The 288358-nt window shown below is 42.9% G+C and overlaps 2 protein-coding genes across 3 annotated transcripts; one reads left to right on the forward strand and one right to left on the reverse strand.

Annotated features, from left to right (window-relative positions):
• Positions 1 to 31486: 31486 nt before the first annotated feature.
• On the forward strand, positions 31487 to 58799 carry LOC124711155. Its single transcript, XM_047241061.1, has 2 exons — positions 31487 to 31599; positions 56124 to 58799. The coding sequence occupies exons 1-2, from the start codon at positions 31508 to 31510 to the stop codon at positions 56635 to 56637; spliced, it is 606 nt and encodes a 201-aa protein (XP_047097017.1). The 5' UTR covers positions 31487 to 31507; the 3' UTR covers positions 56638 to 58799.
• LOC124711154 lies at positions 58786 to 204250 on the reverse strand. Of its 2 annotated transcripts, none has more exons than XM_047241060.1 (6): positions 204134 to 204250; positions 120104 to 120271; positions 102128 to 102292; positions 93384 to 93524; positions 79860 to 80145; positions 58786 to 62151 (listed from the first exon to the last, which is right to left on the reverse strand). In XM_047241060.1, exons 1-6 carry the CDS (start codon positions 204158 to 204160, stop codon positions 61346 to 61348), a joined length of 1593 nt encoding a protein of 530 aa, XP_047097016.1. In that variant the 5' UTR covers positions 204161 to 204250; the 3' UTR covers positions 58786 to 61345. The 2 variants fall into 2 exon arrangements, with proteins under 2 accessions (XP_047097016.1, XP_047097015.1); XM_047241059.1 differs by having other exon boundaries at positions 58786 to 63654.
• Between the last annotated feature and the right edge of the window lie 84108 nt (positions 204251 to 288358).

Consider the following 288358-nt stretch of genomic DNA (forward strand, 5'->3'; position numbering starts at 1 on the left):
CCGCATCTGTGGCGAGCTCAACTCACCGAACCAGTCTGCTAGGCGGCCGTCCGGTCGTCGACCTCGGCGAGGTTCAAGCGCCGCACTGCTGCGACGCCTCCCGTTCGTTCCACTTTCCTAGAGGCTAAGCGTCCCTATGTATGGTGCAGTGAAGAATTCCCCAAAGACTTACATTGGCTGATGACAGTACAGGGTGCGGCGCGGGAACGTCCTTATTTAAAAACATCATAAATCAATTTAATTCTTTTTTCCTTACAAAGAGTAACATCTAAAGTTGTCAAAATATGCACGGGTGTAGTGCCGGTCTAGAGTGTCCAACGGGCACAATATTTCGGCGATCAGTATCAAATACGCCGGGAGAGACTCAATCACATCTAAAGTTGTGTTCCATTAAGTTTTGAAAATAATATCTTGAAGGTGGCCTTCGTTCTGCTCATTGCATTTGGACAGTCGAAATCGGAAGTTTTCGTCCACTTTTTCCAACATATCTCTGTCGACGTTGGCAACAGCAACACGAATATTGTTCCGTAGCTCAGCCAGGTTCTGCAGACGATTGGTATACACCAAGGATTTGAGACAGCCCCATAAAGGAAAAGTCACACGGCGCTAAATCTGGCGAGCGTGCTGGCCACTGGAGATCGCCCCTCAAAGAGAAGAGACGATTGGGGAAGTGTTGACGCAACATGGTCATCGATGTTCGTGCCGTGTGAGCTGTGACGCCATCTTGTTGGAACCAGACATCACCAGCATCCATTTCTTCACGTTCTGGAAGAAAAAACTTTTCAGCCATCTCAGCATAACGCTCACAAGTGTCTGTCACTGCCTTATCGTTGTCTTAGAAAAACCATGGGCCAATAATGCCAACTTTAGGTAGTGCACAACAAACAGGGGTTGCTCTTGAAGTTCTGGGGGGTTCGTGCCACTCCAATACCGCATATTTTGTTTGTTCACGCAGCTAGACAAACGAAAATGTGCTACTTCGCTGAAGAACACTAAGGCAGCTCATCGATCAAGACTTAGCACGCTTTTTTTATCGTGAAACAAAATCACGTCGATGAAGTGTGTGCGCCACTGACAGTATATACAGATGAAATTTGAACTCGTCATGGAGCATTCGTGTCACTTTGCCTTCAGAAATTGCAAGGGCAGTTGCATGTTTGCTTCCAGAATGCTTGGGGGAATTCAAAATCGAGATCCTTACCCTCTCGATGTTTTCAGGCGTTCTCGTGGTTCTTGATAGTCCTGGTTTCTTTTTCTGCACGCTTCAAATATCCATAAAGGTGTCTACACACATAAGAATTTATTTCCCATTCGCATCAGGAACACGACCTGCAGGCGCGATGTTGAACTGTTTCCTGAATGCACGCTGAGCTCTGATGACCGAACGTCCATTCGAAAAGTAGGCCGCAACGGCGAACGCACGCTCCTCTCTTGCGCACCCTATGATCGCTACTGAATTAACCTTAAAAAAAGGTTAAGTCTCGCACTTTTGATTGTACTGAAACCCACGCAACAATGAGTAACAGCCGGTGTGTGCCACGCGTTTCAAATAAGGAAAGGCGGCCGGTGTGCCCCAGCGGTTCTAGGCGCTTCAGTCCGCAACCACGCTGCTGCTACGGTCGCAGGTTCGTATCCTGCCTCGGGCATGGATGTGTGTCATTTCCTTATGTTAATTAGGTTTAAGTAGTTCTGAGTCTAGGGGACTGATGACCTTAGAAGTTAAGTCCCATCGTTCTTAGTGCCATTTGAACCTTTTCTTTTTTTCAAGTAAGGAAGTTGCCGCGTCGCACCCTGTAGTATCAAACACTTCCATTCCAGTGAAGTGTCAGGGAAAATTTTTGACATTGACACTCGTGGTACATCAAAATCTTGACTCCGCGCGCCACCTTATATTGTGTGCAGCAGAGGGTACCCTTTGTCGCTTCGACCCTGTTCTGTTCCAGTAGCAGATGCTGCTCGGGAAAACGATTGTTGGAACACTTGAACATAAGCTTGAATTCCTGTAATTTTAAGTTCGTGGTCTTTTCGCGACATATACGTAGGAGGAAGCAATATATTAGTTGACTGGTCTAGTAACGGAAACTGTCGGAACTTTAGCAGCACATCAGAGCGTCATGCACAACGCTTCTTGTGTAGCTTCTGCCACTGGGTTTGTACGAGCATCTCCGTGACACATTCGCGCATACTAAATGAACCCGTGACGAAACGCGAAGCTACTCTTTACATCTCTGTATTTCCTCCTTCACCCATCTCCGATCAAGCTTCCAGAGCGATGGAGCAATACTAAAGCAACGATCCAGTGGGGGTTTGTAAGCTACCATCAGTGCGATTTGTAAGCTACCATCAGTGCGAGTAGATTAGCACTGGTCGTAGCTCTTCCCTGCTGTGACTTTTCCTGGCAAACTGGAGAGGGGTCCAGAAAAATCTAGCACTCTTTGATAGTTACTATCTTTGGAACAAAATGGCATATCTTTGCAAATTTTCAAGGGTAGTCCAGTCCATTCTTTTCTCAACAGATCATCGCGCGCGTTTTGCACCAGATTACGGTGCAGAAATGAATGAAGGAAGAATGTCGTTTGAGCAACGCAAGGCAGTACAGAAGTGGTACTGGAAGTACGGCAACGTGATAGAGTACAGCGGCAGTGGCGTAATGTGTACAGAACTGAGCCACCAACACGTTGTAATGGTACTTGAATTACGTAACCATTACGGCACCTCACCTCAACCTCTCGATACCAGCAATATTCTACTGTGTTTCTGTAAAATAGTTAACATATTTCTGTGACAACATTCAGATTTGATTTCATTAATGTAGAGGTACTTCGATACATCGATATGTATATGTTGCAATGATATTATTCTTATGTGTATTCTTTTTTTTTGTCACTATGATCTTTGACGTTCTTGTAACTGTGATTTTTGGGGGCGTAAGCGGTTATTAGAGAGTCAAGCTTTGGCCGTCATGTTAAAAAGACGCAAATTGTAGTCAGTTTATCAAATGTGAACTTTAACAGTGAGGAAGATATTTTCAAGTATGTTTTATATTGTGAAGTGATGTTTTGAACGAGTTACGTGATATTGCAACAAAAGCAGTAAAAAAGTAGTGTAACTTAAATTCGGAGTGTTGATTACTTTTTTACGTCACCATTGTCCTAACTTACAGAAGTTTCATCTTCAAGAATGGTTTATGAAACACTTGTATAAAACTTTTGAATATCGCAGAATAACACCTAGGCCTCTTTGCATCCGAGCTTGGAATCATCACTACCTAGATTTTCGACGATTGAGCCATGAGTTCACAACGAGACGAGCGTGAGAAACACGAAAAAATGAGTGCCTAGTTTATCCATTATTTCATGAAATGACTTTATTAACTGTGCTCTTATGACACCTGCCACATAATATTTTTTGTTGCCCGAAAATGCAATATTTAGCAGCCTGAGCAACGCTACATTCACAATTAATTTTTTACCTTTGTTGTGGTAGGATTGATAGAAAGTACAACCCTTTATCGTATGCGGGATAAATTTGAAGCCGACGTTACTGTTCAGGATGTGCATAAGGAAAGGTCTGGCCGACCAAAAACATCAACAAGCACAGCTTCCAGACCTGCTCTGTTGCAACGTTTCACTATATCACCTCAAAAATCTGTGAAGCGGGGTACACGTCAATGCGTACGACGAATTCTGATGGCTGTAAAGTGGAAAGTGTACTTTCCAAGATCGCTGCACTCTATGAACGAAGATGATCCGAATCGATGGATGGAGTACTGCGAGTGGTTTGAAGGCATGTTCCGCGAGGATGAACGATTTGCGTGGATAGTTATCTGGTCTGATGAGGCGCAATTCAAATTGAACAAACTGCCACAATTCAGTGTACTGGTTTCCTGAAAACGCTCACCTTCACTTGCACAAGTATGTTAATCTACCGTGTGTCAGTGTGTGTTTCTGCCATCAGGCGGTTTGATTGGCCCATTCTTATTTGAAGATGCTGTAACTGGTGAGGTGTATCTTCATATGCTGCAAGCATATACTGTACCTGCCATCCGAGAGGTGTCCGGACATGAAAGATTTTATCTACAGCTAGCTGGCTCATCGCCTCACTACCACAGAGCTGACAGAGCCTGCTTGGAAGAAAATCTATCTGGACGACGGATAGGTCTAAAAGAAGCTGTTAAGTACCCACCACTGTCTCCAGACCTTACACCTTATGACTTCTACCTACGGGGGACCTTGAAAAATGAAGTTTATCATAGAAGCCAGCTACACTGAACGAGCTACGAGAAACCATCAAGGCGTCCTGTGCGGCTATCACGCCGGCAGCACTGACAGCCGTAGTTCGGTGAACAGTTAAGCGGTATCGGCGTTGTTTGGCTGCTAATTTGGGTCACTTTGAACACACAAAATAACCTTCCCCCTGTGCGCCATTCGTAACGGTATGCAGTTTTTTTTCCATTCATACTATCAAAAAGTGTCTATATTTTTCTGGGTCCCTCTGTATATTTTTGACGGCCATTCGGGATCATGGTGCAAAATCTCAGTTACAGGTTGCCTATCTTACGACTTGAAGGGACAACAAAATTTTGGTTTTCAAAATATCCTAAAATTATTGACCAAATTTAAAGAGGCACAATCTTATGCCGAAGGGTAAACATAGTAAGCCAAATATTGCAGTTAGCAATAGCAGCATAACTCAATGCGCGCTAATTAAGCAGACTATTACTAATCGAGTATTTGAGACTTTCAGCACTTAGCAACTTCATAAAATTTTATGCCAGATTTCAAATCTTTACGAAATTTTAAGCGCTGGCACGCCTCATAAAATTGTGAAAGGATAACATTTTATTGGTTCCTACATTTTTCTCGTTCACGCAGTAAAACTTCGGCATCAAACATGACGATTTATCTGTTACTTGTATACTACTAAACTCTATTCGCAATCCAGTTTTCAGACTGTATTCGCATATATCACAAAACGTATATACAAAATTATACCATTGTACGACTCATATTTTGTGAGATGTGTCGTCATAAACATTGCGGTGCATCAAAAAGTAGCTTTTTCTTAAAATGGAACACAATCGAACTTCTATCTTCCACTATAGTTTTTACCGTCTACTGCTCCCTCTAGTATCATCGAAGTGATTTGCTGACGTTTTAGCAGATGTCCTATCTTCTGGTCTCTTCTCTTTGTCAGTGATCCCCCATATATTCCGATTCTGTGGAGAGCATTCTCAATACGCACCTTCTCAGTTCACCTAATTTTCAGCATTGCTCTGCAGCTCCATATTTCAAATGGTTTGATTCTCTTCTGTTCCCAGTGTTTTCCCACAGTCTGTGTCACACCACCTTTCAATCCTGTGCTCCAAAAGTATATTCTCAGAAATTTTTCCTCAAATGAAGACCTATGTTTATACTAGTAGACTTCTTTTGCCCAGAAATGCCTATTTTGCCTCAGTGTACTTTTTCTGTAATTCTCGCTCCCTCCGTCTTGAGTTAATTTGCTGCGTACGTAGCAGAATTCCTTAACATCATCTGCTTTGTGATCACCAATCCTGATTTCATTTCTGCTACTTCTTATTACGTTCGTCTTTCTTCGATTTACTGTCAGTCCACATTCTGTGCTCATCAGATTGTTAATTTCATTCAACAGATCTTGTAATTCTCCTTCACTTTCATTCAGAATAGCAATGTCATTAGCAGATTTTATCATTCTTATCCTGTTCAAACAAACTTTGGGGCTTCCAGCTGGTTGTCGTTAAATTCAGTCGTTAAATTAGTTGTGCGATGAATTAAACGATGACAGGTTGCGAGCCCGAAATTTGTTTGAACATTCAGATCGCCAGGAAAATTTTAAAACTCACATTGCTACCCCGCCGCCCTGAATTTTTATCCCACTGTGGAACCTTTCTCTTATTTCCACCATTGCTTCTTCGATGTACAGACTGAACAGAAGGAGCAAAAGTCCACGTCCCTGTCTTGCACCCATTTTAATCCGAGCACTTCGTTCTTGGTCTTACCCTCTTATGCTCCCGCTTGGTTCTTGCACATATTGTATATTACCCGTCTTTCCCTATAGCTTACCCCAATTTTCTCAGAATTTGGAACATCTTTCACCATTTTACATTTTCGGACGATTTTCGCAGGTCGACAAATCCTACAAAAGTTCTTTGATTTTTCTTCAGTCTTGGTTCCATTATCACCCGTAGCGTCAGAACTGCCTCTCTGGTGCCTTGACCTTTCCTAAGGCCAAACTGATCACCATCTAACAGATCTTTAATTTTCTTTTCCATTCTTCTACATATTATTTTTGTAGCAACTTGGATGGATGAGCCGTTTGCGCCATAATTCTCGGACTTGCCGGCTCTTGCTATCTTCGGAACTGTGTGGCAGATATTTTTCCGAATGTCTAATGGTATACAACCAGTTTCATACGCTCTACACACCATCGTGAATAGTCGTTCTGTTGCCATTTCCCCAAATGATTTTACAAATTCCATTGGAATATTATCCATCCTTTCTGTCTTGTTTGATCTTAAATCGTACAAAGCCCTTTTACATTCTGATTCTAATACCGGATCCCCTATCTCTTCCCCTACGACTGCTGTTTCTTCTTCTATCACGTCATGAGACAAGTCCTTCCCCTCATAGAGGGCAATCCTCTTTCTTTCATGTGTATAGCAGTGGAGTTCCCGTTGCACTCTTAGTGTTACCGGCTCTGCTTTTAATTTCACCGAAGGTTGTTTTGGCTTTTCCATATGCTGTGTCATTCCTTCCAACAATCATTTCTTTTACGCTTCATATTTCTCGTGCAGCAGTTTCGCTTTAGCTTCTCTGCACTTCCCATTTCTTTCATTCTTAAGTGAATTGTGTTTCTTTACTGCTGAATTTTCCTTAACATTTTTGTACTTCCTTTTATCGTCTACCAGCTGAAGTATTTCTTGTGATATCTATGGTTCTTCGCAGTTACATTTCTTTTACCTGTGTTGTTTCCATGTCTTTCTTTTCAGCTTCTGTGAGTGCCCCTTTTATGGATGTCAACTGAACTGCTTGCTGAGCTATTGATTATCACAGTACATATAGTATCAGAGAACTTCAAGCCTTCTCTTTATTCCTTATTACTTCCGTATCAGTGATTCGCCCTTACTAGTATCTTAAACTTCAGCCTACTCTCCATCACAAATTGCGATCTGGGTCTGTATCAGGTCCTCGACACACATACAGTCCGCTATCTGATTTCGGAATCTCTGCCTGACCATAATGTTATCTAAACGGTATCTTCCCACACCTCCCGGCGTTTCCCGAGTTCAATATCTTGTGATACTTGAATATAGTGTTCCCTATTACTAACTGATGTTAACTATGGAACCCGATTAATCCTTCCCGTCCTTCGTTGTTGTTACCAAACCCATACTCCTATAACCCTTTCTTCTTCTCCCTCCCCTACGAGCGCATTTCAATCCCCCATGACCATTAGATTTTCATCTCCTTTTATGTGCAATGAGAGCACTTAGTGAATTCCGACTAACATTAAACACAATTTCAAACTTTTTAGAAACTATTTCTCACTTACATGCTTCAAATCAAATATTTAACGTACTAACTCATTTGTAAAGTAATCAAACGTTTGAAGGAGTTTTATTCGTGCATTTTTTGATTAAATAATCGTGTGTTTATTGGTTAATGCAGAACATGACCGCAACTCAACACGATGGATTAATAAATGAATGAATGAACATACGTATGGTCGCTGTTTGGGGCATCACTGCCGAAGTTAAATACATAAAAAATATGCTGTGACTTAATCAGCGAATGCTCCATGTACACCAGTACAGCGTGCGGCGGCGCGGTTCCTTCCGTCCCTTTACGACGAACCTGCACATACCTGTGAACATTGTCTCGGCAGATCATCAGTAGGTAAGCCGAGCGAAACCTACTGTACTTCGACGTGAACCAGGCTGCAATTAAAGTCACTAATCTACATTTCGGGAGAAAGTTTTCACACGAAATGAAAGGTTGGAAATTTTGTCCTTAATTAATATGTTCAGAAACTTAGGTGAACAAGTATCACTGCCAAGCCCGTGCTAGTCTTTACACACTCACTCACAATCCCTTTCACTCACGTTAGCAAGTTTATGGTGTTGCATTGCCCGAAAACGTAATAGCTACAAAAATACGGATTGTTTTTGATTGATAATGCTCGCCAAATAACAAGTCTGTCGGTACCTAATGTAGTAACAGTTTTTAGCCACCGACCTGCTCAATACGCCACGCGGAAATTGTCTTTTCTCGTCACAAAATTCACTTAAAAATTCCGAGATTTCTACACACACATAGGAATAATTATGCCGTCACTTTACAACACTTTTGATGTATGAAATAGAGATGGGCAAAACTGTTCTTTTCAGAGATTGGATCAGAACTGTTCACTCCCTGAAATGAATTAGCTCTTTTTCATGACTCACCACTCATTTACAATAGAAAATAAATGGAAGGCACATTGTCCTTTAAACTTGGTTTATTCCAGTACTACACCTGTATTTTGATCTTATTTGATCCTATTTTTAAGTAACACAGATAATGAGTAAGAATTTTGTATTGTTTATTGAAATTTCCACGATATGACAAAGTTTTTGATTATTGATTTATTTTGCACTATCGTGGTTTTTTGGGAGATCGGAAAATGTTGTAACTTGAGATTTACATTAACGATATATTTGGCTATAATGTATTAAAATTTCATTAACCTCATACAAATTCATCGCAAGCCATATATTTTTAAAGTGAACGTTTGCTTCTGAAGACGCCTAAAATCGCAAAATCCGTACGAGAATAAGAAAAAAAAATATAAATTTGACTGTAAAACGAAAGTGCTGCATATAGCCTTACGCAGAATAAAACAAGGAAAATATTGGTGTATCACATTTTGCGATACGTTTATCGGTTCGCTCGTAATTAAAGCGTAAATTCGAGTGTCCATAATAAAAATCCTATAGTAAGAGGAGTCATCAGGAACCTAATCTAATCAGTTTAAACAAATAAAAATAAAATAAAAACAATTGATGTATACATAACATAATAATGTAATATACATAGCGGTATTACTACGAAGAACAATATCCAGTAGGGACGAACTCCGATGCAGAGGCGCTGAGTCGAGCGGGTCGAGCCGCGAGCTGTATTAAGGCCGGTTCCCACTAGGGCTGCCGCGCGTCAAAACGGCGCGTCAGCGGCGTGGTTGCCATGGAAATGGCGTCAGCGGCAAGGCGCGGCGGGCTCTGCGTCGCGGTTTGACCATGTCGAACCGCTTCCGCTGCCGCGTGCCGCGCTCCAGGTGCGCGCCGCCAATCACAGAACGCGCTGAGCGTGACGTCAGGTACGGACTCCCGGGCCACACGAACTTTCGCCGAACCGCTGGCGCGGACGCGGCGGCACCTATGAAATACTTATCATCCGATTCCCAGGAAACTATTCGGTAGAAAAATTTGATTCTTGGGCATGTTACAGCCTGATATCTTCTCTCGATAAAGGACCCAATTTCTTTTCGTTATTCGTCGTGGTTACTTGCTGTATCGCATTTACGTAAACCTTTACACGAAATTTTAATGAGTGTGCAGAGGTAAAAACGCATTGCGTGGACTTTGCGTACAGTTCATTTTAGGTAATACATTATTGCGTATGAAATTTAGTCAACATATCCAAATTGTTTTTAAAGCTGAGAGCAGATCGATAGCTATCACCGTTCTCGAGATATTGTCTGATATGTCGGCGGACGGGCTATGCCGTGACCGCGCGCGGGTTGCTCGGCGACGCGACCGGTACTCCGTCCTGCTCGTTGTAAACCATGTGGTTGTATCAACCGCAAATTTCGTAAACGGTTCAAGAAATCGAAATGTTTTTTTTTGCAAACGATAACTTGTGAAAAGTCATGTATTTCGTCGCATGATAAATATCCTAAATCTGTTTATCTACCAAGATATGAAAGTAACTACAGTTTTTCAGAAGGGATAGATGAATTTTTTTAAATGGCATTAATAGCATGTCGAATGAGAAGTTAAACCGAAACTAATTTGCTGGTATGTCATAAGATGTAATTTACTAAATATGTAGAGCTATTGATTATTTCCTTTCTTTTTTCTTTATCCAGTGTACTTTACTGATTCAAGACGCGTTTCGCCTTTTACTTTAAGGCATCTTCGGTGGAATCTAGAATGACTCAGTTTTGTTTTGATCTGTGATACTTGGAGATTATAAAACAGTTCACATCTTTTTTTTACGTGAATGACTGATTACTTACAGTGAATTGAGTTTTTGGCGGACATATACGTTTCCCCTCACCTGCTCACATGCTGGAGGTTGAACTAAAACTTAGATTATGGAACATAAGCACATTTTCATGTTCGCTCTTTTTTCTTCTGTCACTAGCAGTAGACGTTTTACCGAAAACTCTGATTTAAAGTCGTAACTACAGTGTGTTCAGCTCATGTCCCTTCCTGTCTGGTTTGTTTATGTACATGTTGCCAACCTGCAGAATTATATGCTGAAAACTAATGTTTGTTTATTTTTGTTCTCCTTATATCTGTATGTGTGTGTGGCTAGCCAGTGATAGTTATAGAAAGTTGAAAGTGAATCCAGTAGTTGTCAGACAGTGGTTGAAAGATTTGTTGTTCAGCTGATTACAGTTTTGGTTTAAATGTTTTAAGGAGTGCATGGAAGAGTAAATTCACTGCTTACATTAATAGATAAAATAGTAGAATAGTATTTCAACAGATGATTATTATCAGAATACTATCACCCAACCCCTTTGTCCTCACTCTTTGACGCCCCACAATACGCCCTGTCAACTAACCCTATTGTCGTCAAAGTTGTACCGTAATTTCCTCTTCCTCCTCTATTTAATTCCGTACCTCTTCTTTAGTCACACGATCCTCGTATCTAAAGTTCAGCATTCTTATGAATCACCAAGTTTTGAAAGCGTCCATTGTCTTCTTGACAGAAGTGTTCATCGTCCACGTTTCGCTTACATACGAGGCTGCACTCCACACAAATACCTTTGTAAAATAGTATCCAACCATTAGCATTTATATTCGGTGTGAACAAATTTTCTTTTTCAGAACGCTTTTCTTGTTATTGACAGTCTTCAGTCAGGTTTGCGTCTGCACCAGGAAATGCCTTACAATTTAAAATCTGGTTTCGAAAACTGTTCCAAATATATATTATTCTTTCGTGATTCTTAAGCAAGGTGCTGGCGATGATTACATTATGCTCTGTGGGAAATTCTATCAGGTGGCTTCCACTTTCATCCCTTCCACCTAGTCTTTGTGTTCTTACTGTTTTCGTGTACCTGCTACCATATTACATTTTAAATTTTTGTCTCGCTTAACTATCTGAATAATCTCTTTTGTCGTACATTGTTTCAATGTGTTAGGAGATAGTGAACAATCGTGAACGGTAGTCATGAAATCTGTTTATGGTGAAATGAGAAAACATGAATAATGAAATATGTGAAAGAGTACATTGTACAGAAAATGAAAAATTGGTATGTCTTCACCCAACGTCGTCTTTCCTTCATGTAGGTGTAAGATATAGCTAATCAAACGCACCGCGCGTTTCAGTGGGTCCTGCCCCGTACCTCAGTGGCTGTCCGTCATTGGCTACCGCTAACGTCTGCCGCTTCCAGATGGGAACGCCAATTCCGCGAGCCGCCGCGTCAACGCGGAAAACGCTTGCCGCTGCCGTTGCCGCACGCCGCGCTGCCGCGCTCTAGTGGGAACCGGCCTTTACTGCGTGAGCTGAGACCGCAGAGACCAGAGTGACACCTGAGTCGCTTTGCTCAACGCTCTGGCTAGAGTTGAGACGGTGGGGTGAGCGTTGAGCGGGCGAGTTCCGAGGGTGGGGGGAGCGGTGAACTCACCCGCTCCGAAACAAATCGTCCGTTCCCTTGCGAGCAGGTTGTTGCAAGTAGTTCCTATGTTATCCGCTAGGTGGCTCTCTGTCCTGTTGCTCGCATCAACTGCCCAGAGGGCAGGACGTGCGACTGAAACGATCGCCGACAGAGTGCGATGCGAAGTTAAGCTGCGCCAGACACTGCGCGCGGCAGACGACGCACATGGACGGCATGGCATATGTGAAACACAAAATCCAATGGGGCACTGCACAATGCAGGCAGCCAAGGTAGAAGCAGGGCAGAGGCCGGCGCTGGCTGTGTTGTGTGGCGTGCACTGTGCTCTGACCAGCAGAGGCGCTGCTGATATGCTCCGTCTCTCTCTCTCTCTCTCTCTCTCTCTCTCTCTCTGCCTTGGGAAACGTTTGGAGCTACCGTTCTTTTTTTCTGAATCACTGATTGTTCACTCCTTTGAAAGATTCAACTCTATGAATTAGTTCAAGAGCGCATCCCCCATCTCTAGTATGAAACACTGCTAGATCCGGCAACTTATCATTTCCATCGAAACTACAACTACACACGTCCGAACTGTTTCATGGCTAGGCTCCGATTCCTCTCTAGAATACTCTAAGTCTTCCCTACCACCAGAGAACGGCGCGCGAGAGATGCCTTACCATTGAGTGATATTGCGAGACGTGCACCTCCGATTATTGTGGACCGGAAATCGTTTTCTCTGAGCTATGAATTTATTTCGTAGGCGAGCTATGTAAATACGTGCTTCATTCATCTAACGATTCTTTGCATTTTCGTTGGTTTCATGACTACTTTTTCATGGTGTGGTACAGATGCCACGTGGTTCATGAAACTTGATGTACGTAGTTCTTGTAAAATGACTATCTTTCGATTGCAGTATTAACAACTGACACATAATTTTTCTACATTTATATATTCATATTTTTTCATTAAATTCATAGCGTTTATATGACGTTTCTTTTCAAAGAGCCTTATGGTCATAGATGTTCATATTGTTCAGTAATAGGGATCCTGCTGTTAACTCTCACCTTCAACTGGAGTATTTATTCAGTAAGAATTGTTCTCCACTGCTGCATGCATTTAGTCAGCATAAGATTGCTAGCTCTATTTCTCGTATGAGTCTTACAGCTTCCAGAAAGTAAGTTTCCACTGAGGTCTTCGGAGCTCCAAATGCTATGTTCTGTCCCATACAGTGTTCTATCGTCCAGTGTTTTCAGATTCCTTACAGAAAGATGTTTAAGCTACGATTGTAAGACAAGCATGACCACTGCACACGTTTCACCTATAAGGTAGAGTGTATTTAACATTTCAGAGATCAAATTGTAGAGGTAGCAGCTGGATACTTGACCATTAAAGTGAATTTAAACATTCTTCATGCGCTATTCAACCGTTGCACTAAGTGCTTTATTCTTGTGTTACTTTGTTGATGAAATAAAGTCAGATCACTCTACAACAGCACTTTCAATGGGTCACTCACTGTTCATAGGTACAATGGGGTGGTGGTGGTGGTTAGTGTTTAACGTCCCGTCGACAACGAGGTCATTAGAGACGGAGCGCAAGCTCGGGTTAGGGAAGGATTGGGAAGGAAATCGGCCGTGCCCTTTCAAAGGAACCATCCCGGCATTTGCCTGAAACGATTTAGGGAAATCACGGAAAACCTAAATCAGGATAGCCGGAGACGGGATTGAACCGTCGTCCTCCCGAATGCGAGTACAATGGGGAATTACAATGACGGAATTTTCTGTTGACATTTCTATATGCACTCATTGCACTCATATTTAACACGGCACAGAGGCCGCTTACAAAGCGAAAGAATAAACTGCATTAAGTCTGAAGTAGGTATGAGTCATGATCAATGTGACGAGGGATGGTTGGCAGTGTGATGATGGTTTATCTTCGACGTGAGCTGTATTGTCTGCTGTGAACACAAAGTGAAGGCATATATCACACACACTAAGAATAGTGGGAAGAATCAAGATGGCATAGTGTCAGACAGTGCTATAACTGGAGTATCAAGGTTTATGTATCGCATATGGATGTGCTTCTGTCTTCAACATGTATCTGTTCACCTCCATCGTATGGGGGTCAGAGATTCCAAAGTTTCTTCTAATGACTCAATTTCAGAAGGTGACCAAAATCATCTCCTATTGCCTGAGTGCTATGGTGTTCAGCAAGTTGAAATACTATTGTCAAATTACAAAATACAACACAGACTCATCATGGGCTTCTTAAGTGTTTGTATTCTGCAAATACGATTTTATGTTTTTCTATGCACAGCTTTTGTACTGCATGTTCTCTACTGCAAGTCCAGCTTAGGCCATTTAGTATTCAACAATGGTGCTAACTGTAGATCTTACGTTTTGACGTGTTGCCTTCAGGCGATGCCTACAGTTGACAAGCATCCAACAAGAATTCTTTATACTTTTATTGCTTTTAACTGTTTCTCTTCCTAAATTTCCGTTGTATCTCCACACGTTCTCTCGAAGGCGTCTCCAAATAGCATTGTCCAATAAGCATATTCTGTCATGTTATATTTATCATTTGCTTTATCACTGCTGTATCTTTAATAGTCGCCACCTTCTATTTGTGATTTTTCTGCCCTTACGATCTCTTCGTACGATCGGAGATGGCGGAAGAACGGAGATTATCGCAGACAGGGCCAACTAAAGATCTTGACAGGATAGGGATTGATGTACGACAAAAAGTCTCGAGTGCGGGTCACGGACCGGAACGTAGTGATAGTGCAGAGGGAATGGTGGTAGTTTCGCGATTGGTAGCACAGCCTGAGAATTCACAAAAACAAAGAAATGACGGATCTAGTGGGTCAGAAGTATAATCAGAGAACGAGCAACTTCAGTACGTCATACCAAATATAGTAAGTCAAAATCATACGAGACAGTTTCCAATAGAAAGAACGTGTGTAAGTGCGTCCGCACTTTGTACGGAAGTCGGTGAGACGCCACGTCAAAGACGCGAACGGCAAAATTTACATCAAATAGTGACAGGTGACGATGGCGAAGAGTCAGATAGTGTGTTCGCAATATTGAAGCAACTCACTATGGTCGTAACGCAGACAAATGGAGGGTTAGCAGACTTGAAAACAGAAACAGCGAATCTAAAGACCGCAACGGCGTATTTAAAAACAGAAACAAACGCAGGGTTAGCAGACTTGAAAACTGGAGCGGTGGATCCGCGCGACCGCTACGGTCGCAGGTTCGAATCCTGCCTCGTGCATGGATGTGTGTGATGCCCTTAGGTTAGTTAGGTTTAAGTAGTTCTAAGTTCTAGGGGACTGATGACGTCAGAAGTTGAGTCCCATAGTGCTCAGAGCCATTTGAACCATTGTTTTGAAGCGGTGGATCTGAAGACCGAAACGGCGAATTTAAGAACAGAGACAAATGCGGCCTTAAATAGTCTCAAATTTGAAAAGTATGCTGGATTCGAAAAAGTCCGCGAAGATCAGCAACAACTACGAACGGAAGTTAATGAACAGTTTACTGAAATCCGGAGAGCGGCGAGAGACTCACGCGGGCTTATACAATCGTTAATGTGTGACCAGAAAAAGATGCATTCCGACGTTCACCAGGTGAAGGATGCAGTGGCTAATGTTAATCAAAAAAGTTGATAATTTAGCACGTAAGACGTCTGGTAAGGCGCAACAAATCATGAAAGAGCTCAATGACAGAAAACGTGTAACGCGGGCCGCATTTAAAAGATTCAACACACGCATTGAAATCATGTTCTCGAAAAATCGGAAACAGTATGAACAAAATGGTTCAAATGGCTCGGAGCACTATGGGACTTAAACATCTGTGGTCATCAGTCCCCAAGAACTTAGAACTACTTAAACCTAACTAACCTAAGGACATCACACACATCCATGCCCGAGGCAGGATTCGAACCTGCGACCGTAGCGGTCACGCGGTTCCATACTGAAGCGCCTAGAACCGCACGGCCACACCGGCCGGCAACAGTATGAACAGCTTCGTACAGAACTGAAACAGTGTATCGAGAGCCGTGCAGAAATTTGTGAAGCAACGAAATCGATAGTATTATCCGACATCGTGATGGACAGAAATCCAGAAGTAAACAAGTCAGTTGTGCAGTCTTCCGTAGCAGTAGGGGAAACACAAAAAAGTCGTAAGATTCCAGTCGTATATCCACAAGAGGTTGCGCCAGTAATTACCGAATCGACACAGAAGCAAATAGGAAGAGGACCGTTAACATAGGTGAGCGAAGCAGGCAACGTGTGGTCACAACAGACAATGGAGCGAGAATCAGTAAACGTGCGCATTCCAACAGAGCGGCAGCCGACCCTCCGAAAGTACGCGATTGACCCGAGAACAAAGCAAGTTGGAACGACACATGTACGAATTTCTCAATTTTCAAGTGATAGTGCAACAGGTTAGAGATCGCAGGTCAATATGAATCAAATGGGAAGACAAACCACTAATCCAGTAACGGGGAATTTAACCGAATCTTTCAGTCCGATATACGGGGAGGAGCGGTACAGTTTAGATAACTGCACAACACTGCGTAGATACGATGCTAGATGGGACGTAAATCTGTCATCTCAGGGCCCAAATTTGGTAGAAAGAACACGAGAAAACATTACACCGTTGAAGGGAACAGATAAGGTTGAAAAAACACAAACGCTGTATGGTGGAATAGAAAAATTTGACAATGATCACTTTTTGACAGTCAGAAAATTCCAACATTACAAAGAAAGCGGGAACGGCTTACACCCACGCACGTTTATAAATCAATTCCTGATCGGTTTACCAGAGCGTTGGCCACTTAGATATAAATTTGACTTCATTTGTGGTCATATGGACGGCGCGATAGTTGAAACCATGCAAAGGGTAGCTGCAAACCGTCTATCGTATGAGCAACTTAAATCCGCATTTTTGGAGCAATGCTGGTCCACGGAAACCCAAAATAGAATAAAGTATGAATTTTTATACAAAGAGTCATTCAAAAATTCAGGAGAAAAGAAACCAGTTAGATTTTTCCAAGAAATGACAAAAAAGAATCAATGTTTAGATAATCCATACAGCGATGGGGAACTGATACGTATGTGCGCAATGAACTTAGCGTTACGTTATCAGCTGTCATTGGTTGGTGGAGCAGGAGATAATAAACAAGCATTTAAAGAAATGTTAAGAGAACCTGAATTCATCTTGAGTGAAGATGACGCGAAGAAACAACGCAAAGTGAGAGAAAACAATGGCAGAGGAAATAATAGTAATCGAATAGGATTGAATAATAGTTACAATGGCAATAATAACGTAGGAAGAGGTAATCGTTTAGGAAAGAATGGTAATCGCCCATGGGATAACAATACTAACTATGGTTTTGGAAACTCACAGAGGTCAAATAATAATTATGGTTTTTGTGGGCCGCAGAATTACAATAGTGGATTTGGTCCTACAAACTACGGTGGTAACCACGATCCGAGATATAATCACCGTGCAAACGAGGCAGGAAGGTTTAGCGGTTTTCAACAACAAAATCCAAGTTACTCAGGTGGAAATGGAATGGCCAGAACGCAGAAAGGTTGAGAAAATCAGACTTCAGCAGGACAAAACACACGAAATTAACCTGTACAGGAAGTCGATTTGAGGCCACCAAACCAAGGTAAAAGACAGAATTGACGAGATGAACGGTTCGAACACCAGTCACAAGGGATTCAATCAAAAATGAAGTTAATTATATAATTAAACATGTAAATAGACTTAGTTTTGATCATCAAGATTCTGAAGTACGTTTAGCGGAACCCGAGAAATAATTAAATTCCCACCAGTACCCAGAGAACAACATCAGCATATAATAAAATTAGCACTGAACAATTTGAAGAATGCGGCGTTAAAGAGAAAGAACCGAACGGACAGAACGGCAAACTCACGAGTATTTTCATTAGGACAAAAGGTACTAGTCAAAACTCACCATCTCTCCAGCAAGAAAAAACACGAAAGCCATAAATTCTTTTATATATACAAAGGCCCCATGGAAGTGAGTTAAGTAGTCCATGATAATGCAGTCGAATTGATTAATCCAAAAACAGGAAAATCATATGGTTTGTACCATGTGAGTCGTTTGAAATTGTATAAAGAGTAAACAAACGAAACAAAAGGGTAACTCCACACGAGAATTTAGTTGTATTAAATGTCCAGAAATCAAAGAGTTATGAAAGATAACTCAATGCACACAGACAAAATTTTTAACTTGTACTTATCTCAGTTAGATAAATAAAACAAATTTCGTAGGAAGGTAAAAGCATATTATGAGGAAAAGACAGGAAAGTAACAACTGAAGTACACTCCTGGAAATGGAAAAAAGAACACATTGACACCGGTGTGTCAGACCCACCATACTTGCTCCGGACACTGCAAGAGGGCTGTACAAGCAATGATCACACGCACGGCACAGCAGACACACCAGGAACCGCGGTGTTGGCCGTCGAATGGCGCTAGCTGCGCAGCATTTGTGCACCGCCGCCGTCAGTGTCAGCCAGTTTGCCGTGGCATACGGAGCTCCATCGCAGTCTTTAACACTGGTAGCATGCCGCGACAGCGTGGACGTGAACCGTATGTGCAGTTGACGGACTTTGAGCGAGGGCGTATAGTGGGCATGCGGGAGGCCGGGTGGACGTACCGCCGAATTGCTCAACACGTGGGGCGTGAGGTCTCCACAGTACATCGATGTTGTCGCCAGTGGTCGGCGGAAGGTGCACGTGCCCGTCTACCTGGGACCGGACCGCAGCGACGCACGGATGCACGCCAAGACCGTAGGATCCTAGGCAGTGCCGTAGGGGACCGCACCGCCACTTCCCAGTAAATTAGGGACACTGTTGCTCCTGGGGTATCGGCGAGGACCATTCGCAACCGTCTCCATGAAGCTGGGCTACGGTCCCGCACACCGTTAGGCCGTCTTCCACTCACGCCCCAACATCGTGCAGCCCGCCTCCAGTGGTGTCGCGACAGTCGTGAATGGAGAGACGAATGGAGACGTGTCGTCTTCAGCGATGAGAGTCGCTTCTGCCTTGGTGCCAATGATGGTCGTATGCGTGTTTGGCGCCGTGCAGGTGGGCGCCACAATCAGGACTGCATACGACCTAGGCACACAGGGCCAACACCCGGCATCATGGTGTGGGGAGCGATCTCCTACACTGGCCGTACACCACTGGTGATCGTCGAGGGGACACTGAATAGTGCACGGTACATCCAAACCGTCATCGAACCCATCGTTCTACCATTCCTAGACCGGCAAGGGAACTTGCTGTTCCAACAGGACAATGCACGTCCGCATGTATCCCGTGTCACCTAACGTGCTCTAGAAGGTGTAAGTCAACTACCCTGGCCAGCAAGATCTCCGGATCTGTCCCCCATTGAGCATGTTTGGGACTGGATGAAGCGTCGTCTCACGCGGTCTGCACGTCCAGCACGAACGCTGGTCCAACTGAGGCGCCAGGTGGAAATGGCATGGCAAGCCGTTCCACAGGACTACATCCAGCATCTCTACGATCGTCTCCATGGGAGAATAGCAGCCTGCATTGCTGCGAAAGGTGGATATACACTGTACTAGTGCCGACATTGTGCATGCTCCGTTGCCTGTGTCTATGTGCCTGTGGTTCTGTGAGTGTGATCATGTGATGTATCTGACCCCAGGAATGTGTCAATAAAGTTTCCCCTTCCTGGGACAATGAATTCACGGTGTTCTTATTTCAATTTCCAGGAGTGTAACTCTTCTACAAACGAAATGTGTTCTGGAGAAAGAGTGGAAAGCAAGGAGGAAGACAGAGATCAGCATGTGGATAGTTTGACGAAATAGTAGTAGATTCTCTCGTAACGACGTAGTGTGAGGGAGAAGGAAGTTGACTTTTGTGGACGAAAGGAAGTAAAGAAGTAGGAAGGAAATAAAGAATTAGGTAAAAAGGAGATAGCCATTTCTAATTTGTTCCGTCGAGGACGGTGAACAAATAATTAAGGAAGTATTTTGGAGGAAAATGTGAAGCATATAAGTTTTGTGGAAGGTACCACAAACTGTTATTGAAATAAAGATATGAGGGAAATAAATATAAGAAGTCTTTAGGAGGTAATAATTACGAAAGAGAATTGAATTATTAAGCTAAACAAGAAACACGTTATTTCGTGGAAAGAGGTAAACAGTAGGAAATAAGATTAACCCAGAAAAGATTTCAATAAGGAAGAGTATGATAGGGAAAGGAAGGAACATAAAAGTTTACTATCGAGAAAAAGGAGAAAGGGGTAAATAGGCCTACAACAGAGTAAAAACATTTAAGCTTTAAAACAATACATTAGCAAAATAGAGAAAATTTTTGAAAAGGAAAATGAAAAGAGAAGAGATTTACTGTATTTTGAAATTGTGTTACAGCTAATGCCAAAAAGAAGAGATTGCAGAGAAAACGAGGTGGGAGTCGGAGTCAAGGTGCGAAGTTTTCAAAATAACATAATATACTTGTAGTTAGAAAACTAAAATAAGGTTGTTGTTGTTGTAGTGGTCTTCAGTCCAGAGACTGGTTTGATGCAGCTCTCCATGCTACTCTATTCAGTGCAAGCTTCTTCATCTCCCAGTACCTACTGAAAACTACATCCTTCTGAATCTGCTTAGTGTATTTACCTCTTGGCCTTCCTCTACGATATTTACCCACCACGCTTCCCTCCAATACTAAATTGGTGATCCTTTGATGCCTCAGAACATGTCCTACCAACCGATCCCTTCTTCTAGTCAAGTTGTGCCACAAACTCCTCTTCTCCCCAATTCTATTCAATACCTCTTCATTAGTTGTGTGATCTACCCATCTAATCTTCAGCATTCTTCTGTAGCACTACATTTCGAAAGCTTCTATTCTCTTCTTGTCCAAACTATTTGTAGTTCATGTTTCACTTCCATACATGGCTACACTCCATACGAATGTTTTCAGAAACGACTTCCTGACACTTAAATCTATACTCGATGTTAACAAATTTCTCTTCTTCAGAAACGCTTTCCTTGCCGTTGCCAGTCTACATTTTATATCCTCTCTACTTCGACCATCATCAGTTATTTGCTCCCCAAATAGCAAAACTCCTTTACTACTTTAAGTGTCTCATTTCCTAATCTAATTCCCTCAGCATCGCCCGACTTAATTGGAGTACATTCCATTATCCTCGTTTTGCTTTTGTTGATGTTCATCTTACATCCTCCTTTCAAGACACTGTTCATTCCGTTCAACTGCTCTTCCAAGTCCTTTGCTGTCTCTGACAGAATTACAATGCCATCGGCGAATCTCAAAGTTTTTATTTCTTCTCCATGGATTTTAATACCTACTGTTTGCAGTTAACTGCTCTCCCATTGTTTGGAAGCCCATTTTATCTGTTTCGTATTGACTATTGGTACACAACTTATTTAACAGTAGTTCGCCTGTGTGAATGAGGTTTACCTGTTTTAGAAGCACTTGACATACGGACAAGGAGTGTATTTCTAAGAGCGTGGCTGTGCACCCCGAAATAACCACAGGTTCGATTTTTCTGGCTGTCCGCTGGTATTTAGGTAATGTGTTCAGAAGTAAAAAAGCAGGGGCTTAATGATGGAAAATTTATTGTGTACTGGAGTCCTGTAGTATTGTAATTATCGAGTGTGTGTTTATGGAATGTATGTAATGTAATTAATCGGATCTGGGGTTATGTTATGAGTTAAGTTAGGAGGACGTGATTTACCACTATGACCAGCTTCTTATATGTTTGAGTGTATTGTCACATCCTGCTCTGGCAGCAATAAGACTGTCTGCAAATATTATTAATAACATGGTAGTGCAGATATTTGAAGTTGTTAATTCAGAATGTGAATGGCTTGTGGGTCCCTTGTGGCCGTATTCCTGTTCTGAAATTTTAGTGAAGTTTTAAGGATTCTGTTGCTCTGGTTACTACTAACTTGCTGTGTGGTGTTGTTGTTGTTTCAGTGGTAGAACCAGCGGTGTGCGTCGTTCGTTGTAGCTGGTCGTTTAACTGGGAGACGACGCCAGTTTGAATTGTAACCGATAGCGCGGTCGCTGTGTTTACCAGTAGACTCCAGTTCTTTGGCGAATTTGAGTATTTTATTATTTGTTCCTGGTGACGCTGCGGCGTCCGTCTTTCCATATTCAGCTTTCCTTTCAGCTTTCATTCAGGCTCGATCTGAGTTGTAGTTTCCGCGCACCTCTGATAAGCCTTTACTTGTCACTGAAATTTTGTGATACCTGAAAGATGCCTTCCATTGTACTGGATTTTTAATATCTTATTCAGAAATAAAATTGTGAGTTGTTTCTGCTGTTATATCTTAAAAAGAATCCTGCTTCTGTGGAAGTTTTCTCAGTAAACCGTTTATTGTTTGTAGGGTTCTTAAGATTTATATAAAGAGGGTTTTAAAATTATTTATTATTTGGGGTGACTTTAACGCCCGTAGACATTTTGTCTGTTTAGTAATGTTCCAAAACCTAGGGCAATTATGTGTATTATTCGGGGGTAACAGCAGCTTTCTGTTCCCATGTAATTGTTAAATAAAATCCGTTGGCAATTAGAAGCAAGAGTTTGTTTCGTTGATAATTATTACCTTGTCTTCATTGAGTTGAAGTATGGCATGTGTCCCACGTCTCGATAGTCTAAGTGGCCTGTTGGTTACTAATAACCTATTTCTACCTATTTCAGGTGAGTAGGTCTCGGCAGAACCTCCAGCTGTTCCCATCTGAAATGCTTTATATTTATGTATGTATACTGTGTTTGTATGTCTTCATATATTACTTGGGATGTTGTATGTCAGGACACTTCATGATATTCAGTAGTTGTTTGTTTGTCTTATTGTTGGTATTTGTGATATATTCTGTGTTGGTTCAAAAGGCTCTGAGCACTATGCGATTTAAGTTCTAAGGTCATCAGTCCCCTAGAACTTAGAACTACTTAAACCTACGTGACCTAAGGACAGCACACACGTCCATGCTCGAGGCAGGATTCGAACCTGCGACCGTAGCAGCAGCTCATTTCCGACCTGAAGCGCCTAGAACCGCTCGGCCACAGCGGCCGGCGGGCTGGTTGTGGTTGTACTCTACGTACCCCTGAGACGCAGGATTCGAACCTAGCGGTTGCGCGGTTCCAGACAGTAGCGCTTAGAACCGCTCGGCCACTCCTATATTCTGCCTAGATATATACACTTGGTATTATACAGATTAAATAGTGATTGGGCATTTGATACATGGAATAAATAAAGAATGTTGCATGGTCAAGGACACAGCTGTTTGTGCAGTAATTACCAATGTTATTTTTGATGTGTACAACTGACTGGTAAATGAAAAATTTAGTAGAAATAGAATGTAGTGCATTGTTACTTGAGTGCAGTATTCTTTAAATAACTTAATACACTACATTTTTAGTTTTATACATAGCTTATACAGAAAATATATTCGATGTATAAAATTCATTGATTGTGGCGTTACATAAAGAGAATGTACTTCTGTCTAGACATAAGTCGAACAATACAGTACTGCGTGTGTACAGTATACTTTAAACAATAAGCAATATGCCGTTGGGGAGGAGTATTCTCGGAATAAAAGTTCTTCGACCCTTCTCTTCACAAGCGACGTTACCTTATTACTATTCTTAGTAAGTGATGTCGGTGTTTGTTTGTTTTAAGATTGTTATTGCCTATTGTATTGTTTGTGACTGTGTTATAGCATGCAGTATCATGTGTTGTTTGTTTGAGTCTCTTACGTGTTGATCCATTCTGAGTCACGTTCACTTAGTGCTTTGTTTCCTCCGTCAGTTTCGGAATCTGTGGTTGTGCTAGTGTCCTCCCATGTAGTTTGTTGTGTTGTTTATGCTTGTTTACGCCTCCTTCTTTTGACGCTTACATTCTTCGTGCAGTGTGTTCGATACAATATCGCCTACACTATTTATTGTGTTCCAGTCATCGGGGTTACGTACTCTTCTGGCGCGGTCACTATCGTTCTGAATAGGTCAGCCGTATGTTAGCGTGACGCATAGCAGTGTGACATGTTCTGGTGTCCCAGTTTCACGGCAAATCTATATTTCATTGTTAATCAGTCCCACGCCGTTTAAGTGTACCGGGTGCGGACCGTGGCCCGTCACGAAATGGACCATCCCACGGCTTGGGTCAAAATGTTTAGTTGTAATCTTTCGCGTACGTCAGGAAAGAGAAAGTGTCCTCTGCGATCCTTGTCGGATGCCTCCCACTCTCTCTTTGCCATGTTTGAATCCGCCATTGTTTCATATCTGTTTGGTTTACAATGTTGGTTCCTGTAATTTCGGTGACTTTATCGTATCTGTCCCTCTTGAAGCCAGTAAAGTGCAGCTCTGTAACGAATTGTTATGTCTATGGGGCAGGTCCCCATCACAACGCAAGGCGCCTCTAGTGATGAAGTTGGCAGCTCGTGGTCTCGTGGTCGCGTTCTCGCTTCCCGAGCACGGGGTCCCGGGTTCGATTCCTGGAGGTGTCAGGAATTTTCACCTGCCTCGAGATGACTGGGCGTCTGTGTTGCCCTTATCATTTCATCGTCATTCATGACAGTGGTGAGACTGGACCGAGCAAAGGTTGGGAATTTGTGTGGGTGCTGACAACCGCGTTGTTGAGCGCCCCACAAACCAAATATCATCATTTAGTGATGAACGCTCCGCTCATTCTCAGGAGTACACAACGTTGACCTTCTCCTGCAGTTGTCTTGTTAGTCTATGTTTGTGGTCCCAAGCACCTGCAGCGAAGCAAGCTATAGATTCAAATATCGGAATTTGGTAGGCCCTTTTGGCCTTAGTAGGTAACTGGTACTGAGTTGTGTTGAGTCTTGCTAGTTTGTGCATAATTTTGTAGGCTTTGTCAATTTTCAGTTTGATACGATCGTTGAAACTCTGGTTTTCGACCACAGGCATTCCTAGAGTAGGTGTGGCTTGCTTCCTATGTATGTTACTTTTGTCTAATTTTAGAACTGGATTCCTCTGTAGTGCCCCTCTGATTAGCAAATACAGTTTTGTTGGGCGCTATTTTTAGTTTATTTACTTTCCATCGACAGTTCATTTTCTGAAGCAGTTGCATTCCTTTTGCCAGTAGTGCTGCTCTCGAGTTCGCTTACACAACTACGAGCAGGTCATCTGCGGACGCCATCATACCTCTTACCCTTTCTTCGCCGTCCAGGGCGTTGAGCAAGGACTCGATTGCAACATCCCAAAATATTGGTCCACAGGTTTGTTATTCTCTTGACAACCTTGCATTTACCCATAGTGCTCAGAGCCATTTGAACCATAATTTTGAACGTAATTGCTTAATGACAGTGTTACCAGCTACATGCAGCACATGCTGCCGGCTTATTTGACATTACAATGTGATTTCGTACACACGTGCATGAAATACAGTTTACTAACAATGATTTGATATCCATCCATATCACATGACAGATATTTTGTCTTCCAAAAAATAACTTTATTTAAACACGTGTTCAAGCTGTTGACCATGGACTGAAAGGCATGTTTGCAATCCCCGTTCGAAAGAATGACGAACAGAAGTAATTACCGTGTATGACGTGGTACACACACACACACACACACATACACACATTCTCCAGATGCAAATTACAAAATGTTCCAAGCAAATGTTCTTTAGCCGTCAGGGGGACATCAATCAGCATGATTGCCTTCGTTGCAGCTATGAACAGCGGCATGTATTTTTTGAATGGCACCCTCTGTTTCTTATTCGGTAATTCATTTCCTCTCCTAAAGACCTATTCAAAAATGTATCACAGTGTACCATTCACTGAAACACAACGTTATTAATTACATAACACAACACTGACGTTGACGCTCCCAGCGCTTAGTGCAGGTAGTCGGGGTTATGGAACACATCGACGTGCTGACGTTGAAAGATGATAAATGTAAACATAAGTAGTATGCACACCCGTCATTCCGTCAACCATCGTCACTTGAAGAGTTGTGTGAGTAAAATGTACACCAACGAAGAGAAGGTAGAAATTGGCTCAAATGGCTGTGAGCACTATGGGACTTAACTGCTGTGGTCATCAGTCCCGTAGAACTTAGAACTACTTAAACCTAACCAACCTAAGGACATCACACACATCCATGCCCAAGGCAGGATTCGAACCTGCGAGCGTAGCGGTCGCGCGGTTCCAGACCGTAGTGCCTAGAGAAGGTAGAAATGCTACTCATTTACGAGGAATGTAAGTTAGTAGAACAGTAACTGCAATACTGTTTTCTTATATATGGGTACATTTAGTACAGTAGTTTAGACCTTTTAAATACTGTTGTGTAGAGTAGGCATAAAGTAAACGCTGTCTTACCTACAAACTGCATCGACATAACGTTTCTTTTATTGTTGTTGTTGTTGTTGTTGTTGTTGTTGAAGATAGGCGAAATACTACGCAGGCAGCGGAACTGTACAGAGAGCGATATACTGACAAGGACCCATCTTCCCGACGAATGTTTTCTCGTCTTGCTGCGACGCCTCAGGAAACGGGAAGTTTCAACCCACGACAACGCAATAGTCGTAGCACTCGCACAGACAAAGCTGCCGTAGTTTCTGTGCTCGCTTCCGTTACTAGGAATCCACATGTGAGCACACGACAGCTTGAACACGAGATTGGCATTCCTAAAACCAGTGTACATCGTATTCTTACACCTCACCGGTTCCATCCTTACTATGTACACCTACATCAAAAAGCGCATGGGAATGATTTCCATCACCGTTTGCAGTTCTGTCAGTGGGCACAGCAGCAAATCCTCGCCAACCCAAACTTCTTCTCCAATGTTCTATTTACTGATGAATGTTCCTTCTCAAACAAAGGACAGGTAAACACAAGGAACATGCATTATTGGTCCAGCGACAACCCACGATGGTTTAGACAGGTGGAACATAAGCGTCAATGCAAAGCTAACGTCTCGTATGGGATGCTTGGTACTACAATTATCGGCACTTATTTCATCAACGGTAGTCTAAACGGCACAGCGTATGCCAACTTTCTCAGACGAATTCTTCCTCCTCTATTGGATGAAGTGCCGCTTACAACCAGTCTGCTTATGTGGTATCAACGCGATGGATGGAGGAGAAACAGTTACTTGGCCTGCTAAGTCTCCTGATTTAATTCCTGTGGACTTTTTTCTTTGGGGATGCGTGAAAGACATTGTGCATCGCAATATTCCAACAACTCCAGAGAACATGCAGGAACGTATCGTGCTTGCTTGTAATTCTCTGCCAGCCAGTGTGGCCGAGCGGTTCTAGGTGCTACAGTCTGGAACCGCGCGACCGCTACGCTCGCAGGTTCGAATCCTGCCTCGGGCATGGATGCGTGTGACGTCCTTAGGTTAGTTAGGTTTAAGTAGTTCTAAGTTCTAGGGGACTGATGACCTCAGATATTGAGTCCCATAGTGCTCAGAGCCATTTGAACCACTTTTGTAATTCTCTTCAGCAGGCAACATTGGAGGCAGCAAAAAGTTCTTTTATTCAACGAGTGCACCAGTGTATCGGTGTCCAGTGTCACCACTTTGAGCACCTTTGAATGTTCAATTCTTGGGCAATGGTACAGGAGAGTCCAAGTCAATTTTGTGTTGTTTTTACTTGGTTTTCATTTGTTTTCTGACAACTCCAGCAAGTGGATGAGTTTGTGATCCCAGGCTCAAAGTCAGTGTTGTGTTATGTAATTAATAACGTTGTGTTTCAGTGAATGGTACACAGTGATACTTTCTGGAATAGGTCTTTAGGAGAGGAAATGAATTAGCGAATAAAAAATGCAGGGTGCCATTTAAAAAAGTCATACCGCTTTTCATATCTTGTGTGTGTGTGTTGAGTGATTCCATGATGACGTTACTAACTCATAGGGTGATTGAGAAGGGTAAACGTAATCCGCCAGGTTAGCCGAGAGCGCTAACGCGCCAGGCCCGAATTGAATCCGCCCGGAAGATAAACGACGACGGCCGGTGTGCCGGCCAGCCTGGATGTGGTTTTTAGGCGGTTTTACACATCCCCCTAGGTGAATATCGGGCTGGTCCCCACATCCCGCCTCAGTTACTCGGCTCGCAGACATTTGATCACCTTCGTACTATTCCATGGATTAGTCGCAGACAGTTGGGGTAGACTACTTCCGTCCCGGGGTGTAAGGGGTGGCGACAGGAAGGGCATCTGGCCACCCCTTCCACTAACATTGCCAAATCCGATTAACCATGCCGACCCTGCCACTGCGGGAAAAGGCACCATCGAAAGAAAGAAAGAAACAGAGGGGTAAACGTATCAGTTTGAGGTAAGGAGTAGAAACATGTAAATAAATGGGGCAAATGGCTCTGAGCACTATGGGACTTAAAATCTGAGGTCATCAGTCCCCTAGAACTTATAACTACTTAAACCTAACTAACCCAAGGACATCACACACATCCATGCCCGAGGCAGGATTCGAACCTGCGACCGTAGCGGTCGCGCGGTTCCGGACTGAAGCGCCTAGAACCGCTCGGCCACTCCGACCGGCAAAAAATGTAAATAACAAACGTAAAATAAGTGGAAGGCTGCCTTCACACCAGGTGGTGAAGACTTCATAACAAATAAATTGGTAGGGTAACAACAGTTACCAAACGAAACAATATCAGTTTTTAAAAATCGCTGGTTCCTCACTTGACGTGGTATGTGGAAAGAAGCTGCATCTCCATCGCTTCCTCTTTTAGTTCCCCCCAGTCCTTTTCCTTCACTCTCCTCCTTTTCTTTTGCCCTTCCTCTCTTTAATCGGCAGTCACAAAACTGTGTCCCGCAACGAAATGGTGCCCAGGGCACGCGCTCCGACTGCCATATTTTAGTCACGACACAGACAGCCACATCCTGTATGTCACGTCTACAGTTCACGTGCCTCACGGTATGGGTCACAAAAATCGCATTTTTCGTTGGATGAATGCTAACCATCAGCTTTTCCTGTTACGCTACTTCATTAATTACAACTCATGCACCTTGACGTACCGCGGATCGAAGCGAGTATAAACATAGTTTCGAAACGTAAAACATGTATCGGCACTATTTACGTAGCTTTTCCTATTATGCTACTTCATTAATTACAACTCATGCAGCTTGACGTACCGCGGATCGAAGCCAGTATAAACATGGTTTCGGAACGTAAAACATGTCTCAGCACTATTTACGTAGCTTTTCCTATTATGCTACTTCATTAATTACAACTCATGCAGCTTGACGTACCGCGGATCGAAGCCAGTATAAACATGGTTTCGGAACGTAAAACATGCCTCGGCACTAATTACGTAGATTTTTCTATTATGCTACTTCATTAATTACAACACATGCACCTTGACGTACCGCGGATCGAAGAGAATCTAAACATGGTTTCGCAACGTAAAACATGTATCGGCACTATTTACGTAGCTTTTCCTATTATGCTACTTCATTAATTACAACTCATGCAGCTTGACGTACCGCGGAACGTAGCGAGTATAAAGATGGTTTCGGAACGTAAAACATGTCTCGGCACTAATTACGTAGCTTTTCCTATTATGCTACTTCATTAATTACAACTCATGCACCGTGACGTACCACGGTTCGAAGCCAGTATAAACATGGTTTCGGAACGTAAAACATGCCTCAGCACTATTTACGTAGCTTTTCCTATTATGCTACTTCATTAATTACAACTCATGCACCGTGACGTACCACGGTTCGAAGCGAATATACACATGGTTTCGGAACGTAAAACATGCCTCGGCACTATTTACGTAGCTTTTCCTATTATGCTACTTCATTAATTACAACTCATGCAGCTTGACGTACCGCGGATCGAAGCCAGTATAAACATGGTTTCGGAACGTAAAACATGCCTCAGCACTATTTACGTAGCTTTTCCTATTATGCTACTTCATTAATTACAACTCATGCAGCTTGACGTACCGCGGAACGTAGCGAGTATAAACATGGTTTCGCAACGTAAAACATGTATCAGCACTATTTACGTAGCTTTTCCTATTATGCTACTTCATTAATTACAACTCACGCAGCTTGACATACCGCGGAACGTAGCGAGTATAAACATGGTTTTGGAACGTAAAACATGCCTCAGCACTATTTACGTAGGTTTTCCTATTATGCTACTTCATTAATTACAACTCATGCAGCTTGACGTACCGCGGAACGTAGCGAGTATAAACATGGTTTCGGAACGTAAAACATGCCTCAGCACTATTTACGTAGCTTTTCCTATTATGCTACTTCATTAATTACAACTCATGCAGCTTGACGTACCGCGGAACGTAGCGAGTATAAACATGGTTTCGCAACGTAAAACATGTATCGGCACTATTTACGTAGCTTTTCCTATTTTGCTACTTCATTAATTACAACGCATGCGCCGGCCGAACCGGCCGTGCGGTTAAAGGCGCTGCAGTCTGGAACCGCAAGACCGCTACGGTCGCAGGTTCGAATCCTGCCTCGGGCATGGATGTTTGTGATGTCCTTATGTTAGTTAGGTTTAACTAGTTCCAAGTTCTAGGGGACTAATGACCTCAGCAGTTGAGTCCCATAGTGCTCAGAGCCATTTGAACCATTTTTTGAACAACTCATGCAGCTTGACGTACCGCGGATCGAAGCCAGTATAAACATGGTTTCGGAACGTAAAACATGCCTCAGCACTATTTACGTAGCTTTTCCTATTATGCTACTTCATTAATTACAACTCATGCACCTTGACGTACCGCGGATCGAAGCGAAAATAAACATGGTTTCGCAACGTAAAACATGTATCGGTACTATTTACGTAGCTTTTCCTATTATGCTACTTCATTAATTACAACTCATGCAGCTTGACGTACCGCGGAACGTAGCGAGTATAAACATGGTTTCGGAACGTAAAACATGTCTCGGCACTAATTACGTAGCTTTTCCTATTATGCTACTTCATTAATTACAACTCATGCACCTTGACGTACCGCGGAACGTAGCGAGTATAAACGTGGTTTCTGAACGTAAAACATGTCTCGGCACTATTTACGTAGCTTTTCCTATTATGCTACTTCATTAATTACAACTCATTCAGCTTGACGTACCGCGGATCGAAGCCAGTATCAACATGCTTTCGGAACGTAAAACATGTCTCAGCACTATTTACGTAGCTTTTCCTATTATGCTACTTCATTAATTACAACTCATGCAGCTTGACGTACCGCGGAACGTAGCGCGTATAAACATGGTTTCGCAACGTAAAACATGTATCGGCACTATTTACGTAGCTTTTCCTATTATGCTACTTCATTAATTACAACTCATGTAGCTTGACGTACCGCGGAACGAAGCGAGTGTAAACGTGGTTTCGGAACGTGAAACATGTCTCGGCACTATTTACGTACCGCAACAGCCGTAAGCGGCGTAAGCAAACAGCACGCTAACACGTCGGCCCTTTACGACGGCTGTAAAGCGCAGCAGCTGTGCAGCTGGTTCCTGGACGGGCTCCAGCGGCCGGCCCGCCTGCTAACGGTGCGTCCGCATGTATGACAGCCGGCGGCCACGTGCGTGCACATTGTTTTCCGCGCAGTCCGCGGCCAGAAGCGGTCGCCGTCGGTCACGAATGACGCCTGCAGTCGCCGTCGCGGTCGTAGCGGCGCTCTTCAGCGCATGCGCCGCAGCCTCCGCCGCTCCGGTGCCGGTTGAAGCCGCCAGGTCAGTACTCCTCCGTCCACCGCCAGAGACACTGGCTGTCAAGGTCGCGGTGCCAAACACCAAGACGTGTTGCTCGGTTCGAGGTTGCTAAGGTCTTGGTTGCGGAATGCAAGTTGAAACAATGCATCTCACGGCTGCCGTTAGAACACTTCTCATCTACTTTTATTTACATCTGTGACACGTATACAGCCGGCCGGAGTGGCTGAGCGGTTCTGGGCGCTACAGTCTGGAACTGCACTACCGCTACGATCGCAGGTTCGAACACTGCCTCGGGCTTGGATGTGTGTGATGTCCTTAGGTTGGTTAGGTTTAAGTGGTTCTAGGTTCTAGGGGACTGATGACCTCAGATGTTAAGTCCCACATGGCTCAGAGCCATTTGAACACGTATACAGGGTGGTCCATTAATAGTGACTGGGCCAAACATCTTACAAAATAGGCATCAAACGAAAAAAACCATAAAGAACGAAACATTTGTGTCCCGCCTGGAAGGGGGCGCATGGGTAGGAGCAGGAGCAGGAAAAATACGTCGGTACTGCAGTAAGTAAAAATGGTTTACTGGTGCATGAAAGAATACATAACTTTGTACAGATGCAAAGTCTTAGACCCGTCGTATGTATAGCAAAGCTGAAGCGAAGTTTCCTGGCTGCCTGCATCTCATCAAATGGGCAGAATCTGTAGCGATGCCCGTAGAGCTCTCCAGCGCTGGCTAGAGGGCGCTGTCATCGGTATCGGTGTCGTAGTGCCAACTTAACCTGTACCTAAGCCGTGGCATCATAGCTATCGATACCACAGAAACTCGTCTAGCTTGAAGGAGGAAACCAGATGGCGCTATAGTTGGCCCGCTAGATAGCGCTGCCATAGCTGAAATGAATATCAACTGGTTTTTTTAAAACAGGAACCCCCATTTTTTATTATATATTCGGGTAGTACGTAAAGAAATATCAATGTTTTAGTTGGACCACTTTTTTCGCTTTGTGATAGATGGCGCTGTAACAGTCACAAACGTATAAGTACGTGGCATCACGTAACAATCCGCCAGTGCGGACGGAATTTGCTTCGTGATACATTACCCGTGTTAAAATGGACCGTTTACCAGTTGCAGGAAAGGTCAATATCGTGTTGATGTATGGCTCTTGTGATCAAAATGCCCAACGGGCGTGTGCTATGTATGCTGCTCGGTACCCTGGATATCATCCAAGCGTCCGGACCGTTCGCCGGACAGTTACGTTATTTAAGGAAACAGGAAGTCTTCAGCCAAATTTGAAACGTCAACCACGACCTGCAACAAATGGTGATGCCCAAGTAGGTGTTTTAGCTGCTGTCGCGGCTAATCCGCACATCAGTAGCAGACAAATTGCGCGAGAATCGGGAATCTCAAAACCGTCGGTGTTGAGAATGCTACATCAACGTCGATTGCACCAGTATCATATTTCTATGCACCAGGAATTGCTTGGCGACCACTTTGAACGTCGTGTACAGTTCTCCCACTGGACACTAGAGAAATTACGGCACGATGACAGATTTTTTGCACGCGTTCTATTTAGCGACGAAGCGACATTCACCAACAGCGGTAACGTAAACCGGCATAATATTCACTATTGGGCAACGGAAAATCGACGATGGCTGCGACAAGTGGAACATCAGCGACCTTGGCGGGTTAATGTATGGTGCGGCATTATGGGAGGAAGGATAATTGTCCCCCATTTTATCGATGCCAATCTAAATGGTGCAATGGATACTGATTTCCTACGTAATGGTCTACCGATGTTTCACTGCTAGACACAATGGAGATGTACTTCCAACATGATGGATGTCCGACACATAGCTCGCGTGCGGTTGAAGCGGTATTGAATAGCATATTTCATGACAGGTGGATTGGTCGTCGAAGCACCATACCATGGCCCGCACGTTCACCGGATCTGACATCCCCGGATTTCTTTCTGTGGGGGAAGTTGAAGGATATTTTCTATCGTGATCCACCGACAACGCCTGACAACATGCGTCAGCGCATTGTCAATGCATATGCGAACATTATGGAAGGCGAACTACTCGCCGTTGAGAGGCATGTCGTTACACGTATTGCCAAATGCAGTCAGGTTGACGGACATCATTTTGAGCATTTATTGCATTAATGTGGTATTTACACGTAATCACGCTGTAACAGCATGCGTTCTCAGAAATGATACGTTCACGGAGGTACATGTATCACATTGGAACAACCGAAATAAATGTTCAAACGTACCTACATTCTGTATTTTAATTTGAAAAACCTACCTGTTACTAACTGTTCATCTAAAATTGTGAGCCATGTATTTGTGACTATTTCAGCGCCATCTATCACAAAGCGAAAAAAGTGGTCCAACTAAAACATTCATATTTCTTTACGTACTACACGAATATGTAATAAAAATGGAGGTTCCAATTTAAAAAAATTACGCAGTTGATATCCGTTTGACCTATAGCAACGCCATCTAGCGGGCCAACCATAGCGCCATCTGGTTTCCCCCTTCAAGCTAGACAAGTTTCGTTCTTTGTAGTTTTTTCGTTTGACGCTTGTGAGATATTTGGCCCGGTCACGATCAATGAACCACCCTGTATACATCGTCGAATCACTTTACGAAGATCAGCATCGAAACTAGGATAACACACCTAGGGCATACTCCGAACAACACTCTCCCCCCCCCCCCCCCTCCCCCTTTGACAACGTCCTCCCATTTTTTAATTCTTGTCGCTACGCTACCTGTTTATTTGCTTAATTCATTGACACCGCACTACTTCATTATTCTTTCATGTTTTTCGCAATTCAAAAAATGGAAATGCAGATTACAAAATCACATTGCAACAACATGGTTCCTGTCTTATTGTTTCAGTTCCAATGTCAGTAAGACCGTTACAAACAAAACAACAGTTCAAATCTTCATTTTCCCGGCCGTTTCCCATATCTTTAAGGGTTCGGCGGGATGTTGTGGTTTTCGCAACATCACTGGTAGGAGGTGGCTGATGCACTTTCTCTTTCCCGTAGCTTCCCTCCCCCCCCCCCCCCCCCTGTCCTTGGATGGAACTTAAGTAACAAATCTGTCTGCATGTAGCTTAAAAGCCTGGACCGTTTTCGAAATGTTTGCGATTCGTGCAACTGAAGCGGCACGGGTACCAGCTCGATATTCACCTAGTCGGATGCGGGTTATTGCCTAAAAACTACATCCAGGCCGTCCGGTACAATAGCCCTCGTCATTAATCCCCCAGGCTGATATGATCCGGGATCAGCGCATCTCCCCGAATCCTGGAACCGGCGTCCCCTCACTCCCCCTCCTCCCCTTTCCTTTTGACCTTCCTCATTTTTATCGCCAGTCACAAAAGCGTGAGCCCAACGAAACTTCTCACGCCATCTGATTCACTACATTAACGACAACAACCTGTACATTACGTTCACAGTTTATGTACGTCATGGCATACGTCACAAAAATTGCATTTCTTATTGTTGAGATTATTCTTCCATGTGGGTGGATGCTGCCTGTCGGCTGTTCCTGTTACGCCAATTCATCTCGATGTCGCAAGTACACCCAACAACTTCAGTAACACATTTAGTATTGTCTACTCTTTTCTGCGTCCGCATGTTTACCCTCTGCTTCTCTATCTAGCTCCATATTTCGTATTCACGGATTCCCATAGCTGTTCCTTCTTCTACTGAGTGTCTGCCATAAAACTTCCCTCATTTGTTGTTTACAGAATGCCTTCATTCGCAGCCTCATACCCCTACTCACATTTTAACATTTGTCGATAGCACTACGTTTCAAAGGCTTGCAGATTCAGATTCTCAGAGTGGTTAAAATTCCAAAGGGACGTACACTTTTAGGAACTTCTTCTTTGCGTCCATATATGTATCTTGTTCCAGTGGAGCTCTGTTACTGCAGAAAGCTTTCTTCATTTGTGCCATTCCAATTCTTCCACATCCCGGCAGTGCAAAAAACTTCGAAACTGGATCAATAAAAATAAAATAAACAGAGAACACGTATGGTTGTGATTTTCATGCATCAAGTGTCCTTCATAGTCACCCCCATACTTAAGTACACCGCACAACACGTTGATAATACCGTGTGAAACAGTCAGAAGAGATCTTCCTTCGATGTTGTTCAAGTCTCCCGTCATATTGCCTTGAATGTCGTTTATGACGTCAAAGAGATGATTCGTCGTGTGAATTTCTGTACTTCGTAGATTCTGCGGTAGGTTCAAACACCAAGTCTCGTCACATGCCATTTTCGTTCCAGAAAAGAACTGTCCGCGTTTTGCATCTCAATAAAGTCGTAGAAACCTTGTACGCGTCGTTTCTGTTCGGGATACAAGGTGTGAGGAACAAGCTTTGCACACACTTCTCTCTTCTTCAAAACATTTTGCAGAATGTGTTGTACGTTATGGTATCATGTCCACCACTGAGCACTGACTCCGTAGTATCGGGCCAAGATCCTTCAACCAACTGTCCAGCGCGGCGGTCAACGTTTCGGCACTTGGTTCGTCTTCAGGGAGATAACGCACAGGTACGCCGTGCCCTCCTTCCCATGAGAAGACAGTGAATCCCCTCATGTCTTGTAAAACTTTAAGTGCCAGTTAGAATAAACTGTGAACAGATTCCTCCCTGAATTTTATGCCAAATTTTCAACAATGAAACCCTGGATAACACAATCTGATTTGCAAAGTTTAGGTAATGACGCAAGTGAAACGGAATATTACGTATAAACGCTGCCTAACCAAAGATCAAACATATGATGAATCTTGACCTGTAGAATCGATTCGTGCAGAGCAAATGCGTCTACCATCTGCGATAGACATGAGTTGAAAAATTACTAAACAAATACTTAGCCCGTAAATTATCGCATTGCCGTGCCAGTTTGCATCTCAGGAACTGCGTCACTGCTTACCGGATTGTTGAAAGAAATTACGAAATATGCAGGTGTGTGCACTGCAAAGCAAACAGGTGATTTGCTTTCAGAATAAACCGCGCGGGAAAATGGGATTAACTGTCATAAGACTATCTCGCATCATTATGAATGAAGAAAGCCACGTGGTTACAAAGGAAAATTCTCTACTACAATAAATATCTGTAGTAAAAGTCTGAGAAAATGAAAGTCGAAATGTGTGAAAAAGCAGTACAGAAACGGTAGTCCCACATAGACGCTACAGGTCATAAGTACACCTAATACCGAAGTTCACAAATGGTTCAAATGGCTCTGAGCACTATGGGACTTAACATCTGTGGTCATCAGTCCCCTAGAACTTAGAACTACTTAAACCTAACTAACCTAAGGACATCACACACATCCATGCCCGAGGCAGGATTCGAACCTGCGACCGTAGCAGTCGCGCGGTTCCGGACTGAGCGCCTTAACCGCGAGACCACCGCGGCCGGCGAAGTTCACAAATTATCCAACAACATTCATAATGAAAATGTCTATATGTCTTTTATTAAAGACAGATATCTACAGGGTGGTCCATCTGACGTTTCGGATGAGATTACCTCGAAAACTATACATCGGGTAAAAATAGTGGGTAAGACAAGTTCGTAAGCTCAAATGGTGACATCAAATAATAGCACACGTGACCTCCAGCCCCGCCCCCCTTGTTTGGGGCGGGGGGCAACTTTTAAATCTTAAATGGAAATACCCAATTTTATTGCAGATTCGGATTCTCCATAAAAAAAAAGCAATCGAGTTTTGTCTTAAACATTTTTTAAACCATTGACAGATATCACTGCAATCGAGAAAAATTAAAATTTGGGAAGAACTCCGATTTATTTAGAATGATCCGAGAAGGACGCATCAGATCGATACAAAATGTGCTCCAATTCTTTCATTACGCCAAATTAAGCTATTTTTTTACAAAATGTATCGTACCCGCCACAGTCTTTGATGGAGGGAGGCGGAATGGTATTAAAATCTCGTTAGGGAACTCTTCACAATTGCATTACACACCCGACTGTGGCGCTACTGTGGCCAAACTGCGAACTATGGCTCAGTACAAAGGTCGGTGCAATGCGATCAGACGTCACTTCACTTTCAGATTGTGAACCGTAAACATCAACTGACGAAAGTAAATTATTCTTTAGTGAAACATGGCTCATTATCCTCCTACGGAGATTGCTGATATGGTGTTAATTTTAGGTGAATGCCATAACAATTACGCCGCAGCTGCGTAATTGTATGTGGATCGTTTCCCAAACAGACGACATCCGAGCGAAAACCTTATCCGAAATTGCACTCGACGAGCTCGAGATGGATACATGCACCGTCCACCTCGTCATCACAAATATAATGAAAATGACGCTGTTTAGCGCCCGAAAAACCTCAAACCACACACACACACAAAATGACGCTCGTACCCCTACCGTTCTCGCCTGTGTTCAACTGGATACTGAAATCAGTAGTAGTGCGATTCAGAGACAAACTGGAATACCGATATCAACTGTTTTGAGGATTTTTAAGACACATAAATATCACGCGTATCATATCACACTGCCACAGGCATTAACGCCGCAACAGTCTGGAACCGCGCGACCTCTACGGTCGCAGGTTCGAATCCTGCCTCGGGCATGGGTGTGTGTGATGTCCTTAGGTTAGTTAGGTTTAAGTAGTTCTAAGTTCTAGGTGACTGATGACCTCAGAAGTTAAGTCCCATAGTGCTCAGAGCCATCTGGACCATTTGAACCACACTAATGAAGCACCACAACATATGAGAAGCAAGGGGACTCACACTAATGAAGCATCCCATGGGAACATCATTCTACTACGTCCATGTCGCTGTTTTTGATAATGCTAAAAGTAGGATACAGTACATTTTGTACAATAATAGCTTAATTTAGCGTATCGAAATAATTGGTGCACATTTTTTATCGATTTGATGCGCCTTTTTTGGATAGTTCTAAATAAATCAGAGTTCTTCCCCAATTTCACTTTTTTTCCCGATTTCAGTGACATCTGTCAATGGTTTGAAAAAAAAATGTGCCGGCCGCGGTGGTCTAGCGGTTCTAGGCGCTCAGTCCGGAACCACGCGACTGCTATGGTCGCAGGTTCGAATCCTGCCTCGGGCATGGATGTGTGTGCTGTCCTTAGGTTGGTTAGGTTTAAGTAGTTCTAAGTTCTACGGGACTGATGACCTCAGAAGTTAAGTCCCATAGTGCTCAGAGCCATTTGAACCATTTTGAACCATTTGAAAAAATGTTTCAGACAAAACTTGATTACTCTTTTATGGAGAATCCGAATGTGCAATAAAATTGGGTGTTTCCATTTGAGATTTAAAAGTTGCCCCCCGCCCCAAACAAGGGGGCAGGGGCTGGAGGTCACGTTTAATATTATTTGATGTCCCCATTTGAGCTTACGAACTTGTCTTACCCACTATTTTTACCCGATGTATAGTTTTCGAGATAATCTCATCCAAAACTTCAGATGAACCACTCTGTATACACATGGTGTCCCATTTATCTTGCTCTCCTAAAATAACTTTTTTCTGATGCGTTAAATGAAAAATTGTTTCAAGCAATCTTTTTTAAGGTCTTTGGATAGTTCTTACTGAGGGTATACGTTTTATTTTTCCCCACAGACGTAGGAGACACATGGTAGAGATTAATTTTTTTTAAATGGAACCATGTACATTTTATTCAAGAATACACTTAAGTTCTCCAAGAGCTATTCAAAAATTTATCACACTCTATCATTTTTGTCAATAAAACACAGATCTGCAAACGATAAAGATTATACATGCTGTGAAGAAACCGAGCTGTTTACTACCTTGAATGTACACATTCCATACCCAATGTAGTGCTGTAGTAGAAGTGTGGGTTTTATTTATGATTTCCAACTCATGTAAACACAGGTACTCCTACCCCCCCCCCCCCCCCCCATGCTCACCCCATTTGTTGCTGCTTTAGCGAACAGTGCACACTGCATGACAGTTTAGTCGTGTGGCTTAGTAACTGTATGGTGGTAGTGCATCATGTGAATACAATTTATGTTGTGTAAATGTGTGTGATGTACAGTCTTAGACAATAAAACTGACCGCCGGCCGGCCGCCTCAGAGACTAAGTCCGAGTCATTCACTTAAGGTGGCCAATAAAACTGACCGCCCCTGACAACTCTAAGTCCGGCCATATGCACAATCTGGCAACACTGCAAGAGGCTGAAGTGTTAGGAGGGTGTTGTCTAATTCCGAGACGTTGTTGCACTGAGTGAGCCCGTGGTCTAGTGGCAAGCGACGTGCGTTCTAAACTTATGGTCGCCTGTTAGCGTCCAACTGTATTTTTTCTTTTACCACATTTCGGTCTAAAGTTATGAGTCTGACTGAACATCGAAGATAATTCGCTTTACATTCTACCCATCAGCAATAACAAGTATTCCAGAAACAATTCCGCATGACAGCTCGTGGCTGCGTCGCGATCGTAACAGCTTACGCTCGAGCGTTTGCTCGCGCTGCCGCGGCTACCGGCCACCGGCTCGACGCCACCCGCCGCCTGAACTCCGGCGCCGCCCAGGTGAACGCGGCGCCACGCTGTCAGTGTATGTATCAACTGTCATTTTCGAATTTGAAGTTCTATTATCATCTTGCAGTTAAGCATTGGATTTTGGATACTTGAAAATCATGAACTACAGTTAAACATTGCAAAATTGAGTCGCAAGTGGAAATATGTGTAACATCTGCAACACATCGTTTACTTTTGGTATAACAGAGGGGTGAATGCAGAGGAGGCAGCTAGAAAGATTTGAATTTTGTGTGGGGCGAGTGCTCTTGGAAAAAATACGCCAGAAAAAGATATTCTTGTTTCAACAAATATCGTTCTGGCATGAATGACTTTCCAATTTAAGGAAGTCTCGACTACTGATATATGTGATAGATTACCATTTTACCGTCATGCGACATTTGCATTCAACAGGCAAAGTTCAGAAGTCTGGTGTAGGAGTACTGCATGCTCTAATTCGGAACAACAAAAAACAACGGAGTGACTATTATTGAACGTCATCAGGTCGCTCATTGAGCATTCCTATGCAGTACTGTTACTGGTGACGTGTTATCATGCCGTTTTCGTTAACTTCCTAAGAAGAAATGAAAGGCTGAGCCCCTCAAAAGATATCAACTCGAGCAAAGAGTAGTGTGAACATAATATTTTACACCTGATAGCTCCAAAAGTGTGTTTTGGGCTACGAATTCTGCCCCAGGGGCTGTGTGCAACTCAGCTGGAATTTGTTGCCTGAGACACCTTTCGGTCTCAGTGTAAGAAAATCGAGCAACACAACTACATCACCTGTGCTACTGCATGATAACGCACTGTGTTGATTTGAGAAACAAAACTATCCAGGAGATTGATAGGAAAGTCGTCTCTCAGGCACTTGTATTGGTAGGGAGGTCCTCTCTCAAGCACCTGTCCCTCTCGTCATATATTCGTAGAATTTTACCTTTCCGCTCTTGATCGGTCAACCGTCAAGGCATTTCATTTCTAGACGAAAATACTCTTAAAGCTACCCTGGTATAATGGTATCGTTGGAACCAGTAGGTTTCTACTGGCGTAGAATTTGTAAAAAACTTTAGCATTGTCAAATCGTTTTAGATATCGTGAAAGAAAATTCTTTTGCTGATTAATGTCTCTTTGATGATTACTGTTCCGTTTAGTAAACTAATGGAAAATGCAGTTAAAATATTCACTTTACTAATACAAATTGAATTCAGCTTACTACAGAAACATCACGACGGCAGTCTATCTTAATAAAGCATTAAGTGTCTGTAAGACGATTGAGCCTATTTCAACACAAATTAGTAGGATATTACCGACTTTTGACTTCGAAAAGGTCTGTATTTATTTCATTTTTTGTATCATACGAAAATGTGGCATTCCATAGATAAGGTGTAAGTCAACTACCCTGGCCAGCAAGATCTCCGGATCTGTCCCCCATTGAGCATGTTTGGGACTGCATGAAGCGTCGTCTCACGCGGTCTGCACGTCCAGCACGAACGCTGGTCCAACTGAGGCGCCAGGTGGAAATGGCATGGCAAGCCGTTCCACAGGACTACATCCAGCATCTCTACGATCGTCTCCATGGGAGAATAGCAGCCTGCATTGCTGCGAAAGGTGGATATACACTGTACTAGTGCCGACATTGTGCATGCTCTGTTGCCTGTGTCTATGTGCCTGTGGTCCTGTCAGTGTGATCATGTGATGTATCTGACCCCAGGAATGTGTCAATAAAGTTTCCCCTTCCTGGGACAATGAATTCACGGTGTTCTTATTTCAATTTCCAGGAGTGTATAATGCCTTCCTCAAAACTTTTCTCGTGCTCTTTGAAAGTTGCTTTCCGTTAGAACGTTCAAAACAGGGTACTAGCACAAACAGGCAGCCTGGGTGGCTGACTAAAGGGATAAGAATATCTTGTAGAACAAAGTGGCAATTATATCAAAACGTTAGAAACAGTCAAAATCTAAATGCAGCAGCCCATTACAAACAGTACTGTAAGGTGCTTAAAAAAGTTATTAGGAAGGCAAAAAGTATGTGGTATGCAGATAGAATAGCTAAGTCTCAGGATAAAATTAAAACCATATGGTCAGTCGTAAAGGAAGTGGCTGGTCTCCAGAGACGGGTCGAGAATATAGAATCAGTGCGTAGTGGGGATGTCCGCGTTACTGATAAGTCGCATATATGTACAGTACTTAATAATCACTTTATGAATATAGCAGGTGAACTAAATAGAAACCTAGTCCCAACAGGGAATCATATAGCGCTCTTAGAAAAAAGTGTTCCGAGACTGTTACCTGAAATGCTCCTCCATGATACTGATAAGAGGGAGATTGAGTTAATAATTAAATCACTAAAGACCAAGAACTCTCATGGATATGACGGGGTATCTAGCAGAATACTGAAGTATTGTTCCACGTATGTTAGCTCAGTACTTAGCCATATCTGTAACTTTTCCTTTAGGAGTGGTCGGTTTCCTGACGGATTAAAGTACTCGGTAGTGAAGCCACTTTATAAAAAGGGAGACAGGGATAATGTTGACAATTATAGACCTATTTCTATGCCATCGGTGTTTGCTAAAGTTATCAAGAGGGTTGTATATACAAGGTTACTGCAGCATTTAAATTCACATAATTTGCTGTCAAATGTACAGTTTGCTTTTAGAAATGGCTTAACAACTGAAAATGCTATAGCCTCTTTTCTCTGTGAGGTTTTGGACGGATTAAATAAAAGGTTGCGAACGTTAGGTGTTTTCTTTGATTTAACGAAGGCTTTTGACTGTGTTGACCACAAAATATTACTGCAGAAGTTGGAACATTATGGAGTAAGGGGAGTAGCTTACAATTGGTTCGCCTCCTACTTTAATAACAGAAAGCAGAAGGTAGTCCTCCGCAATATTGAGAGTGGTAATGATGTCCAGTCCCAATGGGGCACTGTTAAATGGGGTGTTCCCCAAGGGTCGGTGCTGGGGCCACCGCTGTTTCTTATTTATGTAAATGATATGCCTTCTAGTATTACAGGTGATTCAAAAATACTTCTGTTTGCTGATGACACCACCTTGGTAGTGAAGGATCTTGTGTGTAATATTGAAACATTATCAAATAATGTAGTTCATGATATAAGTTCGTGGCTTGTGGAAAATAATTTGATGCTAAATCACAGTAAGACTCAGTTTTTACAGTTTCTAAGCCACAATTCAACAAGAACTGACATTTTAATCAGACAGAATGGGCATGTTATAAGCGAGACGGAACAGTTCAAGTTCCTAGGCGTACGGATAGATAGTAAGCTGTTGTGGAAAGCCCATGTTCAGGATCTTGTTCAGAAACTAAATGCCGCTTTATTTACCATTAGAACAGTATCTGAAATAAGTGACATTTCAACACGAAAAGTAGTATACTTCGCATATTTTCATATGCTTATGTCATATGGTATTATTTTTGGGGTAATTCTTCTGATTCAAAAAGGGTATTTTTGGCTCAAAAATGGGCTGTTCCAGCTATGTATGGTGTAAGTTCGAAAACCTCTTGTCGACCCCTATTCAATAGTCTGGGAATTTTGACATTGCCCTCACAGTATGTATTTTCTTTAATGTCGTTTGTTGTTAGCAATATTAGCTTATTCCCAAGAGTTAGCAGCTTTCACTCAGTTAATACTAGGCAGAAATCAAATCTGCATGTGGAATGCATTTCCTTGACTCTTGTGCAGAAAGGAATGCAGTATTCTGCTGCATCCATTTTCAATAAGCTACCATAAGAACTCAAAAATCTTAGCAGTAGCCCAAACACTTTTAAGTCCAAACTGAAGAGTTTCCTCATGGCTCACTCCTTCTATTCTGCCGAAGAGCTCCTGGAAGAGCTAAAAAATTAAGCAAATTCCAGTGTTACATTCTTGATTTTCTTTATTTAAACTAACGACTTGTCGCCTGAATATGTTTCTTACATTTCATTTTATCTATTTCTACAATCGTGTTATAATTTCATGTATTGACTCGTTCCATGACCATGGAGACTTCTCCTAAATGTGGTCCCACGGAACAATAAATAAATAAAATAACACAGGGCACTTATCTGAGGTTGAAGCCCCTCGTGTCTGGATGTACGCACTAATTCGGTAAAAAAGGGTTTCGAAGATCATTGTATGCTCTCCTGAGGAAAGCTGACCCACAGCTGTTGTCCTCGATATTCTGTGTACTGGCTCTGGGACAGAATTGACATCCAAGCTGGCCACATAAGTGTTCTGTCGGAAACAGATTAGGTAGTCTTGTTGGCCGTGGCAGTACAACATTATCCTTATAATTCATAGAGATACATGCGATGTGTGAATGAGCAAAGTCCCGTTGATAAAGGATCACGTATGTTGCATGAGAGGAAACCCATGAGGAAGCAGAATGTCCGTGAGTATTTCTGAGCCATCACTGTCCCACCAGTCACAGTGGCTCCCCCAGAATATGCCTTTGCAAAACATTGGAAGACAGATCTCTAGCCAGGTCGCCGCCGTACTCGCCAACGATGGCAATCTGGGGAAGTGTAGAGCCGTGGTTCACAGCTGAACACAATGCGACGCTATTCATCAACAACCTATGGCTCCCAGTCATGGCACTACTCCAAACCCACGTGGTGTCATTTTCAGACCCCTAATGTAACCTGCCCTCCACAACAGTTATCATGTGCAATCTACATCTACATCTACATCTACATGGATACTCTGCAAATCACATTTAAGTGCCTGGCAGAGGGTTCGTCGAACCACTTTCACAATTCTCTATTATTCCAATCTCGTATAGCTCGCGGAAAGACTGAACACCTATATCTTTCCGTACGAGCTCTGATTTCCCTTCTTTTATAGTGGTGATCGTTCCGCCCTATGTAGGTCGGTGTCAACAAAATACTTTCGCATTCGGAGGAGAAAGTTGGTGATTGGGATTTCGTGAGAAGATTCCGTCGCAACGAAAGACGCCTTTCTTTTAATGATTTTCAGCCCAAATCCCGTATCATTTTTGTGACACTCTCTCCCGTATTTCGCGATAATACAAAACGTGCAGCTCTTCTTTGAACTTTTTCGATGTACTCCGTCGGTGCTACCTGGTAAGGACCCCACAGCGCGCAGTAGTATCTAAAAGAGGACGGACAAGCGTAGTGTAGGCAGTCTCCTTAGTAGGTCTGCGACATTTTCTTAGTGTCCTGCCAATAAAATGCAGCCTTTTGTTAGCCTTCCCCACAACATTTTCTATGTGTTCTTTCCAATTTAAATTGTTCGTAATTGCAATACCTAGGTATTTAGCTGAATTTACGGCTTTTAGATTAGACTGATTTATCGTGTAACCGAAGTTTAACGAGTTCCTTTTAGTACTCATGTGGATGGGCTCACACTTTTCGTTATTTAGGGTCAACTGCCACTTTTCGCACCATTCAGATATTATTTTCTAAGTCGTTTAGCAGTCTGTTTTGATCTTCTGATGACTTTATTAGTCGATAAACGACTGCGCCATCTGCAAACAACCGAAGACGGCTGCTCAGATTGTCTCCCAAATCGTTTATATACACTCCTGGAAATTGAAATAAGAACACCGTGAATTCATTGTCCCAGGAAGGGGAAACTTTATTGACACATTTCTGGGGTCAGATACATCACATGATCACACTGACAGAACCACAGACACATAGAAACAGGCAACAGAGTATGCACAATGTCGGCACTAGTACAGTGTATATCCACCTTTCGCAGCAATGCAGGCTGCTATTCTCCCATGGAGACGATCGTAGAGATGCTGGATGTAGTCCTGTGGAACGGCTTGCCATGCCATTTCCACCTGGCGCCTCAGTTGGACCAGTGTTCGTGCTGGACGTGCAGACCGCGTGAGACGACGCTTCATCCAGCCCCAAACATGCTCAATGGGGGACATATCCGGAGATCTTGCTGGCCAGGGTAGTTGACTTACACCTTCTAGAGCACGTTGGGTGGCACGGGATACATGCGGACGTGCATTGTCCTGTTGGAACAGCAAGTTCCCTTGCCGGTCTAGGAATGACGGTTTGGATGTACCGTGCACTATTCAGTGTCCCCTCGACGATCACCAGTGGTGTACGGCCACTGTAGGAGATCGCTCCCCACACCATGATGCCGGATGTTGGCCCTGTGTGCCTCGGTCGTATGCAGTCCTGATTGTGGCGCTCACCTGCACGGCGCCAAACACGCATACGACCATCATTGGCACCAAGGCAGAAGCGACTCTCATCGCTGAAGACGACACGTCTCCATTCGTCCCTCCATTCACGCCTGTCGCGACACCACTGGAGGCGGGCTGCACGATGTTGGGGCGTGAGCGGAAGACGGCCTAACGGTGTGCGGGACCGTAGCCCAGCTTCATGGAGACGGTTGCGAATGGTCCTCGCCGATACCCCAGGAGCAACAGTGTCCCTAATTTGCTGGGAAGTGGCGGTGCGGTCCCCTACGGCACTGCGTAGGATCCTACGGTCTTGGCGTGCATCCGTGCGTCGCTGCGGTCCGGTCCCAGGTCGACGGGCACGTGCACCTTCCGCCGACCACTGGCGACAACGTCGATGTACTGTGGAGACCTCACGCCCCACGTGTTGAGCAATTCGGCGGTACGTCCACCCGGCCTCCCGCATGCCCACTATACGCCCTCGCTCAAAGTCCGTCAACTGCACATACGATTCACGTCCACGCTGTCGCGGCATGCTACCAGTGTTAAAGACTGCGATGGAGCTCCGTATGCCACGGCAAACTGGCTGACACTGACGGCGGCGGTGCACAAATGCTGCGCAGCTAGCGCCATTCGACGGCCAACACCGCGGTTCCTGGTGTGTCCGCTGTGCCGTGCGTGTGATCATTGCTTGTACAGCCCTCTCGCAGTGTCCGGAGCAAGTATGGTGGGTCTGACACACCGGTGTCAATGTGTTCTTTTTTCCATTTCCAGGAGTGTAGATAAGGAACAGCAAAGGGCTTATAACACTACCTTGGGGAACGCCTGAAAACACTTGTTTTACTCGATGACTTTCCGTCAGTTACTACGAACTGTGACCTCTCTGACAGGAAATCGCAAATCCAGTCACATAACTGAGACGATATTTCATAAGCACGTAATTTTACTAAGAGCCCCTTGTGTGGTACAGTGTCAAAAGCCTTCCGGAAATCCAGGAATTCGGAATCTATCTGAAATCCCTTGTCAATAGCACCGAGCACTTCATGTGAATAAAGAGCTAGTTGTGTTTCACAGGAACGATGTTTTCTAAACCCATGTTGACTGTGTGTCAGCAGACCGTTTCCTTCGAGGTAATTCATAATGTTTGAACACAATATATATGTTCTACAATCCTGCTGCATATCGACGTTAACGATACGGGACTGTAATTTAGTGGATTATTCCTACTACCTTTCTTGAATATTGGTGTGACCTGTGCAACTTTCCAGTCTTTGGGATCTTTCGTCGAGCGAACGGTTGTATATGGTTGTTAAGTATGAAGCTAGTGCATCAGCATACTCCGAAAGGAACCTAATTGGTATACAGTCTCGACCAGAAGACTTGCTTTTATTAAGTTGCTTCACTACTCCGAGGATGACCGTAAGACTTGCTTTTATTAACTTGCTTCACTACTCCGAGGATATTTACTTCTACGTTACTCATGTTGGCAGCTGTTCTAGATTCGAATTTTGGAATATTTACTTCGTCTTTTTTTGTGAAGGCATTTTGGAAGGATAAACAGAATCGTATGCATCGGGCTGAAATTAACTGGATTCCGTCGATTCCGCGCAATAACAAGCCCAACATGGTCGTCTGACCAAGGTGTGCTTCTTATTCCCACGATTTTGTTCATTGCACATAAAAACCGTTGTGGAAGGCAGGTTACGTTGTAATGGTACTTGAATTGCGTAACCATTACGGCACCTCACCTCAGCCTCTCGATACCAGCAATATTCTACTGTGTTTCCGTAAAATAGTTAACATATTTCTGTGACAACATTCAGATTTGATGTCATTAATGTATAGGTACTTCGATACATCGATATGTATATATTGCAATGATATTATTCTTATGTGTATTCTTTCTTTTGTCACTATGATTTTTGACGTACTTGTAACTTTGATTTTTGGGCGCATAAGCGGTTATTAGAGAGTCAAGCTTTGGTCGTCATGTTAAAAAGACGCAAATTGTAGTCAGTTTATGAAACGTGAACTTTAATAGTGAGGAAGATATTTTCAAGTATGTTTTATATTGTTAAGTGATGTTTTGGAACGAGTTACGTGATATTGCAACAAAAGTAATAAAAAAGAAGTGTAACTTAAATTCGGAGTGCTGATTATTTTTTTAGATCACCATTGTCCTAACTTGCAGAAGTTTAATCTCCAAGAATGGTTTTATGAAACACATCTATAAAACTTGTGAATATCGCAGAATAACACCTAGGCCTCTTTGCATCCGAGATTAGAATCATCACTAACTAGATTTTCGACGATTGAGCCATGAGTTCACAACGAGACCAGCGTGGAAAACACGAAGAGATGAGAGCCTAGTTTATCCATTATTTCAAGAAATGACTTTATTAACTGTGCTCTAATGACACCTGCCACACAATATAACTTTGTCGTTGCCCGAAAATGCAATATGTAGCGGCGTGAGCAACACTACAATCGTAATTAATTTTTGATCTTTGTTGTGGTAGGGTTGTTAAAACTTCCGAGGCCTGAAGATGACATCATGTGGTGTTGAAACAGGTAGCGAGTTTTAAAAAGAATAAACGACGCTGATTTTGTCATCACTATTCAAGTACGACGTCTCCAACTGCAGTCCCACCTGACGGATTAGCCGAGATTTAACTACCTAGTGCCGGCCGCGGTGGTCTCGCGGTTCTAGGCGCGCAGTCCGGAACCGTGCGACTGCTACGGTCGCAGGTTCGAATCCTGCCTCGGGCATGGATGTGTGTGATGTCCTTAGGTTAGTTAGGTTTAAGTAGTTCTAAGTTCTAGGGGACTTGATGACCACAGCAGTTGAGTCCCATAGTGCTCAGAGCCATTTGAACCATTTTTTAACTACCTAGTCCGCCAGCTGCCAGTCTCTGACCTAAGGTGAGGGTAGATACAGAGTGTTCCAGGGAGCCCATTTCTTGTTCTTGGATGGCAGGTGCTGATATGAAGAGGTTACTATGTGTCTGGTGCGCAGTAAGGCGATCCTCTGTTGTGGTGGTCAGACGCGCTCGACTGGCACCTTGACGACCAGAAAGCCTGCTCTCACGTTCCCATGCAGTCCAACATCGGGTCACTGTCATCTCCAAACACCCCACAAATTTCTGTAGTGCACCATCCGACCAGTTGACGAAGTGGAGAACCACACTGAAGCCTCTTTCAATGTCTGCCAGATGATGGTAATGCTGTCTCACACGTGTACGCGGCATCTCGTGTGCCTCACAGTGCTCACTCAAAATTTGACGATGTTCATACCCCTATACAGGGTGGTCCATTGATCGTGACTGGACCAAACATCTCACGAAATAAGCAAACGAAAAAACTGTACACAACGAAACTTGTCTAGCTTGAAGGGGTAAGCCAGATGGCGCTATGGTTGGCCCGCTAGATGGCGGTGCCATAGGTCAAATGGATATCGACTGCGTTTTTTAAAATACGAACCCCCATTTTTCATTACATATTCATGTTGTACGTAAAGAAATATGAATGTTTTAGTTGGACCACGTTTTTCGCTTTGTGATAGATGGCGCTGTAATAGTCACAAACATATGGCTCACAATTTTAGACGAACAGTTGGTAACAGGTAGGTTTTTTAAAATTAAAATACAGAACGTAGGTACGTTTGAACATTTTATTTCGGTTGTTCCAATGTGATATATGTACCTTTGTAAAGTTATCATTTCTGAGAACGCATGCTGTTACAGCGTGATTACGTGTAAATACCACATTAATGCAATAAATGCCCAAAATTATGTCCGTCAACCTGACTACATTTGGCAATACGTGTAACGACATTCCTCTCAACAGCGAGTAGCTCGCCTTCCATAACGTTCGCACATGCATTGACAATGCGCTGACGCTTGTTGTCAGGCGTTGTCGGTGGATCAAGATAGCAAATATCCTTCAACTTTCCCCACAGAGAGAAATCTGGGGACGTCAGATCCGGTGAACGTGCGGGCCATGGTATGGTGCTTCGACAACCAATCCACCTGTCATGAAATATGCTATTCAATACCGCTTCAACCGCACGCGAACTATGTGCCGGACATCCATCATGTTGGAAGTACATCGCCATTCTGACATGCAGTGAAACATCTTGTAGTAACATCGGTAGAACATTACGTAGGAAATCAGCATACATTGTGTTGTGGATTGGCAAGAGAGCCAACCCACTATGAGAGGAACCCGAAAGGCACGCGTTTTAGCTCACGCAGGCTGGCGTGAGGTCTGGAACAGGTCAAGGAAATTAGACTAGCAAAAAAGGACGTAGCTGTGGAATACTTAACTTTAATCCATAATTGGTGAACATCGCTCTTGACGGTACATGTTTTACAGCATCAATAGTAACTGGTAATGGCGCCTTGCTAGGTCGTAGCAAATGACGTAGCTGAAGGCTATGCTAACTATCGTCTCGGCAAATGAGAGCGTATTTTGTCAGCGAACCATCGCTAGCAAAGTCGGCTGTACAACTGGGGCGAGTGCTAGGGAGTCTCTCTAGACCTGCCGTGTGGCGGCGCTCGGTCTGCAATCACTGATGGTGGCGACAAGCGGGTCCGACGTATACTAACGGACCGCGACCGATTTAAAGGCTACCACCTAGCAAGTGTGGCGTCTGGCGGTGTCGCCACACATTGCACCATTTAGATTGCCATCGATAAAATGGGGGCCAATTTTCCTTTCTCCCATAATGCTGCACCATACATTAACCCGCCAAGGTCGCTGATGTTCCAATTGTCGCAGCCATCGTGGATTTTCCGTTGCCCAATAGTGCATATTATGCCGGTTTACGTTACCGCTGTTGGTGAATGACGCTTCGTCGCGAAATAGAACGCGTGCTAAAAATCTGTCATCGTCCCGTAATTTCTCTTGTGCCCAGTGGCACAACTGTACAAGACGTTCAAAGTAGTCGCCATGCAATTCCTGGCGCATAGAAATATGGAACGGGTGCAATCGATGTTGATGTAGCATTCGCAACACCGACGTTTTTGAGATTCCCGATTCTCGCGCAGTTTGACTGCTACTGATGTGCGGATTAGCCGCGAGAGCAGCTAAAACACCTACTTGGGCATCATCATTTGTTGCAGGTCGTGGTTGACGTTTCACATGTGGCTGAACACTTTCTGTTTCCTTAAATAACGTAACTATCCAGCGAACGTTCCAGACACTTGCATGACGTTGTCCCGGATACAGATCAGCATACATAGCACGCGACCGTTGGGCATTTTGATCACAATAGCCATACATCAACACGATATCGACCTTTTCCGCAATTGCTAAACGGTCCATTGTAGCACGGGTAATGTATCATGAACCAAACACCGTCCGCACTGGAGGAATGTTACGTGATACCACGTACTTCTGCTTTTGTGACTATTACAGCGCCATCTATCACAGAGCGAAAAAAGTGGTCCAACTAAAAGATTTATATTTGTTTACCGATGGCAGCACCATCTAGCGGGCCAACCATAGCGTCATCTGGTTTACCCCTTCAAGCTAGACAAGCTTCGTGCTTTGTAGTTTTTTTTCGTTTGACGCTTATTTCGTGAGATATTTGGCCCGGTCACGATCAGTGGACCACGCTGTATATCCTACCAACTCTGGTAACAACATTGAAAACGAACAACATTAATGCGATCTGATGACCTTTCTATTCGTTGGAGAGAAGTCATCTCTAATCATTCATACGTATCAATGGTGTGTACATGTGCGGAATTACACTGGCACTCGTCCATGTCTTCTGTGTGGATAATCTGCTTCGTCGGCAGTCTACAATTGAGTGCAGGATTGTCAGTAAATATCCAATAAATGATTTGGATGTACCAGCTGCAAGAATGTAATTAAAGGAGCTTATAAGTGCTTTCGTTTCCTCATAATTCATCTTATTCTAGACCTCACCTTATCTGATTGCAGATTCCCTGTTAAAATTAGTTCTTTAATAGATGACTTTTTGCATGGGTCACTTAGATTATAAATAAAATTCTAATGTACTCGTTATATTAATAATTATCTAGGAGTAAATTTACTGAGTGCTAGTTATTACTCTGAGGCAGCAAGAACATTGACATGTGGGCTCTTACATGAATGCATTTCTTTCCAGGCAGTGTGTAGAGGTGTGTGGCATATGGTGAGTTTTAAAGGGACGTCTCCAGTCCTATCATTAGACACTGCACTCATTTTATTAACTGGTCTGAGAGTGGTTCGTAGCTCAGTCATATCTACTAATCAATTATCGTTAAAATATTTCGATCCTAATTACTGAAGGATTTCTATATAAAAAATATTTAACTGTTAACGCTGTCATAGATCACTTGTCTCCATCCTGACCTTATCAGTAAACAACACAAATTATTTGCTAGCAGTTTTGATTGCTGTCATGTAACGCCTTCCTTCCTCATGCTAAAAGACACGCATTCGCTAAAAATGTTCCCTGCTAAAATTATTACTGTGTAATGCTTAGTTTACTTGAAAATTCTCCTCACAGCCAACTCATAAATCTCCCTGTCCTCTGACTCGGCCACTGTGCATTACTGTTAGAGAGGTATTTTCCTTATGTACAATGGTTTGGAGAGACCAGCCTGTTACGCCATCGTCCAACAGGTATATATACTTTCCCCATGTCTACCAATGGACAGTGTACTACACTACTGGCCATTAAAATTGCTACACCAAGAAGAAATACAAATGATAAACGGGTATTCACTGGACAAATATATTATACTAGAACTGGCATGTGATTACATTTTCACACAGTTTGGGTGAATAGATCCTGAGAAATCAGTACCCAGAACAACCACCTCTGACCGTAATAACCGCCTTGATACGCCTGGGCATTGAGTCAAACAGAGCTTGGATGGCGTGTACAGGTACAACTGCCCATGCAGCTTCAACACGGTACCACAGTTCATCAAGAGTAGTGACTGGCGTATTGTGACGAGCCAGCTGCTCGGCGACCGTTGACCAGACGTTTGAATTGGTGAGAGATCTGGAGAATGTGCTGGCCAGGGCAGCAGTCGAAAATTTTCTGTATCCAGAAAGGCGCGTACAGGACCTGCAACAAGCGGTCGTGCATTATCCTGCTGAAATGTAAGGGATCGAACGGAGGATAGAGCCACGGGTCGTAACACGTTGAAATGTAACGTCCACTGTTGAAAGTGCCGTCAATGCGAACAAGAGGTGACCGAGACGTGTAACCAATGGCACCCCATACCACCATGCCGGGTGATACGCCAGTATGGCGATGACGAATACACGCTTCCAATGTGCGTTCACACGGATGCGACTATCATGATGCTGTAAACAGAACCTGGATTCATCCGAAAAAATTACGTTTTGCCATTCATGCAACCCGGTTCGTCGTTTACACCATCGCAGGCGCTCCTGTTTGTGATGCAGCGTCAAGCGTAACCGCAGCCATGCTCTCCGAGCTGATAGTCCATGCTGCTGGAAACGTTGTCGAACTGTTCGTGCAGATAGTTGTTGTCTTGCAAATGTCCCCATCTGTTGACTCAGGGATCGAGACGTGGCTGCACGATCCATTACAGCCGTGCGGGTAAGATACCTGTCATCTCGACTGCTAGTGATACGAGGCAGTTGAGATCCAGCACGGCGTTCCGTATTACCCTCCTGAACCCACCGATTCCATATTCTGCTAACAGTCATTGGATCTCTACCAACGCAAGCAGCAATGTCACCAGACGATAAACCGCATTCGCGCTAGGCTACAATCCGACCTTTATCAAAGTCGGAAACGTGATGGTACGCATTTCTTCTCCTTACACGACGCATCACAACAACGTTTCACCAGGCAACGCCGGTCAACTGCTGTTTGTGTATGAGAAATCGGTTGGAAATTTCCTCATGTCAGCACGTTGTAGGTGTCGGCACAGGCGCCAACCTTGTGTGAACGCACTGAAAAGCTAATCCTTTACATATCACAGCATCTTCTTCCTGTCGGTTAAATTTCGCGTCTGTAGCACCTCATCTTCGTGGTGTAGCAATTTTAATGGCCAGTAGTGTATTTATCCCATACGTATTGAGAGCAAACTGAATAATAACTGTGGCCGAGCGGTTCTAGGCGCTACAGTCTGGAACCCCGCGATTGCTACGGTCGCAGGTTCGAATCCTGCCTCGGGCGTGGATGTGTGTGATGTCAGGTTAGTTAGGTTTAAGTGGTTCTAAGTTATAGGGGGCTGATGACCTCAGAAGTTAAGTCCCATAGTGCTCAGAGCAATTTCTTGAATAATAACTGCTTTAAACATGAGAGTTTGAAGCCCTAGGTACAACACTGCCACAAACCCATATTGAAGCAAATCAACGCACACCCACGTGTGGCGATAAATCTTCAATTCCTTCTTCGTAGATTGATCGCTCCCGTTGCTACCCTGACTGCTGACTGCTTACAGTTATCTGTATTTACACTAAACCACTCCACAGTCATGTGTTCTACAATACCCTTAATGGATAAGCTTAATCTAATTAGTAACTTGTTTGTCACGATAGTCTTGAGACAACTATAGATTCTTTGTGGTGTGCCATGCAAATCACGTTCAGGTAAATTCGTCAGGAACACATATCCCCAGGAACATATATATATTTCGTACCATGTTGATTGGAGGTTTTGATAGCAGAATGTTGACTCTCCGCGCCAACTTGGAGTCTGTAAGTCCAATGTTACGTAAAGTCGTGCACCGTATTCTTTTTTTCTTTTTTGCTGTTATGTACTAAATCATTGTATAAAATTGATTTTATTCTTATATACTTCAGTTCTCACATTGTTCACACCTGCTACAGCATCCATTTCAAGCTGGGCTACTATGACGTCAAGTTGTTATTGGAACATTAAGTAAAAATAAATAATACAAGATGACATGTTGCTGTTGTGGTTAGTTAGCTGGTTACGTGTTCCACAGATCAGGTTCGTGATAAACTTTATGAGATGGAATATGTGAATTTACCAAAATACTTCAAACACATTAAAAAAGATGTTTATACAGGATGTAATAAAACTTTAGAGGAGATAGAGAAACACTTCTCTATATGACAAAAATGTCATATATGCACCGTTTACCTGCTAGTGGTCGACGAAGGTTTTTATGCTACTGAATGTTCGGAGAACGTGTTCAGATTGCCGTGTGATGAATATTGTTTTAGAGATGTTGACAAAAACGTTCCTTTTCATTACTGCACAACTGGCATCTCACTCCTAATGTTAGTGTAACATGCTCAAAACAACGAGGTTTTTTTCACGAATAATGGGTACAGCTTCAGGCAAACAGGTGACCAGCTCTTCTGAAATACCTATCGGTGTCTCGTACAACGAACACCTCATCTCCCAACACAAAAATAAATCGATAATAGGTCAGGTCATTTACGTAAAAAGTTAGTAATTTTAACAAAACCATTATATAGTATTTCTCATGTTGATGCTTCTTTTTCGGCTGTCTTCCTTGTGATGCAGATTAAGTAGTATATCACCAAAATGAATGAGAAAAGAAATGCGTTTATTATCGAAACCTGAGGAACGCCTACTTCGATTACTTCCTGTGTAGACGACGTGGTGTCACTCTTTGTATTAATCGATCATACTAATGTGAAATTCTGCATCCTGTTTCTTAAACCCCAAAAAACTTACACTTTTTATGTTCCATCTAATTGTTTTGTGTTGTTGCTTGTTTTTATTTCCAGCAGTGTAATTCGCCATCGGTTTGACGTGGAGAACGGCTATTAGTAAATAATAAGACAGTGCTATTGGAAACGTTAACATGATGAAAAAGATTTGCATTAGTTTAGTTCTTTGCACTTCACAAAACTGACATTCCTTCTTTCTTCTTTCAGGCGAGATTCTGATCTCAGTGGATCAAGTGGAAAACTTGTAGTCCTTCTACCTGTCGACATAGTCAGAACACAATTAAGACTCCGACCTGAGGCAGACGATAACAAAATTTTCTACAACTCTCTCGGTGACTTCATCGAGAGCTCGTCCCTTTTCCCGATCGAGATTAACGTGCCAGACGTCATCCGTTGGTTCTACGGCTTCATGTCCAGCTGGTTCCCCAGCCTGGCCAACAGATGGCAGCAAGAGTCTACGCCAAGGATACGCCTGTATCTGCTTGCTCCACCACCGGCTTCGGATCAAACCTATCCAAAAAAGACGGTGACCTCAAACATTTACAAGAAACTGTTTATTTCTCCACAAAATAAAGTCGTTATTCTAAAGTCGTCCAGTGATGGAAGTATGCAGCTGATTCCATTCACAATTTATCGCGAAGAGATCGTTCAAAGAGTTGTAATGTTAGCTGAAATAGATATGCGTTCAGGATCAGAGAACATTCAGCCATTGCAACCGTAATTCCGTGAGGGCTTCCGTAATGCTATATGAACTCTACTCATTGCTTCTGGTATCGTAAGCATTGTAAATTAGGTCTGTGTTTCATAAACACCAGTTAACCTATCAGTTCACATATGTGTCCATTGTTCTCTGTACTGTAAATTTTTGCTGCCGATCATAACTTGTATAATCTCTCTCATTTTCTTCGACTGCTTGCAAATTTAATTAAAGTAAATGAAAACGTATAGAGAACTTGGTTCATATCAAAGATATGTCTGATATGTATGTGATATATCTTTTGTCGAAGAACAACGTATAAAAAACGAACTGGTTGTGTGTAATGTGCTGCCCTTGAAACGTCAGTCGCAAGCATGTTATAAGGAAATGAATAGTTATCAAAGGATCTAGCGTTGGCATTATTGTACCACCTGAACGATATGTACGTAGGTGCAGTCGAATTTAGTAACTGTAATGTACTGTTTTTTCATCGTGGCAGAAATATTCATACATTCTGCACAAATATAAAGAAACGGAAGAAACTTTATTAATCAAAATCTTTGAAAATGAACATAGTCACCAAACTCATTCATTTGTGTAGTTACTTTTACCACTCCTTTTCCTCACCCCTCGCTCTGCCCATAGTACAAGTTGTTAATGTGCAGCATGTGTAGAAACACTCAAAATGGTAGTGGCCAGTTATCATAGTGATGGAAGAAATTTTCATTCCGATTATGTAGTTGGCTTGGCAGGATGGAGGGGAGGTTATGGCATAAAGTTGGTGTTCAACTGACTAAGCGCCAGTGTCCTTCGTTAAATTCCAAACCTTAACATAGCGTCTCTTGGAGAGTTATCACGCAACACTGTTGATGGTGATCCGAACATAGTATGGGGTCTGCCACCATGTGCTTCCTTCTCATACTCAACGACTACTGTCTAAGAATTAATGTCATTGGTTAAACCTAAAGTCTCATCCCCATTACTGACAGAGTAAGGGTAGGTGACACTGAAGATGGTGATCTGATTGTAGAGTACAGATGCTTAGGTCAGCAGCGTTGCTTCCACCATCATTTTTCCCTTACTCATCATCATCATCATCATCATCATCAGTACCAGATTAAGCGTCAAATTTTTGGATAACATAAATTTCAAACCAATGTCTTTTGGTGGAAGGGTATGTGACATTTATGATGATGGTCTGCCCGTACAGTGGATTGGAGATGATCATTCAGTAGCCGTCTTGTCACCCCAACGTTCGTATCTGGATTACCCACGAAACTTCACCCCTTTCTTCCAAAAGCTCCTTACTGAGGGTATGTTACATAGTTGATAGCGACCTTTCTCACCGTTCTTTCTTTCCTAATAGCTCCCTATGCACCGCGTGCCAAAAGTTCTGGGTTAAACTCTAAAACTCACCCCAGTGTCAAAACATGAAAATGACACTGAACTGCTATATGCATGACTCACGCTTTACCCAGAAGTGTGGCAGTAGGTCAGTAAAGAGAAAACATTTCCGTTTAGATCGTTGAATAACTCGTCAAAATTCTAATAAACGTTGCCACACAACATTTAAATTCTTATTATTTGCACATCAACGCTTTCGTTTTCATCTTTCCTTGATGTCAGACTAAGAAAATCAGAAGTATGGAAACAGTGAATCACCACATCAGAGCAAATGTATACTAAACTACTCTGTTACCTTTAAAATGAAACCATCAGGCAGAGAGATACATTCTGAACGGCATAAATTCAAATCACTTTTCATTATAGTTCCATTTCGATTAAAATATGGATACTATAATCCCTTTACAGCGTAAGAAGTTTTCTATGAGGTTTCCTTTATTCCATAACGGTATGTCAATCACACTTATATCACGTGTAATCAGTACGAAGGATTATTCCACAAATTTTCAAGACCAGTTTTAGAAACACAACGAGAAAGATAAAAATTTTTATGAGCATGTAATTTTATTTTCTTATGCTTTTAGTGTAATATTTCAGAACCATTCCAGACAGATGTTCCAGCAGCATAACAGCTAATATTAAGACACGCTGGTAGTTCAAGGACAGTGCAAATACAGTCCACATAAGAACCAAAATAAAACTCGAAGGGTTATATCAATAAGAGTGTATCATGTACATTTTATTTATGATAATTTGAAATAAAGCGTATAATTGTAAACTCATTTTATTGTTCGGGTTTTTAATTACTCAATATATGTTTTTAAAAATCATAACAATGGCACATAGAGAAATTCAAGAAATGTATGCTGTGCATTTACTGAGGTTTAAATTGACGATGCTACAAAGTCTGCTCAAAGCCTAAGCAGACGTGTGGGTTGTAGTAAAGCGACTTTATGTACTTTTACACATCATGTCTTACAACTAAAAATAAGTTTACTAAAACAGGAAGATTATACACCTGCATTATTTAAACTCTTACACTGCATTTCAAGAGCTTACGTATACATAAAGCTCAAGTCTATTGTCACAGACCATTATTTTTATATAATAACAAACCAATCGTCATCTTAAAAGTTTGACACACGTTACACAGTAACATTACATGCAATCAAATGCAGTCTTTTGTAAATCGCCTGTGAACTCTAGAGACACAGACTGTCGCTCCATAGCTCCATAGCTTTACAGTAACGAGCTTACAAAAAATTCAGAAAACAGTATAAATTGCATTAACGGTACTAAATCTGTAACTAACTTTAGAAATATTTGTAAGAAATATTGCTACAGCATCTGAAGAGGAACGTGCAAATCAGACAACTTTTACGACAGAGTCAAGCAAGTTACGTACTTCTAAAAATGTTAGGTCAACATATTTTTTGCATCCACATCGCCCCCGTTTCTCGTTACCTCTGTTATATGTATCAGTTAAGAAATATCCATAGAGGTAAGTAGTATACTCTGTAGCAGCCAAAAAACGCAAAGTGGCTGTATGATTGTCTTTGTGTGCAAAGGTATAAACATCAAATGAAGTTACAAGTATTCGTTTTGCTCTATAATCATTCATCCAAGACAGTTCTGAAACAAAGAAATATGCAACTTAACTTCGCTATGTAGTTCCCCCTTCACTTAGCGAGTAAAGATGCTATCACGGGCACTATGAAATTTATGCAAATGCAACAAAGCACGTCTTGTAGGTTGAGCCTCGAAGTTCTTGCAGACATCAGAGGTAGAAACTTGCGAGACATTATAGTATGTGCGTCTCAATGATATTTACATCCGGAACAAGGAGTTGATTAAACAAATGATACAGAAACACATGAATAATAGATTCCACTACCGACAATAGTAAAAATATGCTACAGAAAATGATCTTCATTAGTGGCAAAACATGTTCCATATTCACTTCTTAACAGCAGACAGTAACGGAGGCCGGTATGTTGAGAATAATGATACCAACAAATACACAAGAAAATGTTGCTGATGTGGTGCAGGTAGAAATTCAGCATTTTGTATTTTATTTGGTGCTTACTGCCATTGAAAATTATGAAGTAACAATCAAGTTTATAAATAGCGCAGATGCCCAATTTAAACAGCTTTTCACAACATTGCATGTAAGTCCATGATGTCGTAATGGTATAGTTAACATTTGTAGGCATTCTTAATTGCTAGATCTATCCAGCTTACCTTGTAGATAAGAATAACTTTTAATTGTCTTTTGCAACTGAATATTATATTTGTTTATAATCATAGTTGTTTCAGTTAACCATTCTGGTATCTTCATTGGTCTACAAAGAAAGTAAGAAAGTAAATTTTGTTTTTAGTTTTACATCGTAGTATTTTTAGGTCGACTTACGATTCATGTTAGTTATAAATGATGTATTTGTTAAGTTAACTTAGAAGTGTGTGTACAGTGCATTTAATATCTACAAGAAGATATTTGTAAGGAATATCAGTATTAAGTTAACGTACAAATTCTGCTAGGATACATTACATATCTAGGAACGAAATATTTTTGAATCATTTGAATGGTAAGTTAACCCTAAAGTGGTACCGCGAGGCACTATATACTTCAACGAAAAAACGATGATAGTCAAGTGCCACGCGGGATTAGCCGAGCGGTCTTGGCGCTGCAGTCATGGACTGTGCGGCTGGTCCCGGCGGAGGTTCGAGTCCTCCCTCGGGCATGGGTGTGTGTGTTTGTCCTTAGGATAATTTAGGTTAAGCAGTGTGTAAGCTTAGGGACTGATGACCTTAGCTGTTAAGTCGCATAAGATTTCACATACATTTTCATAGTCAAGTTAACAATATTCCATTTATCTTCTTTGTTTACTACTGAAGATACCAAAAACCAATTGGATGGAAACAAAAATAAGCCTCAGTTTCAAAAGACAAGTGATAGTTACTGCACATCCACATCGATGCAATGCAAAACGAAGTGGATGGCAGAATGTACATCTCTGTCTACAACATAAGCGACAGTACAAAATGTTTTTCACTATATATATGAGAAGTTTCAGTTCTGATTTTATTCTGAGACTGCTCATGTCTTGACACTTCTTATTAATCAGTCCCATAGTCATGTGGAGTCGTTAAAAATTATTCTTACGTAAAGAATATTTTTTTGTGGCACACACCAGATGTATGCCTAATTGGCGAGTGAGAAGTGAGACCTCATTATCTGGATGCTGTGCAGAATTTGTGGTAAGTGCATTTGGAGGCGATCTAGTCACTGTACGGATTGTGTGAGGAAGGGAGGTCGTCCAGCAGTAGACTAGCTAGCAGCAGCCGCATCGGCCGGGTCGTAGTGTATGAAGACGGGTTTGGTCTGGTGGTCTGTGACGGCGCCCCGAAGGTACGGCGGCACCTGGGCGTCGTGGACTGCAGCGACGGGCACCGCGTCGTACAGCGACGCCCTCTGCGAGACGCTAAGTCCCCGCGGGGGCGCCTTGGCGTCGGCGGCGGCGCCGGCGTCGGCGGCGTCGGCTGCCACAGGCTGCGCCACCTGCACCGCCACTGGGATGACGGGGTGGTGGAAGCTGTAGAAGAACCCGCCGTCCACCTGCGGCTGCGGCATCGCGGCGGCCTTGGGAGACGCCGCCTTGGCCTGGCGCCCCGGGTGGATGTACATGGCGCTGTACGACTCCGCTGCCCCGTCCTTCAGCGACACCACCGACCGCTGGTTTCCAGGAGTAGCTCCGTTGGCCTCTCCAGCCTCGGTCTCGGCCGCTGCCGCGTGTTCGTCTCTGGAGGAGCCGGCAGCCACCGTCTCCGCCACCAGCTCCTCTTTACTGGCACCAGATCCGCCCTCTGGATCTGCTACTTTACCTGCTTCCCCAGCAGGAGCTTCGAGAGATCTGGCCTTCGACGAAGCGCTCCTGCCGATCAGGTTGTTGAGGATGACTGCCTCCTTGCTCCCGGCCTGCCTGTAGACTGGCGTGTCAGCTCTTCTGGCAATGTCCTGTAGGTACTGCATGGCCACAGGTGGGTACCCTCCGACGTTGGTGACGCCCGACGGGTGGCCGCCGTAATGGGTCGACTGGTCGCTGTGGGCAGTGCTCCCCTTGCTGTAGAAACCGCCTGAAACGTGGGGTGGGGCGACAGTTTGAGAGCTGACCCTAAAAATACTGTGCTCACTATCAGTACCGTGACTTCCATCACCATCTGAGTCAACTTTGTAAAACAGTGCACCATACTTGTTGTGTGGGGTACTATAGGCAACATCATCCCCAACAACAACCGGCATTCTGCCTTCCGCAAAGTAGTTGCTAATCGTCACCCTTTCATTATTTCGTCGTTGAGTAGTCGCCATTTTTCCAAAATGCGAGGAAGCTACAGAGCTGTCTTCGAAGAATTGATACTGCCCTCCGTTCCCATCATTGTCTGTTCCGTTAAATGATGAATCTGGAGTCACCTGAGTCTCATTAGCGTCAGAGTAGCTATTACCATTGTAATAAACTGGGTGTGGTACATATCGTGATCTGGAATGCTCTTGGGGCCTAGAGTATGCGTCTGAAGGTAATTGCTGATGATTATAAGGCTGCTGCAAACCACGCAGGTCGTATGCTCCCAGGTTACCTTCTTGCTGTGGATTTAGAGGACTAACTCCTGGTAACGAAGTCTGCTCTCTGTGCTCATTCGAGCGTCCTGCTTCGTTGTACACAACATGTACAGCCGCTTGCGTCTGATTAGAGTAAGAGTTAGTGGGTGGGTAGTAAACAGGGTGTGGAGAATCTTGTGAAGCAGAATTGACTGACGAGACAGAGTAATTACGAGAAATCTCTCCCTCGGTGGAAATCAAAGGACGATCGTCATATCTGTGGCTAAGGCTGGACTGGCCTTTCCTGGAGGTATCGATTCCTCTATCCTCAACATATGTGAAATGCGGTCTGTAGGTACCTCTATTTCCATTATAACTTGTCGAAGAGCCTCGATTGGTAATTGGTTCTCCTCCAGGGAAAGCAGCGCCACCTGCCTGCCTAGACGTCTCTGATACTCCACTGTGCCTTGTAGGATAACTCAAGTCTGGCAGGACCACTCCAGCTTTGTAGAACGTCTTCCGCCTATTACCAGAATCCGAGGTCACCACATCTGCTGCTAACATAGAGCGACCGTGGCTCTTGGCCCCACCAATTTTGTGGAGGAACTGGAATTCCCTTTCCGCGGCCCTCTGGAGATCATCCGTGTCATCATCATTACGCCTTAAAGCTCTCGACGAGTTGAAAATTTCCTGTATCAAGTACGACTCTGGGAAATTTCTGGCCATCTTCTCGGGGTCGCGTTCTTTGATGTAGTCGTATATAGTTACCCTACCCCTTCTAGCCCGCCGAGTTGCAGTCGCAGTGTGATTCTGCTGGGCGGCGACGTCGGAAGTGCTCGTATTTTGCAGCGCTGAACGCACATGTTTCGCCGAAGGCTTCTCGTCATCGTTTTCACTAATAGTATTGTCTCCGGTTGCGCTGTCCGCATACACGATGATGAACCGCTGCGCAGAATCAGCGTCGTGAACAAGAACATCTCCTCCAGAATTCACTAGGGCCTCCGAGGAGTCAGTGGAGTTTTGGCGATCGCCGATCGTAGATCCTGAAAATATTTGTCTTTGTCGGCATGCTTGTCCATACTGGAGAGACTCCGCTCTTAGCTGAGTGGCTGACATGCACCGCCATCCTCTAGCTGCGCTAACAGTTCTCACATCACCTTCTTTGTACATGCAGAGTAGCAGAGTGAGTGATAACTTACAAATAAAATGGGGATGCGCCCTAAAGAGAGAGGTAGAGAGAGAAGCTAAACACGTAAACAGGCGACTGAGGTGTCGTCGGCATGCTGTTACCACACACGTACATGCAGTCGAGGACTGATCCTCATAAAGTCTTTCAGTATTTGAAAGCCAGTAGCCCGTGGGCGACTCTAAAAGCAGTAATGAAGTGGCAATGCCCAGTAAAATGCCCAGAGACAAGAAGGAAATGAACTTGTGTATAGAATTGTACCTGGATAAAATTTACAATAGATCGTAAGGATTACAGGTTTTCGAGACAGCAGCTGATTGAGTTCCCAACCGTCTCACCTCCGGAAATCCTACACACCCAATAAACTTCATCAGCGAAATCACACCGTGTCCCTGCTTCTCGCCGAAGAAGATGGCGCTCTGTTTTAAGACACTGGAGTCGCATTTGAGAGCGAGGTGGTTCAAACCGTCACCAAACTATTCGTTGGTGGTCTCCCAAAATCGTTTAACCCAAATGCCGAAATGGTTCGTTTGATAAAGGAACAACAAATTTCGATTTTCCGTCATTCTCCCAACCGATCTTGTGCTCCGTCTCTAACTACATCGGTGGGACAACACGTTTCCTTCCTTCCTTCTTCCTCATTTCTCATCCAACCACAGCCTTCTCTTCCCCTCCACACACCACATATCCTTCCCGACGTAGCTTTAACTAACTCCCGCTGCCTAATTCAGAAATCCTTAGCGAAATATATCCTTCATTTCGCCTATAGTTCATTTTCCCTCCCGTTCGTAAAAAAGGTCTCCATCTCTCGTTACTCATATACACTCCTGGAAATTGAAATAAGAACACCGTGAATTCATTGTCCCAGGAAGGGGAAACTTTATTGACACATTCCTGGGGTCAGATACATCACATGATCACACTGACAGAACCACAGGCACATAGACACAGGCAACAGAGCATGCACAATGTCGGCACTAGTACAGTGTATATCCACCTTTCGCAGCAATGCAGGCTGCTATTCTCCCATGGAGACGATCGTAGAGATGCTGGATGTAGTCCTGTGGAACGGCTTGCCATGCCATTTCCACCTGGCGCCTCAGTTGGACCAGCGTTCGTGCTGGACGTGCAGACCGCATGAGACGACGCTTCATCCAGTCCCAAACATGCTCAATGGGGGACAGATCCGGAGATCTTGCTGGCCAGGGTAGTTGACTTACACCTTCTAGAGCACGTTGGGTGGCACGGGATACATGCGGACGTGCATTGTCCTGTTGGAACAGCAAGTTCCCTTGCCGGTCTAGGAATGGTAGAACGATGGGTTCGATGACGGTTTGGATGTACCGTGCACTATTCAGTGTCCCCTCGACGATCACCAGTGGTGTACGGCCAGTGTAGGAGATCGCTCCCCACACCATGATGCCGGGTGTTGGCCCTGTGTGCCTCGGTCGTCTGCAGTCCTGATTGTGGCGCTCACCTGCACGGCGCCAAACACACACACGACCATCATTGGCACCAAGGCAGAAGCGACTCTCATCGCTGAAGACGACACGTCTCCATTCGTCCCTCCATTCACGCCTGTCGCGACACCACTGGAGGCGGGCTGCACGATGTTGGGGCGTGAGCGGAAGACGGCCTAACGGTGTGCGGGACCGTAGCGCAGCTTCATGGAGACGGTTGCGAATGGTCCTCGCCGATACCCCAGGAGCAACAGTGTCCCTAATTTGCTGGGAAGTGGCGGTGCGGTCCCCTACGGCACTGCGTAGGATCCTACGGTCTTGGCGTGCATCCGTGCGTCGCTGCGGTCCGGTCCCAGGTCGACGGGCACGTGCACCTTCCGCCGACCACTGGCGACAACGTCGATGTACTGTGGAGACCTCACGCCCCACGTGTTGAGCAATTCGGCGGTACGTCCACCCGGCCTCCCGCATGCCCACTATACGCCCTCGCTCAAAGTCCGTCAACTGCACATACGGTTCACGTCCACGCTGTCGCGGCATGCTACCAGTGTTAAAGACTGCGGTGGAGCTCCGTACGCCACGGCAAACTGGCTGACACTGACGGCGGCGGTGTACAAATGCTGCGCAGCTAGCGCCATTCGACGGCCAACACCGCGGTTCCTGGTGTGTCCGCTGTGCCGTGCGTGTGATCATTTCTTGTACAGCCCTCTCGCAGTGTCCGGAGCAAGTATGGTGGGTCTGACACACCGGTGTCAATGTGTTCTTTTTTCCATTTCCAGGAGTGTACAACTGGCACTGCACTTCTAATATTCGTAATATTATCATGTATAACTCAAACTGCCCCGCAAAACCTATATCAGTATCCTGCTATCCATATTACTATACATCCTGCGTGCCCACTCACTGATCCTTTTATGTATGCCAGTATCTGCTGCGATCGTAGATGACGTCGATCAACCTTTGCTGTCCACAGCTCGTGGTCGTGCGGTAGCGTTCTCGCTTCCCGCGCCCGGGTTCCCGTGTTCGATTCCCGGCGGAGTCAGGGATTTTCTCTGCCTCGTGATGGCTGGGTGTTGTGTGCTGTCCTTAGGTTAGTTAGGTTTAAGTAGTTCTAAGTTCTAGGGGACTGATGACCATAGATGTTAAGTCCCATAGTGCTCAGAGCCATTTGAACCAATCAACCTTTGCTCTTGGTCGTGCAACTGGAATTCCCCTTATGCAGTATCTTTGGAGATCATCTGTGTCATTATCAAAATGCACGTCAGCCGTCGTCCAGCCACAAATCTCATGCACCAGGGGCATTTTCTTGACATCGTCAGCCATGTCTAGCCATCTAATCGTGACTTGGTTCTATTCGTCAACACATTTTGCATACATCGATTTCTTATTTTTAATTACATTTTAATATTCTACTACCGTAATGTGAAGTCTGAAGCTCGCTTTATGGTATCTGACAGCCCATTCACACTCTAATGGAGGAATGAAACGATCTTCTTCTTCTTTTCTTCTTCTTCTTCTTTTCCTTTCAGAAGGCTAAGCCAGGTCTCTGTAGCTTCCTTACAGTCTTACCTAAGAAAATGTTTCGTATCCTAATATCATGCCTGATTAAGTGTCCAACAAGTTTTGCTTTGCGTTGGCCAATAACTTTCAGTAGTAGTTTCTTCTCTCCTATTTTCTGTAGAACCATCTCACGTGTTTTACTGTCAGTTCAGCTAGTTCTTGTAATTCTGCTCCAGAACAAGATTTCTCCACATCTTCAAAGTGAGCGTTCCCGTGCTTTGCTAACGTCCAGATTTCACATCTGTATGTCAGGACGCTCCACACAAAGGTCTTCACAAATCTTTTCGCAGTGAGGGAGATGATGTGCTTCTGCAGTAGAAGATTCTTCTTATTTTGAAAGCAATTCTTAGTCTGTGCTATTCTTCTCTTGATTTCCTTGAGGCAGCTATTGTTTTCCTACACAATGTTACGGAGATAGTGAAATTCAGTTAATTCCTCGAGTTGCTCACTACCTATTTTTATGCCAGTCTTGTCCCGATCTCCTTTCTCGTTCATAACCATGACTTTTGTCTTTTCGTTATTTGGTATGAAGTGATCAACAAAAAAAAGTTTCCGATACACTTTTGGAGATTAATAATATCGCTCTGCACAAGAAGCAAGATCTTAAGATGGCTATAGTGCCTTAATGAATGCAAAAGATGAAGGAAAAGCTAGAGAAAATAGTTTACATAATCCAGTAATTTGAAACAAATGTGCTATCTAGACAATTTGCATTGCAGCATAGTCAAAGCTCTTCATATTAATTGTTCACCTGTTACTTAGAGCACAAACACACACAAATACAAGCGGCCTCTTAACGTAATTAATGAAAAATTGGTTTTCAGTGAGATTTTTGGGCTATTGCTAAAGTAAGAAAAAGTCAGAAAGAGAATACATACACTGAAATTGCATATAAACCTCAATATGAAGCTTGAACATTTACAGAGAAACACAAACATGCGCTCATTAAATATTAAAATATATAGTTATTTTTCACACCAATACCAACATGCTGTGCACACACACATATATATACATATACATGCATTTTTCATCTCACCTGTTTCGGTTAACATCGTTCATTTCGATACTGCTAATAGGTTTACCTGTTAAAAGTATATAAAAAAGGAGCATTATGTGCTTCAGAAGATTACACGTGTTGTAACTATTCATCTTAGACAAATTTTAGTGAGTGATGGTAGCCGTGATACTCGTCTTATTTCGACTCCGCGTAGGTGCAAAGGAATTACACTGCCTTCTTCAAAGAAAGATGGAACAGTACGTTCAAAAAAAACAAAAATTGAACTCCCATATTTATTAACTAGCGAAATAAAGCTAAGAAACCGATGACGAGGGAACAGTAAGCAAACAGCATTAATCACGGAAAACGAGGTTATATCGCTTCACCTCTAATGAAGAGCCTACGTTAATATACCACGTAGTTTTTATCAACTTTAGTAATCTATTATCTGTTGTGAAACCATAGTATAATCGATTCATCGATACCACAACATGTTTCGGAACTACGTTTTCCCAGAATCAAGTGCTTAAAATTACTACGACACTAGGAAGTTTTCACTTTCGATCTACGTCGTAAATGCGTTAAATCCGAACGAAAAGATTTTGTATTGTAACGCGCTAAAAGTTGTATTTATTCATGCTGCTCGGGCTGTAGTAAAAATGAATTGCTCACTTAAAAAAGCAAATGAAGGAAAACGAAGCACACTGCCATAAAATGACATAAATTCCAGTTTCCTAGAAGCTTTGACAACTTATCTTTTTTTCCTAGTCTTCTCGTTATATATCTACATCACTAGAAACAGTTGCCATTTTTCTCTTGGGACATCCGCACTGTCCTCGGCCTTCCTAAGCTTTATCTCCCTTCTGATGTACGAGTATATCGTAAGATTTTAAAAGGCAGTTGTTGACTACTCGGTCTGTTAATATGTTCATTCCATTTTCTTTCTTTCTCTTCATGTTCAATTCATTCCTAATACCAACAGCTGTAGTTTTCTTTAAGCTACAGCATCTCCTGCGAACAAATACACTCACGATCGTGTTCTTATTTGCCATTACCGAAATTAATGTTACCATTAAGAAATATTCTGTGCACAACGTTGTGTTTTGCTGCAGCACGCAGAACGTTAACTTTATCCTTTCTATCTTTTGTACTTGTCCATAATGAAGATGCACGTCCGCCCCACGTCCGAAACTCACTGCAGCTGACTGTGCATATGCAGCGTATACTACCACCGGGTGACAAATACGATGTTGACAATGCTCTCGATATAACGCCGATACCTTTTATTAACAGTGTATAACAGGGAAATATGGTCTTGGTACAACAAATGAAGCTGGACAGAGACTCCTAGAATTCTGCCAAGAAAATTCACTGATAATTACTAATACACTGTTTCAACTACCAAAGCGACGCCTATATACCTGGACTTCGCCAGATGGCCAACACCGGAACCAAATTGATTACGTACTTTGTAATCGGAGGTGGAAGAGCGCGGTTCAGTCAGCTACAACAAGACCTGGGGCTGACTGCGGATCAGATCATGAGCTCCTGACTGCAAAATTTCGGCTGAAACTTCAGAATGTAGCAAAAAGTATCCCAACTTGCAGATGCGACCTTAACTCTATACCCTCCGACTATGCTGTAGAGGTACAAAACAGATTTAATGTATTACAGCTGGAGGACAAAAGCTCGCAAGAGATGTGGACAGAAGTAGCTAATACTGTCAAGGAGGCCGCAGAGAAACACATTCCCAAGAAAAGGAACAGTAAGAAGGCTAGATGGCTATCAGTTGAGGCACTGCAAGTTGCAGAAGAACGAAGGAAAGCAAAAATCAAGGGAGATGAATTAAATAAAGATTTTCAGAAATTAGCTAGAGGAGATAAAAATATATTCTTTAATGAACAGTGCAAGGAAGTTGAAGATAGTAACGTAATGGGGAAGACAAGAGATCTTTATAAGAAAATTAGAGAAATTAAAGGAAAATTGCAGGCAAAAATTGGAATGATAAAAGATAGAAACGGGAAAGATCTGAGTGAAGCAGAGGATGTTAAGGAAATATGGGCAGAATATGTAGAAGACCTATACAAGAAAGAACTGCATCATGACAGGGCTCCTACTGCTGATGTTAATGTTAATTTAGAACTAGAGCCAGATATTTTGGAGAGCGAAATCCAGTGGGCCCTTTAAAATATGGCTGATAACAAAACTAGTGGACATGATGAAATACCAGCAGAATTGTTTAAAGTCAATGGAAAGGATGCTGTGAAAGTGCTGCACTCAATATGTCAAAAAATATGGATCACGCAGCAGTGGCCAGAAGACTGGAAAAGATCAGTATTTATCCCCATTCCAAAGAAGAAAAGTTCTAAAGAATGCTCAGATTACCGAACAATCGCACTTATTTCACATGCTAGCAAAGTTATGTTGAAAATCTACAAAATAGACTTCGCCAATATCTAGATCGAGAGCTGCCAGAAGAACAAGCTGGATTTAGGAAAGGAAGAGGAACTAGAGACCAAACTGGTAACATTCGGTGGACTATGGAAAAAGCGAGAGAATTCCAGAAAGATGTGTACCTCTGCTTTATTGACTACGCCAAAGCCTTTGACTGCGTCGATCACAACAAATTATGGAACGTACTGAAAAACATGGGTGTACCAGATCACCTCATTCATCTGATACGGAGTTTATGCCTTGACCAAGAAGCCACGGTGAGAACTATGTATGGAACAACGAAATGGATAAAGATTCAGAAAGGGGTTCCGCAAGGCTGCATACTGTCACCGTCTACATCTACATCTACATTGATACTCCACAAGCCACCCAACGGTGTGTGGCGGAGGGCACCTATACGTGCCACTGTCATTACCTCCCTTTCCTGTTCCAGTCGCGTATGGTTCGCGGGAAGAACGACTGTCTGAAAGCCTCCGTGCGCGCTCTAATCTCTCTAATTTTACATTCGTGATCTCCTCGGGAAGTATAAGTAGGGGGAAGCAATATATTCGATACCTCATCCAGAAACGCACCCTCTCGAAACCTGGCGAGCAAGCTACACCGCGATGCAGAGCGCCTCTCTTGCAGAGTCTGCCAATTGAGTTTATTAAACATCTCCGTAACGCTATCACGGTTACCAAATAACCCAGTGACGAAACGCGCCGCTCTTCTTTGGATCTTCTCTATCTCCTCCGTCAACCCGACCTGGTACGGATCCCACACTGATGAGCAATACTCAAGTATAGGTCGAACGAGTGTTTTGTAAGCCACCTCCTTCGTTGATGGACTACATTTTCTAAGCACTCTCCCAATGAATCTCAACCTGGTACCCGCCTTACCAACAATTAGTTTTATATGATCATTCCACTTCAAATCGTTCCGTACGCATACTCCCAGATATTTTACAGAAGTACTTATTCAATCTGTATGAAGAACATGTCATGAGGAATGCGAGGCTAGATGAAGGAGAAACCGGAATTAAAATAGCTGGAATAAATGTAAACAACCTCAGGTACGCGGATGATACGATCCTGTTGGCAGAAAGTGAAGAAGAATTGAGAACACTCTTACTGAAGGTGAAAGACGAAAGTGAAAAGGCTGGTCTTATGCTGAATGTGAAGAAAACAAAAATTATGGCAACTACACCTACCAATTCGTGGGATATAGCAGGAGAAACCATGGAGGTAGTGACCACATTCAGTTATCTCGGTTCCCAGATCTCTGCTGACGGTGACTGCAGCCATGAAATCCGGAGGCGCCTGTTGCTCGGTAGACAGGCGATGTCAAACCTTGACAAGGTTATAAGGTCCAGAGATATAACACTAGCAACAAAGATCCGTATTGTGAGGGCTATGGTCTTTCCAGTTGTGATGTATGAATGTGAGACCTGGACCATTAGAAAGGCTGAACGGCGAAGAATTGACTCCTTCGAATTGTGGTGTTGGAGGAAACTTCTTAGAGTTCCATGGACTGCAAAGAGAACCAACAGATCAATATTGGAGCAAATTAAACCAGATTTCTCCCTGGAAGGTCTAATCTTAAAACAAAAGCTGACCTACTTTGGACACACAATGCGAAGGCATGCCTCGCTGGAAAAAACATTAATGCTGGGGAAGATTGAAGGAACTAGAAGAAGAGGACGTCAGAGGATGAGATGGTTCGATGGCATCACAGAAGCAATGTGTTCCAACCTGGAAGGTCTACGGGAGAAAGTGCAAGACAGGAAAAAGTGGCGTGATTTGGTTCATGGGGTCACGAAGGGTCGGAACCGACTAAACGAATAGAGAGAGAGAATCCCTTCATATGTAGTTTCAAACAAATACCTCTTAAGGTTGTAGTTCGTATGGTAACCTCACTGGTTGATATCAAAAATCACTAATAAATGCAAATGAATGTGCAGAAAATGTTTCCCAACAGCATTTTGTCCTGCTCTGGTCTTTTAAGAAGTATTACGGCCTACAGTTTTGGGAGTATGCGTTATGCAACAGGTAAAACCTTTCCTCTTTCGCATCCCTTCTCCGTCGCCCATCCTATCACAGAATTCCGTTCCTGTTCCATTCTGGAATAACCGTATTTCGCTCTCCATAGCTGACTCCGCGCATTAGGCTATACTGCCATTAGTTTCATGGTTTATTTCAACATCTTCAGCTCACAATGCGATAATGTAAATATGTAAAATTGTGCTCGGTGCCAATTTGATTTAAGATCTGAGAAGAATAATTCCAAACCACTTTAATCTAACAGTAAAGAATATAGTTCTTAGAGTAGAAAGACGGGGGCTGTGTCTGACCAGTACTTCGTCAGAAAGGTGGGAGATCAGCCCTCGAGAAGCAGTGATCTGTGTTCCCATCGGACCACCCACTTTTAGGTCGAACACACTTGCCGAAACACAACGAGACGGAACGAAAAACCAACATGGCGACTTTCACGCAGACCGTTAACGGAACGGAACAGGACGAGACGCAACAGAACGTCAAGCCCAAGGTTTGACGGTGCTGTGAGGGTATTGGATTTCGTGCTTTTGTCTCTCCTTAACATTTATTTTATTATTTTTCTTTGTTTTCTTACATGCAGCTAATGTTCTATAATGACTTGGATTTCTTTTATAGAGTGTTCTTCCACAAGACTGATATCTGAAAGTGAAAAATGATTTAGGTTTTACAATAACTGAATAGAGCTGATACCCATATTGTAGATAAATAAGAACATAAACGGATGAATCAGTTTCTGTCATATAACTTTTTTGAAGATATAACTCAGCTGTACTGAAGGAGAAAGATATTTTTGTTTCTGTTGTTATTTGGTATGTTGTTGTTGTTGTTGTTGTGGTCTTCAGTCCTGAGACTGGTTTGATGCAGCTCTCCATGCTACTCTATCCTGTGCAAGCTTCTTCATCTCCCAGTACCTACTGCAGTCTACATCCTTCTGAATCTGCTTAGTGTATTCATTTCTTGGCCTCCCTCTACGATTTTAACCCTCCACGCTGCCCTCCAGTACTAAATTGGTGACCGAGCGGGGTGGCGCAATGGTTAGACACTGGACTCGCATTCGGGAGGACGACGGTTCAATCCCGCGTCCGGCCATCCTGATTTAGGTTTTCCGTGATTTCCCTAAATCGCTCCAGGCAAATTCTGGGATGGTTCCTCTGAAAGGGCACGGCCGACTTCCTTTCCCATCCTTCCCTAATCCGATGAGACCGATGACCACGCTGTCTGGTCTCCTTCCCCAAACCAACCAACCAACCAACCAACTAAATTGGTGACCCCTTGATGCCTCAGAACATGTCCTATCAACCGATCCCTTCTTCTAGTCAAGTTGTGCCACAAACTCCTCTTCTCCCCAATTCTATTCAATACCTCCTCATTAGTTATGTGATCTACCCATCTAATCTTCCGCATTTTTCTGTAGCACCACATTTCTAAAGCTTCTATTCTCTTCTTGTCTAAACTATTTATCGTCCATGTTTCACTTCCATATATGGCTACACTCCATACAAATACTTTCAGAAACGACTTAGGGAAAAAAAAACACTATGGATGAGTTGAACGCGGTCCATGTACTCCATCATAAAAATTGTTTCATTTGTTTGAAATTAAATATTGTCGTTAGCAAATAAAAGTCGACGGTTTGAAATGTTGTTTCACTTCCTACCGGTTATCGTAGAAAATTGATCAGGAACATCCCTTACGAAGTTTTCTTGGACCATTAATAAACTTTATCGTTACTAGTTTTTTAATTCGGAAATTATATTCGTACTTTCTGTATTACACATGCTATCTTATAACCTCACTATCGACGTTCGGTACTTGGTTAAGCGAACTAATGTCATGTTGATTTTCCATCCAGTATGAACACTCCATCATTTATCTGTGCCGTTGCATCACGTTCCGTTCCGTTCCCATGACATGTCATTGAACAAATTTCCTGTTTTTAACCAGGACTTGGCCAGCAAGAAAAAGAGCACCGTTCGCTTTAGATTCCCCGTCTGTAAAAGAACTTTTATCTGCTAAAAATGTTGCAAGTACGCCTGTATGCAATATTGAGGGCGAAAGTAACTTTCGCATGATGTGCCACTACTGAGCACCATGACTCGATGAAACCTGTACCATACACGGAAAGAACGGCTACACTATAGTAAGGTAGGTAACTGAAACAAATACTCAACAGAAGTGACACTTTTATTCAAAGACAATAACTGCTGTGAAGTTATCGCGATGGTCCGCTGGACATTACAAAAGGCGGGACGACACAGTTCTTAATAGGGTGCTTGGTCACCACAGAACGGCAATGTATGTTCTGCAAAGTGTTCCCATGCTGGCTACAAGGTTGGTAAGGACTTCCTGTGGCAGGACCTTCCATCCCTCCACCAACGCGGTTTACAACTGATGGCTGGTCGTTGGGCATATAGACGTGCTGCAATACGTCATCCCAACGCATGGGTTCTAAGTATGGGGAATGGGCAGGCGAGTCCAGTCGCTGAATACCCTCATTGCAAGAGCTCCTCCATCTAGTCGCGCACCTTCATCCATAAAAATTAAGTCAGGGCCGAAAGCACCTCTAAAAAGAAGGACACGGAGAAGGCCTACAATTTCACGATAACATTGACCGACGAGTGTACGATGTTCAAAGATTTGAAGGATACGTAATAACGGCCTTGATACGCCTGGGCATTGAGTCAAACACAGCTTGGATGGCGTGTACAGGTACAGCTGCCATGCAGCTTCAACACGATACCACAGTTCATCAAGAGTAGTGACTGGCGTATTGTGACGAGCCAGTTGCTCGGCCACCATTGACCAGACGTTTTCAATTGGTGAGGGATCTGGAGAATGTGCTGGCCAGGCCTGCAGTCGAACATTTTCTGTATCCAGAAAGGCCTGTACAAGACCTGCAACATGCGGTCGTGCATTATCATGCTGAAATTTAGGGTTTCGCAGGGATCGAATGAAGGGTAGAGCCACGGCTCGTAACACATCTGAAATGTAACGTCCACTGTTCAAAGTGCCGTCAATGCGAACAAGAGGTGACAGAGACGTGTAACCAATGGCACCCCATACCATCACGCAGGGTGATACGCCAGTATGGCGATGACGAATACACGCTTCCAATGTGCGTTCACCGCGATATAGCCAAACACGGATGCGACCATCATGATGCTGTGAACAGAACCTGGATTCTTCCAAAAAATAACGTTTTGCCATTCGTGCACCCAGGTTCGTCGTTGAGTACACAATCGCAGGCGCTCCTGTCTGTGATGCAGCGTTAAGGGTAACCGCAACCGTGGTCTCCGAGCTGATAGTCCATGCTGCTGCAAAAATTCGTCGAACCGTTCGTGCAGATGGTTGTTGTCTTGCAAACGTCCCCATCTGTTGACTCAGGGATCGAGACGTGGCTGCACGATCTGTTAAAGCCATGCGGTAAAGATGCTTGTCATCTCGACTGCTAGTGATACGAGGCCGTTGGGATCCAGCACGACGTTCCGTATTACCCTCCTGAACCCACCGATTCCATATTCTGCTAACAGTCATTGGATCTCGACCAAAGCGAAAAGCAATGTCGCGATACGATAAACAGCAATCGCGATAGGCTGCAATCCGACATTTATCAAAGTCGGAAACGTGATGGTACGCATTTCTCCTCCTTACACGAGGCATCACAACAACGTTTCACCAGGCAACGCCGGTCAACTGCTGTTTGTGTATGAGAAATCGATTGGGAACTTTCCTCATGTCAGCACGTTGTAGGTGTCGCCACCGGCGCCAACCTTGTGTGAATGCTCTGAAAAGCTAATCATATGCATATCACAGCACCTTCTTCCTATCGGTTAAATTTCGCGTCTGTAGCAAGTCATCTTAGTGGTGTAGCAATTTTAATGGCCAGTAGTGTATTTATTCTTTGTTAGAACAGCTTGTTATCCCTGATTCTTGAGTTGAAAAGTAAATGTCCACTTTGACCGCTCATGTCGGGCAAGATAGCCATTTTGCCACTCTGTGGAAACTGAATTGTTTAAAACACTTACTTTTATACTTAGGTGATTTAGGTATTCTACATACTACTTCAATAGTAGTAGATTATAATCACTCGTTTCCAAGCATTGTTATCGATCGCTACTCAAAAAAATAGGAGTACCCTAATCTGGCCATTTTGCCAAGCTCTCACGTATTGCAGAACGTCCACATGCACCATCGACCATCCAACAGCTGTCAACCTCAGTGGTGGAGGAAATCGCGGTGACTTGTGTGTGATTATTGTCTTTGAATGACAGTGTCACTTGTCTTCCTCTTTTTTCGTATTTCTCTCAGTTACCTTCTGTACGATAGTTCAGCAGTTCTTTCTGAGTATGGTCCGAGTTTCGTCGAGCTGTGTTACTTACAAGGGAACCTCCCCATCGCACCCCCCTCAGATTTAGTTATAAGTTGGCACAGTGGATAGACCTTGAAAAACTGAACACAGATCAATTGAGAAAACAGAAAGAACTTGTGTGGAACTACGAAAAAAATAAGCAAAATATACAAACTGAGTAGTCCATGCGCAAGATAGGCATCATCAAGGATGGTATGAGCTGAGGAGCGCCGTGGTCCCGTGGTTAGCGTGAGTAGCTGCGGAACGAGAAGTCCTTGGTTCCAGTATTCCCTCGAGTGAAAAGTTTAATTTTTTATTTTCAGTCAAATTCAAAGTTGAGGCACTAACACATAATCAACTTCGCTCTCCAAAATTCCAGGACATGTTCAGATTGGCTTGGACTTACACAGAATTTGACGGTCTACACACGGAAAAATTTGAAAACGTTAAAAATACATGTTTTGACAGAGAACGGAGAAAACTGTGCGACTGTGAAACTGTTGCTTTGATTTGTTTCAGTTTATGTGACAAAATCTTATGCTTTTATCACTTTTTTGAGAGTGATTATCACATCCAAAAGAAAATCAGGCAAGGTAGGAGAATCTTTTTACCCATTCGCCAAGGGTACAAGTTAGGTGGGTCGATAACATATTTCTGTCGTGTGACGCACATGCCGTCACCAGTGTCGTATAGAATATATCAGACGTGTTTTCCTGTGGAGGAATCGGTTGACCTATGACCTTGCGATCAAATGTTTTCGGTTCCCATTGGAGAGGCACGTCCTTTCGTCTACTAATAGCACGGTTTTGTGGTGCGGTAACAAAACACAGACACTAAACTTATTACAGTGAACACAGACGTCAATGAACGAACGGACAGATCATAACTTTGCGAAAATGAAGAAAGTAAACTTTTCACTACAGGGAAGACTTGAACTAAGGACCTCGCGTTCCGCAGCTGCTCATGCTAACCACGGGACCACGGCGCTCCAGAGCTCACACTATCCTTGATGTTGCCTATTGTAACGCCAGAAATGCATATCCTCCCATTTCCATCTATTGTACTATAATTTTTTTTCCTTATTTTGTTACCTGAAGATATGACATTTCTGTGTCTTTGTATATTGTTATTGTTTTACTATTTGCATATATATATATATATATATATATATATATATATATATATATATATATATATATATATGCATTTATGTCGATGTATAATTGGTTTGATTTGTAAATACTATTTGTCTTTTTACGCTGGGTCCTGCCTAGGGAAACTATGCTATCGAACGATTACATCGAAAGGTCGTGTGGAGAACCAAAGTGTTTAGGATCTTTGGTAGTGTTAACTCTGCCGCGTGGAGTGTGGGCAGAGCGGAGTCTGGCTGGAGTAGGGCGGTGGAGCAGGTGTGTTGTGTGACGCTCCCGCGAGCTGCTGCGCTTTCGGGGTTTGGCAGCATGTAATTGCGCTCGACTTGCTATAATAGTTTCCGACACGGTGTCGCGGACGGGAAGTATTAGCTGGCGCACATCAAGAGCCCGTTTCGCCTGGTGACCGTGTCGAGAAGGAGGCGCGCCAACATCCAGCTTCTGTAACAGCGACGGCCGACAATGAGTGACTATCGCCATCTCCCCGATCGACGACTGCAAACCTTCAATCAGCCAACAAGGAAGACTGGAAGCACGTGAAGTTTTAGAACTGTATGGCACACCTCAGCTTTTCAAACTGGTCAATTTGTGTCACCAAATTACAGCAACGTAGCATGAACCTTTGTTGCTCATTGTCCCAATTGCATTACCAAGCAGGGTCCCTTCCATTTCCAGAATGAACCCGAGTGACGTTGAAATTCAAACGCCAGCATTAAAGTAATATCATTCGATTTCACTGCTTTAATTTCAAAGTTCAGTTAAGATATTCATAGCTGGCTACAATATTTAGATTGCACAAGCACAAATTAAGAGTGCGAGTTTTGTTACCATATTTTAGCTTACCTGTGACTGCAGCTCAGCTTGGTACGCACTAAATTTTGCTATTGCTAATTCTTCAGAATCATTTAATTCAGGTTCAAAGTTAAATGTCTTATTTCTAAATTGCGTAGATTCAAGTAGCTTTTGAAATGATTGTTGAGGTACCGCAAGACTAACCTTATTTTACTGAATTTCGTAGTGCTTCAGAAACAAAGCTCGGTGTTAATTTCCGTCACTAAATTAACTTTCAATTTTCCGGTTTTATTAATTCTTTTGCTTAATTAAGTCAGAGTGTAGCGAAATTTATTACTTCTGACAAACATACAGTTTTCACACAACACGTGTCAACCTTCAGTTGCCACGCTTTTAGTGCTAATTATATGTGCATTAATCTTTCATTTTCAGATATTATAGTAGTTATCCATAGGACTGGCGACCGTAATTTTCCCCAAATCTCAAATATCTAATTAACGCAAATTAATTGTTAACGTAACGACCGCACATTTACTTTCTTTATTAACTTTACCCCGGTTTTATTAATTCTTTTGCTTAATTAAGTCAGAGTGTAGCGAAATTTATTACTTCTGACAAACATACAGTTTTCACACAACAGTTGCCACGCTTTTAGTGCTAATTATATGTGCATTAATCTTTCATTTTCAGTTATTATAGTAGTTATCCATAGGACTGGCGACCGTAATTTTCCCCAAATCTCAAATATCTAATTAACGCAAATTAATTGTTAACGTAACGACCGCACATTTATTTTCTTTATTAACTTTACCCCTTTTCAAAATCAATTTCCACCAATTTCATTTGCATTTTTCCTTTCATTTAGATGTAACCCTTTCCTCCCTCTCTACCGACAGATTAACTTCGGTGACGATTGCTTTTCCCAAATTTGCATTAGGTACACGCGGTTTAATTTTTCACTGTCATTAAGGTCGATAAGTGAGGGGGAGGTTACACTATCTTGCGCATGGACTGCTCTGTTCGTATATTTTGCTTGTTTTTTTCATAGTTCCACACAACTTGTTCCTGTTTTTTCGATTGATCTGTGTTCAGTTTTTCAAGGCCTATCCACTGTGCCAACTTATAACTAAATCTGAGGGGGGTGCGATGGGGAGGTTCCCTTGTTAGCAATGACACATCACGCGAACATTTCGCAAACAAATCTGGGAGCAGAAACCCGTAGCCTGGGTGAAGTGTACGGCTGAGGTGGGTGATGGGCGCCCACCTTGCTGGGGCTGCCTGGCAGCGGCGGAGTCCACGATGACGGCGTCGCGGCCCACGTCGTGCACGTGCGAGGGGTCGTACAGGGCGGGCACCAGCGGCAGCGATGGGTAGCGCTGGCCCGGATCGTCCTCGGCGTAGTCCGTGGGCGGCGCCGCCGGGTCGCTCTCCACCACCACCACCTCACTGTCGCCGCCGCCCCCGGAGGGCGGCTCGTACACCTGCTGCTGCTGTTGCTGTTCCTGCACCTGCTGCTGCTGGTACAGCAGCTGAAGCTGTCTGCGCAGCACCTGGCGCGGAAGAAACACTCCTGAGCGTGGTCCCAATCTGCGGCTGATGTCACTTAACCTCAGCACTGTCTAACCTCAAGAAACGTGAAAACAGAAAGAGATTTTCACTCTGCAGCGGAGCGTGCTCTGATATGAAACTTCCTGGCGGATTATAACTGTGTGCCAGACCGAGACTCGAACTCGGGACCTTTTCCATTCGCAGGGCAAGTGCTCTAGCATCTGAGCTACCGAAGCACGACTCACGGCCGGTCCTCACAGCTTTACTAGTCCTATGTACGTCTTGATGCAATAATTTCCCAACAGCCATATGTATTGTAGAAATATATTTTATTTTATGAACGAAACGAATGAGGCAGTGCAATTGATAAGACTCACCACTCTAATTGGGGAGGATTAGGTTTGCGTCTTCCAGCCATTCTGATTTGGGGTTTCTGTCATTGCCCTAAAATGTTTTGGGCAAATGCCAGGATGATTCCTTCACCGGAGCCACGGAAGAACAGCCATACCACTGCTGTAAAAAGTATCTGCATATTCTATGTGTATATACGAGGTGTGATTGGAAAGTTTTTAAGAATAGAATCGGTACTGCTTATTGGTTTGGCGGGCAGGTACACGGAGAGTGGGGAGTGAGTCACTGCCTTGTCAATGAACGCCGTCTGACAGGAAATTGCGTTTCCTCTATTCAGTTCGTTGTGGCAACTGGTTGAGTGAGAGTCTGTTAGTGCTTGTTGCCGGATTCTGTCTGCGTGAAAATGGACGTAAAAACGGAGCAACGAGTTTGCGTGAAATTTTGTTTTAAAATCAGGAAATCAGCTTCTGAGACTTACAAACTATTAAAACCAGCTTTTGGAGCTAATTGTATGAGCTGTACAATGTTTTTCTCTGGTTCAACAGATTTAAAAATGGCTGCTAATCATTTGAAGATGAACCATGGTCCGGCTGTCCTTCCACCTCAAAAGCGAATGAAAATGTTGTGAAAGTTCGCGACTTAGTGCGCTCTGATCGTAGGCTTGCGATTAGGGAGATGGCTGATGAAATTAATTTAAGTTTCTATGCAGTTCAGTAAATTTTAACTGAAGATCTGAACATGTGTCGAGTGTCCGCAAAATTCATTCCAAAAGTGTTGTCAAGTGACCAGAGACAATATCAGCTTGAAGTGTGCCAAGAACTGATTAATCGGCCTAAAATTGACCGAGATTTGTTAAATAGGGCAATTGCAGGTGACGAATTGTGCGTATATAGATATGATCCTGAAACCAAAGTGCAGTCTTTGTAGTGGAAGACTCCAGGTTCACCGCGACTGAAGAAATCAAGACAAAGTCGGTCGAGGGTGAGGACAATGTTGCTGATATTTTTCGATTCTACTGGTATTTGGGCATCTTGAATTTACCCCTAGAGGACATACAATTAACCAGGAATACTACAGATGTGTCCTTGAGCGTTTGCTCGAAAAGTTTCAGAAGAAAAGGCCTGCGTAGTGGAAAGACAGAAGTTGGGTGCTACACCATGACAATGCTCCAGCTCATCGTGCCTTCTCCATCGTTGAATTTTTAACCAAATTCATAATTTATGTGCTTCCACAACCGCCATATTCCTCTGGTTTTGCCCCTGTGGACTTCTACCTGTTTCCTAAGCTGAAATTTTCACTGAAAGTGAAGCGATTTGGCTCGACTGAAGACATCCAGGCATATACGGAGAGCGTCCTTAACACACTTCAGGAAAAAAATTTCCAGGAATGTTCCAAAAGGTAGAAACACCGTTGAAGTCGGTGTGTTCAGTCAGAAGAAGACTATTTCGAAGAAGGTGCATCACATTAGCATGTAAGTACCACCGTTGTACAAATACAAGCCCATTCTTAAAACTTTCCAGTCACACCTCTTATTTATATCTAAGGTATTTATTTTCATTGTTTTATGAGGACAAACCCTCCATCGTTGTGAAATAAATATCTTCCCAACAAGGTGTCGGAATGATTACAGAACCATTTAAAATTTAATCACAACACACTTGGAAACAACGGTGTATATAATTTTTAGCTTTAAAAATTTTCAAAATTTGGATGAGTTCGACAAAAAGGCACTGTGGCACATCAAACAGGTTCCAGTTTCTTACGTATGTAACACCGCTCCACTGTTTATTTCTTTAATACACTGGCGGATTACCCATTTTTCGAATCAATATTCAGTCCGGTCTTATGCGGAAAGTAACCACTTTTCCCCTTGTACCAACCCCTTCATCTTAGTAGAACTAATTGCACCCAACAACCTTAGATATTCGGTTTTATATATATGCTCATCTCTGTATTCCGCCTACAGTTTCTTCCCTCTAGTATTATGAAAGTAATTCTCTTATTTTAATCAGTGTTCCCAAATATCGCTTCCCACACCAGTCGTGTAGAAAATTTCATTTCTTATCAGTACTCTCAATTTTCACCATCCTGCTGTAACGTTACGTTTCAGACGCCTCTGTTCTGTTCTTTTCATGTTTTTCCACTGCCCATGACTCGCTTCCAAACAATGCTGTGCTCCAGACACACATTATCAGAAATTTCTTCCTCAGTCACTTTATTCCGCTTATTGTGATTGCGGAGACGATAGAAACCTTATTTTCATTTTAGAGGATAGGTTATAGGCACAGACAATGATAGCTTAGTGGGAGCTACCCCCAAACTATTAACACGACAAATTGTTCGCAATTTATTACAAACATCTGACGACGCACTTTGATAAATACCCTTGATCAGTTCTGCAAGTACGTTAAATACACCATGGGTCTGTTTTAGCAAATGATTTAAGTCTAACTGAAACTACTATGGCTGCATGAATCTTAAATAATTAAATACACGCCATAAGCTCGTCAGTGTTATTCCTTCTTACAGCTGTAACTTGGAAGTGCGAATAATGGAGAACAAGGTATAGCGCCAAGAGTTAATACTATGCTGTTTGCACATGGCACATCATTGTGGCAAGAGGTTACATTTAACGTGTCCATACTGTAAACCGAATTTATCGGAATACAATTCATTTATTTATTAGTTGCGTTGCAGTTTAAGCTGACATTCTATGTCCTATGGCGCCAATGTTAAATTATCGAAATTTGTGACCCATTATCTCGGAAACTTTTTAAGACACCAACTTACAATTTTCCATAATTATTGAATGCACCTTTATAGATACACTGAAAGAGAATTATTATTAAAATTGTATTGTGGGGCATGTTATCTTTTGTTCCCAAACACTCAATTTTTTGACAGAATTTTGTAAATAAATGAACATAAAAACAAAACAACTCAGGATATTTTAATTATACTAGTTCCATATGTCTTAAATCTCACACTTGGCATGCTGTGAAAATTTCATGTCTCTACCGTCAGTACTTTTTTAGAAAATGGGCCATTTATTGCAAAAAATGTAGTTCAGAAATATAGAGGTTTAAAACTTTTTTATTACAAATTCTTATACAGACTTACAGTTCTGCGTCTTCTATGCACTAGAATTGCCCTGGCCCATAGTCTGTGTCTTCTTCAGTGTCACAACAGCCCAGTGTTTGCCTCCTCCTTTTCTTTCTTGCTTCTTTTGTCATTTGCTGAGCAGCTAATTCTGCTTCACATACACGAAGCTCATTACTGCCAAAGGAAGAGAATGTTTATGTGTAAATTCATGCAGGATGCAAGAAAATTCAGCATGCCTATATTCACACTAAGTGTTTGGTGGTGGTGGACACAAAGCATGACATGGCTTTTCATTAGCTGATATTCGATGAATGGAAGTGCTCCACACAGCTCTTTTCATCTTCTCTAAATTGTCACAGTTATCTCTAATGGCCTTCCCATAATATTCCTGTAATTCATCAATTACTTTGTCCGTTAGTCTTCCAGCACATTTTATTGTCTTGCCAACAGACCCAGCTTGGTTTTTAGGTTACGCAGACGTGATCCCGTCCTTTTCTTGACATGTCCTACATACTCAAGTTTTTGTATAGGAACATCATATGGCCTACTGCTTTGTACTGCAATGATAGCCTTGCTGTCTCCATCACCTAAGTAACTCACATATCTGACACCTCTCTCCTTCAGCAAACACTGGAATATGTTAACTTCTGCTTTTACCTCCATTTTGTGCCACCACAATTTTTTTATACACTGCTGCTTATGAAGCAATCTGTTCTTCTGGTTCACTGTACAACCTTGACAGTACTTAATGAGAACTTCAAAAGCCTAAACTTTTCCAGTGTCAATACTTATTGCAGATGTAAAACCATTTCTAGAACTAAACCCACGCTTTTGCCAGGATCCATACACAGCAATGCTGATGTCTGTGTCACCCTCATTTCCTTCAACAGTTTCTGATGTAGCAGCAACCATTGACTCTTCAGCCACAGCATTTACAGAATCCCCAATTGTTGTTACATATTTCGTACACCTAGAAGGTGGTTTTGGCAAATTCAACACAGTGCAGAGAACATTACCATCCCTTGCACCTTTACCAGTGCCTCTAAGACCATAGAACAGTCTCACATTAGTTTCATACAGTTCATTACCTGAATACTTTCATGAAGTATGAAATGCATTTTCGTTTTTGCACTTCTGACATTTAATAATTGATTTAGACACACGATCTAATCTAGCTCCAGTATCCTCATAAAGTTTAACTTCACCACCACAAAGACAGCAAGAGACAGTTTCAGAAAGTACTTGTGCAACGATTTGCAGACTAATAACGATGTTGTCCATAAATCATTACTTCTACAACTGTCACCCATTTCTAAAGTTACTTTCCTTTTCGATGCGCTAGGGGGCGTGGTCAATTCAGAAACATCATCATGGTTTCCTTCAATGCTACCGCACATGTCTTCAAGTACTTCAGAAGAAAATGCAGGTCTCACATATTTGTTACCCGCAAATTTGCATTTCTTGAAGTTACTTTTACGCTTAGTCATTTTATTTGCGTATAAAAAGCAACAGAAGGTAGCTTACTACAAAAATTGTCGATAATCACACTACTTTCAACGAAAACTAGTACTAGAAACAGAGGACCGATTCATTTATTTGTGATGCCAACTTCTGAGACGCAGCAGTAGTCACAAAACAAAGCAATTCACAGCCTTCTAGATTGTTTAGTTCCCAAGATATGACTGCTTAACTGTGGCAGTATATGCATAACTGCGAAATTTGAGAGTCACACGTCTACATTCAAAATATTATTTCAAGGTCTCACAAATGTCTGATTGTAATAATATTATATACCAAAATGTTCAGGAAAGTTCAAAGTACATTATGGAGTAGAAAAGATAAAATGTCAAATTTCAATGTCCCCTTAAGAACCATGTATTGCCTGAACAATAATTTTAAATTAATGTACATAATCAAAAGGCACAAAGTTTTGTAATTTTGGTAGTCTATCTAGTATACTATTTCCTTTATCTGTTTGGGTTTGGGTTAGCCCCAACAACGTAATGTTCTTTCTGTTCTGGGGATATAATAAAGGTACCGAAAGGATAGAGCAAAAGATAAATGAAACTAAGGTGTAACTGGGAAAATGAATTAAAGTTAGTTGGTTAGCTACTTAGTTTTATGTCCTACAGATCATTTACATGATAAAACATAATAATATGGAATGAGTCAGGATAAGATAACTTTAAGGCCAATGACATTTGAGTTCAGTCAGTGATGGCAAAGGAGATGGTAGATAAATTTAACAGAATAAACAGTGTCTTAAAGAGAGTTTTAAGATGAACATCAGCCTCATTTGTAGAGAGAATGCAGACCTTCCCCATATCTTAACTACAACTTCAAGTACCACACTGTAGAAACACATCCATTCTCATAAAACAACGCAAATTAGGCGAGAAACGTCCAGGAAACTTCCAAGTAATAGTCCACTCTACAAGAGTACAGAAAGAAATATGCGATATTTTCAGTAGGTTTCATAGAGTCACTAAATTACCTGGGTTCTTAGAAGATTTTTATTGGTTATTTCATAGGGCTTTGTAATATTTTTTTACATAGTCGCCTCATAATATGACTAGGATTTCCTAATATTCATCATAGATCTCATGGGAATATTGGGTACAAATGTTGGATTGGTTTGTGTGTAATTGTTTTTATGGCTTTCCAGGGTGAATTATTGTTTGTCTTTTTCTATGAGTGATGTTTTTGAGGAAGCTCTTAATGCTCACCTCAAAATGGTCTTGTTGGGTCACTTTTGACATTTTGAGTAACCAATACATAAAGACTTAAACTGATACATATGCATGAATGGTTGTATATAAAAGGAAGGAAACTTTGTAAAGTGTAACAAGGGTATATTCACAAATCAATGATAAGCGCATTCAGTGTTAAAATAGGAAAATAGCTATCCATTTATGCTCCTTAGGATCACTACTGTATTCCTCTATACAACTTTGTTATCCAAATTCACATATACTTAATTCATTTATTTTAATCTCATTGATTACCTCTCTGAGGAAATAGTCAAGAAATGATACACTCTGTTGTAATTGAGCAATAACTTCAAATTTCATTAGAGGATTACTTATCAAATAGCAAACAGAAGATGGCTCAAAATTGTACTGAATATCGAAATCATTAGAATGAATTTGTAATACATAAAATACAAGCTACAGACGAAAAATGGTATGTGTAACAGGATTACCTGAAAATTGTAACAATAAATACATATTATTAATAAAAACGCCACTACATGAAGCATCACCAGGATGCTGCAATAGATATACCAATTAGTTCAAAGTGCGAAATTTAATTAAAAACAAGTAATGCATACACAGTAAAACAAATCTGAAATTATGTATTGAAAAAGAAAGAGGAGTGTTTTATATGTTTAGTAATGAACTATAAGTAGAATAAGCCAAAGATATTCAAAATGCTGGTAATAAGCGATATAATGTTAGCTGTAAAAACTAAATTGCAGAAGTAAATGGAAAATAACATGATTATCTATCAACATATAAAGAAAAATTAGAGTTAACAGCAAAGTGATAGTTAACCTTTTAGATCCATTTAGCTTATGAAGGAGAAAAGGAATTTCTGAAAATCAGAGCAGGAGAGAAAAAAGTACATAAATCAGGACTACAGTTGTTAAAATAAATTACTAAATTTAACAAGCTGTCAGTATGTATAGATGAGAAAGATAGAAGAAAGTGGAAAGTAATGAGGGGAAGGAAAAAAGATAAATATTGGAAAAAATGAAAATAACAGAAACCAAAGAAGACTTTAATTTATTATATAACCATTATTTATCAATGAAATGATAGATGCACAATGTTAGAAGATAGAAAAAAGTGAAAGATGATAAGGGGAAGGAAAAAAGAGAAATATTGGAAAAACACATAAGACCTAAAACCAAAGAAGAACTGAATTTGTTATACAACACTAGTTTCTCTATGAAATTATGCGTGCAAAGTGGTAGAAGAGATTCGTATAAATAATTAACCGTAAATTAGACACAGTTCATTGAAACAACTAGAAAATCTAGAAGCAGCAAACCTAAGCGTGTCAGCAGCAAATAGGAATACAATATTGTATTAGCAACCTCTTCATACCAGCCCACAGCAAGGTGTCAAGGGCCTAAGTCCATAATATGAGGATTTTACATAACAGAATCATGTAGTTATGGTGGACAGGTTGGTAGCAGTCTGTATTGAGTATACTCATTTAATATTAAGTTGGCATGCTGTGTCTTATGATTGTCGATTGCCAGTAGGTTCACATCCTACATCATATGAGTGTTTTTTTATAGATAATCAGCTCAGGTTGAATTTTTCTATCTTAATCACCCGCTTATTTCATGTACAGATAACCTAACTGCCACAGCTCTGCCTGACTGATCGATATACATTTTTCCACAGCGTTTGCATGTGATTTTATTCACATGACTCTGTTGTAGTTTATCTTTACTATTGAATAAAAATTTTGATATGCTGTATGTATTATAAAATGCCTGTCTGTAGTTGCGAGACCTTTCATTGTGAGGCTGTCTGAATTTTATGGAATATATGGCGTAATGGAACAGATGTTATTACTACTGATTGTTTCTTGTTGGCCAGCGAACAGAAGTGGTGTAATTTACGCATTCTCTTTTTTTCATACTCTATTATCAATCAAGGCACAGCTACAGCTGTTGCTGGAAGCGGAATGTTTGATATTTCATAGTTCTGTTGCAAAGACAGAGCGCTGATGGAACAGACATGAGGCAATTCACCATCAAGTGGAAAACTGAGTGATTGTGACTGTGAGGATGCTGGGAGCTTGCACGGATAATCGTATCTGTAGCTATGTTTTTTTCCTGTAAATGCTGAATAAGTATCTCCTTCTGCTAATAGCTGTAATAAAATCCAAGAAATTTATAAAAGAGTCTCACAGTTCCATTGTGCACTGAATTTTATTATGGAGGAAGTTTAAATGTTGCAGTAATTACTGTTGAGTGCTTGAATTTTCTTATGATGGAAATTTAGATGTTGTGAAAATAACTAAAACATTTGAACGCTCAACATAAGAAAATTCATTTCATAATGGAGCTGAGAGGCTCTTCCATAAATTTCTTAGACCTTAATACATAAACAAGAACAAGAAAAGACTTACTTAGAATTTACAGAAAAAATATGGCTACATGTATAGTATTTCCTGCAAGCTACCAGCACGTAACAGCCACAAACATGCAGCTTTCCTTCCGATGGTGCATCGCCTCATGTTCTATTACCTGATTCTGCCTTTCGAATAGTACTAAAAACTATAAAATATATCGCTTCCAGTAATTGTTACAGTTTTGCCATTATTGATAATATACTACGAAAAAGTAAAATGCATTAAATTACACCACTTCTGTACGACAACCAACAGGAACCAGTCAGTAGTTATGAAAACTACTGTGTTGTCCCACACACTGTCAAAATGACAACCTCACAAAAAAGTTAAGGTCTGTAACTACAGTCCTGCATATTATAATATCAAGAACAGATTAAAATTTTTGTGCAGTAGTAAAGACAAACTTCAGCTCTTCATAGAGAGTGGTACGTACAAAAATCACATGCAAGTATTGTGATAAAGCATATATTTGTCAGTGAGGCAGATCTGTGGCAAGTAAATTATTTGTACATGAGAGAAGCTGGAGATCCAAAAAAAAAGATTCAACTTTAGCCGCTCGTCTTTTAGCAGAAAATCACCCATAAGATGCAGAATGCGAAGTTTTACATGCTTTTAAGAAAAGCAGGAAGATGGCCCTACTAAAAATCAACATATGACACAGACTGGCAGTTTATGGCCAGTGATGAAGGATTAATGATCCATTATCAATGGTTTTCCCAGTTGTAAATGAATTTTAACAACTTAAACCCAGTAGAAACTAACATTGACGCTTAGAAATGAAAATCATTCGTGTAATTTCATGTATTCGATTGATAATGCATTTGTAGAACCACTAATCTATGTCAAATAGTGAACACACTTCAGAACATCAAGTGAATTAATTTTACTCAGTGAACACAAAGTCCATGAAACGCCAATTACTGCCTACGGTTAAAAGTAATAATGTAGTAATGTAATAATGTGAAAATTAGAAAAAAAATTCCTGTGTGGCAAAGAGAAAATATACTTTATGAGGTGGTAGTATCCTACTAATGTGTCGTATAGCTTGTGTCCAATTTTTAGAGCGCAGTCCGAACAAATACTCACAGAAAATGTTAATCAAATCAAGTGATTATGTTCAGAGTTGATCGTAAATTCTACTTCCGCCTTCAGTGCAGTACCTCTTACATCGTCTTGGCTTTCTTCTATGGGGCAGCATTTTTCTTAATGTGAACTATTAATTCTTTAATTCTTGTGTTATATTCACTTTTTCATTGTAGAATTCGCCCATTAACCATCTGCATGGGCAAAAATCTGTAGAGGTACTGCCAAGGGATTTGTTGGTCAAGAATCGCGACCATTTCTATCGATACACCTGCCTTGTGAAATTAAACTTACTGGTTGCTTCAAGACAAGAATGTGCTGGGTCCCATCTTGTAGCCAAATGAACTTCTTTCAATAATGCAGGCAGCTCGTTTTCAAGAAAGTCTAGATAACGGACCCTGAATGCAGATGCGATAGCACAATAGGCCCAATAAACAGATTACTGCACCACACCATTCATTTAAACAGAAACGTCATTGAAATTGTGTCTCCACAAAGGTACGTTCATTTTCGTCGGACCACCGATTTGAGCCACGAGAAATGTTGATAGCTCCATGAGTGGAAGCGGTTTCATCACTAAACATCATTACTGGGGTTACTCAGCTATTTATAATTAGCCAACGACAAAATATGAATCGTCCACCTTCACATCCTTCTCGAAGGTGTTGAATCAACTGTAAATGATATCGATGGAGGCCGTGCATACGTTAAGTCGGCCATGTTCCGATACGTGTAGAAATTCCCCGTGTGCTTGTTGAAAGAGTACATTTTGCCAACTGACGGACGTCATCGATTTCATCTGCAACCTGTTAATTTGCATGTTCAGATGAGATGTGACTGCTGAAAACTGCACCAGTCTAGAGCAGTTCAGTGCGAATACGAGTAAACACTCTTGAATCTGATGCTCTGCTACTACGAAATCGTCTACCGTATTCTCTACAAGCAGCAGGAACAATCCGTCACAAAACCCGCAATCATCATTTGTAAATACGTGCAGCATGCTCAAACTACTCGGTAGAATTGGCCAACAAATCACAATAGTACCTGAATGGCTCAATTATGTAAACTCAGCCACAGTTGCACAACTTGAACTCCCAAACGAAAATGACAGATGATAAATAATTTCATAGCAGCTGGAGTATCACCGCACGAAATGATAACTTACAGCTGTAACCAGCCACATCGCTGTAACCAATAAAAATTAGGCACATGTCATATCGATTGCTTGATTTGTGTATACTACCACGTCCTAAAACATTTCCTAGCTCTCTTGAAATACCCTACACTGCATGTACAATCAAGGACAACAAAATAAGACGCATCACGAAGGAATTATCCGAATGGTACAGAAATCGACAGATATATGATGTAGACATACAGACAAACAAATGAATAGAGTTTCAGAAAAATTGGGTGATTTATTCACGAGGAACACCTTCACAAATTTAACAAGTCAATAACATATTGATCCACTCTCGCCCTTATGCAGTCAGTTATTCGGCTTGGCATTGATGGATAGAGCTGCTGGATATCCTCATGAAGGATATCGTGCCAAAATCTGTCCAAATAGAATGTTAGATCGTTAGAATCCCGAGCTGTTTGGAAGTCCCTGCACGTTATGCTCCAAACGTTCTCAATTAGCGAGATATTCGGGGATATTTCTGGCCAATGTAGGGGTATGGTAAGCACGAAGATAAGCAGTAGAAAGTCTCGCCGTGAGCGAGCGGGCACTATCTTGCTGAAATGTAAGGCCAAGATGGCTTGCCATTAAGGGTAACAAAACGGGGAGTAGAATATCGTCGACATACCATTGTGCTGTAAGGGTGCCTCAGATAATATCGAAATGATCCTGTTATGAAAAGAAATGTCATCCCAGACCATCATTCCTGGTTGTCGGGCCACATCGCTGGCGACAGTCAGGTTGGTATCGACCACTGTCCAGGGCGTCTCCAGACATGTCTTCGGCATGCGATCTCATTGACTAAAGGAGAATCATCTTCAGTGATGAGCCGTTTTCCAACTGAGCCACAATGTCCAGCGAAGGCGTCTCTGGAGACGCACCAGAGAGTCTCGATCCCTGAGTCAACAGATGGGGACGTTTCCAAGACAACAACCAGTTCGACGACGTTTTCAGCAGCATGGGCTATCAGCTCGGAGACCATGGCTGCGGTTACCCTTGACGCTGCATCACAGACAGGAGCAACTGCGATGGCGTACTCAACGAAGAACCTGGGTGCACGAATAGCAAAACGTCATTTTTTCGGATTAATACAGGTTCTGTTTACAGCATCATGATGGTTGCATCCGTGTTTGGCGACATCGCGGTGAACGCACATTGGAAGCGTGTATTCGTCATTGCCATACTGGAGTATCACCGACGTGATTGTATGGGGTGCCATTGGTTACACGTCTCGGTCACCTCTTGTTCGCATTGACGGCACTTTGAACAGTGGACGTTACATTTCAGATGTGTTACGACCCGTGGCTCTACCCTTCATTCGATCCCTGCGAATTCCTACATTTCAGCAGGATAATGCACGGCCGCATGTTGCAGGTCCTGTACAGGCCTTTCTGGATACAGAAAATGTTCGACTGCTGCCCTGGCCAGCATATTCTCCAGATCTCTCACCAATTGAAAACGTCTGGTCAATGGTGACCGAGCAACTGGCTCGTCACAATACGCCAGTCACTACTCTTGATGAACTGTGGTATCGTGTTGAAGCTGCATGGGCAGCTGTACATGTATATGCCATCCAAGCTCTGTTGGACTCAATGCCCAGGCGTATCAAGGCCGTTATTACGGCCAGAGGTGGTTGTTCTGGGTACTGAATTCTCAGGATCTATGCACCCAAATTGCGTGAAAGTGTAATCACATATCAGTTCTAGTATAATATATTTGTCCAATGAATACCCGTTTATCATCTGCATTTCTTCTTGGTGTAGCAATTTTAATGGCCAGTAGTGTACATTTCAGCAAGACAATGCCTGCCTGTATTCGCGAGAGATTCTACTGCTTGTCTTCATGTTTGCCAAACCTTACCATGGCCAAGTGAGAACGTTTGGAGCATTATGGACAGGTCCCTCCGACCAGCTCGGGATTTTGACCACACAACGGGCCACTTGGAACGATGTCCCTCAGGAGGCAATCCAACAAGTTTGTCAATCAGTGCCATACTCGTATAAGGGCCACGGATGAACCAACGCGTTATCGATTTACTCAATTTATGGTGATCTTTCTCTTGAATAAACCATCAAATTTTTCTGAAACTGTTACCATTTGTTCGTCTGTACATGTACATCACATCTACCATTCGGATAATTCTTTCGTGCTGCGTGGTTTTTATATTTCGTCTTGTAGTTTACTTGTGTTTGTAAGTGTTTGTGTGGGGTGGGGTGTGGGGTGGGGGGGGGGGGTGTTTGTGTGTGTGGGAGAGAGAGAGTATGAGTGTGCGTGCGTGTAAAGCAAAACGACTGCCAGTGCCAGTATACGTGCGCCCTTCTCACCCAGCCCCCGCTCTACACACAGGGTTCTGACACACAGTGCTGGTGGTACCTGCTGGTAGGCCTGCAGGTGCTGCTTTCGCGCAGCCTCCACCTCCGGTGTGTCCCGGACGGGCTGCGGAAGACCCGGGTAGGTGGCGGGCAGGTGGTTTCCGGCGGCGTGGAAGCCCTGCCCCTCGTCCCAGTACTGCACCTGAAATACAGCACACCGTGACACTCGCGAGCCAGAATAGCTTCCCAGGAACAATACTCTGCGTATAGGGTACAGGCTCCGGAAGTAAGTTTCACGAACGTCCGTCATCAGAATAGGTTGACATCAGGATACTTGTTCAACAGGTGGCACCAACATTCTATTTATAGTACTATAGTTCTATCAGTGGCAACCTTATAATGATGAACCACGTGTTTATGAATTTGTTCACACGTTCAAAAATGTTCGTGTTGTTGCAGATGTCAAGCTGCTTAGGCAAAGAGCGTTATTGTTACTTAGCCTGATTCAAATAGCATTAATGAGAGAAACAGACAGAACGCTGCAGAAGCAGTATCAGAAGTATAGGCCTCAAATTTTAAATCTTGGTGACAAGATGGTCCGTGTATCCCAAAGACAAGTGGTTTATAATGTACTGTGGCTGTTGAAGAGGAACAAAAGTATCGCTGCGTGCGCTCGAGCGCAGTGTAATGCGATCCCCAATATCCTCATACAAATAAACTGTTTATCCGTGAAGGTCACAAGCATTTTCACGATATTCGCTGACGATACTGACAGAACTTCTATTTCTTATTCTTCTTTTGCTCTACAACCTTGGCCTCTTCAATAATCTGCCTCCACACGTTCGTGTTTTTCTTTCACTGTAGGATCTCCATCTCGGTAACGTCAGCCAACATACTGTTCCATCATCTGGCTCTTGCTCGTCCCTTCCTTCTGATGGAAAACAATTTTTCTTTTATTATTCTTTTGTGCATTCTCACATCTGATATCCTCTCTACATGTCCTAACCAACGTATCCTCTAACATATGACAAATGGTTGAAATGTCCACGAGGTGAACCAAGAAATGACGTTAAAAGAATTGAAAATCGTAGTAGGCGAATGTACACGATACACTTAGATTATTGTTGCAAATACTGAAAGTATGTCACATCGTTATACGTTTGTTAACGTAAGCCACCAAATAGACGGTACATTTTACTTTTTATATTATAGTTAGAATATTATCTGTAACACTCCAAACTTTATCAGTATGTGCATCGAACAATACAAAACATCTTTAATCAGAATGTTTATCTTTAATATATAGTCTTTTGTATAGCTAATGCGACTACTATTTTTTCACATTTGCTAAATTTAGCCAGCCGGAGTGGCTGAGCCGTTCTAGGCCCTACAGTCTGGAACCGCACGGCCGCTACGGTCGCAGGTTCGAATCCTGCCTCGGGCAGGTGTGTAATGTCCGTTGGTTAGTTAGGTTTAAGTAGTTCTAAGTTCTAGGGGACTGATGACCTCAGAAGTTAAGTCCCATAGTGCTCAGAGCCATTTGAACCATTTTTTTGCTAAATTTACTTGCTTCCTATACGCTGGTTTTTTAACATATCGCATAGAAATTTGCTGATAACACTCATGTAATTTATCTCTTATATGACTATGATGATCAGCATATAAATTTTGATAATGTACAAAATTAGCCAGGGCTATGTGCTTTATATCATAGACGCTGAAAAAGTTGTCGATGCGATACATATACAAATTAATTTCCAATTTGTTTCATTTGTGTTACTGGTATATATAAGGTATGTATAGTTACGATATGTGAAAAAATAGTAGTCACACTAACTCACACAAAACACTACATACTAGAGCTAAATATGTTGTAAAAGTAATTTCGTCCTCTACAATGCAGGCGTCCTTGTAGGTAAGTATGCGGTAGACACTCGCCCATCAACAAAATACAAAAAAAGTAAGAACTACACTCTACTGTGCAGTTACCTCCATATATATACAGTGAAGCGCCAAAGAAACTGGTATAGGCATGCGTATTCAAATACAGAGACATGTAAACAGGCAGAAAACGGCGCTGCGGTCGGCAACGCCTATATAAGACAGCAAGTGTCTGCCGCAGTTGTTAGATCGGTTACTATTGACACAATTGCAGATTATCAATATTTAAGTGAGTTTGAACGTGGTGTTATAGTCGGCGCACGAGCGATGGGACACAATATCTCCGTGGTAGCGACGAAGTGGGGATTTTTCCGTAAAACCATTTCACGCGTGTAACGTGAATATCAGGAATCCAGTGAAACCCGAAATCTCCGGCATTTGCTGATAACACTCATGTAATTTATCTCTTATATGACTATGATGATCAGCATATAAATTTTGATAATGTACAAAATTAGCCAGGGCTATGTGCTTTATATCATAGACGCTGAAAAAGTTGTCGATGCGATACATATACAAATTAATTTCCAATTTGTTTCATTTGTGTTACTGGTATATATAAGGTATGTATAGTTACGATATGTGAAAAAATAGTAGTCACACTAACTCACACAAAACACTACATACTAGAGCTAAATATGTTGTAAAAGTAATTTCGTCCTCTACAATGCAGGCGTCCTTGTAGGTAAGTATGCGGTAGACACTCGCCCATCAACAAAATACAAAAAAAGTAAGAACTACACTCTACTGTGCAGTTACCTCCATATATATACAGTGAAGCGCCAAAGAAACTGGTATAGGCATGCGTATTCAAATACAGAGACATGTAAACAGGCAGAAAACGGCGCTGCGGTCGGCAACGCCTATATAAGACAGCAAGTGTCTGCCGCAGTTGTTAGATCGGTTACTATTGACACAATTGCAGATTATCAATATTTAAGTGAGTTTGAACGTGGTGTTATAGTCGGCGCACGAGCGATGGGACACAATATCTCCGTGGTAGCGACGAAGTGGGGATTTTTCCGTAAAACCATTTCACGCGTGTAACGTGAATATCAGGAATCCAGTGAAACCCGAAATCTCCGGCATCGCTGCGGCCGGAAAAAGATCGTACAAGAAAAAGACCAGCGGTGACTGAAAAGAATCGTTCAACGTGACAGAAGTGCAACTCTTCCGAAAATCGCTGCAGATTTCAATGCTGGGCCATCAACAAATGCCAGCGTGCGAACCACTCAATGATACATCATCGATACGGGCTTTCGGAGGCGAAGACCCACTCGTGCACCATTGATGACTGCATAATTCAAAGCTTTACGCCTCACCTGGGCCTGTCAACACCGACACTGGACTGTTGATGACTGAAAACATGTTGCCTGGTCGAATGAATCTCGTTCGAATTTGGATCGAGTGAATGGACGTGTAAGGGTATGGAGACGACCTCATGAATGCATTGACCCTGCATGTCAGCAGGGGACTGTTCACCTTGGTTCAGGCTCTGTGGGGCGTGTGCAGTTGGAGCGATATGGGACCCCTGAATCGTCTAGGTGCGACTCTGACAGGTGACACGTACGTAAGCATCCTGTCTGATCACCTGCATCCATTCATATCCATTGTGCATTCCGACGGACTTGAGCAATTCCAGCAGGACAATGTGACGCCCCACACGTCCAGAATCGTTACAGAATGGCTCCAGGTACACTTTTGCTGGTTTAAACACTTTAGCTAGCCACCAAACTCAACAGACATGAACATATTTTTGATGCCTTGCAACGTGCTGCTCAGAAGAGATCTCAACCCCTTATACTCTTACGGATTTATGGTCAGCCCTGCAGGATTCACGGTATCAATTCCCCCCAGATCTACTTCAGACACTGGTAGAGTCCATGCCATGTCGTGTTTCGGCACTTCTGCGTGCTCCAGGAGGACCTGCATGGTATTAGTCAGGTGTACCAGTTTCTTTGCTTCTTTAGTGTGTATGGAGAGAGATTTGACGCGAAGATATAAGGTAAATATACTCTCCGCATCCAATCATTTACGCTGTCTCAACCACAGATGTGAGGTTCTGAATTGCTACTAGCGTCACACTCTTTCAAAGATGACGTTCCTTGCTGAACGATGACGGAAATCATACATAAGAAAAAGTGTAGTATATTGCCAAAGTACACTACTGGCCATTAAAATTGCTACACCATAAAGAAATGCAGATGATAAACGGGTATTCACTGGACAAATATATTATGCTAGAACTGACATGTGATTACATTTTCACGTAATTTGGGTGCATCGATCCTGAGAAATCAGTACCCAGAGCAACCACCTCTGGCCGCAATAACGGCATTGATACGTTTGGTCATTGAGTCAAACGGAGCTTGGGTGGCGTGTACAGGTACAGCTGACCATGCAGCTTCAACACAATACCACAGTTCATCAAGAGTAGTGAGTGGCGTATTGTGACGAGCCAGTTGCTCGGCCACAATTGACCAGACGTTTTCAATTGGTGAGAGATCTGGCCAGGGCAGTACTTTGGCAGATCTGGAGAATGTGCTGGCCAGGGCAGCAGTCGAACATTTTCTGTATGCAGAACAGTTCCGTACAGGATCTGCAACATGCGGTCGTGGATTATCCTGCTGAAATGTAGGGTTTCGCAGGGATCGAATGAAGGGTAGAGCCACGGGTCGTAACACATCTGAAATGTAACGTCCACTGTTCTAAGCGCCGTCAGTGTGAACAAGAGTTGACCGAGACGTGTAACCAATGGCACCCCATACCATCACGCCGGGTGATACGCCAGTATGGCGATGACGAATACACGATTCCAATGTGAGTTCACCGCGATGTCGCCAAACACGGATGCGTCCATCATGATGCTGTATACACAACCTGGATTCATCCGAAAAAAAGACGTTTTGCCATTCGTGCACCCAGGTTCTTCGTTGAGTACACCATCGCAGGCTCTCCTGTCTGTGATGCAGCGTCAAGGGTAACCGCAGCCATGGTCTCCGAACTGATAGTCCATGCTGTTAAAAACGTCGTCGAACTGTTCGTGTAGATGGTTGTTGTCTTGCAAATGTCCCCATCTGTCGACCCATGGATCGAGACATGGCTGCACGATCCGTTACAACCATACGGATAAGGCGGTTGTCATCTCGACTGCTAGTGATACGAGACCATTGAGATTCAGCATGGCGTTTCGTATTACCCTCCTGAACCCACCGATTCTATATGCTGCTAACAGTCATTGGATCTCGACCAACGCGGGCCCCAATGTCGCGATAGGATAAATCACAATCGCGATAGGCTACAATCGGACCTTTATCGATGTCGGAAACGTGATGGCACGCATTTCTCCTCCGTACACCAGGCATGACAACAACTTTTTCACCAGGCAACACCGGTCAACTGCTGTTTGTGTATGAGAAATCGGTTGGAAACGTTCCTCATGTCAGCACGTTGTAGGCGTCGTCACTGGCGCCAACCTTGTGTGAATGCTCTGAAAAGCTAATCATTTGTATATCACAGCATCTTCTTCCTGTCGGTTAAATTTCACGTCTGTAGCACGTCATCTTCGTGGTGTAGCAATTTTAATGGCCAGTAGTGTACGTTTGTAATTCGCCTTTCAACAGTCTACATTTCGTAGCTGAAATATTTCGGTGAATGAAAGTAGTTTCGTATTAACAAAACGCTCCTGGCCTTCAGCTGCGTTACACTTTTAAAATCACATTAGCTTTCGGCCGAGTTCTCTTCGGCCATTGCCAAGGGATAACGGACTGCTGTGTCGTCGATCGTGTGGGCCTTACAGAGCTGTGGCCCACTCAGTCACAAAACGTCAACAACCCCGGATTACCGCTCTCTTCTTTGAGGCGTTCTTCTGGCATTTCCGCGCCAAATGAGGCGGTGACTGTAATCGCGTTAAGGAAGACATTTTGATGCATGACACGGCAGTCAGTTACCACCACGTTAATGACCGAGAGGAACTCAGCCGAAAGGTCGTGCGATTGTTAACCACTTGATACGACTAAAAGCCCGATAAGAAATCTTTGAAGTATTTCAGTCTTATCCGTCGGTGGTCACTTAATTGTATATGACGAGGGTGACATGAGCCGCTTGAAGGTATCAGCGATCAAATGTTTGATAAAAGATGGAAACCAAAACAGTCTTTGATCGCAAATTTGTTTATTCAATAGTCGGTTTCGATCGTTATGATCATAATCAGATTGATCAATGAGGTTCATTCAAGTGAAACCTGGTCAGTGCGTCTACCTTTGCCTTACACGTTAAGGTGGCACCACGTAACTGCGGGCATGGTGGCGCAGCCTATTGCTAGAGAGACCGGCGCGTGCGCACCGTTGTGATGTTGCGTAGCGACAGTGTGGTTTCACGCCGAAGAGAAGGTGGTCACACAAGTTATCGTCCACTACCTAACATGCAGGCGAGTCAGCAGGAACAACGAGGAGTGATTCGATTTTTGGCGGCAGAGGGAGTTGGAGGCCGTGAAATGTATCGACGGATGAAGGCTGTATGCGCTCAGTACAGTCTGAGTCTCATAACGCCCGTCCACGCACGGCCAGTTTCGGTGGGAAATGCTGGAACATCCACCGTACAGTCCCGACCTTTCACCGTGTGACTTTCATGTGTTTGGACCTCTAAAACAAGCTATTCCGGACATTCATTCGCAACCGACGACGAAGTGTGTGACTTCTTCAAAGATGGAATCGACCGACTAGTGTCGCAATGGGATAAATGTGCCAACGGTTTTGGCGACTGTTTTTGAGTTAACAGAGTCGTTACTGTTACATTACACTAGTGACAGAGCGTAATTTGAATGCCGCTTATAAAAAAGAAAGGATGTTCATATTTACGAGTAAGATCACTGTGATTAGACCAGTACAAGTAGTAGTGTTGATTGACGTGACCTGACAAGCATTTGATAAATAACATATCTGTCTTCTTTAACTTACACTACTGGCCATTAAAATTGCTACACCACGAAGATGACGTGCTACATACGCGAAATTTAACCGACAGGAAGAAGATGCTGTGATATGCAAATCATTAGCTTTCCAGAGCATTCTCACAAGGTTGGCGCTGGTAGCAACACGTACAACGTGCTGACATGAGGAACGTTTCCAACCGATTTCTCATACACAAACAGCAGTTGACCGGTGTTGCCTGGTGAAAAAGTTGTTGTCATGCCTGGTGTACGGAGGAGAAATGCGTGCCATCACGTTTCCGACATCGATAAAGGTCCTATTGTAGCCTATCGCGATTGCGATTTATCCTATCGCGACATTGGGGCCCGCGTTGGTCGAGATCCAATGACTGTTAGCAGCATATGGAATCGGTGGTTTCAGGAGGGTAATACGGAACGCCGTGCTGGACCCCAACGGCCTCGTATCACTAGCAGTCGAGATGACATGCATCTTATCCGAATGGCTGTAACGGATCGTGCAGCCACGTCTCGATCCCTGAGTCAACAGATGGGGACGCTTTTATAAGACAACGACCATCTGCACGAACAGTTCGACGACGTTTGCAGCAGCATGGACTATCGGCTCGGAGACCATGGTCGCGGTTACCCTTGACGCTGCATCACAGGCAGGAGCGCCTGCGATGGTGTACTCAACATCGAACCTGGGTGCACCAATGGCAAAACGTCATTTCTTCGAATGATTCCAGGTTCTGCTTACGGCATCATGATGGTCGCATCCGTGTTTGGCGACATCGCGGTGAACGCGCATTGGAAGTGTGTATTCGTCATCGCCATAGTGGCGTATCACCCAGCGTGATGGTATGGGGTGCCATTGGTTACACGTCTCGGACACCTCTTGTTCGGATTGACGGCACTTTGATCAGTGGACGTTACATTTCAGACGTGTTATGACCGGTGGCTCTACCCTTCATTCGATCCTTGCGAAACCCTACATTTGAGCAGGATAATGCACGACCGCATGTTGCAGGTCCTGTACGGGCCTTTCTGGATACAGAAAATGTTCGATTGCTGCCCAGGCCAACACATTCTCCAGATCTCTCACCAACTGAAAACGTCTGGTCAATGGTGGCCGAGCAACTGGCTCGTCACAATACGCCAGTCCCTACTCTTGATGAACTGTGGTATCGTGTGGAAGCTGCATGGGCAGCTGTACCTGTACACGCCATCCAAGCTCTGTTTGGCTCAATACCCAGACGTATCAAGGCCGTTATTACGGCCAGAGGTGGATGTTCTGGGTACTGATTTCTCAGGATCTATGCACCCAAATTGCGTGTAAATGTAATCACATGTCAATTCTAGTATAATATATTTGTCCAATGAATACACTTTTATCATCTGCATTTCTTCTTGCCAGTAGTGCGATGGAGTGGTTCGAGGAATACAGTGACGAGTCCAATTGATGCGTTGGCCCCCAAACTCGCCAGATCTGAACCTGATCAAACACATCTGGGATGTGACTGAACGTGGCGTCAGAGATCATCACCCCCTCTCCCTCCCCTCAGGAATTTGGAAGAATTAGATGACTTGTGTGTGCAGATGCGGCTCCAACGCCCTCCTACGACCTCCCAAGGTCTCACTGCCACGATGCGTCACGCTGTTACCTGTGCCAAAGGTGGGGAAACCGGGTATTAGGTAGGCGACTGATCAGTGGTAGAGATAAATGAAAGGAGCATATGGAAAGGCTGTCAGAGAGGCGGTAACCATCACAAGCTGTGAAACATGTACATGTACAAGAGTTGGCAGAGTCGAGGAGACAAGGCATGAATAAGATGGACTTAGAAAGAAGGAACTGGCGTTTCGCCCAATCCTTGAAAGTGAAGGTGGTGGTGATGATTTCGGTGCCGTAGCGCAACAAGTAGCTGAGCAGTGGGTACCTTTATGGCGCGTCCGCTGGGGTCCAGGTATGTGTAGGAGCCCCTGACGGAGCCGTCCGGAGCCCTGGCCTCGATGCGCGCCTGGTCGGCCATCATGTAGCCGAAGAGCGAGCGCCCGGCCGCGTCCTGCGAATGGAACTGCGTCATCTCCTCTTCCGCGGGCGCCTGCCGGACACAGAAGGCGAGAGTCACAAGCTGAAGGCGATGGCCGTCAGCAACAGTTCCACTACTACATAGTTACTCACACAGATCGCGTTTCCGCTTCCTGGAAAAGTAGTCTTAATTGTAGTTGTGTTCCTCTCCGCATTTTTCCTGGTCGTATACATGACTGCTCCATAATATTTTGGATGATGAAGGTTTTAATATCTCAACATTGATATTTAGGATCACGAACATTATTTACTTTAACTTGCAGAAGTTTACAACAAAAAGACCTTTTCCATGTTGCACATTAGTTTCTTGTTTCACTTACTCACCCAGGCGCGTTTCGCCTTTTTCACAAGACGTCTACAGTGGGTGTCCCGAAATATTACATGTTTTTTTCGCATTCACATAAAGGTTATAGATTTAAAAAGTTCATGGTTTTCTTCTTATAATAGAATGGAAACGTACTTACAGTTCAGTGTGTAACTCATTATTTGTAAATCAAGCAGCCTTCTATCATGTGGAAAACTGAAAGCTTTAAGTTTATCTTGTAATCACTGTTTTTGAACCATAGCACTGGAACTAAGATAGCACTGGAACTATTATTTTCTGTGTCTGGAATGTCATTTGATTTTGTAAGTGTTGCCAACTTCCTCAGCTTTTACTTTCAATTTGATTTTGTCTGGCTGTATGCGTGTTGATGTAAGTTTCGTGTGTGTGCGAGTTTGTGTGTGTGTGTGTGGGGGGGGGGGGAGGGGGGAGGAGGGAGGGGGGGAGGGGGAGGGGGGAGGGGGGGAGGGGGGTTCTATAACTCTTCATTTTCTTTCTTTTTTTTCATTTATATACTTAGAAAAGAAATGGGATTGTGATCATTTATCGGAATGCTGTCTATTATGTGATCACTGTTTACACTGATTGATTAAGTAATAGAACCCAGTACGTTGTCCTCGATGGTGAGTGTTCATCGGAGGTGGGGGTATCATCTGGAGTGCCCCAGGGAAGTATGGTAGGTCCGCTGTTGTTTTCTATCTACATAAACGATCTTTTGTATAGAGTGGATAGCAATGTGCGGCTGTTTGCTGATGATGCTGTGGTGTACGGGAAGGTGTTGTCGTTGAGTGACTGTAGGACGATACAAGATGACTTGAACAGGATTTGTGACTGATGTAAAGAATGGCAGCTAACTCTAAATACAGATAAATGTAAATTAATGCAGATGAATAGGAAAAAGAATCCCGTAATGTTTGAATACTCTATTAGTAGTGTAGCGCTTGACACAGTCAGGTCGATTAAATATTTGAGCGTTACATTGCAGAGCGATATGAAGTGGGACAAGCGTGTAATGGCAGTTGTGGGGAAGGCGGATAGCCGTCTTCGGTTCATTGGTAGAATTTTGGGAAGATGTGGTTCATCTGTAAAGGAGACCGCTTAAACAACACTAATACGACCTATTCTTGAGTACTACTCGAGCGTTTGGGATCCCTATGAGGTCGGATAGAGGGAGGACATAGAAGCAATTCAGAGGCGGGCTGCTAGATTTGTTACTGGTAGGTTTGATCATCATGCGAGTGTTACGGAAATGCTTCAGGAACACGGGTGAGAGTCTCTGGAAGAAAGGAGGCGTTCTTTTCGTGAATCGCTACTGAGGAAATTTAGAGAACCAGCATTTGAGGCTGACTGCAGTACAATTTTACTGCCCCAACTTATATTTCGCGGAAAGACCACAAAGATATGAGAGATTAGGGCTCGTACAGAGGCATATAGGCAGTCATTTTTCCCTCGTTCTCTTTGGGAGTGGAACAGGGAGAGAAGATGCTAGTTGTGGTACGAGGTACCCTCCGCCACGCACCGTATAGTGGATTGCATAGTATGTATGTAGATGTAGATATTTAATAGAAACGACTCCCAATAGATGATCACAAAACCCATTCCTGTCCAAAGTATATAAATGAAAAATGGAAAGAAAAGGAAGAGGTATACATACATACATACATAGACACACACACACATACACATACACACACACACACACACACACACACACACACACACACAAACACGCAGTTACATCAACAAACATACAGTCAGACGAAACAAAGTGAAAGCAAAAACTGTGAAAGTTACCAACACTTACAAGACAAAAGACACTTTAGACAGAGATGACGGTAGTTTCCAGTACTGTGTTTCGAAAACAGAGCGACCACAAAACGAAACAAAAAAAAACCTGTAAGCTTTCAACCAGTTTTTTACGTGTGAAAAAGCTGCTTCGTTTACAAATAATGAACGAAACGGTGGTCGCTAAGTACCTTTTCGTTTTATTATAAAAATTTGCATGAACTGTTTTAACTTTGAAACCCACATGTCAAAACGAAAAAGTCATGCAATATTTCAGGACACTCACTTAAGATGGCTTGTAAATAAGGCGAAACGCGTCTAGGTGCACAACCGTCTCTAACGACGTCGATGTCGCCGTGCCGTTAAACCCAAGTTTCCTTCTTTGCTTCCGAGGTGTTGTGTACATAGTTCCGCGTAGTCAGCGCGTACACAACTTTCCCACTAGAGCGCGCCCCGCTAAGCACAACAGCGCAGGCGCAGCGCTCGTCCGTCTCCGCACTACGAGATGGTGCTTTCTTTGAGACGGATCAAATTCTGCTTCCGCCGATCCGCGTATTAATATGTAACGCAGCCAATGAGATTGCTGCTAACGTAGAACCTTTTCTCCTCGCGGATCACACTCGCGCAGTGATACCTGAACGCGCGAGGTATTATAACGAATGTACAGACCTCCGATTAGTCAGTCTGCATTTGTCTGCATTAGGCTGTACCAGTCTCTGCATTTGTCTGTACCAGTCTATAGTCAAGTTTCAGTCTGCGCCTAATAAGATTATCATATTCCTGTACATAGCCATGAAGAGAAATGTATAGACCCAGAGATATGTGAGAATAAGATTAATGTACCAAGACCAAAGGAACTTCAGATTGTCAATTGTAAACAGCATCCAGAATGAAGTTACGTAATGTCTATGCTTTTTATTATTTTAATAAATGTGTGTGAAAATTAATCAAGTTGTGTTTAAAGTTGGTCACCGTCAATCTGCTACTCTAAGCGTGCAAGTGGCATTTCTATCGTCTGACCCAACGGCAGAAGCTAAACACGCCACGATAAGACCACGAGACATATTGCTGACACTCGCCTACTTCGTTAGAGCGACAAGTCAAATAATCTGATGGTGTGTGTACCGAAGGTCTTACAGTATGCACACCACACGAGGTGCACAAGTAAAATTATTGAAATGCTGCAAAATTGTTCAAATCTTATACCTCTGGCAGGAAACAAAAGGTGTTATTAGGAAAGAGACATGTATCAAGCTATCAGGAATCATCCAACTGGGAACTAATTACATGTGGGGTCCCACGAGGTTCCATTTTAGGGCCTTTACTTTTTCTTGTGTATATCAATCACCTTACATCAGTAACATTACCAGATGTCAAGTTCGTTTTGTTTGCCGATGATACAAACATTGCAATAAATAGCAAATCAAGTGTAGTCTTAGAAATATCAGCTAATAAAATAGTCATGGACATTAATCACTGGTTCCTAGCCAATTCCTTGCCACTAAACTTTGAAAAAACACACTACATGCAGTTCAGAACTTGTAAGGGGTGTCCCACGAGTATATGCCTAACATATGATGACAAGCAGATAGAAGAAGTGGGCAGTGTTAAATTCGTGGGATTACAGCTTGATAATAAATTCAACTGGGAAAAGCACACCACAGGACTGCAGAAGCGTCTCAACAAATTTCTATTTGCAATGCGAATTGCGTCAGACATAGGGGATATAAAAATGGAAAAGCTGGCATACTATGCTTACTTTCATTCCATAATGTCATATGGGATTATTTTTAGGGGTAATTCATCAAGCCAAGTTAAAGTTTTCCGGGCAAAATAACGTGCAGTAAGAGTTATATGTGATGTGAACTCAAAAACATCCTGCAGAAGCCTGTTTAGGGAACTAGGGATACTAACTACTGCTTCCCAATATATTTATTCTTTAATGAAATTTGTCATTAAAAATATATCACTTTTTCAAACCAACAGCACAATTCATGGAATCAATACTAGAAATAAGAATAGTCTTCACAAGAATTTAAAGTCACTTAGTCTTGTACAAAAAGGTGTGCATTATTCAGGAACACACATTTTCAATAACTTGCTAGCAGCCATAAAAAGCTTAACAACCAATGAAATTCAGTTTAAGAGAGGCCTAAAGGATTTATTGGTGACCAACTCCTTCTACTCCATTGATGAATTTCTCAGTAGAACCAACTGATTTGTGTGTGTGTATATATATAAGTACAATATATCTTCCGCACAATTTCAGTGCAGTAATGTGTTCATTGTAAATAATTGTAATAGTAGGTATATTACACGTTTATTACCCTACAATTAAATAAAACAAACCTTTTTTATTTTAAATTCAGTGCATTAGTATTTTTAAAATGATTCTTTCATATAGTGTTCATTAAAAAATGACGATCGTTCCACTTGGGACTTGTGGAATGGTACAGCTTATTTTTTTGGATTGTATATATTTGTCATGTATTGTTGTTTTTCTGACTTTTTCTACATCCTGGAGGAATGAAAGTAAATCTAATCTAATCTAATCCTATGTGTGGTCGATCGTTGTCTTGCCGAAAAATAGTACCACGGAACTGTCGCATAAGAGGTAGCACATCAGGACGTAGGACATATGTGACGTACAGTTGTGCCGTCGGAATTCTCTCAGTCACTGCCGGACGTGACATGAAGTCGTTCCCGATGGCTCCTCACACCGTGACGCCAGAAGTAGCACCACTGTGCCACTTTAAAACGCTGGAACAATGGTATCTTGGAATGTACCTTTTATTTGCAGATATGAGCGCATTTTACATTATTTTATTTTGCTATTTCACATACGTGAATGTATCAGCACTACAGTACGAATAGATTAAGGAGCGATCTGTAGGTGGTTGGTCATCTTCCGCTTTCAGAGCCAGTGGGATGAGGAGGCGATGCAGAAATCGCTAGTGACGTCAGAAAAGAGATGAAGAGAGAAAGTACATTTAATCTGGAGCGAATCAAATATTTATTATTAATAAATATTTGCTAACGGAAGTTGCCTTCTGCCCCTCAGACATTAGGAGGAGTCTACGGTCATAAATAATACCTTTCAGTAATTATAGGAAGCCAAAAAAACGTTGATATTAATAAATAGATGAAAAACCTTGGCATAACCGAAGAGTTAGACACTGGACTCGGATTCGGGAGGACGACGGTTCAATCCCGCGTCCAGCCATCCTGATTTAGGTTTTCCGTGATTTCCCTAAATCACCCCAGGCAAATGCCAGGATGGTTCCTTTGAAAGGGCACGGCCGACTTCCTTCCCCTTCTTTGCCTAATCCAATGAGACCGATGACGTCGCTGTCTGGTCTCCTTCCCCAAACAACCCAACCAACCCATAACCGAAGATGTACTGTTTTATACGAACTGTACCGATTGTACCCCCAAGTTCAAGCCTGTGCGCCATAGTCAGCAGCCTTCCATAGGATGCCTTTCGATGTAGTCATGCGGCAGACCACGCTCTCGTACCGTTAACAGTTACCTTATAGTCAGCTTGAACAATTTCATTTTACGGTGTTTCTTAAATAAGCGCACCGTAATGGCATCCTGCGTAAAATTATTTGCACAAAAAACTTCCTCCCGCTTCATTACGCAAAACATATACAGTAGAACATGAACATGAACGCAACTGGAGGCTGTAGAATTCTGACTCCTCAATTGATGAGCATGTACTGAGTGAGGGTCACAACTACCAACCCGTGTCCTATGTCTGTCACTTAGCAAACAAAGGCCTTAAAGTCAACCTGCTGGAAGCCCTGGTAATTAGCAAACATCTTGCTCACATTGCAGATCTAATCCTAAATGAGCAGACACAGCTCAACACCTAACCTCTCCTAAACTTCATATAATCATCTCTGTTGTTCATTACTTCCCACACTGTCTGTTCCTACATACTCCCATTTTCCTGTATTCATTAAGTTCTTTTATTTTACTGAAGTTGTCTATGTATTCCATATAGACCGTAATTTCAATTGTTAAGTCTTTCTTTTAACTGCTACTTGTTTTACTGTCCATGTTTAACACCTCTTGTAGTTGTCTCATAAAATACTGTTTATATTTTACTTTGTTCATTTATTTAATGTAAACTGTTACATAGCCACAGTTTTAAATATAATGTTAATGTTAAAGTGCAGTACCACCACACTCTCAAAGATTGCATTTACTGTATGTTCCCTCAAACGCCTCCATTTTCCTTCATTTATTTATTTCTGTTCATCTTATTGATATTGCTTAAGTTCCTTGTGTATCCTGTAGTTACATTGATAATTGTTTCTTCTTTTAATTGGCCTGTGAATCACTCTCCGTGTTTTACAACTCCTGATGTAGCCTTATCAAGTACCAATTTTGTTTTATTTTATTAGTTATGTTTATTAATAGAAACTGTTATGCAGGCATGTTGTTCCTACTGTGTGTTAAAGTTTTTCCTGTCTACTCCATTTTCATTTATTTACTCTTCAATTTTTTACTTCTTCATTGCATTACCACCACACTGCCAAAGATGTTACTTACTGTATGTTTCTGCTTCAGTCCTTACGTATTACTTCTCTTCCAATGTTGTTTGCAAACATAGTAACTTCTTTGGTGACAAAGTAAATGTCTGAAGATGGCCTTTTAAGCTGAAAACCGGTTAACACAATTAAAGTAATATTGTAGAACAAAAGCAAACTGGTGCTTTTCATTTATTGTAGACTGTAGAACTGCACATTCAGAATCCGGCGGTGCTGCTACGGCTCTGCAAGAGGACATAAAACTACGAGAGCGCCTCCAAATAACAGGTACAAAGAATTCCTACGCTGCGGCTCACCATGTCAGTTCAAGGATGGACTGGCTTAATTATCGCAAAACTCGGGTGGGAAAGCATGGTCAGTTAGACTGTTTGCCCCTTGTATCACCATCTACAGGCTCAATGGCTAAACTGATCCGTTTCTGGAGGTTTAGTGCGAGTGGAGAGTTCTTGCAACCGCTTTCCAGGTCTCCACAGTACTCGCCAACGATGGTCAGCATAGGCAGTGCAGAAGGACGATTCATCGCTGAAAATAATGCGAAACCATTCATCAGGAATCCATGCCTCCCGGTCACGACACTACACCAAATGCAGCCGTTTGTGTTGTGATGCTAACGGCAGGCTACATACGGTAATTCCCGAGTCCGGCTGCTGCTGGTCTCTGACCACACAGAATGTCGCAAGGAGTCCACGTCCTGTTCTCGGACGGCAGGCGTAGATGCTGTGTGCACAATACTGCGATCCTCCGTTGTGGTGGTCAGAAGTGGCCAACTGAAACCCTGACAAGGAGTATATCTGGCGTCACGTTCCCGTGCACTCCAACATCAGACCTCTGTCACATCCGGATGCCCCACATACCTGGGTACTGCGCTATTGGACCAATCGGCCAAATAGAGAGCCTACTTGGGGCTCCTTGCAAACTCCGTCAAATCCTGATAACGCTGTCTCACGTAAGTATGTGGCACCTCCCTCTCCATCGCAGTATCACACAACTGGGAGCTGTTCACACCACTTGCGGTCCCTATCAAGCACGGTAAAAACGCTGAACACAAACAACACAAACTCCCTCCGTTGCCGCTCTTCCTGTGACAGACAATTGCAGATCTTAATCACTTACATAATCGTCGATGGTCTGTATGTATAACGAACTACACTACTAGCCATTAAAATTGCTACCCAAGGAGAAATGCATATGATAAACGGGTATTCATTGGACAAATATATTATATTAGAACTGACATGTGAGTACATTTTCACGCACTTTGGGTGCATGGATCCTGAGAAATCAGTACCCAGAACAACCACCTCTGGCCGTAATAACGGCCTTGATACGCTTGGGCATTGAGTCAAACAGACCTTGGATGGAGTGTACAGGTACAGCTGCCAATGCAGCTTCATCACGATACCACAGCTCATCAAGAGTAGTGACCGGCGTATTGTGACGAGCCAGTTGCTCGGCCACCATTGACCAGACGTTTACAGTTGGTGAGAGATCTGGAGAATGTGCTAGCCAGGGTAGCAGTCGAACATTTTCTGTATACAGAAAGTCCCGTACAGGACCTGCAACATGCGGTCGTGCATTATCCTGCGGAAATGTAGGGTTTAGCAGGGATCGAATGAAGGGTAGAGCCACGGGTCGTAACACATCTGAAATGTAACGTCCACTGTTCAAAGCGCCGTCGATGCGAACAAGAGGTGACCGAGACGTGTAACCAAAGGCACACCATACCATTATGCCGGGTAATACGTCAGTACGGTGATGACGAACACACGCTTCCAATGTGCGCTCACCGCGATGTCACCAAACACGGATGCGACCATCATCGTGCTGTAAACAGAACCTGGATTTATTCGAAAAAATGACGTTTGCCAGGTTCATCGTTGAGTACACCATCGCAGGCGCTCCTGTCTGTGATGCAGCGTCAACGGTAACCGCAGCCATAGTCTCAGACCTGATAGTCCATGCTGCTGCAAACGTCGTCGAACTGTTCGTGCAGATGGTTGTTGTCTCGCAAACGTCCCCATCTGTTGACTCAGAGATCGAGACGAGGCTGCACGATCCGTCACAGCCATGCGGATAAGATGCCTGTCATCTCGACTGCTAGTGATACGAGGCCGTTGGGATCCAGCACGGCGTTCTCCTGAACCCAGCTATTCCATATTTTGCCAACTGTCATTGAATTTTGACCAACGCGAGCAGCAATGTCGCGATACGATAAACCGCAATCGTGATAGGCTACAATCCGATCTTTATCAAAATCGGAAACGTGATGGTACGCATTTCTCCTCCTTACACGAGGCATCACAACAACGTTTCACCAGGCAACGCCGGTGAATTGCTGTTTGTGTATGAGAAATCGGTTGGAAACTTGCCTCATCTCAGCACGCTGTAGGTGTCACCACCGGCGCCAACCTTGTGTGAACGCTCTGAAAAGCTAATCATTTGCATATCACAGCATCTTCTTCCTGTTCGTTAAATTTCGCATCTTTAGCACGTCATCTTCGTGGTGTAGCAGTTTTAACGGCCAGTAGTATACATTGACACCCGACTTTGTCTTCTGGGTGTTTCAATTTTTTTGTCAGGTGATGTATTTTGAGTCAGTAGTAAGGAGAGACATGCAATAGGACGAACACGAAAAATCTGTTATAGAGTAGACGCATCGAAGACAGATTTGTTAGAAGTGTTGTGAGAAAGTCGGTGCATCATTAAATGGCATCACAAATGAAGACGCTAGTGCGACCTACTCTACAATACTGCTCCAGCACTTAGGGGTTGAGGGTTGTTTGGGGAAGGAGACCAGACAGCGAGGTCATCGGTCTCATCGTATTAGGGAAGGGAGGGGGAAGGAAGTCGGCCGTGCCCTTTCAGAGGAACCATCCCAGCATTGGCCTGGAGTGATTTAGGGAAATCACGGAAAACCTAAAACAGGATGGCCGGACGTGGGATTGAACCGTCGTCCTCCCGAATGCGAGTCTAGCACTTGGAGTAGTCTGCTTACCAAGTGGGTTTACCAGGAGACATAGAACCATGTCAGGCACGCGCTGCTAGCACCGTAACAATTCATTGTAACCAAAACGGAAGTGTGAAACTGATGTTAAGCAACCTTGACAGGGAATCGTTTGAAGTAAGACGGCGTTGTTCTGGAGAAACCCTGATAAGAAAATTTAGAAAACAGGTATTCGGAAAAGACAGTGTGGCAGTTCTACTATCTCCATTGTATATTTCAGTGGGGTCATAGTATAAAGTACAAAAGATTAGGGCACATAACGAGTCATTGTTCAGAACCTGTAAGAGATTTCATTCCAGCATATGTATAACATATGAAGACATGCAGATCGAAGAGGTTGACAGTGTCAAATTTGTGGGATTACAACTCGATAATAAATTCAATTGGGAAGGGCATACCACAGAATTGCTTAAGCGCCTAAACAAGTCTGTATTTGCAGTGAGAATGATGTCAGGTGTAGGAGACATAAATAGAAAAAAACTTGCATACTTTGCTTACTTTCATTCTATTATGCATACGGGATCATATTTTGGGGTAACTCATCAAACCTAGCAAATGTTTTTAGGGTGCAAAAACATATGATACGAAAAGCGTGTGGCGTAAATTCAAGAACATCATGTAAAAATCTGTTCAGGGAACTTTTTAATCTAAGCACTGCTTCTCAGTATATTTATTCCTTAATGAAATTTGTTGCATGTAATATACCTCTATTTCCCACCAATAGCTCAATATATCGTATCAATACTAGGAATAAGAACAAACTGCTTAAAGACCTAAAATCACTTACCTTGGTCCGAAAAGGGGTCCAATATTCGGGAACACACATTTTCGATAAATCGGCAGAGACCACTAAAAACTTGGTTTCAGATAGAGCACGGTTTAAACAGAGTCTGAAAGACTTTGATAGACAACTCCTTCTACTCTATAGATGAATATCTTAGCAGAGAGTGTTAGGCGAGCTTAAGTAAAAATGTCTGTTATATTTCAGTTTTGACAGCACTATGCATAACCGTCAAGATTAGGTATTTTGAATATGATAAATTTATTAATAGTGCATAACAATATTTCATTCTGATAGCGTGTTACTTCTGTAAGTATTAGCTGTTCTGGTTTACTGCATTGTATTCACGTAGTTTGACAATCTCCTGACAAATGATCGAGGTAATAAATATTATATTCAAATGTTTTACGTTTTTTATGTTATACTTTCTGACATGTTCCACACCACGAGAATCATCTAATTTTTTGGATATGGAACGAAACCTGAACCTAATCGAATCTAATCCAATCTAATATGAACAATTATTTTCTTCTTGCCATAAAATCGAATGCAACAGGGGAGTAATTCTAAAATATCGAAACGATGCACCTCACACAGCTGCTTACAGAACTTACATGTTGCAAGTGGGAGGAAAATTACACGCGCGTCACGCAATGCTGTAGGCACTTGTTCAGTAACAGTGCAGAAGAACGTGACTCGAGTGTAAGCTGCCGCTTTTACAGTCAACAATCCATCTATTACAGTCTTCTATGGATCGAAGCGAGTTACAGAATTCCTGTCCGTCTGAAAGAGAAGCTGCAACTCGAGTGCCAATAATATGTATGACACGCGTAACAGTTTTAATGTGTTTAATAAGATTTTAGAGCCTGTAACGAAGATACTCGAAGAATTAAAGATGTGGTGTTACAGAAAGATGCTGTGAATTACGCGCGCAGATAAGGACAGTCTTTGTAAAATCAGCGAGGAAACGAATATACAGAAGACAGAAGACGGAAGAAGAAGAGATAGGGCGATAGGATCCCTCGAGAAATCAGGAAAAACCTTCCTTCGTGCTAGACGAAGCCCAGAGTACAAAAATTATAGTGTAAAATACAGATTATAATACACAGAAATAATAATTGAGGGCGCTGGGTATAGGTATACGAGTTACTCTCCGATGAAGAGGATGACGCAAGAAAGAGAATCGTGACGGGGCGCATCAAGTCAATCGAAGAGTCATGATCCAGAATAAAAGATAAATACTGTAATGTGACTTCAGGAACAGATGCTCAGCTCAGATTTCAGTCACTGGTAAAGAGCAGCGCCCAGCTGTCAAGTATTTGCACGGTATTTGAACACTGTACAAAAACTGAAATGCAGGAAATGAAAAAAATTGCACATCTTAATGATGCCAAACAGTTACATTTTAGTATTCGGTAAAGAATGACCAACAGGTAAGAGAAGGCAGATGATAATCATCATTTCAAAATCGGTAGTGACTAAGGAATCTAGAAATATACTACAACCTCTTGTGCACCGCTCCTGTAGGGACTGAGAAGACAATACTACGCCAACTGCAGTGAGCACAGAAGCATTTAAGCAGACATTATTCCCACGATCCTTGTGCGATTGAAAGGGAAGAAAAGCTAACAAATTACACAGTGGGAAAGCACCCCCTGTGGTTTGCAGAGCACTGATGTAGGTATAGATGCGGAACAGTTTTTGCAATGTGGCAAAACCATGCAGTTAACAGCCAGCCCCAGGTCATCAAAATTAGGAGGTTATAATAAAGCATATTAACACTTGTAACAAACGATATCACAATATTCAGAAAAAGGGCGCAACAACTTCAATAAGTGCCATAGGTGACATATGGTAACATTTCTAGCCTCAGTTGTCCTCTGTCATAGTTTGGCGGTATTTTTCCGACAGTAGTATCATTTATACATACCTGTGTTGCTGAGGCGGCATTTGCTATAGATCTGTAGCTGGAATGAATAAACAGCCACTGAAAAAATGCAATCCAGAAGTAAAGAGTAGCAATAATGTAGGGTCCATATAATGCAAGACTACAGAATTACTACTGTTTGTGTTTTCAAATGAAATAAATAAATACCTAGTGAGGATGCTGAGGACATGGTTGTATATTCTTGATTTTACAGTCTGCCTGTTATCTGAAGAGCGAGAAGGCGAGTCCCCTGTCTCTTCCACACTTCGTCACATGGAGTAATTACAGGCTGTTGTATAACATTACTAGCTGACAAACTCTGTACTGACCGGGTATTCATTTTGCCAGTTTCTATTAGAACCGAAAACAAAAAAAATGCACTTTGTTTGTAGCGGAATATCGAAAAAAATTTATTTCATGTATTCGTGAACACACCTTTGAAATTATGAAACAGTTGTACAAAGAAATGGTATAATGAACAAATGTATACGTACAGTACCCAAATTAAGAAATATCATCCTGGACAGTTTCTGTATGTTGGGTGCATCTGCTTCGAGTGTCTACAACGTCATTTTGTAAACGTCTCTACCGTAATGCATCTTCGTAGCTCTATATGTGGCTATTGTTTATCCGTACTGCCATTTGCGCTGCGTGGGAGTGTCTTAGTATTAAAGAATAAATGTGTTAGAACTTCATATATGAGGCGGTTTTTTTTCAGGTATCTCAATGTTTATGACGTAATATCTCCTGATCTGAATGTCACACGATGATATAATTTTGTAGGTGCATTTAGCGCCATATGTGGATACTGCCTGCGAAATTTATTGCAAATACAGGGCTATTACAAATGATTGAAGCGATTTCATAAATTCACTGTAGCTCCATTCATTGACATATGGTCACGACACACTACAGATACGTAGAAAAACTTATAAAGTTTTGTTCGGCTGAAGCCGCACTTCAGGCTTCTGCCGCCAGAGCGCTCGAGAGCGCAGTGAGACAAAATGGCGACAGGAGCCGAGAAAGCGTATTTCGTGCTTGAAATGCACTCACATCAGTCAGTCATAACAGTGCAACGACACTTCAGGACGAAGTTCAACAAAGATCCACTAACTGCTAACTCCATTCGGCGATGGCATGCGCAGTTTAAAGCTCCTGGATGCCTCTGTAAGGGGAAATCAACGGGTCGGCCTGCAGTGAGCGAAGAAACGGTTGAACGCGTGCGGGCGAGTTTCACGCGTAGCCCGCGGAAGTCGACGAATAAAGCAAGCAGGGAGCTAAACGTACCACAGCCGACGGTTTGGAAAATCTTACGGAAAAGGCTAAAGCAGAAGCCTTACCGTTTGCAATTGTTACAAGCCCTGACACCCGATGACAAAGTCAAATGCTTTGAATTTTCGGCGCGGTTGCAACAGCTCATGGAAGAGGATGCATTCGGTGGGAAACTTGTTTTCAGTGATGAAGCAACATTTTTTCTTAATGGTGAAGTGAACAGACACAATGTGCGAATCTGGGCGGCAGAGAATCCTCATGTATTCATGCAGCAAATTCGCAATTCACCAAAAGTTAACGTGTTTTGTGCAATCTCACGGTTTAAAGTTTACGGCCCCTTTTTCTTCTGCGAAAAAAAACGTTACAGGACACGTGTATCTGGAAATGCTGGAAAATTGGCTCATGCCACAACTGGAGACCGACAGCGCCTACTTCATCTTTCAACAGGATGGTGCTCCACCGCACTTCCATCATGATGTTCGGCATTTCTTAAACAGGAGATTGGAAAATCGATGGATCGGTCGTGGTGGAGATCATGATCAGCAATTCATGTCATGGCCTCCACGCTCTCCCGACTTAACCCCATGCGACCTCTTTCTGTGGGGTTATGTGAAAGATTCAGTGTTTAAACCTCCTCTACCACGAAACGTGCCAGAACTGCTAGCTCGCATCAACAATGCTTTCGAACTCATTGATGGGGACATGCTGCGCCGAGAGTGGGAGGAACTTGATTATCGGCTTGATGTCTGCCGAATCACTAAAGGGGCACATACCGAACATTTGTGAACGCCTAAAAAAACTTTTTGAGTTTTTGTATGTGTGTGCAAAGCATTATGAAAATATCTCAAATAATAAAGTTATTGTAGAGCTCTGAAATCGCTTCAATCATTTGTAATAACCCTGTATATTTAGTTGTACAGGAGTAATACACTCAAACGTCAGGCATGATGCATTGTTTATCACGTCGTATCTCCTGATGTATGTGTTACCATGGTATACCTCTGTAGGTGCTTTCAGCTTCCTATGTGGATATTGCATGCGAAAAATATTTAGAATACAGTCAATAGCACAAAAGTAATACATTTAAACGTCATACATTGTTACGGCAGCTTCCCATGCCTCTCATTGTGTTTATGTTGACATATCTCCTGAAATATGAAAGGTAATTGGGTGTTACCCCCACAGCAATTGTTGCCTGACATTGGGGCACGTGTATACCAAGTTTGGTTGAAATCGGCAGACCGTCCAGTGGTTTCTGACGCGATGTGAAATAAACACACGCACACACACACACACACACACACACACACACACACACACACACACACACATACGAGGGTTATTCGGAAAGTAAGGAACGATCGGTCGTGAAATGGAAACCACAGTAAAAATCCGATGAAGTTTTGCACAGGTGTATTCGTCAGTGTCTCTACTATGCCCGTCGATCTCGTTACGTCGTTCTCTTTAGTTCTGAGCACACAGGGAGTACATAAAGATACCTAGAACGTTAGTGTCTCCAGCCAAGTACGACGGCCTGGTCAGAAATTTCGCCTGAAGCTATGCAGCCAACATTACATAACTGTTGTCCATTTTCTTCTTCAACACAATTCTCAGCCGCGTTTTGCAGGGACATTGAAGATGCTCCTGCTTCGTTTTCAATTGCAGATGTTTGATTACCCACAATACAGCCCGTAATTGTCTCCCTCTGAGTTTCATCTCTGCTCACATGAACCGCTGGCTATGAAGACAACATTTTGGCACAGAAAACGAGCTGTAGGCCAGCTTAGAGAATGGGCGGAAAGCACTGGAGGCTGCCTTCTATAACGAGGGTATTGGAAAGTAGATACAACGCTACCACAAACGTCTAAGTCGGATAGGCGACTATGGAGATACGCAGCTGGAAGTTGTAGCTAACTGTTGCAAATAAAACAGTTTTGATTTTTCACTGTGGTTTCCATTTCGCGACCTATCGTTCCTTAATTTCCGAAAAGCCCTAGTACGTACATACATACATTTTTATAATATGTATGGATAACAGCCCTTCCACTGAGCACCTTTTAAATCAATGATGATGCATTGCTCAGATACATGAAAGGGTGTTAGGGTATTTATTATTTGTCATTAAGGGTAATAACAATATACGAGTTACGGAAATTAGCAACTGTTATAACCACCTCAAGAAATGTACAGAATCTACAGAAATCAGCAAATGCAGCAACGTGTTGCAAGACAGAAACCTGATAATTGGTGCAGCTGTTCTGCAAATTTAGTGTTCTTCTCGGAGAGGCCATCTCCCCCACCTCGAGCACTACTCGCGCATCAGTTTACAAACAGACTATACTTGGTTGGCAAATAAATGAACATGGAACAGTACCTGGAGCTGGTCATCGTATTTCAAGCAAGTACGGCTACAGAGCCTTAAAGTTCCATGACTTTTTGGGAGTTTGGTATATGAACATACCTTGGTACACTACTGGCCATTAAAATTGCTACACTACGAAGATGATGTGCTACAGATGCGAAATTTAACCGACACGAAGAAGATGCTGTGATATGCAAATGATTAGCTTTTCAGAGCATTCACACAGGGCTGGCGCCGGTGGCGACACCTACAACGTGCTGACATGAGGAAAGTTTCCAACCGATTTCTCATACACGAACTGCAGTTGACCAGCATTACCTGGTGAAACATTGTTGTGATGCCTCGTGTAAGGAGGAGAAATGCGTACCATCACGTTTCCGACTTTGATAAAGGTCGGATTGTAGCCTTCTGCGATTGCGGTTTATCGTATCGGGTTGGTCGAGATCTGATGACTGTTAGCAGAATATGTAATCGGTGGGTTCAGGAGGGTAATTCGGAACGCAGTGCTGGATCCCAACGGCCTCATGTCACTAGCAGTCAAAATGACAGGCATCTTATCCGCATGGCTGTAACGGATCGTGCAGCCACGTCTCGATCCCTGAGTCAACAGATGGGGACGTTTGTAAGACAACAACCATCTGCACGAACAGTTCGACGACGTTTGCAGCAGCATGGACTATCAGCTCGGAGACCATGGCTGCGGTTACCGTTGACGCTGCATCACAGACAGGAGCGCCTGCGATGGCGTACTCAACGAAGAACCTGGGTGAACGAATAGCGAAACGTCATTTTTTCGGATGAATCCAGGTTCTGTTTACAGTATCATGGCTGGCCGGTGTGGCCGTGCGGTTCTAGGCGCTTCAGTCCGGAACCGCGTGACCGCTACGGTCGCAGGTTTGAATCCTGCCTGGGGCATGGATGTGTGTGATGTCCTTAGGTTAGTTATGTTAAAGTAGTTCTAAGTTCTACGGGACTGATGACCACAGATGTTAAGTCCCATAGCGCTCAAAGCCATTTGAACCATTTTTTTGAACAGCATCATGATGGTCGCATCCGTGTTTGGCGACATCACGGTGAACGCACATTGGATGCGTGTATTCGTCATCGCCATACTGGCGTATCACGCTGCGTGTAGGGTGCCATTGGTTACACGTCTCGGTCACCTCTTGTTCGCATTGACGGCACTTCGAACAGTGGACGTTCCATTGAACTGTGTTACGACCCGTGGCTCTACCCTTCATTCGATCCCTGCAAGACCCTACATTTCAGCTGGATAATACACGAACTCATGTTGCTGGTCCTGTACGGGCGTTTCTGGATACAGAAAATGTTCGACTGCTGCCCTGGCCAGCACATTCTCCAGATCTCTCCCGAATTGAAAACATCTGCTCAATGGTGGCCGAGCAACTGGCTCGTCACAATACGCCAGTCACTACTCTTGATGAACTGTGGTATCGTGTTGAAGCTGCATGAGCAGCTGTACCTGTACACGCCATCCGAGCTCTGTTTGACTCAATGCCCAGGCGTATCAAGGCCGTTATTACGGTCAGAGGTGGTTGTTCTGGGTACCGATTTCTCAGGATCTATGCACCCAAATTGCGTGAAAATGTAATCACATGTCAGTTCTAGTATAATCTATGTGTCCAATGAATACCCGTTTATCATCTGCATTTCTTCTTTGTGTAGCAATTTTAATGGCGAATAGTGTATATGAATATAGGACTGCAACATTTAATGACATCCACCATTAGTTGATTTTTTTTTTTTTTTTCCGTATTAACCCTCGAGTACGGCCCCCCTGGACCGCCACCTCACCTGCTGTTGGCTGTCGCCTGGTTGCGTGCTGCCTCTGATGAGCGACACAGCCTCAGGCTGGGGGCCGTATAGCTGTGGGCTGACTGCACTGGGAGCGGCTCGCACCAGCTGCAGGGGGTACGGTAGGTCGAACTGCGCATGCGCCCCAGCAACTGCCAGCATCACCACCTTTAGCAATAAGAATACGCAAGTAAATAAATTAATTAAAATAAATAAATTGTAAATATATACATGATACAGAAACACAAAATACTACCAGTACACAGGGCGAATCACCTGAAGTTTGCACAGCAAATATTGCTGAAATTGGAAAGAGCTATCGTTATGTGGTTTTCATAGAATGGATTGGCAGTCAGAGGTTTGCATTGTTATCCAAAAAACTTATTGGAATAATACTTAGAAAGTCTATTTTTTGTGCAAACATTTACTTTTCTAAGAGAAACAATGCCTATTGACATTAACAGACTTAAAGTTGGGTAAAGTAGGATGTCAGTTGCGTTTCTTGCAGAAGTCTAGTGTAGTTGCTTATGAGATATCGTATTCTGAAAAGTTCCCACACTGACACTTCTACAATACATGTGGTAGGACACACTATAGACCAACACAAGTGCATACACTAGGTTCGTGGATTCTGACCAGTAACGAGAAAATTGACCGTCGCACGTCGTTTTCAAAATGACTGCCGGACACGTCAATACGAGCTTCCACTCTGGTGTGGAACGACTGCTGCACATCTGCTAGCATTTCAGTGGATAAGCTGCTGTAATATGTCGTTGCATACACTATCTGACCAAAAATATCCGGGCACCCACAAAAACGTATGTTTTTCATATTAGGTGCATTGTGCTGCCACCTACTGCCAAGTCTCCACATCAGCGACCTCAGTAGTCATTAGACATCGTCAGAGAGCAGAATGGGGCGCTCCGCAGAACTTACGGAGTTCGAACGTGGTCAGATGATTGGGTGTCACCTCTGTCATACGTCTGTACGCGAGTTTTCCACGCTCCTAAACATCCCTAGGTCCACTGTTTCCGATGTGACAGTGACGTGGAAATGTGAAGGAACGCGTACAGCAGAAAATCGTACAGGTCGACCTCGTCTGTTGACTGATAGAGACCGACGACAGTTGAAGAAGGTCGTAATGTGTAATAGGCAGACATCTATACAGACCATCACACAGGAATTTCAAACTGCATCAGGACCCACTGCAAGTACTATGACAGTTAGGCGGGAGGTGAGAAAACTTGGATTTCATGATCGAGCTGCTGCTCGTAAGCCACCCGTCACACCAGTAAACGCCAAACGACGCCTCGTTTAGTGAAAGGAGCGTAAACATTGGACGATTGAACAGTGGAAAAACGTTGTGTCGAGTGACGAATCACGGTGCACAATGTGGCGATCCCATGGCAGGGTGTGGGTATGGCGAATGCCCGGTGAACGTCATCTGCCAGCGTGTGTAGCGCCAACAGTAAAATTCGGAAGCGGTGGTGTTATGGTACGGTCGTGTTTTTCATGGAGGGGGCTTGTACGCTTTGTTGTTTTGCATGGCATTATCGTAGCACAGGCCTACACTGATGTTCTAAGCACTTTCTTGCTTGCCACTGTTGAAGAGCAATTCGGGGATGGCGATTGCATCTTTCAACACGATCGAGCACCTGTTCATAATGGACGGCCTGTGTCGGAGTGGTTACACGACAATAACATCCCTGTAATGGACTGGCCTGCACAAAGTCCTACCTGAATCCTACAGAACACCTTTGGGATGTTTTGTAACGCCGACTTCGTGCCAGGCCTCACCGACCGACAGCGATACCTATCGCCAGCGCAGCACTCCATGAAGAATGGGCTGCCATTCTCCAAGAAACCTTCCAGCACCTGACTGAACGAATACCTTTGAAAGTGGAAGCTGTCATCAAGGCTAAGTGTGGGCCATCATCATATTGAATTCCAGCATTACCGATGGAGGTAGCCACGAACTTGTAAGTCATTTTCAGCCAGGTGTCCGGATACTTTTAATCACATAGTGGATCTTCGGGTGTAGTTGATATGTCCTTGTAGGCAACGTCTTTGAGCTTTCCCCACAGTAAAAGTCTAAAGGCGTCAAATACACGGAATGGACCGATCGAGGTACAGGCCCTCTACATCCAATCCAACGATTTGGAAACGGTTCGTCATGACACGCTGTAGTACTTCGTGTGCTGTGGGCTGGTCACCCAACATTCTGGTACAACAGATTCCTCCTAATCTGCAGAGAAACGTCTTCTGGCATCCGTGGAAGATGGTCTGATAGCAGGCTGCGATTCCTGTGCGTGTTCAGTGTTCCGTCTAAGAATAACGGGCATATAAGCTGATGTTTCTCTGCCCCATACCACACGTTTACACTCGATGGGCGCTGACGTTCCACTTGATGAAGCCTACGGGCATTGTCAAGAGATCGATATTGCTTCTTCCAGCGGTTTACCTGGCTGTGATTGATAAATGTGGCTTCATCACTAAACAAGGAAGATAATACATCAAGAGTGCCGTGTCTTAATTCTAATGTATAGAAGTAACACGCTTCTCATAATCGTTTCCACGCAGCTGTTGATGGAGACAGATTTGAAAATAATGGAACCTATGTCGATGGAGAATACGTAGGACATTTTCATGACACAGGCCATTTCTTCTTGCGATTGTGCGGGAGCTAACGTGCGGATCAACTGCAACAGCAGCAAGAACATTAATTTCTCCCACTCAATCGCCTCTTGTTTTCTTCTGTTACGTTGTCTAGATGTTACACTACCACTGTTACGTAGCTCGTTGAAGAAGTTGATAAATAAGTGCCGAGATGGTTGACGACTGTTGGGATATCTTGCCGCATACACTGTACAAGAATCAACTGCATTCCTTCTACGCTCTCCATACACCATGAGCATGTCGGCTTTTTTCGCATTGGTAAATCCCATGGCTAGAGGACAAATGTAAGGATGTAGAGGCTTATCTCATTAGGGATAAGATAGATACTGCCTACAGGAAAATTAGAGAGACCTTTGGAGAAAAGAGAACCACTTGTATGAATATCAAGACCTCAGATGGAAACCCAGTTCTAAGCAAAGAAGGGAAAGTAGAAACGTGGAAGGAGTATGTAGAGGGTCTATACAAGGGCGATGTACTTGAGGACAATATTATGGAAATGGAAGAGGAGGTAGATGAAGATGAAATGGGAGATACGATATTGTGTGAAGAGTTTGACAGAGCACTGAAAGACCTGAGTCGAAACAAGGACGCGGGAGTAGACAACATTCCATTAGAACTACTGACGGTCTTCGGAGAGCCAGTCCTCACAAAACTCTACCATCTGGTGAGCAAGATGTATGAGACAGGCTAAATACCCTCACACTTCAAGAACAATATAATAATTCCAATCCTAAAGAAAGCAGGTGTTGACAGATGCGAAAATTACCGAACTATCAGTTTAATAAGTCACGGTTGCAAAATACTAAAGCGAATTCTTTACAGACGAATGGAAAAACTAGTAGAAGCCGACCTTGGGGAAGATCAGTTTGGATTCCTTAGAAATATTGGAACACGTGAGGCAATACTGACCCTACGACTTACCTTAGAAGCTAGATTAAGAAAAGGCAAACCTACGTTTCTAGCATTTGTAGACTTAGACAAAGTTTTTGACAATGTTGACTGGAATATTCTCTTTCGAATTCTGAAGGTGACAGGGGTAAAATACGGGGAGCGAAAGGCTATTTACAATTTGTACAGAAACCAAATGACAGTTATAAGAGTCGAGGGACACGAAAGGGAAGCAGTGGTTGGGAAAGGAATGAGACAGGGTTGTAGCCTCTCCTAGATGCTATTCAATCTGTATATTGAGGAAGCATTGAAGGAAACAAAAGAAAAATTCGCAGTAGGTATTAAAATCCATAGAGAAGAAATAAAAACTTTGAGGTTCGCCGATGACATTGTAATTCTGTCAGAGACAGCAAAGGACTTGGAAGAGCAGTTGAACGGAATGGACATGGTCTTGAAAGAAGGATATAAGATGAACATCAACAAAAGCAAAACGAAGATAATGGAATGTAGTCGAATTAAGTCGGGTGATGCTGAAGGACTTAGATTAGGAAATGAGACACTTAAAGTAGTAAAAGAGTTTTGCTATTTGGGGAGCAAAATAACTGATGATGCTCGAAGTAGAGAAGATGTAAAATGTAGACTGGCAATGGTAAGGAAAGCGTTTCTGAAGAAGAGGAATTTGTTAACATCGAGTATAGATTTAAGTGTCAGGAAGTCGTTTCTGAAAGTATCTGTATGGAGTGTAGCCATGTGAAATATGGACGATAAATAGTTTGGACAAGAAGAGAATAGAAGCTTTCGAAATGTGGTGCTACAGAAGAATGCTCAAGATTAGATGGGTAGATCACATAACTAATGAGGAGCTACTGAATATGATTGGGGAGAAGAGAAGTTGGTGGCACAACTTGACTAGAAGAAGGGATCGGTTGGTAGGACATGTTCTGAGGCATCAAGGGATCACCAATTTAGTATTGGAGGGCAGCGTGGAGGGTAAAAATCTTAGAGGGAGACCAAGATATGAATACACTAAGCAGATTCAGAAGGATGTAGGCTGCAGTAGGTACTGGGAGATGAAGGAGCTTGCACAGGATAGAGTAGCATGGAGAGCTGCATCAAACCAGTCTCAGGACTGAAGACCACAACAACAACAAACAACAAATGCCATCATCCACTGACGAACTACTATTTGGACTGTCACACCATAACTGACTAACAAGTCTCGGTGCATTCAAGGAAGACACAGTCACATTGTTAGCAAACATAACAACACAGTACCTGGCGACTACGTAGGTTGAATGGCACAAACAAGTGTCGGTGTGCGAAACTTTTATAAATACGACATCTGGCACTAGAATCGTGCAAAAAACCCCAATGAAATTCTAACTTATCCTACTTTTAGTTGTTCCATTAGGCGTTGTTCCATTTAAAAAGTTTGTATTTGCACAAAAAATACACTTTAGAACAATTATTACAATCTGTTTATTGGCTAACAGTACGAGCCCCTGAGTGCCAATCCACTCTGTGAAAACCGCACATCAATAGCACTTTCCACCTCTGCAATATTTGCAGTGCAATTTTTGGGTGATTCACCCGCTGTAGCCTTATGACATAGTTTGTACTGCTTCGGCAATTACTTCAATTTTCTTGAGACTGAGAAACTTATGTCCACAAATGAGCATGGGTTAGTTCGTGCGAAACTCAGATTGCCGTTTTCTGACGTGGTATACTTGGAACTATGGATTAAGGGCAACAGGCAGATGTCATGGTTATTGATTTCCGAAATACGTTTGACACGGTTCCCCATTGCAGGCTGTTAACGAAAGTACGAGCCTATGGAATAAGTTCACAGACATTTGAGTGTCTCTAAGGCTTTTTAAATTATAGAAAACAGTACGCTGTCCTCGACAGCGAGTGTTCAGCAGAGACGAGGGTATTGTCAGAATTGCTCAGGAAAGTGTGATAGGACACTGTTGTTCTCTATATACGTGAATGATTTGGCGGACAGGGTGGGTAGCAATATGCCGTTGTATGCTGATGATGCTGCGGTGTACGGTGGGGCATCGAATTTGAGTTACAAGGCGACTTAGACAAAATTTCTAATTGGTGTGATGAATGACATTTAGCCCTAAATGTGGAAAAATGTAAGTTAATGAGGGCGACTAGTAAGAACAACCCTGAAACTTCCTAGCAGATTATAACTGTTTGCCGGACCGAGACTCGAACTCGGGACCCTTGCCTTTCGCGGGCAAGTGCTCTATCATCTGAGCTACCCAAGCACGACTCACGCCCCGTCTTCACAGCTTTACTTCTGCCAGTATCTCGTCTCCTACCTTCCAAACTTTCCAGAAGCTCTCCTGCGAACATTACAGAACTAGCACTCCTGAAAGAAAGGATATTGCGGAGACATGGCTTAGCCACAGCCTGGGGGATGTTTCCAGAATAAGATTCCAGGTTTGCAGGAGAGCTTCAGGAAAGCTTAGAAGGTAAGAGACGAGATACTGGCAGAAGTAAAGCTGTGAGGAAAGGACGTGAGTCGTGATTGGGTAGCTCAGTTGGTAGAGCACTTGCTCGCAAAAGGCAAAAGTCCCGAGTTCGAGTTTCGGTCCGGCACACAGTTTTAATCTGCCAGGAAGTTTCATATCAGCGCACATTCCGCTGCAGAGTGAAAATCTCATTCAAGAACAAACCTCTGGTATACAGTATTACTAATGTGCTGCTTGACAAAATCACGTCGTTTAAATATCTGGGCCTAACGTTGCAAAGCGATATGAAATGGAACGAACATGTGACAACTGTCGTACGGAAGGCGAATGGTCGACTTCCGTTTATTAGGAGAATTTTAAGAAAGAGTGGTTCACCTTTAAAGGAGACCACAAATAGGACGCTGGTGTGACCTATTCTTGAGTATTGCTCCATTGTTTGGGACCCGTACCAGGTCGGACTGATGGAAGACGTCGAATCAATACAGAGGTGGGTTGCTGGATTTGTTACCAGTAGGTTCGAACAACACTCAATTGTTACGAAGATGCTTCGGGAACTCAAATAGGAATCGCGGGAAGGGAAAATTGGAAATTTGTGGTAAGGTCTTATGGGACCAAACTGCTGAGGTCATCGGTCCATAAGCTTACACACTACTTAATCTAACTTAAACTAACCTACGTTATCGGCAACACACACGTCCATGCCCGAGGGAGGACTCGAACCTCCGACGGGGGGAGCCGCACGGACCGTGACAAGGCGCCCCAGACCGCGCGGCTACCCCGTACGGCGATGGAGGGAAGCCGATGTTCTTTTCGAGAAACACTACTGAGAAAATGTAGAGGACCGGCAATAGAAGCTGGCTGCAGAATGATTCTACTGCCCCCAAGATACACAGGGCGCAAGGACCACGAAGATAAGATACGAGAAATTACGAGGATATACAGAATAAATTCCGCTAATATGTTGTTGTTGTTGTGGTCCTCAGTCCTGAGACTGGTTTGATGCAGCTCTCCATGCTACACTATCCTGTGCAAGCTTCTTCATCTCCCAGTACTTACTGCAAACTACATCCTTCTGAATCTGCTTAGTGTATTCATCTCTTGATCTCCCTCTACGATTTTTACCCTCCACGCTGCCCTCCAAAAGTAAATTTGTGATCCCTTGATGCCTCAGAATATGTCCTACCAACCGATCCCTTCTACTAGTCAAGTTGTGCCACTAACTCCTCCCCAATCCTATTCAATACCTCCTCATTAGTTATGCGACCTACCCATCTAATCTTGAGCATTCTTCTGTAGCACCACATTTCGAAAGCTTCTATTCTCTTCTTGTCCAAACTATTTATCGTCCATATTTCACTTCCATACATGGCTACACTCCATAAAAATACACTCCTGGAAATTGAAATAAGAACACCGTGAATTCATTGTCCCAGGAAGGGGACACTTTATTGACACATTCCTGGGGTCAGATACATCACATGATCACACTGACAGAACCACAGGCACATAGACACAGGCAACAGAGCATGCACAATGTCGGCACTAGTACAGTGTACATCCACCTTTCGCAGCAATCCAGGCTGCTATTCTCCCATGGAGACGATCGTAGAGATGCTGGATGTAGTTCTGTGGAACGGCTTGCCATGCCATTTCCACCTGGCGCCTCAGTTGGACCAGCGTTCGTGCTGGACGTGCAGACCGCGTGAGACGACGCTTCATCCAGTCCCAAACATGCTCAATGGTGGACAGATCCGGAGATCTTGCTGGCCAGGGTAGTTGACTTACACCTTCTAGAGCACGTTGGGTGGCACGGGATACATGTGGACGTGCATTGTCCTGTTGGAACAGCAAGTTCCCTTGCCGGTCTAGGAATGGTAGAACGATGGGTTCGATGACGGTTTGGATGTACCGTGCACTATTCAGTGTCCCCTCGACGATCACCAGTGGTGTACGGGCAGTGTAGGAGATCGCTCCCCACACCATAATGCCGGGTGTTGGCCCTGTATGCCTCGGTCGTATGCAGTCCTGATTGTGGCGCTCACCTGCACGGCGCCAAACACGCATACGACCATCATTGGCACCAAGGCAGAAGCGACTCTCATCGCTGAAGACGACACGTCTCCATTCGTCCCTCCATTCACGCCTGTCGCGACACCACTGGAGGCGGGCTGCACGATGTTGGGGCGTGAGCGGAAGACGGCCTAACGGTGTGCGGGACCGTAGCCCAGCTTCATGGAGACGGTTGCGAATGGTCCTCGCCGATACCCCAGGAGCAACAGTGTCCCTAATTTGCTGGGAAGTGGCGGTGCGGTCCCCTACGGCACTGCGTAGGATCCTACGGTCTTGGCGTGCATCCGTGCGTCGCTGCGGTCCGGTCCCAGGTCGACGGGCACGTGCACCTTCCGCCGACCACTGGCGACAACATCGATGTACTGTGGAGACCTCACGCCCCACGTGTTGAGCAATTCGGCGGTACGTCCACCCGGCCTCCCGCATGCCCACTATACGCCCTCGCTCAAAGTCCGTCAACTGCACATACGGTTCACGTCCACGCTGTCGCGGCATGCTACCAGTGTTAAAGACTGCGATGGAGCTCCGTATGCCACGGCAAACTGGCTGACACTGACGGCGGCGGTGCACAAATGCTGCGCAGCTAGCGCCATTCGACGGCCAACACCGCGGTTCCTGGTGTGTCCGCTGTGCCGTGCGTGTGATCATTGCTTGTACAGCCCTCTCGCAGTGTCCGGAGCAAGTATGGTGGTTCTGACACACCGGTGTCAATGTGTTCTTTTTTCCATTTCCAGGAGTGTACTTTCAGAAACGACTTCCTCACACTTAAATCGATACTCGATGTTAACAAATTCCTCTTCTTCAGAAACGCTTTCCTTGCCATTGCCAGTCTACATTTTATATCCTCTCTGCTTCAACCATCATGAGTTAGTTTGCTCCCCAAACGGCAAAACTCCTTTACTACTTTAAATGTCTCATTTCATAATCTAACTCCCTCAGCGTCACCCGATTTAATTCGACTACATTCCATTATCCTCGTTTTGCTTTTGTTGATGTTCATCTTATATCCTCCTTTCAAACACTGTCCATTCCGTTCAACTGCTCTTCCAAGTCCTTTGCTGTCTCTCACAGAATTACAATGTTATCGGCGAACCTCAAAGTTTTTATTTCTTCTCCATGGATTTTAATGCCTACTCCGAACTTTTGTTTCCTTTACTTCTTGCTCAATATACAGATTGAATAACATCGGGGAGAGGCTACAACCCTGTCTCACTCCCTTCCCAACCGCTGCTTCCCTTTCATGTCCCTCGACTCTTATAACTGACATCTAGAAAATTGTAGCGAAATACAGGAAGACCTGCAGAAGATCGGCAACCCATCCAGGAATTGGCATTTGACCCTCAACATAAACAAATGTTATGTATTTGACACATGTAAGGTGAAAGAACGCCTATTTCTTGATTACGCGAGTGTCGAAAAATCGCTGGAAACAAACATTCATCAGATATCTGAAAGCATCCTTAAAGAACAATTTAGAGTGGATCAGCCACATAAAAATAATCGTAGAAAAGACAGATGCCAGGCTGAGATTCATTGGAACGAAACTGAAGAGCTATAGCCCACCGTGGTGGTAGGTGGTAATCTAAAAACTACTCATTCGACCGATACTTGACATTGCTTCTTAGTCAGGCACTCTAACCCGGTAGAATTGATAGCAGAAACAAACACGATCACATCACATAAATATTCACCCTACTCAAGAGGCAGCCGCTGGAAGACGGACATCGCGCATCCAGATATGGTTTACTTGTAAAATTGCACTAGAGTACATTGCTACGATAATCAACCAATACATTGTTTACTGTTAAATATACCTTGCGAAAATACCTTTAAGAGGAAATTAGAAAGATTCCAGCTCATACGGACGCTTAACAGCAGTCCTTCCAGTGAACCATTCGCGACTGGAACAGGAAACATGGGGTGTGACACGGAGTGCGCTTCGCTATGCACCTGTGCGCCTAGGCAAGACAGACGTGCAACCACACAGCGCAGTAAGTAGGTGTGGTTGCCTTCCAATCAGGCGCTGAGTCCGTGCCAAGGAAGGCCTTGAAACTGGAATTTTTCCATACACGGTTTGACGAAGTTCGTGGAGTCTAGCAATAAATGCCCCAATGTACGTAGCGATTATGATTGACGATAAATGTATCTAGAAAATCAGATATTTTATGAATGTGAAATGGTCAGCAGCACAAGATCACGAGGTGTGAGTGAAATTCTGAGCACAAATAAATGGGGAAAAGTGTACGAAACAGGGCGTAAAAGCGTCAAGTGGAATTTACTAAGCTATGATAAAGTGGAAATTAACTATTACCAAACAACGAAAATTGACAATCGCACCAAACCCGTAAAAACATCACAACACCAAATGGAGTTAAAGACGCCACACACACTCATATTTAAAGTGAGATTTAGCATTTGAGAACCATTCAGAACTCCATAACTTTCCACTTGCAGCACCTTAGAACAGTAAATTAGTAATAAACTTGCATAAATCAGTTCGTAACAGTGGTTTGGCAGCAACTTCTGGTCGATAATGTTTATGGAGCAGCTGAACTTTTCGCTGGTATCACGCATTTAGATACTTGGTAGATGAGCAGCCTATACCATCCATTTTGGTGGAAGGCGTACCAACGGACGACATAGATCACGTTTTTGTTGGATTGGACGTGTATTACTAACAAGTAAGTAGTGATAGTGTGAGGTGGTCCGAAAAGAAATTGACACTATTTTTGAGTATGATATCTGTATTGTGGATCTGCTGAATATGCATGTTTGTAGAACATGTTCAGGGCATAAATCACTCGAAAAAATTACAGCGCCTCTACTACCCTCAGGAAACACTCAATATCCTATTTAGTAGTAAACATGTGTTCTTGTCTTTTTGCCCTTAAAGATCAGTTCACCCTGGGCTACCATCCATTAACAATGGATTCGCTGGACACAGAGCTCAAGTTGGGATAGGGCAATGATAGGAAAGAGAATCAGCTTTGTTGATTTCAAACGACGCATCCCAGCATTTGACCTAATCGATTTAGAAGAACCAGGCAAGAGCTAAACACGAATGGCAGTGCAAAGAACTGCATCTCGTTATCGTAAATGCTAGTCCAGTGCATTAACCAGTGCATCATCTAACTCAGACGATTGCAGATGTATCAAACTGCATAAAAAGCTAGTATCAAACATTGGTACGTACCAATACAGTATATGTTAGCAGAGATCTTGTCAGTTAATTTCTATTTCGATTCTCTGCTCTACTGTTTGTATTTATTGAGTCAGCACGTATTTTCTCAATGAGACTTGCTTCCCTCTTCGGGTTATTGCTGATGAATTATGGGCTGGTACGACGTTTCGTTCTATTATCGATACCCCAACACCCAGGCGGCACCTCAACAGTAACCTGAAGATGGCAGCAAGAGTCTTTGCTTGAAATTCATGTTGAAAGAACTTGTCACGCTGGTAGAACACAATAGAATACTCAAAATTATTACAGAAATCTACTGCAACAATTTTATTTGAAGTTAAAAAATTTATTAAACTAATCAAAATCGGAAGAGTCATTGTTTTCATTATTTTATGTGATGGTACTCTGGAGTCCAATCTTCTACAGAAATCTTTGACACAGGCTTACGACTGGCAGAGGATGGGTTTCCAAGAAAACAATTGTGACATATCCCGTTGCTCCCTTCTTCTCCACCAGCAGTGTGTTCCAACGTAGACTGCTAAAAAAAACGACGGCACCTGCATATATATGAGGTTTATCTGGGCTAAGATTCAAGGCGAAAAGGGAATGAAAGAATACGGCTTATGACACTAATATAAAGATTTTAATGTGATACAAAGAAAAAGTATCCACAATAAAGGCAGTCTGTTCGATAGTGTATATCTTTGTACGCCTGTGAAATCAAAATTGCTGATGGGTACTATTCAGTAGCATGTTGATCCACCTCGTGCTTGTGCCCTCTTTATCATACTGTTCAGTTACTCCTCGAGCCCTCTTGATTTCATTCATTTACTATATGTAGAGGTTTCCTGCGACGAATAACTGCTAGTCTAAACCGAATGCAAGCATATCTGGATCTTTACATCAGACATAGCAGGACTTTCTATTCCGTTGATTATTGACTCCTGGAGTAAACTGATCACGATGTTGGTGCAATATTTCGTTTCAGTATCGTCTTTAAAGACGAACCAACAGCTGTGGGGCTAGACAACAGGATCCTGTTCGGATATTGCACAACTCTCGTATTATACTCGATAGCGATCATGGGTGTTGACATCTGTTACATGACTCCGGCCTAAACATAACTCACCCACCTACCTGCAGAGGCTGTGTTCTACTTGCTAAGAACTCTCATTTGTACTTGTGCACCTCTAAACTCTTCTAAGACGATTATCTGGCGCGAGACAAGTCCTGCACACATCGACGAAAAGAATTCAACACCATCGATCCAAAGTTAACAGCAGGTAGAGTTGTAAAACTACCGTAGGTTCAAAAAAATGGCTCTGAGCACTATGGGACTTAACATCTGTGGTCATCAGTCCCCTAGAACTTAGAACTACTTAAACCTAACTAACCTAAGGACATCACACACACCCATGCCCGAGGCAGGATTCGAACCTGCAACCGTAGCAGTCGCGCGGTTCCGGACTGAGCGCCTAGAACCGCATGACCACCGCGGCCGGCTACCGTAGTTTACCTTAGACTACCATAAGTAAGTGTAGACTACGGTAGTTTAACTAGTAGCTTTGGTCAGTTAAGGCCATACCCGCATTATCCTTACGTTAAGTCTGTTGCATACCTATCGGGGGTTATTTCATAACTATCGCCTATTTGCGATCACTGTTAGTAGATTCCCCCAAGAACCAGAAGCGGTAAACTGTCTAGAAACTGAGTGAGGTCTTATAAAGGGCAGCGTAACCTACGAAATATTTTTGTTCTATATAGTTATTCTTCTGTCTCTTACTTAAAAACAAGCAATATTTACAGCAAAATTGAAGTTGTCAATGTTTAATTCTGGGTTTATTCGAAAACTGTTGATTTGTAACTTGAAGCAGAGGCATTTTGTAGTAAAAATAAAGAAACCAATACAGATTTATCATATAGCGCTAGAAAACGCAATTTCCTCTAAAAAAAGTAAAATAAAAAAACTCAAAACGGAAATGTATCAAATATCGCCTCAATATTTGAAGGAACTTTCATAAAACATGTTTCTATTATTGATAAATAACTTTCCCATTTATCAATAATAACAGGAAACTCTTGTCTTGTATCACAGTATATACGTTTGTGCATATGAACTGCACATACATCAAACGTACTTGCTTTGGCTACATAAAAGCGCAGAGATTAGGCGATCAGCTAATTTTTATTATTTATAAAATGGGATTTATATTCTGAAGGATATGAAATATACGATGGACTAACACTGAATGATGTGCAGTTGTAATTATGTGTGAAACAAACAACCCAATAAACAAAAAACGAAAAGAAATCGTCGGCTCCCACTTTCACTCTTACAGATCCATTTACGTTTCTTTTCCTATCAATGTCACCAAATTACCGGTAATCCTCCTGCCATTTACTACATGATTTATGTAGTGTGCCGAAACTGCCGAACCGTAGTATTTGTAGAGCGCAATTTCTAACAACTGGTGTTCCCTTGTCCACCTTTTACGGGCACAACGGAGCTGGGAAACTTGTACTGTCGCTCTCAATGGACACGTAGAGACGAAAATGATTACGTTGTGTCAGTTATGCACTGTCTGGAACGAAAAATCCCTCCTAATTGCCTCGAGAAATGCAGCACAGGGTCCTGTTGCACTCTCCTGGTCGTACCTATGAGCCATGATTTGTGGGCAGCGATCATCAGCTGCTGTTGTTGACAACCAGCGACCATTATGAGGAAGATCTTCAATGTTTTGTGCCTCATGGTGGCGGCTGGTGCCTCTGTGGTGTTCGAAGATTCGACGCGCATCTTCCCGTGCTGACGACAGTTCTTGTCGTAAAGTGACATTTCGTGCAAAGCCCAAGTTTGAAATGAAACATCGGCTCGTGTTGACAGACTGGAGACATAGCTTGCTCTACTGAACCCGGTATAATAAGCTCGTAAGATGCTCCCGGAAGCGGACATCGAAAAAGCTTTCGATCGTTTTTGGCACAACGGCCTTATACGCAAACTAAGCGAAGCTGGTTTCCCGGACGGACTCATACACTCATAACTATCGAACATATATTTCTACACTGACGTGCAGGGCAAACAACGACACAACACGGTATCCAAGCTGTAGTGCCCCAGGGAAGCATCCTAGGGCCCATCTTGTTCAACCAGTACATTACCGACTTCCCAGCAACACAAAACTCGACGTTAGCCATCTACGCGGATGACACAGCCATCCTTGCGCAAAATTGGAAACCGTCGAACATTAATTCACGAATACAGGCGACACTCAGAACTGCCGAGCCTTGGTTGGGACGATGGCGTATTAAAGTAAACGTCGACAAGTGCGAAGCAGTTCTGTTTACACGCAGACCGAAACTACAGAGCAAACATCAACACAGTAGACAGATAACACTATATACACGCCCAATACGTTTCCGAAAGAAAGTCAGATATCTCGGTGCCTGGTTGAACCGGAAACTTACATGGGGGGACCACATCGAAGACGTTACCAACAGAGCGCACGCGAGGCTGAAACAACTCTACCGGATGCTCAACAGGGAAAGCACACTGAATAGGAGGGTGTCGAGGTCCATTTACACGACACTGATTAGACCTCTGATGACGTACGCAGCTCCCGTCTGGGGATATGCAGCTCCTACACGCCTGCGCTGCCTGCAGATCATACAGAACAAAGTGCTACGAATCATTAACAACGGTCCACGCTACACACGCGCCGTGGATCTTCACAATGAATACCTCCTTGAAACCCTCAAGAAAGTATTCAAGAAACATGCCACACGACTGTACAGAAACTCGAGACACTGACAATTCTGTCTTCCTTACTCTGGGAAACTATGATCACAACCGTAGGTGGAATCATAAGCGGCCAAAGACACTACTAGCTAGGGCATAACCACCTATAGTAAGCTAACATACACCAACAAGCGACAAACGTCGGCAAGCCCCTGCATATCAGCAACGTTGACTGGATATGCCAGCTGCTATTAAAGCCGATCTACAGGCTACAGCAGGGAAACCGATGAGCTCGCACACTGCCGCACAAACATCACCTTACACTGTGCATCTGATATATGACCTATCGGACACAAAAAAATGATGATGCTGACCGAGAGATTAACACTGAGAAAGAGCTTTCCAATAAAGAAAATGGTTCAAATGGCTCTGAGCACATCTGAGGTCATCAGTCCTCTAGAACTTAGAACTACTTAAACCTAACTAACCTAAGGACATCACACACATCCATGCCCGAGGCAGGATTCGAACCTGCGACCGTAGCAGTCGCGCGGTTCCAGACTGAGGGCCTAGATAATAAAGAAAAAACACAAATCATGTAACTAATTATAGTGGTGCATAAACTACCTTAAGCAGTTTATATTGACTCTTCAGACAATGTGAACTCTTCCCATACTTCTAGCCTACAAAAGTGATGTACGAATGAATCTTTTCGTAGAGTCCTATAAATTCTGATGGCACCGCTCAAATAGATTGAATTTCACTATTTTCTGCTTTTGATTCTGTAGCTTGTTCTATGGTGGCACAATTTGCTACAATCCTTAAAATTATAAGAGCGGGGAAGTAAATCCCATTCTTCTTGCGAAGTTGTTATTACAAGACAAGTGGCAGTAGAAAAAAAGTGAGTAGTATCAGAAACATTGTCTATAGGATTGAAGTTGGAACATCAAGATGGTCTGAAATATAACTACAGACGGCTGCGATCTGTCTCTTGTAACGTATTTTTCGTGAACAACTTTTTGAGCTATGGTGTAATTTCGGTTTTTCAATCGATATGTTCATTTCTGTGTACGATATTTCGACGACAGACCCACTCACCATTTGCAGTTGCTGCAAGCTATGAAGTTGTATTATTATGTGTACTCGCTGCCTGCACTTCAACCCGAATGTGAAGTATCGTTGGTGGCGCTCTTTGATGCTCATTCTGTCAGAATTTTCTAGCTCTGGTGGTGCTCATAAATTTTGTGTCGTGTCCCAGGATTCGCTTAAATCAAACGTCCGTCCCGGTTCATTAGGTTTTTTGATGTCTTTGTTTGGTAGACTCCCTAATTAAACTGTCCTAGAAGCATGGCATTTGTACCACGATACAGAGTCTCGCCCTATCTCATTCCACTATAGTACCTAAGGCAGTGCTCGGCGAGGGCTCATTTGCTCGAATGTTTTAGTGGGGTTTGTCGCTGATGCTCGTTACACCTTTCCTGGACTGTTCTAATAGTCTGCCCCGCATAAGACATTCCACATTCCCACAGAATGAGGTACATACGCTGCTTTTAGAAACCTATATAGTGTTTAACATTACAAAGAACACTTTTTGTCGACGGAAGCGTTAAACATTGCATGCCACGTTTCCATATGAGTCTACCGATCAGTAGATGTAACAGTTGCAGAATATCCTGGTGCCTGCATATCGCGGACTACAAACGCCAATATTTTTTTAAGAAAAATAGCCGTTTGTGTCGCTTCTGCTTTGAATGTGTTAGTTTTGTGTGACACTACCGTGTAAAAACGTAGCTTTCATCTCAATTGACTACACTTTCGAGAGTTACTCCTGTACTGTCATTTTTTTCCCTAATTCATGGAAACTAGCGTATAATATGGGATCTGAACACCAAGCGACATTCTCCAGTGGAAATGTGTGTCACTGTCCCAAAGGCCTACAGATAACACCAACATTCTAAAGTTACACAGCTAACCCTCTGTCCCTCTCCAGCGCCGCATCTTTAAGGAGTCCTTTGTCACACCTGGGAAGCACATCCATCATACACTAGGCTCAGGTGCATCGCAAGCAACAAAAGAAATATGATCTATCGTTGTACAACTCGGCGAGCTCACTTTTTTCCACAATGAAGGCCGGAGTACGTGGCTGCCGACTTACACAAGCTTGAGGGAAAAACCAGTCGCTCTGGAGGGAACTGCCCTGTGCGTGCCCTTGATCCTATACATCGCTGTTACTGCTACGCCGATTTATGAACACAGTACTTTACGACAGTTTACGCATTTTTTCCCCATTTCCGATCGGCTGATTGTCTCACGTTTGGTTCAAAGCAGCGCAATTTTATGGTCTATATAGTATCGCTTGTTCTGCGCTTTTGAAAGATACTCGACAATAATCAGATGCTGTATATTTTAAAGATACTGCTGTGAAGTGGCGCCAGTAAAGTTAGTCTGGTAGTCTCCCCTCCACTCCGTTTTTCTCCTCTCTTAACTGTTTTGGCTAGTACTTATTGTCTCTCAACAAGATTCGCAGCTTTTCTTAGGGCTTACACGGTATGAGTTTGACCGCAAATAGACTATAAATTACCGGGAAAAACGATAAAAAGCTGTTTTTTTATAGTATAGTCGAGTAATCCAGTAGAGGTGGACGTCTTACACGAACATTGGTTTGTCGTTTTACTGCTCGACTACAGTTTCTCGTCCCTGAACTTTGGAAGATATCAAAATGACATCGTCGTCTCGTAAAGATGTATCGGAAAGTGGCTTTCAGTTTACGTGGCAGTAGGAATTTTTCTGAGGTGACGTAGTTTGAAGAGTCGCTCATAGTCTCTCACCTGCTGCAGATGAAGCAATTCCTAATCGCGTCGATCTTCTAGTTTATCTTCCTTCTTATTTTCTCTTTACTGTAACAGCGTGCGGCAGCGTTCATAATGGCTCTGAGCAGTATGGGACTTAACATCTGCCGGCCGCGGTGGTCTCGCGGTTAAGGCGCTCAGTCCGGAACCGCGCGACTGCTACGGTCGCAGGTTCGAATCCTGCCTCGGGCATGGATGTGTGTGATGTCCTTAGGTTAGTTAGGTTTAAGTAGTTCTAAGTTCTAGGGGACTGGTGACCACAGAAGTTAAGTCCCATAGTGCTCAGAGCCATTTGAACCATTTGAACTTAACATCTATGGTCATCAGTCCCCTAGAACTTAGAACTACTTAAACCTAACTAACCTAAGAACATCACACACATCCATGCCTCAGGCAGGATTCGAACCTGTGACCGTAGCGGTCACGCGGTTCCAGACTGAAGCGCCTAGAACCGCACGGTCTTATTGCTACCCAGCGTCTATTTCGACAACATTTCAACTTGGGACGTCATGGGGAAGTTCCAGATGGACGAACCATTGCGAGGAGGGTACGTGCATTTCGAACGACAGGTTCTGCTTGCAATGGCAAACCGGGAAGAAGTAAAAGAACTGTGCGGACACCAGAAGCCGTGGAAAACGTTAGTGCAAGATTATTGTGCAGCCCCAAAAGATCTGCCCGTCGTCATGCGCAAACTGTGCATATGTCCGATCTCTCATTCAGGAGAATATTGCACGAAGATCTCCATTTTCACCCATATAAGCTGCAGATTGTTCATGAAATCAGGCCTCGCGATTGGGTTTCACGCGAAACATTCTGCTTAACCGTGCGTAATCTCCTTCGCCAAAATCCACAAATGTTGCGCACTATCCTGATGTCAGATGAAGCTCATTTCGAGTTATGTGGTTCAGTGAATAAACAGAATATGCGTTACTGGGGTGATGTAAACCGGCATGAACTGCACATCAAGCCCTTGCACAATTCTCGTGTCACAGTGTGGTGTGGAGTTGCTTCCTTTGGGATTATTGGGCGTTACTTCTTTGAGGATGACAGCGGTGTGGCTGTAGCTGTCACCAGTGAACGGTACCTAAAGATGCTCCAAGACTTCGTTTTTCCCCAGTTAGGTATGGTCGATGTGGATGTGGAACAATTATTGTTTCAACAAGACGGGGCGACCTCGCATACAGCCGGAATTTGCATAGATTTCTTGAGACAGACATTTCCCGGTAGAGTAATTTCCCGTTTTGGTGACATTTCCTGGCCGCCTCGCTTACCTGACCTTTCATGCGCAGACTTTTTCCTTTGGGGCTACCTGAAGCAAGAGGTGTTCCGAACACATTGTGCCACCATTCCTGAGTTGAAAGATTGCATCAGAAATGCCGTCGGCAATGTCCCAGGGAATACGTTACGCCGAGTTATGGAAATCTTCCAACGCCGCCTAGAGGAATGTGTTGTGCAGAGGGGGCATCATTTGACAGGAGTCATATTCAAAAAGTAATTCAAGCAATGGGCAATGGCTTACACATTAGTAAATGGTATACCTGTAACTATTAATTTACATAAGAGGTAATAAATAAATTTCACTTACTGCCTGATGGTGTTTTTATTTTTAATATCCTAATATGAATGCTGCCTCACCTTCGTTTAATAATGCCATCAACTAGTGGTGTACGGATGGGCGTGAGAAGTGCATGGGGTGAGGAAGAATGGCTATGAAGGAATCATCCCTGTATTGACTCCAGATAAAGAACATAAAGAAAATGTGAACTGGAAAACATGGACTACAATTTAAGGGTTTTTTTTTAACAATTGACATACTTTCATTTTTTCTCACTCGACGAATTATCACCTACTTTTTTTTCAACATCTAGGGGATTCCTCAAGAAAGGAAGCATTTGGAAAGATAAATTTGTGTTTCAACCTAGGACGCAGGGATGTGCATATCCTGAAATTTATAGACCATCAGGTGATTAACACTCATTAACTAAGACTATACAAGGCATAAATGACATGTGACTAACAAGTTTTTCCCGGCTTGTACAACGTTAGAATGTTTTGTGGTAAATGCTCTTCAAAAACCGCCGATATTTCGACAGGAAATCCGACTGCCACTGGGACCTACGTACAGGCGCTGCGTAGCCCCACCGGGCATAGCTCTAAAACGCAGGACTCGCAGGTAGGCGGCAGCTTATGCCCTGAAAATGGCAGTCGGATTTCCTGTCGAAATATCGGCGGTTTTTGAAGAGCTAACCTGTCAGCCTTTCCGACACGTCATTGAAATAATAAATGAGGTTTATGAAAAATGTGGAATCAGTTCAAAAACGGCGAAGGAAAGAGAGCTGAAGAAAGTCAACAAAAATAAACCAAAAGGTCGATTCAAATTTCGCCACCAGTTCAATTATAAAGACATATCTTGGACAAGTAATAAAATAAAACCAAGAGCAATACGTCAAGAAGCGAACAGGGAGTCAAACAGAAAGTTGTACCAACATCGTACAGTGATGGCAACTACACTACTGGCCATTAAAATTGCTACACCACGAAGATGACGTGCTACAGACGCGAAATTTAACCGAAAGGAACAAGATGCTGTGATATGCAAATGACTAACTGTTCAGAGCATTCACGCAAAGTTGGCACCGGTGGCGACACCTACAACGTGCTGACATGAGGAAAGTTTCCAACCGATTTCTCGTACACAAACAGCAGTTGACTGGTGTTTCCTGGTGAAACGTTGTTGTGATGCCTCGTGTAAGGAGGAGAAATGAGTACCATCACGTTTCCGACTTTGATTAAAGGTCGGATTGTAGCCTATCGCGACTGCGGTTTATTGTATCGCGACATTTCTGCTCGCGTTGGTCGAGATCCAATGACTGTTAGCAGAATATGGAATCGGTGGGTTCAGGAGGGTAATACGGAACGCCGTGCTGGATCCCAACTGCCTCGTATCACTAGCAGTCGAGATGATAGGCATCTTATCCGCATGGCTGTAACGGATCGTGCAGCCACGTCTCGATCCCTGAGTCAACAGATGGGGACGTTTGCAAGACAACAACCATCTGCGCGAACAGTTCGACGACGTTTGTAGCAGCATGGACTATCAGATCTGAGACGATGACTGAAGTTACCCCTGATGCTGCATCACAGACAGGAGCGCCTGCGATGGTGTACTAAACGACGAACCTGAGTGCACGAATGGCAAAACGTCATTTTTTCGGACGAATCCAGGTTCTGTTTACAGCATCATGATGGTCGCATCCGTGTTTGGCGACATCGCGATGAACACACATTAGAAGCGTGTATTCGTCATCGCCATACTGGCGTATCACGCGGCGTGATGGTATGGGGTGCCATTGGTTACACGTCTCGGTCACCTCTTGTTCGCATTGATGGCACTTTGAACAGTGGACGTTACATTTCAGATGTGTTGCGACCCGTGGCTCTACCCTTCATTCGATCCCTGCGAAACCCTACATTTTAGCCGGATAATGGACGACTGGATGTTGCAGGTCCTGTACGGACCTTTCTGGATACAGAAAATGATCGACTGCTGCCCTGGCCAGCACATTCTCCAGATCTCACACCAATTGAAAACGTCTCGTCAATGGTGGCCGAGCAACTGGCTCGTCACAATACCCCAGTCACTACTCTTGATGAACTGTGGTATCGTGTTGAAGGTGCATGGGCAGCTGTACCTGTACACGCCATCCAAGCTCTGTTTCACTCAATGCCCAGGCGTATCAAGACCGTTAATACGGCCAGAGGTGGTCGTTCTGGGTACTGATTTTTAAGGATCTATGCAGCCAAATTGCGTGAAAATGTCAGTCCTAGTATAATATATTTGTCCAATGAATACCCGTTTATCATCTGCATTTCTTTTTCGTGTAGCAATTTTAATGGCCAGTAATGTAGTTTGTTCTCAGTCTGCGCACATCATAAATCACGCCCCAGATCCATTCACTTCGTTGTTTTCATTCTTATAGTTATCATGTTCAAAAATCTACTTTTATGCTACTCTTCGTCTCCATGAATTCTGTTCAGGTAGTTGAGGCGTGTGTTCTAGAACAACTGATGAAGCAATAATAGGTGCATCGCGAATGCTGCCTCCAATTCCTTGTCGGACAAGAAAGTTAACTATCCACAGTGGGGTACACACCACAATCTACGCCTTCGAGAAGACATTTTAGTGAGATATTTGGCATTTGTTATTTGTATGTCTCATTTTTACTGTCATAGATGTGTGCTGCAAAGCATAGAGTGCTCGTGTAGTGAGTGGACTATGTAAGTAACCTGTGACCTCATTGCATCGTGTCACGCATTAATGATAGAAATTGAGAAAAAAGAAAATATGAATAATTTATATAATCAGTGTCAGAGTCTTACACAATCGCGATAGTAATAATGATGTTTTAAATGTAATTTAGTTTCATGACTGAAACACAATGAAATCATTTTGGTTTTCACTCCACAGAAAATTTCATTTTACCTCTTAGGGGTAATTACTCCCAGGTTTGGAACCACTGGTATACGAATCTCTGGAACGCTGCAGGAGCTTGCTGGATCACCGTACCCGGTGTCTGACGCTTTGTCCTGTTCCTTTATATCTCGTGTCTGCAACTATGTCGGAGGACGATTACGAGCTTACGTGTTAGTCTGAAGGCTGAGATGACCGTCTGTCAGTTACACCATCTTTACGACTTTAAAGCCGACTTTTAAAGCAATAAGCGACTCTTGAAACGAACAAAGGTTAATTTAAGGGAGGGCGTTCATAATATTGACCGAATAAGTCAATCTTGAATTTATTTTTGATTTGTTAGTAGAACTCATGAACAATAAATTCCCAAAGGCACAAATGCCTGAAAAATTGTTAGATGCGTGATGCACTCTTCCTGCCACGCCCATTTTCTGAAGCAACTCTTCAATACCAATTCGGTGAACAACGATTTCGTGGTTACTTTCAAGCAAACTTGCACGGGGTACATCTAGAAGACTGTGATGTATACTCTTTGTTTTTATAGATTACCTGTGACTCTCCTGAGTGTCTTAAAAACATTAACTTACCAGCTGCTGTACTTATTAAGAGGCAATTATTGTTTTGCCTTGTGTTACTGATGGAGATTTATTCAAGCGTTCGGTTCTTTCATCACTCAGTAATGTCATGCGGGTAAGTGACATGAAAAGTGGATTATGGGTTACATATTTCCGTGTGGTGTCAACAGATGAACATCCCTTTCATGATCTGTGCCACATTAGCTGGTCCAAATATCTAGAAGCTGAGAGGGATAACAACCCTTATATTCAAAGGAGATGCTTCCAGATTGTAGTCTGGATGTTGTCAAGCCCACTCGACTCGAAGTAGAGATACGCCTCGGTAATCATTGGTGTTTGGTCTGTCTCCCTTTTAATGTAATGGATGGATTATGGCTTGTTTCCAGTCGTCCGGTATTCTTCCTTTCTCCCAGAAATTTTTAGTAACCTCATACATGATTTCAGCTGCGCACTTTCCTCGCAGCTTCCATATCTCAGAAAATACCCCATCTTTACCTGGCAATCTGTTGTTTTCTAGCTGGCCATTGTATAATTCAGTTTAATGCAGTGACAGTGGTTTTGAAGCTGGGTTTTCCTTTTAGGCTGGCTGAAAATTAGTCATCGTGTTGATTCGTTGCAGTTTAGAAGATTTTTGAAGTATTTTGATAGTAATTCACAGTTGTCTTCTTTGCTGGTAATCAGTTTGCCTGTTGAATCTTTGAAGTGAAGTCTCACCGGCTTGGACCCTATTATTTCTTCTCTGGAAACTACAGAACTCACTAGTGTTGTTCTGTCTGAAATTCGTATCTACGTATTTTCTCTAGTCATTTTTGTCACATATGCATTTCCCTGTTCGAAAAATTTTTGATCTCAATGAATGTATTCCAGTCTCTTCCTTTTTTTTCAGGCGTTCCATTTCTTCAAAGCTGCGTTCTGTTGTTTCTTCACGTATCTTATTCCACTATGTTTCCTTCTTCTTCGTGTCTGTTCTAGTTCTATCACTGTTTCTATCACTCCTTCTCTGGTCTCATACCCGTTTCCCATCTTCTTTGTGAGAAGCTGCCCCCGTACAAATTTTGTGAGATTTCTAAGGATTTTTTTTTAAATTTGGAGTTTAATTTTTTGGTTGAAATTTTACTTTGATTACTGTTAAAAAGTAGTCCCAATCTATGCCTCGTCCTATTCTGATTATGTCTGCATAACTTCTTTGTGGTTTTCTTTCTTTATTGCCACATGATCCAGTTGCTATGAGCCTAAATGTGTATAAGGAGAAAAACTGATCTTCCTCCTTCGTGATTCTCTGAAAACGTTAACATCAGTGTCAAGTCAAATTTGATGTCGAAGTTTGTGAGCGTTTCTCCACTCTTATTGGTGCGATTGTGTGCAGGACAATTTCCTGCTATTGCCATGTATTTCTCTTGTCTGCCGATCAGTGTTTTGAAATCACCTATTAGAAGTTGGTGCTTTGGTATTTTTGATGTCTCATTTTATGTTGTTCGTTTTTTCTGGATTTTTCTGTTGTCGTTGTTGGTACGTGCATGTGCATTTATGATGATATAGCCCTTTTTTGCTAATCGATACGAGAGAAGTATTATTCGCTCCTATGGCGACGCAAAATCTGCTACGGATTCTGTTAGATTCTGTTAGACCATGAAATCTGTTCCAAGCATAGTGACATATGGATGTTTATTACACGTAATTTTTCATTAGCTTCAGTGATTCTTCGTATGCTCACGTGCGTGTCATGTCCAACTTGGAAATTATGCGTTATATGTCTACGCTGAGTATTTGCCCTTTGGTTCTGTAACTATGTATTATTCTTCGAGTGTCCGTCACCCATCCACTGTATACACTATCTTATGAAAACGCAATCTCTTACCTTCTCCACATGAGCTAAGACAGGAACACCATTGGCAAGTAGATGGTCGGTAATAGCATCGCGGGATATGACCAAAATAATTCCATATTTAAGTGCTACTTTCGAGATTCCACTATTATTCCATCGTCTATAAACATACGTCTCTCGCACTGGTGAACATTTTAAGTCTCTTAAGACTACTTTCTACATCTACATGATTACTCTGCAATCCACATTTAAGTGCTTGGCAGAGGGTTCATCGAACCACAGTCATACTATCTATCTACCATTCCACTCCCGAACAGCTCGCGGGAAAAACGAACACCTAAACTTTTCTGTTCGAGCTCTGATTTCTCTTATTTTATTTTGATGATCATTCCTACCTACGTAGGTTGGGCTCAACAAAATATTTTCGAATTCGGAAGAGAAAGTTGGTGACTGAAATATCGTAAATAGATCTCGCCTCGACGAAAAACGTCTTTGCTTTAATGACTTCAATCCAAACCCTCTCCCCTATTACGTGATAATACAAAACGAGCTGCCCTTTTTTGCACCCTTTCGATGTCCTCCGTCAATCCCACCTGGTAAGGATCCCACACCGCGCAGCAATATTCTAACAAATGACGAACGAGTGTAGTGTAAGCTGTCTCGACTTGTTGCATCTTCTAAGTGTCCTGCCAATGAAACGCAACCTTTGGCTCGCCTTCCCCACAATATTAGCTATGTGGTCTTTCCAACTGAAGTTGTTCGTAATTTTAACACTCAGGTACTTAGTTGAATTGACAGCCTTGAGAATTGTACTATTTATCGAGTAATCGAATTCTAACGGATTTCTTTTGAGACTCATGTGGATCACCTCACACTTTTCGTTATTTAGCGTCAACTGACACCTGCCACACCACACAGTAATCTTTTCTAAATCGCTTTGCAACTGATACTGGTCTTCGGATGACCTTACTAGACGGTAAATTACAGCATCATCTGCGAACAACCTAACTGCTCAGATTGTCACCCAGGTCATTTATGTAGATCAGGAACAGCAGAGGTCCCAGGACGCTTCCCTGGGGAACACCTGATATCACTTCAGTTTTACTCGATGATTTGTCATCTATTACTACGAACTACGACCTTCCTGACAGGAAATCACGAATCCAGTCGCACAACTGAGACGATACCCCATAGACCTGCAGCTTGATTAGAAGTCGCTTGTGAGGAACGGTGTCAAAAGCTTTCCAGAAATCTAGAAATACGGAATCAACTTGAGATCCCCTGTCGATAGCGGCCATTACCTCGTGCGAATAAAGAGCTAGCTGCGTTGCACAAGAACGATGTTTTCTGAAACCATGCTGATTACGTATCAATAGATCGTCCCTTCGAGGTGATTAATAATGTTTGAATACAATATATGCTCCAAAACCCTACTGCAAACCGACGTCAATGATATAGGTCTGTAGTTCGATGGATTACTCCTACTACCCTTCTTAAACACTGGTGCGACCTGCGCAATTTTCCAATCTGTAGGTACAGATCTATCGGTGAGCGAGCGGTTGTATATGATTGCTAAGTAAGGAGCTGTTGTATCAGCGTAATCTGAAAGGAACCTAATCGGTATACAATCTGGACCTGAAGACTTGCCCGTATCAAGCGATTTGAGTTGCTTCGCAACCCCTAAGGTATCTACTTCTAAGAAACTCATGCTAGCAGCTGTTCGTGTTTCAAATTCTGGAATATTCCATTCGTCTTCCCTGGTGAAGGAATTCCGGAAAACTGCGTTCAATAACACCGCTTTAGCGGCACGGTCGTCTCTGAAGTCCAAGATTTTTTTTTTTTCTGAAATAACAGAGGGACACAAATCATAATGAGAACAGCACACTGCGCAGAATCAGTCGCTCATTTATTAGTAAATCGTGTCCATTTCACGGTCGGTCCCTCAGACTGCTACGTCACCGCTACGTCATCCGCGGTCCCTCAGCATCTGTGAGTCACCCGCTCGCAGCACTCTTCCATCGCAGAAACGCCTCTCCTACTCACTGTGGCAAGGCCGGCACCAGCAGGCAAGATCAAGGCCACCTCTCCATTACGAGATCTGTCGCAAGGTTCGCACTACGTCCGTGTTTACTTCGCTGCCTTCTCAAGGTTTATATCGTCTATAAAAAGCCAGTAGCTAGATGCCAAAGGCTTCCGTACGAAGCGTGATTAATCTGGTTTTCTTTGCAAATCCTGCGCAATCGGTTCGTAGGCGATTACAAGCTACTTTTAATCTCCATTGAGGCAATTGTATTACAGATCAGTTAGTTGTAATTTTCACCTCCCAGTGAATTTTTTAACCGATATACAAAATTGAACTACGATCTGCAGAACATGTTCAGGTTGTGAAGTCGAGGAAAGTTTGTATGATGTTGTTTGGGACCAGCCTTAATGCAAAATATAGTTTTTTAACGTCTCGCCATCATGTTCTGGCACAATTTCAATGGAATACGGTATTCATTTTTTTATCTAATCCATACGTACACAGGCGTTCTACACAGCTTAAATAAGTAAATTATCGAGCACTTCTGCTCTTATGTACTTTATCCGTGTTTCCAGAATCGACCGGTCGTGTGGATGTTCAACGAATGTGTGGGCGTTTCTCACAGTTTTTGCTGGGAACAGTAGGAGTAATCTCATATGGGAATTTCCACCTCCTCTGCACACGTTTTCCTAAAACACTTCACTTGGAAATCATGTTTTAATTTATTTGCTTTTAACATAAAGGAACATCGGAAGAACGATACCTTGTACGAATGGATTATTTAAGAAATAATGTAGACTGGCAATGGCAAGGAGAGCGTTTCTGAAGAAGAGAAATTTGTTAACATCGAGTATTGGTTTAAGTGTCAGGAAGTCGTTTCTGAAAGTATTTGTCTGGAGTGTAGCCATGTATGGGAGTGAAACATGGATGATAAATAGTTTAGACAAGAAGAGAATAGAAGCTTTCGAAATGTGGTGCTACAGAAGAATGCTGAAGATTAGATGGGTAGATCACATAACTAATGAGGAGGTATTGAATAGAATTGGGGAGAAGAGAATTTTGTGGCACAACTTGACAAGAAGAAGGGACCGGTTGGTAGGACATGTTCTGAGGCGTCAAGGGAACACAAATTTAGCATTGGAGGGCAGCGTGCAGGGTAAAAATCGTAGAGGGAGACCAAGAGATGAATCCACTAAGCAGATTCAGAAGGATGTAGGTTGTAGTACTTACTGGGAGATGAAGAAGCTTGCACAGGATAGAGTAGCGTCGAGAGCTGCATCGAACCGGTGTCAGGACTGGAGATCACAACAACAACAGCAACAATAAATAACACTGCGAAAGCCGAAGCACAGTGCCATTACAGAAGTGGTTATGACTTTCACTGTAGTCTCATGTGAAAGTACTCGTTTTGGACGCCATACTTGGAATGGCTTCCTTACTTTTCTCCCTTATAGCTCTTTTTATTTTAAATGATAAGAAATACTATATTGACTTAAATAACGAAAATATCTTAAGCTTGAAATCACACATGAATCGTTTCCAGGAAATAATTATTAGATTATGTTGAATTACAGCTAAGAACGCTGTCATCGAGAAGCAGTATTTCTAGTTGCCTAATGTAAGTGACGGTACTCTGACTCACCATGTTGGTGCATTGTGGGCTTGATAATACGTTAACGAGACTAGCACGAATCTAATACTGTCATTTCCCAGTTTCAGTCGCCCTGTGCTTTCTGTCAATATTAATAATGATCATCCTCAAAATTATTCATTACCAGCATTACTAAGCTTTCGATGAGTTAGCCTGATGGATACAATTGAAGGCAAAGTAATATTAACAGTGGCGGGATTCACAGTACACTTCGTCAAGTATATTAAATATCTGATTTTTCTCTGTGCATGGACGAAATCCGGTAGCTGTTTGCCATAAATGTACGAGACATTAACAAGTCCATAGTTCAGCAGATGGTGAAACCGTCACCTGTCTTCACAACACGACGTGTTTGCACTTTCCGTGAATAATTTTTCATACTCCTAACAAATTATGTTGCAAATATTTCAAAGGAAAAACTTCCTTACTCGCTCTTATGCTTTAGCAATTCATGTGGTCTTTGGATGTCGTGAAACACTTAGGAAATCTCCTAACGCACCTTAATCGGATTTCCTCAAAGACTAGTGAACAATATCGAGATTGGCCCATCAGATTTCACGCGTGAAACCTCAGAAACCCTGTTTCTTCACATGACAACACCAAAGAAGGCGAAGTAAATATTCCAGAAGTCGAATCAAGAACTGCTGCCAACATGAGTAACGTTGAAGTACATATCCTCGGTGTAGTGAAGCAACTTAAATCACTTTAAAAAAGTAAGTCTTCCGGTCCAGACTGTATACCAATTAGGTTCCTTTCAGAATTTGCTGATACAGTAGCTCCATACTTAACAATCATACACAACCGTTCGCTCGACAAAATATCCGTTCCCAAAGACTGGAAAGTTGCACAGGTCACACCAAATTCAAGAAAGGTAATACAACTAATCGACTAAACTACACGCCCATGTCATTAACGCCGATATGCAGCAGGTGTCTGGAGCATATATTGTTTTCGAATATTATAAATTGCCTCGAAGAGAACCGTCTATTGAAATATAGTCAACACGGATTTAAAAAACATCGTTCTTGTGAAACACAACTAGCTCTTTGCACACATGAAGTATTGAATGCTATGGACAAGGGATTTCAAATTGACGCCATATTTCTAGATTTCCAAAAGGCTTTTGACATTGTGCTACAAAAGTGACTTGTAGTGAAATTGCGTGCTTATGGAATATCATCTGAGTTATGTGACTGGATTCGTGATTTCCTGTCAGATAGGTCACAGTTCGAAGTAATTGACGGAAAGTCATCGAATTAAACAGAAGTGATTTCTGACGTTCCCAAGGGATTTGTTATAAGTCCTTTGCTGTTCCTTATTTTATAAACGATTTAGCAGACAATCTGAGCAGCCGTCTTAGGTTGTTTGCAGATGATGCTGTCGTTTATCGACCAGTAAAGTCATCAGAAGATCAAAAATAATTGCAAAACGATTTAGAGAAGGTACATGTATGGTGCAAAAATTGGCAACTGATCCTAAGTAACGAAAAATGTGAGGTCATCCACAAGAATGCTGAAATAAATCCGATAAAATTCGGCTACACGATAAATCAGTGAAATCTAAAGGCCGTAAATTCAAATAAGTACCTAGGAATTACAATTACGAACAACTTAAAGTGGAATGAACACATAGAAAATTTTGTGGGGGAGGCTAACCGAAGACTGCGTTTCATTGTCAGGACATAGAAAAAGTAACAGATCTGCTACAGAGACTGCCTACACTACGCTTTTCCGTCCTCTGTTAGAATACTGCTACGCAATAAGGGATCCTTACCAGATAGGACTGACGGAGTACATCGAGAAAGTTCAACGAAGAGCAGCACGGTTCACATTATCGAAATAGGGGAGCGAGTGTCATGGACATAACACAGGATTTGGGGAGGACATCATTAGAACAAAGGCGTTTCTCGTTGCGGCGGAATCATCACACGAAATTTCAGTCACCAAGTTTCTCCTCCAAATGCTAAAATATGTTGTTGACACCGACCTACATAGGGAGAAACGATTATCATAACAAAACAAGGGAAATAGGAGGTCGCGTGGAAAGACATAGGTGTTCATTGTTCACGCGCGCTATGCGATATTGGAATAATAGAGAACTGTTAAGGTGGTTCGATGAACCCTCTGCCAGACACTTAAATGTGACTTTCAGAGTATCCATGCAGTTGTAGACCGTATATCTTTCGACAATCTTTCTAGCGAGCTGACAGATGTATACGGCCAAAATATCAGGTAAAGGAATAATGTTACGGCAGTTGCTCGCCGGAAATTCTGTATAATGAATTATTCACTGCCCGGCGAATACTCGAAGATGCATTGCAGACATTATTTTAATGGGAATCTGATAATGTTTCTATACGAAACGCCTAAACGCGTGTAATATTAAAGAATGAAAAGGCGCAAGATAGAAAATTAGATTAACTAATCAAAATGGTAATGGACTCATAATGATTTTATGTCACTTGTAGATATCAGAAACGGAACAGATATGTATATTGCTCTACTCACGGAGCGTCTTCAACAGTTTGTAGCTATTAAACTGCGGATTTCCACATTACTTCTTCGTTCCCCACATGCTAAGGCTGTCAGAGCTTCCCCTCCCCACCTCTTCCAGGAAATTAGATCGGTCTTAATTGCCACAAAACGTGTTTTCCCTGCGTCCTTGTCGCTTCTTCGCAAACTTCACTCGTCTCTAAGACTTGAAAGGAGCACGTATCTCATTTACGGAATATTTTCCTTGGCGCAGGAAAGCATCAGGTCGTAACAGCAGGAACAAATAAGAAACTGCTCGTACTTGAGATGTGCCTCCCCGAGGTTACCAAGTACGTAACCGCATTACGCACCAGTTGTTCCACAGGCACAAGGTCATAGCGATGCACGCCGCTCCACTGTTTCAGTTTCATTCGCTGCCGAAGGCTTGAAACTCCTTTCGGGAGTGTTCGTTATTAAATCTGAAAAGTTAGGCATCCAATAAAATTCATTTAAATCTGACTGCAATACTCACGACGTTTTCAAAGGATAAAGTCTTATTTCGAAACAACTGTCGACGTAGTAATGGCAATTGTGGAAAGTGATCCTCACATGGCGTTCTTGTAACTAATACCTAGTTTCGTTTACCGGAATTGGTCTCCCATGTTTTAATCTACGGATCCTTCGGAGCAATCCAGTTCCCGAGTTAACTTCTATTTACAAGTAAAATACTTGTAAAAAAAACACTTTTGAAAGGATACTATAGAGTCTCACTTGTAAAATACTTTTAAAGAACTTCAATATTAACTTTATGAACTGTTCTGCTGAGAAGACATAAGAAGATCTTCCTTCTCTCTGTAATTTAATTTCAGATGTGATTCATCACGCAAGAGTACAGGGAAGCAATAGAACAGGAAGAGATAAAAATTCCATTGATGTATTATTAGTGAAAATAATCTGTGCAGACCACTTACTAATTGGTTATTGGACAATGAGGTACAGGTTTTCGCGTTGATGGACACTAAGAAATATATGACGAGGACACAAAGCTGTAAGAAATGTTGATTCACCAACACCCTTGCAGTAGATTTGTTCAACATCAGTGTCCGCAACACATAGAGCTTTGATCATAAATCGAATGCAGCCATACAGCATAGTTTCATTTGAATAACGCTATTCTTCAGTAGTGTACATGAAACAGTAGCAATACTGACAGGCAGCCAGAGCGTATAACGCGGGGAACCAGTCCCTATCAAAGAAAACGGGGATTTTATGAACCGAGAACCAAGCGCTGTAGATCATTCCAGAAAATACATGCTAACTACACTACTGCCCATTAAAATTGCTACACCACGAAGATGACGTGCTACAGACGCGAGATTTTACCGACAGGAAGAAGATGCTGTGATATGCAAATGATTAGCTTTTCAGAGCATTCACACAAGCTTGGCGCCGGTGGCGACACCCTCAACGTGCTGACATGAGGAAAGTTTCTAACCGATTTCTCATACACAAACAGCACTTGATCGACGTTGCCTGGTGAAACAATGTTGTGATGCCCCGTGTAAGGAGGGAAATGCGTACCATCACGTTTCCGACTTTGATAAAGGTAGGATTGTAGCCTTCTACGATTGCGGTTTATCCTATCGCGACATTGCTGCTCGCGTTGGTCGAGATCCAATGACTGTTAGCAGAATATGGAATCGGTGGGTTCAGGAGGGTAATGCGGAACGCCGTGCTGGGTCCCAACGGTCTCGTATCACTAGCAGTCGAGATGACAGGCATCTTATCCGCATGGCTGTAACGGATCGTACAGCCACGTCTCGATCTCTGAGTCAGCTGATTGGGACGTTTGCAAGACAACAACAATCTGCACGAACAGTTCGACTACGTTTGCAGCAGCATGGACTATCAGCTCGGAGACCATGGCCGCGGTTACCCTTGATGCTGCATCACAGACAGGAGCGCCTGCGAAGGTGTACTCAACGACGAACCTCGGTGCACGAATGGCAAAACGTCATTTTTTCGGATACATCCAGGTTCTGTTTACAGCATCATGATGGTCGCATCCGTGTTTGGCGACATCGTGGTGAACGCACATTGGAAACGAGTATTCGACATCACCATACTGGCGTACATCCGGCGTGATGGTATGAGGTGCCATTGGTTACACGTCTCGGTCACCTCTTGTTCGCACTGACAGCACTTTGAACAGTGGACGTTACATTTCAGATGTGTTACGACCCGTGGCTCTACCCTCCATTCGATCCCTGCGAAACCCTACATTTCAGCAGGATAATGCACGATCGCATGTTGCAGGTCCAGTACGGGCCTTTCTGGATACAGAAAATGTTCGACTGCTGTCCTGGCCAGCATATTCTCCAGATCTTTCACCAATTGAAAACGTCTGGTCAATGGTGGCCGAGCAACTGGCTCGTCACATTACGCCAGTCACTGCTCTTGATGAACTGTGGTATCGTGTTGAAGCTGCATGGGCAGCTGTACCTGTAGACGCCATCCAAGCTCTGTTTGACTCAATGTCCAGGCGTATCAAGGCCGTTATTACGGCCAGAGGTGGTTGTTCTGCGTACTGATTTCTCAGGATCTATGCACCCATACTGCGTGAAAATGTAATCACATGTCAGTTCTGGTATAATATATTTGTCCAATGAATTCCCGTTTATCATCTGCATTTCTTCTTGGTGTAGCAATTTTAATGGCCAGTAGTGTAGCTTATTATACAGAAAATTGTACCGACGATTTGGAAATCGAGAACTGATAAAAACACACAGTAAAAGAAACCAAAAGGTAGCCGTAGTTACAGATCACTTCCTTGCAATAGTAAACGGCCGTGGTCCTCAAGGCCTCCAGTCAAATAGTTTGACACACAAAAACAAGATCTATCTCCACTAAAGCACATGTGGTACACCATCGGACGAGAAGTCTAGCGTCACCCACAACTGCCATTAACAGTCCCCGTACTGATCGACCAAGTGCAACGGGTATGGAACTCTGTGCCACAAAGTGACAACTGGCCTCTGTACCAGGTAATACATGCACGTCTGCATGCTTGCATTCAACATTCTGGCTGTTACAAGGGTCCATAAGGTATCAGCATTTCACATTTGCAATGGCTTACCTTGTGTTTACATTAATAAGTGATCTTGCCATGTTAATTACGTAAATATGTCACCTAGACAAATGTATTCCCAAACTTTCATTACTTAACTTTAATTATTATTTGTTGTTGTGATTTTTTTCCGTCTGCGTAAACAATACAAGAGGGACGAACAGTAATAATAGTGCAAATAAGATACGTAACTCTTAGAACAAAATGAAAACAGTATGGTTACAGTGACAGTCGCAATAGGGAGTTTCAGTTGTTTATTCACGGAAATGAGTTAGTAAAAGCGTTGCTGAAATTACTGATTTTCGAAGTGTCTCCAATGGCACTGTTCTTGTAACTGAATTTCAAAAACATCAAAAATTTATACACAACACGAGTTCCAAAGCAACGATTTAGTTTCTGAGGAGTAATGATTCATACGATTGTGCTGAGATACCAAGTAGAAAAGTAAATTTGTGAGGAACCCACATTAATTACTTGTGTAACATGTCTTTTCCACCAAATCTTTTCCCAAAAGGGTTGAAACAAATGCAAATGCAAATCTACCACCTACTTTACGTGCAACTGAAAATTTGTAAACACAACCCTCCCCCTATTCGACAGAACCCAAGTAATTTTTGTACACTGGTATTTGCATGAATGAACAAAATCCAGTTGTGAGCCACTGGTTTTGTAGTCATAGATTACTAGCTTTCGGCATTCTTTGATGAGCATAATTTTACATTTTTTATCATTTAAAGCAAGTTGTCAATTTTGCACCACTTTGAAACCTTATCAAGATCTAACTAAACATTTGTGAAGCGTTTTTATATGGCTCATAGTTGTGGACAACTGCGTATGTGCAAAATATCTGAGGTTACTACTGATATTGCCTGTCAATTTATAAACACAACGTGAACAGCACTTCTCTGTGGTACGCCTGAAGTAACAACTATTTCATCTATTTGATTTCATTCATCGATTTATTTAATCTGGCAACATTTACATTTGTTCATGAGTAAAACGACAGAGACACGTAATAGGAATGTAGATTTAAGCTATGAGGATCAGCGCTAATGGTCATGAGAGAAGAGGAGGAAGAGGGGAAGAAAAAGGAACGTGATAAGAAACAGTTAATGAAGGTAAGAGGAAGAAAAGTTAAGTATATGACTGAGAAATGAAAAGAGCAAGTAACTTAAATGGGAGAAAATGGAAGTATATGCTTTACTGTTTAACAGAGGGAAAACTAGCCATCCACTGTCCAATCAAAAGTATTAGGACACAACTACACTATGGATCAAAAATATCCGGTCACCTGCCTGAAAATGACTTAGAAGTTCGTTGCACCTACCATCGGTAATGCTGGAATTCAGTATGGTGTTGGCCCATCCTTAGCCTTGATGACAGCTTCCACTCTCGCAGGCATACGTTCACTCAGGTGCTGGAGGGTTTCTTGAGGAATGGTAGCCCATTCTTCTCGGAGTGCTGCACTGAGGAGAAACATCGATGTGGGTCGGTGAGGCCTGGCACGAACTAGGCGTTCCAAAACATCCCAAAGATGTTCTATAGGATTCAGTTCAGCACTCTGTGCAGGTCAGTCCATTACAGGGATGTTATTGTCGTGTAACCACTTCGCCACAGACCGTGCATTGTGAACAGGTGCTCCATCGTGATGAAAGATGCAATCGCCATCCCAGAATTGCTCTTCAACAGTGTGAAGCGAGAAGGTGCTTAAAACATCAGTGTAGGTCTGTGCTGTGATAGTGCCGCGTCAAACAACAAAGGTTGCAAGCCCCCTCCATGACAAATGCGATCACAACACCACCGCCTAAGAGTTTTACTGTTGGCACTACACACGCTGGCAGATGACTTTCACCCGGCATTTGCCGTACCCACACCCTGCCATCGTATCGCCACATTGTGCACCGTGATTCGTCACTCCACACAACATTTTTCCACTTTTCAATCGTCCAATGTTTACGCTCTTTACACCAAGCGAGGCGTCGTTTGGCATTTACCGGCGTGATCTGTGGTTTATGAGCAGCCGCTCGACCATGAAATCCAAGTTTTCTCACCTCCCACCTAACTGTCATAGTATTTGCAGTGGATCCTGATGCAGTTTGGAATTCCTGTGTGATGGTCTGGATAGATGTCTGCCTATTACACATTACGAGCCTCTTCACCTGTCGGCGGTCTCTGTCAGTCAACAGACGAGGTCGGCCTGTACGATTTTGTGCTGTACGTGTCCTCTGACGTTGCCACTTTTTCTACAACATCGGAAACAGTGGACCTAGGGATGTTTAGGAGAATGGAAATTTCCCGCACATGACCCAAGTCCGTGAGTTCCGCGAAGCGCCCCATTCTGCTCTCTCACCATCTCTAAAGACTGTTGAGGTCGCTGATATGTAGTACCTGGCAGTAGGTGGCAGCAAAATGCTCCTTTTATGAAAAATGTACGTTCTTGTGGGTTTCCGGATACTTTTGATCACATGTGTATGTAATGCAAAATTGACCACTTGATCCCGTGATAGAGGGATCCGCCAGTGGAAAAGGAGGCGGGGAGAACTGTGTTGTGAGTAGAGAAACAGTGAGAGCAGAATGGGCCGGTGAAGAGAGCTCAGTGACTTCGAACGTGGACCAGTCATTTGGTGTTCCCCGGGTAACAAATCTATCAGGACACTTCGATCGTTCTAAAGCTGCTCAAGTCCTTTATTGGCGATGTGACTGAGAAGTGAAAAAGCGATGAAGGAACTACAGCTAAATCAAGAACAGGCAGACCACACGTGCCAGAATTACGGAGGGTGGCTGTAAGAAAATCGCATGAAATTAGCGAAGTACACTACTGGCCATTAAAATTGCTACACCACGAAGATGACGTGCTACAGACGCAAAATTTAACCGACACGAAGACGATGCTGTGATATGCAAATGATAAGCTTTTCAGAGCATTCACACAAGGTTGGCGCCGGTGGCGACACCTACAACGTGCTGACATGAGGAAAGTTTCTAATCGATTTCTCATACACAAACAGCAGTTGATCGACGTTGCCTGGTGAAACGTTGTTGTGATGCCTCGTGTAAGGAGGAGAAATACGTACAATCATGTTTCCGACTTTGATAAGGTTAGGATTGTAGCCTTCTGCGATTGCGGTTTATTCTATCGCGACATTGCTGCTCGCGTTAGTCGAGATCCAATGACTGTTAGCAGAATATGGAATCGGTGGGTTCAGGAGGGTAATACGAAACGTCGTGTTGGACCCCAACGGCCTCGTATCACTAGCAGTAGAGATAACAGCCATCTTATCCGAATGGCAGTAACGGTTCGTGCAGCCACGTCTCGATCCCTGAGTCAACAGATGGGGACGTTTGCAAGACAACAACCATCTGCACGAACAGTTCGACGACGTTCGCAGCAGCATGGACTATCAGCTCGGAGGCCATGGCTGCGATTACCCATGACGCTGCATCACAGGCAGGAGCGCCTGCGATGGCGTACTCAACGACGAACCTCGGTGCACGAATGGCAAAACGTCATTTTTTCGGATACATCCAGGTTCTGTTTACAGCATCATGATGGTCGCATCCGTGTTTGGCAACATCGTGGTGAACGCATAATGGAAACGAGTATTCGTCATCGCCATACTGGCATACATCCGGCGTGATGGTATGAGGTGCCATTGGTTACGCGTCTCGGTCACCTCTTGTTCGCATTGACGGCACTTTCAACAGTGGACGTTACATTTCAGATGTGTTACGACCCGTGGCTCTACCCTCCATTCGATCTCTGCGAAACCCTACATTTCAGCAGGATAATGCACGACCGCATGTTACAGGTCAACCAGATCTCTCACCAATCGAAAACGTCTGGTCAATGGTGGCCGAGCAACTGGCTCGTCACAATATTCAAGTCACTACTCTTGATGAACTGTGGTATCGTGTTGAAGCTGCATGGTCAGCTGTACATGTGTACGCCATCCAAGCTCTGGCTGTATGCCCAGGCGTATCAAGGCAGTTATTACAGCCAAAGGTGGTTGTTCTACGTACTGATTTCTCAGGATCTATGCACCGAAATTGCGTGAAAATGTAATCACATGTCAGTTCTAGTATAACATATTCGTCCAATGAATACCCGTTTATCATCTGCATTTCTTCTCGGTGTAACAATTTTAATGGCAAGTTGTGTAAATCACTCGTGACTTCCAAAAGTGGTACCAGGAGTCCCGTTAGTACAATGACCGTACCTAGGCACTTAACAATGATGGGGCATCATGGTCGAGCAGCTCCTCACTAGGCACCCATTTCTGAACCAGGTGCTGACTGAAGCTTGAGATGGTGTGAAGAGCGTCGCCAATGGACAGTGAATGACTGGAAGCGAATTGATTCGGAGTGATGAGCCACACTGTCCTCCGAGGTTATGTTTCAGCACGGGCCTCCTTTGCGTGGTTATCGTGTGGTCCCCGCAATGTGCCTAAGAGACCATTAAATATGGAAAGATGTGAAGAAATTTTACTGCACTGTGTACTGCTTAAAGTAGAGGAACAGTTCGACAACGGACATTGTTTCTATCAGCAAGACAATGGATCCCGTCGTAAAGCAGCATCTGTGAGGCAAAGTTTGTGGACAATGACAATCCTAAAGTGGATTGGCCTTCAACGGTTCTAGTCTGAACCCAATGGGACACCTCTGAGATGAGTCACAACGTCGGCTTCGGTCCAGATGTCAGGGTCCTTCTCTAGTTTCGGCGCTTGAAGAAGAATCGCCGCCGGCCGATGTGTCCGAGCGGTTCTAGGCGCTTCAGTCTGGAACCGCGTTGCAGCTACGGTCGCAATTTCGAGTCCTGCCTCGGGCAAGGATGTGTCTGGTGTCCTTAGGTTAGTTAGGTTTACGTAGTTCTAAGCTCTAGTGGACTGATGACCTCAGATGTTGAGTCGTATAGTGCTTAGAGCCATTTGAACCATTTTTGAAGAATGACCAGCCATTCCTCAAACATGGCTCTGAGCACCATGGGACTTAACATCTGAGGTCATCAGTCCCCTAGAACGTAGAACTACTTAAACCTGACTGACATAAGGACATCACACACATCCATGCCCGAGGCAGGATTCAACCTGCGACCGTAACGGTCGCGCGGTTCCAAACTGGAGCGCCTAGAACCGCTCGGCCACTCCGGCCGGCCAGCCATTCCTCAACAGACATTCAGACGCCCTACTGAAAGTATTCCCAGCAGAAAGAGTGGACACACCCTAAATTAATGTCCACTAGCAGGTGTCCGTATAGTTATGATCAATTATTTTATACGCTAATTTTTGGGGAAGCGTTATGGGAGCGACATAAGAAAGAGTTTCAGCTTCTTAAAAAAGTAACAGGTGTGCTCTGAGTACAGGGTAGTTGTTACAGATGGGGACGGCAGCAAAGGAGAAACAGGTAGCTGAAGTTCTTGTTTTGTGAACGGACATAGCGAGGGTACACGATAAGTGAAACTTTTCTGTTACGATGAGATGACAGGTATTTAATCTCTGGTGGAGGCACACGGAGCCGATGAAGTACAGGGTGACAATTACTGAACTATATGAGAAAAACGTAAATTCGTTACAAACTACGGCGTGCACACATTTTATTTAACATGTAAACGTCACTACGAGCATTCATATTTAGATTATGACTTGTTCGATATACCTGCCATCATTGGCGACGATTTGGCGCAGACGAATAACGAAATTCTACATGACCCGCTGAAGTGTCGGAACATCGATGCTGTCGATGACTTCCTGAATGGCTGTTTTCAGCTCAGAAATGGTTTTGGGATTATTGCTTTACACCTTGTCTTTAATGTAGCCCATAAAAAGGAGCCGCACGAATTCAGTTCCAGAGAATATGGCGGCCAATTTAGGCCCACGCCAGTGGCCACTGGGTACCCCAGAGCCAGAATGCTGTCCCCAATGTGTTACTCCAGGACATCAAACACTCTCCTGTTTCGATCGGCTTGCATGAACCACATCTTGTCCAAATCAGGGTCACTTTGGATAATGATGATGAAATCATCTTCCAAAACCTTCACGTACCATTCGGTAGTCACCGTGCCATCAAGGAATATTGTACCGATTATTCCTTGACTGGACATTGCACACCACACAGTCTCTCGTTGAGGGTGAAGAGACTTCTCGATTGCGAAATGCGGATTCTCAGTCCCACAAATGTGCCAATTTTGATTACTGACGAACCCAACCAAATAAAACTGGGCCGCGTCGCTGAACCGAACCGTACAGTGCATACTAATAACCGTCATGCTCCGCTGCCAACCGTGCAGTTTGAACTTCCTAACGCAAAGCGTTCAGAAGTTAAGAGGATATTATTTCATATAGTTCAATAATTGTCACCCTACAAATATAGCGTGAAGTAGTCACGTAACTTGTATGGCCATAAACAATCTCAGCTGTCGTTGAGATTGCGAGTGAGTATCGACCCTGATACTATCGCTGGGTGCCTCAGGGTGTTCCCTCCATGGTAGCAGGGGTGTCCAGAGGCCGAGGCGGCCAGCTGCGACGGTCGCGGTCCAGCGCAGAGGCGGCGACGGCGGCGGTCGCGCCCTTGGCCTTGGCTGGAGCCTCCAGACCTGTTCTGCAGGACTCGCCGGCCACTTGCCGGCCAGCGGAGGAATGCGAAACGGATCGCATCCCACTCCTCCACCACTCCTCCAGCACTACCTTTCTGCTGCGAAACTTAACACCTTGTCCTCCCCACAAATTCTGACTCACTAGGAGACGGCACGACCGTGGGGTCGGGGATTTGTCCGAAATTTTGTGTGGTGAAAGAGGACCCCTAACACCTCACGTGGTTAAAATATTAGGACGCACTATCCGGAAAATCCCGGGAAATATCGATCCAAAGTTTCTTAGCTGGCTTATGAGTATACAATGTTACTCCATTGCCGAGCCGCCGTCTGGCCTAGATGCTTAGGGCTCGGAACCTTACGCCAGATGTCTCTGGCTCGATTCCTACTCCGGCACTTTTTTTCTTCTCTTTCATTTTCTTTTGTTATTCCACCAATTATTCAAAAGGTTTCTCAAACCTACATTATTTTAAAACATTATCTTAGCTCAAGAACGTAAAGTTTTTCATTCACTGAAAAATATTCGTGTTCGTTGTTCTATTTCGTTTTATGGGGTTTCAAGGTTTAAAGGGGCTTTGTAAGGGTCCCCTTGGGATTATAACGGTCATCTGGGCATAGGACTGTGCGCGACCCGTGAGAAGTAAATGGCAGTTTGTTTTTCGATTTCGTCGTGAACAGACGTGCCTGTTTCAAATTTCAACGTATTATTCCGATCCGAGGCTAAACATGTCGACTAAAGAAGTTGCTGGCTCGTCTGGAACAGGAGAAGAAATTCCTGAAGAATCCATTCGTAGTGATCTATCAAAATTACGATTGAAGGACGGAGTGGTCTATTATGAAAAACTGTTGATGGAAAATAATTTAATTGCATCGACATCTTGGGAAGAAATCTCTCGCGATGCTATGTTCTTGTTTATAATTATTATATGTATAAAAATTGAATGTTTCCCAATATACTTTGTTATTGTGATTAAAAAGCCAATGTTTCTCCACATATACTTTACAATGAAAAATGGATAGCCCACCGCCGTCAATTGTATTGTTCGACAAAAAGAAAATAATTTTTATTCAGTAATGTAACTAATTTGTTAAAGGTAATGTAGGTTTGAGAAACTTTCTGAATAATTGGTACCGAGCGAGGTGGCGCAGTGGTTAGCACACTGGACTCGCATTCGGGAGGACGACGGTTCAAACCCGCGTCCGGCCATCCTCATTTAGGTTTTCCGTGATTTCCCTAAATCTCTTCAGGCAAATGCCAGGATGGTTCCTTTGAAAGAGCACAGCCGACTTCCTTACCCATCCTGCCCTAATCCGATGAGACCGATGACCTCGCAGTTTGGTCTCCTCCTCCCCCCCCCCCCCCCAAATCAACCAACCTGAATAATTGGTGGAATAACAAAAGAAAATGAAAGAGAAGAAAAAAAAAGTGACGGAGAAGGAAAAGAACCCGAGACATCTGGCGTAAGAGTCCGAGCCCTAACCATCTAGGCCAGACGGCGGCTCGGCAAAGGACAACATTGTATACTCATAAGGCACCTAAAAAACTTTGGAATGATTTTTCCCGAGATTTTCCGGGTAGTGCGTCCTAATATTTTAACCACGTGAGGTGTTAGGGGTCCTCTTTCACCACACAAAGTTTCGGACAAATCCCCAACCCCACGGTCGTGCCGTCTCCTTGTCAGAGAGTACTACTCCGTTCACAAATAAGCCTATAACAGTCCAATTTTCGTTCTAATTTCATATCAACAAAGTATATGATAAGCATAAAACAGCCAATCGGTTGCAAAAAAATTTTAATTTTAGCAGGTTTCGACGCCGACCATGGGCGCCTTCATCAAAAATCCACAATTACCTAAAAAGATTATAAATAAAAATTAACAAAGAGTAACACTAACATTTAGACAGCTTTCATTCCGAACATATTCGTAAGAAAACTGTACTCACATGTAGTAAAAAAAAATGGTGCAAATGGCTCTGAGCACTATGCGACTTAACTTCTGAGGTCATCAGTCGCCTAGAACTTAGAACTAATTAAACCTAACTAACATAAGGACGTCACACACATCCATGCCCGAGGCAGGATTCGAACCTGCGACCGTAGCGGTCGCTCGGTTCCAGACTGTAGCGCCTAGAACCGCACGGCCACTCCGGCCGGCTCACATGTAGTAACTGACGAACAAATTTAAGACTGATAATGCTCTCGTCACATTAAAACACTTCCTTAAAAATTTAATGTAAAAAACTGGTAAAATTACAGTCCTTAAAATTGACGTAGAGCTCGTAAATGACAGGAAAATTATAGCTACCGGAGTAGCACGGCACACGCCGCTAAGAGCTGCAAGAGATAACAGTCAGTGGAGGTGGCATTACGCTCAGAGGATCACATGCCGAAGTTGCCACAACGTTGGTACGAAACAAGTCGCACCATCTACTAACAGCCGAAGATGCCAGCTGCTTAATTTACGAAAAATGTTTTAAATATTTAAATAACACACGGGTTTGCTGCCGGGTGACGTCGTCGAACACCCCCGATATTTCGAGAGGAGCACACCCTGCCATTCTCAAGGCACAAATGCAAGGAAGAAGAAATGTGCAAGCAAATTTAACACCTCGGTTCACAGAGGAGAAAACAAGGAAGACACTACACACAGAATAAGCGTCAACACAACCAAAGATAACCAACATCAGAAATATCGATAGTTACTATTAACCAACAGGTGAGGTAGCACTAATTCTGTCCCTCTGTTTTTTGATGAGAGACAGAGCCGGATTCCAAGCAGCATTTAAACAAAATCCACAATCTCTGTTAATAAGGTTGCTTGATAGTCTGATTTCAACGGCTTCCTTAATAACACTATCCCCATAGCTGGACGTGCAAGCCAGAATCTCCGTGTTGTTGTATTCCATAGGATGACCGGTGTCAAGGCAATGTTCTGCAATAGCGGATTTGCTCGGCTGTTGTAAGCGTGTGTGACGGTTATGTTCAATACACCGGTCTTCCACAGTCCTATCAGACTATCAAGCAACCTTATTAACGGAGATGGTGGATTTAGTTTAAATGCTGCTTGGAATCCGGCTCTGTCTCTCATCAAAAAAGAGAGGGACAGAATTAGTGCTACCTCACCTATTGATTAATAGTAACTATCGATATTTCTGATGTTGGTTGTCTTTGTTTGTGTTGACACTTATTCTGTGTGTGGTGTCTTCCTTGTTTTTCTCCTCTGTGAACCGAGGTATTAAATTTGCTTGCACATTTCTTCTTCCTTGCATTTGTGCCTTGAGAATGGCAGGGTGTGCTCCTGTCGAAATATCGGCGGTGTTCGACGGCGTCACCCGGCAGCAAACCCGTAAGTTATTTGAACATTCAATTCGCCGGGAAAAGTTAAGGTCTCACATATTTTAAATAGCCTATAAATGTTCATCTGACATATCAGTAGCCAGTATAATGCAAAACAATGGCGCGGCTTGTTTAGTGTCCAAGTTGTGGCAAGTTCGGAGTGTGAGGCCTTTAGTCTGATGCCACCTGAAGTGACTGTTTCCTACTGAAGCCATTTGCGGCGAGTATTGTGCTACACCATATACAGTTTTACCGCCAGTTGCCAGTTATAGGTCAATTTTAAAGATTTTAATTATATGGTGCTCCGAAATTAACATTTAATGGAAGTAATTTTATGTGACGAGAGCATTATTGTACTTAAATTGATGATATAAGTCAGTAGTTTTATTATTATAAATCTGCTCGAAAAAAACTGTTTATTCCTTTGTTTCTCTCTTTGTTAATATTTATTTACAATATTTTTAGGTAATTTTGGTGAAGACACACGTATTGGGTGTCGAAACCTGGTAAAAGTAAAGTCTTGTTGCGAGAGCTTGACTGTTTTATACACACCATATTTTTGTAAGGTTGCTATCTGACAGCCTTGTTTAAAATTATCAACAAAGTATAGCAATCGAAAACCCGAGTATTGCTACGAGCCGGCCGAAGTGGCCGTGCGGTTAAAGGCGCTGCAGTCTGGAACCGCAAGACCGCTACGGTCGCAGGTTCGAATCCTGCCTCGCGCATGGATGTTTGTGATGTCCTTAGGTTAGTTAGGTTTAAGTAGTTCTAAGTTCTAGGGGACTAATGACCTCAGCAGTTGAGTCCCATAGTGCTCAGAGCCATTTGAACCATTTATTGCTACGAACTATCAGGATAAGCAGCACAATCACACTGTTTGAGTACGCCACAGTGTAGAAGCACTTATGGGTGATACTAAGTATCGATATGGTGGATCTAAGAAAAAAAAAGCGTTAACAGGCACCGCAGCACCATCTGCTAATGTACTGGGTGATTCACCTAATACACGTGTTGATCCATTACCTGCTCCTTCTATATTAGATACTGGTAACATTACAAGATATCGGAAAGTTCATAGATTTTTCACATACGGTTTAGCATACAAAGTGATTGAACATGAAAAAGCAGTATGTATGATTACTCCATTAGCAGAAATTCCCATTGATCGGCCATTTTTGTATATGACGCCTTCTGAATTCGATTTATTACCTGATGGTAGTAGAATTGTTCATTGTTCTGTGAAAGTAGTTGCACGTAATCCTAGAATTGCCTTTCCGACTAATTCAAGTGATACAGAACATGCTAACCACGGGACCACTGCGCTCCATAGCTTACATTTGCCTTAATGTTGCTTATCTTGCACATGAACTACTCAGTTTCTATATTTTGTTTTTTTTTTCATAGTTGCACATAACTTCTTCCTGTTTTCTCGATTGATCTGTGTTCAGTTTTTCAAGGCCTATCCACTGTACCAACTTATAACTAAATCTGAGGGAGGTGCGATGGGGAGGTTCCCTTGTGAGAAATAAGAAGGCTTACCACGGCTTACGTTCTAACATTTATTTACTGTTTATCATATTCTACACATACTGAGAAACGAAACATTATGGCCACGGCCCACTTTCCGACTGAATTCCGCCTGGTGGCGTTGAAGACACATGTCACGGTAAGGGAAGTACACAAACGGAGCAGAGAAGAATGAGCAATCATTGTAGTGACAATACGGGCAGCAGATGGGAAAAATCCACTGACATAAGCGACTCTGATAAACAACACATTGTTATAGCCCAGCTCCTCGGAAAGCTGAATCTGGTTGGCCGTGTCGCGTGCTACTGCCGAGTCCATCAGTGGAAAGTAACGAAACACGAGTAGGCAACAAAGTATTGCCCGTCCACGCCTCTTTGCTGAACGTGGAAATATGAGGCGTGATTGCACTATGAAGCAGAATAGACAGCGATCTGTAGCAGATCTAAAGACAGAGTAAAACTCTAGAGACCGCACAAGTGTTTCGGTGACGTCATTCAGCGCACATTGTTGAACATGGGGCTCCAAGGAGGACAACCATTACACGTGCCTATGTTGACTCACCGACGTCAATTACGATTGCAGTGAGCACGTGGTTTACCGATATTATACGTTGAGTCAATGGAACGTTTCACCTGCTCGTTTCTTCTTACACGATGTCGATGGTAGTTTCTTAATAAGCAGTCAAACAGGCGAAAGGCTGCTTGCAACATGCTTCGCGCCAGAGACGCGCCGACCGGTGTGGTCGAGAGGTTCTATGCGCTTCTGTTTGGAAGGTAGGAGACGAGGTACTGGCAGAAGTAAAGCTGTGAGGACGGGCCGTGAGTCGTGCTTGGGTAGCTCAGTTGGTAGAGCACTTGCCCGCGAAAGGCGAAGGTCCCGAGTTCGAGTCTCAGTCCGGCACACAGTTTAATCTGCCAGGTAGTTTCGTATCAGCATACACTCCTCTGCAGGGTGAAAATCTCATTATGGGAAATCAGTTGTGACCGTCCACACGCGTTGACGTTAGCATTCTACGAAATTCGTCGAAATTACAGATGTCTAGGGAAAAGAATTATCGTATCCCTTTTTTCCATGGAGTCGAAGAGATACTCAGACATAACGAGTTCAAAATGAAAGAAAAATCGAAGAGTGTGGAGCGTTCATCACAACAACTTCAAAATGTCAAAATGTAGCACCTCAGATTCGATGGTCTCTACCTCAACGTTAGTCTGCTAGGAGTAATGGAGAATAATTCTTTGATTGTGTCATCCAGTCATGATGACGGATCGACAGATTATCAAACTGCCATCGGGGTAGGAACCTGATACACTCGCCCCCAGGCGTCAAGAAGAGGACAGAAAAGTATTAATTACTGCAAAATCTTAAACATGGCTGCGAAACAGCAACTGTGTAAATCCGAAGAGGTTGAAAAATCAGGCAACCAGTTGCAAAGCAAACAACTGTTTATTAGCCCTTGACTTAGGTTTCGATATTTGTAAAAATAGAGTGGGCCTCCAGAAAGAGTGTGTCTTCATGTGATGTAACAAGGCCCACTCTTTTTGAAGAAGATATTTTTACAAATATCGAAACCTAGGTCAAAGGCTAATAAATCTTTCTTTCCAACTGGTTGGCTGATTTTTGAACATATTAGTGACTGCATGTTTTTAACTTTCGTCTGCGTCCGTATTGACCACTGTGACAGATAGAAATTGTATTTACCACCCAAAGAAAAAGTGAAGCACCCACAATAGGAGGAGGAAACGAAGTGAAACTTCGCGGATGTGAGTACGAGATCTTATTTCAGTGATTACAAAATCGAGTCAAGTTACACAGAATTTGGCAGTATGGACCTACTTATCAATGTGGCGTTCATATCCCCTGTGGACTGGAAAGTTGGGAAGGGTGTCATGAAACTATTATATCCTTTCCTAAGGCAAGATGGCCCACTGCTGTTGTTCAAATGGTTCAAATGGCTCTGAGCACTATGGGACTTAACTTCTAAGGTCATCAGTCCCCTAGAACTTAGAACTACTTAAACCTAACTAACCTAAGGACATCACACACATCCATGGCCGAGGCAGGATTCGAACCTGCGACCGTAGCGGTAGCGCGGTTCCAGACTGCAGCGCCTAGAACGGCTCAGCCACGCCGGCCGGTCACTGCTGTTGTAATTGTCCCTTTGTGACCTAGGTACTGGCATTGGGATGTAGTTGAAAGCCAACCTCGTCATACCAGGGAACAAATCTGTAGATATTGCTAGTCACGTACGTAACTCAGTACTACGCAGACAGCTAACAGAGACACATGCCGTGTGCGGACAAGCATTGTCTTGTTGAAGAATGGTATCACGATTCTGTTACAAGAGACGTAACACGAGGATGCAGGATATCTGTGATGTAGCACTTGTGCCATGAGTGTTCCCTCAGTCAGTACCAGCTGTGACCTGAAATCGAAGCCGGGACTCGTTGGCTCCCCGCAGCCAGAAGCCACACTGCTGTGCCTCTCCAGAATTTTATAACAATGAGATCTCTCCTCACGTTGTAACACCAATATCGATTGTAAGTAGTTTATACTGTGCAATTCTATGTATGTGACTATGAAGTGGTTGTTCTTTACTAATTAAGATCACTGAGTTGCGAAAGGAAAGTTGATATGTGTAATATATGTAATAAAAAAACTTTGAAAAATGTTTAAAAATAATGAAATTTTGTAAATTATGTCTGTTTATAAAAGAGAATTTGTAATTTGAATACTGGTTCATACTTAGGGAAATTGTATGATCTAACTTAAAAAGACGCAGGGAACGCCCTCCGCTACGGAAGGGGTTTGGCGCGTGGGAAAAAGTGGGTCTGGCGGTCAATCTGGGCGGCAAGAGAGAGAGCACATTACGCAGTCAGTGGCTAGACGTTGAACTGTTAACAACGCGGGTGCCAAGTGAGGTATTTGGAAGCCAATTTATGTTGAAATTGCCTTGGATGTGGTTTTGGTTGTCATTTGGTGCTCTTGATATCCTGGAATGGCTCTGAAATGAAGGAAATATGACGCCAAGAAGAATTTAGAAAGAGCATCCAACTTCAAGAGCATGAGACCACTTAGCCGCCACGTGCTTGCCACCCCTATTGCGCCATTGATCCACCAACTACAGGAGTCCAGATATATATCAGTATGGACCAGTATATTGATGTGATTGTTTTTCAGTACTAATTTTAATGATAAAAATTCGTGTTCGAACTTTGAAACTGTCCTGTTCATGAAACCAAGCAAGGTCCTATCCAAAACGTGCTAAAGACCGAGTATCCTGTTTATGAAGAACCACTAACTTGTTTCTATTTGAATGTGCCTAAGTTTCAGTGTTAAAGTATACAAATGTTGCTAGTTAAATTACTTATTTCAAAGGTAAAGAGTGAGGCACATAATTTGGAACTTATAAAAAACTCTATTTTGCTTTGAAGTGTTTCTACTTTGAATGTGCCAAAGTTTTAGTGCTGTTGTTGTTGTTGTCTTCAGTCCTGAGACTGGTTTGATGCAGCTCTCCATGCTACTCTATCCTGTGCATGCTTCTTCATCTCCCAGTACCTACTGCAGCCTACATCCTTCTGAATCTGCTTAGTGTATTCATCTCTTGGTCTCCCTCTACGATTTTTACCCTGCACGCTGTCCTCCAATGCTAAATTTGTGATCCCTTGATGCCACAGAACATGTCCTACCAACCGATCTCTTCTTCTAGTCAAGTTGTGCCACCAACTCCTCTTCTCCCCAATTCTATTCAATACCTCCTCATTAGTTATGTGATCCACCCATCTAATCTTCAGCATTCTTCTGTAGCACCACATTTCGAAAGCTTCTATTCTCTTCTTGTCCAACCTATTTATCGTCCATGTTTCACTTCCATACATGTCTACACTCCATACAAATACTTTCAGAAACGACTTCCTGACACATCTATACTCGATGTTAACAAATTTCTCTTCTTCAGAAACGCTTTCCTTGCCATTGCCAGTCTACATTTTATATCCTCTCTATTTCGACCATCATCAGTTATTTTGCTCCCCAAATAGCAAAACTCCTTTACTACTTTAAGTGTCTCACTTCCTAATCTAATTCCCTCAGCATCACCCGACTTAATTCGATTACATTCCATTATCCGCATTTTGCTTTTGTTGATGTTTACTTATATCCTCCTTTGAAGACACTGTCCATTCCGTTCAACTGCTCTTCCAAGTCCATTGCTGTCTCTGACAGAATTACAATGTCATCGGCGAACCTCGAAGTTTTTATTCCTTCTCCATGGACTTTAATACCTACTCCGAATTTTTCTTTTGTTTCCTTTACTGCTTGCTCAATATACAGATTGAATAACATCGTGGAGAGGCTGCAACCCTGTCTCACTCCCTTCCCAACCACTGCTTCCCTTTCATGCCCCTCGACTCTTACAACTGCCATCTGGTTTCTGTACAAATTGTAAATAGCCTTTCGCTCCCTGTATTTTACCCCTGCCACCTTTAGAATTTGAAAGAGAGTATTCCAGTCAACGTTGTCAAAAGCTTTCTCTAAGTCCACAAATGCTAGGAATGTAGGTTTGCCTTTCCTTAATCTATTTTCTAAGATAAGCCGTAGGGTCAGTATTGCCTCACGTGTTCCAACATTTCTGCGGAATCCAAACTGATCTTCGCCGAGGTCGGCTTCTACCAGTTTTTCCATTCGTCTGTAAAGAATTCGCGTTAGTATTTTGCAGCTGTGACTTATTAAACTGATAGTTCGGTAATTTTCACATCTGTCAACACCTGCTTTCTTTGGGATTGGAATTATTATATTCTTCTTGAAGTCTGAGGGTATTTTGCCTGTCTCATACATCTTGCCCACCAGATGGTAGAGTTTTGTCAGGACTGGCTCTCCCAAGGCCGTCAGTAGTTCCAATGGAATGTTGTCTACTCCTGGGTCCTTGTTTCGAAATAGGTCTTTCAGTGCTCTGTCAAACTCTTCACGCAGCATCGTATCTCCCATTTCATCTTCATCTACATCCTCTTCCATTTCCATAATATTGTCCTCAAGTACATCGCCCTTGTATAGACCCTCCATATACTCGTTCCACCTCTCTGCTTTCCCTTCTTTGCTTAGAACTGGATCTCCATCTGAGCTCTTGATTAATTCATACAAGTGGCTCTCTTTTCTCCAAAGGTCTCTTTAATTTTCCTGTAGGCAGTATCTATCTTACGCCTAGTGAGATAAGCCCCTACATTCTTACACTTGTCCTCTAACCATCCTTGCTTAGCCATTTTGCACTTCCTGTCGATCTCATTTTTGAGACGCTTCTATTCCCTTTTGCCTGCTTCATTTACTGCATTTTTATATTTTCTCCTTTCATCAAATAAATTCAATATTTCTTCTGTTACCCAAGGATTTCTACTAGCCCTTGTCTTTTTACTTACTTGATCCTCCGCTGCCTTCACTACTTCATCCCTTAGAGCTACCCATTCTTCTTCTACTGTATTTCTTTCCCCCATTCGTGACAATTGTTGTTCCCTTATGCTCTCCCAGAAACGATGTACAACCTCTGGTTTAGTCAGTTTATCCAGGTCCCATCTCCTTAAATTCTCACCTTTTTGCAGTTTCGTCAGTTTTAATCTACAGTTCATGACCAATAGATTGTGGTCAGAATCCACATCTGCCCCTGGAAATGTCTTACAATTTAAAACCTCGTTCCTAAATCTCTGTCTTACCATTATATAATCTATCTGATACCTTCTAGTGTCTCCAGGATTCTTCCATGTATACAGCCTTCTTTTATGGTTCTTGAACCAAGTGTTAGCTATGATTAAGCTATGCTCTGTGCAAAATTCTACCAGACGGCTTCCTCTTTCATTTCTCTCTCCCAATCCATATTCACCCACTATGTTTCCTTCTCTCCCTTTTCCTACTCTCGAATTCCAGTCACCCATGACTATTAAATTTTCGTCTCCCTTCACTACCTGAATAATTTCTTTTATCTCATCATACATTTCATCAATTTCTTCGACATCTGCAGAGCTAGTTGGCATATAAACTTGTACTACTGTAGTAGCCATGGGCTTCAAGTCTATCTTGGCCACAATTATGCGTTCACTATGCTGTTGGTAGGAGCTTACCCGCACTCCTATTTTTTTATTCTTTATTAAACTTACTCCTGCATTACCCCTATTTGATTTTTTATTTATAACCCTGTATTCACCTGACCAAAAGTCTTGTTCCTCCTGCCACCGAACTTCACTAATTCCCATTATATCTAACTTCAACTTATCCATTTCCCTTTTTAAATTTTCTAACCTATCTGACCGATTAAGGGATCTGACATTCCACGCTCCGATCCGTAGAACGCCAGTTTTCTTTCTCCTGATTTAGTGCTAAAGAGCATAAATGTTAGTTAAAATTACGTGCTTCACAAGTAATGAAAGAAACACACAATTTTGAACCTACTTGAAGCATAACTTTACCTTGAACTTATTTCTGAAGTTAATTAAGAATACTGTTAGTGTAAATTGCTATAAGGCATTGAAAGATAAATAATTTCAAGTGGGACTGGAATCAGTATTAGTGTGACGCAAACGTTTGATGAAATGTGTGCATAGTTTGCATATAAAGGAAATGACTGTTTATGGGTCCCCAATATATTATTTTCTATTATGAGAAAGTTAAACTAAAGATTGTTTTGCTAAAGAAATCTGAAGCATTTCCATAAATAAGAGAGGGTAAAAAACTGCTTGTACAGTGTTATTTATCTGCATTTGTGATGTATGTGTCAGTTAAACCAGGACTCCTGTAATACTTCATTTAGTCTCGTGAGGTCCTTGATAGCCTTTTGGTGCTGAATTGGTTAATGGTTGAGGTGGTGATTATTATCAGTAGGAGTAAAGTACTAATTATCTATCTGTGATTGCCAATTTATGCATATACTAACTACTGCTTATCGCGGGTCAGCCCATCTGGTATTTTTGTGTGTTCATTGCACTTTACCAAGAGAGAAAGAATGAAACCCCCTTTTGTTAAATTATATTTAAATTCTTTGAGCTTAATGTTTCAAATTATGATGCCTAATTTGGCTGGCGACCGTCTAGTATTTCATTTGCGTGAATTTTACTACTTTCATTACTTACAGAATTAAAATCTTTCTGTTTTCTTCTAATTGCCATATTAACGAAATTCATGTTCGATACCCTCTGTCCATTGCGTTAACTCACGGTCGCAAGTCGTCGAAGTGGCGTCAAATCGAAAGACTTGCAGCCGGCGAACGGTCTACCCGACGGGAGGCCCTAGTCACACAACGACTCACAGTCATAGATTCACGTCATATTTGGCACAACGTACGAACATAGGAGTTATAAGGTCGTCACCGTACTCGCCGACGTTGGTCATCCAAACTAGTGCAGAACTGCAGTGCATTGCTAAGCAAGGCGCGACGCCATTCACCAGCAATCGATGCTTCCAGGACACGGCACCACGTAAAGCTCAGTCGTTTGTGTTGTGGTGTTAAGGGCAGCCCTCAGATGGGACGGTGACTCCATGGCCAGGCCGCTACAAGCATCTGAACAATTCATGAGATGACACAAAATGTTGCAAGAAGTTCATTGCACACCTCGTTTATCGAACCCTCATTAATTCGGATTTCCAGTTTATCCGGATTCATTTTTTGGTTTCCTTTCCTTTTTTTAATGTGGAAATGTGTGGTGTATAATCGATGGCACCAGAGCGAAGTTCTTACCTCCTAACGTAACGGCTTTTAATCAACCGACGGATGAAGGTGTACTGGAGAACACAAATCGTGTATGCAGATACTGGGTAAATTAACCGAAGACGAGGGAAAAGTTTGTGTGATTTCTCTACTGAAATCGGTAAATACACTACCGGCCATTAAAATTGCGACATCACGAAGATGATATGCTACAGACGCGAAATTTAACCGACAGGAAGAAGATGCTATGACATGCAAATGATTAGCTTTTCAGAGCATTCACACAAGCTTGGCGCCGGTGGCGACACCTACAACGTGCTGACATGAGGAAAGTTTCCAACCGATTTCTCATACACAAACAGAAGTTGACTGGTGTTGCCTGGTGAAACGTTGTGATACCTCGTGTAAGCAGGAGAAATGCGTACCGTCACGTTTCCGACTTTGATAAAGGTCGGATTGTAGCCTATCGCGATTGTGGTTTATCGTATCGCAACATTGCTGTTCGTGTTGGTCGAAATCCAATGACTGTTAGCAGAATATGGAATGCTGGGTTCAGGAGGGTAATACGGAACGCCATGCTGGATCCCAACGGCCTCGTATCACTAGCAGTCGAGATGACAGGCATCTTATCCGCAAGGCTGTAACGGATCGTGCAGCCACGTCTCGATCCCTGAGTCAACAGATGGGGACGTTTGCAAGACAACAATCATCTGCACGAACAGTTCGACGACGTTTGCAGCAGTATGGACAATCAGCTCGGAGACCATGGCTGCGGTTACCCTTGACGCTGCATCACAGACCGGAGAGCCTGGGATGCTGTACTCAACGACGAACCTGGGAGAACGAATGGCAAAACATCATTTTACCGGATGAATCCAGGTTCTGTTTACAGTATCATGATCGTCGCATCCGTGTTTGGCGACATCGACATACTGGCGTATCACCCGGCGTGATGGTGTGGGGTGCCATTGGTTACAGGTCTCAATCACCTCTTGTTCTTACTGACGGCACTTTGAACAGTGGACATTGCATTTCAGATGTGTTACGACCCGTGGCTCTACTCTTCATTCGATCCCTGCGAAACCCTACATTTCAGCAGGATAATGCACGACTGCGTGTTGCAGGTCCCGTACGGGCCTTTCTGGATACAGAAAATGTTCGACTGCTGCCCTGGCCAGCACATTCTCCAGATCTGTAACCAATTGGAAACGTCTGGTCAATGGTGGCCTAGCAACTGGCTAAGCACAATACGCCAGTCATTACTCTTGATGAAACGTGGTATCGTGTTGAAACTGCATGGGCAGTTGTACCTGTACACGCCATCCAAGCTCTGTTTCACTCATTGCCCAGGCGTATCAAGGCCGTTATTACGGCCAGAGGTGGTCAGTGCTAGTATAATATATTTGTCCAATGAATATCCGTTTATCATCTGCATTTCGTCTGGGTGTAGCAACTTTAGTGGCCAGTAGTGTATCAAAGATCAGATTTTTACGATTGCATCTTCATGGGGTCAAATTACTGATGCAGAAGAAAACTGCCTTCCGTTTATGATTTCAAGGCTGATGTTTATCAAATTGTCAACACCTCTGAATGCCTTGAAATGTCAACAGACATTCCTGGTTGTTCAGGTGTAGACTATAGTGACGTTGTCGCCTCGTTGCAGAATGCCAGTGATGCTGCTTACGGTGTGATGACACACGGCGATATTTGTATTGCTGCCCGTTGTACTACACATGATGACAGTGGTCGTGAAGTAGACAACGAAAGTGGCGTTTCATTGAAACCCCCCGCCCCTACAGGGGCATTGCCACAGGTGAAACAACTACGGGTTTACCTAGGTGTGCCGGAAAAGCTCCAGTCGAACTGATGTTAGTAAAGCGTCTACGTGACTGTGCTGCTCTCAAATGCCACACAAGCTGATAACAAAATAAAATCTCACTCACTATTTCAGTAAATAAACATGAGTAGGCCATGTGACTATAAAGTTTAACAGAAAAAACGTGTTTCTTTTTGTGCCAAAATAAAAGACTTATACAGGGTGGTCCGTCGATAGTGACCGGACCAAATATCTCACGAAATAAGCATCGAACGAAAAAACTACAAAGAACGAAACTCGTCTAGCTTGAAGGGGGAAACCAGATGGCGCTATGGTTGGCCCGCTAGCTGGCGCTGCCGTAGGTCAAACGGATATCAACTGCGTTTTTTTAAATAAGAACCCCCATTTTTTATTACATATTCGTGTATTACGTAAATAAATATGAATGTTTTAGTTGGACCACTTTTTTCGCTTTTTGATAGATGGTACTGTAATAGTCCAAACATATAAGTATGTGGTATCACGGAACATTCCGCCAGTGCGGACGGTATTTGCTTCGTGATACATTACCCGTGTTAAAATGGACCGTTTACCAATTGCTGAAAGGGTCAATATCGTGTTGATGTATGGCTATTGTGATCAAAATGCCCAACGGGCGAGTGCTATGTACCTCCGAGGTAGCGATGAAGTAGGGACTTTCCCGTACAACCATTTCACGAGTGTACCGTGAATATCAGGAATCTGGTAAAACATCAAATCTCCGACATCGATGAGGCCGAAAAAAGATCCTGTAAGAACGGGATCGACGACGACTGAAGAGAATCGTTCAACGTGACAGAACTGTAACTCTTCCGTAAATTGCTGCAGATTTCACTGCTGGGCCGTCAATAAATGTCAGCGTGGGAACCATACAACGAAACACCATCGATATGGGCTTTCAGAGGCTGTGCCCGTCAACCCCGTCATTGTCTGTTGATGACTGGAAAAATGTTGCCTGGTCGGACTAATCTCGTTTCAAATTCTATCGAAGGTTTCGACGTGTATGGGTATGGAGACAACCTCATGAATCTATGGACCTTGCATGTTGAAGCTGGTGGATGCTGTGTAATGGTGTGAGGCGTGTGGAGTTGGAGTGATATGGTACCATTGATACGTCCAGATACGACTCTGACCACCTGGATCCATTCAGGTTCATTGGACATTCCGACGGACTTGGGCAATTTGAGCAGGACGCTACGACACCCACACGCCCAGAATTGCTAGAGAGTGGCTCCAGGAACACTCTTCTGTCTTTAAACACTTCCGCTGGCCCTGCTGGATTCATGATGTCAGTACCGTCCAGCACTCTTCGGATATTATTCGAGTCTTTGCCACATCGTGTTGCGGCGCTTCTGCGTGCTCGTGGGGGTCTACACGATATTAGGCAGGTGTACCAGTTTCTTTGGCTCTTCAGTTACGGCTACAGTTTTAACGTACCTCCACAATATTATGTAACCAATAAATGTAAATGGCAACGGCCTTGCCGCAGTGGATACACCGGTTCCCCTGAGATCACCGAAGTTAAGCCCTGTCGGGGGCGGCTGGCACTTGGATGGGTGACCATCCAGCCGCCATGTGTTGTTGCCATTTTTCGGGGTGCACTCGGCCTCGTGATGCCAATTCATGAGCTACTCGACCGAATAGTAGCGGCTCCGGTCAAAGAAAACCGTCATAACGACCGGGAGAGCGGTGTGCTAACCACACGCCCCTCCTATCCGCATCCTCAACTGAGGATGACGCGGCGGTCGGATGGTCCCACTTGTGGCCTGAAGACGGAGTGCAATAAGTGTGAATAATTCGTTGTGTGGTAGTGAGTTATTTTTCACCTTACCTGTGTACCTACATTTTAACATGTATATAATGTTGACTATTTTAGGTGTAACCATTGATCCTTCTGAAGAAGGCGATTTCAAAGACATAGAAACCTAGCTGGAGGAGTTAGGATAAACCTTTCATTTCTGCAACTGATTGACAGTATTTCACTTCATCCTCACGAATAAATAAAATATCTTTATTTCCGATTGTTTTAACGACACGCAAGCATAGTGTTCTAAATCCTTCCACAAGCATGATTTTTGAGTGGTCACAGAGTAGCGTGCCGTAGCTCGTCGAAATCGTTATATAGGAGCGTGTGGCCCCTCCTTGTTGTTGTTGTTGTTGTTGTTGTTGTTGTGGTGGTCTTCAGTCCAGAGACTGGTTTGAAGCAGCTCTCTATGCTACTCTATCCTGTGCAAGCTTCTTCATCTCCCAGTACCTACTGCAACCTACATCCTTCTGAATTTGTTCAGTGTATTCATCTCTTGGTCTCCCTCTACGATTTTTACCCTCCACGCTGCCGTCCAATACTAAATTGGTGATCCCTTGATGCCTCAGAATATGCCCTACCAGCCGATCCCTTCTCCTAGCTCTCCTTGTTAGCGACAAGAAATCAGCGTGAAATTGGAGAAAGCAGTAGCTGACGAGATGAGCCACAGCACAGTACGAGTCTAAGGCGTCAGCTCCTTGAGGTGTTCTTTTCTTCGCGGGACGGAGTGTTGGCGAGCGTCCAGAGCAGAGTGTCGCATTGTGTTGTGTTGTATTGTACCTTGAGGTGAGGTGAGGAGCTGGCGAGGAATGTGGCCCGTGTCGCCCGCGACACAATAGCGGCGTGACGCAGCATCGCGCGATGCTGTCACGACGAAACCCTCAGCCGGAGCCCACACAACACTCGCAGCTCCACGCAAAATTCGTCTTCTCCACTACTGCCTGAGTTCCTTCCCTCCTAGTCGGTTCGCATGTCTGCTACGGCCAAAACATCGTGGCGAACAACTAAGTCCGTGGGAACAGTCTTGAAGAGTGTACTGCACTCTTGCTCCAGGAGGAAAAGAATACTGCTACAAACGCCAGGTTCAGCCGATATTTGTCGCCCAGGAGTCAAAGACTTATACAAGTAACAATAATGTGTATTCTGATCTCAGACAACAATGTCCAAAAGGAAAAGTAGGAGCTCACGAGGAATGTGGCTTAACTGGAGTAAGCTTTAGATCTATTACTTAAAGGACAAAATAGGCCAGTAACGATGGTAATCAGTGGTTCTTTATGTCTGGAAGTAAGACTTCATAAGAAATTCATATAACACAAAATAATCAATTGAAACAAGGCAATTTACCGAAATACACCGTATAACAGAGTTAGAAGAAAGATTAAGGAAAGGCAAACCTACGTTTCTAGCATTTGTAGACCTAGAGAAAGCTTATGACAATGTTGACTCGAATACTCTTTCAAATTCTGAAGGTGGCAGGGATAAAATACAGGGAGCGAAAGGCTATTTACAATTTGTACAGAAACCAGATGCCAGTTATAAGAGTCGAGGGACATGAAAGGGAAGCAGTGGTTGGGAAGGGAGTGAGACAGGGTTGTAGCCTCTCCACGATGTTATTCAATCTGTATATTGAGCAAGCAGTAAAGGAAACAAAAGAAAAATTCGGAATAGGAATTAAAACACATGGAGAAGAAATAAAAACTTTGAGATTCGTCGATGACACTGTAATTCTCTCAGAGACAGCAAAGGACCTGGAAGAGCAGCTGAACGGAATGGACAGTTTCTTGAAAGGAGGATATAAGATGAACATCAACAAAAGCAAAACGGGGATAATGGAATGCAGTCGAATTAAATCGGATGATGCTGAGGGAATTAGATTAGAAAATGATATGCTTAAAGTAGTAAATGAATTTTGCTGTTTGGGGGCACAATAACTGATGATGGTCGAAGTAGAATGGATATAAAATGTTGACTGGCAATGGCAAGGAAAGTGTTTTTGAAGAAGAGAAATTTGTTAACATCGAGTATAGATTTAAGTGTCAGGAAGTCGTTTCTGAAAGTATTTCTATGGAGTGTAACCATGTATGGAAGTGAAACGTGGACCTTAAATAGTTTGGACAAGAAGAGAATAGAAGCTTTCGAAATGTGGTCCTACAGAAGAATGCTGAAAATTAGATGGACAGATCGCATTAATGAGGAGGTATTGAATAGAATTGGGGAGAAGAGAAATTTGTGGCACAACTAGACTAGGAGAAGGGATCGCTTGGTAGGACATATTCTGTGGCATCAAGGGATCACCAATTTAGTATTGGAGAGCAGCCCGGAGGGTAAAAATCGTAGAGGGAGACCAAGAGGTGAATACACAAACAGATTGAGAAGGATGTAGGCTGCAGTAGGTACTGGGAGATGAAGACGCTTGCACAGGTCAGAGTAGCATAGAGAGATGCATCAAATCATTCTCACGATACCCTCAAGCTCGACGACGCTTCAGACAGCAAGGTATCGACACATGCAACATAAAAAAGGCTAGAGAAGTTCACGCAACGTCTAAACTCGGTTAATGGTGTCACATTGGCACCAAATTTCAGCACAATTGTGTGTGAAGCCACCATAGGAAGGTCGTCACAGCCCCTCTTATCCACATCTCATCCCTTCTTTTGACACCTCTGCGACAGAGGTCAGAATCGCAACGCTCAGCATTGAAATCATGAGGAATACTGTTAGGCGCCTGCAGGCAGGCAACTAGGCATCAGATTTGTGTCTAGTGGTTGCCTACTTGCTGGAGTCTTGGGCTACTTTGCAGGTTTCCAGTGTGAAGGTACATTTTTAAAATTCTCAATATATGTGGGCGGGTGCCACCAAGGGTGTCGCCAGACTGGTGGATCTTAGAGATAACTTGTGCCGTTTTACTCATGCATGTTTCTATGTCGAACCCCCTGCGATCACGCTACAGGAGGCGTCAAACAAAAGCTGTTTAAATGTGTGTGAAATCTTATGGGACTTAATTGCTAAGGTCATCAGTCCCTAAGCTTACACACTACTTAACATAAATTATCCTAAGGACAAACACAAACACACACACACACACACACACACCCATGCCCGAGGGACGACTCAAACCTCTGCCAGGATCAGCCGCACAGTCCATGACTGCAGCGCCCTAGACCGCTCGGCTAATCTCGCGCGGCGGGCTTCAAACAGGAGGACTTAAAAAATATAAGGTCCCTTTGTGCTGTTTCAGAGTACATTTAAATTTCGTCGAATTCGTTTTGAACGGTCCCTATTTTTTCCACCCTTTACACCAGAGCATAAACTGCGTTTCCACTGCACTTTAAGGGGTGAGATCGCATTCGGTGAGGCTGCACCCCTTGACATCCACCGAGACGTTCTCAGTAGTGCCAAAGGTTGTCAATAATGTTGTCCTTTTTCTTATCTCACGGTGAACAGAGGTTTCCGACCCCAAAATGTGTGGGGATAAACGTCCCAAGGAAATTTGTGGTTTCATTGGCGCCTTTTATGGCACCCCCCTGAGGTCCTTTGGTTTCAATGCTGAGCGGCGATGTGTCTGAAACGCTTTCCACGGCCACTCACAAGAAAAACTCATTATTTCAACGCTGGGCGTCGCAGCTCTGACCTCCATCGCGGAGGCGTCAAAAGAAATGTGGGTAAAAGGGCATGTGACGACCTACATCTACATCTACATCTACATACATACTCCGCAGTCCACCATACGGCGCGTGTCGGAGGGTACCTCGTACCACAACTAGCATCTTCGCTCCCTGTTCCACTCCCAAACAGAACGAGGGAAAAATGACTACCTATATGCCTCTGTACGAGCCCAAATCTCTCTTATCTTATCTTTGTGGTCTTTCCGCGAAATGTAAGTTGGAGGCAGTAAAATTGTACTGCAGTCAGCCTCAAATGCTGGATTTCAAAATTTACTCAGAAGCGATTCACGAAGAGAACGCCTCCTTTCCTCTAGAGACTCCCACCCGAGTTCCTGAAGCATTTCCGTAACACTCGCGTGATGATCAAACCTACCAGTAACAAATCTAGCAGCCCGCCTCTGAATTGCTTCTATGTCCTCGCTCAATCCGACCTGATAGGGATCCCAAACGCTCGAACAGTACTCAAGAATAGGTCGCATTAGTGTTTTATAAGTGGTCTCCTTTACAGATGAATCACATCTTCCCAAAATTCTACCAATGAACCGAAGACGACTATCCGCCTTCCCCACAACTGCCATTACATGCTTGTCCCAGTTCATATCGCTCTGCAATGTTACGTCCAAATATTTAATCGACGTGACTGTGTCAAGCGCTACACTACTACTGGAGTATTCAAACATTACAGGATTCTTTTTCCTACTCATCTGCATTAATTTACATTGACCTATATTTAGAGTTAGCTGCCATTCTTTACACCAGTCACAAATCCTTTCCAAGTCATCTTGTATCCTCCTACAGTCACTCAACGACGACACCTTCCCGTACACCACAGCATCATCAGCAAACAGCCGCACATTGTTATCCACCCTATTCAAAAGATCATTTATGTAGATAGAAAACAACAGTGGACCTACCACACTTCCCTGGAGCACTCCAGATGATACCCTTTCTATCATGTGACACGTCCACAGTGGCTTTGGGCAGAAATATGCTGAAATTTGGTACCAACGTGACATCATTAAACCAGTTTAAACGTCACATGAACTTGTCAGCTCAAAACTTTTTTTTTTTTTGCTCGTGTCGATAACTTGCTCTGTCTGAAGCGCCGCCGAACCCGACGGTACCGTAGCAGGACGCCACACCTTTGCACCGTTACAGAGGAAGGCTGTCGGCACGTTTAATTCAAATTTCAAACTTACGCTTCGGAATGGGAGACAATTACGGGGTTTCGAAAAAGTGATCCTTCAATTCTGTTGCCTAGGGTATATGACCGAATGAGGCAGATATTCTTGGATGATGTATTTGCCACACTTAACATTACTGTTAGGATTGAACCAAACGTTTAAATGGTTCAAATGGCTCTGAGCACTATGGGACTTAACATCTATGGTCATCAGTCCCCTAGAACTTAGAACTACTTAAACCTAACTAACCTAAGGACATCACTCACATCCATGCCCGAGGCAGGATTTGAACATGCGACCGTGCCGGTAGCGCGGTTCCAGACTGAGCCGCCTAGAACCGCTCGGCTACATAGGCCGGCGGAATGGTACGTGATACCACGTACTTATACGTTTGTGACTATTACAGCGCCATCTATCAGAAAGCGAAAAAAGTGGTCCAACTAAAACATTCATATTTCTTTACGTACTACACGAATATGTAATAAAAATGGGGGTTCCTATTTTTTAAAAACGCAGTTGATATCCGTTTGACCTATGGCAGCGCCATCTATCGGGCCAACCATAGCGCCATCCGGTTTCCCCCTTCAAGCTAGACGCGTTTCGTTCTTTGTAGTTTTTTCGCTTGATGCTTATTTCGTGAGACATTTGGCCCGGTCATTATCAATGGACCACCCTGTATACGTGTCACAGAGGTAAACAAAAGTAGATGAGGAGTCTTCTAACGGCAGCCGTGAGATGCACTGTTGCAGCTTGCATTCCGCAACCGAGGCCTTTTTCCCGCGCGCCGTTCGAGAGTGGGACGGTAGAGAGACAGCCTGAAGGTGGTTCATTGAACGCTCTGCCAGGCACTTTATTGTGAATAGCAGAGCAATCACGTAGATGTAGATGTAGAAAACTGTGTGTCGAAGCGACACTCGAACTCGGAACCTTAGCCTTTCGCGGGCAAGTGCTCTTTCTGGAAACATCCCTCAAGTTGTGGCTCAGTCATGTCTCCGCAATATCCTTTATTCCAGGAGTGCTAGTTCTGCAAATTTCGCAGGAGAACTTTTGTGAACTTTGGAAGGTAGGAGACGAGGTACTAGCGGAATTAAAGCTGTGACTCGTGGATGGGTAGCTCAGTCTGTACCGGCACGGTAGCTCAGCGTGTGCGGTCAGAGGGTTAGCTGCCCTCTTTAATAAAAAACTGAATGAACGGATCAACAATGAACTTGAACAGGTGTCATGGGACGTAAGGCCCCGACAAATACAACGAACATTAACGAAAAAAATGAAATCAGCGAAAGAAAAGGTCGGTAGACACTTGCCCGTGAAAGGCAAAGGTCCCCAGTTCAAGTCTCAGTCCGGCACACAGTTTTAACCTGCCAGGAAGTTTCATACCAACGCACACTCTACTGCAGAGTGAACATCTCATTAGGAGGACAGTATTTATTGAAATGCGTGTGAAAATAATGTCAGAATCGTGAGTATCGGACTTATTTAGAAGGGTTTAACATTGAATTTTTAGCGTATACTTTTTCTGTAACGAACAATGAATCGCGCCGTGTAACCGCTACGTGAGCTGTGAATAGTGGTGGTTGACTCTGTGACTACAACTATCGTAAATAGGCAGTAATTCTGGAAATTGATGTCTCCAATTATTTGCTGTAAGATTCGATTTTATTTAAGAGAACTCCGTGCACGCAAAATTCGACCGGTGCCTTATACCAACACTTCTCTAGACTTGAGAATTCTGTCTATGGTAGAATTGCAAGGACACATTATTTCCCTGAAAACTAAAGTGTGTTTCCTAATGTGAACAATGTTGTGGATTCATTCATCCCTGTCTGATTATATTTTTCTGTTACAAATTTTTACGTCGTAGTAAGAAAATCGTCCCTTGCGCCTTTCCTACGATGTTTAGAGAATCTCATTCTGATTTGATTCACAACAAAAGCGGCGGATAGGGTGCGTGCAAGGGGCCTTTCTGTATGTCTGCTGACAGGACAAGAAAACACGGCAGCATAGAGCTCAAGAGTGAATGCGAGGTACGACGCATACAGATCTGTACGGCGATAATCCAGTGATGTGAACAAAGAGGACTCGAACAAAGGGCGATCTCCTCATTGTTAGTTTTTAGATGGGCTCTTTCATGTCGTCTCTTTAGAGCAGTCAGAAAAACCATTTTTTCGTGCTTGTGTGTATGTGTGTGCGAGCTTGCGCTTGTGTGTAAGTTTATCGTGGTGGTAACGAATGCATTCGAATAAGCGCCTGAGAGCAAGAATCACGAGAGGAGTGTTGTACGAGATACCAACTGAAATATTGTAGCGAAGGTAAGATGATTCCATTAGCTCCAGTCATTGGTCTGAATTTTCCACTGCATCAATGCGTAAGAAGTGAATACGCTCTGGGTACCTCAACATACAATTAAGAGCCCTCCCAGTAGTAACACAACGAATTTCTTTTATGCACAGTAGTTGCAAGTGGCTCTCAGTCGAGGAAAAATCTTTCCGTTTTGTTTTGCTGTCACATCGAAGACATAAATTTAGAGAATTGTAATTATGCACGACACCATACATGAGCTCCGCACCAACTATGCGTTTTATGTGAGAAGAAAATGCTGCCCATTGTTTCCAAAACGGGTATATCATATCTTTAGAATATATCATTTTTCTTTTAATACACCATTTATCCGCCTTGTTTAATTCTTTACTTCTTTCAACTTAACAGTCTTTTGGCCGATTTGATCCAGTCTCTTCATACGTCTTACTGAGCTTTTCATCTTCAGTACCTGCCACATCTATCACTCTCGATAATTTATAGAGGTGATAGAGCTGCCCCTACCGATGTCGTTTTGTGCAACCCTCAATGTTATAGCTGGCCTTCATAACTCCCGCGCGAGATTTTCGTATTCTCTCTGTCGCTACGCGCAAACTATTAGTCTAACAGAAAAAAATACCAGGACATTTCTGTAGGAAATTTAGTGTGGCTAAATTTTGTACTGGGATACGTTTCTGACAGAAGCCATAGTTTTCTAGTTACTCAAGAAAAACATACAAAAGTGACCTTCAGACACACCCTCACTCCCACACCGAACCCCCAGCAGTCAGGATTTCTAGTATGTTGTTCATGGCACGCCCTCCCACTACTGTACAAATATTTGCGACTGCACCAATTATTACCCACCTTTGACTTTTTTGGTTTCATTGAGTAGTCTTATTACGCCAGCGACTTAGTCACACACAAATGGTAAAACTGACGTTTCTGTAAATTTTACCCAATAATTTTCTTAATTTTAACAGCATAAATAAGTACATGATTCTTTTCGTCAGGCCTTAGAAAATTACTGCGTAATAGTTAAGTTTCAATCGAGCTGTCAAAGTAATTAATTTTCACCTAAGTTTAAAAAAGTTTTTGTTCGTTACCCTCAAGGACACTTTGAAGTTAATAATGTTAAAGAAGTAGACAACTATGCTGGTGGTGTAATAAACCAATCAATAGGTACCAAAAACTTTCGAATATCGGGAATATTTCGTGTAATAGGAAATTTTTGTAGAGTGGTAGGAGGGAGACCTTCGAGCAACACACTGGTGGTGGATGAGTGTGAGGTGGAAGTACGTTTTTCTTGAATAACTCGAAAACGTTGGCGTCCAGCGAAAACGTATCCCAGTAAAAAATTTAACTACGTTAAATTTACTACAAAAACTCTCTGCTAATTTTTTCCTATGGGACTAATACAACAGTTTGCGCGTTGCGAGCCAGAGAATATGAAAACCTGGCGAGTTGTTTATAAAGGCCAGCTATAACATTGCGGGTTGCATGAAAAGACAGCGGTAGGGGTAGGGGCAGTCAAATCACCCTTTATATCCTACTCCTATATCGCTTGTACTAGTCCATCCATAAATGCTAAGTTAACTGGAGTGGTACATGATTACCTTCAAACACCATCTCACTGACCTTTTCAGTTCTTTGTTATGAATTCTCCAAGCACTTCAATCCTTTCCTCTTATTTGTAGCCCCACTTCATTTCTAAATCTATTTGTATAATTAATTTTTAACATTCTTGTGAAGGAAAGATCTTCTAATGCTTCCGTTATTTACCCTCAATTTTCCGCTCCAATAGCACAATTTTAGAACCACTTCCATTATACTATAGACGCTAAAGTGACAATACAAATCACAGCTAATCTAGATTGACTTGCTCCTGCTGCAGTTATGACAAACACGAGCGCCGAGTAACAAAAACTGAAGGGACATTGGAGATACTATTTCATTTAGGAAAAGCAATCTCACACATTTGCAGAATACAATCATATTATAAATTACGGACCTCCGCACAATGAGTTAGTTAGAATACTTTTCTCTGTCATTTCAGACCAGCACAAGTAGGTTTCTTTCAAGAGCTGAAGAATATTAACATAGTTTTCTTGACTAGTTAACAAAGTAGGCACTAACCAGGTCACTTCAAAAACTGAGAAGAAGATATTTCCACCCGGAGGTGATGCCCCATATCTCTTATATATTTGAGAAATGTCGTATTACCGCCTTCAGCTACTGGTCAAATATTTTATTTATACAACCATTTTAGGCCGTCTGGCCATCATCAGGTAAAATATAAGATCGTTATCGAAAAGAAGTGGGATACGGAATACCAAGGAATGAAGAGATACGCTTGAAGTTCTCTAAGGCTATAGATACTGCAATAAGGAATAGCTCAGAGGCATTATAGTAGAAGAGGAATACATACCTCTAAAGTGTGCGGTCCCAGGAGTTTGAAAGAAAAACATAGGTGCACATAAGGTAACTGTGAAGAATCCATGAGTAACAAGAGGAATACTTGAGTTGATTGATGAAAGAAGGAAATACAAAAGTGTTCAGGGAAATTCAGGAATACTGAAATATACGTCGCTGAGGATCGAAATAAATAGGAAGTGCAAGGAAGCTGTGCCGAAATGGCTGCATGAAAAATGTGAAGACATCGAAAAAGAAATGATTATCGGAAGGACTGACTCAACATATATGAAAGTCAAAACAACCTTCGGTTAAATTAAAAGCAAAGGTGGTAACATTAAAAGTGCAGTGGAAATTCCATCACTAATTGCAGAGGAGAAAGCGGATAGGTGGAAAGAACACATTGTAGGCTTCTATAACGGGAAGAAAGAGGAATCGATGTATAACAAATTGGGAACCTAGTTTTAGAATCAGAATTTAAAAGAGCTTTGGAAGACTTAAATCTAACCAGCTTAAGGGCTAATTTATCCAAGCTGCTGACAAGAATAATATACGAGAAAAATAGAAAAGCAAATTGGGGATATATAGATGGCGATTAATTTGGATTTTGGAAAGGTAAACGCGCAGAAAGACAATTCTGACGTTGGAGTTGATAATGGAAGTAGTTAAAAAAACCAAGACAAGTTAGCAGGATTTGTAGAACTGTAAAGAACCTTCGACAACGTAAAATGGTGGCAGTTGTGCTAAATTCTGGGGAAAATATGAGTAATCTATAGGGAGAGACGGGTAATACATAACGTGTACAAGAGCCAAGAGGGAGCAATAAGACTGGAAGACCAAGAACGAAGTGCTCGGATTAGAAAGGGTGCAAGACAGGGACGTAGCCTTTGCCCCTACTCTTCAATCTGTACATCGAAGAAGCAATGATGGAAATAAAAGAAAGGTTCAGGAGTGGAAGTAAAATTCAAGGTGAAAGGATGTCAATGATACGATTCGCTGATGACATTGCCATCCTTTGAGAAAGTGAAGAATAATTACATGATCTCCTGAACAGAATGGATAGTCTAATGAGTACAGGCCTTAATTTGAGGAAGAAATTTCTGAGAATGTATGTTTCGAGTACAGCATTGTATAGCAGTGAGACGTGGACGGTGTCAAAACCGGAACAGAAGAGAACTGAAACATTTGAAATGTGGTGTTATAGACGAATGTTGAAAATTAGATGAACTGATAAGGTAAGGAATATGTGGTAGACACTGATGACGAGAAGAGACAGGAAGATAGCACTTCTGTTAAGACATGAGGGAATGACTTCCATAGTACTAGAGGGAGCTGTAGAGGGCAAATACTGTAGAGGAAGACAGAGATTGGAATACGCCCAGCAAATAATTGAGGACTTAGGTTGAAAGTGCTTCTCTGACATGAAGAGGTTGACACAGGAGAGAAATTCGTGGCAGGCCACATCAAACCAGTCAGAGGACTGATGACTCAAAAAAAGATAAATATATAAATATCATACCGTAATATAAATTACGTACTCAATCTATAAAAATTGTGGTAGGGAGTGTACACTTTCATGTACACATGTTTTAACATGAATGTACACACTCCCCACTACACTTTTTATAGATTTGCCTCAAATAATTTACGGAAATCACAGAAAACGTACATTAGGATGGACAGACAAGGATCTGAAACGTCGTCCTCTCGATGACGAGTCCAGCGACTTACCAACGTGGGATATCACACGGTTTCAGCAGAAGTAGGAGGCAGTGCAAAAAAGCAGCATGTGACTTCTGCATCTTTGCCTTGCGTCTCAGTATTGGGCATTTTTAACAGATTATTTATTTTGTCCCAGAACTAATAACTAGGTCTGTCACAATGAAGCACTATCGTTACGCTATCCGCGAAACGCGAGAGAATGAATGAATTATTTTACATGTTTATTCATATAGCAGGAATACTACACATTTCTAGACATATTAAAAAAAGTTTCGTACTTTGTCCTAATACAAGCGGACACACAGTGTAGTGGAAGACATGGCAAAACCCTTGAAAACTGCAGGCTATATAAAACTTTGGATGATTCTGACTGATATCTGGTGGGATTTTGAAGAAATTTTGTGTTTGTTAAACGAGAAATTACAATTTCTTGCCTATGTTTCACACCTACTTATTTTATAAGAACTTGGTTTCTGGCTGTAAGCTCTATTTCTACTGTTACTATTTGAAGATGATATACAAGTTTTCATGTATACCGTGCAACAACGAATTTACTACATCCAAAATGTTTAGTGATTTAATACGAAGTGTAGCAATATCTTACAATAGGTCACACGAAATTTAAATAATGTCATTATTCCTTGAAGCTGTAGTTCTTAATAGATCACAGGTTAAATAATGAGTTTCTCACAATACTGGCAATGGGTTAAATAGATTACAGGTTAAATACAGAGTACACACTAAATAATATCGGCAATAAGGCCACTACTTACTGCACCACAGACTGAGAAGGTTGTTTCAGTAATCTCAAGAATATCTAAAGGCGGATTTTTGCAGTTAGTTTATGTGACTGAAAAACAAAAGTGGATGGAGGAGGGAGACAGATCGATCAGTCTGTTCTTTAGCTTGTCTGGTAGTATCCACACATTGTTAGTAAGCAAAATCCATTTCCTGGTTCTGAAACGGGGGTAGGTAGCTCTTCCGAAATGTGTACCTTCCAATATTTTCTGCTCTGAAACTATCTCAACTCTCAAGTGCAGTACTTCAACATATACAGAGCGTTTGTGATTGATTTAAAGACAATGCTGTGCAAAGCTGGAGTGTGTTTTTTAGATCACAGAGACAATGCGCAGTAATCTGTTCAACAACGAACACACAACTTTACCCCATGAATGAAAAGTTAATGTACTAGGTGCGTCGTTCCCATTACATGGGAAAAACAAGAATATCCACATGCATCAAGACCACTGTGGCAACGTTTTTCGAAAACCGACCAAAATTGTTTCCACAGATGCCAAAATACTGCAGTCGTGATAAGAACGACGGATAATACCAGGACTAGAAATTTAAAAACAGAAGAGCGACCGAGAACTCTTACTGAACGACCAAGCGGATTTTACTGTCACTTCTGGATACTTCCATAATCTGTTAGATATTATACCGTCAATATGTCACACCACTTATTTCCATCCGGGAATATATATTTCGAATTACTACTTAATAACTTGTGACTGTACATTCTTTGTTTCAAAACACACCCAAAGACTTGAATAATACAGCTGAAACAGTAACACTAGAGAAAGGGCTTTTACACCGAAACACAGACAGAATGCATGTTTTCGTGTGTAACTATAACACCTTTGGATTTACAACTTTCTTTTCATGTCCGTTGCGCGCAAGAACACACGCCGCGTCCTATATGTCTTAGTAACAAAGCCATTGAGTTAGGGATCTACGCAGTGCAGCTACATGCGTCAGCTATATTCCAGTCCGCTGGACGCGGATCGCAAAGACACTGACATCACCGTCCACGCAAAGGTCGTTAGCCTCAGGTCTCTGAAGACCGCCGCAAGTTCTTCACCTCTAGCCTTTCTCCTCCTCACGGCCCGTTCTGTTTGTGCCGAGTGATATCAACCGTACCCAAAAACCAATGTTTTTTGCAGGGAGGACAATTCTCTAGAGCGATGATTATAATCATTTATTGCATTTAACGTTGGCACAGAGAGATTTGTTTTCGCTTTATGAGTAAATGTTTCAGTCGACAACAGTGTCTGATTTATCACAAATTATACATTTAGACTATTGACAAACACCAATTCCATTCAAATACTCATATAGGCGATCAAGACTTTCAATTAGTTGTAGTGTTCCCACTATTTCTTGCCACGGGTATTCTGATACAACTTCCCTCTTCTAAGACTTTTTTTCACTTCTTATTCACGGAGAAGTATTAACACCTAATGCAAACTGAAGTTATCGGAAGTGTTTGACTGCAGTGTAGCATTATATGGGAACAAAACGTAGACAATAAACGTACCGAGAATATTAAGACTAGAAGAGAATGTGACGAATTAGAAGAATGCTGAGGATATGATGGTCCGATCGGGTAACTACTAGAGGGGCATTAAATCGAAAAGAAATTTATGCCACAGTTCGACCAACACAAGCGATACGTTCATAGTATGTATCTGGACGCATCAAGACATAGTTAAATTGTTATTAACGAAGGGAAGCATGTGCGGTAAAATTTGTAGATCACAGTAAACAGCAGCAGATAAAAGTAGCTTGCGGTAGTTATGCAGAGATGAAAAGTCCTTCACAGGAGGGAGTATCTTGGAGAGCTTTATCAAACCTGTCTTCTGACTGACAGCAACAACGAGACAACATTGACTGTCTGGAGTGTAAGATATTCTGTACGATCGTTCCGAAAATTTTCATTTTTTAGTTTTTATCGAATAGTATGAAAATGTTGAACATTTTGTTTCTCGCAGTGAAGCAGCTTTCTTCGCTACCCTACATGTCACCTTATTACATTATTTGCCATATGGAAAGCTACGCATTAGAAGATTACTTCTTGTCCTTCCTTAAGATGATGGGTATATACTAGGTAAACTTCTTTCTATGTTTATCAGTTTAGATGTTCATATTTCGAACGGGTAATGCTGAATGACTCGGTGTCACTTTTGTTGAAACACACTGTCCGAACACAGAGTTTATGCAATGCCATAACAAACGAATAAATAAATAGTAACTGGTTGGCGCTTCAGTCCCAGTTATGTGTTCAGCCGTGATCATAACGGAGAAGATAAGTAGAATCGTAATCATACATTGTAGTATGTCACATTTATGGCCCATCTCATTGTGGATTTAATGGCTGTTACAAAATTATTTGGTACACAGTGAGAAATACGAATATTCATGATACGTTCAAATGATTTGTAAATGCAACTAGGTCCCTCCTTCAGGAATAAATAGTCTGAGTCCTGTGAACATACCGGAAATTATACTGTTTCATTTCAAAAATAATTTATCAACATCGCGAAATAGTGTCTAGATATATTATCGCAAAAACATTGACAAAAAATGAGCAGCTACCGAGTAAGGTGGCGCATTGCTGAAATACGGTAAATGCTTTCAGGAGGACTTCGGTTCTCTGTGATTTTCCGAAATCGTTTAAGGCCAATACCAGATAAGTTTCTTTGAAAAGAACACGACCGATTTCCTTTTTAATTTAAATTTGGACACCGTCTCCAATGGCTCCGTTGTCGACGACATGTTATAGCCTGCTCATCCTTCCTTTTTTTAACAGGGTGAATTTTAATAAACCCGACAAACTGGAAATGGAGGGAAAAAGGTCCCATGAACACATGTCCAGAAATGCATCGTTGCCATGGTAGAAGGTTTTGACAGTTTGCCGTGTGTTTCTTGTGTGTTGCAGGCTGTGCGATTGACGCAGCTTACTGTAAACAGCAGAACTGTCCGGTAGTCAAATCGGGAACAAGCCGAGATGGTGTTTGGGTTACAACCAAGCAGATAGAAACTGTCGACAGGCAGTGCAACTATGCCAAAACGAAGTACCCTGACAGACACCAACCACAACACAAAACATTTCAAACCGTTTTTGAGCGGTTGTGTGACCATGGGTCCCCTCAGACGGACGAACGTGCAGGAAGGCGGCAGGCTGTGCGTACACGAGTTTTGGAGGACCAGATTCTCAGGATACCGAGGCGAACCCTAGTACAAGCTCCAGGCAAGTGTCCCGCGAACATGGTGTACGTCAAATTACGATTACACTGATGAGCAAAAACATTATGACGACCTGCTTAAAAGCGTGTTGTTCCACCTCTGGGACGCAATTCAGCAGTGATTCTGCGCGCCATGGATTCGACGAGGTTCCAGAGGTTTGTGGCACCAGATGCCTAAGCATAGGTCACACACTTCTCGTAACTTACGGGCGGTTGGTTTGTAGGCAAGGAGCTGCCCCCCCCCCCCCCCCCCCCCATAGGGTTCCAGCTGGGTTTCTTCGGATTGAGATAAGTCGAATTTTATGACGCAGACATCAACGTGAGTGCACTATCGTGCTCCTCAAACCATTGCAATACGATTCTAGCCATGTGAGGCGGATAGTTATCCAGTTGGAAGATGCCATCACTGTTGAGGAAGATATCAAGCATAAGGGATTTCAGTCTGTCCCTAATAACGTTCGTGTAGTCCACAGCTGTCGTTACTACCTCAGGTCCCATGGAAGCCCAGGTGAATGTCTCCCATAAAATAATGTTTCTCCCACTACCCTGAGTCCGTTGCGCGCTGTATGTTATGATCAACCGTTCGCCTGTATGACGACGTATCTCGACATGAGCATCGACCTTGTTTAACAATAAACCGACCAGGAGACACGATTCCATTAATCCGCGGTCTAATGTCGATGATCCCGTGCCCCTGAAATAATAACTGAGGCTGTTGTTAGACCAACATGGGGACACGTAGGGGTCTTCTACTGCTGTACATCATGTTCAATACTGTGTGCAGAAAGGTGTGCTCCAAGACACTTGTGCCTGCACCAGCTATTTACTCTGACGTCAGATCTGCCACAAATCGCTGCCCATCCTGCTTTAGAGAGCGGGAAAGCCTCTGATCCCTATATTCTGTAATGAAATATGGACGTCAAAATGGTTCAAATGGCTCCGAGCACTATGGGACTTAACATCTGAGGTCATCAGTCCCCTAGAACTTAGAACTACTTAACCCTAACTAACCTGAGGACATCACAAACATCAATGCCCGAGGCAGGATTCGAACCTGCGACCGTAGCGGCCGCGCGGTTCCAGACTAAAGCGCCTAGAACCGCTCGGCCACAGATGGCCGGCTATGGACGTCCAACTTCCTGTCGCCTGCTCACGATTTCATCATTCTTAAATAATTTTCCATATATGCTCTCGACAGTTTCATGCGAACAGCCGAACAGCTTCGTCGTTTAGGAGATTCTTGCTCCTAGGCAATGGGTCACAACTATCTGACTTTTGTCAAAGTCCCTAAAGTCGGTGGATTTCCGCATTTGCACCACTTACCGTCGCTAGACTGATCCACTATTTGTCTCTGCTCCACTCATTCACTTCTCTAACCACCACCAGGCAGCACATAATCTCGCGGTGGGCAGTGCTCATAGTATATGTGTATCCTGCATGACAACCGCCACTATCCGTATCAGCTACAATCACATGGAGGCCACTTTGAACACCTGTTGTGACGCGGATGCGATGCAGCTCTGTACTGTGTTCCGGGATGATTTGCTGTCCTTGCTCGCACACCGTCCATTTCCGGACACATGTTTGTAGGACCTTTTTTTCCTCCATTACCAGTCAGGAATCCATCCCTGCAGTTTATCTGTTTTATTAATGTTCACCCTATATAACTGACTACACTCCTGCAGGTAAGAAAATTTAACATAACGTGCAGAAATAGGCACTAGTTTGGATATCATTCGAGTTCAAATTTAGTGCAAAATGACTGAAGCAACTATATAGATCAAACTATTTGGATTCACAGTTTGAAACGATCCGTAACGAACAGATCTCACGATTCTCGTGGAGCGTCCAGCATACGCTAGACTGCATAATACTATAAATACTATAAAGAAATAAAGTCATATTACATTTTATTACTAAGAGGCCAAGAGGGGTAATCTGGTTGGAATGGTTTTCTCTCTTTTCCCGTATAATGACATCCTTCCCTCGGGATCGTTGAGGCTGGCGTTAAAGAGCAAGAAACTGTGATGAGTCGGTGTGGAGTTTTCTGTCGTTTTTGTTTCGTTGATGACAATGAGAAAGAAGAGAGAGGGGGGATACGGTTCCGGCGCTTAGTTTACTCCTCTCTAATAGAATCAAGGGGGTCGCACAGTTTAATGTCCTCATCCGACAGAGGTATCATCAACAACAGTGTCATATGACCTCACTTCATGACACATTGTGGAGAGATTTGGAGTTTCATCATGGACGTTTGCGAGAAATCTGACTGGTGATCAGGCACTTTACGCCGTCTCGTCTCCTCAAAAATGGTTCAAATGTCTCTCAGCACTATGGGACTTAACATATGAGGTCATCAGTCCCCTAGACTTAGAACTACTTAAACCTAACCTAACCTAAGGACATCACACACATCCACGCTCGAGGCAGGATTCAAACCTGCGACCCTAGCCGCTGCGTGATTCCGGACTGAGCGCCTATAGCTGCTCGGCCACAGCGACCGGCTCGTCTCCTCCCTGGATCGATTAATGGCTGTCAAAATTTCTTCCATTTCCAGTATCCATACCGGCAACCTCCAGGTCGAGCGTCGTCGTACAACGTGCGTTAGCTACCCCGAATGTAGTGTGCATGGGGGAGTCCTACATATACTATCTGTTACAAAGTATCCATACATCCATATATAATGCGAAATTGACCACCAGCTGCCAAGAGAAGTATAAAAAGACGCAGGATGTGTTGTGTTGTCAGCGAAGAATCAGTAACAGCAGACCGGGTCCGTCAGGAGAGCTCAACGACTACGAACGTAGGCCAGTCACCGGATGTCACCTGGCTGACAAACCCACCAGGGGCATTTTAACCCTCCTACAGTTCCCCACGTCGATTCTGGGTGATGTGACTGTGAAGTGGAAAGGAGAAGGAACAACTACAGCTAAATCGAGAACAGGAAGACCTCGCTAGTGGACAGGGACCGTTGAGCGTCGCAGAGAGTCGTTACAAGAAATCGCAACAAATCAGTGGAAGGAATCAGTCGTCAGTTCCAAAGTCTTGCCAGCAGTACAGCTAGCACAATTACTGTGCGAGGGGAGTTCAAAAGAATGGAGTTACAATGATAGCGCAGATTCTGATATGCCACTTATACACTACTAGCCACTAAAATTGCTACACCAAGATGAAATGCAGATAATAAACAGGTTTTCATTGGTGAAATATATTATACTAGAACTCACATGTGATTACATTTTCCCGCAATTTGGGTGCATAGGTCCTGAGAAATCAGTATCCAGAACGACCACCTCTGGCCGTAATGACGGCCTTGAAACGCCTGGGCATTGAGTCAAACAGAGCTTGGATGGCGTGCACAGGTACAGCTGCCCATGAACCTTCAACACGATACCACAGTTCATCAAGAGTAGTGACTGGCGTATTGTGACGAGCCAATTGCTCGGCCACCATTGACTAGACGTTTTCAGTTCGTGAGAGATCTGGGGAATGTGGTGGCCGGGGCAGCAGTCGAACATTTTCTGTATCCAGAAACGTCCGTACAGGACCTGCAACATGCGGTCGTGCATTATACTGCTGAAATGTAGGGTTTCGCAGGGATCGAATGAAGGGTAGAGCCACGGGTCGTAACACATCTGAAATGTAACGTCCACTGTTCAAAGTGCCGTCAATGCGAACAAGAGGTGACTGGCGATGACGAATGCACGCTTCCAATGTGTGTTCACCACCATGTAGCCAAACATGGATGTGACCATCATGACGCTGTAAACATAACCTGGATTCATCCGAAAAAATGACGTTTTGTCATTCGTGCATCCAGGTTCGTCGTTGAGTACACCATAGCAGGCGCTCCTGTCTGTGATGCAGCGTCAAGGGTAACCGCACCCGTGGTCTCCTAGCTGATAGTTCATGCTGCTGCAAACGTCGTCGAACTGTTCGTGCAGATGGTTGTTGTCTTGAAAACGTCCCCATCTGTTGACTCAGGGATCGAGACGTGGCTGCACAATCCGTTACAGCCATGCGGATAAGATGCCTGTCATATCGACTGCTAGTGATACGAGGCCCTTGGGATCGAGCACGGCGTTCCGTATTACCCTCCTGAACCCACCGATTCCATATTCTGTTAACAATCATTGGATCTCGAGCAACGCGAACAGCAATGTCGCGATACGATAAACGGCAATCGCGATAGGCTACAATCCGACCTTTATCAAAGTCGGAAACGTGATGGTACGCACTTGTCCTCGTTACACGAGCTGAAAAGCTAATCATTTGCCTATCACAGCATCTTCTTCCTGTCGGTTAAATTTCGCTTATGTAGCACGTCATTTTCGTGGTATAGCAATTTTTATGGCAAGTGGTGTATATGTCTCAAACTTCGCGACGTTTGGGGTAATGTAAAGAGAGAGCCACCGGACAGTGGGACTGGACACGAAACGAGTGATTTCGAGTAATGAATCACACTGCACGCCATGAGAATCCGATAGAGAGGTTTATATTTAGCGAATGTTTGGAGAACGTTTTCTGCTACCATGCGTACAGCAAGTAGTGAAGTACGGACGAAGTGGTGCTATGATATGGGTGCGTTTTTCGCGGTTAGGATGTGGTGCCCTTATTGCGCTTACAAAAACGCTAAATCCGGACAGATACGAACACATTTTACAATATTATGTACTGCGTACAACAGACAACCTGTGAGGCAATAGATCATCGACAATGACATTGCTGAAATGGACTAGCCTACACAGAGTCCCAACCTGCTTCCAGTGGAATACCTTCGTTCCATACCCCAGCGTGAAACATCAATACTTTACCTGGTTTCGGTTCTCGAGGAAGAAAGGGCTGCCATTCTTCCACAGACATTTCGACACCTCACTGAAAGTGTCCCCAGCAGATTTCAAGCAGTAATGAAGGTGAAGGGTGGAGGTACCCTATATTAATGTCCATTAATAAGTGTCTGGGGATTTTGATCAGATGGTGTGTCAGCGAAAAAAAATTGCTAATAACATCCTTTTACGTTCACTCTTCCTTTGCCGCGCGGGATTAGCCGAGTGGTCTGTGGCGCTGCAGTCATGGACCGTGCGGCTGGTCCCGGCGGAGGTTCGACTCCTCCCTCGAGCATGGGTGTGTGTTTGTCCTTAGAATAATTTAGGTTAAGTAGTGTGTAAGCTTAGGGACTGATGACCTTAGCAGTTAAGTCCCTAAGATTTCACACACATTTGGAACATTTTTTTCACTCTTCCTTTTTTTTGATTTAGGTTCTTGTCGCGTCATACTGATAAAATATAATATAACATTTAACTGCACGTTTATAGACAGATTTTTCTAGTCATCCCTACTCGAGAGAACATTCTGAACTATACTTGCAGCTTCCTATACAGGGCGAAAAGTGTTGAAACCGACAAACTCTGGGAGGCTGTAGGGGACATCAAAACAAATATTTTTCCCTAATGTCATTTTTTCCTATGAGGAGTATTTAAACCGGTAGAGGAAGATTTCTCTGGCGACAAATTAGTTAAACCAACAAAAAAGTCCAGAGGGGACATATCTGGGGGATCGAGCAGGCCATGGTACAGGACCACCTCTGCCAATCCACGCTTCTGGGAACCGTCGGTCCAGGAATTGAGGCACACGACGACTGAAATGTGCCGGCGCCCCGTCATGTTGGAACCACATGCGTTATCTTGTAGGGAGAAGACGTCTTCCAGCAATGCTGGCAATGCTCTGGCGAGAAAATTGTAGTAGTGCCTGCCATTTAATGGCCTGGGTAGCAGATACGGCCCAATTAAACAGTCCCCAACATCACCGACCCACACATTAACGAAGAACCGCACTTGATGAGCGCTAGTAACTGTGGCATTTGGGTTATCCTCACTCCAAACATGCGAATTGTGCATGTTGAAGAATCCATCACGCCCGAACGTTGCTTTATCGGTAAACAACACAGAGGATGGAAATGTAGGATGCATTTCACAGTGTCCCAGGTACCACTGCGAAAACTGTGCTCTGGGTGGATAATCAACTGGTTCCAGATTGTCGACACGCTGTACGTGAAATGGACGTAACAATTGCTCTCGAAGGACTGTTCTTACATTCGTCTGATTCGTACCAATGTTACGTGCAATTGCACGAGTGCTGATTGAAGGATCCCGCTCCACATGCTGCAAGACAGCTTCCTCAAATTGCAGCGTTCTTACCGTACGACGGCGTCCCTGCCCAGGTAATCTGCTAAAAGACCCGGTCTCACGCAGACGTTGGTACACAGCAGTAAAGGTCGTATGATGCGGGATACGGCGATTAGGATATTGTTGTTGACAAACCCGCTGTGCAACTCGTCCGTTGTGGTGCGCTATGTAGTACGCACCAAGCATGTCAGTGTACTCACTCCAGGTGTATCGCTCCATAAGTAAACAGAGACAATGCACTACTACACTGGTGGACAGCAGTTGCCTACAACTTAAGAGCGTAATACGCCCTTAACAACTGAAGTGCGTAATACGGCCTCCATCGGTTTAAATAATCCTCATAGGAAAAAATGACATTAGGGAAAAATATTTGTTTTGATGTCCCCTACAACCTCCCAGAGGTTGTCGGTTTAAATACTTTTCACGCTGTAGACAGGAACAGATCGTGTCTTAACGAACCAGGAAGTCAACAGTGTGGTAAATCACATAATTTGATGAGTTTTTACGAGAAAATTCCCCGTATTTACGTACAGCCTCTGGAGCTTTAGACGCGTAAATGGGAAGCGCAAATGATAAAGTGATGACAATTTATACTTTGTATCTCTCATCTGCTGACGTTAAACAACTCTTAAAATCCCAAATGAAGAGAAACTCGCAGATGGAAACCGTTTGGTAGTCACTCGTAGACAGCTCAGTTAGTAAGAATATTATTCGCAAAATGCAAGGGTCTTACTTTGAATCCAGGTCCGGCTCACAGTGGAACCGTTGGCAGTACGTTCAACTGTCCAGACGCCAGTCCCCTCACATGTAAAAACCTTAAAATGTACTTCGTCATCTTGGAATCGTGGGTAAAATGTGTGCTTCAGTCTCAGATCTCGGCAGTTCGCTACAGGGATAATAAAAGGATAGACGCGTTCTCAGAAGAGGAGTGACGTCAGTATAGGTTAATACTCAGCTTCGGCGTTGGTGCCCGTATGCTAACGACAGTGTGCGGCCGAAGCAGAGGGCGGAGGTCTACTCGCATCTCTGCAATCGTTATACCGAATCGAAAGATAATTTCCCCGGTGCACGAAACTTCTCAGTACTATTTACTGATACCGCAGCACTGTAGCTATACATTCTCCGTCATACACAATAAAATAAACGTATAAAGAATTCGACAGGGGTCAGAATGGATTTTTAGATAACTGCTTTGAACTTTGCGGTACGATGAGGTGTAACCCGACGCTACGTTCGGTACGCAGGATTGAGAGATATTCACACACACTCTTGTAAATCTAGCGACTGGAAGTACTTGAACAGCTCAGTGGAATTATTGTCCGCGAAAGGCAATTGTCTCGGTTCAAGTGTCTATTCAGAAACTATTTTTCTAGTCGTCTTTCGTTTTCCGTTCGTTCAGCCGGACACGACACTTGAGACATGAATCCGAAGTTTCTAATTTTTTTGCAGAGTTTTTTTCATTGGCGTGCCCCACTAGAGACATGTTCGTCTTTGTGTCAAACGATTCATAATCACACACAGCAACAGCACATTTTAAACACATAGCCTTTCCCGAGACGGAACTAAAATTTCTGACCTTGCCTGCCTCGAGGTTACAGAGGAACAAAACTAATCATGAACAATGAAGTAAAGGATAAGTCGGAGTAGAATATGCGTCAAAGATATTTTACTCTGGAATCCAAATAGCTGTCACCACTTAACAAACGACTAGCGGATGTAATAAAGAAAAAATCCTGCGCTGTAATTATTTCCAGGTTGCTGGTAGATCTACTACCCAAGGAAGGCACCGATCCACGAATTACTTCTGATGGTGCGTTGCGTATAACACATTAACAATCGAGCGAACTGTTATTTGAAAGGTAAAACATCGGTAGTAAAGTGGTACATACAGAATACAGTACAGAGAAACGCAGTCTGTGATAGTATGAGGGAGCGATAAGTTATGTATAAATCGTAGAGAAACTAGGTTGAAGTAATAAGAATCGAATGTCATGTGTAGGAGGCAGTAACTGAGAAAAGAGTTAGACTGGGTTGTAGCATATCCCCCACGTTATTGTCTGTACCTAAGGCAAGCATTACAGGACAAAAAGAAAAATTAGGGAAAGTGATTAAAGTTTATCAAGCAGAAATAAAAATTGTAACGTTTGCGATGACATTGATTCTATCGGAGACTACAAACCACTTGGAAGACCACTTTAATGGAATACACAGTGTATCGAAAATGATTATGAACATCTTCAAAAGCAAACAATAGTAAAGGAGATTAGTCGAATTAAGTCGTGTGATGCTGAAGCAAGTAGATTAGGAAATGCAACGTTAAAGTTAGTAAACTCGTTTTGCTAGATGGGCATCAAGTGACGTTGGCGGAGTTAAAAAGGATATAATGAGTTAGCTATAGCAAGAGGAGTATTTCTCAAAAAGATACATTTATCAATTTTGAGAATAAATTTAAGTGTTGGGAACTCTGTTCTAAAAATGTTTCTCTGGTGTGGAGCATTATATGATAGTGGAGTGGACAATAAACAGTACAGAAAAGAAGAAAATAGAAGATTTTTAAATGTATTGTTACAGAAGAATATTGAATATTATATGACTAGATCGGATAATTAATGAAGTGATACTGAATCGGATTGGAGAGAAATCACTTCACTGCACAATTTGACTCAAAAATGAGATAGGGCATTTCTGAGGCATCAAGGAATCTTTACTTAAGTAACGGAGGAAAGTCTGAGTGACCGTAAAACTGTGGGGGTAGAGCAATACTTCAATAGACGAATTAGGTACAAATGGATGTAGGATGAAGTAGTCATGGAGAGATGCCGAGACTTGCACACGATAGATTAGTGTAAAGGGTAGCACCAAAGCAGTCTTCGTACTGAAAACCGCAACAAGTTACAAGAAATAAAACAAGGTGCAGCACATCGAATTCTCTGAAATTAGATGAATGCAGGGAAGGAAGGAAGATTAGGATTTAACATCCAGTCACCACTGAGATCATTAGAGACGGAGCTTAAGTTCGGATTGTTTCAAAAATGAGGAAGGATATCGGCTGTGACGTTTCCATTTGCCTGGCGTGACAGATGAATGCAGTCTATGTGAATGCAATGATTTTAAAATGATAACGGAGAAGACCGTTGACAAATAATGAACTAGTGCTGTAATTACTATATTGTGACAATATACTCTGCTGCCAAATACTGTGCTCCACTGTGACCTAATAGTTTTACCTGTGAAAAAAATCGATGTTCAACTAAATACTGCAATGAGGACAGTAACACGTTGCTTCAGATCTACCCCTCATCATTAGTTACCACCTTTAAGCTACACTCCGCGACCCAGAGCTTCGAAGACAGAATACCCTTCTCCAGGAATACGAAAAATTAATTAAAATTCCTCAGATCCTAATCCACTCTAACGTTCCTGCAATTAAAATGAGCCGATTAAAATCCAGGCAATCATCTGTCATGTTGGCAGGATCGCTGAAAGCAGTGGATTTCAAATTCAGCAGCAAGTGGAATCATATTGCCCAAGAGGAATACCAGTCCCTCATAAGATCTGGTAAAAGACAAACCGGCATGAAATTACAGCGACGTGCTTGGAAAACAGTTAATAGGAAGAGGAAAGGTTTCTTCTTCCTATGAGTGTGACAGTGGCAATGAACATCAGAACGTCAAACACATTGTAACAAAATAATGAAATAATAAGCAACCAGTTGCATAAAAGAAATTAATTTCACTACCGGTTTCGGCTACTTAGTAAACTTGGTGCACTTAGTGCCTTCGTAGGCATAACCTTCTGAAGAACGGCACTAAGGGTGTAACGTCCCCTTTGGAAAATTATGAATGAAAGACTGTGCTGGTAAAACTCTTACGTTATCTGATTTTCAAACAGCTGAGCAAAACTCAACGTACTGAAACAGTTTTCTCTTTACTTATTCTGGTCATCACTAAACTGACACACAATATTTTTAGCGGAAAGCAATCTGACTTTCAATAATCCCTACAAAAGAATGGCTCTGACTAACAGTAACCAATACCTTTCATGAATCACTTACCTCACAAAAATCTTCGTTACTCGAACTACAGCAATACAGCGAGCGCCAATACTGCCAGCTAAATAAAAGGTTCTAACTACTGAAGGCACTAAGTACTGATAGGCATAGTGAGCAAAACATTTTGATAGAGAACAAACAATGTATTTACCTTAATAATGTTGAAAAGTCATCATATATATATATATATCAATTCATGACATCCATCTTTACAAATTTCCACTTTCTGGCGGACACACGTCCAGATCGTCCGTTCTCAAAACTCTGGAATCTCTTTCCCCACATCCACCACTGCTGGCGGCTTACTTCAAACTGCACAACGCTACGCGCTGTTCACATCCAACTGCCCAACACTACAATAGCGAATATTCCAACAATGAGTCCAACCAGCCACAGACTGCACACAGTACAGTCAGTGATTTTCATACAGAGCGCTACGTGGCGTTACCAACATAAAAACCTAAACAGCCTACTTAATAGGGCCCGAAGTCGGTAAAGAAATTAAATTTCCTTTATGAAACTGGTTACTTATTATTTAACTGTATAGGTTGCTGAAGATGCATAAAATACCGAACATTGTAACAAGCTTTAGCGGAGACCTTAGCGCGAAAAATCTAGAAGATTTCTTTGTAATTACAGAGGCAGCTCTTGTATGGATTGAAAATTTAGATATTAATTTGTACATTTAGTCATTTAGGTAAGTTTATTTTGTAAAATTATGCAATTCATGTATGTATGTTGCAGTTCAGTTTGTATTCCCATACGCAAAATACATGTGGCAAAAATTTGTTAATGGATATGCTCGGATGACCTAATAGTTAAAGTGGCTGCTCACGAAGAGCAGGAAATTTGAGTTCGAGTCCTGATCTGGCACAGATTTTCAATTCGCACAACATAACGATTAAAACACGCAGTGCGAGTAGAGAACGCATGGACCAGTTCCTCATTTGTGTGGGCATAGCGTCTTTAGTTGCTTTGCAAGTACCGAAGACCTGTAGTTGGGATGCCAGGACGATGGACCGGAAAGAGTTGACGTATCGGAAACTGAAGGCCACCACAACGACGCGAGGCCCACGTGGTCTCCGGCTGTTAAACACACAGACTCGAGGCCGCGTAATGCTGCTCCTTTCACCTTCGGTTTCACCTTCACCTTGGCCGCGACTGCTAACAGGTTACTGAGCCACACACCGCCGGCACGGTGATTACTCGGAAATTGCGGTTCCGAAAATGGTCGCAGCGGCATCCAGAGCTGAGCGGCAAGAGTTACGACCCCGCTGGAACGCCGACTGTGATGAGGCGTTCTTGTTCGGCGGCTCCGTAACAGGACCGCTACACACTAACGCCACGATAAAGCTTCGTACCTTGTCTGTCGTCCCTCTCCTCGTACTCCGTCCCCCAGTAACTGCAATTTCAGTGAAAATGGCACGCTAGCTGCGTTCCAAGACTAGAGACAACATTTCGTCCCCCATTAAAGAACACCAAGAATTTGCTACGGTGGCTCAGAAAGAGACATACTGCAGAAACAATCGGCTGGCTTACTACAAAAGGAGATGTCCACGCGCGTCGGACTGCCTTGCAAAATAGGACACTGCGGACCGAGGACTAGGGGAAGCAGGCAGACAACAGAGGACGTACGAAAGCGTGCCGCTGTGGCGGGAGAGCTTTGTCTCCAACTGACCTGCCAGAGAAGCGTCGTCGCCGCCATGGTGTGTGTAGCGCGCTGGACCGTCGTAAGAACTTGCTGAAGGCGTGCAGACTTGAGCACGCGGACCGCGCCTCCTTAAAAGACGGCCTGCGCCGGCGATCCCAGCGCCGCGTACAGGGCGCCGCCGGGAACTGCTGTGACGGTTGCTACTCTGCGTGAATCAGCTCATTTGCACCGCAGTCAACATCACATGTTTGGTTCCCAGCTGCCCCAAGTTTTCGTGTCCGACGGTGTGTAATTATTCCTCCTTTCTATATAATTCTGTAGCTCTCAATTCGTTTGAGCAATCAATCATTCATGATAGGAAACACAGCCACAGCTCAGTCACTCAAAATAATTCTGAAATTTTACTTGTTAGAATGAAATCAGGCGATGATTCTTCTTCTCTTCAGGCTCGTGCTTTGCGGCAGTCTCCTAATCTGTACAAATAAAATGCCTCGTAATTTTGGGAGCGTTGTATATTCAGTCGGGAAACCTCATATCAAGCGGATATTTGGCTTTGATGAAGTTTAACCTTCCGAAGAAGTAATGGGGCTCTTGGATTATTAAATGCAGGTTCGTATCCAGTCTTTCGGAAGTTCCCTCCTGATTAACAACTACGCAATATATCGATAAATATCATTAATTCTCAAATTTCAAATACACACCTTTTACTTGAAGGAGCAATCTATATATATTTCCTTTTAATCGTACAGTTCGTATCAGTTATCTTCTGTGATAAATCTCAATAATCAGATTACAGTTCTTCCAAACCAAGCTCAGGCTAATCGGCACGAAGACAATCTCGGAGGCTCCCTTTCTTTTTTTTTCTTTTTTAACAACCACCAGAGAGAGTACTACAAAGAATACTTATACGCTCATGGCATAGCTATTGTATGAACTACTTTTCGCATGGATTCTGCGAGTATGAAGATAGAAAATTAGTAAACGTCATTCAAGGGTAGAATTGTATCAGAATAATTCATCAAATATAAAGAGATATTACAGGTGCTTTTAATAGCCCCCCCCCCCTGGTTTCTGTTACATATCTGTCCTTTCGCTTTTCTTTTTTTTTCCCCCGACCTTGTGGGAAGCTTCCTTTCACAACACTATGCAGATTCCCTCTACGTTCTTCCCACTACCACGCGAATTTGAGTAATGTCGGTATAATGCTTCGTTCTCACACACTGAGCAATGTCAAGCCCGAGTTTAATTCATAACATTGGTTTTACGAGAAACTCGTAGCTGTCGTACGTGTACTCAGAACCACACTGTTTTGTTGCCGAAGCAGTACTGTTGTTTCAAATGGTTCAAATGGCTCTGAGCACTATGGGACTTAACATCTGTGGTCATCAGTCCCCTAGAACTTAGAACTACTTAAAGCTAACTAACCTAAGGACATCACGCACATCCATGCCCGAGGCAGGATTCGAACCTGCGACCGTAGCAGTCGCGCCTAGAACCGCTTGGCCACCGCGGTCGGCACTGTTGCTTCACTTATGTAAGATGTTACTATTTAATCCATACTTGACTCCAGAATTCGCTGCTATGGCTTTGGTTAATCGTATTGTAGTATTTTCTAATTTTGTCTTGTGAAAGCTTACCTGCAAAGCTATTAATAAATCATTGCAAGGTTTAATGTTCCTAACCGTGCTGCATAATCTACTATGTCAAATTTAGCATTTGACACGGAGAATAAACCGGCATCACACCTCTTGTCTGGTCAAACAAACATGAAGTTATTCTGAGGTCAGAAGGACTGAGGTGATTTGGACGGAATAATCTACTCCATGCAAAACGGCGAAGATTCCCAAGTCATTGCTTAACTCGCGCTTTTCTCAAATGACAGCCTGATAGCCCTGAATATAGGCAATCTGGTGCATGTGATATTTCTTGGCTCAGTACCATACCAAAGATTATGTTAATGAAAGAACGATCATATGAATAGAAAAGAGTTTATCAATGCATTCAGTATTTCTTGGCAACGAGGGCAAACATGTTATCTTGAATGAGATGACCTGTAGGTACACTGAAGCGTCAAACTGTAACATTTCTAACGTTTTGTATTTTTTCATATAGGCTAAGCTTGAAAATGGTCTAAGACCGAAACTAGCACTGTGCAAAATAAAAGCCAACTGAATGCTTTTACCATGAACTTCAACGATTATTTAGCAGCTGATTTTCCCCACGTATATGCATATATATCACGACACTGCAGAAGTAACTTCAGGTGTTCTCCAGGTAGGTGCGTTAGGGCACTTGCTATTCATGTTATGTATGTATGCCCTAATAACAACCTCAGGCTTTCTTTCGGCGAAGCAATTGTCCTTAATGAAGTACTAGGTGAAGAAAGCTAGATAAATGTCCAGTGAGATGTAGATAACTTTTCAAAGTGTCGCGGAGACTGGTAACTTACATGGTATCTTCTGCCTACGATATCCATGAGTCGCAGTTGAAATCAGTCAACTCAAATACCCATATGTAATAATCTGTGAGGATATTAAATGAAATGATTACATAGTCGGAAGCAGCTGACAGATTTCGATTTCTTGGTAGGATACTGGGGAAATACAGCGAGTATACAAAGCAGATTTCTTACAAAATACTCGTGCGACGTATCCTAGAAAATTGTTCAAGTCTATGGGACCCATACCAAATAGGAGCAACGGGGATTGAAAAAATACAAGGAAGGGCAGCATGAATGGTGACATCTTGTTTGACTGACTCGAGAAAAAGCTGGAAAACTCTGTCAGTAGACACTTGAAAACAGAGGTAAACTATCCGACGAAAATCTACTTAGAAAGTTCCAAGAACCAATATTAAGTCAGGATACTAAGGCTATACTTAAGCGCTCTTCCTGTCGGTCCCTTAGGAAGCATAAAGACAATTTTATACTTACTACAGCGCACACAAACATTTAAACATTCTTCCCGCTATCCATACGCTAATGAAACTTGAAGAAAGTCTAAAATGTGGAACAAAGGGAAGTATCCTCTGCCACGCACCTCTCGGTGTTTTGCAGAGTATGGACGTAGATCTAGATGTGGTACATGTATATGTATGTGTGTGTCCAGGAAAAATCATACGATAAGCAACGGATACTAATTGCTTTTTGCTTCAGTATACTTAATATAGAATTTAAACCTTAAGTACCATGCACTACCAATGGACTCTTCTGTGTAACTCCCTATCGGGTGGCAAGCTGCACATGCCAGAACTCGGGCATTGTCGTGTTTTATTGAATATTTTTTTACTCCATGGTGGGGAAGGCTGAATCTTCTAAGCAACGTCTTTTACGTGAGACATATATGGGTTTTCAAGAACGACTCAGTGAAATCTCAGGCGAATTATTTCGAGATATTTATTGATTGCGACATTAATTCGGAGCACTAAAGTCAATGTTATGAAAATGTGGCTCCTGATGACGATTGAAAAAAACTTACTTCTTCGGTACGTGTAGAAGTTTTCGATGAAGAAAAAGGCAGCCGCCAACTAATGTAAGAACAGATACAGCATCACCTTGCAGCTGCCTGAACTGCGACTAATGCCGAAAAGTCTCCCAGAAAACCTTCTCTTTGAGAGGTATGGACTCTGTTCTTTACCTAAGAACGAACAGTTTGAAAACTAGCAATATGTACTTTTTGCACTCCTCGCATGAATAGGTAAACAAGATACCCGTGGCAACGGTGTAGTGTTCTGTTTTGTTTGGTGTGTTCCAGGATAGTTTGCGTGAAATGCATTCAGGCAGAATGCGATTAAAATATGATCATCGCCTTGTAAAAATATGTAATTACATTCTCCTTACATTTCTAAGTTAAGGTGTGGTAATGTTTCTCCCTTCATAGAATTACGGAGCGCAATAGTTTCTCTCCGTCGAAGCTATGAGTAATAAGCTCAAAATCAGTTTCTTACACAATTTCTCACAACTGCACTGCCTTTCTCTCTACAGTTATGTTGCGAATCTGAATCTGCCTGACAATAAGCTGTGAGTGAGTAGAGAGATACATTTTAATGATACATAAAGTAAAAATATACTGTAAATTTAGCGGTGTTTTATTTATACAGTTGTTTTAGTCGTATATTGCTTTAAAAAATTCCAGTTTTCACAAAATCTGCTCCCAAGAAGTAAAATGAACAACAGAAATCATGAAAATGTTGTCAACAAAACAGTTGTCTTTTCTGTTGTTGTTGTTGTGGTCTTCAGTCCTGAGAATGGTTTGATGCAGCTCTCCATGCTACTCTATCCTGTGCAAGCTTCTTCATCTCCCAGTACTTACTGCAACCTACATCCTTCTGAATCTGTTTAGTGTATTCACCTCTTGGTCTCCCTCTACGATTTTTACCCTCCACGCTTCCCTCCAATACTAAATTGGTGATCCCTTGATGCCTCAGAACATGTCCTACCAACCGATCCCTTCTACTAATCAAGTTGTGCCACAAACTTCTCTTCTCCCCAATCCTATTCAATACCTCCTCATTAGTTATGTGATCTACCCATATAATTTTCAGCATTCTTCTGTAGCACCACATTTCGAAATCTTCTATTCTCTTCTTGTCCAAACAAGTTATCGTCCATGTTTCACTTCCATACATGACTACGCTCCATACGAATACTTTAAGAAACGACTTCCTGACACTTCAATCTATACTCGATGTTAACAAATTCCTCTTCTTCAGAAACGCTTTCCTTGCCATTGCCAGTCTACATTTTATATCCTCTCTACTTCGACAATCATCAGTTATTTTACTCCCCAAATAGCAAAACTCCTTTACTACTTTAACTGTCTCATTTCCTAATCTAATTCCCTCAGCATCACCTGACTTAATTCGACTACATTCCATTATCCTCGTTTTGCTTTGTTGTTGTATTTTCTATAGAAAATAAAAAGTCGTGTAATCAGTAATCGTGTTCCTCTGATCGTACATAACAGTTAATAACAGTTAAGATACAGAAAGTGAAATGACTGAAACATGCGCGAAACAAACGAAAAAGATAGGGTTAGCAAAGGAGAAGAACGACTCTTGTAACAACTGATGTATACCTTGATATTTTTTACTGACAACATAACCCGGTGCGTTGTTCTCGACGGCGAGTGTTCATGAGAGACAAGGGTGTCGTCTAAAGAGACCTTGTGAACTGTGATATGGCCGCTCTTGTTCTCTACATACATAAATGATCTGACAGACAGGGTGAGCTGTAACTTGCAGCTGTTTGCTGATGGTGCTGTGGGGTACGGGAAGGTGTCGCCGTTGAGTGACTGTAAGAGGGTACAAGATGACGCAGACAAAATCTCTAGTTGTTCTGATAAATGTCAACTAGTCTAAATGTAGTAAAATGAAAGTTAATGTAGATGAGTATAAAACAATACTGTAATGTTCGAATGCAGCATTAGAAGTCGGCTACATGAGGCAACAACGACGATCGATTAAATACACTACTGGCGATTAAAATTGCAACACCGTCAAGATGACGTGCTACAGACGCGAAATTTAACCGACAGGAAGTAGACACTGTGATATTCAAATAATTAGCTTCTCAGAACATTCACACAAGGTTGACGCCAGTGGCGACACCTACAACGTGCTGACATAGGAAAAGTTTCCAACCGATTTCTCATACACAAACAGCAGTTGACCGGCGTTGCCTGGTAAAACGTTGTTGTGATGCGTCGTGTAAGGAGGAGAAATGCGTACCATCACGTTTCCGACTTTGATAAAGGTCGGGTTGCAACCTATCGCGATTGCGGTTTGTCGTATCACGACATTTCTGCTCGCGTTGGTCGATATACAGTGACTGTAAAGCAGAATATGGAGTCGGTGGGTTCAGCAGGGTAATACGGAACGCCGTGCTGGATCCCAACGGCCTCGTATCACTAGCAGTCGTAATGACAGGCATCTTATCTGCATGGCTGTAACGGATCGTGCAGCCACGTCTAGATCCCTAAGTTAACAAATGGGGACATTTGTAACACAACAACCAACTGCACGAACAGTTCGACGACGTATGCAGCATCATGGACTATCAGTCCGGAGACCATAGCTGTGGTTATCCTTGACGCTGTATCACAGACAGGAGCGCCTGCGATGGTGTACTCAAAGACGGACCTCGGTGCTCGAATGGCAAATGGTAATTTTTTCGGATGAATCCAGGTTCTGTTTACAGCATCATGACGGTCGCATCCGTGTTTGGCGACATCGCGGTGAACGCACATTGGAAGCGTGTATTCGTCATCGCCATACTGGCGTATCAGCCGGCGTGATGGTATGGGGTGCCATTGGTTACACGTCTCCGTCGCCTCTTGTTCGTATTGACGGCACTTTGAACAGTGGACGTTACATCTCAGATGTGTTGCGACCCGTGGCTCTACCCTTCATTCGATCCCTGCGAAACCCTACATTTCAGCAGGATAATGCACGACTGCATGTTGCAGGTCCTGTACGAGCCTTTCTGGATATAGAAAATGTTCGACTGCTGCCCTGGCCAGCACATTCTCCAGATCTCTCACCAATTGAAAACGTCTAGTCAATGGTGGCCGAGCAACTGGCTCGTCACAATACGCCAGTCACTACTCTTCATAAACTGTAGTATCGTGTTGAAGCTGAATGGGCAGCTGTACCTGCACACGCCATCCAAGCTCTGTTTGACTCAATGCCCAGGCGTATCAAGGCCGTTATTACGGTCAGAGGTGGTTGTTCTGGGTACTGATTTCTCAAGTTCTATGCACTCAAATTGCTTGAAAATGTAATCACAGGTCAGTTCTAGTATAATATATTTGTCCAATTAATACCCGTTTATCATCTGCATTTCTTCTTGGTGTAGCAATTTTAATGACCAGTAGTGTATTTAGGCGTAAGAATGCAAAGCGATATGAAATGGAACGAGCACTTACGGATTGTAGTAGGGAAGACTTAGGTGTATTGGGAGAGCTTTACGTAAGAATGGGTTATCTGTAAAGGCGACCGTGTATAGGACACTAATGCGGCCCTTTGTTTAGTACTACTCGACTGTTTGGGATCCCCATCGGATCGGATTATAAGAATACATCGGAGCAGTTCAGAGGCGGGCTGCTAGATTTGTTACCACCAGGTTCGATCAACTCGCAGGTATTACGGAGATGCTTCGGAAACTCAGATGGGTAACCGTGGAGGGAAGGCGAGGTTATTTTTTAGGAACAGAGTTGATAAATTTAGAGAAGCTGTCTGCCGAACGGTTCCACTGCTGCCAACGCACATTTGCTGCAGTACCGTGAAGATAAGAGAGTAGGGCTCATGTGGAGTCATATACAGGGTGTTCCATTGACCGTGACCAGGTCAAATACCACACGAAATAAGCGTCAAACGAAAAAACTACAAAGAACGAAACTTGTCTAGCTTGAAGGTGGAAACCAGATGGCTCCTTGGTTGGCCCGCTAGATGACGCTGCCATATGTCAAACGGATATCAACTGCGTTTCTTTAAATAGGAACCCCCATTTTTTATTACATATTCGTGTAGTATGTAAAGAAATGTGTATGTTTTAGCTGGACCACTTTTTTCGCTTTGTGATAGATGGCGCTGCAATAGTGACAAACATATGGCTCACAATTTTAGGCGAACAGTTGGTAACAGGTAGGTTTTTTAAATTAAAATAGAGAACCTAGGTACGTTGGAACATTTTATTTCAGTTGTTCCAATGTGATACATGTACCTTTGTGGTACATGGATCACGATAGCAAATATGCTTCAACTTTCCGCACAGAAAGAAATCCTGGGACGTCAGATCAGGTGAACGTGCGGGCCATGGTATGGTGCTTCGACGACCAATCCACCTGTCATGAAACATGCTATTCAATACCGCTTCAACCGCACGCGAACTATGTGCCGGACATCCATCATGTTGGAAGTACGTCGCCATTCTGTCATGCAGTGAAAGATCTTGTAGTACCATCGGTAGAACATTACGTAGGAAATCAGCATACATTGCACCACTTAGATTGCTATCGATAAAATGGGGGCCAATTATCCTTCCTCCCATAATGCCGCACCATACATTAACCCGCCAAGGTCCCTGGTGTTCCACGTGTCGCAGCCATCGTGGATCTTCCGTTGCCCAATAGTGCATATTATGCCGGTTTACGTTACCGCTGTTGGTGAATGACGCTTCGTCGCTAAATAGAACGCGTGCAAAAAATCTGTCATCGTCCCGTAATTTCTCTTGTGCTCAGTGGCAGAACGGTACACGACGTTCAAAGTCGTCGCCAAGCAATTCCTGGTGCATAAGAGTATGGTATGGGTGCAATCGATGTCGATGTAGAATTCTCAACACCGACGTTTTTGAGATTCCCGATTCTCGCGCAATTTGTCTGCTACTGATGTGCGGATTAGCCGCGACAGCAGCTAAAACACCTACTTGGGCATCATCATTTGTTGCAGGTCTTGGGTGACGTTTCACATGTGGCTGAACACTTCCTGTTTGCTTAAATAACGTAACTTTCCGGCGAACGGTCCGAACACTTGGATGATGTAGTCCAGGATACCGAGAAGCATACATAGCACACGCCCGTTAGGCATTTTGATGACAACAGCCTTACATCAACACGATATCGACCTTTTCCGCAATTGGTAAACGGTCCGTTTTAACACGGGTAATGTATCACGAAGCAAATACCGTCCGCACTGGTGGAATGTTACTTGATACCACGTATCTATTCGTTTGTGACCATTACCGCGCCATCTATCACAAAGCGAAAAAAGTGGTACAACTAAAACATTCATAATTCTTTACTTACTACACGAGTATGTAATAAAAAATGGGGGTTCCTATTTTAAAAAACGCATTCTATATCCGTTTGACCTATGGCAGCGCCATCTAGCGAGCGAACCATAGCGCCATCTGGTTTTCCCCTTCAAGCTAGACGAGTTTCGTTCTTTGTAGTTTTTTCGGTTGATGCTTATTTCGTGAGATATTTGGCCCGGTCACTATCAATGGACTACGCTGTAGACCGTCGTTTTTCGATCGCTCTGTTTGCGAGTGGAACAGGAAAGGAAATGACTGGTCATGGTATAAGGTAACCTCGGCCATGTACCATACGACGGGTTCCGAAGCATGTACGTAGATGTAGGTGAAGATTACGTTTATAGGGTATGAGATTTTTACTGAACTGAAGAAACGAGTAAAATAACTTAGAAATAGTGGTGATTAACAGGAAAAATGAAAGTTCCTTCATTTTCCCGTACCTTCTTCCTCTTTGACCCATATCTTATGGTTAAAAGAGGAAGTTTTAAATCGTAAATGTCCGTGACTTGAGACATCACTGTAGGGTACCTGTCTCTCTTTGATTCACCGTCGTTGTTCACCACTCGAACATTTGCGAGGTGGCCTTTGCACGTATAGCTGGCCCTCCACACGAGAACTGGCAGGAGCTGAGGAGGGTCCAGCCCCTGACCTTGGCACCGGTCAGTGAAACCAGAGCACGCCGACCTGCTGCAGGGTGTGAGGAGGGGGAGGGGCTACGGTTGGGGTCACCGACCTCTGCGCAGGACCGCCACTGCCTCCCACAACAGTTCCTTACGCTTCCCGGGATTTGCATTCACGCGTATAGCGAGTCTCCGCTTAGATAGCGAGGCTAAGTATATGCAGCGCATAATTCTCCCTGTCTAACAACGTTAATAATCTATGGCACTACCTGCGTCACCCATTCCTCTTTCCTCTCTTCCTTTTGTTCGTCTGCACAGAGAGTTTGAAGCCCTGCCGAGTCGAAACAAGGCCCCAGGAGTAGACAACATTCCATTAGAAATACTGATAGCCTGTGGAGAGCCAGTCCTAACAAAACTCTACCATATGGTGAGCAAGATGTATGAGACAGGCGAAATTCCCTCAGACTTCAAGAAGAATATAATAATTACAATCCCAAAGAAAGCAGGTGTTGACAGATGTGAAAATTACCGAACTATCAGTTTAATAAGTCACAGCTGCAAAATACTAACGCGAATTCTTAACAGACGAATAGAAAAACTGGTAGAAGCCGACCTCGGGGAAGATGAGTTTGGATTCCGTAGAAATATTGGAACACGTGAGGCAATACTGACCCTACGACTTATCTTAGAAGCTAGATTAAGGAAAGACAAACCTACGTACCTAGAATTTGTAGACTTAGAGAAAGCTTTTGACAATGTTGACTGGAATACTCTCTTTCAAATTCTGAAGGTGCCAGGGGTAAAATACAGGGAGCGAAAGGCTATTTACAATTTGTACAGAAACCAGATGGCAGTTATAAGAGTCGAGGGTCATGAAAGGGAAGCAGTGGTTGGGAAGGGAGTGAGACAGGGTTGTAGCCTCTCCCAGATGCTATACAATCTGTATATTGAGCAAGCAGTAAGGGAAACAAAAGAAAAGTTCGGAGTAGGTATTAAGATCCATGGAGAAGAAATAAAATCTTTGAGGTTCACCGATGACATTGTAATTCTGTCAGAGACAGCAAAGGACTTGGAAGAGCAGTTGAACAGAATGGATAGTGTCTTGAAAGGAGGGTATAAGATGAACATCAACAAAAGCAAAACGAGGATAATGGAATGTAGTCGAATTAAGTCGGGTGATGCTGAAGGAATTAGATTAGGAAATGAGACATTTAAAGTAGTAAAGGAGTTTTGCTATTTGGGGAGCAAAATAACTGATGGTGGTCGAAGTAGAGAGGATATAAAATGTAGACTGGCAATACCAAGGAAAGCGTTTCTGAAAGTACTTGTATGGAGTGTAGCCATGTATGGAAGTGTAACATGGACGATAAATAGTTTAGACAAGAAGAGAATAGAAGCTTTCGAAATGTGGTGCTACAGAAAAAGCTGAAGATTAGATGGGTAGATCACATAACTAATGAGGAGGTATTGAATAGAATTGGGGAGAAGAGGAGTTTGTGGCACAACTTGACTAGAAGCAGGGATCGGTTGGTAGGACATGTTCTGAGGCATCATGGGATCACCAATTTAGTATTGGAGGGCAGCGTGGAGGGTAAAAATCGTAGAGGGAGACCAAGAGATGAATACACTAAGCATATTCAGAAGGATATAGGCTGCAGTAGGTTCTGGGAGATGAAGAAGCTTGCACAGGATAGAGTAGCATGGAGAGCTGCATCAAACCATTCTCTGGAGTGAAGACCACAACAACAACATAGGAGCTGACCTCGCGACCATCCCGTTTTGTACACATTTTCTTTTCAATAAATCTCAAATACCTTTCAGAAGCAAAATTTTGTAACCAAAACTGCTCACGGTACTCAAGAGAAGGACAAACGGGCAGATTATATAAGACCAACTAACTACATCTGCGCCAAAGCACTTTTCTTCTTTTGTTTCACACGACTTTGGAGTACGATAGCTCATCGACTTTTTAATGTTTTGTGTTTTGTGTCTCTCTATGAGCCCAGTATTGTTTCATTCTTTCTGATCTTGTTTTCCTTTCTTCTTCTTCCTTAGTTTGGTTTCGATTTTGGCTTGGAACCACTCTTTCTGCTCATTTTTTGCAGTCTTATCCAAGAGCATATTTTCTGTGATTTAGAGTTCCATTCATTCCTTCTCCGTTTCTCTAAACTAATTTGATTTTTTTCCCGGAAGGATTCGAAGACTTTCTTGATTACTCTATTTGCATTCATTATGAGGTTTTGTCCGTAAAAATCAATTATTCTCTTCCTCTCTGTTTCTGAGAGTTTTTCGGCGTTTGGTACAGCGTTTTATTTATAACGTGAGCTAGTTTGTTACTGTTGAATCCGGGACAAAGGATTTTTCTTAACATTTCCCTCACTTTGGCCGCCAGCCTTTCAAATGCGCCATAGTTGGAGGTGGGCAGCGTTTCTGCTGCTTACAGGACTTTCGGGTTGATTGCTGTATTAAAATTTCTTTTTTTTTTCATTCCATGAGAGAGAATTTTGTTACATTCTAGATTCCGTTGCGTTTCTCTCAATGGCATTCCAGATGATCCATTCTCCAAGATATTTAAATTCTTTGAAGATCTGTGTTTCTTGTTCTCCCTCTTTAAAATGTTTTGGTGGGTTTTCTATGTTTGTCTTCAGCTTGGTCTTTTGAAAGGATATTTGGAGGCGTATTTTTTTCTGTTTGTTTCTTTAGTTCGTGAGTCCATTCTTTGGCTTCTTCCCAGGTCTCAGCTAGTAGGGCCATATCATCCGCAGAGGGCAGACAATTTTCTTATTCCCACTACAGATCTTCGTGTTCCACATTCTGAGAACGTTTTGTAGGGTTTAGAAGCAGTGAGGAGAGTCCAGCTCCCTGCCGTACTCCAGTTTTTATCTCAAAACCGTCGGAGACTTCTCCCACAGATTTGATTTTGGAGTATGTGTTGGTGAGCGTATCTCTGATTACGTTTGTGGTCTTGTCGTCTGGTTTTAATTCTTATAGCACGGCTATAAGGGATCTACATCTACATCCATACTCCGAAAGCCACCCGACGATGTGTGGCGTAGGGTACTTTGAATACCTCTATCGGTTCTCCCTTCTATTCGAGTCTCGTATTGTCCGTGGAAAGAAAGATTGTCGGTATGCCTCTGTGTGGGCTCTAATCTCTCTGATTTTATTCTCATGGTCTCTTCGCGAGATATACGTAGGAGGGAGCAATATACTGCTTGACTCCTCGGTGAAGGTATGTTCTCGAAACTTCAACAAAAGCCCGTACCGACCTACTGAGCGTCTTTCCTGCAGAGTCTTCCACTGGAGTTTTTCTATCATCCCCGTAACGCTTTCGCGATTGCTAAATGATCCTGTAACGATGCGCGCTGCTCTCTGTTGGATCTTCTCTATCTCTTCTATCAACGCTATCTGGTACGGATCCCACACCGGTGAGCATTATTCATGCAGTGGGCGAACAAGTGTACTGTAACCTACTTTCTTTGTTTTCGGACTGCATTTCCTTAGGATTCTTCCAATGAATTTCAGTCTGGCATCTGCTTTACCGACGATCAACTTTATATGATCATTCCACTTTAAATTACACCTATTGCCTACTCCCAGATAATTTATGGAATTAACTGCTTCCAGTTGCCGACCTGCTATATTGTAGCTAAATGATAGAGGATCTTTCATTCTATGCATTCACAGCACTTTACACTTGACTACACTGAGGTTCAATTGCCATTCCCTGCACCATGCGTCAATTCGCTGCAGATCCTCCTGCATTTCAGTACAATTTTCCATTGTTACAACCTCTCGATACACCACATCATCATCCGCAAAAAGCCTCAGTGAACTTCCGATTTTATCCACAAGGTTATTTATGTATATTGTGAATAGCAACGGTCCTACGACACTCCCCTGCGGCACCCTTGAATTCACTCTCATTTCGGAAGACTTCTCTCCATTGAGAGTGAGTTGCTGCGTTCTGTTATCTGGGAACTCTTCAATCCAATCACATAATTGGTCTGATAGTCCATATCCTCTTAATCTGTTCATTAAACGACTGTGGGGAACTGTATCGAACACCTTGGTGAAGTTAAGAAACACGGCATCTACCTGGTAACCCGTGTCTATGGCCCTCTGAGTCTCGTGGACGAATAGCGGCCTATTGGGTCGTATGCCACGTCCCCGCCCGGAGTCCGGTCTTCTTGCGACCGCACATTCTTGCGATCACGGCTGCCAGCAATCACGCACAGTGGCTACATTCTTGCCAAGTCTTTCTGCAATATCGCAGAAGGAACTTCCAGCTTCTCATAGCCCTATTACAACCTCCTTCAGACGCAGTGAGGTGTTGATAATGGCGTCTTTTGTCGCCTTAAAGGCACTCTTGATCAACATCAACTCACCACATCCAATCTCAAAACGCTCACGACCGCTACAACGTGTGTGTCTAAAGCAAAACTTATTTGCCTCCTCATAGTGCTTCTGCTAGCGCCACTCTTATGCGACTGGTGTGAAACTTCAATATACATCATCTTTCAGAAGTAGGAACACGCATACCAACTTTCCTTTATGTCACACAACTTTTTCCTGCTGGTGCGATTTTTTTCCTTCGGCGTACATTTATCTGACTGTGTGAAAAGACGGTCAGTGCCTTCAGGAAAAAATGTTTGAAGTTGTCTACGGAAACAAGATTGCACCCATGCATGAATGTAAGTAGTGGGACTACCTGTTTTCTGTTCCGCTCTGCATTGTTGAGAAATTTATTCAAGATGGCGGCGATGACGTCATCCAAGATGGCGGATTTTGGTGGGAAAATAGGTCAATTGGTCTACGTCCACTAACCTAACCCTCCAGAAGAAATTGGCGCCAAATTCAAATTCCAGCAGGATAATGCCTGCAAAACTGTCCTTGTCTTTATTATTATTCATTATCATTCATTAACATTTATTATTATTATTGTTATTTAAATGATACACATGTGTTCGCTAAGAGGTCTTGAGTCCAACCCCTGCCACCCCTGCCACCAGAGTCCCACTGTGACGTCATTCAAGATGGTGGATTTTGGTGGCAAGAAAGCCAATTGGGCTACCTCCACTAACCTAACCCCCCCAGAACATTGGTGCGAAATTTGAATTTTCGTGGGAAAATATGTCAATTGTGCTATGTCCACTAACCTAAGCCTCCAGAAAAAATTGGCGCCAAATTCAAATTTCGCACCAATTTTCGCTTGACTGGTGCCCAACATGAGCCGAATGTCTTCCACCTTCCACCGTCGAACATTTTCACCGCAGCAGTGATTGAAGTGCTGTCTTTCAATGATACCCGACTTTCTCGAAATCGTTTATTCCACGCAAAAACAACCGTGCGTGTGGAAACTGTGTTCGCCACACATAGCACAATTTTGCTTCCTACATTTCTTCTGCAGAGTGTGTTAGTGCACCGTTGATAAGCCCTGTTTAGATTAGATTAGATTACATTAGTTTTTCGTGTCATAGATCCGTGCTGAGGAGATCCTCGTGGATCTGGAACATGTCGATTTTTATTTAGCTGAAAGAAAAGTAGTAATAGTGTGAGTATATACAATACACCATTTTTTAAGCTGAAATAACAATACTAATAGTATGAGTATATACAATACATCATTTGTTTCTGTTAAAAAATTCGTCAATGGAGTAGAAGGAGTTGGCCACTAGTAAGTATTTCAGGCTTCTTTTAAACTGATCTTTATTTGTAACTAAATTTTTTATGTTGCTGGCAAATTATTGAAGATGAGTGTTCCAGAGTTGTGGACCCCTTTTGAACTAAAGTAAGTGCTTTTAAGTCCTTGTGCAGATCATTTTTGTTCCTGGTGTTGTATGTATGAACTGAGCTGTTTGTTCGTAAAAGAGATACATTATTTAGGACAAATTTCATTAAGGAGTAAATATACTGAGAGGCAGTAATTAGTATGCCCAGTTCGTTGAAGAGGTTTCTTCAGGACATCGGTGAATTTACTTCACAAATAATACGTATTACACGCTTTAGGACTCTGTAAACTTTTGTTTGACTTGAAGAGTTGCCCCAAAATATTATACCATATGACATTATGGAATAAAAGTAGGCAAAGTATGCAAGCTTTTTCATTTTTATGTCGCCTATGTCTGCTAACACTCGAATTGCAAATACAGATTTGTAAGGCGTTTCTGCAGTTCTGTGATGTGCTCCTCCCAACTGAATTTATTATCAAGTTGTAATCCGATGAATTTAAGATCGTCAACCTCTCCTATTTGCTCTTCTTCATATTTTATGCATATGCTGGGTGGAAACCTCTTACAGGTTCTGAATTGCATATAGTGAGTGTTTTCGAAGTTTAATGTCAGTGAGTTGGCTTTAAACCATTTATTAATGTCCATGAAAATATCATGAGCAGATCTTTCTATAACTACACTCGACATACTATTTATTTCAATACTTGTGTCATCTGCAAATAAAACGAACTCTGCTTCTGGCACTGTAACTGATGAGAGATCGTTAATGTACACAAGAAAAAGCAATGGCCCTAAGAAGGATCCTTGTGACACACCACATGTAATTTCTTCCCATTCTGATGATGACTGATGACTTAATTCACTAGTCCCTTGCACTGACACCCTTTGTTTCCTGTTAGCGAGGTATTACTTGAACCATTTTCCAGCACTGCCCATGACACCATAGAATTCTAATTTATTTAAAAGCCTTTCAGGTAACACTACACCAGGAGTCACACTGGATGAAACCTGGTGATCGTGGTGACTACGCAGTTTGGAACGCTTGGCCATAGATTTGCTTCTCCAAATGTGTTACGGAGAAAACGAGTGACCTCACGGGCATTTTGAGGTGGAGCTGCACCGTGCATCAAGACAGTTGAGTCCAAGGCACCTCTCCCGTAAAGCAGGAATTACATGTTGGCGAAGCATATCACAGTAACATGTGCCGTTCACCCTCCATTTTCTTGGTCCTTGGGGTCCTCAACGCCAGTGCGGAGAGAAGACTTCCCAGTATTCCTTCAGTATGTCGATACTCAAGGAGAAAAGCAGAATTATTGTTGTAGTTTTGATGAAACAGCTTTACGAGTACAGCTGTTCTCACTTTGTACAGACCCATGTTGACTGTCTCCAGCTGTAATACACACCGATGCTTGTGTTTAACCAGTGCCGGCGGTTAACGGCAAGTCATGACTCTATCGCTAGTAATAACTCAAATGCAGCAGTGCGCAGTCTGAACACCATTCCTGTCAATATGGCTCGCAGTTCCGCTAATAGATTTCCGTCCACATTGGCTCAAGTAACGAAAGTTTAATTACAGCCACCCTGCATGTCGGAGGAAGTAACATGTTGCCTGGTCCCTCTTCCATACTACGCTCTCGTAAACTAGACAGCAAACTTCTCCTTAATGCACCACGTGTCCTTTGTAACTCGCGCCTCATCAGTCTGATGACGTCTCTGTGACGCACTCGCGCTTACGAAACGAATCCGTGAGGAAACTCGCCGCACCACTTGGGATACGACTATTTTCTACCTCCTTCATTAATTGGGGCTTATATGAGTCCCACGATAGTAAGTCAATCTCAAGAACTGATTCAACGAGTGTCTTGTAAGCGATCTCTTTTAGTGGATGGTCAACATAAGCGTCCCCAAGACGATCGATAACGCTACACAATGATATTGTGGAATATTGTTGACGTTCTCACTACGCTGCTAAATAAAATTGCATAATAATATTGTGGCGTGGAATGTTGACGATAAAGACGCTCCTGCTGTGATAACTTTTTTGTTGCAAGCAGAAAAAAAGTTGGATGAAAAATTGGGTCAAGGAGGGCCAAAGATCACTCACGAAAACGAGTTGAGAAAATTGAGGTTGAATGAAAAAGGAAGAAATATTATCGTTACGTATCGTATGTTAATGGTCCAACGCCTCAAACATTACTGAAAGCGCTTGTCAAAATACACATGCTCTTGCCCCCATTGCCCTTCCTCTTGGAATCTTCAGTACGATGTTTTTATTCATTACAAAACTCTTGCACATTTCTAGAAGTAACTACCCACGATTCCGCTAAACAGCTCGTTTAGCACCATGTGGCTGATCCCAGTGTGACATTACTATGGCCTTAGCAGTTTCCGTATAATAATTTGTTTGCTGCTTTAAGTACGGTATGGAAGTAATGCATTTGCAATAGATATTGAGTGGATAACTGTCAGTTATCTGGGATATACACTACTGGCCATTAAAATTGCTACACCAAGAAGAAATGCAGATGATAAACGGGTATTCATTGGACAAATACGAGTATACTAGAACTGACATGCGATTACGTTTCCACGCAATTTGGGTGCATAGATCCTGAGAAATCAGTACCCAGAACAACCACCTCTGGCCGTAATAACGGCCTTGATATGCCTGGGCATTGAGTCAAACAGAGCTTGGATGGCGTGTGCAGGTACAGCTGCCCATGCAGCTTCAACACGATACCACAGTTTATCAAGAGTAGTGACTGTCGTATTGTGATGAGCCAGTTGTTCGGCCACCATTGACCAGACGTTTTCAATTGGTCAGAGATCTGGAGAATGTGCTGGCCAGGGCAGCAGTCGAACATTTTCTATATCCAGAAAGGCTCGTACAGGACCTGCAACATGCAGTCGTGCATTATCCTTCTGAAATGTAGGGTTTCGCAGGGATCGAATGAAGGGTAGAGTCACGCGTCGTAACACATCTGAAATGTAACGTCCACTATTCATAGTGCCGTCAATGCGAATAAGAGGTGACCGAGACGTGTAACCAATGGCACACCATACCATCACGCTGGGTGATAAGCCAGTATGGTGATGGTGTGCAGACATTTGCCACGCCGGACATATGCCACGCCGGACGTTTGCCACGATTTTACCTGCTCCGAAGGGCTCGGTCCCTTGTTTCCCCCTCCTCCTCCTCGTCGCTGTCACGCAGTAGAGATACTTACTGAGCCTTTCCGCTGGTTTACTTAACATAGGACCAGAATCTCTTTGGATTTTCCGTCACATTTCTAGAGAGACTTTCCTTCTGGAAACTATTAAATGCATCTCGCATTGAAATCCGCACCAAATTTCGAGCCTCAGTAAAACTTCGCCAATCTTGGAGGTTTTGCGTTCGTCTAAATTATACGTGCCGTTTTCGGTGCTCCTGCAACAGCTTTCTGTCGTGTTTTGTGTACCATGGGGGATCAGTTCCGTCTCTTACTAAGTTATTTGGTATGAATCTCTTCAGTGCTGTTTCTCTGAGCTTAAGCCACATATAGTTTGGAAGGATTGTAGACTGCCTCTTAGAAAGACATCAACCGAATTTAACCTATTTTTATAAATAGACATATTTCGCGTTTAGTTTTGGTGAATTTCTTTGTTACGGAATTGAGCCTCGCTACGACTGTGTGTTCACTAATCCCTGTATCCGCCGTGATGCTCAGGATTATTTGTGGTTAGGAGGTCAAGTGTGTTTTCCCAACCATTTACAATTTGAATGGCCTCGTGAACTAATTGTTCAAAATAATTTTAAAAAAAGCATTTAGAACAATGACGGAAGCTGTTTCCTATCTACAATAGGGTCTGGAAATGTATTTTTGTCAACATACGGAAGATAGATTGAAGTCACTGCCAACTGTAATTGTATGAGTAGCGTATCTATTTGTGATGGGACTGAAGTTTTCTTTGAACTATTCAGCAACTGTTTCATCTGAGACCGGGGGTCGGTAAAAGGAGGCAGTTATTAATTTATTCCGGATGTCTAATATAACCGCTTCCCATACTAAGTCGCAGGAACTATCTGCTTCAATGTCGCTTGTGACCTGAAACACACGTTGAATTATTTTTTCTTAAGTTGTGCTTCTTGTTTCTGTTGTAGTGCAGATCATTACAATTACGGCTTTTCCCTCGAAAACCTAGGATGCTTTCCCTGTGACCCTCTAAATACCAGAGCTAAACAATGTAGAACAACAACGTACGTTACAAGCATAGCATTCTGTATTACTTCATTTCCTTATTTCTAACATTTTAAAATTGTACGTCGACTTTAGATGACATGTCAATCGTAGATGTTCTTATCTCTATTTAGTGAACCTATTTTCAGTCATGTTTCGAACATTGCCCCGCTACACTTTATTAACTAAAGTTTCGCCGCAAGGGATATCGGATTTTAGACAGTAAATTAATATGGAGTATGTGGTTCTCCTTTTCAAACATTCACATTCCCATTTCTTCTTTCCTTATTGTCTTTTGGGCATGTAGTTGTAGTAATTAAAGTAGGCGCAAATGCAGTGATCAAAAAGAAATGATTAGCGTACATTTACATTCTCTTTACATCGTTCCTTTCTTGTTGCTCCCATGCTGATGGACTGTTTCTATCGCAATCAGAAAGCGTGAAAGGAAGCTACCGTACACACAGAGGGATCTATATCTATACTTGGCAGAACTAATTACATACTGACATAATCGTCGGTATCGCTTTCGTTTCACAAAAGTTATCAATATTTCGATTTCGGAAAACAAGTTCTGTATTTCGGCTAGATGTCGAAGAAGAAGGTCCCTTACATAATGGTTGTATCGACTAATATCTGGAGACGGCGGTTTGAAAGCGGACAGAAGTAGTACGAGGAAGGGTGTCCCGTACCTGAGGGATCGCTACTCAAGCTACCTGCCGAAGGGGCAAGTGTGGCAAATGTCCAGCGTGGCAAATGTCCGGCGTGGCATATATCCAGCACTCATGGCGATGAAGAATGCACGCTTCCATGTGCGTTCACCGCAATGTCGCCAAACACGGATGCGACCATCATCATGCTGTAAACAGAACCTGGATTCATCCGAAAAAATTACGTTTTGTCATTCGTGCACCCAGGTTCGTCGTTGAGTACACCATCGCAAGCGCTCCTGTCTGTGACGCAGCGCCAAGGGTAACCGCAGCCATGGTCTCCGAGCTGATAGTTCATGCTGCTGCAAACGTCGTCGAACTGTTCGTGCAGATGGTTGTTGTCTTGCAAACGTCCCCATCTGTTGACTCAGGGATCGAGACGTGGCTACACGACCCGTTACAGCCATGCGGATAAGATGCCTGTCATCTCGACTGCTAGTGACACGAGGCCCTTGGGATCGAGCTCGGCGTTCCGTATTACCCTCCTGAACCCACCGATTCCATATTCTGCTAACAGTCTTTGGATCTCGACCAACGCGAGCAGCAATGTCGCGATACGATAAACCGCAATCGCGATAGCTTACAATCCGACCTTTATCAAAGTCGGAAACGTGATGGTCTTTGGTGTGACGTCATAAGCGCGTGACTGTGTCTGAGATCGGTCTCTAAGTTTTTATATATTTTTCGGTTTCAGACACATATTCTAACAGTTTTTATGATAATATGTACTATATAAGTGACTTATTAGTGGTTTCTTCGTTCACCTCTGCCTTTCTTGTGTTGTGACCTGATATTTGTGACTGTTTCGTATCGAGCAACTTAACCTCTTACGTTTGTTTACATTCCGCGCTGACCAGTTGCAGCTGTAGCAGCGCATCGAAAGCTAAGTACTAATTAATTGTTTGTGTATAGTGGTTTATTTAGGAACTTTAGTAGTCGTCAACCGGTGTTCTTGGTGTTTTCTGGTGAAATAATTTCAGACGAACTTTTTGGGATCTGTTGTCAGTTTCCTTACTGTGCCATTAGACGTTTGATTTTCTTTCTGTGTTAGTCTTTTGTTGTATTCTCATTTGTTGTTGCTTAATACTAGTAAAAGTAGTAGTTACTTCCCTTGTAGAGTAAGTTTGTGATTATTGTAGTCCGTTTTTTTAACATCTTCTTATTGTAGTAGCGGAACTTAGATAAAGTAGTTTTCTTGTTTCAATAATTGTAAAATTTTACCATGAGTGAGAAGTGTGGGCTTTGCCGTAGGTTCGTGGGTAGTGGATTTCGGTGTGAGACTTGTTCGAAATATTTTCACTGGGGGGAATGCAGTGGAGAAGCCAGTGGGCATTCTGGTGAGATCCTCTCCTGGAACTGCAAATTATGTAGCAAAGTAAATTGATAGAGGAGCAGGAGCGTAAGATCTGTGCCCTTCAGGTGCAGTTGAAAAATGCGCAGGAGGAGCTAGTTAGGATGAGGAGGGGGAAAGGGTATTGGGGAATGGGAGCTGTCTGTTGGCAAGAGATCTGCTAGGAGAAGGAGATTTTCAGATAGTTTTACTATTGGTGTTTGCAATATATATGACCAACTGTCAGAGTCTAATGGAGAGGAATCTCTAGTAGCTGTAGATGTAGGAAGTATGCAGCAAACCTCAGCAGTTACGGTGGCTAGTACAGTTGCAAAGTCGAAGAGAAAGAAGGAGGTTCTGCTGTTAGGTAGTTCTCATGGCAGAGGTGTAGGCCACCAGTTGCAGGAAGTGTTGGGGAGTGAGTATCAGGTCACCAGCATTGTGAAGCCTAATGCTTGATTGGCTCAGGTGACTGTAAACATAGGGGAGCTATGTAGGGATTTTACTAAAGAGGATCAGGTAGTGACTGTGGGTGGGGCTGGTAATAGTATTGATAGAGATGGGGAGTATGACATAGATGGTGACCTTTAAAAGATAGCCACTCAGACTGGAAACACGAATTTGCATTTCGTGGAACTGTTTCAGCGTCACGATCGGCCTCATCTTAATACAGCCGTCAGGCGTAATAACATGAGACTTGGGGGTGTGCTGACGACAGAAGGCATGGGTCACATTTCAGTGGTGTCAGTGGAGTCTATCAACAGGACGGGTTTCACTAGACATGGCCTGCACCTCAACAGGTATGGGAAGGGGAGGTTGGCAAAGCTTATAGGTGACAGCATAGGTAGGGGTGGTGGGATCACTCATGGGAAAATTCCTGTAGTAGTGGGTGTTAGAGCTGCCCCTCTTTTAGACTGAAGTCAGCTGATAGGTAATCCTGCTTAAGGGAAGTCTCTCTAACAAGGTAATCACTTTTGACAAAGCTTAGGTATCCGAGTAATGAGGGTATTAGTCTATTTCATCAAAATATACAAGGTATTAGAGATAAAGTTAGTGAACTGCTTATAGATGTTGGTTTTGAAATTATTGGTATATCTGAACACTTCTTAAATAAGGAGATAATTCAGAGGCTTCCTTTACCAGGATACAGGTTGGCTGGTAGCTTTTCTGGGAGCTCTTTGCGGTGTGGGGGAGTAGACATGTATGTGAAAAACGGCATCCCATTTGAGTCAATTGATGTTTCAAAGTACTGCATTGAAAAGCTGTTTGAATGCTGTGGAGGTGTGGTTAAAATTAGTGTAGCTAAACTTCTAGCTGTTGTTATTTATAGATCACCAGACTCCGATTTCACAACATTTTTGCTAAAGCTAGAGGAGGTTCTTGGTTCACTTTATAGGAAATACAAAAAGTTAGTTATATGTGGTGATTTCAATATCAATTGTGTAAGTGATTGTGCAAGGAAAAGGATGCTGGTAGACCTCCTTAATTCATATAATCTTATGCAAACCGTATTCTTTCCAACGAGAGTGCAAGGGAACAGTAGAACAACCATAGACAACATTTTTGTTCAGTCCTCATTACTAGAAGAGCATTCTGCTAGCAAAAAGGTGAATGGCCTTTCAGATCATGATGCACAAATTTTAACTCTAAAAGATTTTTGTGCTGCAACACATGTTAAATATAGTTATCAACGTTTTAGGAAAGCTGATCCAGTTCCTGTAGAGACCTTTGTAAACCTTATCAAGGAACTAGAGTGGCAAGATGTTTATAGTGCTGATACAGTAGACGATAAATATAATGCTTTCCTCAAGACTTTTCTCGTGCTCTTTGAAAGTTACTTTCCGTTAGAACGTTCAAAACAGGGTACTAGCACAAACAGGCAGCCTGGGTGGCTGACGAGGGATAAGAATATCTTGTAGAACAAAATGGCAGTTATATCAAAACGTTAGAAATAGTCAAAATCTAAATGCAGCATCCCATTACAAACAGTATTGTAAGGTGCTTAAAAATGTTATTAGGAAGGCAAAAAGTATGTGGTATGCAGATGGAATAGCTAAGTCTCAGGATAAAATTAAAACCATATGGTCAATCGTAAAGGAAGTGGCTGGTCTGCAGAGACAGTTCGAGGATATAGAATCAGTGCGTAGTGGGAATGTGCGTGTTACTGATAAGTAGCATATATGTACATTATTTAATAATCACTTTCTGAATATAGCAGGTGAACTAAACAGAAACCTAGTCCCAACAGGGAATCATATAGCGCTTTTAGAAAAAAGTGTTCCCAGACTGTTACCTGAAATGCTCCTCCATGATACTGACAAGAGGGAGATTGAGTTAATAATTAAATCACTAAAGACCAAGAACTCTCATGGATATGACGGGGTATCTAGCAGAATACTGAAGTATTGTTCTATGTATGTTAGCCCAGTACTTAGCCATATCTGTAACTTTTCCTTTAGGAGTGGTCGGTTTCCTGACCGATTAAAGTACTCAGTAGTGAAGCCACTTTATAGAAAGGGAGACAGGGATAATGTTGACAGTTTTAGACCTATGTCTATGCCATCGGTGTTTGCTAAAGTTATCGAGAAGGTTGTATATACAAGGTTACTGGAGCATTTAAATTCACATAATTTCCTGTCAAATGTACAGTTTGGTTTTAGAAATGGTTTAACAACTGAAAATGCTATATTCTCTTTTGTCTGTGAGGTTTTGGACGGATTAAATAAAAGGTTGCGAACGCTAGGTGTTTTCTTTGATTTAACGAAGGCTTTTGACTGTGTTACCCACAAAATATTACTGCAGAAGTTGGACCATTATAGAGTAAGGGGAGTAGCTTACAATTGGTTCGCCTCTTACTTTAAGAACAGAAAACAGAAGGTAATTCTCCGCAATATTGAGAGTGGTAATGATGTTCAGTCCCAATGGGGCACTGTTAAGTGGGGCGTTCCCCAAGGGTCGGTGCTGGGCCACTGCTGTTTCTTATTTATATAAATGATATGCCTTCTAGTATTACAGGTGATTCAAAAATATTTGTTTGCTGATGACACCAGCTTGGTAGTGAAGGATCTTGTGTGTAATATTGAAACATTATCAAATGATGTAGTTCATGAAATAAGTTCGTGGCTTGTGGAAAATAATTTGATGCTAAATCACAGTAAGACTCACTTTTTACAGTTTCTAACTCACAATTCAACAAGAACCGATATTTTGATCAGACAGAATGGGCATATTATAAGCGAGACGGAACAGTTAAAGTTCCTAGGTGTTCGGATAGATGGTAAGCTGTTGTGGAAAGCCCATGCTCAGGATCTTGTTCAGAAACTAAATGCTGGTTTATTTACCATTAGTACAGTATCTGAAATAAGTGACAATTCAACACGAAAAGTAGTCTGCTTCGCATATTTTCATACGCTTATGTCGTATGGTATTATTTTTTGGGGTCATTCTTCTGATTCAAAAATGGTATTTTTGGCTCAAAAACGGGCTGTTCGAGCTATATGTGGTATAAGTTCGAGAACCTCTTGTCGACTCCTATTCAATAGTCGGGGAATTCTGACATTGCCCTCACAGTATATATTTTCTTTAATGTCGTGTGTTGTTAGCAATATTAGCTTAGTCCCAAGAGTTAGCAGCTTTCACTCAGTTAATACTAGGTAGAAATCAAATCTGCGTGTGGAATGCACTTCCTTGACTCTTGTGCAGAAAGGAGTGCAGTATTCTGCTGCATCAATTTTCAATAAGCTACTACAAGAACTCAAAAATCTTAGCAGCAGCCCAAACAATTTTAAGTCTTAACTGAAGAGTTTCCTCGTGGCTCAGTCCTTCTATTCTGTCGAGGAGCTCCTGGAAGAGCTGAAAAATTAAGCAAATTCCAGTGTTACATTCTTGATTGTCTTTATTTAAACTTACGACTTGTCGCCTGAATATGTTTCTTATATTTCATTTTATCTGTTTCTACTATCGTGTTATAATTTCATGTATTGACTCGTTCCATGACCATGGAGACTTCTCCTTATATTGGTTCCACGGAACAATAAATAAATAAAAATAAATAAATGGTACGCATTTCTCCTCCTTACACGAGGCATCACAACAACGTTTCACCAGGCAACGCCGGTCAACTGCTGCTTGTGTATGAGAAATCGGTTTGAAACTTTCCTCATGTCAGCACATTGTAGGTATCGCCACCGGCGCCAACCTTGTGTGAATGCTCTGAAAAGCTAATCATTTGCATATCACAGCATCTTCTTCCTGTCGGTTAAATTTCGCGTGTGTAGCACGTCACCTTCGTGGTGTAGCAATTTTAATGGCCAGTAGTGTAGTTAAACGTCCAGGGAGCGCTTTAGATCATTGCAAGGACAGTTGAAAGTCCAACTAACGGCGTTCTGTAGGTCGTCTTCACTGTTATTGTCGTTGCTAGGCACCGGACACCGCCACGCAGCAGGAAAGCGTTTGGAGGGCCTGCTCCCCGCCCCCGCAAACACCAGAACCATCGGCGCCGCGGCCCCCGCCTCCAATCGTGCAGCCCAAGATGCGCGCCGACGTGGTGAGTTCATCTTCAGTATAACACTTCTCCTTACCTCACCCTTCTTACCGCAGTTACTCACACGGCTGCCTATGTTTCTGTCTCGCTTTCCTTAAAGATCGTCGCTCACTTACACTGACGTTAGACTTATCAAAACAGACTTATGGCATTTTTACTGCATACGAAACACAATCTGATTCAAAGTAGGGTAATCTGCAAGAATGATTGCATATCGAAGTGACGGGGTCCAAACGATGCATATCGTACGTACGATTGAAAATCGATCATGCGACTCTGTTGGGGCCCATAATGATCAATTATTTGTGATCGTAATTTTTATCTGTTTTCCGTCGTTCCTTTAGTTGCTCTAAATTACATACCTCCGCGAATTATTTGTGAGTTGCTTTGGAAACCCAGACGGTTTCTGTCGATAGTGATTGTGGTAATTGCGAAGAATTATTGCCTATCTAAGTTTGAGCGCTCCAAACGATACATATCGAAGTTGCGTTAGTAAATCGATTATGGAGGTCTCGAGCGCGCGTTACGAGTATGTTTGAAGGTGTCACTAGAGAACGACAAAAGAAAAGCGTTAGAAAAGCACTGGTAAATTGAAAGGAGACGACTTACCTTAGTCGCCGTCGGTGTTATCGTCTTGTGAGAGTCCGCTCGATGTATAAGCTGCAGGGACAAGTTCTTTTTTGCCGTACCCGGGGTAAACTCTGCCAATATCGCGTAGGAATATCGGCAGTGTGTCGCATGCGTCGTCTTTTCCCTGGAGACGCAAGTTGTGAAAGTATAGGTACTGGAACAAATAGAGTTCGCCCCTCTGTCCTGGACGGCCTTCTCCTTTTATGGTTGACTTGACAGACTTCCACAGGCGTTCTATATTCTGGGTATGGACACTGGCGTCATCTGAAGAGACAAACTCGACAGAGTGGTTCACAAATTCGTGCTCGAAGCCTTCAGCTTTGAGACTGTGGTATGACTGAAACCCGTCGGTGATGACTTTTGTTCCTGGCAGTATGAAAGGCTTTATAAGACCCACTAGAGACACCTTGTCTCGCGACAACACCCTGACAACGAAACACTTGCGTGACTCCCTTTCTATGCCACCAAATACCCAAATATGACCTGCTTCAGTTTTTGTAGGCCGCCCTCTCTGATTCTTTCGCCTAGCAATGTGAGACTCGTCTACTTCCACTACTTTATTCGGTCCACCAATTGGCACACTGTCGTTTCTCACTATTACGTAGCACACTTCTCGCCAAAACCCGAAGTAATCACAGACGGTATTTAGAGGACTCTAACCGCGTATTTTTCATGATGCTGGTTCGCTTTCCACAAAGTCCGCAATGAAATTGCAATGGAATCTCTGTGTCCGCACTCCTCTTACGCAGTTTCACAGTCTTGGCAGCGCCACAGTCAATACAGTCTCTCGTGTCTTCGTCGGGCAGAAGTCCATATTTCCGGGAAAAAGTCAAACATTTGTCTACACTGCATATTCATGGAATGAGAGTTCTCCGTGTGAGGCAATCCACAGACGAAACTTCAGAAGCAGCACTCATTACACTCGCTATGAAGGGAAAAGTCACAAACAATTATGGCCGGAACGTAATTTACTGAAACAGAAGAAACAACGCAAAACTCAACGATGACGATCACAAGTAATGCATCATAACGCGCGCCACGAGACATCCATAATCGATTTACTATCACAACTTCGATATGTATCGTTTGGAGCATTCCAACTTCGATAGGCAATCATTCTTGGAAATTACTGTGATTGTGATGTCTGGTATTCCTTGTGTTTCTTCGGCGGATTCTCTCAGATGGAAAAATCTAATTCCATGCTTATCCAGCGTAAGAAACTAACTGTTTGTCGCAAATATGGAGTACTACAGGACGAGGAAAGGAATGACTGTGTAGTCTGTGGTGGTGCGAAGTGTGTAAACATCGTAAGAGAAGTTCTGATGCTCAAATAGCGTTACAATTTCATTGCGGACAGTGCTGAAAACGAACAAGTATCAGGAAGAGTACGTGGTTCGACTCTTCCAAATTGTCCATCCAGACCAGCGTAATTCTTCTATCTCGCTGCATTCAGACTACACCTTGCAAGCAACAGCGTCGGAAACCGACTTATCCGCTAATACCGTGTGTGACTATTTCGGGTTTTGCAGAGAAGTGTGTTATGTGGTGGACCGAGTAACGTTGTGGAAGTGGACGAATCTCATACAGCTAGAAGGAAGAGCCAGAGTGAAATCAAAGAGCGAAATCGATCATATTTGGGTATTCGCTAGAATAGAAAGAGTGTCCCAGAAGTGTTTCGTTGTGAGAGTATTGTCCAGAGACAAGGTCGCTTTAATGGGTCTGATAAAGCACTTCATACTGCCTGGTACTAAAGTCAATACAGACGGGTTTCAGTCCTACAAGATTCTGAAAGCTGAAGGATTCGACCGCGAGTTTGTGAACCACTCTGTAGAGTTCGTGTCTTCGGATGACCCCAGCATGCACACGCAGAACATCGAGCGGCTATGGAAATCTGTGAAGTCTTCCATTCAAAGAGAAGGGCGTCCAGGAGAAAGAGACAAACTGTACTTGTTTTAGTACCTCTATTTCCACAACTTGCATTTGCACGGAAAAGTTAACGTATGTGACACACTGCTGATATTCTTGCGTGATATTGGCAGAGTGTGCCCAGGCTTTGCCAAAAAGGGAATTGTCCCTGTAGCGTACACATCATATGGACTTTCACATGACGACAACACCGACGACGAGAATGGTAAGTAGTCTCCTTTGTAATTACAAGTATTTTTGTAACGCTATTCTTTTGTCGTTGCTGTAGTGACCACTGTAAACATGCTCATAACGCGAGCCACCAGAGTCGCATGATCGATTTACGGTCGCACGTTCGATATGTATCGTTTGGACCCCGCGACTACGATAGGCAATCATTCTTGGAAATTTCCCAAAATAGTTCGACACCAATTGGGGGCATTAATACTTGGTGTGTCCATCCTTCGGCTTTTTGAAGGCTTGCCCTCTGTCGGGAACACTGTCAGTTACGTGTCTGAACGTCTGTGGAGGAGTGGCAGTCCATTCCTCCTCAGGAGCCGAAACCGAAGAAGATAGTGACGTTGGCCGCTAGGGTGTGGAGCGAATTCGACGTTCTACCTCATCACAAAGGTGTTCCATTGCGTTCAGGTTGGTACTCTGGGCAGACCACTCCATTTTAGGAATCTTAATGTCCACAAACCATTGCTTCACAGATGCTGCATTGTGACAAGGTGTGTTCTGATGGTGATACAATCGTCATCTCCTAATTGTGTGTCTACTGTACACAGTACACAGTGCTTTAGTCACATCATTCCACATTCAGTGTTTTCTCAGGTGCAGCGCGGGGTCTACAGACTAACAACGAAAATCACCGCCATACCTAAACAACACCTTCTCTGTGCTTCACTGTTGGCATTACACATAGTAATAGGTAACGTTTCTGCTGGCATTCACTAAACCGAAATTCTTCCATTGGTTTGCGACGAGGTATACCGCTATTCATCACTCCAAATTACTCGGGTCCGCTCATCCACTCCCCTCTGGCGTCCCTCTTTACGCTACTTCTAGGGTAGCTTAAAATTGACTACGGAAATGTTTAGCTTGTTCGGAGCTGCTCGAATTCTGTACCGCATTCCTTCCTATTACCTACATACAGTTATTGTGCTAGATGGACTACCGGTAGCCCTTTGGAATTCACAAGTGCTAGCTTAGCTGAGGTTGTTCCTTCGCGTTTTCATATCACTAACAGTCGATTTTGGTTGCGTCAGAAAGGATGAATATTCGTTGATGAATTTCTTACTCAGATCACACTAGTTCACGTTCGAAGTCAATGAGCTCTGCTGACTATTCTCCTCCTACTGCTTATCTACTGACAACGCATAACTGCACACATCTACATCTGCATCGATACTCTGCAAATCACATTTAAGTGTCTGGCAGAGGGTTCATCGAACCACCTTCACAATTCTCTATTATTCCAATCTCGTACAGCGCGCGAAAAGAATGAACACCTATATCTTTCCGTACGAGCTCTGATTCCCCTTATTTTATCGTGGTGATCGTTCCTCCCTACGTAGGTCGGTGTCAACAAAATATTTTCGCGTTCTGAGGAGAAAGTTGGCGATTGGAATTTCGTGAGAAGATTCTGTCGCAACGAAAAATGCCTTTCTTTTAATGATGTCCAGCCCAAATCCTGTATCGTTTCTGTGACACTCTCTCCCATATCTCGCGATAATACAAAACGTGCTGCCTTTCTTTGAACTTTTTCGATGCACTCTGTCAGTCCCGTCTGGTAAGGATTCAACACCACGCAGCAGTTTTCTAAAAGAGGACGGACAAGCGTAGTGTAGGCAGTCTCCTTAGTAGGTCTGCCAATAAAACGCAGCCTTTGGTTAGCCTTCCCCGCAATATTTTCTGTGTATTTTCCAGTTTAAGTTGTTCGTAATTGTAATACCAAGGTATTTAGTTGAATTTGCGGCTTTTAGATTAGACTAATTTATCGTGTCACCGAAGTTTAACGAGTTCCTTTTAGAACTCATGTGGATGACCTCACACTTTTCGCACCATTCCGATATTTCTTCTAAATCGTTTTGCAGTTTGTTTTGATCTTCTGATGACTTTATTAGTCGATAAACGACAGCGTCATCTGCAAACAACCAAGACAGCTGCTCAGATTGTCTCCCAAATCGTTTATGTAGATAAGCAACAGCAAAGGGACTATCACACTACCTTGGGGAACGTCAGAAATCACTTCTGTTTCACTCGATGACTTTCCGTCAATTACTACGAACTGTGACCCCTCTGACAGGAAATCACAAATCCACTCCCATAACTGAAACGATATTCCATAAGCACGCAATTTTACTACAATCCGTTTGTGTAGTACAGCGTGAAAAGTCTTCCGGAAATCCAGAAATACGGAATCGATCTGAAATCCCTTATCAACAGCACTCAACCCTTTATGTGAATAAAGAGCTAGTTGTGTTTCGCAGGAACGATGTTTTCTAAACCCATGTTGGCTGTGTGTCAATAGACCGTTTTCTTCTAGGTAATTCATAATGTTCGAACACAATATACACTCCTGGAAATGGAAAAAAGAACACATTGACACCGGTGTGTCAGACCCACCATACTTGCTCCGGACACTGCGAGAGGGCTGTACAAGCAATGATCACACGCACGGCACAGCGGACACACCAGGAACCGCGGTGTTGGCCGTCGAATGGCGCTAGCTGCGCAGCATTTGTGCACCGCCGCCGTCAGTGTCAGCCAGTTTGCCATGGCATACGGAGCTCCATCGCAGTCTTTAACACTGGTAGCATGCCGCGACAGCGTGGACGTGAACCGTATGTGCAGTTGACGGACTTTGAGCGAGGGCGTATAGTGGGCATGCGGGAGGCCGGGTGGACGTACCGCCGAATTGCTCAACACGCGGGGCGTGAGGTCTCCACAGTACATCGATGTTGTCGCCAGTGGTCGGCGGAAGGTGCACGTGCCCGTCGACCTGGGACCGGACTGCAGCGACGCACGGATGCACGCCAAGACCGTAGGATCCTACGCAGTGCCGTAGGGGACCGCACCGCCACTTCCCAGCAAATTAGGGACACTGTTGCTCCTGGAGTATCGGCGAGGACCATTCGCAACCGTCTCCATGAAGCTGGGCTACGGTCCCACACACCGTTAGGCCGTCTTCCGCTCACGCCCCAACATCGTGCAGCCCGCCTCCAGTGGTGTCGCGACAGGCGTGAATGGAGGGACGAATGGAGACGTGTCGTCTTCAGCGATGAGAGTCGCTTCTGCCTTGGTGCCAATGATGGTCGTATGCGTGTTTGGCGCCGTGCAGGTGAGCGCCACAATCAGGACTGCATACGACCGAGGCACACAGGGCCAACACCCGGCATCATGGTGTGGGGAGCGATCTCCTACACTGGCCGTACACCACTGGTGATCGTCGAGGGGACACTGAATAGTGCACGGTACATCCAAACCGTCATCGAACCCATCGTTCTACCATTCCTAGACTGGCAAGGGAACTTGCTGTTCCAACAGGACAATGCACGTCCGCATGTATCCCGTGCCAGCCAACGTGCTCTAGAAGGTGTAAGTCAACTACCCTGGCCAGCAAGATCTCCGGATCTGTCCCCCATTGAGCATGTTTGGGACTGGATGAAGCGTCGTCTCACGCGGTCTGCACGTCCAGCACGAACGCTGGTCCAACTGAGGCGCCAGGTGGAAATGGCATGGCAAGCCGTTCCACAGGACTACATCCAGCATCTCTACGATCGTCTCCATGGGAGAATAGCAGACTGCATTGCTGCGAAAGGTGGATATACACTGTACTAGTGCCGACATTGTGCATGCTCTGTTGCCTGTGTCTATGTGCCTGTGGTTCTGTCAGTGTGATCATGTGATGTATCTGACCCCAGGAATGTGTCAATAAAGTTTCCCCTTCCTGGGACAATGAATTCACGGTGTTCTTATTTCAATTTCCAGGAGTGTATGTTCTAAAATCCTGCTACATATCGACGTTAACGATATTGGCCTGTAATTTAGTGGATTACTCCTACTACCTTTCCTTAATATTGGTGGGACCTGTGCAACTTTCCAGTCTTTGGCTACGGATCTCTCGTCGAGTGAACGGTTGTATATGACTGTCAGGTATGGAGCTAATGCATCAGAATACTCTGAAAGAAACATAATTGGTAAACAGTATGGACCAGAAGACTTGCTTTTATTAAGTGATTTAAGTTGCTTCATTACTCAGAGGATATTTACTTCTACGTTACTCTTGTTGGCAGCTGTTCTTCATTCAAAATCTGGAATATTTACTTCGTCTTCTTTTGTGAAGGCATTTCGGAAGGCTGTGAGTATCTCTGCTTTGGCAGCACTGTCTTCGACAGTTCCTCCATTGCTATTGCACAGAGAAGGCAGTGATTGTTTCTTGCCGCTAACATACTTCACATGCGACCAGAATCTCTTTGGATTTTCTGCCAGGTTTCGAGACAAAGTTTCGTTGTGTAAACTATTATAAGCATCTCGCACTGAAGTCCGCGCTAAATTTCGAGCTTTTGTAAAAGATTACAAATCTTGGTGATTTTGCGTCTGTTTAAATTTGGAATGTTTGTTTCGTCGTTTCTTCAACAATTTTTTGATCCTTTTTGTGCACCAAGGAGGAACAGCTCCGACGTTTGTTAATTTATTTGGTATAAATCTCTCAATTGCTGCCAGTACTATTTCTCTGAATTCAAGCCACATCTGGTCTACACTTATATTATTAATTTCTAAGGAGTGAAGATTGTTTCTCAGGAAGGCGTCAAGTGAATTTTATCTGCTTCTTTTTCGTTTATTTTTGGAGGATTTGGGTGTTAAGATATTCAGTCTCCCTACAACAACCCTGTGTTCACTAATCCCTGCATCCGTTTTTATGCTCGTTATTAACTCAGGATTATTTGTTGGTAAGAGGTCAAATGTGTTTTCACATCCGTTTACTAATCTCGTAGGCTCATGAACTAACTGCACTAAGTAATTTTCAGAGGATGCGTTCAGCACAATTTAGGATGATGTTTCTTGCGTACCTTCGGAATTGAACATGTACACACATCCAAAAAAGTTTTGCATCACCCCGGTGCCGAGAACTCCTGAAGATAAACGTTGACTGTGGATATTGTATCACAGACAGTCCCTTTGACTGTTCATAGACGTCACTAAACCCCGCCCAAGGATTTAAACAACCAAGCATGTGCAGCGCCTATTAGACGAAAGAGTCCGACAGCCGATCACTTTCATTCATTCCACCAGGAAGGAGGTACACGACTCGCGTTGTATGTAGTTCAACCATGCTTAGACAGTCAATACCGCGGTTCGATCACGTCCGCATTGTTACTTGCTGCCAAAAAGGACTCTCAACAAGGGAAGTGTCAAGGGGTCTGGGAGTGAACCAAAGCGATGTTCGGACATGGAGGAGCTTCAGAGAGACAGGAACTGTCGATGACATGCCTCGCTCAGACCGCCCAAGGGCTACTGCTGCAGTGGGTGACCGCTACCTATGGATTATGGCTTGGAGCAACCCAGACAGCAACGTCACCATGTTGAATAATGCTTTTCGTGCAGCCACAGGACGTCGTGTTACTACTCGAACTGTGCGCAACAGGCTGCATGATGAGCAACTTCACTCCCGACGTCCATGGCGAGGTTTATCTTTGCAACCACGACACCATGCAGCGTCGTACATACGGCCCAACAACATGCCGAATGGATCTCTCAGGGTTGGCATCACGTTCTCTTCACCGATGAATGTCGCATATGCCATTAACAGCAAAATCGTCGGAGACGTGTTTGGAGGCAACCCGGTCAGACTGATCACCTTAGACACACCGTCCAGAGAGTGCAGCAAGGTGGAGGTTCCCTGCTGTTTTGGGGTGGCATTATGTGGGGGCTGACGTACGCCGTTGGTGGTCATGGAAGGCGCCGTAACGGCTGTACGATACGTGAATGCCATCCTCCGACCGGTAGTGCAACCATATCGGCAGTATATTGGCGAGGCATTCATCTTCATGGACGACAGTTCGCGCCCGCATCGTGCACATCTACATCTACATTCTACATCTACATTTATACTCCGCAAGCCACCCAACGGTGTGTGGCGGAGGGCACTTTACGTGCAACTGTCATTACCTCCCTTTCCTGTTCCAGTCGCGTATGGTTCGCGGGAAGAACGACTGTCTGAAAGCCTCCGTGCGCGCTCTAATCTCTCTAATTTTGCATTCGTGATCTCCTCGGGAGGTATAAGTAGGGGGAAGCAATATATTCGATACCTCATCCAGAAACGCACCCTCTCGAAACCTGGACAGCAAGCTACACCGCGATGCAGAACGCCACTTGAGTTTATTAAACATCTCCGTAACGCTATCACGGTTACCAAATAACCCAGTGACGAAACGCGCCGCTCTTCTTTGGATCTTCTCTATCTCCTCCGTCAGACCGATCTGGTACGGATCCCACACTGATGAGCAACACTCAAGTATAGGTCGAACAAGTGATTTGTAAGTCACCTCCTTTGTTGATGGACTACATTTTCTAAGCACTCTCCCAATGAATCTCAACCTGGTACCCGCCTTACCAACAATTAATTTTATATGATCATTCCACTTCAAATCGTTCCGCACGCATACTCCCAGATATTTTACAGAAGTAACTGCTACCAGTGTTTGTTCCGCTATCATATAATCATACAATAAAGGATCCTTCTTTCTATGTATTCGCAATACATTACATTTGTCTATGTTAAGGGTCAGTTGCCACTCCCTGCACCAAGTGCCTATCCGCTGCAGATCTTCATGCATTTCGCTACAATTTCCTAATGCTGCAACTTCTCTGTATACTACAGCATCATCCGCGAAAAGCCGCATGGAACTTCCGACACTATCTACTAGGTCATTTATATATATTGGAAAAGCAATGGTCCCATAACACTCCCCTGTGGCACGCCAGAGGTTACTTTAACGTCTGTAGACGTCTCTCCATTGATAACAACATGCTGTGTTCTGTTTGCTAAAAACTCTTCAATCCAGCCACACAGCTGGTCTGATATTCCGTAGGCTCTTACTTTGTTTATCAGGCGACAGTACGGAACTGTATCGAACGCCTTCCGGAAGTCAAGAAAAATAGCATCTACCTGGGAGCCTGTATCTAATATTTTCTGGGTCTCATGAACAAATAAAGCGAGTTGGGTCTCACACGATCGCTGTTTGCGGAATCCATGTTGATTCCTACGTAGTAGATTCTGGGTTTCCAAAAACGACATGATACTCGAGCAAAAAACATGTTCTAAAATTCTACAACAGATCGACGTCAGAGATATAGGTCTATAGTTTTGCACATCTGCTCGACGACCCTTCTTGAAGACTGGGACTATCTGTGCTCTTTTCCAATCATTTGGAACCCTCCGTTCCTCTAGAGACTTGCGGTACACGGCTGTTAGAAGTTGTGAATGACTTCCCTCAGGATAACGACATAGCTGGACTACTGTGACCAGAATGTTCTCCAGACATGAACCCTATCAAACATGCCTGGGATAGATTGTAAAGGGCTGTTTATGGACGATGTGACCCACCAACCACTCTGAGGGATCTACGCCGAATCGCCATTGAGGAGTGGGACAATCTCGACCAACACTGAATTGATGAACTTGTGGATAGTATGCCACGACGAATACAGGCTTGCATCAATGTAAGAGTACGTGCTACTGGGTATTAGAGGTACCTGTGTGCACAGCAATCTGGACAACCACCTCTGAACGTCTCGCTGAACGGTGGTTCAACATGCAATCTGTGGTTTTCTTGAGCAATAAAAAGCGCGGAAATGATGTTTATGTTGATTTCTATTCCAATTTTCTGTACAGGAACTCTCGAAAACGAGGTGATGGAAAATTTTTTTTGATGTGCGTATTGTCGCCAACATATCGAGGGAAAATTAAAGTCGCTATCAACTATAACCGTATTAGTCGTGTATGTGTTTGACATCAAACTCAAATTTTCTTTGAACCTTTCAGCAACTGTATCATCTGAATTGGGAGGCCGTTGAAAGGATCCAATCATCATTTTATTCCGGTTGCCAACAATGACCTCTGCCCATACTAACTCACTATCTACTTCAATTTCGCGACAAGATAAAATACTTCTAACGGCAAGAAACACGCCACCACCATCCTTGTTTAGCCTATCCTTTCGGAACACCATTAGGTCCTTCGAAAATATTTCGGCTGAGCTTATCTCCGGCTTTAGCCACCTTTCAGTGCCTATAACAATTTGATCATCAGTAAAAGCGCTTGGAGCTCTGGTACTTTCCTAACATAGCTACGACAATTTACAACTGTTATACCAATGGTTCCTGTATCTACTTTCTTCCTGTGTTCGGCCTGCACCCTTTGTGACTGAAGCCCGTCTTGTGTTTTCCCGAGACCCTCTAACCTAAAACACCGCCCAGTCCACGCCAAACAGCCCCTGCTACCCGTGTAGACGCCTCCTAGTTATAGTGGACACCTGACCTACTCATCGCAACCCGAAACCCAACCACCCTTTGGCTCAAGTCGAGGAATCTGTAGCCTACACGGTCGCCAAACCGTCTGAGCCTCTGATTTAGACCCTCCATTCGGCTCTGTACCAGAGGTCCGCAATCAGTCCTATCGGCTGTGCTGAAATTGGCCAGCTCTTCTTTCATCCTTCAAGCAAGATTGGCAGCCTTTACCACTTCTGTTAGCTGCTAGAAAACAGAGAGAATGTCTTCTGATCCAATGTGACACACATCATTGGTACCGACGTGAGCAACCACGTGCAGTTGGCTGCACCCTGTGCTCTTCATGGCATGTGGGAGGACCCGTTCCAAGTCTGGAATGACTCCACCCGCTATGCACACGGAGTGCACATAGGTTTTCTTTCTCTTCTTGGCAGCCGTGTCCCTAAGGGGCCCCATTACGCGCTTGACTTCGGAGCTCCCAACCATCTATAATCACACCCTCTGTGATTGTCCGGGTCTTGCAGGCTGAGAGGTTTCCTCTGAAACAGGACAGGCGACGGCATCTGGCTCAGCGACAGTGTCAGCCACAGACAGCACCTGGAACCATTTGTCAGACAAACCGGGAAGGCCTTGCGTGTGGCCGCCTGGGAAGTCTTTCGCCGACTTTAACGCCCCAGGGCGACCTCCCACTCGACCACAGGTGAGGGGTCAGCCTCAGTGAGAGCAGTAACTGGGCTGGCCACCGGTGAGGACCAATAGGACGACTCGGACCTGCTGGACGTCCGTTGGATCCCCACGGCTGGCCCACAAAAGTGGTGCCCATCCGCTGCAGCCTCAAGTTGTGTAACCGAAGCCATCACAGCCTGGAGCTGAGAGCAAAGTGTCATCAATTTGGGTCACATTAGCACACAACAATCACAGTCCCTTTCCATACTAAAGACTGTGGAAAACTAAACTATGCAGATAAACGGGCTATCAGTACGTGCTGCGCAGCTGTACTGTAGACACTGACGAAAACACAGGAACTGCGTCTAATCAATTACATTAATACGCAGAAACTCAAAAACCTAACTGCCGAAGCTCTTAGGTGAAACCAAATAATTCTCCCCTGATTAGGAACTTGTATTATGTCACAAAATCGGTTTAGTTTCCGACGCAAACGAAAACGCGAGAACCGTGGCTATTATATATTAAATTAACACGCAGAAATTCAAGAATTTAAACTATTTAAGCACAAAGATGATGATATAGAATTCACTCCTGGTTATGAACTTGTAAAAGTCACAAAATCGTTTGTTTCCCTGTTGCTGCGTGTCTCTCGGCCGGCTGCTGCTGCCTGACTCACGTGTTATCGCTGGTTGCTAGGCGCTACAGTCTGGAACCGCGCCACCGCTGCGGTCGCAGTTTCGAATCCTGCCTCGGGCATGGATGTGTGTGATGTCCTTAGGTTAGTTAGGTTTAAGTATTTCTAAGTTCTAGGGGACTGATGACCTCACAGCAGTTAAGACCCATTGTGCTCAGAGCCATTTGAACCATTTTTGTCGCTGGGTGCAGTACTGTCAGCCGCCCTCTCTTCGCTGTCAAGTCCAGAGAGCGCAGGAACGGTCGCCTTGCTGACAGTCCAGGGTGCTCCTGACTTCGTCATACTGTCCGTTTGGCTAACAGTATGGGTGCAAACCAACCCATTTTCTGACTTAATGTGTGTGACGTGGCTATATGAAAGCCCACATGCAAGTGAATAATATGTTTAATCATACAATGTAGGCTTCCTTGGCCGGTGTCTTCTTTGGTGAAAACTTCCAGGCTGAGATGCCGTGATCGATGTATAAAACTGCTTCCTAGCGTTTCGTTTCCACCTGTGGGAGACATCTTCCGAGGTAAAACGGCTACTGTCACTCACTTTTTTTTTTTTTTTTTTTTTTTGCATGTTACTAACACACAGCGTCACCGGTTCAGATCCGGTCCAACTGTCCCAGTGGACAAGTAAGAGGAGACTCAAAGACTTTAAGTTCCGTGCTACCCTCCGACGGTGGAAGGACAGAGGAGGGGTGCAGCATTGCACCAACTCTATGGTCAAGGAGAAAAGTGGCTGGTCGTGAACAGGCCACTGCTAGTGACTGTACGAAGAGGGCTGTAAAACGTGGTTGTATTGGGCCTATCGTCAGTCATAGCCCGATTCCGAATCCTCACAAAGGATTGAGAGACTCTCGCATTCATAAACCGCATAGAGGGCACCACCATACGTCACGTGATGTCGACTGTGTGATTATCTCTAGATGGCGTCATCATTCTCGATGAAAAATAATAGATTGTCATTCTGTTGGCGCTCAGTCGGCATCCATATTTTATCTAACTTCAAACCTTCAACTTTTGTATTAAAATTATTATGGTGTTTATGAATCTCTATTGCTTCTCTATACATGCGTGCATGATATTGCATTGTCCGTGCTAAAACGCTCGTCTCAATGAAATTTATTTCGTTGTTCCCATCTCGAAAAACATTTTCCGCTACGGCCAAATTTTTGGTATGTCCCAGACAACAGTTGTTTTTGTGTTCGGTTATGCAGGTGTTGACACTTCGTTTCGTAGTTCCAATGAACTCTTGTCAAAATGGTTCAAATGGCTCTGAGCACTATGGGACTTAACATCTTAGGTCATCAGTCCCCTAGAACTTAGAACTAATTAAACCTAACTAACCTAAGGACATCACACACATCCATGCTCTAGGCAGGATTCGAACCTGCGACCGTAGCAGTCCCGCGGTTCCAGACTGCAGCGCCAGAACCGCACGGGAACTCTTGTCCGCAACATGAATTGGAGGTACATCGACCCTGTTTAGGGCTTTCAAACCCTCTGACTTCCAACTATTCAAACATTCAGTGTCATTTATGGCTGAAGAAAGTTTACAATCATATGAAACGGTTATGTCAAATGCTAGTGGTAGTTCTGCAGAGCTTCCAGAATAGCGTTTGAGGGATGTAATCGCCTCATCTAAATGGGAGAAACGTCTTAAAACAATTTAACCAAAAAAATTAAGTCTTTCACAGCCAGACCGAGTGTTTTTTTATATTCCCACCACAAACTTCTGTAGTTTTTTTTTTCACTTTCTGTGATAATATTTCAAGGTCATTCACACAAATTACTCCGTCATCGTACATCTTTCCGCTTTTAGCTAGAGTGTATCCAGCAGTTTGGGGCAGTGGCTGTCTTATTTACGTTTCTCTTGTGCAGCCTGTTCCTGTACCAGGCTGTTTCACCCCTCCACTCCGTAGCCCGAAGAGTCGCTGGCCAGCGAAGCGTCACAGCGACAACATTTTTACGAACTCATCCGAAACCGAACCGGTCGGCAGCCGGATGCTCTCATTAGAATACCCTTCCAGTCGATGCCACTTTATGGAGACGAGTTCAGCGATATTTTTTACTCCCAACATTTACATAATTCGATAACGATATAATTGCTATAATCTGGCCACCCGGTACAGAAAAAAAGCACTCTCACCTGACTTGAGTAACAACAACTTTCTCCTTGTTGCAGATGAGCAAGTGCAACAACCTAAGTAGAGTTGCGATCTACCAAAACTAAGGTTCAGTAGTTTTAGTACAGTATGTAAATGACGTAGCAAATGGTAGGCTTACCAGTAGTATTGCTAGCATTGGTAGGAAAAGAAGGATATATGAACGTTTGAGACAGGAACTGGGAACCGACAGCTGCTCTTTGTTTTTTGTTTATTTCTTCGTTCGCTTGATTTGCACATAATTAGAACCGCACATCGTTGTGTGTTAGTCCACTGTGTATTTTATACCCTTACAAAATATAAATAGCATTTCATATATAATGAAGATTAGCTGCTCGCATAACTTCTGAGCTTTTATGTGACCAAAGCAATTACTTTTGATGCAAGTAGAGTTTACATCCACAAACAAAAAAAATTATATAATTATTGTTGTCACTTTGTACTCAACAGCACGTTCTTCACCATGATCAAAGGCAAGAGTTTCCTCTTATTACCGATAAGTGTAGAAGCTGTTCAGCAATAAGAACAGCATGTTTTATATAAGCTCAACGACAGTGTTTGATATGTTTTCGTTATGCATTTATTAAATTTTACCTTTCTTTGAAAAACTTGCGTTTTCTAGCGCTGTATGATATAGCTGTACTGTTTTTTTCTTATTGTTACTACAACAACCCTCTGTTTCATGTTACAAGTCAACTATTTTCAAATAAAACCTCAATTAAACACTGTCAGTTTCAATTTTTATGCCGGCCTTAGTGGCCGAGCGGTTCTAGGCGCTACAGTCTAGAGCTACGAGTCCGCTACGGTCGCAGGTTCGAATCCTGCCTCGGGCATGGATGTGTGTGATGTCTTTAGGTTAGTTAGGTTTAAGTAGTTCTACGTTCTAGGGTACTGATGACCTCAGAAGTTAAGTCCCATAGTGCTCAGAGCCATTTGAACCATTTCAATTTTGATACAAATACTGTTTACTTTCAAGCAACAGACAGGAGGGCGATTATGTAGAACAAAAATGTTCCGCGGATTAAGCGGCCTTTTATATATCCCCATTCAGTTTCTAGATGTTCACAGCTTCCAGTTTCTAGGTAACCTAGTAAGGCACTGATCGCAAACGCAAAAAAAAATGTAATTGAAATGAGGTGACGCCCCTAATGTACAGGTAACGCGGTTGCCATCTTACCGGACCAACACTACTCGGAAAAGTACCGTAGTATCCGCTTACTTCCGATGGTCTACGGTATGCTACGGTAGTTATACGACTCTAAACCTAATTAATACTGCGCATGCTTGCAAGTATACATGCACAACAGGGGAGGAAGAAAAGGTTCAGACATAGTATAGCTATGATTCTAATGCTGTACGAAGCTGCTAGCGCATTCAGTAATTCACAGTGCGCTTAAATGTTTGCATCAGTCTAGCTTACATTGCTTCCACAAGTAGTAATTACTAGCCATAGCCACATGCTTATCAGAGAAATTGTCTCAAAAAGTGTAGCCTTAACGGATACGGATCACAGCTACCGCTCAGAAAACTCAAAGCATCAAAGCAGCGTTTAGAGCAAAGCTACCATTTCTTTCCCGATCTCATGGGCACGTACGTAAAAGTACCAACGTAGATGACGTGTAAATTTATAACACGCTTCTGTGTAGCACTTCTTCCGTTTATGGATTTTAGCAAATTGACGACAGTACATATGGAGTGATAACGTGCTTCATTTAAAAATTTATAGTTGTTACATATTTTGAAACGTCCCCTTAGAAAAATTAATGAATTACTGTGCTGATAAATCTCTTACATTATTTGATTTTCAAACAGCTGAGCAAAACTGAACGTACTCAGACATTTCGCTCTTTACCTATTCTGATCAACACTAAACTGACACACAATATTTTTTTAGTGCAACGCAATCTGACTTTCAATAATCCCTAAAAAAGAATGGCCCTGACTAACATTAACCTATACCTTTCACAAATCACTTGCCCCACAAAAATCTTCGTTACTCGAACTACTGCAATACAGCGAGCGCCACTACTGCCAGCTAAATAAAAGATTCAAACTACTGAAGGCACTAACTACTGATAGGTATAGTTAGCAAATGAAACATTTTGATAGAGAACAAACAATGTATTTACCTTAATAGTGTTCAAAAGTCATAATATATATAGCAGTTCATGACATCCATTCTTACAAATGTACTGTTTCTGATGGACACACGTCCAGATCATCCGCTCTCAAAAATCCGCCATCTCACTTCCCCACATCCATCAATGCTGGCGGCTCACCTCCAACTGCGCAACGCAACGCGCTGTTAACAGCCAACAGCCCAACACTACAGTAGCAAACAACAATGCAAACCAGCCACAGACTGCACACAGCACAGCCAGTGATTTTCATACAGAGCGCTACGTGGCGTTACCAATAAAAAAACCTAAACAGCCTACTTACATACCCCCCCCCCATGCTCCCTACAAAAATTTTTACAAATTGTCTTGGGCAGTGGCCAATACAGATTTGAAAAAAAATTTCATAATTACAATAACAAAGAAATCAAATGCACACACTTATTGATACAATGTTGGTCAAAAGCTAAAATTTTCTCACAGTCCATAAAGACAGTCCTGATCGTTCATCACAGTAAAATAGCAGTGTTTTTCTCAAAGTCTGAGCAGTAAAAGAAAATGCACACGGAAGTAGTGGATTTCCATGCAGTCTTGAAGAAGTAGTGTTGTCCTTCCAACGGAAAGACAGTGCTGACTCTTGACATGCAGACAGGTAATGGGCCACAACAGAGCAAACCCACCGCAGAGTCAGTCGAAGTTTTGAAGAATATTGGTAGGTAGGTCATCACAGAGTAGAACCACTGTAGTCCTGGTAGAGATTACGGTAGTGGTGGGCCACCAGAGCTGCAGACCCACTGCAGTCCTTGTAGAAATAATGGTATTGGTGGACCGTCAAAGATGCAGACCCACTGTAGTCCTTGTAGAAATAATGGTATTGGTGGGCCATCAAAGATGCAGACCCACTGTAGTCCTTCTAGAGACGGCCAGCAGCCACCTGTTGCGACTGTGCAGGTGCACAATCACCATCAACGAGTCTTGCGGACCACCACTTGTGCACTCACAAAGTTTTTGGAATTGTCCTTAGAACCAGCAATGTTGTTAACCAGTCCCTTGCTGAATTATCAACACAAGTATAAGCACTAACAGTCCCAACTTCTCACATACTGTGCATCTATTATGACCAACAGAAACGTGTGCAGTGAAATGATACTTAATTTGAAGAACTGGTATCAATTACAGTTTTATAACATGAGAATACAATAACAAAGGTACAAAATACACCATTAAAGAACATAACAGTACAAATAACATTTGTAGTAACACAGGCTTTACAAAAGAATAGAAATAAACATATACATCAGTGTTACAGGAATTATGACATAAGTACATACATAAAAGATCAGAATAACTTTCGAAACATCAACTTCACACATGTGCATTAAAACAAAACAGAATAAATAATGTCTAAACATCTTTACAAAGTAAGTAACATATTATAAATGCAAATTATATTTGAGGATAACAGTATTCCTCATCATAGTGAATGTAGCTTAGTACTAGAAAAATTGTACAACATAGATCTTATTAACTAAACACATAAAGCCAGGAAGAAAACAAATACACAAGGGTACACAAACACCCCGGGGGGTAACACGAAAGGACAGGGTTTGTTTTACTGCAGTATTTTGGATGGAGATCTCCCTTCGTTCATCACTATTCCCAAAAAGTCCTATCTAAGCCTGCTTTCTGCATTCTATTCATCCTCTTTTAAAATAATTATCCTTCATTGTACAGTACCTTTTCTTTTACAAACTTTTTTCGTATAACTTCTCAATGCATTTCTTCCAATTCATCATAACTCATTCTCTTATATAGCCTACCCCCTCTTAAGCTAACTTAAATCTAATTAGCTCAGATATATATACTAAGGGACAAGGCAATGCAGCAGTACAAAACAATTAACACAAAAAGCAATGACAAAAAATGCAAATTGGCAAAGCAAGCAGCAGTAAATCTAAATTAGCAGAGCAATGCAACATTACAACTAATATGAGCCAATGTGCAGTAACAAGAAAAATAAATCAATAGTAAAACTGGCGTAACAGTGTAATAAAAAGTGAAATTCAGTAGCACTATGCCGGGCACACAACAGCACCAAATTCAATAACTTATACCTAAACATGACAAAGCTCAAGCAGAAAAAATAGTACATTAAAGACAACAGTGCAGATAAGGGAAATGTCTATTCACATCTTAATGTCTATGTCATTAAAGTAGTGCACCACAAGAAGTTATTCTACCAAAAAAATTACCAAGTAGTTGAAAAGGAAGTTATGTATGCAGTAACTGTTATTAATCCCTTCTTATTGTTTTTCCTTTCCAAGTGCTCCTTTTTCGAAGAATGTGGATCATAAAATTATTATTTAATAGATCTGTTGACAGAAAGTGTTCACATTAGGAAATGCATTTAATTTTATTTTATAAAACCAATGCTGCAACACAGCTGGAAACCAGATATCAAATGAAATAAGAAACTATGTACAAAGCATAAAATATCATTCAATAGACATGTGGCATTTCATAAGTTGGTAGAAATTCTCTCAATTCTCGTAGAAAGACACTTGTCATAATCAGGTGTGCAGGTGTAAGAATATTTCCCATCAATTCATAAGCATTTCAGTAAATAGCACAAAGTACATGCTCCACAGTATAATCATATGTTTCCAAGTAATAGCGTGTCATATTTGCGATGCTTTCTACAAAGGAATGTCAATAGCGAGGTTAATGGTCTCTTTCTTCTCCACCTAATGGCTTTTTCTCAAGGCGGCTGGCACACCTGGCCGCTTACAACGCATTACGTCTCGGTCACTTACCTTTCTTACCGAAATATTTACGACAGCAGTTTCCGCTACAGTGACAGTCTCATATAAAAATTTCACAGGTCGAGAATTTGCATTACAAATGTGTAGAAACAAAATACTATAAATATAACAGTGTCCATAAAATTTCGCCGGCATTGTGATACATTCACGCATTTACACACATTTCATAACTCTTAAAGTACGATTCTTGGTTTCCAACATCCATTTTCACAGGTCAGAGTCCTTAACCACTACTCATTATTCCTTACCTTATTACACATATACATATTCGTCGACACTTCTTCAATATTTCATCATAATAAATACATAGCATAATCAAATTCCTCATATAGCATCAGCTTATTTATCATAAAGATACCTCAACATCATAATACACATCGTCATCGTAATATCATAAAACCTCAGCCAAATCTCAAAAACGTCGTAGCTTTCTGCAATAATTTCAAAACCTAAAAAACATTCTCTGCTCATTTCAATAGTGTCATCTACCTCAATCGTACTTTAAAAATCGTGATCCCATACCAAATATATCAAAGCTCTCATAGTATCACAATGGTTCCGAAAAAAATATGAACAATTCACAAAGTACAGATTAATACGATTTCATAAGTGTGAAGTTATCCAACTGTGTAATTGTGTAAACATCTGTCACTGACGTAGTAATAAAAACATGTTTGTCTCTCTCAGTTAAATGATCAGATAGCTGTGTAATTTATGTGTTAGAGAAATATGGTAGCGATGTGTAAAGTTGTGTAAGCAAATTCCATATTAGCTAGGGCTCCTTGTGCTTGCCACACACATGGTACACAAATTAAGCGTGTACCCCCCTGAGGATTAATGTAATTATACCCTCAGGTGTTACAGATTACAACAATGGAATGAAATGTACCACGGAAAACTTTCTTTGTAATTCAAAAATCTTTAAAAATAAATGTTTTAAGTACAAAATTAATCACTCAAATGCGTGTCCTGTAGCGCTAAATGTGCGTCTTGCTGTAAGATAATTCTGTGGAAGTGTCGTAGTTATCGTCCTCTGTAAGCAAAGCTCTGGTGAAGTCAATGTACTCAACTCATCATAAACAAAAGTGAAATGCTTTGCGTATAGATATCGTAGTTATTATGCTTTTTGCTGTGATGAAGAAAGTACTGTACTGTAACGTATTGTTGTGCTACAGAAAAGGCTGTCTCGTTGTAGCTATACCACAAAAGTTACTACTAAAACATGTTTTACTTTCTAGAATAATACATAAAAACTGTGCAGATATAAAACAGATACACCGCAAAAGCAACAATGTAAATTGTGGGACACATTAGTAGCGTCGTGATATAATCGTGTAGCTGTCAAAGAAACCAAATACTAAGTCATCTTTAATCTCACAGAAAGTACTTCAAATAAAGAATGTCTTTTCAAGTAAACCAAAATGTTGCATTAAAATTTCATTAGCAGTATATGTTCTAAGTATGTAAGCCTTATAGTCGTTACGTAATCGTGCAACTAACAAGCAAGAATGTACACACACAAAAACACTGTGACGTCTGGTCACTATAACAATGCATTCGTAATTTCTGTTCAAATAAGGTCTCTTGGTACTTGACTGGATATTTAACTTCAAACATTGTTGCATGGTAACAGTTTCCAAGTCTGACAAACCATAGTAGTAACGTGAAGTGAAAATTTTATAGCAAAGACAAAGATGAAAAGCAGATTATCTTTCAATAAACGGTTTTACTCTTCCTAGTACGCAGAGTTTCAGCTTCAGTGGAATTATCATGTGGTATATGGTACATCGGTAAAGAATGCTCAAATTTTTCTCCAGGTTAGCGTCTATGTTATTTTTTGCTGAGCCAACCGGCGCACGTGGCTGCCTGCGGTGCGAGTTATTGTCTGTCTCTTTGTTGGCGCGCGTCGTTATTGGGATTAGGAGACCTAACTTCTACAAATTCACCTTGTCGAGAGGGCCCTGCCCTGTTTGAATCCCGCCAGTTCTGATGTAATTCAGGTCTGTCGTTAAGATTATATCGTCTGTCGTCATGTCGGTAGATTCCATAATTTCTTTCTTGTTGGTCACGTGGTGGAGAATTTCTACCTGAATTATCACTGCACGGCGGAACGTTGCGTCTGAAGTTATTCTGTCTCCCGTTATAATAATAGTTCTGGTTGCCATATTGTCTGTTTCTATGATTGTCACTGTCATATTCATTACTATGGAAATTTGATCTTCCTCTGTAACTATTACTCTGCCAGTGGTTGTCATATGGGTGGTGTCTGTTTTGGTCACGATTTACGTTGTAAGAATAGCCTTGTCGTGTCCATTTATTATTTCTGTCATCGCGGAATTGTGACGGATGGGACCTGTAATTGTTGTGCTCCTGTTTTCGTTTTCCGCGATTGTCAGTGTCAATTTCCAATTCTTGTCACAGTCCCTGAAAAGCTTCAATGTCGTCTTTGCAACGTCCTGCCAAAATAATATGTCGTAAATGTTCAGGCAATTTGATTAAGCAAATGCGGATGAGTTCTGAGGGGCTGCAAGGGTTTGACAGATACTGATTCTTGTGCAACATGTCTTCACAATATTTCACAAGAGTGGAAAATTCAGATTGTTCGAAATGTTTCATCATTATGATGCCATGTTTTACTTTGTCTTGTGTAGCTTGAGACCAATATGCTGAGAGGAAGGCATGATAAAATTCTCCTTCATTGTGACAGTCGTGAATGACCGATCGCATTCTTACAGCTGGTTCATTCTCTAAGTAGCCACACATAAATTCTAATCTGTGCTCTAATGACCAGTTGGGAGGAAAACAATGAGAGAATTGATGAAGCCACGCTTGTGAATGAATGTCGTTGCCGTAATTCTTAAATGTTTTGAATTTATGTGTAGTAATAAAACAGCTTATAGTCAAAATCATCATGTCGGCGAGTCGCATGTCGGTCACTGTTACGTCGTTTCGGCGGTTCCATCTCAAAATTCGGTGTACCTTGCCAATTTCTTTCATAATTTCCGAAGTGCCCTGTGTTATTATTTTGTGGCTGTTCCGTATTTCTATGTCCCTCTTCCCTTACTGGAGCAAGAGTGTCCTCTGAAATATGTAATTCTTGTATTACCTGTGTCAACTGATCTTGTACTTCCCGGATTTCTCTTTGGTGTTGCGTATTAATTTGATTCTGATTTTGTTTGAATTTCCTAATTTGTTCGTACTCTTCTGTGTCAGTGAAGGCTACAGGTCTTGTGTCATTCAGATCATCACCTATCTTTGTAAATAAGTTAGTGAACTGATCCGAAAGTTCGGCTACTTTCTCTGATAGTGAACTTATTTCCTCAGTGTGTTTTTCTGAACCAAGTTTCAGAGTGTCCATTTGTGTTGAAATCGTATCTACTGTGTCCTTTAAGTTTTCCTGAGTTTTTGCAAGTTGCGTAACCGAATAGGTAGATGCAACTGAGTCAATTTTAGCTTGCAAGGTCTCATGATTTTCATGAACAATAGTTTGCAGTTCTTTTATGGCTGCTTCGTGATTCTGTAATGTATTTTCATGCCGCGAAAAAATAGGTTGGAAATGCTCACAAATTTGTGTTCTTACGTCATTACAGACTTTTTGACATTTCGATTCGATTTTATGTAACTCAGTAGTTAAATCTTCACGTGTTTGTTCAAGTGTGGTGTCTAACCTTTGAAGATTTTGTTCCATTGTGTCTAACTTTTGAAGATTTTGTCCATTGTGTCTAACTTTTGAAGATTTTGTTACAGTGTGTCTAACTTTTGAAGCTTTTGCTGTGTTTGTCTCATTTGTTGTATTAATTGTAATAACCATGCACTGGTGTCTGAAACATGTTCGTCAGTGCTTTTCGGAAGTTTTTGCACCGGCAACATTCACATTTTGACAAGCAGAAAGTGTGTCTTGACTTATTTGAGAAAACGGTGAGGACCCAAAACCTGAATCTACAGTATTTGCGAGATTGTGTCCTCTCATTTCGGATTCCTGAGGCGAGCTGTTGCCGACCGATCGATCGATAATGCTTCCCTGTTCACTAATTGTTTCACTGTCTACGCCATTATTTGCCGCCCGCTCAATTTTCCTATGCATAATTACCAAATTACTACCTTGAATATCTGTTAATTCATTACACAGTGGTGCTGATAAGCTACGCTCGTCGTCACTATTATTTCTCTGTTTACTTTGGAGCCTAGTGTTACGTTTTTCACACGCCATTATTGTCACAATATTTCACACGATAACACAGAAAAACACAATTTGAAGAGCAAAAATAAGAAAACACATTAACATAGCACTGAAAATAATATCTAGTTAATTGCAAGCGCAGCTGCGAAATACTTGGTGCAAATCTACATGCATGCCACAACTGTTTTACTGTACAACAATGAAAAACTACAACTACAAAAGAAATTCTCTCTATGATTACGCGCTAGCAATAAACAATAGCTACACTAATTACACAAACTACAAGAAAAAAATCAGAAGATTCCAGTGAGGTATCCTCGGCTAAGGGTCGACATATGAAACGTCCCCTTAGAAAAATTAATGAATTACTGTGCTGACAAATCTCTTACATTATTTGATTTTCAAACAGCTGAGCAAAACCGAACGTACTCAGACATTTCGCTCTTTACCTACTTTGATTAACACTAAACTGACACACAATATTTCTTTAGCGCAACGTAATCTGACTTTCAATAATCCCTAGAAAAGAATGGCCCTGACTAACATTAACCTATACCTTCCACAAATCACTTACCTCACAAAAATCTTCGTTACTCGAACTACTGCAATACAGCGAGCGCCACTACTGCCAGCTAAATAAAAGATTCAAACTACTGAAGGCACTAACTACTGATAGGTATAGTTAGCAAATGAAAGATTTTGATAGAGAACAAACAATGTATTTACCTTAATAGTGTTCAAAAGTCATAATATATATAGCAGTTCATGACATCCATTCTTACAAATGTACTGTTTCTGATGGATACACGTCCAGATCATCCGCTCTCAAAAATCCGCCATTTCTCTCTCCACATCCACCACTGCTGGCGGCTCACCTCCAACTGCGCAACGCAACGCGCTGTTAACAGCCAACAGCCCAACACTACAATAGCAAACCAGCCACAGAGTGCACACAGCACAGCCAGTGATTTTCATATAGAGCGCTACGTGGCGTTACCAATATAAAAACCTAAACAGCCTACTTACAATTTTACACAGATAATTTAATGTAAATACGAACCAGCTATTGTTGTCATAGAGCTCAGTGTGAAGATCTGATTTGCTGCAGCTCTCCATGCTAGTCTATCGTGTGCAAAACTCTTTATTTCTGCATAACCTCTGCAACCTACAACCACATGAATCTATTTACTGAAGTCAAATTTAGATGTCAGTCTACAATTTTTACTCGTCACCATTCCCATCATTACCATATGGATGATTTCTTGATGCCTCCGATTGTGTCCTATTATAAGATGCTTTGTTTTACTCAAGTTGTGACATAAATTTCTGTTTTCTTCATTCTTTTCTATATGACTTCAACAGTTGTCCAATCTACCCTTCTAATCTACAGCAGTCTCCTATAGAAACACATTTCAAAGGCTTTATTCTCTTCTTGTCCGCTGGCCGGAATGGCAGAGCGGTTCTAGGCGCTACAGTCTGGAACCGAGCGACCGCTACGGTCGCAGGTTCGAATCCTGCCTCGGGCATGGATGTGTGTGATGTCCTTAGGTTAGTTAGGTTTAAGTAGTTCTAAGTTCTAGGGGACTGATGACCTCAGAAGTTAAGTCCCATAGTACTCAGAGCCATTTTTTTTTCTTCTTGTCTGAACCATTCGTCATCCACGTTGCACTTACATTGGAGATTACACTCCAGACAAATACTTCCAGAAAAGCTTTCCCAACACTTACATTTGTATTAATACTAGCATACTTTTCTTTTTCAGAAACTATTTTCTTGCTATTTCCAGTCCCCATTTTACACTCATTCTACTTCGACTACAGTCGGTTATTTTTCTGCCCAAATACCAAAACTCGTCTACTGCTTTTAGTACCACATTTCCTAATATATTTCCCTCACCATCGGCTAATTTAATTGCACTACATACAAAATATAGCTGTTAATACATTCTCACAACGCATACTCTGCCTCTGGTAGCTGAGTAGTCAGCGCGACGGAATGTCATACCTAACGGCCCGGGTTATATTCCCTGCTGGGTCGGAGATTTTCTCCGTTCCGGGAGTGGATGTTGTGCTGTCCTTATCATCATCATTTCGTCCCCATCGACACGCATGTCGCCGAAGTGGCGTCAACTCGAAAGACTTGCACCTGGCGAACGGTCTACCCGACGGAAGGCCCTAGCCACACTGCATTTCCATTTTACCACGCATAAAGTGTGAAATATAACGTTAAGCTATATCGATGCACGGATTTAAATACACTGTGAACTAATGAATGCGCTAGCAGCTTCGTACGGCATTAGAAGCATAGCTATACTATGTCTGAGCCTTTTCTTCCTCCCCTTTTGTGCATGTATACTTGCAAGCATGCACAGTATTTTATTTATTCTCGAGTCAGGAACATACAAATTTATAGTAGCCACACACACACACACACACACACACACACACACACACACACACACACACACACACACATACACACACATATATATATATACATATATATATATATATATATATATATATATATATATATATATATATATATATACACAAATTGTATTTATATTACATGTGCCCAGTACTTTGCAACCTCCAAGGCGCTTGGAGTAGCTTGCAGGAGATCAATCTTCGTGCAGGATGTAGGGCACAAAAGGCACTGGAGCATGTGGTTTGTGGTTTGTTCTTTTCCACAATCACAGGACGTATCTTCTGTTATGAAGCCCCATCTCTTCAAGTTGTCTCTGGATCGCCCAACTCCTGATCGTAATCTGCTTAAAGATTTCCACACCGGCCAGCTCTCGTTGTGTCCAGGTGGTAGTTCTGCAGCTTCTGGCGTCTGCAGGTGAGGCGTCGACTTCTTCCATAACTCCAGCCTTGCCTTCTCTGGTGAAATGGTGAGCTTCTCGGATGTTCTCAGGAAGCTCCTTCGCGATCTCAGCCATTGCTTTGGTGGATTATGTCCGTGCAGTGGATGGGCACTGTCCCACTTTCAGTCTCTCCTTGTTGGCAGCCACTGTTCTGCGTACCCATGGTGGCGCTATTCCAGCCAGGCAGTAGAGCTTATCGGTTGGTGTAGGTCTTAAGCAGCCTGTGATCAACCTGCAAGTTTCTTTGAGAGCAATGTCTACTTGTCTGGCATGAGATGACCTGTACCAGACTGGAGAAGCATATTCAGCAGTAGAAAAGCACAGTGCCATCGCAGAACAGCGAATAGTTTGTGAATGTGATCCCCACTGTGTCCCCGCTAGTTTGCGAATTAGGTTGTTTCGAGCGGAGATTTTAACTTTGGTGTTCTTGCAGTGAGTTCTAAATGTCAGAGTTCTATCGAGAGTGACTCTCAAATATTTAGGTGCGTGATGATGCTGGAGTTGGATGCCTGACCATGTAATATGTAGCTCATGATTAGCTTCCATGTTCCTTAATTAGGGTTAGAGTTGCAAATGGATTACAAACAGTCTTGACGACAATAAACTATTTACTTCAATTTCTGTCAGCATGTGATCCTTCATAACATGATGGTCACAAACTGACAGAAACCGGTAAGCATTGAAATAAATGTTTTGCTGCGGTCGAGACTGTTTGTAACCTATTTTTAAAGTACTTTTAGCCAGACCGCAGTTTACCACGAGAAATGTTCTCTAAAATCACTGATATTGTTGTGTGTCCTGGGTGCTGCTCAAGAAGCACCAGGTAATGTATAAATGTTATACTATGAAATTATTTCATTAACTACTTGAAAAAGACTGGCTTAATAATGGACAAATTCGTTCGAAATTAGTTACCATGAACTGAAATTGAACGCAACTGAGACAGAAAATTAAATAACTAGTAAGATTGTTGGACTTCCACAACATATTCCTCCCTCCCACATACACCGATGAGCCAGAACATTACGACCACCGAAGTGCTATAGCTATAAACCCGTACAGGCAACAGCAAATAGCAGAGTCACCTGGTGAGGAATGACTGCAGCTAGTCAGGCACACGCACGGCGCACGTAATGTCAGTCAGCGTGCTGTCCGTGTGTGTAATGGGAAAGGCAGCATGATCTATCTACACTCATGCTCGTAAATTAAGGGTAATTGCAGAATGTGGTGCCACACAACGTGGCACTACGCACAACTGGCGCTAATAGCATAGGCACATGTGCTACATGTGTTACAAAAAACTACTGTTTCCTGCGCATGTACCCCGACATCAGTATGGGATATGATCACCACGCACACGTACACAAGCCGCACAACGGGTTGGCTTACTCTGCATCAGGTGGTCGAGCAGCTATTGGGATATAGCCTCCCATTCTTGCACCAGTGCCTGTCGGACCTCCTGAAGTGTCCTAGGGGTTTGAAGACGTGCAGCGATACGTCGACCGAGAGCATCCCAGACGTGCTCGATGGGGTTTAGGTCTGGAGAACAGGGAGGCCACTCCATTCACCTGATATCTTCTGTTTCAAGGTACTTCTCCACGACGGCAACTCGGTGGGGCCGTGCGTTATCATCCATCAGGAGGAAGGTGGGACTCACTGCACCCCTAAAAAGGCGGACATACTTGTGCAAAATGACGTCCCGATACACCTGACCTGTTACAGTTCCTCTGTCAAAGACATGCAGGGGTGTGCGTGCACCAATCATAATCCCACCCCACACCATCAAACCACGACCTCCATACAGGTCCCTTTCAAGGACATTAAGGGGTTAGTATCTGGTTCCTGGTTCACGGCAGATGAAAACCCGGCGAGAATCACCGTTCAGACTATACCTGGACTCGTTCTTGAACATAACCTGGGACCACTGTTCCAATGACCATGTACTGTGTTCGTGACACCAGGGCTTTACGGGCTCTCCTGTGACCAGGGGTGAGTGGAATGCACCTTGCAGATCTCCGGGCGAATAAACCAATTCTGTTCAGTCGTCTGTGGACTGTGTGTCTGGAGACAACTGTTCCAGTGGCTGCGGTAAGGTCCCGAGCAAGGCTACCTGGAGTAATCTGTGGCCGTCTGCCGGCACTGATGGTGAGATATCTGTCTCCTTGTGGTATTGTACACTGTGGACGTCCCGTACTGTAGCGCCTGGACACGCTTCCTGTCTGCTGGAATCGTTGCCATAATCTTGAGATCACACTTTGTGGCACACCGAGGGCCCGTACTACGACCTGCTGTGTTTCACCAGACTCCAGTCGCCCTAGTATTCTACCCCTCATAACGTCATCAATATGTGTTCTTTGAGCCACTTTCAGCACAAAGTCACCATTAACACGTCTGAAAATGTCTGTACAATTACTCGCTGCACCGTACTCTGACACGCACCAACACACCTCTGCCTATGTGGACTGCTGTCGGCGCAACCGTGCGACGACCGCAGGTCAGATGCACCGCATGGTCGTACCCCCGAGGTGATTTAAACCCGCAAACCGCCCACCAGAGCGTTGTTTCACCATGTACTAGCATTATCCGTAATTTATGAGCATGAGTGTAGTTCGACCGAGGCCAGATTGTGATTGCCCGGAGCCTCGGTACGAGCATTTCGGAAACTGCAATACTTGTCGGATATTTGAGGCGTGCTGCGGTGGGGAATCCAATGTGATACGACGTCCAGACCTCGTGAGTTTCGGCGGCGAACACTCATTACAGATGTCGCACGTCGTAGGCCGGGCAGACTGGTAAAACAGGAAAGGCGGCAAACTGTGGCAGAACTACCATTAGACATTAATGTTGGGCAGAGTACAATTGTGTCTTAACACACAGTGCGCCGAACACTCCTAACGATGGGCCTCTGCAGTTGATGACCCCGCAGCCGATGACCAGTGCATGTTCCAATGTTAACTACACGACTTCGGCAACAACGACATACATGAACGTGTGAGAGTGGAACTGGGTACCTACAACTTCTCTTTGTTTTTTGTTTTACTCTTTCTTTCCTTGTTTTGCACATAATTAGAACCACACATCGTTCAGTGTTAGTTTTCGCTGATTTTAAGCGAGTTTCTTCAACCACTCTCCGCAGTGCTATGTCGCGTCAGTCAGGTAGATGAGGTCTACCTGGTCTTGGTTTAGCAATAGTTATTCCTTTATGTTTGCACTTCCCTGTTACACCACCACCAATCGACTTGGGCATGTACATTGCTCGCTCGTCCGTGTAAATCGCGCAACAACATTACGTACTTTCAGTCAGGAAATCACCTTGTTTGCAACAAGACAATTACCCACATGGTCAGTGCAAGGATTCTCGTGTCCCAAGTCGATTGCTGCTGGTGTGTCTGGGAAGAGAAAATATAAAGGAACGATCACATCTAAACCAAGACCACGTAGACCTTATCTGCTGACTGACGCGGACCATACTGCACTGCCGACGGTGGCCCCATGATAGGCTATTTGGACTCACGATTGACCCTTTTCGCTGATATTAAGCTTGTTTCTACAACCACAGTTCCTGTACGATGATGGCACCATCTTGAAAAGACAGTCATAAAACGGCAGCTGTAAGGTAATTGCTTGTGAACAATGGACCGGCCTGCACAGAGTTCCGACCTGAAATGAATGCAACAACTTTGGGATGCGTCAGAACATCGACTTCGCTTCAGACCCCAACGTCCCAAAATCAATCACTACCTTCACTGGTTTCAGCTCGAGAAAGAATGGGCTGCCTTTCCTCCACCGACACTAAAAGTGTCCCCAGCAGAGTTCAAGCCACAATAAAGGCGAATGGTGGACACGTCTCATATTAATGTATCCTAACAGATATCCATATATTTCTGATCAGACATGTATGTAATCGTCACGATTGTGTCAAGCAGCAATCGACTAATATTGTGTTCGGACATTACGAGGTAGTTTTCCCAACTTATCTGCATTATCTTACTTTTACCGAACTATCAGTTTAATAAGTCACAGCTGCAAAATACTAACGCGAATTCTTTACAGACGAATCAAAAAACTGGTAGAAGCCGACCTCGGGGAAGATCAGTTTGGATTCCGTAGAAATGTTGGAACACGTCAGGCAATACTGACCCTAAGACTTATCTTAGAAAATAGATTAAGGAAAGGTAAACCTACATTTCTAGCATTTGTAGACTTAGAGAAAGCTTTTGACAATGTTGACTGGAATACTCTCTTTCAAATTCTAAAGGTGGCAGGGGTAAAATACAGGGAGCGAAAGGCTATTTAAAATTTGTAGAGAAACCAGATGGCACCAATAAGAGTAGAGGGGCATGAAAGGGAAGCAGGGTTGTAACCTCTCCCCAATGTTATTCAATCTGTATATTGAGCAAGCACTAAAGGAAACAAAAGAAAATTTCGGAGTATGTATTAAAATCCATGGAGAAGAAATAAAAACGTTGAGGTTCGCCGATGACATTGTAATTCTGTCAGAGACAGCAAAGGACTTGGAAGAGCAGGTCAACGGAATGTACAGTGTCTTGAAACGAGGATATAAGATGAACATCAACAAAAGCAAAACAAGGATAATGGAATCTAGTCGAATTAAGTCGGGTGCTGCTGAGGGTATTAGATTAGGAAATGAGACATTTAAAGTAGTAAAGGAGTTTTGCTATTTGGGGAGCAAAATAACTGATGATGGTCGAAGTAGAGAGGATATAAAATATACACTGGCAATGGCAAGGGAAACATTTCTGAAGAAGAGAAATTTGTTAACATCGAGTATAGATTTAAGTGTCAGGAAGTCGTGTCTGAAAGTATTTGTATGGAGTGTAGCGTTGTATGGATGCGAAACATGGATGATAAACAGTTTGGACAAGAAGAGAAGAGAAGCTTTCGAAATGTGGTGCTACAGAAGAATGCTAAAGATTAGATAGGTAGATCACATAACTAATGAGGAGGTATTGAATAGAATTGGGGAGAAGAGGAGTTTGTGGCACAACTTGACAAGAAGAAGGGACCGGTTGGTAGGACATGTTCTGCGGCATCAAGGAATCACAGCGTGGAGGGTAAAAATCGTAGATGGAGACCAAGAGATGAATACACTAAGCAGATTCAGAAGAATGTGGGTTGCAGTAAGTACTGGGAGATGAAGAAGCTTGCACAGGATAGAGTAGCATGGAGAGCTGCATCAAACTACTCTCAGAACTGAAGACCACAACAACAACCAGAACAACCTATCATTCGTCATGACAATACACATTCTGTCCCATTCATTATGTATCCTCCTACAGTCACTCAACAGTGACTCTTTTCCGTACACTACAGCAGACTGTTGCAGTTTTAGAAGCCAGCAGTGTACACGTAAGTGTTGCTACTTCCATCATTCAGTTTCGATCTCGACATGAATAACACATTTCACGTCTGTGACAGATCTACTGCATACGGATCTATTACCACACAACATGTAGGCTGGCCGTACAGGGAGGTACACTCTTACCACAGAATCAGGCACTTACATTCACATTTTCTCTCCCGTCTCCCTCATTTTTAGTTGGCTCTAAGCCACCGTCTTGGGTGGCCGCAGCCTATTAGCTGCCTGGAACGTTGGGATCGTGGCCTGGGCATTTTTAGCGACCATACTTCTGTCTGCCGCCTTCCAAGGCACCACGGTATGTGCTGTCACAGTGTCTCCCAAACCGCCAAACCGGAGTCAACGCACTTGCAAGCCCACTCCGCGTCCAGAGACGAGGGCAAACAAGCATTAGCACAGCGCGGTGGCTCCAGCAGCTGCGCCGCCAAGGTCAGCTGGAGAACCGCCACCGGCCAGCAGCCGGCACGCACGGCCAGAGTCCTGGCCACGCCCAGCACGGTTGTCGGTTGCTGGGAGTCCGCGAGGTCGGTGACCTCTTGCCTCCAACCCGAACTAGAATTCAGGCCTTACTTAGAGAACCGGGCGTGGCAACGGACGCTCGGTGTGCGGTCACAGAATGGAACGCTGGTGTTACTTTGTAGGAATGCTTTCCACCTCATGCGATGCCCAGACCTACGTCTGCACCTACATACATACTCCGCAAGCTACCGTATGGTGCGTGGCAGAGGGCACCCTGTACCAGTACTTGTCATTTCCCTTTCCGGTCCACTTGCAAACAACTATCTATACAGTAATATCAGGAATTGAGTCCGCCTTGATGCAAAACACCTTGTTATTTATTTCTTTATTATCCCAAACTAGTTTCGGCGATAAATACCACCATCATCAGTGGGTTTTTTTAATCTAAAACATGCAGAAAATGGCATGATTGTACAAACACAGGAAAACATTATTACATTTTTACAATTCGTCTTTTGAAATATAGTTTTCTACTGATACTTTCATACCACCTTATTTATTGTATGTTACAGCATGTCTTAAGCAATTACTGGCGCTGTTTGCGACATATTTTTCTGTGCTCTTTTTTTTCTGTTGCCGTCTTCTTACTTAGCGAACATCATGTCATCTGCAAACCATGTGAGCGGCTGTTAGTAAACAAATACTAAAAGATGACCTTTTATGACAGCAGTAAATACTTGCGGTTGTGGTTGTGTTGTGGAAACCAGTTATTCGGTGTGTACTGAGCTGTCATTCGTGTACTCACGTTCGTTGGATGGTATGTAACTGATTCTATACACAGAAAAACAAAACTTATGCACTTTGTTTCTGATCCAGAATATTACGCCATCTTGCTGTTCGCCTGTGTTGCGAGAGGCGTATCGCATGTGGCGAGAAATGCTATGAAAAACTGTAGCGCGAATCACGACGACTTCTGTACATTATTTATGTCTCTGTGTGTGATGGGGAAGCGGTATTTTGCGTGTGTGTGCTTTCTGTTGTGTGTCCTTGGTCAGCTCTCTCAGAGCGGTAAAGAGTGTGTTGTTGCAGTGTGTTGTGTTTTCATTTATGACATGTTTCCCTTCGACTATAGCCTTTTGTATGTAGTAATTTTCTTCTATTGTTAGCTGTCGGTATAGACTGTTGCTTTTTCTCAGAATGCGTAGATCGTTTTCGATATTAATCGGGTTATGGTTTTTGTTCATTAGATGTTCTGCAAAAGTTGAATGTGTGCTGTCACTTCTTAAAGCTCTCATGTGTTCTGTGTACCTCGTTCGGAAATTTCTGCTTGTTTGTCCTATGTAGTGGGCCTGACAGGAGTTGCAAGTGATTTGGTATATTCCAGCGTTGCTGAATTTGTCTGAGGTTTTTCTGACTGGTCTCAGTCTTTTCTGAACTATATTGTTTGTTCTGAATGTTATTGAGATCCCTCGCTTTTTCAAGATGTTTCCTATTCTGTGTGATATTTTGTTATTGTATGTTAGTGTGTACCATCTCTCTCTCTTCTCTGAAGTGGTGTGGTCTGCTGCATTGTCTGAGTGTACTGCATGTTTCCGTTTTACCTTGTTGTTGAGTTTATGATGTCTGTTTTGTAATTGTTTTCAACAGCAATTTGTTTGAATATATTTAGTTCCTGTGTGTAGTTTTCTGGTTTAAGAGGTGTTCTGTTTATCCTGTGGAGCATGTGTGTGAAACTGGCATATTTATGCACTGTCGGGTGGTTGGATGAGCTGTGGATAACAGTGCTTGTGGATGTGGGTTTTCTGTAGATGGTGAATTCCTGTTGGTGGTTGTTTCATGTGATTGTAAGATCCAAGATATTTAGTTTCTTGTTGTTTTCTATTTCCATTGTGAAGTGGATTTGTGGGTGTGCTGTGTTGATGTCACTGTGTAGCTCTTCTGTCCTGTTATGTGTTTCATCTACAAGACTGATTATGTCATCCACATATCGGTACTAGTAGATTATTTTGTACCCTCCTTGTTTTACAATTTTATTGAATATTGTGTTCTCTATATGGTCCAAGAAAATGTTGGCTAAGATTCCACTGATGGGGGACCCCAAGGGAAGCCCCACTAGTTGCAAGTAAAAGTTGTCGTTGAAAGTGAAGCAGTGATTAGCCTAAGGATGGATGAGATTTCATTTATATGTACATGTGGGAATTTCTTGCATTTTAGCTGTTGTTCTATAATGTATATAGTTTCTTTTGTGGGTATGTTTGTGTACGTGGATATTATGTCAAAAAATTCCAATTTTACTGTTGGGGGGGGGGGGGGATGACATTTCTCTATTATGTCTGTGTTTTTGAGGCTTCTGTTGTTTGTGTTTGTGTATGACTTCTGTGGAAATGTGTGCATGTGTCTCCCTACTAAGATGGGGCTTTTCTGAAGTCAACCACTGGCCTGACTGGGATGAGGGGTTTGTGGACCTTTGGCAGGCTTATTAAGAGTGGAGCTTTAGGGTTCTATTGTGTCATTCTTTTTGTCTGGTTCTGTGTCAAGGTGTGTGTGATGATTTTTAAGAGTGTCTTTTCTGTGCAAACACGGACCAAATGGAAGAGTTCCAAGATAATATTATTATTAACTGTCTATACGCCTTCTTACGAGCCACAATAGCTCTAATTTTGTCCTCATGGTCTCTCAGCACAATGTACGTTGGCGGCAGTAGAATCGTTCGGCACTCAGCCTCAAAGGCCGGTTCACTAAATATTCTCAATACTGTTTCTCGAAAATACGTCGCCTTCCCCCCCCCTCCCTCCTCCCACCCCAGCGATTCCCATTTGAGCTTCCAAAGCATCTTGCGCCTTGTGCGAACCTGCTGGTAACAAATCTAGCAGCCCGCCTCAGAACTGATTTGATGTCTTCCTTTAATCTGAGCTTCTGCTGATTCCAAACAGTCAAACAGCACTCAACATTGGGTCGCACTGGTGTCCATATGCCGTCTCCTTTACAGATGAACACGCATTTCTGAAATTCTCCCAATAAACCTAAGTCGAGAATTCGCCGTCGCTGCTACACTAGTCACATGTTCATTCCACTCCATACTGCTTTGCAACGTTACGCCCAGATACTTAATCGACGTGACTGTGTCAAGCATCACTTTATTAATATTTTATTGGAACATGCTTTAGTTTTCCTACTCATCTGTATTAAATGACATTTATTTTACACTACTGGCCATTAAAATTGCTACACCAAGAAGAAATGCAGATGATAAACGGACATTCATTGGACATATATATTATACTAGAACTGACATGTGATTACATTTTCACGCAATTTCGGTGCATAGATCCTGAGAAATCAGTACACAGAACAACCACCTCTGGCCGTAATAACGGCCTTGATACGCCTGGGGATTGAGTCAAACAGAGCTTGGATGGCGTGTACAGGTACAGCTGCCCATGCAGCTTCAACTCGATACCACAGTTCATCAACAGTAGTGACTGGCGTATTGTGACGAGCCAGTTGCTCGGCCACCATTGACCATACGATTTCAATTGGTGAGAGATATGGAGAATGTGCTGGCCAGGGCAGCAGTCAAACATTTTCTGTATCCAGAAAGGCCCGTACAGGACCTGCAACATGCGGTCGTGCATTACCCTGCTGAAATGTAGGGTTTCGCAGGGATCGAATGAAGGGTAGAGCCACAGGTCGAAACACATCTGAAATGTAACGTCAATTGTTCAAAGTGCCGTCAATGCGAACAAGAGGTGAACGAGACGTGTAACCAATGGCACCCCATACCATCATGCCGGGTGATACGCCAGAATGGCGATGACTTATACACACTTCCAATGTGCGTTCACCACGATGTCGCCAACCACCGAAGCGACCATTATGATGCTGTAAACAGTACCTGGATTCATACGAAAAAACGACCTTTTGCCATTCGTGCACCCACGTTCGTCGTTGAGTTCACCATCGCAGGCGCTCCTGTCTGTGATGCAGCGTCAAGGGTAACCGCAGCCACGGTCTCCGAGCTGATAGTCCATGCTGCTGCAAACGTCTTCGAACTGTCCGTGCAGATGGTTGTTGTCTTGCAGACGTCCCCATCTGTTGACTCAGGCATCGAGACGTGGCTGCACGATCCGTTACAGCCATGCGGATAAGATGCCTGTCATCTCGACTGCTAGTGATACGAGACCGTTGGGATCCAGCACGGCGTTCCGTATTACCCTCCTGAACCCACCGATTCCATATTCTGCTAACAGTCATTGGATCTCGACCAACGCGAGCAGCAATGTCGCGATACGATGAACCGCAATCGCGATAGGCTACAACCCGACCTTTATCAAAGTCGGAAACATGATGGTACGCATTTCTCCTCCTTACACGAGGCATCACAACTACGTTTCACCAGGCAAAGCCGGTCAACTGCTGTTTTTGTATGAGAAATCGGTTGGAAACTTTCCTCATGTCGGCACATTGTAGGTGTCGCCACCGGCGCCAACCTTGTGTGAATGCTCTGTAAAGCTAATCATTTGCTTATCACAGCATCTTCCTCCTGTCGGTTAAATTTCGCGTCTGTAGCACGTCATCTTCGTGGTGTAGCAATTTTAATGGCCAGTAGTGTACATTTAGAGCTAGCTACCATTCGTCAAACCAACTAGAAATTTTGTCTAAGTCATCTCGTATCCTCCTACATTCACTCAACGATGACACCTTCCAATACACTACAGCATCGTCACCAAACAATAGCAGATTGCTGCTCACTCTGTTCTCTAGATCATTTATGTAGACATAAAATAACAGCGTACCTATCACGCTTTTCTGGGACACTCCTGACGGTACCATCGTCTCTGATGAACACTCTCCTTCGAAAACAACATACTGGGTTCTGTCAATTAAGATGTCTTCGAACCACTCACATACCTTTGAAGCCACTCTGGCTGGATCTGCTTACAGACCTGGCTGGATCCACACAATTACATCGACGTCTACATCAGTACTCTCCTAGCCATATTACAGTGAATAGAAGAGGCTACTTCTGATACCAGTGGGGGAACTCGGCACGGATCGGGATATTCACTGTTTATCAGTTTTTTGTAAAGTAAAGTAGCACCTCCACCTAAAGATATATAAAAACCACCTTGGAGTATAATCTAACGTAACTTACTTAAAAATCACTTAAAACTGTATGTTATGTATTTTTTATATTTTTTCGAAGAAGTGCGTATTTCCCGTTCGACCCCAGGCACGGGACAGAACGGGATTGGCATTCTTTTGTGAAATTACTACTTAAACGTCTAAATTGTGAGGAATATCACTTAAAACTAAGACATAAAATTGTTTAATGAAAGATCTAGACTAACAGAAACTGAATATTTAAAAAAAAAAAAAAAATCTGTAAGAACAAGAAAACATTATCAGGTAGTTTTGAAAAATGTGCAATTATTTTTAATGCTGAATACGGAGCTACCGTTACTGTCACTGTTGCATTATTGCATACCCTCGCTCGAGCACCTGATGTACTTTCTGACTTGCGAATAGACAACATAGAATGCCTAGTAACGTACCCTGAAGCCAATCCCTCCCAATTAGACATGTTTCTCAGCCAAATCTATGTGGTAAGCCATTTATTTCAGCTAGCTGATAGGCTAATGATCTGACAATAAGATGTTTTATCGTTGAACTAAAATGTCGGTTCTCCATTGACTTCAGGTATGCTACCAGCTAGTCGTCTTTATTCTGTAGTGAACACAGTTTCAAATTCCCCGTTTGATTTGTCGACACCGTCTTTGGAACTGTTCTTAGCTTTACGAACGTATACTGGGTACATTGATCTTCTTAGATGCTTTTAAAACTCTCATTTGAGAAGATAAAAGGATTAAACTGCCATTTCTCCTGATTAATAGCCAACAGTTGTCTACAAGCCTTTCTATTGTAAGGTAACGCCCTCTGGAAAAGAAAGGCGGGAAAAATGCCTAGTTTGAAAGTTACTTTTACGGAGTACAGTAACTGACGGTTTTAAAAGTATTTTGTAATTAATATACAGCGAATGGGATGCAAATTAAGATTGTTGCTGTTGTGGTCTTCAGTCCAGAGACTGGTTTGATGCAGCCCTCCATGCTACTCTATCCTGTGCAAGCACCTTCATCTCCCAGTACCTACTGCAACCTACATCCATCTGAATCTATTTAGTGTACTCATATCTTGGTCTCTCTCTACGATTTTTACGCTCCACGCTGCCCTCCAGTATTAAATTGGTGATCCCTTGATGCCTCAGAATATGCCCTACCAATTGATCCCTTCATCTAGTCAAGTTTTGCCACAAACTTCTCTCCAATTCTGTTCAATACCTCCTCATTAGTTATGTGATCTACCCATCTAGTCTTCAGCATTCTTCTGTAGCACCACATTTCGAAAGCTTCTATTCTCTTCTTGTCTAAACTATTTATCGTCAACGTTTTACTTTCATACATGGCTACACTTCATGCACATACTTTCAGAAACAACTTCCTGACATTTAAATCTAAACTCGATGGTAACGAATTTCTCTTCTTCAGAAACGTTTTCCTTTTCATTGCCAGCCTACATTTTATATCCTCTCTACTTCGACCATCATCAGTTATTTTGCCCCCCAAATAGCAAAACCCCTTTACTACTTTAAGTGCCTCATTTCCTAATCTAATTCCCTCAGCATCACCCGACTTAATTCGACTACATTCCATTATCCTCGTTTTGGTTTTGTTGATGTTCATGTTATATCCTCCTTTCAAGACACTGTCCATTCCTTTCAACTGCTCTTCCAAGTCCTTTGCTGTCTCTGACAGAGCCGGCCGAAGTGGCCGTGCGGTTAAAGGCACTGCAGTCTGGAACCGCAAGACCGCTACGGTCGCAGATTCGAATCCTGCCTCGGGCATGGATGTTTGTGATGACCTTAGGTTAGTTAGGTTTAACTAGTTCTAAGTTCTAGGGGACTAATGACCTCAGCAGTTGAGTCCCATAGTGCTCAGAGCCATTTTTTTGTCTCTGATAGAATTACATTGTCATCGGCAAACCTCAAAGTTTTTATTTCTTCTCGATGGATTTTAATACCTACTCCGTATTTTTCTTTTGTTTCCTTTAGTGCTTGCTCAATATACAGATTGAATAACATCGGGGATAAGCTACAACCCTGTCTCACTCCCTTCCCAACCACTGCTTCCCTTTCATGCCCCTCAACTCTTTTAACTGCCATCTGGTTTCTATACTAATTGTAAATAGCCTTTCGCTCCCTGTATTTTACCCCTGCCACCTCCAGAATTTGAAAGAGTATTCCACTCAATATTGTCAAAAGCTTTCTCTAAGTCTACAAATGCTAGAAACGTGGGTTTGCCTTTCCTTAATCTATTTTCTGAGATAAGTCGTAGGGTCAGTATTGCCTCACGTGTTCCAAACTGATCTTCCCAGAGGTCGACTTCTACAAGTTTTTCCATTCGTCTGTAAAGAATTCGCGTTTGTACTTTGCAGCTGTGACTTATTAAACTGATAGTTCGGTAATTTTCACATCTGTCAACACCTGCTTTCTTTGGGATTGGAATTATTATATTCTTCTTGAAGTCTGAGGGTATTTCGCCTGTCTCATACATCTTGCTCACTAAATGGTAGAGTTTTGTTAGGCCTGGCATTCCCAAGGCTGTCATTAGTTCTAACGGGATGTTGTCTGTTCCCAGCACCTTGTTTCGACTTACGTCTTTCAGTGGTCTGTCAAACTCTTCACGCAGTATCATATCTCCTATATCATCCTTATCTACATTCTCTTTCATTTCTATAATATTTTACTCAAGAACATCGCCCTTGTATAGACCCTCTATATAGTCCTTCTACCTGAAGATTACATGTCATTTAAGAGTGTAAATTAAGAACTGAGGCTTTACCTTATGTTTAATACGCCAGAAGTTATAAAAACCCTACTGAAACTGAATGATAAGCGTTCACTTACAAATCGCACTCCAGACTAAGTCAAAATGGCTGTCCGACCTTCTGTTTCGTTCGGACACGTCACTACACCGTGTTGCGGCGTTCTCCAGCGTAGTAAACAGAAAAATCCAGCTGTTCGTCTGTATCCCCCTCTCCTGTTCCATTCATTAATGGAGCTTGGCAAAAATTAGAGTCGATGAACCTCTGAAATCTAATTTCCGCAATTTTGGTTGTGAAAATTTCTCGAGACGTACGTGGTCGGAGGGGTCGGGTGGTAATATATTGCGCAACTCTCTTTGGCACGTACGGTTTTGCGATCCCAAAATAAACGTCCCTCCGATGTACAACGGTTCTCTTGTACAGTCTCCCGCTGGAGTTTGCGGAGCATCTTCGCGATGCTCTCGTGTCAAGTAAACTGTGCCATGACGAAACGCGCCGCTATTTGTTGGAACTTCCGTATTTCTTCTAGCAGTCCTACCTGGTAAGGAATAGAGATAAGGAAAGGACAGAACACACTTTATTGCCTATAATAAATCATACAATCACCATTCATCTTTATTTTACAATTGCCATTGCCGACTTTGGCCCATAAAAAGAGGTACTCATCAGCATTTAACTTCGTCTTCCATCTCGTAGTCAAAACAAATGGCATGCTTGGAACAAGGCTGTTTAGCCAACAGTCCTGTAGTCTCAGCACTACTCCACGTCTTCCAAGCCAAAATGTTAGCATCTGGAAATGCTTCAAGGCCACCATAATCTGCTTGGTTGCTCCATACAACAGCAAGTGTCAGCCAGGTACTACCTCCAAACACTGCTTGAACATCATAGGTAAAGTTCAGATGGGTCCACGAAAAACATTTGGACCTCCAATCAATTGCTGTTTATTAAACTGCCCAGCACGGTTAGCCGTGTGGTCTAACGCACGGACTGCGGTAGTCGTGGGGTTGTGGACCACTGCGGCTGCGTCGGGGACGGAGCCTCTCCGTCGTTTCTACGAGTAAGTCCCCGGTCCACATAAAACATTAAACAACCTACCTGGTAAGGATCCCACACTGACGAACAATACTCAAGAATTGGGGAACGAGTGTTTTGTAAGTCACATCTTTCGCAGAGGGGGAGGAGGAGATTACTGATCAACGTCCCATCGACAACGAGGTCACTAGAGACGGAGCACGAGGTAGGACTGGGGAGGTTGGGGACGGAAGTCGGCCGTGCCCTTTCAAAGGAACCATCCCGGAATTTGCCTGAAGTGATTTAGGGAAATCACGGAAAAGCTAAATCAGGATGGCCGATAGCGAATTTGAACCGTCGACCTCCCGAATGCGAGTCCAATGTGCAAACCACTGCGCCACCTCGCTCGGTACAACATTGCATACTTCTTAGTAAGCAGCATCATAGTTGGTATAGGAGGACGGGCTCTTTTTTGAACAGAGGAGGGCTTCGACACTAATTTAGTGTAGCTACTAAACCCAGCCTTCCTACCGAAATCATCATCGTTCTTCACTGTTTCTACAAGCAGTGTGTGTTTAAGAGTTACATTTCTTTACATTAATACTTTTTCCATTTATCATGAACACAACATTTCTTAATAATGTCGAGCTTTTCATTTAACTTAAAGTTTCTTTACATGATATAATTAAATTTCTCTCTTTCTCTTTCTTTTTTCTGCAATTACTACTTCATATCTAAAAATTCATCTGAGTAGACTGAATTGTCATTCATAAATTCTTTAATTTCTCTTTAAATGCTTGTTAGCTATCTGTCATACTTTTAATGCTATTAAGACTTTTGTAGCAGCATAATTCGCCCATTTCTGTGCCAAAGTCAGACGTAACCCAGAATACTGAAGATCAGCCTTTCTTCTAGTGTTGTAGAGCGCTGGATATATTTCGTAAACCACATCAAATACTGACGAATCGATTCCACAGACCGAACGTGAGGAGTGGGGCTAGTGTAATTGGTTAATACAAACCATAAAAAAAATGCACGGAAGTATGTTTTTTAACACAAACCTACGTTTTTTTAAAAATGTGACCCCGTTAGTTTTGTTAGCACATATAAACAAATACGTAATCAGTGCCGTTTGTTGCATTGTAAAATGTTAATTACATCCGGAGATATTGTAACCTAAAGTTGGCGGTTGAGTACCACTCCTCCGCTGTTCGATCGTGTGTATCGGAGAGCACCGAATTACGTAGGGATCCAAAGGGAACGGTGATGGACCTTAGGTACAGAAGAGACTGGAACAGCACATTACGTCCATATGCTAACACCTTTTTATTGGTCTTTTTCACTGACGCACATGTACATTACCATGAGGTTTGAGGTAAACGTACACACGTGGTTTCCGTTTTCAATTACGAAGTGGAATAGAGTGTGTCCCACGGGAAACGCGTCGACGTATGTGGTATCAGCGTGATGCTGCACCTGCACATTCCGCAATTAACACTAGGCTGACCCTTGACAGGATGTTCGACGGGCGTTTCATGGGACGTGGAGGACGCATAAATTGTCCAGCCCGTTCTCCTGATCTTACACCTCTGGACTTCTTTCTGTGGGGAACGTTAAAGGATAATGTGTACCGTGATGTGCTTACAACGCCAGAGGATATGAAACAACGTATTGTGGCAGCCTGCGGCGACATTACACCAGATGTACTGCGGCGTGTACGACATTCATTACGCCAGAGATTGCAATTGTGTGCAGCAAATGATGGCCACCACATTGAACATCTATTGGCCTGACATGTCGGGACACACACTATTCCACTCCGTAATTGAAAACGGAAACCACGTGTGTACGTGTACCTCACCCCTCATGGTAATGAACATGTGCGTCAGTGAAAAAGACCAATAAAAAGGTGTTAGCATGTGGACGTAATGTGCTGTTCCAGTCTCTTCTGTACCTAAGGTCCATCACCGTTCCCTTTGGACCCTTACGTAATTCGGTGCTCTCCGATACACACGATCGAACAGCGGAGGAGTGGTACTCAACCGTCAACTTTAGGTTACAATATCTCCGGATGTAACTGACATTTTACAATGCAACAAACGGCACTGATTACGTATTTGTTTATATTTGCTAACAAAACTAACGGGGTTCCATTTAAAAAAACATAGGTTTGAGTTAAAAAACATACTTCCGTGCATTCTTTTATGGTATGTATTAACCAATTACACTAGCCCCACTTCTCACGTTCGGTCTGTGGAATCGATTCGTCAGTATTTGATGTGGTTTACGAAATATATCCAGCGGTAATGTTAGGTGACTCACCCTGTATATATATATATATATATATATATATATATATAGTGAAGGCATTGTGAATAACCATAGTTTCTTACATAAATGTCTTCAAGGTGATCTTGGATGGGTTCCAGCTGTAATTCTGATTACACCTGATTACACACTTTTGTGCAATTAATACTTTTTCTCTTAATCATGAATTACACCAAAATATGACTCCGTATTGAAGCAGTGAATTAAAATGGACATAGTAGGCTAGTTTACTGACAAGTATATCAACAAAATTTGCAACAACCTTTGTAGCATTAGTAGCTGAAGTCAAACTTTTCAGCAGATCATCAATGAGTTTCTTCCAATTCAACTTCTCATCGGTCGACATACAAAGAAATTTTGAATATTCTGCCTTCGTAACAGACTTCTCTTCAAAACCTATATATATCAGTGATGTTTACTGTATGGAACCGTATATAATGGGTTTTATCAAAATATAGTGAGCATCCATTTGCAGAGAACCACTTAATAATTTTCTGAAAGACATCATTTATAATGTCCTCAGATAATTCTTGTTCATTGGGTGTGCTTACATTACTTGTGTCATCAACAAGAAAGAACTAGCTTTGCATCTTCATGATTATAGAGTGGCAAGTCATTAATATATATTAATTACACTAAGGGACCCAAGAATGAACCCTGTGGGATACCATTCTTCATACCTCACTATTTAGAGGGTTCTGCTGATTTTTAAACCATCTGTACTGTTAATTTCAACCTTCTGCACCTTACAGTTAAATATGAATTAAACATTTATGCACTGTCCCACTAATATCACAATACTTAAGCTTGTCTACAAGAATTTCATGATGCACATAATCAAAAGCCTTTGAAAGATCACAAAAGACTCCAATGCGTGATGTTCGGTTTCTCAGAGCATGTAATATTTGATCATATCGGATTTTCTGTTGAAAAGCTTTTCTATAAACCAGATTGACATTTTGTTAGTACTTCATACTTACAAATAGGTGAAGCTACTCTTGAATACATTACATTTTCAAGAATTTTGGACAAAGCCATCAGACGTATGACTGGACAGTAGTTGTTAGCATCAGACCCATCATCCTGTTTCCATTTTACCAATAATCCAATTTGTTTTAAGTTTATTATCAAAGGTGTTAATGTCAGACATAATGCACAGACTTTCGAAATTTTAATAAATTTTCTTAGTATGTGAGCCGTGCGTGACTCGTGTTACCGCCATCATGTATTCTACACCCTGTTTTTAACGTACTTCCACCTCACTACTTTAATTTAAATTACTACTGTCTCTGAGTTGCTGCTTTGTCTGATCGTGAGCGGCGATAGCAGCGCGTATCAATATATCCCCTCTCATAGTATCTTTGCTTGACTGCTATTACTTCCCAGTCGTATATCGTAAGGGAGTTCGGATCGCCAGTTCAGGTCTGCCAGTCATTTGGAACGTGTCTTGAGCGCAGTCTTGACCTGCCAGTAGGAAAGTTGCAATGCGGCACTAGTGCAGTAGGATTGGAGCAGCCGTGAGGTCTGTGTCGACATGGATCGCACGACCATTTTTATTTTGATGAGTTTTAAGCTTTCTTGTTTGGAGGCCCTCAGTCGTGAAATAATTGCCCTTTTGAAACTTGTAGTTCTAGGGATTCGGCTATATGCCGTTTTGGTTTAAAGGTGTTATTAAATTATAATAAATTACAATTTTGAGTGAACCTCACCGACACCTTATTTGGTCCTTTCCACAATCCTAATCACCTGTAATGCCCTGCGGGTTTGGTGGGCGTTTCAGTATGGGTGCACTAGTTTTTATAATGTTTGACTGTTTCTGGATCATTACTCCTTCTAGCTATATGATACAGTTCCCTTTTCCGTTTCGAAATATTTTTATCCCTTTAGTAAGCCACAGCTTTTTAGATGATTTCTTACAATTATGTTTCACTGTTTTCTTAGGGAAACTGTTTTCAAATATACACACGAAGCTATCACAAAATAGGTTACATTTTAAATTAGCATCAGGTTATCTGTACACCTCATCCCAGTCTAACTGTTGCAAGCTTCCCCTAAAATTTTCATTTGTTAAATCTTTAATTGAATGCACTATTTTGGAGTACTTTTTGCAATACTGTATGGAGCTACGTCGTATACTGCAACTAGCTGTGCATCATAATCAGAAGGACCATTCTTAACAAGAAAAATCTTTATTTGATTAAATTTACCTTGGTCTATAAAAACATTATCTATCAGTGTGCTGCTTTCTTGTACTACCTGGGTAGGAAAATCAATAACTGATGTCAAATTGAAAGAACCGAGTAATATGTGAAGGTTATTCTTTTTATCAGGCTCTTTCAGAAAATCTACATTGAAAGCCCCATAAACAATAATTTCCTTACCTCTGTCTGATAGATAGCACAACAAAGAATCCAAGACTTTCAGAAATGGCTGAAAATTTCCCAATGGGGACCTATACATAGCTACAGTTATAAAAATACAATAATTTAGCTTCATCCAACAGACACATGCTTCTATATGTTGCTCTACACAAAATTTTTTTGTTTCTAAATTTTTGACACTATGATAAATTTTGACTTATAGTGTTTCTGCTTACTTGTGCTGAAAGCTTATATCCACCTACACCTACTTTTTCCATATCTGGTGATGTTCAGACAGGCATAGTACATCTACTCCATCCTTAGTTTCTAAATCTTCTAAACAATCAAGAAGCTCATCTCCTTTGTTTTTTGACTCCTTGATATGTCGATACAATATACCAACATTATTTTTCATTGTACTTTTATGAGAATCTTGTGATATCCTAATATGTTTTGTCACTGTATTTTTACGAGCCCCTTGTGATATTTTAACATGTCTAGTATCTGCCTGTCTGAACTTCTCATTACGTTTAGTTTCATTCAATGTTGAATGATTGGACGCTGATCTTAGCCTAGAAAAGGAGTACTCCCATGAGTCTCAGTTCCCTCTCTTAGAGATTTTGCTATCATCCCAGTCTACCCTCCCTTTCCTCCTGAGATGCAGGCCATGCCTTGTGAAGTCCCATGTACCAATAGTATCATAAAGAACCAAACTCATGCCTAACAAAGTAGATGTCTGAAGCAGCTATCTAGTTCCATATTTACCCTGCTGGCAGGTCTATTCACTGGGGGCCAATCGTACTGCATTAAAGCAGGAACCAAGCCAACATTTGTTTGGTTCGCTGCAGATGCTATTTTTACCAGGTCACTCTCAATATTGTAGCCTTGATCCTTATCAATACTGTTTCCTGCTCTACTCACTGTCACAACATGATCCTACTTTGTAAAACCCTTGCACAATGCTCCTACATCTTGTCCAAGACATGCACTGGGCTTCAAAAACATGTGACCTGGTGCCTGTTACTTAATATTTCCTGCAAGATCTGGCCCACATCGCTTCCATGGCTACAACCTAACAACAGAACCTTCCTCTTATTTTTCACTTTTTTTTAAACGGTTGGTTTCCTGATGAAAGTGTTCAGTGTTAACGACAGTTACATCTATCTGAGCCTCTTCCTTAGGTAGCAAGTGAAATTTATTGTTTGTACCAATGATGAAACTGTTAGATACTCTTCTCTTTCTGTGGCCCCTGTTCCCTGCTACGACTTCCCACCTGTCTTCACCTTTCTCCCCCCTTAACCTTATGAGTTCCTCCTAGCACTGTTCACTTTAGCTTTAAGGGCTCTTCAGCTATTTTTCTGTCCCTTGAATGTATTTTGCAATAACACTCATTTACTTCCCCAATTCCCATGCCACTTCATTCCTCCCAATGTAACTGTCTCTCACGACAACTGTATCAAACCCCACAACTAACTTTCTTACAGCAGCTCAAACACCTCTCGCTTATGGTTGTTTATGTTCTTTTTACAAAATTTATCTAGACAATAGCAGTAATGTTCTATCAACTACAGATCACAAGAGTATCTAAAGTTAATTGGAACTTTAATATATTGTATAATATTAACATAGTAACGTAATTCACTTAAAATAACGTTAAAACTCAAACTTGTATACCCGAAAGATTAGGCCTAAGATCGCGTACGCACGATTTGAACTTTATATGTTTTGAATAGAAATGAAAGATAGAACTTAAAAACTTTAATTCCCCTAGAATATACGAACTTCAAGTATTCCGCGACACTTTTTGGTTGTTTGTTTTTCCAGCCTCTTATTTATACTTTTCAGAAGGTAAGAAACAGTCTTTTTCGAAAATGAATGGGTAAGACGAAGACGACCTTAAACTTCTATCATCTACTTATTCAGCTTTCCGGTTAACTAATTTATTTACATTACTTTGCTTAATATATTCACGTCGTAATACCTTATGCACTTCAGTCCTTCCAACGTTTTCCAGAAAAGTATTAGCCTCATCCTACCGTTTCTTGCTGAGGCGTATCGACGTTTCCAAACCCTTCGTCACTTTTGACGTCTCTTCTTCAGAAATACATTTACCGCAAATAGAACTTGCCCAGCATTATTCTTCTCTCACTTCACAAAAAAGTGTAAGAAGCAACACTGCGTAACTCAACTGAACTGTCCCTCACAGCATTTGATAAGGTCATGATTTAAACTCATCTAAACTGGACATGTGTAGGGAAAAATAGTAGCGACAGTGAGAACTCGCTGCTCCCATGGTGTGGCATCTAACCCTCGTTTCAGAAATACTAAACACACATGAAATTTCGTCAAGCTAAAAATATACGAAGTATTTCCATACACTTAATTGTTCTTTTCATTTACATGACTGACTAAGCAACAAAAGTCGCAAAAATTATGCATTAAGAGAATACTATTCCAACTCGTATCTCTAAATTATCTGACTTAAAAAAATGCACGAGGCTTTTCTACTGTAGAAGTTTAAAAGGAATATCTTTTTTGTAATTAACTATTTTCTGCAAAAATTTAAAAAATGGAAGATATTGAATTTGTTGGGGAGGGCGTACGCGCCGTTCCTAGGGGCGAGGGTGTGTCTCTGTTTTTTGCTGCTACATGTAGACTTGAAGACTAAAGATGTAGAATGTTAACAACGCTTATTCTATCAAAAATCCTTAAGAGTTTTCTCATAAAAAATTGGGAGCCATTACTTTTCTAAGCGCTCTAGTACATGTCTTATTGTGTTAAACTCTGAACATAAGATTATACCTCTTGGTAAGTAGATTATAAAACTACGAGAAAGAAAAAATGCAACACCATCAAGGACGAGATTATTTCATTGACAACTGGTATAGCAGGAAGTCCGTCATTGTAGAAGTGTATGACAACAAATAAAGACCAAATAAAACACAGCTATTGCAGTAAAGAGTGCCCAGACGGTCGCATCAAACCCCAGTGTACTCCACTCTGGCGACAACGCAGGCCTGTATTGTCGCGTGCAAACGATCATAAAGGTGACTAATGGCATCCTGCAATAGATTGTCGCAAGCATCTTGCCCCTTTTGTTGCAATCTGCCAATGTTTCTTGCAGACTTTGGAGAACGAATAAATTAGCGCTTCATCATGTCCCATAAGTGTTCAATTGGCGAGAGATCTGGTGATCTTGCTTGCCAGGGCAGTCATTGTGCGCCGCGTAGAGTACGTTGCGTCGTAGCGGCCGTATGTTGAAATAGCACATGATGTTCCTGTCGAAGAAATCGCATTAACGCGAGGGTAAAGGCCCGTGCAATGTAGTGGACACTGGTTATTTCACCCTGTAGAAACATCAAATGTGACCACAAGTCATATTTGATGGCTCTCCACACCATGAACCCTGGGATGGGACCTGTCTATTATGGGCGAATGCGCTCTACAATAGGAGGCAGTTCATTAGGTCTACGCATACGCGTGTACGTCCATCACTCGCATACAGACAACACCAACTCTCATCACTGAACACAACAGAGTGCCATTCCACTCTCCAGTCAACTGTTTCGCGACATGAGAGAAGCCATGCTTGGAAGTACCTAGTGTGGTGTCAGTGGCAGTTTCGCCAGAGGCACACGTGGTCTTAATCCTGCTGCAATGGCTCCCGATGACACAACAGAGGAAACACGTGCCCGAATTTCCTCCCTGGGCGATGTTCGGCCACTGCCGTCCCACAACGCATCACTCTTAAAGTGCATCTGTTCTTGGCGGACGTCCAGTACCTGGTCTACAGTTGTGGGAATGTTTGACAAACTAGTATCCCACCGATGCACTGTGTCCATCAAGTGCAGAAAACCGTCGATACGTCAATCCAGCTTCCCGCGGGCCCGCAAACGATAGTGCTCAAATGGCTGAAGCTGTTCAACAGGCCCACATGCTCGTCAGTGGGACGTGATGTTTCCCTAGAACGAATGTTGCAAACACCGTTCATCTCAACACTCAACACAGTCACTGCATGCAGACTGAAAATAGACGGCACAAAGAGAGGCCACCAGAACGAAATCTGACCACTGATGGCGGTCGCAAATGAACCATTAACATTACAAGCCCTCAGTATGCGCATATACTTGTAACCTCCCAACAGTAAAAATAAGTAAATCATTCACATTCAGTGTAACCTCCCGCCAGATAAAAATAAGTATAACATTCCGTAACCTCGCAATAATAACGTGACTAACCTCCCAATAAAAAATTTGACTCATGTAGCCGGCCGCTGTGGCCGAGCAGTTCTAGGCGCTTCAGTCCGGAACCGCGCTGCTGCTACGGTCGCAGGTTTGAGTCCTGCCTCGGGCGTGGATGTGTGTGATGTTCTTAGGTTAGTTAGGTTTAAGTAGTTCTAAGACTAGGGGACTGATGACCTCAGATGTTGAGTCCCATAGTGCTCAGAGCCATTTGAACCATTTTTTTGACTCATGTATAACCTTTCAATAATTAACTGACTGTGAATTTAAACTGGTAAATTTCGGATGTCAACAGTGCTGCGAGATGGCCCTGAAAGATCATTCTGAATAAATTTTGCAAAAACAGACATAATGTCTTATGGGATAACAGCAATCAGTGATTTTATAATGTTACTTAAAATCCGTCTTGATTGCAAATTTTTTTTATTATTCATATGACCGGTTTCGGTTCATTCAGAACCATCTTCAGATCTGTAAAAATAATTATACTAATTTACTATTTCACGAAAGCAAATCTTTTTCATCCTATCTAATCAACATCAAATGTACCAGAACGTACTTGATATTTCAGTTACAGGAGTAAACCGTCCAAATCCAGCAACTTTCACATGCTACGTCACATAAAACTGGTTGGCAGAGTGCACGTCATTTATATTAATTATAACACTATTACCGACAGGTGGCGTCTGGTACATTTGTTACATTCCATTTGCACATACTGTATTCAGTAGATCTTTTTTATATTAAAAATATTTAATTAAAATATGTAGATGTCAAAGCTAAAATCTGTACTTGTCAGGATTAAAAAACAGTAAAATTATCATTTGTATATGATCTAAAAGGCATAGGGCGATTTATATATCTATGGTGCTGGTGTGAACTTGTTTTCTTCTACGGTCTGCTTCAGTGGTTCCCGCCATTTTGGTGTTGTGCCGCGGTCCGCTCAGTCGATGTTGATGTTGATTAGATAGGATGAAAAAGATTTGCTTTCGTGAAATAGTAAATTAGTATAATTATTTTTACAGATCTGAAGATGGTTCTGAATTAACCGAAACCGGTCATGTGAATAATAAAAAAAAAAATTTGCAATCAAGACGGATTTTAAGTAACATTACTAAATAAATTCAAAATTCTTACCTCATTGATGTCGCCGGATAACGCGTATATATCTGCTCCTATAAGAAATTTTCAGGCACAGCCCAGTGCAATGCTGGCCACTAGATTTGTCATGTATAAAAAGAAACAACTGATTTTTCTTTACGATAATCGGGATTACCATGGATTTCAGAGATTAGTAACTTCGTTAAATTGAGATGAATGATTCTCAAAAAGTTAATATTATAAAAAGAGATTACTATTAAAAGATTTTTTTGAAACATTTACGTGGGACTTGATATAACAATAGTACAAATTTACTTTTAACAAGCTACATATGCGCGCGGCTCCTTCGACCTTATACTACATCGCTCAGGCACCGCCATCGTTCCCCACGACTAGTCCCGTCAACTCCATACACCCGAGTGCTCGCTACCACCACTACTACTGACACAGCTCTTCCTACAGCCAACACTGCTCTCTGGTCTGCGATTCTCTTATAGCTTACATATCGCAGGCAACCTGTGAGCAATCCATCGAAATTGCAACTGCTCGAGTGCGCTAGCAATAAATTCCTTGGTCATGGACCTCTTACATAGTCATGGACCTCTTACATACTGATGAGTCAAAACATTATGACCACCTACTTAAAAGCGTGTTAGTCCACCTCTGGAATGCAATTCATCACCGAAACTGCGTGCAATGGATTCGACAAGTATTTGATAGGCTTTCAGAACTTTGTGGCACCAGATGCCTAAGTATACGCCATACGCTTCCTGTAATTTGCGGGCGGTTTGTTTTTGGGCGCGGAGCTGATGCCCAGTAGTGTCCCTGTTGGTCTTCATCGCCGGCCGCTGTGGCCGAGCGGTTCTAGGCGCTTCAGTCTAAAACCGCGCGACCGCTACAGTCGCAGGTTCGAATCCTGCCTCGGGCATGGCTGTGTGTGATGTACTTAAGTTAGTTAGGTTTAAGAAGTTCTAAATTCTAGGGGACTGGTGACCTCAGCAGTTAAGTCCCATAGTGCTCAGAGCCATTTGAACCATTTGGTTTTCATCGAATTCAGATAAGCCGAATTTGATGGCCAAGACATCGACGTGAGTTCACTAACATGCTCCTCAAACCATTGCAGTACGATTCTGACCTTTTGGTACGGACAGTTATCCTGCTGGAAGATGCTATCACTGTTGGGAAGACATCAAGAATGGTTATAGGTGGTCCTTAATAATGCTCACGTACTTCGCAGCTGTCATGGTGCCTTCGATCACTACCGCAGATCCCATGGATATCCAGGTGAATGTCCCCCATAACGTAATACTGCTTCCCGGCCTGCACCCGTGGCGCGCTGTATTTCTCGAGCAGCGGCGAATCTGTACACGACGATCGACTTGGTTTAACAACAAACAGGGACCGAGCGAGGTGGCGCAGTGGTTAGACACTGGACTCGCATTCGGGAGGACGACGGTTCAATCCCGCGTCCGGCCATCCTGATTTAAGTTTTCCGTGATTTCCCTAAATCGCTCCAGGCAAATGCCGGGATGGTTCCTTTCAAAGGGCACGGCCGACTTCCTTCCCGGTCCTTCCCTAATCCGATGAGACCGTTGACCTCGCTGTCTGGTCTCCTTCCCCAAAACAACCAACCAACAAACAGGGTTCATCCCATCAGGCGAACCTATTACATTGATCCGCCGTCCAATACCAATGGTCCTGTGCACATTGTAATCATAACTGACGATGTTGTTTCTTCATCGTGGGAAGACGTAGGGGTCCTCTCCTGTGGAACACGACACTGAACACTGTGCACTGAACTGTGTGCTCCAAAACACTTGTTCCTGCACCAGTGCTGCACTCTGTCGTCAGATCTGCCACAGATCGCCGCCTGGTCTACTTTAGAGAGCGAGAAAACCTCCAATCGCTATGTTCTGTGATGAGGTACGGATGTACAACTTTCTGTCTCCTCGTGGTTTCAGCATTCATTAACGGCGCTCCGTAGGTGCTCACGACAGGAACACGCGGACCTCCGACCAGCTTCACCGTTTCCGAGATGCTCGCTCTCAGGACACTGGGCCACAACAGTTTAGCTTTTGTCAGAGTCTCTTAAGTCCGCGGATTTCCGAATTTCGCTATAATTAATTCCCATTCGTCTCTGTTCCGCTCATACACTTCGCTTACCGCGTCACCTGCCCAAAGCGCCACGAGGCAGCATACAACCTCGTGGTGGCCTGTGATGGTTACGTTTTGGCTCATCAGTGAAGTATCCCATGGTACCACTCAACAAAGTACTTGAGTGTGTTGAATTTTTGGTGGCAATACATTGAAATTCAAATTTTTGTTGGACCTGGAACCCGCTAGATAGAGAACCTTTTGCCGTCGCCCTTTGTCACGAACCCGAATCAGTTGTTTAGTAACACACACTGAGCAACACAGTTAATGGATCACTACTTCGAAACACCGCAATTGTCTCCCTATGCGACATAGAAATTTGAAATTTGTCTCCAAGGTGCCTGCAACCTTCCTCTATAATGGTGGACAAGCGTGGTACCCTAATCTGTCACCGTCGAGATCGACAACGCTTCAAACAGGAAGGTGTCGACACATGCCAAAGAAAGGCCGGGGCTGAGAAGTTCTTGTGGGGTGTTGGTGGGTTAATGGTGTTACGATGGCACCCAGTTTCATCAAAATTGTGCCCCACGTTGTAAATTTCGTAACGCCGCCTCTTACTGACATTTGACCCCTTCTTCAGACGCCTCTGCAGTGGAGGTCAGAACCGTGACGTCCAGCGTTGAAATTAAGCGGATTTCTTGTGGGTGCCCGAGGGAAACATTTCAGACACACCACCGCTCAGGACTGATACGCAAGGGCTTCAGAGGGTGACATAAAGAGCGTCAATGCAACCATGCCTTTCCTTGAGGCGTTGATTCCCAAACATTTCGCGGTCGAAAACGGCAATTCGTAGGACAGTGAGCAACAGGACAAAGTTCTTACAACCTTTCACACTGGTGACATCACCCTTTTCTAAGGACATCAACGGGCAGTAACTGCCCTGAACGTGATTGGTGATTGTTCTACTTTGGAATTCAGTGCGACCACAATTTTTGCTCTGGTGTACGGGGTGGAACTACAAGGGACTGTTCAGAAACATTCGATGAAATGAAGTAGCAAAGGGTGTTCATGGTATTTCAGCCCTCCTTTGGGGTGATGATGGAGGAGAGCTGGGCTTGTGACATTCACACAGGCATGAATAAAACTCCAATGTTTCCCTCGAAGACCACCTACTTCGGCAATACCCTTGGTGCCAACTGCCCAGCTTTGTTGAGCACTTTAAAAATGTATCGGTACGGAGGCAACTCGTGACTGAGTTACAGACGCCTGCAGGCAGGCAACCCGTGACGCCCTTCCGATTTCACCTACCCACTAGCAGGGTCTCGATCAGTTCCTAGGTCTCCATAAAAGACTAGCTTTCTACAGGTACATTTATAACGTGCTCATCAAAGCAACACCGGACCCCTTCCCATAAATCATACAGCATGAGGGCGCTAAACAGGGGGGCTGAAGGAGCATAGCTTTGGATCACTATCACAGTTCTTCGAATGATTTTAAGCAGTCCCTAGTGGTTCTACCCTGTCATTCGTTACTTTGGATAACGTTCAAATTTCGTCGAATGATTTTGCACAGTCCGTAGTGGCTCCATCCTGTATGCCAGAGTAAAGTTTGTGGTCGCACTGCACTCCAAAGTAGAACAATCACCAATCACGTTCAGTAGGATTGCTCGGTCGGAATGTCCTTAGAAAAGGTTTAAATCGTTCATGGGGTGTCGGCAGCGTCAGAAGTTGTCAAGTACGTCGTCCTGTTGCTCAGTGCACTCTGAAATGTGTGGAAATCCACTCACCAAGGGGAGGGGTGGTTTGATTGACGACCTTTGTCAGCCTCTGAGGGCTATTCTTGTCGATTCTGAGTTGCGGCGTATCTAAAAAGTTTTACTCGGTCACCCATGGGAAATCCGCGAGACTTCAACGGTAAGGGGAGGCGGTTCATGGCTCTAATCTCCATGGCAGATACATCAAAAGAAGGGAAGAAATGTGGGTAAGAGAGGGTGTGACGACACTCCTGTCGTGTGACACTTCCAAAGTAGCTTCCGACTGAGTTGTGTTGAAATTTGGTGCCAACGTGACTCATGTTGACTCACCTTACAGCTCACATGAACTTCTGAGCTCTGACCTTTTTTTGGCATGTGCCGACACCTTGTTGATTGCAACGTCCCCGAGCCCGGGGGTGACGTCGCAGGGAACGACGCTTTTACATTGTTAGAGGGAAAGGTTCTGGCATCTTAGAGCAAAATGACAAACTTCTACGTCTCAATGGGAGATAACTACGTGGGTCCGAAAAAGTGACCTTGTGCTTGTGTTGCCCAGTGTAAAGTCGTAAGCTATCCCTATCCCAAGTTTCTGTTTCGGATGAATTCTTCGGATGAATTGTTTTGGCTGGTTCAAATGGTTCTGAGCACTATGGGACTCAACTGCCAAGGTCATTAGTCCCCTAGAACTTAGAACTAGTTAAACCTAACTAACCTAAGGACATCACACACATCCATGCCCGAGGCAGGATTCGAACCTGCGACCGTAGCGGTCTCGCGGCTCCAGACTGCAGCGCCAGAACCGCGCGGCCACTTCGGCCGGCGATGAATTGTTTTGAAGTACCCTGTGTTACTAGCAAGTAAATCGGTGCTTCATTCGGGAGTAATAGAATGAAAGAATTCATCCAGCGAAACAGGGAAATCTTGCACTAATTCGCCAATTTATTTTCATTCGACTCCTTTTCACGTAACCTGACTAGAAGCTTTCAATAAAGCCTTCCACACGTCTTGAGTATGCCATAGAAGCGAGAGGTGCTCGTAAAAATAATATTACGGAGATGTACAATGCCCCCTTCGGTCTTTCTACCCGCAATCGATTTCATATTTTTCTTGATCTCCAGTCAAGGGCTGCTTCCACTTCTGCCGACTGTTAACAATGTCATTTTGAAGTCTACCGAAAAAGAAGACTCTAGATTGCCTTTAACCACAAACAGGATTACCTCTGCAGTATGAGATGCTCTGTAGGCCATCTCTTTCTACCTCCAGACGCACAACAGTGTCTACAATTGCACATACGTTTTTTCGGAGCAGTGGCAAGATGACGTTTGTCATAACGAGGCACTTATTCCAAACGTTGTTCAACGACACAGCAAATCGCACACAGGACAGGAAAAACAAGAAAACTGCTGTTTCACCAGAACATATTTTGAAAACTCGTTTATAAGAAACAGTTTCCGTCATGAAAGTGGTTGCGTGACAACGATGCTTGCTCTCAGCGAGTGTGTACTTATGAGTATCAGAGCTACAATTCAAGTGGGTTCATTTCTGCTAAATTGACTGTTCACCGTAAAATCTGGTTAGATTGAAAAAGAATGACTGTGGTCTAAGAGCAGATCGACCGAGACTGGAGCAACGTTTCATCAAACATCCTTACACACGTCACATCCATTACTGCTGAATAAGTTCTTAGCTATTTCCTAAGCGTCCTCTGAGTTTGATATCATTCAGTTCATGTGTTCTTGGTGTTCCTTAACGTTTCGTGCGTATACGTATGGCCAGCTTGCTCGCTCTCATTCCTGGTAGTTCCTTTATTTATATCTTTGTTTGACGTGGCGAGTTTCAGACATCTGATCAGACACCCTTGGTGAGTTCATACTGCAAACATATACAGTACAAGTAGCCAACATTCCACTATTAACAACAGTAATTATAATAATAGTTACAGTAACGAGTGTATGTTATTGTAATAGTCTCAGATGATCTATTACGTAATTTTCTCATAAAGTTCCTATCGAATGTGGTTAGCACACTGGACTCGCATTCGGGAGGACGACGGTTCAATCCCGTCTCCGGCCATCCTGATTTAGGTTTTCCGTGATTTCCCTAAATCGCTTCAGGCAAATGCCGGGATGGTTCCTTTGAAAGGGCACGGCCGATTTCCTTCCCCATCCTTCCCTAACCCGAGCTTGTGCTCCGTCTTTAATGACCTCGTTGTCGACGGGACGTTAAACACTAAGCTCTTCCTCCTCCTCCTATCGAATGACATTCCTATGACATTCGAAAAGAAATGCGTGGCAGCTGTAAGGAAGTAATTATGTCTGGAGATGATCAGCCATCAAGGAAGAACGAAAATTCTACGCCAAATCAACAGATGAGTTGGAATGGAAAAAATAAGTAGTGATCAGAAATGCAGGTTTTCATCACATGATCTACCGTCTCCTTTCTCACACCATGTCCCAAGAAGTCTAAGTGTAAGAGCAGAAACTTAATACGACAAAAGTAATAGCTAAAAATAACGAAGTTAAATCCAGCGTTATTGTTAACCTTCTCAAGAAAAAGCTGAAAAAGCAAGCAGGATCCCTACTGTTTCCAGTGAACAACACAGACCAAGAACAGTTTCTCTCTGTTTTCCTTTATTCCTCAGATATTATCTGGATGTTTCTTTACTACAAAGGACAAGCAACCTACCATGACGAAAAGTGGGGTTTAGAAGATAACCTGGCAAGTGCGTCAGCCGTGCTATACGAAACGAACTGGGCGGTCGTCTGCATTCGTCACAGAGAACATCACAGAAACTAAACGTTAAAGAAATCAGATTCAGCCTCTGCTGAACATTATTTAAACCACAACCACAAATACGTTGTAACTGTTGGAGCCCTATACTTAGAGGTAAAGGGTGTGAAGGTCGCTCATTGAGATATATTAGAAATTAATTAACAGATGTGTGTATCCTCACATTCACTATTGATTCATTTCAATTATTGGTCCCTTTTTAGATAATGCTGCAACTTCTACATAGGACAGGAAACTCGGTGCCTTCATTCATACATAGGTAATCACTCAAATACCCATTCCTGTGCGCAAAGTTCTATTCCAGTGTATTTTTACTCATAGATCAAATGCTATCTTAATAAATG

The sequence above is a fragment of the Schistocerca piceifrons genome, chromosome 8, assembly GCF_021461385.2.
Source record: "Schistocerca piceifrons isolate TAMUIC-IGC-003096 chromosome 8, iqSchPice1.1, whole genome shotgun sequence".
Taxonomy (NCBI): Eukaryota; Metazoa; Arthropoda; class Insecta; order Orthoptera; family Acrididae; genus Schistocerca; species Schistocerca piceifrons.

Coding starts and splice junctions, on each gene's coding strand:
- LOC124711154 (XM_047241059.1), bottom strand. CDS start 204,160: ATGGCGGCGACGACGCTTCTCTGGCAG. Junction 120,272..204,133: donor CGACGACGCTTCTCTGGCAG/GTCAGTTGGAGA, acceptor TTATTGCTAAAG/GTGGTGATGCTGGCAGTTGC. Junction 63,655..79,859: donor TGCCAGGCAGCCCCAGCAAG/GTGGGCGCCCAT, acceptor AAATATTTTCAG/GATCTACGATCGGCGATCGC.
- LOC124711155 (XM_047241061.1), top strand. CDS start 31,508: ATGACGCCTGCAGTCGCCGTCGCGGTCGTAGCGGCGCTCTTCAGCGCA. Junction 31,600..56,123: donor GTGCCGGTTGAAGCCGCCAG/GTCAGTACTCCT, acceptor TTCTTCTTTCAG/GCGAGATTCTGATCTCAGTG.